Here is a 281,925-nt window from a genome sequence, read left to right as displayed (position 1 = left end):
CTTTATTTTATCTACCTTACTGTTCCATAGAAAGTTAAACAGAATAGTGTTAAGTTCTTGAAGAAATTTTTCATTAGGATTTGGTAATGAAATAAATAAGTGAATAAACTGAGACAAGAAAAGAGACTTAATTAGGGCAATTCTGCCAATGGGTGTGAGAATTCTTTTGCTCCATGTCTATATTAGTGCTTTAAGTTTAATTAACTTCTTATCGAAATTTAATTTTGGAATCTCATGCATGTTCACACTAAATTCAATACCAAGCAGTGTAAATTTAGTTTTACCCCATTGTAAATTTAACTCCGGTAAAAGTGATAGGTCAAATGTTTTCCGCTGAGCTGCCTTCAATTTCACTGTGAGATAGTCCAGGGGTGTAGAGATCGTAAGTGATCGGAAGTTATAATTTATAATAATTAAGTTATTATAATTTTATCCTGTCAAAGATTTTATTATTATCATTTTTTTTTTTTTGCTTTAAAAATCAATTTGTAGTCAAACTAATTAGAATATACAATTATGAATGGGTATAAAATAACAAATGATGGGGAATATTGGTCAGAATATTGTTAGAAAACGTCATTTCAGACCATTTATGTTTTTTTTTTCAAATTTACACATCAAGCAGTAACGCATCTGGATCTTTTACACTGCAAAATGTGAAAGAAATCGGAGCTTAGGCGGATATTGCAATTCCACTTATAAAGATATAAAATTATAAATATTAAACAAAAATATTTAATCTGTATTGGCCATTTTAATCACTTTATTCACCTAGTAATCATATAGCTAATCTTGAAACAATCTGTATATTTCTCTTTTAAAGATTCATCTTATGTTTCTTCATACCATTAGCAAATGTTGAGTGTTGTGTTGTATGGTGTTTAGAAGAAAAACTTAACAAGGAGCTATGCTAAAAATGACGAGATCTTTAAGTGTCTGAATTGTCGGACAAAGAAAGGCTAAAGTTGCCGGAAATAGTGTTAACATATCCTGAATAATTCCTTATGAAATAGAAAAATAAAAACTCCTGTCAAAATCGCCTTGCATGCAAAAAAGTTAATTTATATCATAGAAATCTTAACATGTACCTGCTGGCTATGTCCACACAGCCTCGCTTTCATAAAGTTATTTTTAGAAATGTGAATATAAGCATTAGATGCACAATTCTCCACCGCTGATAAATGGTATTTTTCTGTATCAAAAACAAGAGCAGGCGATTTAGTTTTTTCCTCCTGTTTCAAAAGGTGCTTACTTTACAGCATTACCACCATTGAAAACTTTTAGCTTCTTATTTTAATTTCAGATATGTTCGTGCCTCTATATCCTATGTGGAATGATTTACCGATTACGCATTCAACAAAATCAAAATAAATTATCTTGTTTTATTTTTGTGTTAATTAGACATAGATCTATATACACACTTAAAAACACCAATTATTGTTCAAATGATGAGTATCGTTTATGCTCTGTCGGCGGTGGAACATCTTTAAATTAACACATTAACACAGCGAAGATGGACATTTTACTATTATTCCATCCTCATGCTTAACTTTTCTGGGTGACTATATCACTCAATGAGAAACACGACAGGTAAACGTTCCATTGGCTGCATTTCATATTCTGTAAGTTTGCCAAATATCGAAAGGTCAAGCTCTGCTGGGCCGCCAGGATCCTTAATGCATTCACGCGTGTCATATCACGAGACACGTAGGCGTTTTAAAATTTGTGTACTGGGAACATATGATCGAATCGTGTGGATACATCTGGGAGAGGTACGAGACAACTACGAAGCTTTTGATAGTTTCAGGTCAGAACTCTTTGAAAACATGAATGTTCATCATATTTAGAACAACTTTTACAGTATTGGATTCCTATTGTGTAGGACCAGTGTATTCTTCGATTTTCATGATTTGTTTTTTATCCCGCGAGACGCGTTTGCGAGGGATATTTATGTTGGCTCCGTCCGCCCGTGCGTCCAACCGAGATTCTGTCTGTGTACATCAGACAAGTGTAATAGTTGTGCCTTTTGCTATTGTAGACCTTTCGTGTTCAGTATTTTTTTCTGTTACCATGCAAACTAAATTACAGTTTCTTTTTGTCACCTGTTGTTATTTTTTTCAGTTTTTCAATACTCACATCTAAAGTTATACTTTAGTAACTCTTACTTTGAGCTTGATATATACATGTATTGGGGTTTTCATACCATCTGCGGGCGCGGGGGATAATGCCAAGCTTTGCGGATCCTTGAATTTTTAGGGGCGGGAGTTGAAATTAGTTTCGGTAGTGTGTCAATTTCCTATAAAGTCTTATTATAACATTTATTTCATATATAAACATTTCAGATAAAGAAAACAAAATTCAAAGATGGCGGAAAAGAAGACCATACTTGTCACCGGAGGAAGTGGTTTAGTAGGACATGGTTTAAGGTTAGCAATGGAAAGGAAGCCTAGTCTAAAAGACAAAGATGAAGACTGGATTTTCCTTAGCTCTAAAGACGCTGATCTAAGGTAACGCATGGAAAAGTTTAGGTACAGAGACAGTATGAAATAGATATATTAATTTTTGATGTGTTTCGCTATACATGTATATTGCTACCTACGGACTTTGACTTTCATGTTGGTTTGAACGGTGTTCTGAAAAAAGAGTTGACATCTTGACAAACCGCTCTCCCTATTTCTCAAACTGATTGTCGTTGTTCTGAAACTGCATGAAAACAATGGATTGATTTTCGAACCTGACTCTCTTCTTATGTTTGTGACACATTACTACAATAGCAAATATCTACTGAGCATTTCACGAGCATTGCTATGACTTTCACTTTTATTAATTTTTAATCTGTGACTCAAGATATGTATTATATTTGGTATCGGTGGAAAGATTTGTACTTTCAATAGAACGAGCTATGAATCGAAATAATCAACGTCATTTTTAGTCAGAATCGAACATTTAAGGCATGCTTATTTGGCGACATAAATGTGTACTGAATTCTGCCAAAATTTACAAACAGCACAACAATCTACGAGTCAACAGTAATAACTAAGGTTAGGAAGGATGCATAGATACTTTTTAGTAACTAAGTTATGTTCAAGTACACCTAAGAATTTCCTTTCATGTTTACTAAGTTTTTACAAATAAGTTGTGTCCTGGTGACATTAATTCAATGAATGAATGAATGAATATTCAATGAATCACTCAGGTGAATTATCTGTTACATTATAAGATGTGATCATTATGCAATCAAATATCTGCAGAGGACAGATATAGGAAAATGAGATAGAAATCACTAATGTTTTACGGTTTCGCAAACTGATGTGTAAACATCAGTGATACAAGTAATTCCGAGATTATTATATGACTTTTACCACTGTGAAGTTACGGGATAAAACGCTTTCCATAATATGACACGAACTATTTCCTATCGCGATGGAAGTGTCATGAAGATGTTGAAGAAAACACAAACGACTTCGATGGTGTTCAACATGTTTTCTCTTTTGTTTTTCAGAAATCCGGCCGAAACTAAGGCGTTGTTTGAGAAATACAGCCCGACACACGTTATCCATCTAGCTGCACGAGTAGGAGGATTATTTGACCACGAGAATAACAATCTCGAATTCTATGTAAGTCATTTTAATTTCGCAGATACGATATTTTCGAGATTTCGTGGACATAGCTATAATCACGAAAATTTGATCCGCGAAATATTGTAAAATGGTTGAATGATTTCTTCCCTTAAATCCATGTCGCGAAAAATTCAAAGTCGCTAAAAATTTCTCGTTTTTGGGCAAATCGCGAAAATTTTTGTCTGCGAACATAACCGGCTATACGGGATGTTTGTTTTGTTTTTTAAGGGTAGGCGGTTTATTTGGTATATAAGAATCTCGAATTCGCTGTATATTGTGTAGTATATTTGTTTTTTGTTTCAAGGATCTGCACTTGTGACTTAATTTTGAATATAAAATTTTTTTTTTTTTTCAATTATTGACAGATTTAAACACTTCACAGAAAAAAGTTCTGATGACTAACATAAAAAAATTGCTGTTTCTAAAACTATCAAAAAAATGGAGATTCAGTGTGCTTGATTTTTGTCCAACTACAAAATTGGTTATTTTAAGCATTTCTTCCAAAAAAACCAACCACTTAATCTTGAATGAAATGTAAAAAATTAAAAACTCCACACTGGAATGCTTATCAATATCATCTCAATGAAACATTAACGGATTTACAGCAAAAAATAACTTCATATAGTTAAAACCGTTGTTGTTCTGCACGACAAAAATATTGAAGTAAAAATAGATGAAATGTCACCTCTATACAAAGTGTAAAAATGCACCTTTTCAAAATGGCCGCCAAATTGGTAATTTCTTAAAACGAATGGAAATATAAGTTATTGATATTTTGATCCTTAGGAGTAGTAGATTACTAATTTTTAAAAAAAAATCCTCTAAGAGAATGTGAAATGTATTCGAACATGGAAATATGATGGTTTATAATAGTTACGTCATTGGTGGACCAAAGACGCTTTCTCTTCTGACGCACGATGTCATTTTTCAGTTCTATCTAAGGGTAGATTACTGTATGACCTCATTATTTCATTCTATTGCTGCATGGAACGAAGTTTGGTTTTAATTCCTAACACTTACTTTTCAGAGACAAAACACTCTTATAAATGATAATGTGTAACACAACTGTAAAGAGTTTCGTGTCAAGAAGCTGGTATCTTGTTCCTCTACATGTGTTTTTCCCGACAAAACTGATTACCCCATTGACGAAACAATGGTAAGTCAATATATTCAATATAAACCCTACATCATACAGTATCAATGTAATAAGAATAAAATCAATTAAAAAAATGTGAAATCACTTTAAATAAAATCGAAAATACAAAATACCGTTCAAAAATGTAATATTCTCTTCTACACACACAAAATCTCAGTAAAAAATAAAATACAATTCAAACCAACGTGGATTCTCTTATAAAAAGGGCATAAACGTTTTTGCTATCCTCATACTTCACTATTAATTAAGCAATGTTTGTTTGATAAATTAACTATTAATTCATTATTTTTTTAGATCCATAATGGACCACCGCATGATACAAACTTCGGATATGCCTACGCCAAAAGAATGCTGGAAGTGCAGAATAGGTATTAATGCGTATATCACATGCAATAATAGACATACAGTACATTTATTAATAGATATACAATACATCCAATAAAAGACAAACAAATGATACAATACATTTATTAATAGATATACAATACATCCAATAAAAGACAAACAAATGATACAATAATTTAATAATAGATATACAATTCATCCAATAAAAGACAAACAAATGATACAATACATTTAATAATAGATAAACAATACATCCATTAAAAGACAAACAAATGATACAATACATTTAATAATAGATATAGAATACATCCAATAAAAGACATACAAATGATACAATACATTTATTAATAGATATACAATACATCCAAAAAAGACATAAAAATGATACAATACATTTAATAATAGATATCCAATACATGCAATAAAAGACAAACAAATGATACAATACATTTAATAATAGATATCCAATACATCCAATAAAAGACAAACAAATGATACAATACATTTATTAATAGATATACAATACATCCAATAAAGACATAAAAATGATACAATACATTTAATAATAGATATCCAATACATGCAATAAAAGACAAACAAATGATACAATACATTTAATAACAGATATACAATACATTTAATAACAGATATACAATACATGCAATAAAAGACATAAAAATGATACAATACATTTAATAATAGATATCCAATACATGCAATAAAAGACAAACAAATGATACAATACATTTAATAATAGATATCCAATACATCCAATAAAAGACATAAAAATGATACAATAATTTAATAATAGATATCCAATACATCCAATAAAAGACAAACAAATGATACAATACATTTATTAATAGATATACAATACATCCAATAAAAGACAAACAAATGATACAATACATTTATTAATAGATATACAATACATACAATAAAAGACAAACAAATGATACAATAATTTAATAATAGATATACAATTCATCCAATAAAAGACAAACAAATGATACAATACATTTATTAATAGATAAACAATACATCCAATAAAAGACAAACAAATGATACAATACATTTATTAATGGATATCCAATACATCCAATAAAAGACATAAAAATGATACAATACATTTAATAATAGATATCCAATACATCCAATAAAAGACAAACAAATGATACAATACATTTATTAATAGATATACAATACATCCAATAAAAGACAAACAAATGATACAATACATTTATTAATAGATATACAATACATCCAATAAAAGACAAACAAATGATACAATACATTTATTAATAGATATACAATACATCCAATAAAAGACATAAAAATGATACAATACATTTAATAATAGATATACAATACATACAATAAAAGACAAACAAATGATACAATACATTTATTAATAGATATACAATACATCCAATAAAAGACAAACAAATGATACAATACATTTATTAATGGATATCCAATACATCCAATAAAAGACATAAAAATGATACAATACATTTAATAATAGAGATACAACTTATGTAATAATACACATCCAATACACGTTATAATAGACATACAATACATAGCACAATGCAAGCAGATCATCATTTGCAAGCATGTAAATACATATTTGCCGAAACAAGAACCATTTGCCCCAGGAGACACTAGAATAACATGAATACAAGTTCAATTTACACCATGCCATGGAAATGTGTTATTTTATCTTCTTAAATGTATTTATACGACATGAAATGATTTGTGAAGGATCTAGCTATTACACATCGTTCTAATATACTGAACTTCTGTACATTTATACAAGAATGGAAAATTAAAAAAAAATTCGTGTTGTATAACCAATCTTAACTATGCACAGCATTAAATCTAACAGTGTAACCTTTGTACAATATATATACAGTAACCTTTGTACAATATATATACAGTAACCTTTGTACAATATATATACAGTAACCTTTGTACAATATATATACAGTAACCTTTGCCTTGTGCAAAATTTACAGTGTAAACTTTGACCTGTGCAATATGTACAGTGTAAACTTTGACCTGTGCAATATGTACAGTGTAAACTTTGACCTGTGCAATATGAACAGTGTAAACTTGGACCTGTGCAATATGTACAGTGTTAACTTTGACCTGTGCAATATGTACCGTGTAAACTTTGACCTGTGCAATATGTACAGTGTAAACTTTGACCTGTGCAATATGTACAGTGTTAACTTTGACCTGTGCAATATGTACAGTGTAAACTTTGACCTGTGCAATATGAACAGTGTAAACTTGGACCTGTGCAATATGTACAGTGTTAACTTTGACCTGTGCAATATGTACAGTGTAAACTTTGACCTGTGCAATATGTACAGTGTAAACTTTGACCTGTGCAATATGTACAGTGTTAACTTTGACCTGTGCAATATGTACAGTGTAAACTTTGACCTGTGCAATATGAACAGTGTAAACTTTGACCTGTGCAATATGAACAGTGTAAACTTTGACCTGTGCAATATGAACAGTGTAAACTTTGACCTGTGCAATATGTACAGTGTAAACTTTGACCTGTGCAATATGTACAGTGTTAACTTTGACCTGTGCAATATGTACAGTGTAAACTTTGACCTGTGCAATATGTACAGTGTAAACTTTGACCTGTGCAATATGTACAGTGTAAACTTTGACCTGTGCAATATGTACAGTGTAAACTTTGACCTGTGCAATATGAACAGTGTAAACTTTGACCTGTGCAATATGTACAGTGTAACCTTTGCAATATGTACAGTGTAAACTTTGACCTGTGCAATATGTACAGTGTAAACTTTGACCTGTGCAATATGAACAGTGTAAACTTGGACCTGTGCAATATGTACAGTGTAAACTTTGCCTTGTGCAAAATTTACAGTGTAAACTTTGACCTGTGCAATATGTACAGTGTAAACTTTGACCTGTGCAATATGTACAGTGTAAACTTTGACCTGTGCAATATGAACAGTGTAAACTTTGACCTGTGCAATATGAACAGTGTAAACTTTGACCTGTGCAATATGAACAGTGTAAACTTTGACCTGTGCAATATGTACAGTGTAAACTTTGACCTGTGCAATATGTACAGTGTTAACTTTGACCTGTGCAATATGTACAGTGTAAACTTTGACCTGTGCAATATGTACAGTGTAAACTTTGACCTGTGCAATATGTACAGTGTAAACTTTGACCTGTGCAATATGTACAGTGTAAACTTTGACCTGTGCAATATGAACAGTGTAAACTTTGACCTGTGCAATATGTACAGTGTAACCTTTGCAATATGTACAGTGTAAACTTTGACCTGGTGCAATATGTACAGTGTAAACTTTGACCTGTGCAATATGAACAGTGTAAACTTGACCTGTGCAATATGTACAGTGTTAACTTTGACCTGTGCAATATGTACAGTGTAAACTTTGACCTGTGCAATATGTACAGTGTAAACTTTGACCTGTGCAATATGTACAGTGTTAACTTTGACCTGTGCAATATGTACAGTGTAAACTTGACTCTGTGCAATATGAACAGTGTAAACTTTGACCTGTGCAATATGAACAGTGTAAACTTTGACCTGTGCAATATGAACAGTGTAAACTTTGACCTGTGCAATATGTACAGTGTAAACTTTGACCTGTGCAATATGTACAGTGTAAACTTTGACCTGTGCAATATGTACAGTGTAACCTTTGACCTGTGCAATATGTACAGTGTAACTTTGACCTGTGCAATATGTACAGTGTAAACTTTGACCTGTGCAATATGTACAGTGTAAACTTTGACCTGTGCAATATGTACAGTGTAAACTTTGACCTGTGCAATATGTACAGTGTAAACTTTGACCTGTGCAATATGTACAGTGTAAACTTTGACCTGTGCAATATGTACAGTGTAAACTTTGACCTGTGCAATATGAACAGTGTAAACTTTGACCTGTGCAATATGAACAGTGTAAACTTTGACCTGTGCAATATGTACAGTGTAAACTTTGACCTGTGCAATATGTACAGTGTAAACTTTGACTGTGCAATATGTACAGTGTTAACTTTGACCTGTGCAATATGTACAGTGTAAACTTTGACCTGTGCAATATGTACAGTGTAAACTTTGACCTGTGCAATATGTACAGTGTAAACTTTGACCTGTGCAATATGTACAGTGTAAACTTTGACCTGTGCAATATGAACAGTGTAAACTTTGACCTGTGCAATATGTACAGTGTAACTTTGACCTGTGCAATATGTACAGTGTAAACTTTGACCTGTGCAATATGTACAGTGTAAACTTTGACCTGTGCAATATGTACAGTGTAAACTTTGACCTGTGCAATATGTACAGTGTAAACTTTGACCTGTGCAATATGACAGTGTAAACTTTGACCTGTGCAATATGACAGTGTAAACTTTGACCTGTGCAATATGTACAGTGTAAACTTGACCTGTGCAATATACTGTAAACTTTGACCTGTGCAATATGTACAGTGTAAACTTTGACCTGTGCAATATGAACAGTGTAAACTTTGACCTGTGCAATATGAACAGTGTAAACTTTGACCTGTGCAATATGAACAGTGTAAACTTTGACCTGTGCAATATGTACAGTGTAAACTTTGACCTGTGCAATATGTACAGTGTAAACTTTGACCTGTGCAATATGTACAGTGTAAACTTTGACCTGTGCAATATGTACAGTGTAAACTTTGACCTGTGCAATATGTACAGTGTAAACTTTGACCTGTGCAATATGTACAGTGTAAACTTTGACCTGTGCAATATGTACAGTGTAAACTTTGACCTGTGCAATATGTACAGTGTAAACTTTGCAATATGTACAGTGTAAACTTTGACCTGTGCAATATGTACAGTGTAAACTTTGACCTGTGCAATATGAGTGTAAACTTGACCTGTGCAATATGACAGTGTACTTGGACCTGTGCAATATGTACAGTGTAAACTTTGACCTGTGCAATATGTACAGTGTAAACTTTGACCTGTGCAATATGTACAGTGTAAACTTTGACCTGTGCAATATGTACAGTGTAAACTTTGACCTGTGCAATATGTACAGTGTAAACTTTGACCTGTGCAATATGAACAGTGTAAACTTTGACCTGTGCAATATGAACAGTGTAAACTTTGACCTGTGCAATATGAACAGTGTAAACTTTGACCTGTGCAATATGTACAGTGTAAACTTTGACCTGTGCAATATGTACAGTGTTAACTTTGACCTGTGCAATATGTACAGTGTAAACTTTGACCTGTGCAATATGTACAGTGTAAACTTTGACCTGTGCAATATGTACAGTGTAAACTTTGACCTGTGCAATATGTACAGTGTAAACTTTGACCTGTGCAATATGAACAGTGTAAACTTTGACCTGTGCAATATGTACAGTGTAACCTTTGCAATATGTACAGTGTAAACTTTGACCTGTGCAATATGTACAGTGTAAACTTTGACCTGTGCAATTTGAACAGTGTAAACTTGGACCTGTGCAATATGTACAGTGTTAACTTTGACCTGTGCAATATGTACAGTGTAAACTTTGACCTGTGCAATATGTACAGTGTAAACTTTGACCTGTGCAATATGTACAGTGTTAACTTTGACCTGTGCAATATGTACAGTGTAAACTTTGACCTGTGCAATATGTACAGTGTAAACTTTGACCTGTGCAATATGTACAGTGTAAACTTTGACCTGTGCAATATGTACAGTGTAAACTTTGACCTGTGCAATATGAACAGTGTAAACTTACTTTGACCTGTGCAATATGTACAGTGTAACCTTTGCAATATGTACAGTGTAAACTTTGACCTGTGCAATATGTACAGTGTAAACTTTGACCTGTGCAATATGAACAGTGTAAACTTTGACCTGTGCAATATGTACAGTGTAAACTTTGACCTGTGCAATATGTACAGTGTAAACTTTGACCTCTGTGCAATATATTCAGTATAACATTTGACCTATGAAATACATGGTGTAACCTTTGACCTGTGCAATATGTACAGTGTAACCTTTGCAATATCTACAGTGTAGCATTTGACCACTGTGCAATATGTACAGTGTGAACTTTGACCTGTGCAATATGTACAATGTAACCCTTGCAATATGTACAGTGAAACCTTTGACCTCTGTGCAATATATTCAGTATAACATTGGACCTGTGAAATACGTACAATGTAACCTTTGATCTGTGCTATAGGTACAGTGTAACCTTTGACCTTTGCAATATGTACAGTGTAAACGTTAATCTTTGCAATATGTACAGAGTAAACTTTGACCTGTGCAATATGTGCAATGTAACCTTTGATCTGTGCTATATGTACAGCGCCACCTTTGACCTGTGCAATGTGCACAGTGTGACTTTTGACCTGTGCAATATGTACAGTGTAAACTTTGACCTGTGCAATATGTATAGTGTAACCTTTGCAATATGTACAAAGTAGCCTTTGACTACTGTGCAATATGTACAGTGTAAACTTTGACCTGTACTATATGTACAGTGTTAACTTTGACCTGTGCAATATGTACAGTGTAACCTTTGACCTCTGTGCAATATATTCAGTATGCCATTTTACCTGTGAAATACATACAGTGTAACCTTTGACCTGTGCTATATGTACAGTGTAACCTTTGACCTGTGCAATATGTACAGTGTAACCTTTAAACTGTGCAATATGTACAGTGTAACCTTTGACCTGTGCTATATGGAAAGTGTAACCTTTGACCTGTGCAATATGTACAGTGTACTTTTTGATCTGTGCAATATGTACAGTGTACTTTTTGACCTGTGCAATATGTGCAGTGTAACCTTTGATCTGTGCTATATGTACAGTGCCACCTTTGACCTGTGCAATGTGCACAGTGTGACTTTTGACCTGTGCAATATGTACAGTGTAAACTTTGACCTGTGCAATATGTATAGTGTAACCTTTGCAATATGTACAAAGTAGCCTTTGACTACTGTGCAATATGTACAGTGTAAACTTTGACCTGTACTATATGTACAGTGTTAACTTTGACATGTGCAATATGTACAGTGTAACCTTTGACCTCTGTGCAATATATTCAGTATGCCATTTTACCTGTGAAATACATACAGTGTAACCTTTGACCTGTGCTATATGTACAGTGTAACCTTTGACCTGTGCAATATGTACAGTGTAACCTTTAAACTGTGCAATATGTACAGTGTACTTTTTGATCTGTGCAATATGTACAGTGTACTTTTTGACCTGTGCAATATGTGCAGTGTAACCTTTAATCTGTGCTATATGTACAGTGCCACCTTAGACCTGTGCAATCTGCACAGTGTAACTTTTGACCACTGTGCAATATGTACAGTGTAAACTTTGACCTGTGCAATATGTACAGTGTAATTTTTGCAATATGTACAGTGTAGCATTTGACTACTGTGCAATATGTACAGTGTGAACTTTGACCTGTGCAATATGTACAGTGTGAACTTTGACCTGTGCAATATGTACAGTGTGAACGTTGACCTATGCGATATGTAAAGCGCAACCTTTGACCTGTGCAATGTGTACAGTGTAACCTTTGACCTGTGCTATATGGAAAGTATAACCTTTGACCTGTGCAATATGAACAGTGTACTTTTTGACCTGTGCAATATGTACAGTGTACTTTTTGACCTTTGCAATATGTACAGTGTAGCATTTGACCACTGTACAATATGTACAGTGTAACTTTTGAACTGTGCAATATGTACAGTGTAACCTTTGAACTGTGCAATATGTATAGTGTAACCTTTGACCTGTGAAATACGTACAGTGTAACCTTTGACCTGTGCTTTATGTACAGAGTAACCTTTGACCTGTGCAATATGTACAGTGTAACCTTTTACCTGTGCAATATGTGCAGTGTAAACTTTGACCTGTGCAATATATACAGTATAACCTGTGCAATATGTACAGTGTAACCTTTGCAATATGTACAGTGAAACTTTTGACCTGTGTTATATGTACAGTATAACTTGTGCAATATGTGCAGTGTAAACTTTGACCTGTGCAATATTTACAGTGTAACCTTTGCAATATGTACAGTGTAACATTTGACCTGTGCAATATGTACAGTGTAATCTTTGACCTGTGAAATATGTACAGTGTAACCTTTGACATTTGTGCAATATATTCAGGATAACATTTGACCTGTGAAATACATACAGTGTAACGTTTGACTTGTGTTATATGTACAGTGTAACCTTTGACCATTGCAATATGTACAGTGTAACTTTTGACCTGTGCAATATGTACAGTGTAACCTTTGACCTTTGCAATATGTACAGTGTAACCTTTGACCTTTGCAATATGTACAGTGTTACCTTTGGCCTGTGCTATATGTACAGTGTAATCTTTGACCTGTGTTATATGTACAGTGTAACCTTTGACCAGTGCAATATGTACAGTGTAACCTTTGACCTGTGCAATATGTGCACAGTAACCTGTGATCTGTGCTATATGTACAGTGCCACCTTTGACCTGTGCAATATGCACAGTGTAACTTTTGACCTGTGTAATATGTACAGTGTAAACTTTGACCTGTGCAATATGTACAGTGTAACCTTTGCAATATGTACAGTGTAGCATTTGACCACTGTGCAATATGCACAGTATGAACGTAGACCTGTGCAATATGTACAGTGTAATCTTTGCAATATGTAAAGTGTAACATTTGACATGTGCAATATGTACAGTGTAACCTTTGACCTGTGCAATATGTACAGTGTAACCTTTGACCTGTGCAATATGTACAGTGTAACATTTCGCCTTTGGCGTGGTTAATTAATTCCGAATTATTACCAATAACTGTCCACCAAAACTCGCATCCCTTGCTGACTAAACGCTTCAAAATGCACCATTGCCAACAGAGCATCAACGATTCTCATCGATTGAAGGATAGCTGATGTTTAATCATAGGTAACATTAGATGCACAGACAACAAAGAATTTCAATTTTGGATTTATGGTCACAGCTTTAATGAATATATACATATGGTGGTACGGTATATCAATAGACCATAATGGCAAGCCATCAATCAAATAAATTGATTGATTCTGGGAAACCATCCTCAATCAATTAAACAATAAAATCAATCAATCAATCAATCAGATGTCAATAATGATCAGTGATACTGGGAAAAGATATCAACTGATTCACGTCAATATAAACAGCATATATAATCAATATGATGTCAATCAATCAATATAAATCATTAATATGTACCGCGAAATCTGCCAAAGGAACGTGCACTAAAGGTAGCATGCGCACAGCCAAAGGAAAACCAAATGGGATGGCGAAACATTTCACGGTACAATGCTGTGACCAAAAATACCTTCATCATTCTTAGCATAACTGTCTTAATTATTTGGAAAGAATGTAATACTTGTCGTTCGAAAGCTTTCTAATGCAACTTGTAAGGTGTTGAGGAAAAATATCATTCCCCAAAGGAGAGAGGGGAACTAGCGTTTGGAAACTAATTTTTTTTGAGTTGGTATTTGTATGTAACTCTTGTAAGTACTTGATTTCCACCTACCACATTCCATATTAGCTACAATAGACATATATGATAGGGATGTAGCTGTGGTTGCACTAATCCTGAAGGAATGTGCTTTGCAGTACCTACTGTTATAACCTAAGAGTGAATGCTTTTGTAAGGACACTAGAAAATTGATATATTGTCAAGTCTCTACCACCAAAATGACATAGTAATGAACCCTGAACCCTAAGTCGAACTGCCATATATCTGCGAAGGTTACCGACTGGACAATAAATGGTATCGTTACTTGGCAGTTCGATGATAGTACATTTTCTATATTGATCAGTGTTTTAAAAAGACAGGTGTATTGTAGCAGCATTTTCGTAAAGTGACACTTCTAAAAAAGCGATAACCCTGAAAGGCATGTGTTTACTACTGACTGTAATTTATTCTACCGGGAAATAAAATGTTAATGGATATACCGAGAGCTACAAATACTGGAAAGTACCTTAATAATGCTAGCCAAAAGGTCTACTGTTATAGGTAATCTGGTGTCACCACCTTCATCACTATCTCTCCTAATTCCCTCAAATAGTTTTTTTTTAACAATAGATTGCTGAGTAAGATCGTCATGACCAACTAGCTTGCAATTAAAACTCAAACCAACCAGATAAGTTTGAACTATAGAGTGCGAGTAGCCTTTAACAGACATATGTATGCAATATATCGCATCACTTAATGTGTCTTTGGGGTTTTGTTTTTTAGTAAAGTAAACTATAGTAACTAAGCTAATATTGTCTACATAAAAAAAAAAAAAAAAAAAAAAATTCTTAGACCCGAACTCATAAGACCAAAACTTGGACTGCCGAAACTATTGGCACCTATTCAAACTATAGGCACCAATTCTAAGAAAGTTATGTCTCTCATGATGGATTTTCCCTGCCAATCACTTGGCCACCTGAAAGCTTTCCAATTACTTCCCCAACAGGCACCACAAACTAATTCGCGATTCCCTGCACTAACTGTATACAGACCTAAATCCACATTAATGTGCTAAGAACTCTCCGCAAAGTAACAGGACCCATTAACATCTTTCAAAAATAGCAACCACATTTCTAAGTATGCTCTGATTTCCGCAGATATTCTTACTTTATAAAAGAGGTGTATGTATGCCTGTCGTTGCATCAAACACACGCCGTGTAAAGGCCCTAGCTATTGGTATAGCGTTTGCACAAAAAGACATAATCCTACCCAGAGACTGTAATTCCTGTAGTTTTACTTTCCAACACTTTCACGATTTCTGACCTGAGTAATACCACTTTCGCCTAAGGTACCCTGACTAGTTTACCATTTTAATAGTGTCAATTTCAAGACCCAAAAACACCAAAACTGTAGTTGGACCATCTGATTTATCCTCAGCTATGGGTATGCACATTTCAGTGCACGTTTCTTGAAAAGCAGACATGAGCCTAGCACATGTATCACATTTTTCTTTTACAGCAAATATAAAATCGTCCAAATACTGATCTAGACTATGCTCAACGCACTTTTCCTTAACTATCCATTCAATAAATGTTGAAAGCTTTTTTAAATGGACTACATGAAAGTGAGCACCCCGTGGGTAAACACTTGTCAACAAAGTATATGTCTTGAAGCTTAAATCCTAGTGATGGAAAATCCGCAGAATGGATTGGGAGGAGACGGAATGCAGATTTAATATCCATTTTCCCCAACAAAGTCCCTTTCCCAACTCTGCTATCATTTTAACTACTTTACAAATAACGAGTATTTAACAGACACTGTATCAGAATCAATATTACTATATATACTTTTACCTGAAGGCCATGAAAGGTGAGTAATTAACCTCCATTTTCCATCTTTTTGGGGAACTAAACCTATAGGGGACCCTCTCCACTGTGCCATTGATTTTTTCTTCAAAAGGAGCCTACTACTCTAACATATTCTACTTCCTGCAATATTTTCTCATTAGTCAGTGTTGGATATATGGAGGCTGATTTCAATTTTCTGCATTCTCTCGGGATCCTTGAGCCTAGATATTTAATTCTTACACCATTTTACCCCCCCCCCCCCCCAAGAAGCTGTGCCCCTACTGCTACCTGTGGGTACTTAGCCACCCAGTATCCAAGAGCTGTGATTTTTATTGGTATCTTTCCTAATGTCCACACCTGTTTGCGATTCTTGCTTGTTTCCCACCTGTCTTTGCTGTTTTGTATTGTTGTTTGTTTTTCGGAAAGAATATAGGTAGGCTGTATTCATTTTAACACAATTCATACTAGCATGCCCCACACTACTCGTAATACATTTGTGAGAGTAGCTACAGTGTGGCGTGTACAATTTCCTTTATAATTGTAGTCGAAACATTTTAGGGCGTTATAATTTTGATTTTATGACTGAGGTAGGGGGCCCCGCTGTGGCTGCATATATATAACAGGTATAATTCATTGTCAATAATGACCCATGCCCTTGGGGATTAAGAGCTTTTCTTAACCTGTATTGCTCATAATTTTTGATCCAGTCCATCCCATCACATCTCTGAGCCCCCAAGCGAACAATCTGCATATATTTTAACAACCCAAGCTACTGTTCTGGGTGCACTGCTGTTTAAATGCACATATATATAATGAATGCATCTGTCCATTTACAGATGTCAGAAATCTTACGATATTGAGTTTTTGGTTTGAAAAGAAGCTCCCCATCAACTAGAGATATTCTATGAGCCTGATGGGAATCTCCCATTGAGTTAGACAACAATTGTGAAAGTTCAACATACTCTCCATTTGTAATCTTATGCTTCTCTGAAACAGATACATGCAAGCTTAACATATCATTAACACTTGTAATAGGGGTTAGCAATACACCTAAGAACGTACCCGGGTCTTGTAATACAGGAGGTGTTGCTGCTACCGGTAGCTCAGGTGCTATAGAATAGTCAGTTCCACTCCCAGTTGCAAGAGGTCCTAAAATCGTCCCATGACTAGGCCCAACTGTCGACGTGACCGACTCAACTTCTACAGGCACTGTTGCTGCTCCTCTTCGCTCTATACATGATAGCTATAGGCAGAAACATATATGCATAGAGATTGGCAACTCCGCCATTTTTACGGTCGGCAGATGTACCTCTGTATGTGCTTAGTTTTTTTTTTAGATAAACCCTTAAACAGTTAAATACAACAAAATAAATTTGATATGTTATAAAAGTTCAGTAATTTTCAGATGGTTTGAGTACGATTTTGGATAGAAAAATAATATTTTAACTTATATTTAAATAAAACGAAATGCACTTCCGGTTTTGAATGTCTGATTTTCGAAAAACTAGGTAAAATTGCTGATTTTCATGCTTTCATAAACCATATTAAATAACAGCACTCGGGAAAACTGGTCACATCAAACCATGATATAATGTTTAAGCTTTGAGTTGATGCAAAAATATCATGTTTAAAAGAATACACTTAAAAGTAGTTAGCTAAGGGGAAATGCCTATAAACCAGATGTCCCGCTGCCTGTCAACATATACAAAGAAGGAGTACCAATCTCTATGTATATATGTTTGTGCTATAGGGTCTCGCTACGGATGTATTCATGCATGAATAAAAATGAAATGTGTGATTAGAACACCTTTATAATATTTTAATTGTTGTATAATTATAACAAATAATGTATATATGGTATACCATTACTAAAATACTGCTTTGCTCATGATTGTGAAATCAAAAACATCTCACATTTTTAAAATACAGAAACGGTTCACATTGGCCGACTTGACCGAAATATATAGGTCATGATCGCTAGGTAAACTCGACCCAAAAGGGAATCTCGTCCCGAATGAGTAAAGTGAATCAATACGATCGCAATCGTCTCCAAGAAAGTGTTTAACGGTTACAATTAATTGTTTAATGTCTAAATGATCGATCACATTCATGCTAGCCTACATTTACAAATGTATGTGCTATCTCGGCAACAAAGAAAAACTGGGCCCAAGTACATGGCCTAAGTACATTCACGATCGTCAAAATTATTCCGAGTCGAATATCATAGGATATATATCCTATAGTGAAACAAATTCAAAACAATGAAATATATGTATTATTAATTTCGATGCTTTCACTATTTTTCACATAAAGTATGACTTAGCTTTTAATACTTTGCCACACTATCGACCACGTCGGCGACATGCCGGTTTATGAAGTCAATGACAAGGAAATAAATCCATTCCCATCTAACAGAATGTATTTGAGAAATCAATCCAAAATCAGATTAAAAACATACATCAGATATCAAACAAAAGAAATGCATCGAAATTTGTGAAGAAATTGAGTGTTCAAACCAATTATTTTTTCACATAAACTTAGCCTCGATCAAAGCTGTCGTTGTAACAAGTTGTTTTCATTTAAAAAGTGGGAATAACTCGTCAACAATTCTGACATAACTTTTTAAGGTATCACGTTACCAAATCAACAGGTGCCCTCCTATAACCGCACTACATGGTTTATTGCAATAACTGCAAATATGTGTGTCTAATTAATTCTAAAGTACATATATGATGATTTATTTTGCTTTTAGTGCATGGACAATAAGTACTTTATTCCATATAGAACATAGTGCCATGGAATTTTTTTCGGACGCAATTGATTATTTTTATATCTTATCTTGAAGTAAAATAAGAAGCTCAAACTTTTCATAGGTGGTTATGGTGTATAGTAAGTGACCTATTTAATTGAGGAAAATTACCATTCGTCAGTGGTGTGACATCTATAAATCGTACTCTGATAACGTCATATTGGGTCTTCTGTTCTTCGTATTATATTATTATAATTATTACTGGGTCTGTTTTGAATGTCTTGGATGATATTATGAATTTTGTCTTCCAGGGCCTACAATGAGCATTTTGGATGTCAGTTTACGTCCATTATTCTAACCAATGTGTACGGACCTTATGACAATTTTCACCTTCATAAAAGTCACGTACTCCCCGGCCTTATTCACAAAGCTTATAAGGCTAAGAGTAAGTATAGACAGATTAGCAAAATACATACATATGAATGGCGTTTACAAACTAATTTCTTCAATTTTATCTAAATAGAATTTTAATTCACCTGAAATTCACATGAAAATGACGTCAATTTCAGGAGAAGAGTAGTTCATTTGCAGGTGAAATAGACATAAAAAGTCATCTGAAATTTACATCGATGACATGGGTTTCAGGTGAAAGGTAATTTCAGGTGAATCTCAATTCCAATTACCTGAAGGCCTTTTGCCCTGTTAGTTTCATTTATTGATGTCATCCCAATACGACTTTGAGATTCAAAGTTGGTCTTAGAAATTTCGGTTGTTTGTGTTTTCAACCTGAGATGGAAACACTGACCTTAATGTGCGTGGGACGGACCTACTTCTATCATAATAAAAATACATATGAAAACATGTTGAAATTTGACAATTCAGTTGTTGTTTTCAATTGCAGATGAAAATACTGACTTCACTGTGTGTGGGACGGGCACACCTCTTCGACAGTTTATTTACTCATTGGATGCCGGGGAACTGCTTGTATATATACTTCGAACTACCCGAAATCGACCCGTTCTTCTTACAGGTAATTACGTAAAAAAATATACGATACGAACAACGAGCTATGGTGAAATACGAAAATACGGTACGAACAATGAGCTTGGTAAATACGAAAATATGGTGCGAACAACAAGCTATGGTGAAATATGAAAATCCGGAATGAACAACAAGCTATGGTGAAATACGAAAATCCGGAATGAACAACGAGTTATGGTGAAATACGAAAATACGGTACGAACAATGAGCTATGGTAAATACGAAAATACGGTACGAACAATGAGCTATGGTAAATACGAAAATATGGTGCGAACAACAAGCTATGGTGAAATACGAAAATCCGGAATGAACAACGAGTTATGGTGAAATACGAAAATACGGCACGAACAAAGCCGTTTTCAGGTTTCAAAACGCTGTCAAGTTAAGTTAAGTTTATTTACCGATAAAGGATCTACATAGAGATCCTCTTCACAGGATTTAAAAAACAAACAAACAAACAAACTAAAATCGCGAGGACTTAATTCATCATGTCGTATTCAATTTCGCTGTTTTTAAGTTAAACCGCGTTCATTTAAGTTAAAGATGTAGTGGTCACTAGAGGTCACATTTTGTTTTCATATTATTTTAGAATATATTTTTATACCCTGTGTTAACAAGGTCATGGAGATGTACATGTTATTTTCTTTACGTTAATCTCGGAACACAATGACAGCTTTGTGACACGTGTCCTTTTCAGTTGGGGAAGATGCAGAGGTCACAGTAAAACAAGTCGCCGAGATGGTGGCAGATTCAATAGATTTCAAAGGCAGCATTGTGTTCGACACATCGAAGCTTGACGGCCAGCATAAAAAGACTGCCACAAACGCGAAACTGATGAAGTATTTCCCAGACTTTAAGTTTACGCCTCTTCAACAAGGTAAACACATTGTATCTGAACTAGTAAATAGTAACTAAATTCAAGTAACCTTGATCAAAGAAATCTAAGTGTAATATGTAGTGCTCAAGAAGTAAAGAACTAACTATACCATTTGCTTAAAACGGGGCATTTTTTTCTTGAGATAGTTCAGTCCTCTATGACAAAACACCATTTCTTCAGTAATCTATTGAAAACCATCAGGTTTAAAAAAATGCACTGTGAAAAGTCATTCAAATGGACAGACAAACATGTATGAAATAATATAAGCATTAGTTACAAGACAGTTTATACACTGTAAATTCTTTTTTTATGCCTTATGTATGTTTAGATAGAAACATACTTGCAGAGATTACTTTACAATAATACAATTACTAATAACATTATACAAATTTAAAAAGAAATTTAAAGTGAACAGTCGGGCAAAGAAAATCAGTGTAAATGCGTTCATTGGCCTTCCAAAAGTTCTCACATATTAATATGACGGTCAAGTTCTGCTTACGTTTCCCAGTTCTGACCATTGAAATAAAGAAAAGTTGAAAGCATTGAAAGCGAGGCTGCGTGGAAATGTAACCACGGACATAGTCAGCCGGGAGGACGTTTTAGGATTCCTATACTTTAAATTAATTTCTTCGTACGTAGACAGATTTTGACGAGAGATTTTATTTTTCTATTTCATAAGAAATTATACTGGATACATTCACACCATTTTTACCGACTTTAGGCATCCTTGCCCGACTGTTCACTTTAAGGACACAACTAGACTCCATGGTTTCACCTTATGTACTTGTTTCAATGCAGTGAAGATGTAATTATAATAATATAAGACATTACTGACAAAATTCATTTTCAGCTCTTATTTGTACTAAATACCTATGCATTTTAAGTACATGTATTGTAATTTTCAAAATGTTGATCTTTTTTTTTTTTGGTGAATAACGTATTCAAAGCTCTTCGTAATTAGTCGTTATGAAAATTACGGCACATAAAACTTCAAACGTTAATCATTAACGTTATTTATCCGGATGTAGGTTTTATTTACATTCAGCCATTTTGAACTCTTATCATAACAGATTGCCGTTTTTATCTAAATTAAACTCTGTTTTTAGGTCATCTGACCCGAAGGGTCAGGATGACCTATTGTCATCATGCACCGTCCGTCGTCGTGCGCCGTGCGCCGTGCGCCGTCCGCCGTCCGCCGTGCGCCGTGCGCCGTGCGCCGTGCGTAAACTTTTTATTCAAACGACTTCTTCTCAATAACCAGAAGGCCCAGGGTACTCATATTTGGCCTGTAGGTTGCTGGGATGGAGGGCTACCAAGTTTGTTCAAATGAATGACCTTGACCTTCATTCAAGGTCACAGGGGTCAAAAAGGCTAAAATCTTTAAACAACTTCTTCTCAAGAAGCAGAAGGCCCAGGGTACTGATATTTGGCCTGTAGGATGCTGGGATGAAGGGCTACCAAGTTTGTTCAAATAAATGACCTTGACCTTCATTCAAGGTCACAGGGGTCAAATAGGCTAAAATCCTTTAAACAACTTCTTGTGAATAACTAAGAGGCCTAGAGACCTGATATTAGGCCTGTGGCATGCTGAGATGAAGGGCTACCAAGTTTGTTCAAATAAATGACCTTGACCTTCATTCAAGGTCACGAGGGTCAAAAAGGCTAAAATCTTTAAACAACTTCTTCTCAAGAACCAGAAGGCCCAGGGTACTGATATTTGGCCTGTAGGATGCTGGGATGAAGGGCTACCAAGTTTGTTCAAATAAATGACCTTGACCTTCATTCAAGGTCACAGGGGTCAAAAAGGCTAAAATCTTTAAACAACTTCTTCTCAAGAACCAGAAGGCCCAGGGTACTGATATTTGGCCTGTAGGATGCTGGGATGAAGGGCTACACAACTTTGTTCCAAATAAATGACCTTGACCTTCATTCAAGGTCACAGGGGTCAAATAGGCTAAAATCCTTTAAACAACTTCTTGTGTAATAACTAAGAGGCCTAGAGACCTGATATTAGGCCTGTGGCATGCTGGAATGAAGGGCTACTAAGTTTGTTCAAATAAATGACCTTGACCTTCATTCAAGGTCACGAGGGTCAAAAAGGCTAAAATCTTTAAACGACTTCTTCTCAAGAACCAGAAGGCCCAGGGTACTGATATTTGGCCTGTAGGATGCTGGGATGAAGGGCTACCAAGTTTGTTCAAATAAATGACCTTGACCTTCATTCAAGGTCACAGGGGTCAAATAGGCTAAAATTCTTTAAACAACTTCTTGTGAATAACTAAGAGGCCTAGAGACCTGATATTAGGCCTGTGGCATGCTGGGATGAAGGGCTACTAAGTTTGTTCAAATAAATGACCTTGACCTTCATTCAAGGTCACGAGGGTCAAAAAGGCTAAAATCTTTAAACGACTTCTTCTCAAGAACCAGAAGGCCCAGGGTACTGATATTTGGCCTGTAGGATGCTGGGATGAAGGGCTACCAAGTTTGTTCAAATAAATGACCTTGACCTTCATTCAAGGTCACAGGGGTCAAATAGGCTAAAATCCTTTAAACAACTTCTTGTGAATAACTAAGAGGCCTAGAGACCTGATATTAGGCCTGTGGCATGCTGGGATGAAGGGCTACCAAGTTTGTTCAAATAAATGACCTTGACCTTCATTCAAGGTCACGAGGGTCAAAAAGGCTAAAATATTTAAACAACTTCTTCTCAAGAAGCAGAAGGCCCAGGGTACTGATATTTGGCCTGTAGGATGCTGGGATGAAGGGCTACCAAGTTTTGTTCAAATAAATAACCTTGACCTTCATTCAAGGTCACAGGGGTCAAATAGGCTAAAATCCTTTAAACAACTTCTTGTGAATAACTAAGAGGCCTAGAGACCTGATATTAGGCCTGTGGCATGCTGGGATGAAGGGCTACCAAGTTTGTTCAAATAAATGACCTTGACCTTCATTCAAGGTCACGAGGGTCAAATAGGCTAAAATATTTAAACGACTTCTTCTCAAGAACCAGAAGGCCCAGGGTACTGATATTGGGCCTGTGACATGCTGGGATGGAGGGCTACCAAGTTTGTTCAAATGAATGACCTTGACCTTCATTCAAGGTCACAGGGGTCAAAAAGGCTAAAATCTTTAAACAACTTCTTCTCAAGAAGCAGAAGGCCCAGGGTACTGATATTTGGCCTGTAGGATGCTGGGATGAAGGGCTACCAAGTTTGTTCAAATAAATGACCTTGACCTTCATTCAAGGTCACAGGGGTCAAATAGGCTAAAATCATTTAAACAAATTCTTGTGAATAACGAAGAGGCCTAGAGACCTGATATTAGGCCTGTGGCATGCTGGGATAAAGGGCTACCAAGTTTTTTCAAATGAATGACCTTGATCTTCATTCAAGGTCACAGGGGTCAAATAGGCTAAAATCTTTAAATGACTTCTTCTTAAGAACCAGAAGGCCTAGGGTACTGATATTGGGCATGTAGCATGCTTGGATAAAGGGCTATCAAGTTTATTCAAATGAATGACCTTGATCTTCATTTAAGGTCACGGGCGGCAAATAGACTAAAATCTTTAAATGACGTCTTCTCAAGAACCAGAAGGCCCAGGGTACTGATATTGAGCATGTGGCATGCTGGTAGCATGCTGGGATGAAGGGCTACCAAGTTTGTTCAAATGAATTACCTTGACCTTGAATCAAGGTCACAGAGGTCAAATAGGCTAAAATCTTTAAACGACTATGTTGCATTGTACTAATAGTCAGATGACCGTTAAGGCCCATGGGCCTCTTGTTTTGTGTGTTATATCTCAGTAACATCAAATATAATATTTACGTTTATGCTAAACAAGTAAATAAGATACGTGGAGTAAGTTTCCCAAACTATTATCAATATTTTAATGGTCGTATAATTTACAATTTATCTTCTAAATTGGATTCATTCCATGTGTTCCTGAACTGAATGACGATATGTATATAATTCTATTTCGCCTGCTGTTTTCCCGGGTACAGACGTGTTTTTGGCTTAATATCCTACATTCAGACCTAGCGACGCGTAGCAGACATTGAATTTTGTCATTTACAGCAATAGATCAGGGAATTCCGAGGAGGTTTAAATGTAAAAACACATTTTGTTTCAATTGATACTACTTCAGGGTAATTTCACGCAATTAAATAGCTCTAGAAACACGCCGAATTGGTCTACAATGAAAATAAATCAATCTGATTAAAATCAAATGTTGATCTCTACGCCAGTCCGTAAAATACTTCTTGTTGACACACGTGAGGTAGTTTGGGGAACAGCAGGGAGATCAAAATATTATTCTAATAAAATTGAAAATAAGCCAATTGAAAGTATTTTTAAAATTTCACTTTAACCATCTAGTCAGTATGATATGAAGAAATTATTGTAATAATTTGGAAGTAAAAAGAGTAGAACAAATAGAATTTTGCCATCTATAAATCTTAACATTAATAGTATTCTAACACAATGTATAATTTAAATTGTGCTTATTTCGACGCAGATATTAGCATTGAATTATTATTGAACAAGGGAATAGTTCGGTTTTTTTCTTTATTAAACTAAAATATTTAAGTGGTTTTTTTTTATCTATTTCTGTTCCAGGAATAAAGGAAACGCTGAAATGGTTCATGGAAAATATTGACATAATTCGGAAATGATTTACGAAGGAAATATATATGGAAGATTTTAATCATTTTGATACAGAATGTGTTTTCTCACAGGGTGAGAGCACACTAATGCCTGATAGGAACCTGGATGTTACCAGATTTGTGTCAAAGTGAACATATTTTTACCTTTTCTTTTTTTAAGAGAACGTATTCAGAGATCGTGGGTTCATTTTGCTTTATTTTGATATAATATATTTTATAAACAAAACATTTCGTATGTTTGTTTTTCTGACAATTCTTGCTTTTGTGTTTATTCGTAAATTAGAATTATTGGTATTTCCGTTATTTCATAGTATGTAATACATAGAATATTGAAACAAGATTCATATTACACAGTAATTATTATGAGAATTTTTCGTTTACAAACACTTTTAAAGCAATTTAATATGTATATATAACACTGTGTTTTCAAAGTCACAGCTATAGAGCACCCCTGTAGTAAAGAATAAATCCAGATTATCATTCAACAGTATATATCATATCAATGGAAAAATACTAGAAAACGTTTTAAATTGAATTCAACCATGTGGAACATAACAAATCTGGTAATTTTATAGATGAAAGGAGAGTGACAAAAAACCAACCTTCATAACTCCAAGGGTTCCTTCTTAAAACGCACTGGTCACACTATACAAGGATAATGATGTACCAGCTTGGGAAAATATAAAGTGAATTAAGTAAAAAACTGGTCTGTACCGACCTGAGAAATATAATTGTCCTGGATAGTGAATTTAGTAAGAAAACTGGTCTGTACCGACCTGAGATATTTAATTGTCCTTTAAAGTGAATTTAGTAAGAAACTGGTCTGTACCGACCTGAGATATATAATTATCATGTAAAGTGAATTTAGTAAGAAACTGGTCTGTACCGACCTGAGATATTTAATTGTCCTTTAAAGTGAATTTAGTAAGAAACTGGTCTGTACCGACCTGAGAAATATAATTGTCCTGGATAGTGAATTTAGTAAGAAACTGGTCGGTACCAACCTGAGAAATATAATTGTCCTGTAAATTGAATTTAGTAAGAAACTGGTCTATAACGATCTGAGAAATATAATTGTCCTGTAAAGTGAATTTAGTAAGAAACTGGTCTGTACCGACCTGAGATATATAAGGATCATGTAAAGTGAATTTAGTAAGAAACTCGTCTGTACGGTCCTTAGAAATATAATTGTCCTGTAAAGTGAATTTAGTAAGAAACTGGTCTGTACCGACCTGAGATATATAATGATCCTGTAAAGTGAATTTAGTAAGAAACTGGTCTGTACCGACCTGAGATATATAATGATCATGTAAAGTGAATTTAGTAAGAAACTGGTCTGTACCGACCTGAGAAATATAATTGCCCTGTAAAGTGAATTTTAGTAAGAAACTAATCTGTACCGACCTGAGAAATATAATTATCATGTAAAGCGAATTTAGTAGAAACAAGTCTGTGCGGTCCTGAGAATTGTTTTTCTATATGAAGTTAATTAAGTCAGAAACTGGTCTGTACCAACTTAGGAAATCTGATATAATATACTATAAAGTGAAATTAGTAATAAAAACAAGAGGCCCAAGGGCCTTAACGGTCATCTGACTACCTTGGCAATAATTGTAGAGGACATTTATCAATATAGTGTCGTGGTAGCTATCTTTGATTTATGATCGCCCAGAGATGTAACAACACTTTGTAGGGACCATGTCAGGATCATTTCAAACAAGTTTCAGCCAAATCGCACCTTAAGAACTTGAGAAGAAGTTCAATTTGTGTTTTCAAGATGGCGGCTGTGGTGGCCATGTTTGATTTTGATTCGACCCGAAAAATAACAGCATTTTGTCAGGACCATGTCAGGATCATTTCAAGCAAGTTTCAGCCAAATCGCTCCCGTAAAAAGGGTGACGAAGTTCAAAATGTGTTTTCAAGATGGCGGTCGTGGCGGCCATCTTGGATTTCTATTCGACCCGAAAAATTTTGTCAGGACAATGTCGGGATCATTTCATGCAAGTTTCAGCCACGACGCTCCCGTAGAAAGGGTGACGAAGTTCAAAATGTGTTTTCAAGATGGCGGTCGTGGCGGCCATCTTGGATTTCTATTCGACCCGAAAAATTTTGTCAGGACAATGTCGGGATCATTTCATGCAAGTTTCAGTTAAATCGCACCGGTAGAACTTGAGAAGAAGTTCAATTTGTGTTTTCAAGATGGCGGCTGTGGCGGCCATCTTGGATTTCGGATCAAACCGAAAAAAATAACAACACTTTGTCGGGACCATGTCAGGATCATTTCAAGCAAGTTTCTGCCAAACCGCACCGGCAGAACTTGAGAAGAAGTTCAAAATGTGTTTTCAAGATGGTGGTTGTGACGGCCATCTTGGATTTCTATTCGACCTGAAAAATAACAACACTTTGTCAGGACCATGTCAGGATCATTTTATGTAAGTTTCAGCTAAATCGCACTGGTAGATCTTGAGAAGAAGTTCTAAATGTATTTTCAAGATGACGGTTGTGGCGGCCATCTTAGATCTCGGATCGACCCGAAAAATAAAAACACTTAGTAAGGACTATGTCAGGATCATTTCATGCAAGTTTCAGTCAAATCGCACTGATGGAATTTGAGAAGAACTTCAACATGTGTTTTCGAGATGGCGGTTGTGGCGGCCATCTTGTATCTCGGATCGACCCGAAAATTAAAACACTTAGTAAGGACTATGTCAGGATCATTTCATACAAGTTTCAGTCAAATCGCACTGATGGAATTTGAGAATAAGTTCAAAATGAGTTTTCGAGATGGCGGCTGTGGCGGCCATCTTGTATCTCAGATCGACCCGAAAATTAAAAACACTTTGTCGGGACCATGTCAGGATCATTTCATGCAAGTTCCAGCCAAATCGCACCGGTAGAACTCGAGAAGAAGTTCAAAATGTGTTTTCAAGATGGCGGCTGCGGCGGCCATCTTGGATTTCTATTCAACCCGTGAAATAGCAACACTTTGTTGGGACCATGTCAGGATCATTTTATGTAACTTTCAGCCAAATCGCTCCAGTAGAACTGGTGAAGAAGTTCAAAATGTTAAACGTTTACGGAAGTCGGAATACATCTATAATTGTTTCCCTGGAAGCCCTCGAGAAAATACCTCTTTCCATGGAGACAATTTTCGATCTATACCTCCACAGAGGGCAATAATTGTATGTTGTCTCCCTAGTAGGAGTTATTTTCTCAGAGGCGAAATAATTCTTTCCCGAAAAATTAAAAAAAAAAATCATGTTCTTGTCAACATAGACAAACTAAGGTTACTGGTATCTAAATGTCGGGGAAAAAGAACTCATCAAGATAGTTTCAAGTAATATCAAGGCTTTATCACCTTAACCTATACCATAGCCTTTGAAATATATATATATATAGTGTGTTGTTCGATTCCGTGCCGAAGATACCGTTAATCGAGTTTAGAGACATTTTCGTGATTTTTGCATGTGTGTGATTAACATGTGAGTATTTTTAATTGGTGTCAGATCTCCTTGCGCTAGCGGTGAACTATTGTTGACTTATATCACAGAAGCATACTGTCGAACAGTTGAATCATGAATTGCACCAGCGGAGCATCATCGAAAATATTTTAGGAAGAGAATTAAAATCATGAAAAGGTATTTTGTGTCCTTTATTGGGATAAGTTTTTCTTCATTTTAATGAATGTGTAGTGTGGACAAGATGTTTACATGACTATCAATGCTTTACATTCTCGTGACATCAAGGCTTCGACGAATGGCTGTCTTCTTGGTAAAAAATGATCTTCATTTGCAGAAGTTCACGTAACGATAAAGGTCACATACAGTGGGATTTACGTTAAAAGATTTTTCTGAATGGAAAAAAATCCGTTCCAGTAGCGTTTTTTCATATATTATTTTAGAATTTAAATTTTAAAAGAATCTAATCTTATTATAGAATCGAATCTAATTATATTATTTGATCTTAAAAGGGAATAGAATCTTATTATAGAATTGGATCTTAATAAAGAATTGAATATTATAGAATTTTAATTTTATTATAGATTTTAGATCTTATTATATAATTGGATCTTATGATGAAATAGGATCTTATTATAAAAGTGCACCTTATTTGAGAATCGAATCTTATTACAGCATTGGATCGTATTAGAGAATTGAATATTATGGATTTTAAATTTACTACAGATTTTGCATCTTATGATGAAATATGTATCTTATTATAAAATTGCATCTTATTAGAGAATCAGATTTTATTTATATAATTGAATCTTATTATAAAATTGGATCTTATTATAGAATTGGATCTTTTTATATAAATTGGATCTTGAAATGTAATAATAACGCCGAGTTGTGGAAGAAAAAATACTCGCCCCTGTGTGGATATAAACAACACACATTTTCTGATGTTATTGTTCTTTTTATAAGAAAATAATTTTTCTTGTTTCGGAAAGGTAGTGGGACTTTAAAGTTAAATTTTGAAAGGAAAGGGATATTTTATCTTAATATTACAAATCCATTTTGCAACAGTTTTTTAATTAACTCTAAATAGACAAAATATACGACTCGAAAAGTTGTTTATAGTTGACGAGTTATGTGCGTAGCTAGTTATAATGTGCATCATGTACAAACAAGTAACTTAAAGGCCCAATATCCGTATCTTTTCCTTAGTTTTTTCTTGCGATTTAGAAGAATGATTGAAAAAAAAACCTGTTGTTAAACATCATGCATAGACGGGACTAAATCGAAGTGTCAGAATATGAAGACTGAATAATGATTCGTAATATTTCTTTAAAAATCAAAATAAAATATTAAACTATCGCTAGGTGGGTTGTCCCACTTAGTGCAAACAAGCCGAAAGGTAGGCCGACAATAGTAACGTCTTTGCCGAGAACGTCATGTGACTACTGTAACTACGTAACGTCTGTCCGAACCTCTTTCGCGAAAAACGTTTTCCATGAAACTTGTCCTCGACTTCCGGTACGGCAAACACTCGTAACTTCTATGGCGACCAGTTTAAAATGAAGGCTGTTATACATGTATCCGACTTTCAGAACAACCGTGCTGTACGCAAAGTTATCAAAAAAAACATTATGAATATTCTTTAATATATCTTAATTTTAACTACATCTACAAAAACTAACAATATCGGAGTCGAATTTAACTTGAATTTTTGTTGATAGTTACGTATATAGTGTGGCTTTAATTCAAAACAAGGTGTTTTATGCTTCAAGGCGCATTTTAATCCACTCCGAAACACATTACCTGTCGTGTAGATAGTATCACCCAGATTGGTAATTAAGATACTAAATACAATTAGTTTAGTTTCCTGTTTATGGTGTACCCCTGGCTTTAGCATGGCTAGTGACGTCCCCGTAGGTATGTACACCTCAAAGTATTAGCCTTGCTAGTAGGCACATCAGGTATGATTTTTTTTAAATCTCAGAAATACATTTCGGTGAACATACTCAATATATACTAATAAATCGGGATGATAAATAAGCAGCATTAAATCATGATTCCCTACAGAAAAGCATTCAGGAAGTAAAACACCTACTCAAATCTTATTAAATAAGCTAACGAGTTTCCACAAAATAATCAGGTTTAAGGAATGTTGACAAAGATGACGAAAGCTAAAAAAATGAAAACACTTATAAAATTCACATTCCGTATAGATTTTTTATTGATTTTAAGACTGGATCCAATGCAGTATTTTAAAATTAAACATAAACAGGAAAAACTACCCATGCAAATAACTACCCATGCTTGATCTATAAATAACCACAAACTAAAATTGCAACTTAAAGATTGTGCATAAAACAGGAGTTGGTAATCAGATGATCAAGCATATCTTTTTAATGCTTTAGCTGAACAGCGAGCCAAGTTTCAATGCCGATAACGGATCTTCCATGAAACCCTGACCGTAAGAAAGATACAGTCCAGACTTAGTCTCTCTACCGATAAATTTACACATACACGCCTATCAAACATAATTCTTTTACTAAATGAATCAGCTCTCCTAACAATAGCAGATGCCTCTGTTAGTAGCACTCCGTGCGCCTAACCTCCTCGTATGCGACACTACTTAAAGAGCGTTTACCCACCAAATACAATTTTAGTTTTGTGTTTTCTAAAATTTTCATACTATTTAAAACTACGAAAATTTTGAATTCTAAAGGGTATCTGAAAAGTATTCCAATCAAACATGTTTTTTTTTTTATATTATTTTACGTTTCCAACGCATGCCAATTCATAAACAAGAGGCCCAAAAGGGCCTTCAACGGTCATGACTGGGGGATACCTTGAACAATAGTAAAATTAATTATATATATAGTGTCCACTTTGGTCAGGATCATGGCTCAGGATATATTTTCAATTTCTTACAAAACAAAATTTTCATTTTCAAACAAGAGGCCCAAGGCACTCTAACATATAGGAAATTACTGAAGATTTTGTGTCATGGTAGTCATCTTCGATTTGGGATCACCCACAGAAGATGTAACTATACATTTGTCGGGACATGTCAGGCTCATTTGTGTCATGTAAGATGCAGACAAATCCCTCCGGTAGCTACTTGGAGAAAGAAAATTTCAAAATGTGTTTTCAAGATGGCGGCTGGCGCTGGCCATGTATTGATTATCGGATCGACCCGAAAAATAACAACACTTTGTCGGGACCGTGTCAGGATCATTTCATGCAATTTTCAGCCAAATCCCACTGGGAGGGGCTAGAACTTGAGAAGAAGTTCAAAATGTGTTTTCAAGATGGCGGCTGTGGCGGCAATCTTGGATTTCGGATCGACCCGAAAAATAACAACACTTTGTCGGGACCGGTGTCAGGAACATTTTACATGCAAGTTTCAGCCAAATCCCACTGGTTAGAACTTGAGAAGAAGTTCAAAATGTGAAAAAGTTAACGGCACTGGCGCAACATGCGCACGGCGCACCACGGCGCACGGCGGGACGACGACGGACGAAACATGAATGACTATAGGTCATCCTGACCCTTCGGGTCAGATGACGCTAAAAAAACCCACAGTATACACATATTTCATATAAATAAATATGCGTTCACTCACTATTGGCTTATTCGACGGCTTATTCGACAGGATAAAACTTACTAAATTATCACAGTTTAAATATATACACAATTGTTGTTTATAATTAATCTAGTTAAAATGATGTGTTAATGTGGGTTAAATTACAATGATGGTGGGGCGATCCCCTACCGACAAATTATAACTTTCCTCACTTGACACTATAAAGAACTACAGAAATGCACATTGCATACAGCCATAATGACTTGAAAAGTCACTTAAACGTGAGGGCCCAAATTGATCTAAACCGAAATTGGGGAGATGAATTAACTGCCATGATAAGGTCTGCAAAGTCCTAATGTTTTCACTTCTGTTCTAGATCAATATCAAGGTTTCCAAAAACTAATGGAACAATTGCAAGAAGCTATGTCCAAATTAAGACATCTAGTTGTAACAATTTTGTCCAAAAACTAGATAACCGATGGCAATTGAAATTACTAACGAAAATGAAAATAGGAAACTGTTTTCAGTAAGTAGTTTTACCAACATAACAAGTCAATATGATAAATCAAGCTTTTAATTAAAAATCCTGTGATATATTTTGTAATGCTTAAGCGAATTCACACCAAAACAAAATAGATGGAAAAAAAATTTGACATTCAAAAAGTTGACATTCCTTTCGAAGAGCAAATTTTTATCTATTTTTAGATTTCAACAAAGCCCCAGGGCTTGATTGATATATTTTTTTTTAAATATTGTGCTAAGGCTTTTTCACCAGTTTTCTGTAATTTACTAAATACATGTATGTGCATTGACACAAGTTGTTTCCCTCAAAACTGGAATACACCAAAGTAAACCCTCTTTTTTTAAACAGTGTAAGAAAGAAATGTTGTGTAATTACGGTGACCGAATATTGCCTTTTTTATCCAAAGATTGGAAAAAAAATGGAAAAAACATATACATATTCATTTTTATAACTTTTTGACTGAAAATAATTTAATTTACAAATATCCAGTCCTGTGTTCAGACCCAAATATTCTTGCCAATCAGCACTTACTGTACCAGCATTGCAAATTCGATGGTTTGATGCAATTGATAAAGGATTGCTTTCTGTCTACTATTTTTAGACTTTCGTACAGCTTTTCGATCTTGTTAATCACCCAATTTTAATTAAAAAATAATTATATGGTTGTTCAAGGACAGCATATTTTAAAAGTTTATCTTGACAGGAGATTTCAAGTTTTTTAAAATCTAAAAGTACACCAAATGATTATCTCCCTCTAACAGGAGTCCCTTAGGGGATCGGTATTGGGACCAGTGATGTTTTATTTGATATGTGTGAATGATCTCCCGTAAGTAGTCAACCAGTGACATGTTAGATGTATGCAGATAATACTCAGGCAAAACAATATCCTCATGGTGTAATGTAAATAAAATGTGCATCAATACCCGAGAAAAACCAAAGCTTACTGGTTGTTTCCACCTCACAGAGGAAAAATAAAACTAACAGATGAATTATGTGACTTAATGCCATTAATGTAAATATTGAAAATGTAACATGTGGAAAAATCTCTTAGGAGTTTCAGTGGTATGATTGTATAACTTTGAAATTACCATTTCTCTGATATATACAGAAAAATATCCTGTCAATTTTTCAAATGAAAAAATGAAGACCATTTTTAAGTCAAACCTCTTGTATCACTTTTTTTTAATTGTTTTATTAATCCCAATATGGATTATTGTGCCACAATCTGGGTAGATTTTCCACACTCAAAATATTTTTTATTTACTAAATCACTGTACAAGTACATTTAAAACGATCGTTTAAAATATAAAGGGAGCTTATGTTTGGAACATTTTACCAGACCACATAAATGAAGCTGCACATCTCTTTTATATCTTTTAAGAAAGCAGCAAAAGATTTTTTATGGAGTAATTCTTTATTCGACCTGTAGCTGTAATTCATACCCTCATCAAATGTGCCCCTTTTTTCATGAATGAATAAAGAATATTTCTTTACCCTGTATATACTGTATATTTATCTTGGGCACGTTAAGATGAGCTGCTAAGCTCAACATATAATCAAGTTTAATAAAGTCTATTTATTTTATTATTATTATTATCAAATTTTACCCGTAACATTTTTTTGTGATTAAAAAACAAACATAGTTTCCTCTTCTGCACATTTGGGAGAATACGTTCTTCTCTGATATCGAGAAACCATTTGTGCGTGTCATCTGTATAACGCGGACACACCTGGGTAAACACGACTATAACAAAAAAGTTTGATATATGGATATGGAGAACAGATCTCAACAATCTTGTAGGTCTAATATATTCTTTAAATAAATTTTTGTTACTGTTGACGCTTTCTTATGACCCTGTTAAAACTAGTGTTTTTTATGCTTATATATCACTTCTTATGTGATACTTGAACATGAAATTAGTCCTTAACCTTATATATTACTGTTTGACTACAAGAATTATTGTGATGTTTGTAATTTTTGGCAAAATAATGCAAAAACAATTTTTTTTATTTTATTGCGCACATTGTTCAATTTTCACTTTCATAAAAGTACTAAATTGCATGTAATTCAGTATATATTTTCTGTCCACCTGATGTAACCATGCAAGTCTCATTACTGTCTTACTCCATATATAGCATATATTGAAAGGCATATCCATCATCTCTAATACATCAATTATACTTATTTTAGGAAACATTATTTAGAACTACAGCACAATTACAAGTCAACAGTGATAACTAAGGTTAGGTCTGGGATAATATAGGAAACTTAATATTCAAATTATTTATTTTCACAGTACACCTAAGAAAAGAGTAATAGAACATACAAAAAATCACTAATACCAATTAAATGGTGAATGACTTTAAACCTTACTAATAAGATTATTGTATTTTCCTTTACTTAGGCTCGCTGGAAAACTTAACATAAAGAATGACTACTATTGGGTAATTGCCAACATAAAGCTGACAACAGTGAAATGTAAACAAATTATAAATAAAGAACACTTGTATTTAAAGAATCGATTAAACCCATTTAATTTGCTCATTGTCTGTTTACATCAAAGAAAACACTCAAAACGGGGTATTCTGGATGCATTTTCTTTATCATAATTTTTCTTTGTACATACATTTATGTATATAGCCAGCAATTTTGAAAGTGGAACATTTTTTTAACTTGCGGGGGAATGGGTTGTGTTAAATAATAGAGATAGATTTTGAAGGAAAATATGTCTATAACAGCTACCAATTTTTGTCGTGTGTTAAATATAACTTGAGAAACTACATGTGAAGATTAAAAATGTTTCAAAATGCATGTATGAGCTCTTTAAAAGATGACAAAGCGAAAACCGTGTCATCCACGATACTTTAGGGTTGCTATCATTGTCGTTATATTTTCAATTATGTTATAGCAAAAATAAAGTCATTTCAGGAGAAAAACTTACCTCAATCACACAGAGATAATAAATACTTACATAGAACATTTTTAATTTGTTGTGTCGAACAGAAAAAACCATTGTGACGTCATGGACATGTAGAGGATCTTATATGAATGGTTATGTAATCATACGCAAATTATTAAAGAAGAATTCCATAATTTTAATTGGCATAACAAATCATATAAAGAGGTCAAAAAATCATATTCTGTGGCCATAAGTGCTAGGTTCTATATTTATCACATAACTATTTTTTTTTTGGAAATACAACGGCTCAGATGTGACGTTCTCGTCTATCAAGTCAACCAAGTGACGTCATACATTGGTTATGACATCATAGTTAATTAACTAGAATTAATAAGTCACAGTAGTGTTTTGTGTCGTCTTGTGACTATTAAGTTACATGGTCCTGACGTCATATTATAGTTTCCTGTCATGACGTCACATAATAGAATTTCCTGCTCGGCACAGCAATAAGAATCGCTCCAGGTCTTTCTTACATGAGTGACAATAATATTTCATGGGTGAAGTAACTGGATATCTAACGGATTCTATGATTAAAATCTTATATTAAAGATGCTCCACACGCCGACAGAGCATAAATGATATCATCATTTGAACAATAATTTGGTGTTTAAAATCGTGTGTATAAATATGTCTAATTAACACAAAAAAATTATATAAAACTTAATTTATTTTTGCTTTTGGTGCATGCGCAATCAGAACTTCGTTCCATATAGCATAATAGTGCCACGGAATTTTTCCGGGATGCAATTTATTATTTTCATATTTTGAACTTGAAGTAAAATTAGAAGCTCAAACTTTTCAATTGTGATAATGGTGTAAAAGTAAGTAACTTTTGTAACTGCAGAAAAATACAAAATCGTTTGCTCCTGTTTTTGATAGTGAAAAAAATTACCACTTGTCAGCGGTGGGAGCATCTTTAAAGGAATGCTCGATTGAAATATCCCGTATGTTATGTCAGCTTATCTTGCTTCTTTTTCTTTCATATTGAATTTCCCTCTGTTGCAGATTTTGCCGTTTACATGATATTAATTGTCGTCGGTTCTTTTGATCCTAATATGTTTGGATCGGCTTATGCTGTAAATCTGTGTCGTCATGTAACGTAAAAATAATCGATCGAAGTGTTCTGTTGGCTGGGAAGAACTTGAAAGATCTAATTGAATCTGAAATAAAACCGCAGTGTCCAAAGATTCCTAGGCCTCAAAGATGAAGGCGCTTACAGATATGCAGTTAGCAACTATATACAATGTATGCGCCGACCACCTGAACGCCTTTTAGCAGTCTCTCCAGGTTATGTATATTTTAATCTTATCTTTTTCAAAGTATTTTTTTTATATTTTATGAAAAATAAATAATATAAAAACACTAGAAGATGCCCTTTTTACAAAATGGACATCCTAAGGAATAAGATCGCGCAAATTTGATCTCAAATATTAGATTCCGATAATTTTTTTAAAACCATTTTATTCCTCAATTTAAGAGTTTTATGAAAGTCCTCAACACATTTAGCAAACGTTATCTGGTTTTAACGGTAATTATGGCTTCAATATTTACATTGTCATTGCAAACCCACTATAAAAACCTTAAACTAACGCAGTAGGCATTTACTGATGCAGTTAAATGCCACCTGATAATTTTAACGTTTTTCATTATATTTTACAACTGACCAGTTTGAGCAGTCCATTACTCTCATTATTACCCAATTGTATTGCAGTATCAATGTCTAAATGGTCCATTTAGATCAGTTTGGTTAAATAGTTATATTTTCCAAATATATATTAAGGTTAAAGTTGTTTAGATACCTCAATAATAAAATATAAATACAAATATACATGGTTTCATTAAATATTTTGTACTAATGGACATAAAAACAAACACATACCTCACAATGCTATTACTTTTTTCAAATGTTAATGATTAAACAAAAAATGGAAAACTGAAAGTTTGAACACAAATTCTGCAAAAAAGTGGTTCATTAATTGGTTGACACAAAGAGCATTTTTATAATGCAATAAGCATACAAGTTCTGTACTGATAACAAGAATTTTGTGTCTGTAACAAATGGTTTATTCCATAAACAAAAAAGGAGGAAATCTCAAATAATATTTTTAACCATGGGGCACAACAATTAGAAATGCCGCCAGCCAGACTCGATAGGCGAATTCCCGTATAAATTATTTAACAAATAAAAACTATTTCTACTAACATAGAATTCTTTGTTTATTTCAAGGGAGGTCAAAAACATCTCAAAACATTAAAAAGAATGTAAGATTAATTTAGCACAATCTGGCTTTGGATGTATAAGAAATCAAAGATAATCATGTTTACATTTCCATAAATAATAATTCACATGTTCTGACTTATTCAAAGTAACATTTTTCAAAAGTAACACTTTCCTAAAATCGCACTTCGGTGGCAACAAAGGACACAACCGTGCCCAAGTATGCGAAGAAAGTTTTCATCATCTTATTTTAAAAGAATTTTTAAATAAGATTTTTGTAATTTAAATCCACAAGAAGGAACAGCCTATTTATACGTTGATCAGTTTGAGACCATTACCCAAAATAATTGACGTACATAATGGTTTATGATTTGGATGCAATTAATCCCCAATGGACTTCACTTTTGGCAGGTTTAGTTTATATATTATGTAGGACTGTGACCGTGTGAATGTAAATATTGTAACGAAATTCAATTAAGTTAATCATACAACCTTAATTGTGAAGTTGTTCGTAAAAATGTCGTGTTGAGATTAAAAAAAATAGTTTAAACGGATGACATATTCAATTCATTTTGCACAAATTAGGCGTTTACATTCTTTGAATATGAATAGTTCTTAATTTTAAAATTCAATAGTAAAACGAGAAACGATTTTTTTCACTTCATGGGATTGTGGTTTTTTCTATTGCAGATACTTTGGGTCCCCCTTTCCTTATGTTATACTGCATTCGATTTGTCATTACCAGATGAGGATCCACCAACGTATTATGATGCTGTCACAAAAAATCTACAAATGTCAGAATAACAATAGATCTAGCACACACAATGATTGATTTATCATATTTAATGTCACGTGGTCGTCCTCAACGATAAGACGATGTCAGATATTATGCAGTTGTTCTGAACAACACTCTAGTCGAAATGCCGTTTTTTAGTTTAATACCAAATTAGTTGTGATAGACCATTGAGCTTTGGAGTGGAGTAGGGAATAAAAAGACATTAAAGTGAAAAACATGCTAAATATATACAAAAAACCCGACGATCTATTAGCAATTAACTCGCGCATTTTGAAAATGTAAAGAGCAAAATTGGCTTTACAGATCACATCTCGCCACAAGCATTATACATTTCCTCTTATCATAAGTTATACAAATCTTACATCGTTAGAAGCGATACAAATATCCTCCCATAACTCTTCCAATCTAACAAGCCAAAGGAATCTCCGCACGGAAAGAAAAGCCCCCAACCCCTTCCAACCTCATTCGAAAAATATAACACCCGGTATATTGCCTTTCAAGAAAAACAAATCCACTCTGACAAAGAAATATATTTTTCCGATTCAAAACAACTACAAATCCACTCTTGTGAAAAAATATACAAATTCCCCGCAAGCAATATGAATTATCTTAAATATCAAAGAAATCTTTTTAGATTGATTCATATTTACACCAAATGATGCAAATGTCATATCATTACGATGAGCGTAATTAACATCCACTAAAATATTTGAAAAAGAAAACTATTGATATTAATGTCGTTGCTAGTCGTTGCTAGCAGAGCGAGGGCAATTCTAGTTTTTATTTAGTCCCCCAACTGATGCAGGTTTTTTTCTTCGATACCTTGTTTATGTTTGATGTTTTCCTGAAAGGCAGGAAAGAACTAACCATGGTACACAATGCTTCTATTTCCGAATACAACATGGCCGACATTCCACGGCCACTGATTTGTAATATTTAGACTATTTTGAGGTACATGGAGCAGAATTGTACCTTTTCTAAAAGCCTCCATTGTCATGGTAACGAATTAAAAAGTTTCTGATCGGTCAAAATTTAGATATTGTCTGATTTCAGTGAAAATGGATTAATGAGGATTTTGAGTGATGGTGAATGCAATGGTATGGGTGTCTTGTTTGACTTTATGTGTGTGGGACTTCAGCAATGTTTGTCATGTAGCACTTGTTATTACTTGTGACGCAATGTTGAACATACTTTTTAAAAATGATTTATTTTTACGCCTGATTTTTAACCGTTATTTTAATATTTTCATTTTATCAGATACTTCTGTATTTAAGCGTTGTATAGTTTCATCTTTTTTATTCATCGTACATTGATAGCAAACGACAAGAAATCATATTCTGCTTCTTGGATACATTAATACCAGTGATACAATTTATATAATATATTTTAGCGCATGCATTTGCAGTGTATTATTGCCGTTCGTAAGCTATTTTTTTTTTCTTTTAAATTGAGTCATCTTTTCTGATGAAGACTGATTTCCCTCTGTGGTGTATGTGAGTCTATGAATATGGTAGTATTTGTCATTGCTTTAAAAGGAATGGAACGATTGGTTAGCCAGTTTTCATTTTGATGTAATCGGTTAACCAGGGTACCGCTGAATAGTAAAAAATAGTGATTTTAGATGATGTATTTTTGAAACTCCTTATTTGTTATGTAACACATAGAAAGCAAATAACAAGACTGCAAACCTATAAAAATTGAACGAAAATGTCGATATGATTGTTGATGATATTAAATAACTTCTCTCTATAATATAAATGAAAAATAAAGTTGTTTTACGTCACTGTATATATTTTAATGTTTTAGTGGTGAAGTTTGATTCAATTTTATGACGACAATCTATTTTATTATGGCTATACGGAATGTTACATTATGATATTAAAGCATAGTTATTATTGAGATATATACGATCATTGTTTTCTATTAATCGCTTTTACACTTTGGTTCGGATGAAGGCAGATGGGTTCAGTACTTCCAAATATGTTCAAAATGCAGTAAAGAAACAAATGTAATAACCGATTATTTTTGTACGTCACACGTTTCGCATTTTTATATGAACGGGAATTTCGGACTTTGAAAATTGACGGCAAAAATGTATGAATAAATCTATCGGAATGTAAATACCCAGCTAATCTGGACGCGGCACATCCTCGATACTCCAAGGTTCCGATCACTTACAATCTCTACACCCCTAGACTATTTCATAGTAAAATTAAAGGCAGCTCAGCGGGAAACATCTGAACCAGTCATATGCCTGCATAAATTTCCTTTGAAGACTACAGAGAGAGCGACGCTCAACATCAAAGCCACACAGTCAACCAAAGTGTACCGTTTAAGGCTCTGTTGATGTACAACAAAGGACTTAATTACATATTCTGTTCTGTTGCCTCCAGTTTTACTATGATATTGTCCAGGGATGTAGAGATCGTAAGTGATCGGAACCCCTGGAGTATCTAGGATGGACGCGGCAATGAACTTCGAATCACTTTAAAAGCACTTCAAAAGCTGTCAATAACAGGACAATAAAGGCAGTATTGGAATACATTACACCACTAGTATATACTGTGTCAATTATTAATATAATCACTAGTAAATTATATTGGTAATGGTTTGGAAAATGGGTTTCATATGCTGTCGTATGACCATCTGTAAGGTATGTTATCTCTGTGCGTACCAAGAGCAATATTGTACCCGTCCTCATCGGAGTAACACTAAGCACGTGCAGTCAGTATACAAAAGCTTGCAATAACAAGTTACGAGTACACTAATGCAAAAAAAAAGAAAATAATTCAAACCCCGGCATTGTTTACTTCATCACATGTTATCACTATAATGCTCAAAAGACCTTGACATTTCTCTGAATGAGTATAAAAATTCTTTTTAACAGTATTATTATTATCTTTATTTCCGCCAAAATTGAAGATTATAATAAAGAATGACATTTAACATGAAAACAATAAACAAAACAAAAACAAATAGATGTTTACGAAATATGTACAAGTTCAAGATTAATAATTAGTAATTAGATGAGTTTAAACAAAGCAATAAAGATCGCATGCTTTCAGGAGTCTATACACAAAAAGTACATTTCCTAAACTAAATTCCTCTAAAGCACTGTTTGAGAAATCATTGGCCAATTCTTTACCCAACAAGGTGTTACATAAATCAAAATCTGTTAAACTGTGAAGCGATGATATTGAGTTCTAATCCAAAATTATTCACCAAAAAACACCAGTACTCGTCACGAATTTCGCTATTTTTATCACAATGCAAAATGATATGGGTAACATGATCATTATAGAGCATTCCGCAATATTTTTCTATACAATTTGATAGTCGTTAGTTTACACAAACATTCAAAATACAATGTACATGATTGTTATACTGTGGGAACTTTACAGCGAGTTCCCAAAGAAATTGCAACCTATTTTAGGGTGAATACATTTGAATCTAATAAAATCTATATTATTTGACATACGTTCTAGACGTGATCTTTCATCAAAGGACCTCTTTCACGAACAATGGAATTTTGCCCACGAACCAATTTTATTGAAAATTAAATGTTATATGTAGCTACATTTAATGCAAAACACCTTGAAATACGTTAAAAAAATTCAAAAGGTCCCAGGAGCCTGTGCTGTGGCCAAATTAATGTTGAACCTGTTGAGGTGTAATGACGATGGTTCCCTTTTTTGCTCCAAAATGGGATAATCAAAATAATGGTTTTATGTCTTTAAAACTGTTTTATTTTCTGTAAGGAGTAATAATTATTACATATCATGATCACAATTATGTAGGCATATAATTGTGACAAATAAAATTTTGGCTCACATTTTAAAGACAGGAAAATATCGAGAATTTTGGGTGTTATTTTCAGCCATGTCAATTATCAACAATGGTGATTCACCCACTTCAGTTTGATTGTGCACCAAAACTATTTTCTAAAAAAAGTTGGTCATTACCTGAAGTAAATATTGTGAAAATTCAGAAAAAAATTGTGGGATCCGGTAAAAATTTGTCGTTTAAAGGTTATACTATAGCATTGGTCCCTATTTTTAAGTACACGTTACATAATGCTAAGAATATGCTTATTTTTTTTTTGGATCATTTTATTCACGAATGCTAACGGTTGTCTACATTAATGTATAATCCAATACTCATCTGTAACGTTTGATTTATGATTTCAAATTGATTTATTTAGTGTTGACTTTGTAGAAAATTCAAGTTTGATCCATAATCAAAATTACAAAACATTTGGGTGTTTTATTACCACGAATAAGCTGTTTTGCATTTGAAGTAGCTTCACTAATATTGTCCCTGTTCAATTGATTTATTTTGTAATTATAGAGCATTTTTCACAGTAAAGAGAGTGATTAAAATGGGGATTCTGTAACTGTTGTGGGTTTGAGAGGAAGAGTTTACAGGTTATACATGGGTTCTTGTTCTTTACAAAACTACAGTAGTGTCGATTATTTGCAGGGCTAAACAATTCTGATTAACATTTATGTTGATTCTTGACTTTACACTTGTATAAATCTCAGCTACACTCTTACATATTATATTTGTTTTAGATTTTAAGTTTAATTTGGTAGGGAAACTAAATGATGTATCACCTCAGATTCAGATTCATTAATGGCAAATACTTCTTTATCTTGCTATATTATATAACTGTATGTAGAAGGGTTTATTAATGGAATAATTGGAAGTATATCTGTTAAGTTAGATCCCATAATACTTGATTAATTATTTATTGTTTGTCAATAATCATATTTGAATTCATTGTTAATATTATTATATAATTTAGAAAATCAAAACGTTTTTACTGTGGATTAGACAAAAAAGAAAGGCTTCGTACACAGTTTTTTTTTAAAAATCATGGACATCGGTGTATATTCCCGTGGGTAAGAGTGTGTGGCTGAACGTGATAAACCGTTTTTTCCTATTTCTATATATAAACTGACTTTGAGTTTAGAATTATATGAGTTTTATAAGTAATTCTGAAGGTAATCCATCATGGTCAAAAACATCTCTTAAAATGTTAATTGGATGATATGGTATTAATTCGTTGTAAAGAGATAATGGAGAAACAAGGCCAACAGGACATGTGAGAGTGTCTGATCAAACTGGAAAGACTTTTAAATGCAGTGTATTGCATATACTTTATGTTACTTAGCTTTGAGTGTCACGTATAAATTTATTTATTTGGATATTCCCCTGACATGTATAATTCATGTTGTGATAACCAAATTTCTTATAAAATCATTTTTTTTACCTGAAATGATAATCCTTATGCATCATTTTGATTGATAGTATGATGTGTTTACGATACACAAAGCTAATTATGAAAAATAAAACTGTGGACCTCAAAAACTTTAGACTGTTTCATTAACCCATAAAAGATGATGTTATTTTTTTAACTGAAAAAAAAAATTACTTAGTTAACTTTTATGGAATTCATGAAAATTCTTAAGAAAATTAAAAAAAAAAACTCGAAATCAAACTTCAGTTGATTGAACACAAATGTTCTGAACAATCTAAATATTAAACTGCTAAGAAATACTTATATAGTAAAATTAATACATTTTTGAACGAAAAAAAATAATTATATATCAAATTTGTTCTTTGTTTTTTTTTATAACAAAAACTTGTAATTGGTGTGATTTGATGCCATTGCCAACACTTTGAAAGCACAATATTTGAAAAACAACAACATTATACATATATGCACTAATATACGGTGATGTGTGAAAATTGGTAAAAAACTTAGTTCTCTTACATAATAATCTACTCCCACCCATTTTTTTTTTTCTAGATTTTGTTATTATTTTACTTTTATATGCCTTTCAGCTGTAAATAAAAATAATATTTCTGAGAATGCAGCTGCAATCATCATCTAGCTTGAGAAAGTGAATGATAATGCCCTAAATATTCCGAAATACTTTGTTATTGTGATTCAATATTTTGATTATTCTACAATATATAGGTTATAAAAATCATATATTAATTTAAATTTAATGTAACTAATGAGTATTAAATAAGATTAAAAAATTAGTTTCTTTGTTTTCTCAATTTTATGATTGAAAAGGGCCCGTGGTGCAACCACGGTGTAATACTGCTAAAAATAGACCTTGCCTCATTAAGACCTTTTAAATAACAACAAATTTACCGGTCCACAATTTTTCTGAAATTTTCACAATATTTACTTCAGGTAATGAGCCAACTTTTTAGAAAATATTTTTGGTGCACTCAAAACTGGAAGTTGGTGAATCACCATTGTTAATAATTGACATGGCGGAAAATAATACCCAAAATTTCGATATTTTCGATCTTTAAAATTTAGCCAAAATTTTTATTTGTCCCAATTTTGTCTACATATTTGTGATCATAATATGTAATTATTTATACTCTTCAGAAAATAATACAGTTTTATGACATAAAACATTATTTTGATAACTTTTTGGATCAAAAAGGGAACCCTGTCATACACCTATACTGGACAACATTAATTTGGCCACAGCACAGGCCCCTGGGACCTTTTGAAATTTTTAAGCGAATTTTTACATGTAACATTTAGTTTACTAAATTGGTTTCGTGGGCATTTTGTTCGTGTGAAAGAGGTTCCTTTGTAAAACATTTATAAACAAGTTTTTTCGCCAATGTTTTTTTACTAGGAGAAGATAACCAGATTTAATATAATGAGTAAAAAGAATCACACACAGATGGTATTTTACGTGTAATAATTACACTATTGTTGTCTCTGGTTTAAACATTGTTTTGTTATTCGGCAATTCAAAAAAAAAAATATCGTAAAAATGTTGTTGGGACAAAATTTTGTGAATTAAGGAATCACCACTATGCATGAGGCAAAATAATTTCTCACACAATCTATATAATTTTATCGATGGTCAATAATAAGTTTTTATGGCAGCAAACACCAACCCAGTGCAATGGAGCAATGTGTTACTCCACATGTACAGTAAGAAGTCCTCGTCTTTATTCATGAAAGACCTTGTGACCTTTAATTGACCAATTTTAAAATTCTGCGCTCGTTTATAGCTGTCATTTTCTTCTGACCTGTTCAGTTAATTATAAGACACTCACATCTCACATCGTAAAGAATTATATAGAGCAAATATGGAGTAGATCTTTAATTTTGATCAATTTGGCAATTAGTCTGCAGAGGGTGTTTGTTATAGATAGCTTATTAGGTATGTTGCACCTGACTTTTAGAAAAGTGACATAATAACAGTTTTTAACTTTCAAAATGCCCTCTCCCCCTTTTCAGGTTCTTTCGTACACGATTAATTTTCCATAGTGACGTGTATTCTGTTGTATAAAAATATAACCAACGTGTTTTGTTTTCAAGTAACTACTGAGAGAACGTCATTTGTACAAGTTAATATTTGATACATTTGGTACGTTTGGTGCGTTTATTGGATTAATATTCAACTCATATATCATTACTCTTTTATGCTTGTATGAGGATCCGTAAAACCGCCTTTGCCCTGATCTATAATGTTTCCACTCACAATGTTAACACATGTGCTTGCAAAACATTTTTTGGAATAATTTCTTGTGTACTTAAAAGAAACTAAATCGTACGTCTGCTTAATGTTCGCGTCCTCTTTGTGCCTAGGTAATGTGTAAATTTAGCAATCATTAATGAGGTGCATTTACCTCTAATCTTTCTAATTTCGTTTAATAATTCAATGGATGAAAAAATGAGTTACCATCCCTTTTGGTGGAGTACAGTGGACCCAACTCCCCCCCTTTTAAAATTCATCCTCATATCTCCATTTAATCAGTTTTAAAAATTCATTGCGTCATCAAATTTTTTTTTTACACTTACAAAATCTCTTAACAGGTGGTGACTACATTTCCCTTCAGGATAAACCATTCAATCTTGGCCTCTAAGCACCGCCTTTTTCAATGTAATTTTGGTAGTGAATCAGTTCGGCGTTTGCTACACGCAGTGTCACAAAGCTTCACTCTCATTGATGCTGTCTCTAAAAATGTGTGCTCTCATTAAACATTTTGAATTGTCGTCGTTCTATATATGTTGACGCAAACTATTATCACTGTGTAACGGGCGACAGCCCTTTGGGCAACGATAGTGCCAGGAGTCACTTTTTAGGGTAACTCCACACATGTTATCATATATAAGTAAAAAAAATAATCTGTTCAAAATTCAATCCAAGCACTGTCAAGCTTCACGTTTAGCGGGTCTCGCCTGCCAGATTCCGCAGCCCCGCGCCGCCGGCATCTGTTTTACCCAACTTTTTGAGAAAAATACCGTCACACGCGCTAGGTTGCTCAGATGGCTTGAGAGTCAAGATTCCCATTATATAATCAAGCGGTATCTTAAACGCAGATTTTAATCTGTTCCCTGACGATACCATTAATTAATATCGAACATAATTCTTCTTCCTCGGCAGAACGCTTATGATCAGTGTTATTTTGAATGTTTTATTTGCGAAGCGTTCACCGTATGTCTAGAGCACTTTTAATATTAATCACCTAACGCTAAATAATGGAAATATTTTGTTAGCGGAGACAATAGCAAGAGAAAATGTGGAGGTTTTCGCTTCTCAATATGGGCGCGTTACGCGTTTGGGGACCAAGGACACAGAGTCGTGTTTTTATGTAGAAAAAAATAATAAGAAAAAAAGTTTTCGGGTCGGCCTTCGTTCTTTCGCTTAAATCTGAAAACCACTTTATTACATTGTATAATTAGTGGTTTACGAAAACATCCCTGGCTGCCGCACCTTTAAGGCCTTGCCTTAAGTGTCATTATTAAATTCATGTAAATTCAGAAGACTGTTGTTGACTACATAGAACTACATAACAGGCCTCTTCTTCCGGTGACGCGGAGCCCTGTCCAAAGCCTCTAGCTTGTCTGTTTGTGATAAGCTCCTGGAGTTGATACCGATTTAACAGAGTCTATTTATGTTCCGGAACTTTTATCTCCAACACAACTCAAAATAATCAGTTGAGGTAATTATGTAAATCCGGGATATTGTTCCTTTTGGTTCTTTCCTTGTTCTGGCTCCTCTTTCCCTTCACTTTATAATGTAATATTCAAACCATTTTCCCGGGTAATGGTTAGGTACTTATCTCGTTTTTTATGACCAGATTAATTAAACATGCACAATAAACTCGTAATACTTATGTAAATCACAACATTTTTTTTGTGCAGCTTGTATTTTAGAAGTTGTTTTTCAGTGTTTTCGAAAGTAATAACGCTATACCACCCCTGTTGTTGGCTTTTTTGTTTTACTCCTACCCCTAGCATCACATTTTAAGATCCCGAGTCAGTGAAATCAAGTAAGCACATACTGTTTTCCAATGGAAAGTATTCAAACTTGTCTATCAACTGTATAAATAACTAGATATATTGTGACGTTAGTGTGACAACAGAATTAGTTATATGTATAGTGATGCCTCCATCGCTCGAGCAACGCACACAGCCAGCGCTTAACATTGCTTTTTCACACTTCATATTTGAAGACAATTGATTGAGTGTTTGTTTAATAGTGTAGTATATATATATATGCATATTGTAACACAAAAAAATAGTATTAAGATTGTTTTATTTTCGCCTGTTTGGTTGTCCCTTACTAGATACATGGCTTGAGCATCATCAGTTACTTCCTTCAAGATAAGGATTATTGTGCACACGGATTTGCCGAACCGACGGAGAACAAAAGAAAAAACCATTAGATAGTTAGAAATATATATATGTTAGGTTATGTGGTTATTATATACAATGATTTTTCTCACGTTATATATGTTTTATTCTCCTTTAATTAAGTTATGTGTATCCGTCAACTGTGTCCCTAACACTGGTCTGATTTTGGCGCGTTTAACTCATAGTTAGCTCTTCATGGCGAGATGTCTGTCTTTCGAGTGGTCTCGATCTTGATGTCAAGTGAGAGCGACATTCGATTCGATATGCGACTGACAATGGGCGTCATACTTTTATGTTTTCCCCGTCATATTACTGTATACCGTATTATTAAGCCTCATTTTACACTTGCGCCGGTTATGAGCATATTGACGAGACTCTGACCTTGATATTATGTCTAGTTTTCACTCGATCGGCACAATTTTTTTAAACCTATCGTTTGTTTTTTTACTGTAGTATTCTTCATAATATTTAGTTAATTGTTTTCGCGACAACTGAACTTTGGGGCATTTGTCCGCATATATGGACTATTCAACGATAAATACAAATTCCGTTTGCGTTTTGACCGCTCTGTTGGTCAAGGCTGGCCAATCATGCAAGTTTACAGAGTCAGTTTATTTAATAAGGGTGGCTTTGAACTCCCGTTTAATGTGCACTTTTATGTAAATGTGATGTTATGGTTAAAAAACCAGTTTTAAAATAAAAAAATCACTAATCTCGTTTTTTCATCGATGAAATAACTTCTCTTATGCGATGTTTTGGTCTTTTGTCAATCTAGTTACATCTCTCACCAAAGTACAATCAAATACAATGTATGACACAATATATATTTATTTCATTGGGTTTGGTCCCTGTTGGAACTTTTTTGGTTATTTGAATACGGCCATGCCAAGCGCACGGAAGGACTCACCTGGGTAATTACTGATAGAATGGTTTAAACCCCGTTCCGGGTATTAGATAAATGTACTTCCCCGAGGTATCATTCGAATAATTGATGAAGATTTTTTTTTTATCTTTTAAAAAGGAAGTTAAATGTAGTGGTGGAACAGGTTTTTATCAACGTTTTTTGTTAGTGAGTCAAGGATACCAATAAATCTTAATATTGGACTTAAAGCAGCATTTCTGCTCAAGACACGGCAGAAAGGCAGTTTTTTTTGTTTTTTTTCTTTAATGTCCAAAAGTTTATTAAGATCAATTTACTTTGCTTATGTTTTTGGGACGCGTTAGTAAACGCGTAGTTAAGCGTTGATACTATTGTTATTCATTCTGGAAGTATAGGGGGGGCGCCCATCCAATATGCCCCAATAATGGTTACTGAGATTGATAAAAAGCCCGTTGTCGGTCTGGATATTTCTGTTATTTAAAAATGGTTTAATTTAATGAGGCTAACTAACCTAATCAGGAACTTTAAAATTATTTTATTTTGTGTATACTGATCGGGCCATGTGTAAAACTCTAAGGTTATGCAAAATATTTTAAAATTTTAAACTCATGTTTTTTTATTTTATCTTTACATGATTGCAAAAAATGGGGCTTATTTCAATTTTATGTTCTTTCAATTCGGTTTGCACATTTCAAGTGGTTAATTTTATTAATTTTATGTCTGTATTCTTGCCACACGGAAAAACAGAATCATATTGCCACGTCCAGGTCGGTAAGGCAGCGGTTGATTTGATGACGTCATGTGTTTGAGGGGCGCGGACGTCTCCCGCGTCCCCGTCGTTACGCCCGCGTCCCCGTGCGTAACGTCCATACTTGTGCGGATGGAGGAGGGAAATAAAGACCTGCGGACGTCCCTGTGATGGATAGATTTACGGGTCGGGGCAGGCGCTGCTTTTGTGAAATGCTATTGCGCTTCATAACTTTAATTGACGTATACCGCGCAGGTAAGTCATGTCTATTGGATGATAGGCAACAATGTAGGACATGAAGATGTTCGAGGACCAAGTGTATTCACGTGGGCATTGTGCCGAAATAATATTTATATAAATAAGAAGCATTTTAGTATGAGAATCACTCATATGGGTATAAATTCACATACCATATTCGTTCTGGGGTCGCGTGGGAATTTTTGGCTGGAATGAACATATCTTAAGACGAAATCAAACCATCCCAACATTCAACTTATTTGATTCCCGCTGTGTCAAATTTTCGATTCATCACCTAAAGTTGTATTTTCAGTTCGATTTTACGTAGAGCTTCCAGGTACCGATCAGTGATTTCATTGGGAATCCGTGTAATATACCTCTCACTGTTCTTCTCATTTCGTGTAGCCTTGATATTTATAGTCTATCGCCCAAGAAATCTAAATAATCAGCTTATTTCCTATGTGGTGTTAATTTTGTGTATTATCTGTATATTGTTAAAGAAGGGACCGTAGATTATCGCTCGAAGTGGGGAATTATTGACGAAGGTTATAGGGCCCAGCTTTAGGTCATAATATGCCGAGACCTTCTGAGACCTATCTTCTTGTGTTCAACCTACAATACTTTTGAGATGTACATTAAATAACCAACCACTGTAAGAGGTGCAATTATGACTTTACACATTTTTTGTGAAACCATTGGGTGTATTGCCAACTTCTTCATAGGATTTCGTTGGTTTTTGTCACATCTTTTACATAATAATCAATGATCATGCCTCTAAAATATTTGATAATCCCGGTTAATCAAAATTGTAGATGATATTAAAATGTAAAGTATACCAACATTTATTACGATTACAGTTTTTAAATTCGTAAAGGAAGTATACTTCGCTCTCGAAATAAAAAACATGGGATGGAATCGCATTTTTTTATAGTTTGAGAAAGATAAATATCATATATATCTACAACAGATTATATGTTTTGAATGGTAAAGTACATTTGATAAACAAAAATCTTCTGGCTGTCATTTTGACAGTGTTGTGGTACAAATGGACTTATTGCAGAATTTCAAAGTATTCTGGTGGTGGTTTCTGCAGGTATCGATGCAGATTCCATGGCAAACCGTACCAGGATCTTTATATAAATGCTAGGTTTAAACTAGGTTCCCGGTGTTCCACCGGGCTGGGCCCCGTGTTTTCATGGCGCACTCGTGGACAAAAACAGGTTATGTGACCAGCGCGGCGAAAACAGCGTGACGACAAAGCAACAAAAGAAGTTTTATTAAGGACTAAACCGTGATCGGCCCTCCGTCTCGTATTCCCAGGTGGTTACCGTGGTGGACGTGCCAGATTTTTTAAAACTGTACTATAAATTTGTTCCACGGGCACCGTAACGCTCCGGTACAGATGCGTGTTGTAAACGCCACCACAGATTGTCAATTATTATAATGGGAAAAGATACATGAAGGTAACAAAAAATCATATCTATGTGGCGTATCTCCGATGGCCACGTCTAACAAAGTACTTACAGTCCGGGTTCGTGGTGGTTCGTGCTGGAATAACGGGCTAGCAAGAGCCAAGCACGTTTCACTGTGAATATCTTGCGTTGTGTTTCGACAGTTTTGTATACCGTTCTGTGCGTTTTTTTCAACAATTATTTCCCGGGTTAGGTTGATGCATAATTGGCCTGCATGATTTTTGCCGGTTTTTTGTTCAGGTTTTTTTCTCACGATTCTTCACATGCAAGATAAGATGGATGATTGCCAGATCCGTTCTGCGTACAAGGCCCATCACGGATCTGTATCGTTGCGGTGAAAATTGATAGCCGACGTGGTGATACGGCGTTGTTGTGTCCTATTGACACGGGACTTACGTTTGCATAGCAATACTCACGATTGAAAGTATCCATGGTCCGGCACTGAAGGATTATCTCCGATACTTCTTGGGAATTACTTTGTATTTTATAAATTTAAGCCTTCACTCAAGCTTGATAACCATAAGATATTATCACAAAAGGAAGATTAACGTGAGGAGAATCATTACGCACAAAAAAAACACAAAATTTAATTTAATTGAGTTAGATTAGCTAGAAAAGAAACACTATGGCTCAATATTTAAACATTGGAAGAATCTTTCACTTTTAGTGTCGGTTTATAATTGCAAATTCTTCCTCTCTTGATGTGTTTTACTTTGCTTGCGACGCACGTTTCAACAGTTATTGAGCAACTTTAATTGAGGAAATCTACTCATAAATCTAACCAGCCGATATCGTATAACTGCCCCTTACTTATGCTCTTGCAACGATTTAATTTGGCAGGTTCCCCAATAGCTAAGAATCAGCAAAACGAATAGTTGTTTAGGTTCCAACAGAAATGTTGAACTGATGTTAGATGATATATATGTTAACGTGTGTATGGGTTGTGGGTTGTGTTTTTTCACTCCTCAATACCCTACAAAACAGGGCTAGATTTAAGGCAAGGGTCAGATTGGTTAACGGAATTAGTACATGGTGAGTCCATATCCATCACAGATGTATGGAGGTTATATTTTTCCAATGACACTCCATTGAAGATAGTCTCGGAGCAGTTGGAAATGCTAGATTCCCAACATTCTCCACACCCAATTGCCAATTCATTTGGGGGGAAGTAGTTAAGTTCTGTAAATAGGTAACTGTTTTGAGCAGGTTGGCATATCTGCGCTGCACTCTATGTGTATACTTAGACTCCTATAAATTACGATTCAAAATTTAATTTAATATTTATATTATTTCTACCCATTATGAAACTAGTTTTAAATTATCTTTTACTTTTAAACATATTTTGATTCAAAATGTGTTTTAATTGAAATTTTAGGAATTAAGATAGTGTGTTTTTTTCATTTGCTCCTAACTATAACTCAAAGCCCCGGTATACAGGGACTTTCAAACCCTTATAAGCCTCGGCGGAACGTAGGAAAAAAACTTTTTCGAGACGTTGATGTATCGCTCGATGGTAAAGAAGTTTGCGGATCTTCTTCTGATTCGTATTTCAGGCCTTGAGGTAGAACCCTATTAGTGTTAATCCTTGACCTTGGTTAACGTCTATGGTGAACAGCTATCTTTCCATAGATCCTAGATACATCTCAACACGTTAAGACAGTTAAAAAATGTACCGTGGACTAATCTTCACATAAGACATAGCCTCAAACTTAAAATTACAAGAGACCCACAAAAATAGACAGAAATTCACTCGCGCCGCCCCCGCATCGCGCACCCGCGCCACCAACGCACCTGTGTCTTAGTATAGTGGCCATTCTAATCTGGTTGCAGGAACAGGTACAATTGTATATCAATATTCTTCTAACTGGTTAATTAAAGTGATATTTCTTATGGTGTAGGCATCTTTACAGCTTTAAATAAAAATAAAGAACATTTACTCATTTGTAAACCTGCTCGACTTTCGTTATATGTTTTTTTTTTCTTTTTTTGATTTTGTGTATGATTTTTTTACCAAAAACGCTCTAGATATTTGGGGTGTTAGTTTATTGCATTACATTGTATTTTTTATTATTGTGCCTCAGTGACTGATTTATATTAACAATTGATATATATATACTAGAATTTGATCGCGAATACAAAAACAAGGGATGATGTTTCCACACCTATGTAATGATATATGTAATGTTAGCGAAACTGATGGTGTATTTTGCGACTTGAACGATCGCAAACGAGTCTCACTCAATATTAATCAGAGATATTACTAACTCCTTACCTGCTTCATTACCTTATGAAAGGAGTATAAATCCTTTGTTTTACAGGGAGGCGTGTATATTCTACAGATCATGGACTGGTACTGTGCTACGTTCTCTCTTATGTTGCTTTGTCTGGCTGAATGCATCGCTATCGCCTGGATTTATGGTGAGCGTCGATATCAGATCATCCTGAAAATGGCGAATTCGTTGGAGAAGTCATTTCTGGAGTTAACATCTTATTTTGATTTGGCGATAAAATTTATTTTTGCGTAATATGCGGGCTACATGAATTTGCGAAAATAAATCGATGCGAAAAAGATGTAACTACAGTAGAACGGTTTACTTGTAAATTGTAAAATTAATTTGCCGCAAAAACATCGTAATGCACGAAAACGCTAAATTATTTCCCGCGAAAATAAGCTTGTTTACAGTCGTCATTTAAACATACATGTGTGTGCAAACTACTATTCCAATTTTGTAGGAGCTGACCGGTTTTACAAGGATCTGGAACTGATGATTGGTTACCAGCCAAGTGTGTGGTGGAAGATCTGCTGGTGTTTTATTTCTCCGGCGATGATAACGGTACACACTTCTGTAAAAATTCAAACAAGAACGATTACGTTCAGCTTTAGATAATAATATTTGTATCGTAGGGGCTATCATATGTTATGCATTGATTTACAGAAATCTTTGTTTTTGTATTTATTATCTATTTATTTTAATTTAACGAAAACAGAAACATTGATATGCTATTTCATTGGGTGACAATTTACTTATTTTATTTGCTCTTCGTTCTGTAACTGTTTTATTAATCTAATGCAAAGTTAAACTAAAAATGAAGATATAATATTTTGCATGCCTCTCAATTAAAAACAATGCTGGGAGTCATATCTTGTATCAAGAAACAAATCTAGTAGGTTTCTTGTTGGAGTCATCCCCAGTATATATAGAAATAGTCATATATGCTTATGACTTGTATGAAGAAATAATAATATTTTGCATGCCTCATTTAAAAACAATACTGGGAGTCATTTCTCGTATCAAGAAATAAAATCTAGTCGGTTTCTTGTTTGAACGTAAAGTTGGAGTCCTACCCCTCGTATATAGAAATAGTCGTATATGCCTCTGATTTGTATGAAGAAATAATCTTATATGCTTCTTGCTACTGATTTTATATGAAGTAATAATTTCGTGTATGTTTCTGGTTTCCCAGTTTGTGTGGGTATTCAGCGTGTCTAGTTTTAGTGCTGTGACTTACGGAGACTATGAGTACCCTAGCTGGGGGATAGCTCTCGGCTGGATCTTTGGCCTGGCTTCCCTCGTACCTATTCCTCTGGTAGCTCTTATCTCCATACTCGGTGAGCGTGGGTCTCTTACCACGGTAAGTATCCTGAAACCAACAGTTCAATCGTTAACCTGTAACATTAAGATTTTCACCAGTTGTTGGTATCGTACAGCAATTGTTAGAAGGTATACTCCAGACATATTATAGCACTGTAGAATAAACTGGCTAGACAGAATCAAATATAATGCATCCTCACAAAACAAAAAATAAACTCTCGTTGTCTCCCATAACCAAACCATACACTCTCTCGCTTAACCAAAACATGAGTTCTCACTAAACACAAGAACAAAGCCTCCAATAATTCACTCTGGGGAGAGATTATATCTTTCTTAAACATTAAAGATGCTCCACCGCTGACAAGTATTTTTTCACTATCAAAAACAGGAGCAGACGATTTAGCATTTTTCTTCAGTTACAAAAATTACTTACTTTACACCATTACCACCATTGAAAAGTTTGAGCTTCTAATTCTATGTCAAGTTAAAAATATAGAAAATAATTAATTGCATCCCGAAAAAATTCCGACGCACTATATCCTATATGGAATGAAGTACTGATTGCGCATGCACCAAAGCCAAAATGAAAAAAATATATATTATTTTTTGTGTTAATTAGACTTACATACACACGATTGAACACCAATTATTGTTCAAATAATGAATATCATTTATGCTCTGTCGGCGGTGGAGCATCTTTAACTTTTCCACACAACACTGACCTAACTCCGACTCCAGAAACATACATACAGATATTGAGGTAACACAACCCTTCAAAAACCGTACATCTGAAATAATTTCAGTGACAGACGTCTAATAGGTACGTATCTTGTTATAATGTAACTGATTTGTGTGTCCTAACAATTTGAAAATGCATTGAATGTTTATTTATCTACCATTTCCAGAGAATTCGCAAGCTTTGTCAGCCGTCGGAAGATTTCGGTCCTGCTGTTCCTGAATACCGAGAGAAATATTTTGCTTCGTTAGAAACGAGGCGATCCTATCTACCAACACTGCGTAACAGACGACCACAAACAAAACTTTCTATGACAGAAGTTGGGTCATTACCAGAGGCACAGATCTTTATTACTTCATCGTGAGACTAACCAATTTTACCAACCCTCATTATTATTTTAAGTGTTTAATTAGATTTTCCATTTCTCATTGGCTACATGACTACATAATTCCGATCATGAGTAAACTTTTCACTAAAACCCAGACATTGTAGTAAATGGTTGTTCTATTTGTCCATCAATATCAGAAAACCTCTTATGAACGAATTAAAAAAGTAGATTATCGGCTTCTTTTTGAGTGTGTAAAATTTTGGCAATTTTTGTAATAGCTTAAATTCGCGATTTTTACCAGTATACTGTATATTGCTAGGATTTTTCATTGAGCAACGAACAAAATAGCCTTTTGTGTAACAAAATAGCCTTTTGTGTAATCCGATATTAATACCAATTACGTAACAATCCGAGCGGAGAATTTTTTTTACATTATGACCACTTAAAAGAAATATTCAACCTTTAGGTACACATGTACTGTGTCGTTTTGTTTGAAACAGTCTTTCAGTCGTATTACTCTTGTGCTTTGAACAGTCTGTATAGTTCAAATGTGTATATTCATTGTTTAGTTTTGTAAATATAAATCAAAATAATTGGATGAAAATAGTTTTTTTTCCTGTAGGGACGGAGCAAGAAGAAAACTTTTGTATTTAAATGCACTAACGATAATGAAATATTATTAAAAAGTGATAAATTTAATTATGGAGTATGTAAAGAAAGATCATAATTGAATTCTGGAATTCTGAACAAAAGTTTGGTAGTCAAGCTCCTCTAGTAGTATTGCTTATATCAAATTTTGAAAGTAGACCGGTTTTCAGTGATAACATCAATAATTTGAAAACCTGAAATACCGAAAAATAACTATCAAAATATAGTTTTATGTAAATATTATTGCATCGTGCTTTTATTCAATTTGTCATTATCCTCAATGGACCATTTTGATTTTTGTATTGATTTCATTATTCTAGTGTAGATGCGGGATTTTAATTTTCTTTCACATTCTGCGTGTATGTATATGTATGCATATCTTTATATGATGTATAATTATCATTACGTTAATATGAGTTGAATATTTTCAAAACTATCACATATGATATATGATAGCAACATTAAAGAACGATGCGTGCGCAATTGTGTCAACATAGGTACTAGTCATTTCTCAACAAATGAAATATACACATTTATTGATAACATGAACATAGTTTTGTTCCATGGAAATAGTATCTTTTAGTATGCTTTAAAAATTTTACGCAAATCAATCATGATATTTGTATAACAAAAGAAAATCTGCATTATCCAATATAACGTTTATGTTATAAAGGAAAACCAAGAAACTTATTGATATATGCCTTCTGGAATTATTGTTTTGAGATGGGTTTATACATTAGCAATCGCTAATTTGTGCAATTATACGAAAAATTTATCATTTAAATGTATGTGTGCCATAATTTTCATACTGACGATCAAGAAAACTTTTTCACCATCAAAAGTAACCGACATTGCCAGAAGACTACAATTCATTGTTTCAAAGCCTAGTAAGAGTTCAAAACGAATTGTGAAAAATATTCATTTTAAGTGCTTAAAATGTGGCGTTTCTTATGGGAATTCGAATCATTTTCACAGCTTAATTCATCAAAATTTGTGGTTTTCAATAGACAAATGGAGAAAAAATTAAAGATTTTAACTTTGCGCCAAGCCCATGTAACAGAAATGTTGAATGAAGGATGCTAAAATCCTGAGTTGATGTTACTACTGTATTCAGTTTATATAAAATGCTTCTAGTCCTCATACAATTGTTCATTGATATCACGCTTATAACATGTTGTTACATGTATATTAGTAACCAAAAATGTTTTACTTTGTATGTAAATGGAAGTGGATTGAAAGCGTCACATTACTCAATTTTCTATGTACATGTACTGCCCATTTTAATTATCACAACATCAAAACTGTATTTTTATATGTGATGTGAATACGCGAATTACAATACTTACGTACGAAAATAAGTGATGCTACACTAAAGTGAATATTCTTTAGTGTCATATGCATAAGTCATCAAGAGAGTTTTACTAACTACTACAAGACTCTTGTTCACATGTTGTAATACGTAGCATCAAGCGTCTGGTTGAATGAGACTATACTCATAGCAAATTCCCATGCAATCGCGCAAGATATTTGTTTGATAATTTAAGAATAATCGTAAAACATCATGTTTCTAGAAAAACAAAGTAATGGGGGGTATTTTTTATAGTCGTTCGTCACATCTTACATAGTAAATATCGGAAAGAATTATCTAGCTCGCGTAAGGCATGAAAATCGCTTAAAAATATAGGAGATAATTGAGACAGTTTGACAATTACTCAGCTACTGAGCGTTGTATATGTTCCAGAAAATTACCACTCATGGATTACAGAGTCGAATTCTGGCCTGATAAACTTGTTTCTGTTCATAAACTGATTAGGCCTGCTTCGGAAAGGAGCAATGTTTTCTTTTTATAAAAGAAATAAAAGTTATGTAAGAAAATTTCACAAAAAGGTGTCTGTTATTTTTCCTATGCGAAAAAAGTGTTTATTCATCGACATTTTTACCATGAATCGGATGTTAAAAACTTAGTACTGTAAGGCGATATGTTTACCTGAGTAAAAGATTTTGACTGGCCAGAAGGGGGATGAGTACTAGGGAAAGTAAACTTTGTATAAATGACCCCTTTTGGCATTGAGGGGTTGGGCCCATTATGGAAAATAGAGAAATAATTTATTAAAATTACTATTATAAAACAAACGTAAATGGAGGAACCAAAGATAAAAGGAGGGAAAAAGGTAAATAAAATGTTTTTCTTCCAATTATTTTGCCTCCATTTGCCTAATGTATGGCATGCATTACGAGAAATAATCAATAAAAGCAAATTCTTCGAAATTTACCTTCATCTTTGCAATATAGTGTTTTTCCATAATACAAATTGTAGTTATATTATCCTCGTTGGTGATGCAGGTGCAATGGGCCTCTTGTTTCCATGAAAACCTGATCAAGTAAGGTAGAAAACTCCTATACAGTGTTTATTCAAGGCGTAACTGCCGAACTAATACTTGACACAGCCAGGTAAGATTCTATTAGACGATGCGATCCCAGTGTACCCGCTTTTCCCATATCTGGTGTATTGGAGGCCCAACTTCTTTAAGAATTTATGGTTAAATCAGCTGAAACAAAACAGGATACATATATAAATACATATCGATGGCCTAAGATGAAGTTACAACACCAAACAAATGCATATTCCATGTTACCAGAAAAGATTCGTTTTGCCGTCTGGCGCAGTAATAGTGAACATAAGACGATCTGCGTTATGAAAACTAACATTTGATTTTAACTCATTTGTTCAGAAGGTGGTGATAAGTGTTATATTAACGGTAAGAGATAATAACTTTTGCGACTATAAAATTATCCATCTCGTTTTACAAACCCATTTTAAAAGTTAAAAGCCGTTTCGCAAAGTAAGTGAACATGAGTCGCTCTTTATGAATCAGATTTTGTCATAGTCATAGTAATAACGAGATTTGCAAGTGAATCAAGAAGAACAAAAAGGGTAAGTGTCTTCCTTATCAGTAAAACGTTACTTCATTATTGAAAATATCTAGTTATCACGTTGAGTATAGACCAGGTTAGTTCAAATTTTAAAAGTAAAGAATTAAATTACTAAAAAAAGGCTGCTACGATATCCTAATAGCACCAAATATCAGGTCACAAAAGGTAGTATTTTTTAGCTCACCTGGTCCAAAGGACCGAAATGAGCTTATGGGATACCGCAGCGTCCGCGTCCGTCAACAATCGACTTCTTCTCCATAACCGCTGGTCGGATTTCAACAAAATTTGACTGGTAGAATCTTTATGGGCTACTAACTGAAAATTGTACAGATGATGGGGCTGATCCCCCGGGGGCCTGAGGGGCGGGGCCAAAAGGAGTCAATTTGGCTATTTCCATATAAACGACTTCTTCTCTGAAACCAAGCATGGGATAGCACCCATAATGCAATGATAGCATCCTTATAGGGTGGGGATTCAAAATTGTGCAAATGATGGGGCTGACCCCCCGGGGGCCTGAGGGGCGGGGTCAAAAGGGGCCAATTTGGCTATTTCCATATAAACGACTTCTTCTCTGAAACTAAGCATGGTATAGCACCCATAATACAATGGTAGCATCCTTATAGTGTGGGGAATCAAAATTGTGCAAATGATAGGGCTGACCCCCCGGGGCCTGGGGGGCGGGGTCAAAAGTGGTCAATTTCCATATAAATGACTTTTTTCTCTGCAACTTAACATGGGATTACGCTCATAATGCAATGGTTACATCCTTATATGGTTTGGATTCAAAATTTTGCAAATGATGGGGCTGACCCCGGGGACCTGAAGGGTGGGGTCAAAAGGGGTTAATTTAGCTATTTCCATATAAACGACTTCTTCTCTGCAACTAAGAATGGAAGAGCACTTATAATGCAATGGTAGCATCCTTATAGGGTTGGGATTTGAAATTGTACAAATGATAGGGCTGACCCCCGGGGCCTTAGACGGCAATAGATGCGAGGTCAAAAAGGTCAATTAGGCTACTACTTTCATATAAATTACTTTGTCTCTGAACCTATGTATTGGATAGCATATTTGTATGGTATCAATAGCATCATTGTATGGTTGTGATTTTAAATTGTGGCAAAATGTACATCATGTACATATTGTATGCTTTGTAATATCTGATTGGGCGTTGCCATAAGACCAAAGTTGGATATAATTAATAGTGAAAAACTTACATATCGACAACCACATACGTGTATAAGTAGTATTGTTATGGTATAAGAATTTTAATTCATTTGTTTTACTTCATAACCCGATATTTTGTACCATCGGCTTGGGCGTTTCCATAAGATGCGCTAGACGAGTCACGTACTCACAACTATAAGTCGACACACACAATATACATTTGAAGTAGTATTGCCACGTTGACCACAACAATTTTCATTCATCATTCATTTGTTTTACTTGATAACCTGTGGGCGTTTTCGTCTTTTATATAATTGTTAAAAGAGAAAAACGCGAATATAATTAAAAATGAAACGGAGATTACTATAATGTAGAAAAAAAGCGAGACGAACTGCTAGTAGCTAAAGTTTTAAAAAATGTGGCATGATAATCAGCTGTGTCGTTTAAAAACAATATAGGCTACCAAGTACTTTATAATTTCTCTAATCTAATTTAAAAGAAGAAACCTATACGACGATGCTATATCATATACCTTATGGTAAGAGTACTTAAAACGAGTGACCGCGTCGCAAAGTTTAATCGGGAAACTTAACCTATAAGGCTATTAGAACGAATTATACTGACAAACCATTCACTATCTCACACCTCCTAAAGATGCCCATTTCGCTCTACAGATATCGACAATTAATGAAGTTTGCTAAGATACATGTCAGCGTTATACTTGAAATAAATTGTTGCCTTCCAATGAATAATTTAACTACTATCGAGGGAGTCGTCATGTTTGAACTGACATATTGTGTGTTCTGTCACACACTAAGCTTTATGGCTTTTTTACACCGCGTCTATTTTTATATTTTCAATAGATCAATGTAACTCTACTACTCGCTTGCTATACAAATGCCCGTACTGCGTAAAATAGATAATCAATTCCAGTGATTGTATGTACTGGGGTAGCATTCATTACACAGTACGGGTACTTTGACATAGGACTATATAGATTTAAAGTGGTGGCGACCCGAGACAAAATGGCGGCGGTTCTATATACTCTATTGGTATTGACAGTGGCTATAGGTAAGTACACCATTCTGTACATATTTATAATCATAGCGACATTTTCCTCACGATTGAAAAATATTATTTTAAGCGATTTTACTATATTTATACATGTATTGTCATGAATAGGTTGAATACTTCTCCTAACCATAACAGTTAACGAGGAACAGGTGAAGACAATAGGCTCTTTATCAATACCGATCAAAACAAAACTAATGTTGTCAACACATAACGTTATGGCATAATACGCTACGTCTGTGAAAAGACTTATTGTGAGCCGGAGGTATACTCTCCAAACTGCAATTGTGCAATACCATTCCATCTCGCCATTTCAAATTCCTTTATGAATATGAAAGGTCTAGTATACAAGATACAAAATTTGTCCATATATGTCTTTGTGCAATAGTTTGAGATTATATATGGTCCACTCTACCTGCATTGATAACTTTTCTTCCGAATGTTGCAAATGAAGACATATCAATTTCAAGACTTATTGGGGGAAAAGATAGAAAATGTCTCAGGACGTTTGTATTTTGTACTATTTAATTGTAAATGAATAGTTAGTACCCGAAATAATTCAATCAGTAATCGGGTGAGGTATACAAGCTATTTGAACGCTGTAAACACGATATGAAAGAAAATGATTTAATTTCCCTCGCTTGACTTACTGATAGGACAGTTGAGTTATTGTGATGGCAGTTAAAATGTTTAGTATTTATCAGGAAGCCAGTAACTATGAAACCAACCGTATAGCGAAATTGAACAGACTGGAAATTGAAGAGGAATATTCAATAAGAATCAACGGATCGAAATACATTTTGTAATTGTCATTTTACTTCATTAATAATATCCCACTACATCTGTGACAACTTTAAAATCTAGAGATTTTTTGTCAAGCTAATCACAGAGCTGTATATGTTTATATCATAACTGTTGCATATAACTATTCATAAACGGAAAGTTCACGTTAAAACAATAGAGGTAATTAGGGATGTTGTTACGTAGATATTTCAACTTTACTACTTTTGACAAAAATGTTATTATTGATCAACTGGATCAATACGAGACTGCCATGCTTACCCGATATAGTGGTAACGTCTTAAAAATAGACACCAGGATAGGGAAGACTGAAGAGCATGAGTACGATCAACATTATCTGTTCTTTTGACTTGTTCATATACAGCCTCCGTGGAAGCAGGGTGGTGTTGGAATTCTCAGGACAACTGGTTTACAAGATGGTGTGACCATGGCTGCTGTGGTGATGCGAAGGATGCGTGTTGTACAATCACGGACGATGACGATGATGGGTTGTAAGTATTAATGCTTCATGTATCGTTATTGGTAGTAAGATACCTAACAACATCCGGTCTTTCAATCGCATGTCCATAAATGGATGTTCATTTAATATGCGATTGTTTCAAAATTAGTTTTTAAAAAATGTCGAATTCCAACATTCTTATATCTTAATATTATAAGAGGAAAAATGTCGAAGTATTCTGTATTATGAATTTTATCAAATAAATCCCGTAATGCTAAATTACAATTGTGAAATCACAATAGCACTTGAAGATCTTTATATGATTTGTAATTTGATTTAGATTTGCTTGTTTCCATTTGCTTAAAACTGTACTTCATCAGTCCATAAATGAAACATAGCGTTTCCGTAGAAGGACGTCATGTTTTCATAAGAAGAAGTGCCCCTTAATCAATTTGGAATTCTAATGAGATTAATTATTAATAGATTGATTTATAAGGCATCATCGATGCTCCAGGGGTTATTATCACTGACTTTTTATCCAACCTTGGACTATCTCATAGTAAAACTGGAGGCAGCCCAGGAGAAAAAAACCTGATCAATCACAGACATGCAGAGACTTCCTTTGAAGATTACAGAGAAATACACCCATCTTTAAAGTAACACAGTCAACTACAGTATACCGTTATACAATTCCTTTGATGTGCATCAAAGGATCGAAATACCTGTGTCGACTGTGTTACCTCCAGATTAACGACAGTGACAGTAATCCCTGGATCATCGAGGATGATTATAAGGATTCGTTTAAATGCATTGTTTCTGTGATGGAGCTACATGCATGTGTATGGCACAAAATTCTGATTGTACTTGGATTTTTTGTGGTGTATCTAAATATCATAAACATTGTTTAAGTTAATCGCTAAACAATTATTTTTATCGTTACAGAACGGGAGAGGACATCGCCGGTATCGTGGTGGGCTCAGTGATCGCCGTAGGCCTGGTAATCTGTGGAATTGTCCTAGCCATCTATTTCTTCACTACCTGTTGTAGACAACAAAAAACACGGCTAGGCTTTGTTTTCGCAAACGGCACTAGAAATCCACCACCATCTACTAACATCAACATGACTAGTACGTATATAATGTATCTATAATTCAAATTGAATACGTTAACCGCCTCAACGTAGACTTGAGTCAGTTGATATTGCATTGGTCGCATCTGCATCGTTGAGTCGTGCTCAGCGTATGTCCACATACTTATTTTGAAGTTAACAACTGTCCGTACGGAGATCAAGTGGTTATTTCGACCCCAATATAACCATAGCAACTCTGTGGGAGTATTGGTTCCCATAACAAACATTAAAAGTAATTTGCGGGGTTCGATCAGCGATTCATCACCTGTTTCTTTGCTTTTTATCCATTTCCGTATTTTGATAAACATCAATTCCTATTTGAAATAGTGACATAAGCAAAGCAGAAGAAATCTTTGCCTGACATTAATTAACAGATGCTAAGTAACAAGTTATACATGATGTTTCCACTGGGGAATGGGATTTTGTATTGTGTTGGGTCAATTGATGAAAAATGTAATTTTGACATCTATTCATTGAAACAAAAATATGTGCCCGGCCTACAATGCTTTCAGGCCTTACGACGCCATTATTTGTCTAGAATCACTGTATGATTGAAGCTGAAAACAGTTTCTACCCGTTAATCACTGAGATATGTTTTCCAAATAGCAGTATCATACTTTCTTCATCTGTTTACTCTTTCTTTGCTCTTCAATATTGTAAAATCATAGCTTACAATTACATGTATTTTGGGATACTGTATCGCCATAGGTATAATCGATGGAAAGTGGATTTCGAAATCTTTCGATTTTTTTTATTTTAAATGTATTCACTATTACATATGTAGGTTCCCCTAGGGCCCTAGTTGTGCATATTGCATTTTGGGACCAATCGGTCTACAAGATGGCCGACTGGCGGCCATCTTGGATTTTGACAGTTAAAGTTTGTTACCGCTATTTCTCAGAAAGTTTTGAAGGGATCTTTCTCAAATTTCATATGTTGGTTCTCCTAGGGCCCTAGTTGTGCATATTGCATTTTGGGACCAATCGGTCAAAAAGATGGCCGACTGGCGGCCATCTTGGATTTTGATAGTTAAAGTTTGTTACCGCTATTTCTCAGAAAGTTTTGAAGGGATCTTTCTCAAATTTCACATGTAGGTTCCCCTAGGGCCCTAGTTGTGCATATTGCATTTTGGGACCAATCGGTCAACAAGATGGCCGACTGGCGGCCATCTTGGATTTTGATAGTTAAAGTTTGTTACCGCTATTTCTCAGAAAGTTTTGAAGGGATCTTTCTCAAATTTCACATGTAGGTTCCCCTAGGGCCCTAGTTGTGCATATTGCATTTTGGGACCAATCGGTCAACAAGATGGCCGACTGGCGGCCATCTTGGATTTTGATAGTTAAAGTTTGTTACCGCTATTTCTCAGAAAGTTTTGAAGGGATCTTTCTCAAATATCATATGTTGGTTCTCCTAGGGCCCTAGTTGTGCATATTGCATTTTGGGACCAATCGGTCAACAATGATGGCCGACCGGCGGCCATCTTGGATTTTGATAGTTAAAGTTTGTTACCGCTATTTCCCAGAAAGTACTGAAGGGATCTTTCTCAAATTTCATATATAGGTTCCCCTAGGGCCCTAGTTGTGCATATTGCATTTTGGGACCAATCAGTCAACAAGATGGCCGACCGACTGACGGCCATCTTGGATTTTGATAGTTAAAGTTTGTTACCGCTATTTCTCAGAAAGTACTGAAGGGATCTCTCTCAAATTTCATATGCATGTTCCCTTGAACCCTTGTTGTGCATATTGCATTTTGGGAGTGATCGGTCAACAAGATAGCCGACTGGCGGCCATCTTGGATTTTGATAGTTAAAGTTTGTTAACACTATTTCGATTTTTTTTTTTTATTTTAAATGTATTCACTATTACATAATGTATATATTCATATGATATTATTTCTTCGTCAGACATCATACTGATGAAAAATATGGCGCTGGCTGCCTCATAAAATTGTACATATTACTTCAATCCAATTTTTGTTTTTATTTATTTTTGTTTAATCTTTATTGTGATACTTTCTGTGCTTTTTATTCTTTTTGTTTATTACTATTTAATTTTACTACTGTGTGTTGTTATTTTTTGTCTTGTTGTGGTGTATATAAAACTATTTTAGCTAGTATATATATTCCTATTTTCATATTGAGCTTTTCTTTATTGTTTTCCTTTCAGCATACCCCACCCAGCAGCCTACTGTAACACAGACGACCTATCAGTACCCCCAACAACAGCCGGTCCAGACATCCGTCGTCTACAACAACTCAGGTTTTATATAACACACCTCCCCTGCCTGGTGAAAGTGGACGAGGTGGATCATATGCCATATAATATAGTGGATCACGTGACTTGTAGAAATCTTAATCTTAGATTGCTCTGAATCAATAGTTACGCATATTCCATTGGTTTATTTTCTTGTTGTGTTTCACTTCCATTACATAACAATTTATCCAAATTAATCATTATAATTAAATCTACTATATATCGCTTTTTCAAAAATTCCAAATTTATTGAGGGACTTTTTTCTATAAAATAATTACGCCGTTTTATCAGTTACTCAGAAACGTCGTTACAAACGGCAACGTCATTTGTTCCTTCAATTGCAGATGTAATGTAAAAGCCAATGAAAAAGTTCGTTACAAACAAGATTAAACAACTGTTTTGTTTCTTTGATACTCGTTATTTTAAAACACTAACTTACATGATAAATAGGATTCAGACCATGGCGTGTAATGTTGTTTGAATCATTTTGTTGGAGTTTCCTTATATTTCAAATCAATTTCGTCATAAATGAAGTGTTTATACCGCTTGCTTCTATTTTATAAAGTCAAGTTGAGTGTGCCTTGACAGTTTTGATGCATCTTACGATTTATTTCACTGGACGGAAGTTGTCCAGCATTCCACTAGTGCCAATGTTGTGCCAGAGATTGTTATAAATAATCAAATGGTCCCAGATTTGGACCTTGTTGTGATATTTGAATATATTTTCATACTCAACCCCTGCAATATCGTTATGTTTATAAAAAGTGTCATATATTGTCTTTATTTTTTTTATTATCAAAATCATTATTTTCTTTTATTTATCACGAAAAGGCATTGGCTAAATCAAAACAAAGGTAACCTCCAATCAGGCACATGGCGTCAGTTAGACGTCGTAGCGACGTTTGATTACGTGATGACGTCGATAAACTTTAAACATACATTGTCTTTTATCTATTTATAAGTAAATTCATTCTCGTCTTTCCTTATTTCTCTAGAAAAAAGACTTTGGTTTAAATCAAAACATAGGACACCTCATTATCTAATTCAAATAGCTAATTATAATACATAAGCTCGTTTTTACCTGTGTTGAAACTTCATCTTAGGCCATTGATCCGAGCGTTATAATTGTTAATAAATAACTTTTAACTTTTTGTTTCGAAAACATATTGGGGCTGTTATTTAGCATGTGTTTCCTCTATATTTGCGGAGGTTCGTAGAAAGTGACATCGTATTTCATATCAACAAAATCCCTATCCAGGTGACACTGATCATAACACCTGCATTGTCCATTGGCACATCCTCCAGGGGTTCCGATCGCATACGATCTCTACACCCCTGGACTGTATCATAGTAAAATTGGAGACAACAGAACAGAACAGATAATTCAGTCCTTTGATGCACATCAAAAGAGCTTATAACGGTACACTGTGGTTGACTATGTGGCTTTGAAGTTTGGCGTCGCTCACTCTGTAGTCTTTAAAGATTGTTTTTGGAGGCCTGTGATTGGTTCAGATTTGTTCCCCTGAGCTGCCTTCAGTTTTACTATGAGATAGCCAGGGTGTAGAGATCGTAAGTGATCTCAACCCCTGGAGTATCGAGGATACCATTGGCGCTTACCTTTACTCTTGTCCGTATTATGTAACACAGTAGGCTGCGAGACTAACAATTTCCATATTGTAATTTTGTACTAACTGAAATCGCATAATATAACGAGGTAATAGTTTTGATATTTAGATATCAATCATTTACATATCTGAATCATGTGAGAAGAGTCTTATCAGAAGACACTAACTATTTAAATTTAATGTCATATGCATAATGTACATATTATGTAAATAAATTGTTTTGTGTTTAGCTCGTTTGTTTCTCTCTTTTTTCCCTTTAATTGAATCAAGAGACACATTCCAAACATACCCGTCTCCCAGAATACGCACACACTCCACACACCCAGCACATTGCGTACAGCACTGTACCCAACCGGATGTGGGTAACTGTAGTTACGCTCTTCAAATATGGTGACGGGGATTTAGGTCAGATTTCGCATGCCTCAGTTGACGTAATTTGCGATATTTTAAAGGTTTTTATTCGTGTCTCACGAATCATGTTTGCGTTAGAATAAAATTTGAAGAGTAACGCATACGTAAATGATTATGAATAAGCGAAACAAGCCACCACAAAACTGACATTTAGTGGGTAACTGAAATTGATAACATGTTTTCAGTTACCTTTCAAATAGTAATATTTGCATTGCTATTTTCTTCTTTCGTAGAGATGACAGTTGAGCGCCACGCTTCAAAATTTAGTTATTTTATTTTAAAAACACATTTAATTGACGGCACGGTCAGCATTGCCCTACAAACATGTAAACTGAGGCATGCGAAATCTGACCTACATCACCGTCACCATTGTTGTAGAGCGTAACTGCAGTTACCCAAATCCGGTTCACAGTGGTACAGGGGAGGTCGATCGTAAATGACCCTGGCTGTTATTAGGACAAAAAAATCAAATACACCATCCAACCATTCAAACAATCCAGTGATGACTACTGACATCAAAGCTATACTATAATCTAATTTTTAAATCCTTCATATGTGGGATATGTTTGAAATAATCTAAACAGATTCGCCCGGAGTTCGTTAGATTTCTCAGTGGTATAGAGCCTAGAGTTCCGGAAGGATTTAAACATCTGCTTTATCAACCACTGGCACCATCAACAAGGCACTGGCCGTAATACAGTACGCAAATAATTATTTCACTAGATATTCTCCGTGATTTTACATTTTAAAAATTCTGCAAATTCCTCTTCATAAATCAAATGATTATGTAAACAATTACAAGTTACGAACATAAAATTTAATTATCTAGCAATTATTCTTAAACAATGTAAGTGCCTTTCCGCTGCAATATGTCTGAGTTGTGAGCGGTTATATCCAAACAACATTCTCTTTCTCCATATGATGCCAAAAAATGTCAAGAAAGATTCCTCGATAACTGTTGAACGGAAATTATTTAAAATCCTTAAATAGGAGGTAAAAATAATTCTATGCCAGTACGTAAATTTTTGGTACGATTGGATAGAAAATAACGTCAGGAATAACAAATACATTGTATGTTGAATTACCAACAGAATACGCTTTCGTTATTGTGTATATAGAAAATTTCCACTTACATACTGTATTATGGCCATTGATGAAGGTCAAGCGTTGGTCAAGTTTCAATTTCGAATAAGCAAGACATTATTAAGTGTATTTAAATGTATAAGCTGATACGTTAAATTTCTTGGGGTTTTTTATTCATCAAATTTGATTGTCCAGTCTGACAAATAATATTTTGTATTTTTCAACAGTTCTTTTATTTCAAAATTATGATTATAAACATTAATAAAACAAAACAAAAAATGATAACAAGAAATGTCATAGATTAGATTTAACATACTAAATCGAAATACATTTTACGGCATTTTTAGATAAAAATGGTTTTGCTAAGCAATGTAAAGATCAGGGCCCGGAACCATAAGCCTTTCTCACACAGATTTTTTACTCAAGTCTACATGTATGTAAAATCATATACTTGAGTACAAATAAAACTGCCTGAGAAAGTTTTATGATGCCGGGCCCATGGTTCGATTGTTCAAAGGGTGATTTGCTTTGTCACAGTTTAACGATAATTTTCAAATCAAAATGAAATAATTTCTCATGAAACTAACTTCATAAAATTTTACAAGATTTTCAAGAACTTTATTATTTATATTCTTCCTCAATTTAGTGAATATGATTACAGGTTTTGCGGCAAATAAATTTTTACACTAATCAAGTGAATAAGCTGTTCACCCTTTAAATAACTGCACCCTGATTTTTTCGATACATCTGAACCTCAAATAACAAATTGTTCAACGTTTTATCTGCTACAATAGCAGACAATACTTTAAATTCAAGTTCAATAGTGAAACTTAACTTGATTATTTTTTCTTTTCTACTTTCCTTCATTCCTTCTTTCTCTCCTTTTCTTTACTATTCTATTGTTTTCTAATGTGTTTTTTCTCTTTGTTTCTTTTCTTTTCATAGAATATCTATTTCTAGTCATTCCATTCATTATATTATATCTCTTAATAAATCACACTATTTAAGATATGGAAATAAAAAAACTGTATTGTTAACTTTACACCTGATATTTTTAGATAACAAACACAACAACACAGCCATTGAAAACATTATAGCATAATTAAAATGTGTGTGCCATTCTTAGCAGACTGTCACAACTGCACTTCCATAAGTTTGGATGATAACTTTTAGTAGTTCGTGAAGTCAAAGCAGCTTGAATCACGTGATTTGTACATTCTACCACGTGATCTACATATATCCATAGCCTCCTTTGTAGACGTGCGCAGTACTCTGAGGATACAGATATGTTGTCCGTGTTTCAGCCAGGCTCGGTTGGACCTCTGAAAAAACGGGATATATGGCAATACAATAGCAAATTATTAGAAACAACGGCATGCTCAATTATTTTCAGTAATGCTCATTTCATTTTGCAAAAAAAAAAACAATTTCATCTAAATCCTTTAATAATCATGTTCTGTTTTTATGGGAGCTCTCTATCCTTAGAAATGATAATACGAATCTAACGAATATCTAAAATAATAACAACAAATTATAAAAGCATTATAGCTGATATCATCACGAAATATCTATAAATAAAATACTTGTGTGGGTAAAAATAGGATAAGATGCTCTACTCAGGATCATGAACGATACCTTTCAGTCATTGTGGATTTTAAATGGTTAAATGAAAAAAAAAAATGATTTCGATAACGACGTCACGTGTGGTATTGACGAGTCCATGTGCACTAAAATGTACAAAAATGCGAAACTGAGTATACATGGCATTATTTTTTCCCATGGTCATTGTTAATCTAGTTTCTTTTCAATGTTTAATTTTTCTTGAATTGGGGTGTTCTTTTCATTTGCCGAATCTTAACACATGAAAGAAAGCAGATACAATGTGTTTCTATAAAGTTTGGGAAATATTGATAAATCAATGAAAAGTCAAGAAAATTGTACTTAATGTCAATTTTTATTGGCTTTCTTTAACGAACTATCACAACAGTTTGCAAAAGTTTCATTTTACCTTTGTATGTCTGTAAAACAAATTGTCATTTATAGTTTTATAATTCTCGCACGTATCATGCAGGTAAATAGTTACATTAGATTGTTTTATTCTTTTATATTATGTATTTTGACAATCAACGTGATGTTTTAAGAGGGAACACAAGGTAGTTTGATGGGGCGACAGAAATACTTACCTGCAATGTTAACGCTTGTGACTGGCGTGGGATTTGCGCATGCGCTGTTGGAGAAGACAACACCTGTGTTACCTTGTTGTTCACAGCAGTTGGAGTTGACGAAATACACAATGCAAGCGATGCCACATACAATCAGAGCAAGGAAGATTATCGACCCAATGACGATACCAGCAATGGCTGCTCCAGTCCTGAAATAATTGTACAAAAGACACTAGAAGATTAATCTTTTAAGCTCAAACGGTAAGTTAAGAAACTTTCAACTGAAAGCAAAGCATTAATTGATGCTATTAAAGGAAAAAAAATGCCCCCGCCCTCCCAAGAAAAAATCACAACGAAATTGATCAACAATACAACACTCCTTCAATTTATTTTCTTATTAGAAATACTAATCATATGTGTTACAATACTTGTCATTAGATTGTTGTATGTTGTTTCTATTGTTAATTAAATGATCTATCATGTTTGTTGTTACCATTCTGTCTATTGGTGTTGCATTAGTGTTGTTTTTTATTCAGTTCCTTTGTTGTTGTTGTCATTGTTGGTTGTTTAGTTTCTTCTTTCTATCATTGATTATTATGTCATGTTTTTGTAACCATCAATGGCTGTTGTAGCTACTGTTGTCATTATTGATTGTTATTTCGTGTTTTTGTTGCCACTGTCGTTGTTTGTTGTTTACTTACAAGCTTGTTGTTGTTGTTTACTTACAATCTGCAGTTTGTTGTTGTTGTTTACTTACAAGCTGACGTTGGTTGTTGTGGTTGTTTACTTGCAAGCTGTAGTTTGTTGTTGTTGTTTACTTACAAGCTGTAGTTTGTTGTTGTTGTTTACTTACAAGCTGTAGTTTGTTGTTGTTGTTTACTTACAAGCTGTAGTTTGTTGTTGTTGTTTACTTACAAGCTGTAGTTTGTTGTTGTTGTTTACTTACAAGCTGTTGTTGGTTGTTGTGGTTGTTTACTTACAATCTGCAGTTTGTTGTTGTTATTTACTTACAAGCTGTTGTTGGTTGTTGTGGTTGTTTACTTACAAGCTGCAGTTTGTTGTTGTTTACTTACAAGCTGTAGTTTGTTGTTGATGTTATTTATTATAAAACCGTAGTTTGTTGTTGTTGTTTACTTACAAGCTGTAGTTTGTTGTTGTTGTTATTTATTATAAAATTGTAGTTTCTTGTTGCTGTTTACTTACAAGCTGTAGTAGTAGGCCACAATACCGCTGTCTATATTACAACAGTAGTCCAATTCTCCGCCACAGCAGCCATTACCACAGAAGATAATACTGCCATTGTTGAAGGTACAGTAATCGGCCTCCACCGTCACTGCGAAAGAAATTAAATTCTGTGACGTCATCACAAATGTTTAATGTTATATTAAAATGTTATTTATCACATAACTGGTCCGTCCAGCCGTGTCATACGGCCATATCATACATATCGTAAGACACAAGTGTATTAACCCTATTATGACGTCACAGGTAAGCTTGACGTCAACATCTATATAAGACGTCACATGATTGTCTCCGTAGACGAAAAAGTCACATCCGAGCCGTATTTCTACTGTTTATATAAAGACGAAATCGAAAGTTTAATTATAATTCTATAAATAAAAGTTATGTCATAAATAGAGTCTTACACTCGTGACTATGTGTCCTAAAGGCTCGTGGCATATAAAATTATTGAACTCGTTTGAAAAATTTCATATCACATAGCCACTCGTGCAAAATCCTCTATATAATGAAATAAAACAAATATATGCCTTTTAGGTTAACATGGCAAATCTATTCAATAGTAATTATTGTGTTCAATATTTCAAAATAACCTGACTGGTGAATGTTAAAAAGGAGTTCACACATAGAAAGCCATAGGATATGTCGAGATCAACATTTTTTTATTTGGAAATAATCTATAATGATATGTCTGTTAGAGATTGATAGTGTTTAGATGTCGCCAATACTCGTATGTAATACACAAATGTTTTGCTGAAGGTCATGAATTTGAAGTTTTTGATGATAAATCATTTATTTAAAAAAAATAACTCTTTTAAAATTCCATTTAATAAATGAATTATTTATCATTCACAATAAAATATCCTTTTCAGTTGCGTTTATTGAAAATATACCAATATTGATCAAGAAAAGGAACCAGAAATGTGATAAAGATACTGAATCATTCTGAGTCATTAAATGTCATCAAAAATCTTACCTGCAACAAATACCAGTAATATCACCATACAGCCAAGACCTGCCATTTTGAATTATATATTACTGTTGGTCTATGTTTGAGATATATTTATAAATGACGTGTCGTCTGCTTTGTTTAACATAAACCAGTTCTTTAGTTAATTAAATGCCCATAACTCAAAGACCAATCCTCATTGTTAAATGATAATCGTCTGATAAATAACAAAGAGAATAGAACAAAAGAGTTCTACGGCATTGTTATATATGCTTCACACATATACTGATATATAGTGTATACACGAGAAAAACTAATTACAACTTGCCGATGATCAACATATTATCGAATACTTTTTACAATTATAGACTTTAAACCGGGTCAAAAATAAGTAATTATCAACCCCACCAAGACCAATACTATGATATATGTATGTAATTTTCACCATATTTTTGATGTTTGATGTTACTTCCTATCGAACGACATTTTAATTCTTAAATTATCATATATTATAAGACTCTTCATATGGGGCCCAATATAAAAGATAGGAAAATTCTACGCCAAATGTTGTAAAACCAGACGCTCGAGGGTTTTACAACAGTTTATGAGCCCGAGGGTGGAATATCCCTATTCTTTGTATATCTATTTATGAAAGAGTATTTTCTTTCATATCTTTAAACAATTTTACGATTATGAAACCCGCCATTTTGAGAAATAATTTCGAAGAAAACCGCAACTAAAAACCAATTTTCAATATCTTTAAAGTAGAATCAACATAGTTTCTGAAAATAACGCGATAATTCATGGAGAAAATAGTAATTTTGTTCAAGCAGTGATGTCACGATGTTATATTGCATGTGAAACATGTGATACAGCTTCAGTGTATTGCATGGTATTAACTACACCCAAAGGTATCAGAGAAATACTCCAGGGATTCCGATCACTTACGATCTCTACACCCCTGGACTATCTCATCGTAAAACTGGAGGCATCAGAATAGAACAGGTAATTTAGTCCTTTGATGTACATCAAAAGAGCCGTATAACGGTACACTGTGGTTGACTGTGTGGCTTTGATGTTAGGCGTCGCTCTCTCTGTAGTCTTCAAAGGAAATCTTTGCTGGTCTGTGATTGGTCAAATGTTTTCCGCTGAGCTGCCTTCAATTTCACTTTGAGATAGTCCAGGGGTGTAGAGATCGTAAGTGATCGGAACCCCTGGAGTATAGAGGATGGTATTAACTACACCCAAAGGTATCAGAGAAATATATCATATTTTTATTCTAAATCAAAAGTTTGCAGAAACTGCACATTTTATCCCATCCTCGATACTCCAGATGTATCGCTGGACTATCTCATAGTAAAAACTGAAGGCAGTTCAGGAGAAAAATTCTGATCAATTACAGGTCTGCAAAGATTTCCTATGAATATTATAAAATTAGCTGACGTCCAACTTCAAATCAGTACATAAACACAATGTACCGTTATTCGTTTCTTTTAATTTACATCAAACGACCAAATTGTCTGTGTCTGTTGGTTTCATTTTACTATGACATATTCCGGGGATATATTTAACGACAGTGATAGTAACCCCTGGAATATCGAGGATGAGTTTTTTATTAATCAAACATTTACTTATCCGCCATTATCCCCGTTCCTATTTCTGTCATCCTCGATACTCCAGGGGTTCCGATCACTTACGATCTCAACGCCCATGGACTATCTCACAGTAAAACTGAAGGCAGCTCAGGGGAACAAATCCGAACCAATTACAGGCCTACAAAAAGGACAACAGAGAGAAAACGACGCCCAACTTCAAAGCCACACAGCAACCACAGTGTACCGTTATACTGTTCTTTGGATATGCTTCAAAGGACTAAATCACGTATTCTTTTCTGTTTCCTCCAGTTTTTCTATGAGATAGTCTATGGGTGTAGAGACCGTAAGTGATCGGAACCCCTGGGGTGTCGAGGATGGATAGCGTACAACATACATCCTCATAGAAATACTGAACTGAAAGTCTGTACACAAACAACGATGGTTTTTGGTTTCGTCTTTTAAAACGAATTACGTTTATTTCATATTCTTAAAGTAATTATATGAAAAACACCTTTTAAAACATAACAAACGAAGAAATTTAATACATTTCATCTTCGACTACAAAGTCAAGGGGAGTAACTCGTATAGGACAATTTATTTGACTAAGAACACTGAATTCGGCAGTCCGCAAAATTTGTAATCAAGACGGTTTAGGCTGGGAACGAAGGTGTCCGGATTATCGAGGGTCCACTGTATTTTCTTTTGAAATTTTGCACGTTAACTATTACTGTTGAAAGTGCACGGAACAGTCCACATGTGCATTCTTCTCATATGGCTCAAACTCGACACAGCTCTCCCGTTCGCTTAGCATCAGTTTAGTGTTGTAGTAATTACTTCAGCATGAATACATTCAGTAGATAATAACCGATCATTTCATTTATTACCCATTTATTTTTTTCATGTGTTTCATGTGCATGTTTCTGATTGGATACATCTCTTCTTATATAACTAAAGTGCATGTTACTTTTCTCCCTTTGAATCCGTCTACCTAGGTCTCTTTCCATACAATCTGGATTTGTTTTAACGGGATGAAAAGTTGTACTTTTTCATTTTCTTTCAATACTGACCAGTGTTCAGTTGTAATAAATAATGATAGTGCTGTTGTGCCCATTAGAATGCTACATAGGCTATTGTAGCGCTACAATAGCTGTGGTTGTAGGCTAATTATCCACGGGTTAAGATCTCAAGACTAAGATATATCTTAACATAGAGTATGGAGTTTTGAACTGGTATTTTGTACTTACATTATGGCCTTGTTTTCGTCAAATGGACGTTTTTAGAACTTAAATTCATGTTAGTGAATATATAACGGTGTAAAAATGCATATAAAATATTATATGTTTATATATATCAAGCAAGATAATTAATTAGCTTCCTTTTTTATTCAGGAGCCTTAGAATGATAGCCATATTTCAAACTGCTGCATTTATCAATAAAATACTATTCATGATGTCTTGTAACTTAGTATTACATGTGCTCATCAAACATTGTCAGCATGTCCAATTTAGACTTTTTGTCATTAATTCTATAGTTAGTGTCCATATGAATTTCTTTTTTTTTATCTCTGCCTCAGGGCTCTATATATACACGGACAGTTTAAGAAAGGAACGTGGTTCAATGGTCTATTTACTCGATATGGGCGCTATATATTATCATTATGACCGATTAATCAAAATGAAGACTGTTCATTTACGTATGTTAATTGCTCATTTAAATGTGACAAGCAATTTGGGCATAATAACGACAAATTTTCTTTCTGGTGACATCTTCCCCACCATCCACCCTTGGGTAATTTAGCTATAAAGCAAATCTGAAAAACAAAAATCGGTGGATTGTAATTTGGATGTATTACATCACGAGTTAAATAAGTGTATTAATGATGTACAGAATACACGATTCAAGTGTTGTTGAGGTATTTGACGTATTTCACATTTGTAAAGCACTGTATTTTGGGAAAACCCATTTTATCGTGAACATTACAAAGATAATGAAAAGGGAGTTTGCTTCATAGAACGGAATTGAACGATTCAGACTTACAAACACGCAGAAAATATTTTTAAATGTATAAAAATATTTTTTTTTAAATCCTAATCTTAATTATAATTATCGGTGAAATATATGAAATTGTTAAAACAATATTTGTCTTACACCACCATGTCACACAACTCATCCTAAATATAAAGATGTCGTCGACTGCCAGATGCTTGAAACTTGTTCTAAGATCAAGAGTATATTCGTAGCCAGTCTAGGTTGTCACTCGAAACAAAGCTCCCAAACCAGTACCTTATTATTCCAGTACACGCCCTGATGACCTTTTCGATATCCAAACTGACTTCCCTCTTAACGGATTCACAACTCTGAATTCTGAACAGTGTTCAGTGATATATATACTAAATTTAACGATTCATTAAAACGACACATCTAGTAAACTAGACAATATCCTATGAAGGTGTGATCACGTTATATGTTGTTCAACACTAAAGTGTCCCGGTGCACCTGATACAATTTATGATGTAATTAATTAAAATTGTGTATTGTAAAACAACGCAACTTTATATCCGATATATAACGATGCTGTCGATTGCAAAAATGTTCACTTTCCCACTGTCACGACCTAGACAGCGCAAAACTGTTGCTCGAGCTAAAAAATACATTACAGGTAAAATGTAACATGACGTATTTTGAAGCTTCTATACAGTGAGCCCTCGATAATCCGGACATCAAATGTTGATGTCCGAAAAATATTCAGTCCGGATTTTAATGTTAGGGAACGGATTACCGTAACGTTACATATTATCTAAGAACACAAAACTCGTCAATGCAGGAAATTCGTAATCTGGACGGTACAGACTGGGATCGAATGTGGCCGGATTAACGAAGGTTCACTGTATACAAAATAGATTGCCATGACCTATTGCGTTGTTCGCATCATAAACGGCAAACTCTACAGTACTATTATTTAAAAGGTACATTAATAAGATATATATTTCGGTGTGAAATGAACGTTTATTTATATGAATCACTAATCCATACTGATTCTTTCCCTACCAAGGACAATGGGGACAACCTACGTCACCGGAAGGGATATCGGGCACACAAAAACAATGAAAAAACGCCCGCTTCAAGATGAAAATCGGCTGAAATTATGACATACAAGCAATGCATCTTTTAAACCTATCGTGCGTCAAAGACAGTGTATTGTTAGAGATTCTATGAAGCTATTAAATATGGTCAAACTAGCTCAGATAATGCAAACACCTCGACACAATATTTTTCGACAGCAGGGATATCGGTCACATTTTATTCACTAAAACGTTAAAAGTTGTAAATAAATAAATTTTGCTGCCACAAAACTGTCCCGTTTACTAATATGTAATATATGACTGTTGAAAGAAAATATTTCATTCATTATATCTGCTTGTGGAGAAACATAGACGGTTCTTAATTAGAAATTATGAAAGTGATATCGGTCACACTTAGAACTGTAGGGGTAACGGTCACATCCAAAGTTGCGAAAACTGAATATTACAGCATTGTACATGTAATCGTTATTTACGCATTCATGCAACTCCAATGGATACCCCGTCAAAATACTTTTATTGAATTTATCTTTTAAACCCACTATCAGCAAATGGTTGGCGAGCTATAAAAATAGCCTTCCCCCATTGCTCGTCATCCGTCCGTCTTTTATTTCTGTTATTTCTCTGAAAGTACTGGAGGGGTTTCATATGTAGATCCAGTTTTGTATAATATATTTCGGAATCAATCCGAAATCGATTTATTTCGATACCGTTACATGTATTTGCCAGAGAGTATTAAGGATAATTTTCAAATTTCATGTTTAGAAAGTCATCTTTCTTGATTCTAATAGATGGACTTGTTGCTGTGGTTCAAATTCAACATGTGAGCTTAATACTTAATGAACCTTTCTGGAATTTTATAAGTTCAACATGTATCTCTCTCTTTACTCTTGTTGTGTATAATGCACCAATTGGAAAACGCGGTAGTCGACAACTTGAAGTTCGTTACCATGTAGACATACAATTATCAAATATCTTGTTCGATATAGACATTTTGGTAATCATTTTTAACATAGGAATGTATTTATTAATGCTCATTTTTTTAGACAGACAAGATTACAAAATAATGAATATTTGGCTATCTTGAAATTATTTGACTACCACGGTGCTTTATAGCATTCATATACATATATTTACTTTTTCACTGAAACCCTAATATGTATACTTACCAAGCGCATTTGACATTCAGGGGTGCATGATCTGCTATCCGCTTATTTTCAATTGATGTCATAATTTTTGTGCCATCGATCACAGAAAATGGCTGTTTCGTCCTTGACGATATTGATTTTTTTCTTTATAGATACAAATATCTTCGGATGTTATCATATAAGTGTTATCAAATGAAAATATATTCATTAAATTGCATTCAGTTGACAATTAGGGGAGTATGAATGCCAACTGGACATCTGTTAATTCAACATGAAGCGCTGAAGATATTGGACCAACATGTTAAATTGACCGATTTGTAAATCCAATGATAAACGTCACGATATCTCTTGGCCCTCTTGCATGTTATCAATTGATGATCATTTGTGCTATTATTGTTAAGTTATATTTTAAGTACCTTTTCAATCGTTATCTGTGGAGAAATTATTAGTGAATTGACATGTAGAACCGTACTAACGCTATCAGCTAAAAACCCTCAGTGATCCTGTGTATCATGTATTCACGTATTTCTGTAGCTTATAGATCAGTGTGCTGAATGTACCTGAATGATTAGTTAGGGGAAACAACGCTGCAATATTTCAGCAATCTTTACGAAGCGACAAACCATTTCAAAATCTTTGGATGTGACCGTTACCCTGTGAACGACATCCTTTTTAAAAACAACAAACCACCAACTAGGTTATACAGGTATGTCACTTTTGTAGCGGATAAAATGAACGATAGCTACTACTTGAAATATAAGGTATTTTATATCAGTAAATAACAATAAAGTTAAAAAAAAATACACTTGACATATTTTCGGTGAATATAATGTGACCAATAGCCACGCTTTGGAAAAAAAGACGGACGGATGATGAGCAATAGACGAAAAGCGATTTCAATAGCTCGTTAACCATTTGCTGATAGGGGGTTAAAAAGTCGTCTTTCAAGATCAGATAAATTCAATAAAAGTATTTTGGCGTCTTATCCACAGTTTTCATAACTTTGGATGTGACCGTTACCCCTAAAGTTCTAAGTGTGACCGATATCACTTTCATAATTTCTAATTAAGCACCGTATATAATTCTCCACTAGCAGATATAATGAATGAAATATTTTCTTCCAACCGTCATATATTACATATTAGTAAACGGGACAGTTTTGTGGCAGCAAAATTTATTTATTTGCAATTTATAACGTTTTAGTGAATAAAATGTGACCGATATCCCTGCTGTCGGAAAATATTGTGTCGAGGTGTTTGCATAATCTGAGCTAGTTTGACGATATCTAATAATTTCACAGAGTCTCTAACAATACACTGTCTTTGACGCGCGATAGGTTTAGAAGATGCGTTGCTTTTATGTCATAATTTCAGCCGATTTTCATCTTGAAGCGGGCGTTTTTTCATTGTTTTTGTGTGCCCGATATCACTTCCGGTGACGTAGGTTGTCCCCATTGAAGTTGTTGAGTAACATAGAATTATATTGATTTATATATTTTACCGTTTATTATAAGTACATTTTAATGCAGTTATTTTTCATCATTGAAATGTCTTTTTAGCGAACATTGAATTAAAATGATTTATCAAACACGTGTTTTCTCATTTTTCGGTACGAAAGCATGAGAGGAACGCTTTTTGAGAACAGTACTTAAGATCTTTTTCGTTATACTGAATAAAATTAGTCACACTGTATGTTGATCCTCCGATGTGTTTTTAGTAATGTGTCTTTGTAGCTCAGATGGTTGAGCCGTTGGCAACATGTGCTAATGGTTCTGAGTTCGAAACATCATTTGGTCTGCTTTTTTGTTTTTATTTAAACAATCAATATTAATCCCTTGTTTTGTCATGTCAAATAGATATTCTAAATTGTATGTCATATCAAATAAATGTAATCAAAGACAAGTGTATGATAAAAAATAACCGTATTAAAATGTCGTTTTGATAAACGATAAATGTAAGTTGTAGACAATTTGTCACATCAACCTTGGCTTAGTGATTCATATAAATATACTTTAGATTCACACCGAAATATATTTCTCATTTATGTACCTTTTAAATAATAAATACTGTTGAGTTTGACGTGTATTATGCGAACAATGCAATAGGTCATGAAAATATATTTTGGATATAGAGATAAAAAATATGTCATGTTACATTTTACCTGTAGCGTATTTGTTTAGCTCGAGCAACAGTTTTGCGCTGCCTAGGTCATGGCAGGCGGAAAGTGAACATTTTTGCAATCGACGGCATCGTTATAAATAGGATATAAAGTTGTGCTGATTTACAATACACAATTTTATCAATTACATCATATATTGTATCAGGCTTACCGTAACACTCTAATTTTAAACAACATATAATGTGACCACACCTTCATAAAATGTTGTCAAGTTTACTAATGTCGTTTTCTCATGAACCGTTATATTGAGTATATATCACCGAACATTGGTCAGAATTTAGAGTGGTGAAGAGAGAAGAAAGTTTGGATATCGAAAAGGTCGTTAGGGCGTGTAATGGGATAATGAGGAACTGGTTTGGGAGCTTTGTTTCAAGTGACAACCTAGACTGGCTACGAATATCACTCTTGGTCTCAGAACAAATTTCAATCATCTGGTAATCGACGCCATCGTTATATTTAGGAGAAGTTGTGTGACATGGTAGTATAAGACAAATATTGCTTTAAAGTACACAATTTTATAAATTTATTGAGACTTATGATTAAGATTGGGATTTTTTTTTTAAATATTTTGTACATTTAAAAAATATTTTCTGTGTGTTTGTAAAGTCTGGATCGTTCCATCGCGTTCTTTGAAGCAAAACTCCTTTTGATTCTCTTTGTAACGTTCAATATACGTCAGGATTAAAAAAACGGGTTTTCCCAAAATTTATTGCTTTTCAAATATTTTTTACGTCAAATACCTCAACTAAATTTGAATCAAGTATTTTGTACAACATGCATATTAATAAAACCAGAACATGACGGATCAAAGCATTTATTTCTAACTCGTGACACAATACATGCAAATTACAAGTCATCCGATTCTTGGTTTTCACAAGTGCTTTATAGCTAAGTTACCCAAGGGTGGATGGTGGGGGAGATGTGACCAGAAATAAATTTAGTCGTTATTATGCCCAAATTGCATGTCACATTTAAATGAGCAATTTACATATGTAAATGAATAGTAACCTTCATTTTCATTAATCGGTCACAATGATAATATAGAGCACCCATATTGGGTAAATAGGTCCTTGTATATATAACCTTGAGGCAGAGATAAAAAAAAAAGAAATACATATGGATACTAACTGAAGAATTAATGAGAAAAAGTCTCAATTTGACATGCTGTTAATAGGCAATGTTTGATGAGCACATGTAATATTAAGATTTTATTGATACATGCAGCAGGTTCAAATATGGCTATCATTCTAAGGCTCCCGAATAAAAGGGGGAAGCTACATAATTATCTTGCTTTATATATTTATATATATATAGTATCAGGTTTAACGGGACTCTTGAGTTGTTTTAAAACTAAAAACCTAAAACTAAAATCCTTTTTCTTCATGTAGCACATCGGAGGATCAACTTATACTATGACTCATTTTATTCAATGTAACGAAAAAGAACTTAAATCCAGTTCTCATAAAGCGGTCCTTTCATGCTTTCGTACCGAAAAATGAGAATACACGTGTTTGATCAATTATTTTGATTCAATGTCCGTTAAAAAGAGTACGAATCATTGTCAGAAAGACTATTAGTGATGTGTCTATATAGCTCAGAAGGTTTAGGCGTTGCTACCATGTGCTAAAGGATCTGAGTTCGAATCATCGGTAGGTCTGCTTCTTATTTTTCTTTAAATAAGCAATAGCAAATCCTTTGTTTTGTCATGTCAAATATATATTTTACATTATATGTCATATCAAATCAATATAATCAAAGACAAATGTATGATATAAAAACTTATTAAAATGTTCTTATAATCAACGATGATAGGATATATACAATACATAATTTTATCAATTACATCCGTTCTTTGAAGCAAAACTCCTTTTGATTCTCTTTGTAACGTTCAATATACGTCAGGATTAAAAAAAACGGGTTTTCCCAAAATTTATTGCTTTTCAAATATTTTTTACGTCAAATACCTCAACTAAATTTGAATCAAGTATTCTGTACATCATGCACATTAATAAAACCAGAACATGACGGATCAAAGCATTTATTTCTAACTCGTGACACAATACATGCAAATTACAAGTCATCCAATTCTTGGTTTTCACAAGTGCTTTATAGCTAAGTTACCCAAGGGTGGATGGTGGGGGAGATGTGACCAGAAATAAATTTAGTCGTTATTATGCCCAAATTGCATGTCACATTTAAATGAGCAATTTACATATGTAAATGATTATTGACCTTCATTTTCATTAATCGGTCACAATGATAATATAGAGCACCCATATTGGGTAAATAGGTCCTTGTATATATATAACATTGAGGCAGAGATAAAAAAAAAGAAATACATATGGATACTAACTGAAGAATTAATGACAAAAAGTCTCAATTTGACATGCTGTTAATAGGCAATGTTTGATGAGCACATGTAATATTAAGATTTTATTGATACATGCAGCAGGTTCAAATATGGCTATGATTCTAAGGCTCCCGAATAAAAGAGGAAGCTACATAATAATCTTGCTTTATATATTTATATATGTAGTATCAGGTTTAACGGGACTCTTGAGTTGTTTTAAAACTAAAACCTAAAACTAAAATCCTTTTTGTTCATGTAGCACATCGGAGGATCAACTTATACTATGACTCATTTTATTCAATGTAACGAAAAAAGAACTGAAATCCAGTTCTCATAAAGCGGTCCTTTCATGCTTTCGTACCGAAAAATGAGAATACACGTGTTTGATCAATTATTTTAATTCAATGTCCGTTAAAAAGAGTACGAATCATTGTCAGAAAGACTATTAGTGATGTGTCTATATAGCTCAGAAGGTTTAGGCGTTGGTACCATGTGCTAAAGGATCTGAGTTCGAATCATCGGTAGGTCTGCTTCTTATTTTTCTTTAAATAAGCAATAGCAACCCTTTGTTTTGTCATGTCAAATATATATTTTACATTATATGTCATATCAAATCAATATAATCAAAGACAAATGTATGATATAAAAACTTATTAAAATGTTCTTATAATCAACGATGATAGGATATGAATAGGATATAAAGTTATGCTGATTTACAATACATAATTTTATCAATTACATCATAATTTGTATCAGGTTTACCGTAACACTATCGTTTTAAACACCATATAACGTGATCACACCTTCAAAGAATATTGTAAAGTTTACTAATGTCGTTTTCCCCATGGACCGTTATATTGAGTATATATCACCGAAGATCGGTCACAATTTAGAGTGGTGAAACTGTTAAGGGAGAAGAAAGTGTGGATATCGAAAATGTCGTTAGGGCGTGTAATGGGATAAAAGGTACTGGTTTGGGAGCTTTGATTCAAGTGACAACCTAGACTGGCTAAGAATATCACTCTTGGTCTCAGAACAAATTTCAATCATCTGGTAATCGACGCCATCGTTATATTTAGGATGAGTTGTGTGACATGGTAGTATAAGACAAATATTGTTTTAAAGTACACACTTTCATAAATTTCATTAAGAATTATAATTAAGATTGTTATTCTTTTTTATATTTTTTACATTTAAAAAATATTTTCTGTGTGTTTGTAAAGTCTGGATCGTTCCATCGCGTTCTTTGAAGCAAAACTCCTTTTGATTCTCTTTGTTACGTTCAATATACGTCAGGATTTAAAAAAAACGGGTTTTCCCAAAATTTATTGCTTTTCAAATATTTTTTACGTCAAATACCTCAACTAAATTTGAATCAAGTATTTTGTACAACATGCACATTAATAAAACCAGAACATGACGGATCAAAGCATTTATTTCTAACTCGTGACACAATACATGCAAATTACAAGTCATCCGATTCTTGGTTTTCACAAGTGCTTTATAGCTAAGTTACCCAAGGGTGGATGGTGGGGGACATGTGACCAGAAATAAATTTAGTCGTTATTATGCCCAAATTGCATGTCACATTTAAATGAGCAATTTACATATGTAAATGATTATTGACCTTCATTTTCATTAATCGGTCACAATGATAATATAGAGCACCCATATTGGGTAAATAGGTCCTTGTATATATAACCTTGAGGCAGAGATAAAAAAAAGAAATACATATGGATACTAACTGAAGAATTAATGAGAAAAAGTCTCAATTTGACATGCTGTTAATAGGCAATGTTTGATGAGCACATGTAATATTAAGATTTTATTGATACATGCAGCAGGTTCAAATATGGCTATGATTCTAAGGCTCCCGAATAAAAAGGAAGCTACATAATTATCTTGCTTTATATATTTATATATAGAGTATCAGGTTTAACGGGACTCTTGAGTTGTTTTAAAACTAAAACCTAAAACTAAAATCCTTTTTGTTCATGTAGTACATCGGAGGATCAATTTATACTATGACTCATTTTATTCAATGTAACGAAAATGAACTTAAATCCAGTTCTCATAAAGCGGTCCTTCCATGCTTTCGTACCGAAAAATGAGAATACACGTGTTTGATCAATTATTTTGATTCAATGTCCGTTAAAAAGAGTACGAATCATTGTCAGAAAGACTATTAGTGATGTGTCTATATAGCTCAGAAGGTTTAGGCGTTGCTACCATGTGCTAAAGGATCTGAGTTCGAATCATCGGTAGGTCTGTTTTTTTATTTTTCTTTACATAAGCAATAGCAATCCTTTGTTTTGTCATGTCAAATATATATTTTACATTATATGTCATATCAAATAAATATAATCAAAGACAAATGTATGATAAAAAAACTTATTAAAATGTCCTTATAATCAACGATGATAGGATATAAATAGGATATAAAGTTGTGCTGATTTACAATACATGATTTAATCAATTACATCATAAATTGTATCAGGTTTACCGTAACACTATCGTTTTAAACACCATATAACGTGATCACACCTTCAAAGAATATTGTAAAGTTTACTAATGTCGTTTTCTCATGGACCGTTATATTGAGTATATATCACCGAAGATCGGTCACAATTTAGAGTGGTGAAACTGTTAAGGGAGAAGAAAGTTTGAATATCCAAAAGGTCGTTAGGGCGTGTAATGAGATAAAAGGTACTGGTTTGGGAGCTTTGATTCAAGTGACAACCTAGACTGGCTAAGAATATCACTCTTGGTCTCAGAACAAATTTCAATCATCTGGTAATCGACGCCATCGTTATATTTAGGATGAGTTGTGTGACATGGTGGTGTAAGACAAATATTGTTTTAAAGTACACACTTTCATAAATTTCATTGAGAATTATAATTAAGATTGTTATTCTTTTTTATATTTTTTACATTTAAAAAATATTTTCTGTGTGTTTGTAAAGTCTGGATCGTTCCATCGCGTTCTTTGAAGCAAAACTCCTTTTGATTCTCTTTGTAACGTTCAATATACGTCAGGATTAAAAAAACGAGTTTTCCCAAAATTTATTCCTTTTCAAATATTTTTTACGTCAAATACCTCAACTAAATTTGAATCAAGTATTCTGTACATCATGCACATTAATAAAACCAGAACATGACGGATCAAAGCATTTATTTCTAACTCGTGACACAATACATGCAAATTACAAGTCATCCAATTCTTGGTTTTCACAAGTGCTTTATAGCTAAGTTACCCAAGGGTGGATGGTGGGGGAGATGTGACCAGAAATAAATTTAGTCGTTATTATGCCCAAATTGCATGTCACATTTAAATGAGCAATTTACATATGTAAATGATTATTGACCTTCATTTTCATTAATCGGTCACAATGATAATATAGAGCACCCATATTGGGTAAATAGGTCCTTGTATATATAACCTTGAGGCAGAGATAAAAAAAAAAAGAAATACATATGGATACTAACTGAAGAATTAATGACAAAAAGTCTCAATTTGACATGCTGTTAATAGGCAATGTTTGATGAGCACATGTAATATTAAGATTTTATTGATACATGCAGCAGGTTCAAATATGGCTATGATTCTAAGGCTCCCGAATAAAAGAGGAAGCTACATAATTATCTTGCTTTATATATTTATATATAGTAGTATCAGGTTTAACGGGACTCTTGAGTTGTTTTAAAACTAAAACCTAAAACTAAAATCCTTTTTGTTCATGTAGCACATCGGAGGATCAACTTATACTATGACTCATTTTATTCAATGTAACGAAAAAGAACTGAAATCCAGTTCTCATAAAGCGGTCCTTTCATGCTTTCGTACCGAAAAATGAGAATACACGTGTTTGATCAATTATTTTAATTCAATGTCCGTTAAAAAGAGTACGAATCATTGTCAGAAAGACTATTAGTGATGTGTCTATATAGCTCAGAAGGTTTAGGCGTTGCTACCATGTGCTAAAGGATCTGAGTTCGAATCATCGGTAGGTCTGCTTCTTTATTTTTCTTTAAATAAGCAATAGCAATCCTTTGTTTTGTCATGTCAAATATATATTTTACATTATATGTCATATCAAATCAATATAATCAAAGACAAATGTATGATATAAAAACTTATTAAAATGTTCCTTATAATCAACGATGATAGGATATGAATAGGATATAAAGTTGTGCTGATTTACAATACATAATTTTATCAATTACATCATAAATTTGTATCAGGTTTACCGTAACACTATCGTTTTAAACACCATATAACGTGATCACACCTTCAAAGAATATTGTAAAGTTTACTAATGTCGTTTTCCCATGGACCGTTATATTGAGTATATATCACCGAAGATCGGTCACAATTTAGAGTGGTGAAACTGTTAAGGGAGAAGAAAGTGTGGATATCGAAAATGTCGTTAGGGCGTGTAATGGGATAAAAGGTACTGGTTTGGGAGCTTTGATTCAAGTGACAACCTAGACTGGCTAAGAATATCACTCTTGGTCTCAGAACAAATTTCAATCATCTGGTAATCGACGCCATCGTTATATTTAGGATGAGTTGTGTGACATGGTAGTATAAGACAAATATTGTTTTAAAGTACACACTTTCATAAATTTCATTGAGAATTATAATTAAGATTGTTATTCTTTTTTATATTTTTTACATTTAAAAAATATTTTCTGTGTGTTTGTAAAGTCTGGATCGTTCCATCGCGTTCTTTGAAGCAAAACTCCTTTTGATTCTCTTTGTTACGTTCAATATACGTCAGGATTTAAAAAAACGGGTTTTCCCAAAATTTATTGCTTTTCAAATATTTTTTACGTCAAATACCTCAACTAAATTTGAATCAAGTATTTTGTACAACATGCACATTAATAAAAACAGAACATGACGGATCAAAGCATTTATTTCTAACTCGTGACACAATACATGCAAAATTACAAGTCATCCGATTCTTGGTTTTCACAAGTGCTTTATAGCTAAGTTACCCAAGGGTGGATGGTGGGGGAGGATGTGACCAGAAATAAATTTTAGTCGTTATTATGCCCAAATTGCATGTCACATTTAAATGAGCAATTTACATATGTAAATGATTATTGACCTTCATTTTCATTAATCGGTCACAATGATAATATAGAGCACCCATATTGGGTAAATTAGGTCCTTGTATATATAACATTGAGGCAGAGATAAAAAAAAAGAAATACATATGGATACTAACTGAAGAATTAATGACAAAAAGTCTCAATTTGACATGCTGTTAATAGGCAATGTTTGATGAGCACATGTAATATTAAGATTTTATTGATACAGTGCAGCAGGTTCAAATATGGCTATGATTCTAAGGCTCCCGAATAAAAGAGGAAGCTACAATAATTATCTTGCTTTATATATTTATATATATGTAGTATCAGGTTTAACGGGACTCTTGAGTTGTTTTAAAACTAAAACCTAAAACTAAAATCCTTTTTGTTCATGTAGCACATCGGAGGATCAACTTTATACTATGACTCATTTTATTCAATGTAACGAAAAAGAACTTAAATCCAGTTCTCATAAAGCGGTCCTTTCATGCTTTCGTACCGAAAAATGAGAATACACGTGTTTGATTTCAATTATTTTGATTCAATGTCCTTCAATGAGTTACTGTGCAGATAACATTAATAGTGTGTACAGTGTAGACTTATGTATGGATGTCAGTCACTATATAGCTCATGGTTCGAGTTTGATTTAGGGGGCTTTGCCTACCCATGTGCAAAGAGATCTGAGTCGAAAACATCAGTAGGTCCCTGCTTTCTCATGTCAAATAGATATTCTGATTACAAAAGGCATTAAATAGCAATCCATTGACAAGTTTGATCATGATCAAATTATAATTTTCACTTAGTAATACAGTTATGATGTCAAATAACAAAGTAAATATGTCGACTTTCAACATTGACAGGGAATGTATGAGTAAGAATTAGTAACTTCATATTAAATAGTCCTTATAATTTCAAACCGATGATAGGGATATTAAAAAGGTATATGGTTTAAGCTAGTAAATGTGCTGATTTACTGCTTGACTTTGGCGTTATCACTTACATCATACATTTCAATAGGCCGTGGCCGTAACACTGGATCGTTTTAAACATATTATAAATACGTCATGTGGACATTTTAACTGTCAGTATTATATTTTCTAGGCAACGTTTCCTTACGGTTACGATACCCTAGTGACGTAGCTGGGGGAAATACCGTGATATCACCAACGAAGACTCGGTAACAACTCAGAGTGTGATGAAACTGTTAAATGAGGGGCGGTGATGATTGGTTTTTTAGAACATAAGAACAAGCGTCGTGAGGGCGTGTAATGGAATAAAAGGTACTGTTTTGGGAGGCTTTGTTTAGAGTGTCCAAACCTAGACTGCACAAGTATATTCACTCTTCGGTCTCAGAACAAATTTCAATCATCTGTCAATCGACGCCATCGTTATATATTGGATAGGATAGTTTTGTGACTATGGTGGTTGTAAGAAATATTCGTTGTTTTAACAGTACAACAATTCCATAAATTTCATTGAGAATTATAAATCAAGATTAGAATGTTTTGCTTTTATATTTTGACTTTTAAAATAATTTGTCAGTTGGGTTTTGTAAAGTCAGGATGTTCAATCTCGGTTTTATTAAGAAAATTCTTATTCATTCTCTTTGTAACGTTAACGATAAGTTAGATGAAAAACTTGTTTTTCCTCAAATACACCATTTTACAAATATTTGTTTTACGTCAAATAGCGCAACAAAATTCGAGAAGTGCATTCTGTAGAACATGAACATTGATAAAACTAGAATATGACAGATCAAAACGTTTTATTTTAACTCGTGACATAATATGTGCAAATTAAAGTCATCCCATTTTCTTGGTTTCAGAAGTGCTTTTTAGCTAATTTACCCAAGGGTGGATGGTGGGGGAGATGTCAGTAGAAATAAAATTTAGTCGTTACTATGCCAAATTGTATGTCACATTTAAATGAGCAATTTACATATGCTAATGAATATTAACCTTCATTTTCATTATCAAATCGGATAGTAAATAGTTGCACAGATATCGAGTAAATAAGCCCATGTAGAAAACGTTCCCTTTCCTAAATTGTCCTTTTTTATATATAACCTTGAGATAGAGATAAAAATGTAGAATTCATATGGATACTGACTGAAGGGTTAATGACAAAAAGTCTAAATTGGACATGCTGTTATTAGGCAATGTTTGATGAGCCATGTAGATGATATTAACTAAAAAGATGCCATCAATAGTATATTTATTGATATAATGCAGCAGGTTGAATATGGCTATATATATCATTCGAAGTCCCTAAATAAAAGAGGAAGCTAATTAATTATCTTTTTTTATAATATATATATATTAAACATATAGTTATAAATATAATAAAAATTTTAACGGTTTTCCAACTAAAAGAAAATCTAAATCCATTTTTTGTTCATTAAATCGGCGGAATCTTTATCACTTCATATGGCTTAATTTTATTCATGTATATAAAATACAACTTACTCTGTGTCAATCAAAAGTTTTTTCATTTGCAGTCGAACCGAAAAATGAGAAAAAACGTGTTTTCATTTCAATACGCTAAAACTTCCAAAAAATGTCAGAACATTATTAATGTGTCTGTGGTATGCTCAGTTGTTTCAACTTAACATGTCTGCTAATGGGTAGGTTCGGTCGATATCATCACTATTCAGATTTGTTTTTTCTTTAATAAAATGAAAGGAATTTTTTGTCAAATGAAATTGTTTGCCTTTTCATAGATGTATTAAATATTACAAAAAAATATTATAAACATTTTTTTTTTCCGCTAAAGATTATGTATTGCTTGCTTTCCATATTTTACCGTAGATATCACGGGCATATGACAATTTTTGGGAACATTTTGATGTCATGTCTATACTATATACGGAGTCGATTATATACAAAGGTGTTTTTTTTAACCATAAGAAGTTTTTATTAAAAGGTAAGGGCATAACATACCTTTAAATTTTTTTGTAATATATTTCAATGATATCTTTTAGATAGCGTTACATTGAACCCCTCGTTTCTATGTGTCATTGTGATCCAGGTAGTTCTTTATGGCGTTAAAGACCCTGCTGCCTCTTTCATGTAAAATACCACATTAAAATATCACTTTATAATACATCTGACCGATGCAAATGTAACAAAATGTGTGATTCTGTGCTCGAAACAGTAAGTACAAATAGTATTAAAGTTGCAAATGCAGTATTTAATTAAACGGTATTATTATCAAATCAGTAATTTACCGAAATATATGGTTTAATATGGCTATCATTAAAAAGTCATGATCCTAAATACTATGAAGCAAATCGCTGATTCTTTGCATTATGCGAACATTTTTTACAAATACACATTGTAATTTTATTTGGACTTTTAAGACATTTTCAAACTGCATTTTACCTGAATAAGACCTTCAAAGATCATTTTCTAGATTACAACGATTCGTTTTCATGCACGAAAAGGTATATTTTGTATATATCACGAATTACTGATCAGAATTCAGAGTTTATGATACGAAAAGAGGGAGGCCGGCTTAGTCTAAAAGATAATTAGGTGAGGCAGATGTAAAAATAAAGAAAATGTATATATAATGGTACTGTAATTGGTATGGGAGCTTTGTTTCTAGTGACAACCTAGACTGGCCAAGAATATCACTCTTGGTTTTTTATTTTAACTGTCAATAAAAGACGACATCGTTATATTTAGAATGAGTTGTTGATATGATGGTGTAAGAAACTAAATATGTTTTAAAATACTAAAGTACACAAAATTCATAAATTCAATGACATCGGAAATTTAAATCAAGATTAGGATTTATTTTTTTTAATATTTGTACATTTAAAAAATATTTTCTGTGTGTTTGTAAGTCTTGATCGTTCAATCTCGTTTGTATTAAGCAAAATTTCTATTTCATTATCTTTGTAACGTTTACGATAAGTTAGGATACAAAACTTGTTTTTTTAATTCGAAATTTTCAAATACACCATTTTGCAAAATATTTTTTACGTCAAATATAGCGCAACAAAATTAAAGGATCTGAGTAGTGTATTCTGTAGAACATGAACATTGATTAAACTAGAAATATTACAGATCAAAACGTTTTTATTTTAATTTATGTTAACGTATATCATATGCAAAAAAAAAATCAAAGATTTGGAGTTCAGAAGCTTTTTATATAGGATATGCTAAATTTATAAAGGGTGGATGGTGATAGATGTCAGTTTTAGAAAATAAATTAGTCGTTACTATGCCAAATTGTATGTCACATTTAAATGAATATCACAATCAATTTACATATGCAAAATGAATATTAACCTTCATTTTCATTAATGGTCAAAAGGTCGATAGTAAATACAGCTATATTGTTTCAAAGAAGCCATTGCAATGCAAAAATAAATTTGTAAAACTAAGTTCATAATAATTGTCTTCATATCACCATTTTAAACCATTTTAATATAGAGATACATAAGTTCAATATCATTTAAAGTATTCATATGCATAATGAATTAAAAAGAAATTAATGACAAAATTTTTACAATGGACATGCTGTTAATAGGCAATGTTTGATCGTTCATGAATGTTATTTGAAGCAAAACTCCTAACTAATCTCTTTGCATACGTTAATAGTATGTTATTGAAACAGCAGGTTCGAAAATTAGGCTATATATATATTTTAAAGTCAAATACTGGAAGGCAAAGGAGGAAGCAATTATTAATCTTTCAACGATTTTTTTTATATTTATAGGATACAAAATATATATTTTCCAAACTCGTGAAAAAAATATTGTTAAATTCAACCGGAATCTTTATCATTCTGCGATTTTCAAGTGCTAATATGATGTATATGTATAAGGGACACGACCAGCGACTACTTCCTTATCAACAATAATAAATTTTGCATTTCATTTTTAATCGAACAAAACTGGAATCAATGTAAAATTGAATATTTTACATTAATCTACTTCACTCAAAAATTTATTAATATAGGTATTTGGTATTGGCAATGTTATTATAAAAAATGAGGCAGAATAAAAATGGAAAGTTCATATCATGATAAAAATTCAATTTGTTTTTCAATGTAAAAAAAAGAAAATGAAATTATCAATTTGATGTACATAATGTTTTTCATTGATACATGCAGTGTTGTGGCATATTGCTTAAAGGTTCCGAATAAATAAGAATTTTTATCAGGTTGTGTTTTTTTTATTTTTATATTTTACCGTACGATATTAACGGGATCTTGAGTTGTTTTATTTTTTGGGAAACATTTCTCATGTCATGTCTAGATATACGCGTTGATTATTTAGTACATTGGATATCAATAATATAATTTTATTCAATGTAACGAAAAAGAAACAAAATTTGATAAAATATCCTTCATGATTTTTAAAATGCGTTACATTGAACCCCTGTTTCTATGATATTTTTGATTCAATTGTCCAATTTTGTCCCAGTCATACGAATTCATTGTCAGAAAGCCCCTGTGATGCCTAAAGCAAATCATGTAATACCGTTGCTACCATGTGCTAAAGGATCTGAGTTCAATACTATAGGTCTGTTTTATTTTGATAAAAATAATAAGCTAAAGCAATCGTGCACGTTTTGTCAAAATATATATAATAATTATTATTGCAATATTGATTAAACGGTATCAAATCATATCTTATGATAAAATGTAGCTTTTACTTATGGCTTCATTAAAAGTCGAAAATTTCAATAGGCGGAAGTGATTTAATCAATTTATTTTTATATATAAATTGTATCAGTTTTACGTACCGTGACATTTTACCTTTTAATTTTATATACGTAACACCTTCAAAGAATATTAGGTCTTAGTTTACTAATATCGTTTTCATGCGTTATATTGAGTATATATCACCGAACACTGGTCAGAATTCAGAGTGGTGATACCGTTAAAAGAGGAAAGTTTGTCGGTTTATATCATAGAAAAGGTAATTAGGGCGTGTAATGGGATAAAAGGTACTGTTTGGGAGCTTTGTTTCAGTGACAACCTAGACTGGCCAAGAATATCACTCTTGGTCTTTTTCATTCATCTGGTAATCGACGCATCGTTATATTTAGGATGAGTTGTGTGTGATATGGTGTGTAAGACAAATATTGTTTTAAAGTACACAATTTCATAAATTCAACGAAAATTAAAATCAAGATTAGGATTTTTTTTTATATTTTTACATTTAAAAAATATTTTCTGTGTGTTTGTAAGTCTGGATCGTTCAATCTCGTTTTTTAAGCAAAATTCCTTTTCATTCTCTTTTGTAACGTTTACGATAATACGTTAGGATACAAAAAACTTGTTTTTTTTTTCTCAAAAATACACCATTTTTTCAAATATTTTTTTTTACGTCAAATACCTCAACAAAAATTCGAGTCGTGTATTCTGTACAACATGAACATTAATAAAACTAGAACATGACAGATCAAAACATTTATTTTAACTCGTGATATAATATACATGCAAATTAAAAGTCATCCGATTTTCGGAGTTCAGAAGTGCTTTTTAGCTAATTACCAAGGGTGGATGGTGGGGGAGATGTCACCAGAAATAAATTTAGTCGTTACTATGCCAAATTGTGTATGTCACATTTAAATGAGCAATTTACATATGCTAATGAAATTAACCTTCATTTTCATTAATTGGTCAAACAATGATAGTAAATAGAGCACAGCTATATCGAGTAAATGAAGCCATTGTAAAAAAATGTCCCTTTCCTAATTGTCCTTTTTCATATCACCTTGAGATAGAGATACAAAAAAGAATTCATATGGATACTGACTGAAGAATTAATGACAAAAAGTCTCAAAATTGGACATGCTGTTATTAGGCAATGTTTGATGAGCCCATGTAATATTAATTAAAAAGATACATCAATAGTATATTATTGATTAATGCAGCAATGGTTGAAATATGGCTATATTTTAAGTCTCCTTAAATAAAGAGGAGCTAATCCTAATTAATTTCTTTCGATTTTATTTTTATTTTTATATATACAACATATATTTTCCAAGAAAAAAAAATATTGGTTAACTCTTTTGTTTTAAAAACTAAAAGCCTAAATATAAATCCATTTTTGTTCATATAGTATAGGGACACCACTTGTACTATGGCTAATTTTATTCAGTGTAAAAAAACAACTTAAATCCTGTTCTCATAAAGTTCATTTCCATTGCAGTTCGTACCGAAAAATGAGAATAATACGTACTTTTATTTCAATATCCGCTAAAAACGGGTATGTAATGTATTGGCAATGTTTCAATAACATCGTATCAATGTAGTGTGTCATGATACGTTCAGATGGTTTTTTTGGCAATGTGCTAAATGAAAGGAATTTTTACTAATTGTTTTTGCCTTTTCATAGATGTATTACAATATTACATTAAAAAAGGAAATAAACTTTTTTTAAAGATTGTGTATTTGCTTGTTTCCATATTTTACCGTCGATATACGGGCATATGACACATATTTTGGGAACATTTTGATGTCATGTCTATACTGTCCATACGCGTATTATATACAAAGGTGTCAAAGCATACTTAAATATTTTGATTGTAATATATTCATGATGTTTTAAATAACATTAAATCAAAGACAAGTGTTTGATGAATTGTATCCAGGTTAAAGTCTTCCGTTACAAGCCCCTGCTGCCTTTTCATGTACTAAATATATTTTACATTATATGTCATATCAACCGGTAGGGATAACAAAATACAAATCGTATGCTAAAAAATTACATATTAAAATTGTCCTTTAATTAAACGGTATCATAATATATATCTTACTGAATAATGTACTGTTTAAAGTAAATGGCTATGCATGAATTTAAATACATAGAGCGTTTATCAATTGCCCTGAACATTAAATTGTATCAGGTTTTTTTGGACTATATCGTTTTAAAATACTCGTGATATTTTACCGTGATACACCTTCAAAGAATATTGTAAACGTTTACTAATATCGTTTTTCATGCACCGTTATATTTAGTATATATCACCGAACACTGGTCAGAATTTAGAGTGGTGATAACCGTTAAAAGAAGAAGGCGGTTTAGATACATCGCAAAAGTAATTAGGCGTGGAATGGGATAATAGGTACTGTTTGGGCTTTGTTTCAAGTGACAACCTAGACTGGCCAAGAATATCACTCTTGGTCTCAGAACAATTCAATCATCTGGTCAATCGACGCATCGTTATATTTAGGATGAGTTGTGTGATATGGTGGTGTAAGACAAAATATGTTTTAAAAATACACAATTTCATAAATTTCAATTGAAAATTAAAATCAAGATTAGGATATTTTTTTTATATTTTGTACATTTAAAAAAATATTTTCTGTGTGTTTGTAAGTCTTGATCGTTCAATCTCGTTTTATTAAGCAAAAAATTTCCTTTCATTCTCTTTGTAACGTTTAATATAATACGTTAGGATACAAAAACTTGTTTTTTCCTCAAATACATTGTTTTTCAAATTTGTTTTACGTCAAATACCGCAACAAAATTCGAGTCAAGTGTATTCTGTACGAACATGCACATTGATAAAACTAGAACATTACAGATCAAAACATTTATTTTAACTCGTGACATAATATACATGCAAATTAAACCTCATCCGATTTCTGGAGTTTTCAGAAGTGCTTTTTAGCTAATTTACCAAGGGTGGATGGTGGGGGAGATGTCACCAGAAATAAAATTAGTCGTTACTATGCCCAAATTGTATGTCACATTTAAATGAGCAATTTACATATGCAAATGAATATTAACCTTCATTTTCATTAATTTGGTCATAGTCACAGTATAGTTGCACAGCTATATCGAGTACCCATTGTAATGCAAAAATTTTCTTTCCTAAATTGTCCTTTTTATATAACCTTGAGATAGAGATAAAATAATGAGAAATTCATATGGATACTGACTGAAGAATTAATGACAAAAAGTCAAAATTGGACATGCTGTTGAATAGGCAATGTTTGATGAGCATATGTGAATATTAAGAAAAAGTATGTGCCATCAAAGTATATTAATGATTAATGCAGCAGGTTTTTTAATATGGCTATATATCATTCTAAGTCTCCTTTAAAAGAGGAAGCTACAACAATTATCTTTCTTTATAAAAATATATATTATATATATATAACCGGTTTAATCAGGTTTAACGATACTATTTAGTTTTGTAAACTAAAACTAAAACTAAAATCCATTTTTGTTCATATAGGGCACATCGGAGGAAAAAGAATTGTACTATGACTAAAAATTATTCAATGTATATGGCAAAAAAAACTTAAATCCTGTTCTCAAAAGTGTTATCCATGCACTCGTACCGAAATATCCGCTAATGAGAATAAATGTCAGAACATTTTTACTAATTGTTTATTCGTTGCCTCATAGATTTAATTCAATGTATTACAAATTACATTAAAAAAGGAATAAACTTTTTTTTAAAGATTTCTGTATTGCTTGCTTTGGCCATATTTTACCGTTGATATCACGGGCATATGACACATATTTTGGGAACATTTTGATGGTCATGTTTATATTTTACGCGTAAATAACAATAGCAATCCTTTGTTTTTTGATGTCAAATATATATTTTAGATATTATTTGTTTCTATGTGTCATAATCCAAGACCCAGTGTTCTGGCGTTAAATATCTGCACATTAAAATATCCTTATATACATACCAATAAATTGTAGACAATTATGTATGCGTAAAACTGATAGGGAAAAATCAGTATGGATAGTAATTCATAAGTACATAATAATTATAATAATTAATTAATTACGGAATCATAATAGTATCTTAAGATAAGTGTACTGGTTTAAAATATGGCTATCATTAATTATGCGAAAAAAAAGTCATCCTAAATACTAGAGGATATAATAATCAATTAGTCGTTTTATATACACATTGTATCAGTTTTTTATTTGGACTCTTTAGTTTCAAACTGTTTACCGACGACCTTCAAAGAATCATTTTCTAGTTTACTAATATCGTTTTCTCATGTTATATTTAGTATATATCACCGAATACTGGTCAGAATTCAGAGTGGTGATACCGTTAAAAGAGGGAGAAGAAAGGTTTATAGATATCGAAAAGGTAATTAGGCGTGGAATGGGATAATAAGGTACTGGTTTGGGAGCTTTGTTTCAAGTGACAACCTAGACTGGCCAAGAATATCACTCTTGGTCTTTTTCAAAATAAATTTCAATCATCTGAATCGACATCATCGTTATATTTAGGATGAGTTGTGTGATATGGTGGTGTAAGACAAATATTGTTTTAAAGTACACAATTTCATACATTTCAGCGAAAATTAGAATTAAGATTATGATTTTTTTTTTTATATTTTGTACATTTAAAAATATTTTCTGTGTGTTTGTAAAGTCTTGATCGTTCAATCTCGTTCTATTAAGCAAAACTTTCCTTTTGATTCTCTTTGTAACGTTTAATATACGTTAGGATTAAAAAAAAACTTGTTTTTCCCAAAATACCTTGTTTTCAATATTTTTTTTTACGTCAAATACCTCAACAAAATTCGAGTCAAGTGTATTCTGTACGACATGAACATTGATATAAAACCAGAACATGACAGATCAAAACATTTATTTTAACTTGTGACATAATATATGCAAATTAAAGTCATCCCGATTCTTGGTTTTCAGAAGTGCTTTATAGCTAAGTAACCCAAGGGTGGATGGTGGGGGAGATGTCACCAGAAATAAAATTAGTCGTTATTATGCCAAAATTGTATGTCACATTTAAATGAGCAATTTACATATGCAAATGAATATTAACCTTCATTTTCATTAATCGGTCAAATAGTAAATAACAGCTATAATCGAGTACTGAAGCCATTGTAATGAAAAATAGGTCCTTGTTATATATATAACCTTGAAATAGAGATAAAAAAAAGATTCATATGGATACTGACTGAACAGTGTAATAAAACAAAAAGTCTCAATTGGACATGCTGTTAATAGGCAATGTTTGATAAGCCCATAGTAATGTTAATTAAGTAAAAGATGCCATTAGTATTTATTGATAATGCAGCAGTTTCAAATATGGCTATAAGGAGTATCCTTCTAAGGCTTCCCGAATAAAAGAGGAAGCTACATAAATTATCTTTCTTTAATATAATATAAATAAGGTTTAAAGGACTATTGTTTTAAAACTAATCTTTATCACTGTCTCTGAATATATATTTATTATATTGTATAGGACACGACCATCAACTTTTGTTCAATAAAAGTGAAATTCATTTCATTTATGTCGAACAAAACTGAAAAAGAAATACAAAATAGTACTACTATTCCAAAAATACGGGTATTAATTATTGTCAATGTTTTTCAATAAGATCGTCTGCAATGAGAGTTATCATAAAGGCGTTCGTTTTCGTACCGAAAAAAATGAGGAATTTTTACAATTGTTTGATTTCAAATTATTTTGATTTACATGTAAAAAAGAACGAATCATTGTCAGAAAGACTATTAGTGATGTGTCGATATAGCTCATATTTATGAATATTTTGGGTTTTACCATGTGCTATACTATACGAGTAGAATATAAAAGGTGTCAAAGTCTGCTTTTAAATATTTTTCTTGTAATATAAAAGCAATAGCAATTGAACCCATGTTTTCTATTGTCATTTGTCCCAGGTCCCAGTCTTATGGCTTATCAAATACAAGCCCCTAATGACATCTTTCATGTACTTCATAAAATATATTACATTATATAAATTGTTAAATGACTTATAATAAACGATACCATTAAATTGTAGATAATGTAATCACGTGCACGTTGCTTAAAAAAATTTATATATTAATATTAGTTTAATTAATATCATTTACAATAGTAATTTAAAATGACCGGTCATAATAATCATATCTATATGGCTAATTAATGTATTTAAGTAAAATTGGCTATCATGAAAATGCTTTCCTAAATTAGAGGAATTTAATAATTGCCCTGTATTATTATACGTAACATTTATCAATTTAAACACAATTTAGTTTAAACTACATTAACGAAAAATATTCAAAACATTTTACCTGTAATGTTATTTTTTCTTTTATAGCATTCCGTTATATTGACCGTTATATTTACCGATATAGGTCACAGAAACTTATAAATCAACGAATTCAGAGTTGTGATTACCGTAAAAGAAGAAAGTACGGTTTAGATACTCGAAAATGTAATAGGGGCGTGTAATGGGATGGGATAATAAGGTACTGTATTTGGGAGCTTTGTTTCAATTGACAACCTAGACTGGCCTAAGAATCACTCTTGGTCATTTTCAAATTTCAATCAATCAGACATCGACGCCATCGTTTTTTAATGATCGGCCAGGAATATCACTCTTGGTTTTTATTTCATCTGGTAAAATCGACGCCATCGTTATATTTTTTTAGTTGTGTGATATTGTGGTGTAAGACAAATATCGTTTTTAAAGTACACAATTTCATAAATTTCATTGAAATTAAAATCAGGATTAGGATATTTTTTTATATTTTTTACATTTAAAAAATATTTTCTGTGTGTTTGTAAAGTCTGGATCGTTCAATCGCGTTCTTTTTTATGCAAAAATTCCTTTTTGATTTCTCTTGTAACGTTTAATAACGTTAGGATAAAAAAACTTGTTTTTTTTCAAAAATTTATTGCTTTTCAATATTTTTTTACGTCAAATACAAAACAAAATTTCGAGTAGTGTATTTTGTACAACATGAACATTGATAAAACTAGAACATTACAGATTCAAAACGTTTATTTTAACTCGTGATAATATATATGCAAATTAAAGTCATCCGATTTCTGGTTTCAGAAAGTGCTTTATAGCTAATTTACACAAGGGTGGATGGTGGGGGAGTGTCACCAGAAATAAATTAGTCGTTACTTATGCCCAAATTGTATGTCACATTTAAATGAGCAATTTACATATGCAAATGAATATTAACCTTCATTTTCATTAATCGGTCAAACACAATAGTAAATATAGAGCACAGCTATATCGAGTAAATGAAGCCATTGTAAAAATGTTTTTTTCCTAAATTGTCCTATATATATACCTTGAGGCAGAGATAAAAAAAAAGATTCATATGGATACTGAACTGAAGTGTTAATGACAAAAAATTTAAAATTGGACATGCTGTTAATAGGCAATGTTTGATGAAGCACATGTAATTATTAATTAAAAAGATTACAGTTTATATGTGCCACAAACCTCAACAGTTCAAATATGCAGCTAGGTATATTTAAGTTTCCTGGATATAGGAGGAGTTCGAAGCTTCTTTCATCGATTTGTTTTTATTTTTATTATACAAACATATATTTTCCAAGAGAAAGAAAAATATTTTATAATCAATTTTAATGAAATCTTTATCAAAAAGTTATAATTTATGTTCCTGTATAAAAAAACTTCTAAAATCCTTTTTTTCATTTAGTACATCGGTAGGAAAAATTAATATACTATGAAAAAATCATTTTATTCAATGTAACGATAAATAAACTTAAATCTGTTCTCATAAAGTGGTCCAATTCCTTGTTTCGTAGCGAAAAATGAGAAATGAATTTTTTATCAATTTGTTTGCCTTTTCATAGACCTGTTTAAAATTACACGAAAAAAGTCAGAAAGACTTTTAGTAAAGATTGTGTCTTATTGCTCATATTTTTACCGGATATTGGGCATATGACACTATGTTTGGGAAATTTTTGGTCATCTGTTTATATACGAAAGTATATATATAAAAGGTGTCAATCCACTTTTTTATTTTTCCTTGTAAATAAGCAATAGCAATGTTTTTTGTTGTCATTGAAACCCCTGTTTTAATTTTCATTGTGATCCATGTCCCATTAATCAAAGACCCTTAATGTATGATTATCAAAATAATACAATTAAAATATCTATATAGCGCATCACTGATAACAAAATAAAACTGAGCTTAGTGACGTATACTCGTAAAAGAAAGTAAATACAGGATTATAAGTTGTGCAATATTAATTTCACAATATATATCAGTATTTTATGATAATGTACTGTTTATGGCTATCATTAAATGAGTCTGAATCAAGCTGACTCAATTGGCCGTTTTTATATGCGAACATTTCATCAGTTTTAAACACTATTTAGTTTCAAAACGTGATAAGACCTTCAAAGATTTTTTCTAGCACGTTTAACGTTTTACTAATGTAGGTTCATGCACCGTTATATTTAGTATATATATCACCGAAGACTGGTCAGAATTTAGAGTGGTGATACCGTTTAAAAGAGAAGATGTCGGCTTAGATATCGAAAATGTAATTAGGCGTGGAATGGGATAAAAGGTACTGTTTGGGAGCTTTGTTTCAAGTGACAACCTAGACTGGCCAAGAATATCACTCTTGGTCTTTTTTCATACAAATTTTCAATATTGGTAATCGACGCATCGTTATATTTAGGATGAGTTGTGTGATATGGTGGTGTAAGACAAATATTTTTAAAAGTACACAATTTCATAAATTTCAATGGAAATTAAAATCAAGATTAGGATTCATTTTTTATATTTTGTACATTTTAAAAAATAATTTTCTGTGTGTTTGTGGAAAGTCTTGATCGTTCAATCTCGTTTTATTAAGCAAAATTCCTTTCATTCTCTCTTGTAACGTTTACGATACGTTAGGATTACAAAACTTGGGTTTTTTCCCAAATACACTTGTTTTTTCAATATTTTTTTTTACGTCAAATAGCGCAACAACAAAATTCGAGTCAAGTATTCTGTACAACATGAACATTGAATAAAACTAGAACATGACAGATCAAAACATTTATTTTAACTCGTGATATCATATATGCAAATTAAACTGTCACCCATCCGATTTCTTGGTTTTCAGAAGTGCTTTTTTATAGCTAAAATTACCCAAGGGTGGATGGTGGGGGAGATGTCACCAGAAATAAATTTAGTCGTTACTATGCCCAAAATGTATGTCACATTTAAATGAGCAATTTACATATGCAAATGAAAATTACCTTCATTTTCATTAATCGGTCAAACACGATAGTAAATAGTACACAGCTATATTGAGTACTGAAATGGTCCTTGTTTCTTTCTATAAATTGTCCTTTTTATCATAAAAAAAAATAGAGTCATAATGAGAAGTTCATATGGATACTGAAGAAGTGTTAATGACAAAAAGTCTTAAATTGGACATGCTGTTAATAGGCAATGTTTGATGAGCCCATGTAATGTTATTAAGAGCAGATAGCCATCATGTGCATGAAATGCAGCAGGTTCAAATATGGCTATATTTTTTAAGGCCTCCCGATAAAAGAGGAAGCTTCGAATTATCTTCTTTAACGATATGTTTTATATTTATATAGTACAGGTTTAACGGGACTCTTGAGTTTTCCAAATAAAAGAAAAAATATTGTTAAACTCAAAAATCGGAATCTTTATCACCTGTCTCTATGGATATATATTTTTTAATGTACATGTATAGGACACGATACAACGACTACTTCTTATCTCAATAAACTAAATTCATTTCATTTTAGTCAACAAAACTAAAAAGAATAATAAATATTAGTTCTCAAAATATGTATTAATGTATTGTCAATTATGATCATAATAACATCGTCTGCAATGAGAGTACATATCATGATAAATTTGTTTTTAGCAATGAAAATGATGAAAGGAATTTTTTGGCAATTGTTTGCCTTTTTCATAGATGTATTACAATATTACATTAAAAAAGAAAAAAACTTTTTTTTAAAAAGACTTTAGTTATTGTTTGACTTTTGTCCATAGGTTTTAGGTTGTTTTCACGGTGCATAGGGGAATCTATACACATTTTTTAGGGAATTTTGATGTATGTCTATACTATTTATTATATACAAAGGTTCTTCAATTACTTAATAATATTTTTGATTGTAATATATTCATGATGTTTTAAATAGCGTTACATTGAACCCCTGTTTTATATCATTATCCAGGTCCCATCTTCATGGCATAACAAGAAAATGTGTAAACATGTACTATACCATATATACATTAAAGCTATATGAGCGACGCATAATTTTTAATATACTAATAATGTTAACGTGCTCAAACAGTAAAAATACATAATATATTATTCAATATTAAGTTAAACGGTATATTCATAAATATGTGAATGCTAATGATAAGTGTAGCTGGTTTAAATTGGCGTACTATCATTAAAAAGTCTCCTAAATACATAGAGGAATTTATCAATTTATTTTGGATTTAATATAACATTGTATCAGTTTTACCGTAACTCTTTAGTTTCAAAACTACATATACGAATCAACCTTCAAAGAATATTGTTTATAGTTTACTTATCGTTTTCTCATGCACCGTTATATTTAGTATATATCACCGAAGATGGTCAGAATTTAGAGTGGTGATACCGTTAAAAGGAGAAGGCTTTGGATATCTCGCAAAGGTAATTAGGGCGTGTAATGGGATAAAAGGTACTGTTTGGGAGCTTTGTTTCGAGTGACAACCTAGACTGGCTAAGAATATCACTCTTGGTCTCATAACAAATTTCAATCATCTGGGTAATCGACGCATCGTTATATTTAGGATGAGTTGTGTTGATATGGTGGTGTAAGACAAAATATGTTTTTAAAGTACACAATTTCATAAATTTCATTGAAAATTAAAATCAAGATTAGGAAGTATTCTTTTTTATATTTTTTACATTTAAAAATATTTTCTGTGTGTTTGTAAAGTCTGGATCGTTCAATCGCGTTCTTAAGCAAACTTCCTTTTGATTCTCTTTGTAACGTTTCAATATACGTCAGGATTAAAAAAAACTTGGTTTTTTTCCCAAATTTATTGTTTTCAAAATTTTTTACGTCAAATACCTCAACTAAATTTCGAATCAAGTATTTTGTACAACATGCATATTAATAAACTAAACAGAACATTACGGATCAAAACATTTATTTCTAACTCGTGATTCAATACATGCAAATTACAAGTCATCCGATTCTTGGTTTTCAAGTGCTTTTTAGCTAAGTTACCAAAGGGTGGATGGTGGGGGAGATGTCACCAGAAATAAATTTAGTCGTTACTATGCCAAATTGTATGTCACATTTAAAATGAGCAATTTACATATGCAAATGAAAATTAACCTTCATTTTCATTAATCGGTCACACGATAGATAATATACAGCATATCCCTCAGTAGTACCCAGTTCAATGGTAAAATTCATTTTTCCTTTCTTGTATTGTTTTATATCACTTGAAACAGAGATACAATAAAGAAAGTTCTACATATGGATACTGACTGAAGTGTATATGTATTAATGAGACAAAAAATCTCAATTTTGACATGCTGTTAATAGGCAATGTTTGATAAGCACATGTAATGTTAGATTAAATTGATACATGCAGAAACAGTTGTAAATATTACGCTCTTATATATTTTATAAGTTTATTTAATGAAAGAGAAGCTAACATTAAGTTAATCTTGCTTAAATATTTATTTTATTTAATCATTTTTAACGGGGGACTACATTGTTATATTTTCCAAAGAAAACTAAAATATTTTTTCTACATCGGAGGATCAATTATTATGACTCACTTGTCTCAATGCAAAATTTATTCAGGATAAATATTTAACGAAACTGCTAAGATTCTTGGTGACTTAAAGTAATCGTTCTCTGTCCGAAAAACTTAATTCAATTTCATTTAGACAAAAAACTGAATGAAAACGTCACCACACTCAGTTTAGGTACTGATAACACGTGTTTATCGTTACAATGCCTATTACCGAAAATGTGTTTTGGGCAATGGGTTTAGTTTAATAGCTCAGATTTCAAGTTGCTTCTTGGCCTCAAACCTCATTTATTCTGACAGTGTATAATTAGGTTTTATTCATGCAAAATTTCAAGGATTCGGTTATCAATTGTTGACATTTTTTTAATGTAATTTACGCCATATTTTTTCTCTAAGCGATATTGTTTGTTAAATATAAAAGATGTAAATTGCAAATTAAACCATTTTATATGGGTAACTTTAAATATATCGATGAAAGACAAGTGTTGCCATTCTTGAGAAATCAACATGCTTGTATGATTCCTTTTACTTTAATTAATATAATTTGTATATTAGTGAAATTTACATCATGTTTATTACGTAACAGTACTAATGAGATGGTTTTACTGAAACTTATTCACCGCAAACATTGATAACATTATAAGGTCGTTTATGGGATAAACCATCTATTATTGGTATCTGGTTTAAAAATATTTTTTATTGTTAATTTACGGTTTCATACACTTTTATACGTGTTTGGATTTTATTAGCTCAATCAAAAGGCAAACAATTTAATGAGAACAATTGATCATTTACATCGTTTAATATAAATATAAAATTGAAATTTAAATTTTTTATTTAAAAAATTTCATACAACTGAGATTAGTGTTTAAGCTTTTTTTATTTTTATATACAAACTTTTAAAAAAATAATTAATGTTTTTTATTTTCTTTAAATTCAAGTTCTTTTTCATTATACAAAGTAATTTTTATTTTCCTCATTTTTGTACTTGATACATAGTATACACTTTGAAAACAGCAATTCAGATTTTAAGTAATAAAGTATCTATCACGGTTCTGTGAATTTACAAACAAAGTACAATACTGAATGCAGATTTTATACCTTTAAAATTTCTTTATTTTTAGGATCATTTGTCACGTTGTAACTGTTTGGTATTAGTAAATATAAGGTATATAAAATAATTAAATTTAAAGTTTAGATAATTGTGATTCTCCATGACGTAATTTAATTAACAGATCCATAAAAAATAGTTTTAACATTTTTTGCATATTTATTGAAATAGGCTTATCTTTAAATATAACATTACATGGACTTCAAACAATTGGATTAATTCCAGCATGTCCAATTTTAACTTTTAAACCAGTTTAAACTCTTCCCATTTAATTATCATCATGTGAAGGAATTTACATTTTATTACAGTTATCTCTGAATTCAAGGTGATAGTATACTAACAGAAAAATATCAGCTAGTTACAAATGGTGGGGTTCAAGTTGCATTTTTATTCGCAAATTTACAGTATTTTGATATACAATACATGTTTATTTACCTTCGTGTTATACTAAAACTTGTGACCCAATGAAGGTTAATTTTCATTTGCATATGTAAATTGCTCATTTAAATGTGACATTACAATTTGGACATAGCAACGACTAATGTTATTTCTGGTGACATCTACCCCACCGTCCACCCTTGAGTAATTTTTCATATAAAAAGACTTCTGAACTCCGAAATCGGGTTGACAGTTATTTGCATATTATGATATCACGATTTTAAAATAATGTTTTGAACTGTAATGTTCTCGTTATATTTAATGTTCATGTCGTACAGAATACACGACTCGAATTTTGTTGTGGTATTTGACGTAAAAGTAAATTTGTAAAACAAGGTATTTTCGAGAAAAAAAAAACATGTTTTGTTTTCTAACGTATCGTAAACGGTACAATGATAATGAAATGGAAGTTTGCGTAATAAAACGAGATTGAACGATCAAGACTTCCACACACACAGACATTATTTTTGAATGTACAGAATATAAAATGATATCCTAATCCTGATTCCAATTTTCATTGAAATTGATGAAATTGTGTATTTTAAAACAATTAGTTTCTTACACCATCATATCAATTAACTCATTCGAAATATAACGATGCTGTCAATTGCCAAAGATTCAATTGAAAATTCTACTTAGACCAAGAGTGATATTCCTGGCCAGTGTCGGTTGTCACTTGAAACAAAGCTCTCAATATAGTACCTTATTATCCCATTCCACACCCTAGTTACCTTTGCGAGATCTGAGCCGGCCTCCCTCTTTACGGTATCACAACTGTAAATTCTGATCAGTATTCGGTGATATATACTAAATATAACGGTGCATAAAAACGATATTACGTAAGCTAGAATATGGTCTTTGACGGTCTTATCCCGTTATATGTAGTTTGAAACTAAAGAGTCCCATATTAAAACTGATACCATGTTTATATGAAACATGGCAATTGATTATTCTTCCTCTTGTATTTAGGAGACTTTTAATGATAGCCATATTTGAACCAGCTACACTTGTTAGTAAAATACTGATTATGATACCATTAAATTAATGCTGCAATAATAATTATGTTCTGACCTGTTTCGAGGACGTGCGCGAGTTAGTATTTTGTTATCAGCCTGCGCTCGTGTATAGCTACACATGGTATGGTACGCCGGAAGACTGGGACTGGATCATGGTGACAAATAGAAACAGGGGTTCAATGTAACGCTATTTAAAACCTCAGGAATATATTACAATCACAAATATTTAAGTACGGTTGACACCTTTGTATATTATACGCGTATAGTACAGACATGACATCATAATGTTCCCAAAATATATGTGCTATCTGCCCATGATATCAACGGTAAAATATGGAAAGCAAACAATACACAATCTTTAAAAAAAGTTTATTTCTTTTTTAGTGTAATATTGTCATACATCTATGAAAAGGCAAACAATTAGCAACAATTCCTTTCATTTTCATTGCTAAAAACAAATCTGAACCCGTATCATGATATGTACTCTCATTGTAGACGATGTTATAAAAATATTGTCATTACATTAATACCCGTATTTCTGAAAGCAATGAGCTCTTTAATCAAGTACGTATTATTCATTTTCCAGTTTTGTGTCTGACTAAATGAAATGAATTAAGTTTATTGCTGACAGGAAGTAGTCGCCGGTCGTGTCCTATACATATACATACAATATATATCGCAGAGACAATGATAAAGGTTCTGATTGAGTTAACCAATATTTTTTTCTGTTGGAAAATATATGTTGTAGCCTAAAAATAAAAAAAAATCGTTGAAAGAAGGATTCGAACTCCTCTATGCCTTCCAAGTAAGATTAAAGAATACTGATTCGCTAACCATTCGACTGTTTCGTGGCATATACTTTCTGCTCTTTCATTCATTCATATCTTTATTCCTCCGTAAACGAAGAGTTACATGAACATATAAGAATACAAACAAAAAAAAAAGGTGCAAGGTAATAACAAAACAAAAAAAGGTGAGATAGCATTAGGGAAAGGGAGAACACAAGGCAAAAAAAGTAAAAAAGGAAATAGAATAGAAATAGTATCATTAATTGTAATCTATATGAATGCACAGGAAAGCATCAGTTTAACTTTGACTATCAACAAACATGTTGAATTGAATCTACTGTATTGCCACTAATTGAAAAGTAAGTATAAACTTACAAATACAGTTATGAGAAAAGACATCAAATAGCTACACTATACAGCGAATGGTATATAGAGCATTTAATTACTGAAAGGTCAATGCAGACACTTTATCTGCGAAACACAAACAATCTTGAACGAATGAATATACGGTATTATCATCACCGAGAGCTAGAATAATGTTCTCATTTGGGCGGCCAAGAATAATATGTATTTGTTCTTCCCTGTCCGCTTGGTCTAATAGAACATATACACGAACGGGATATATATTCACAACTTTTGTAAAAAACGTATCTCTAATTGCGACTATATCTATATTTCTACAATCTAAAGTACAATGGGCAACAGCGTCAGACACACATAAATTGCATTTGGCACAGTGTAACTCACAATCAGGGGGAGTAATCCATAATTTGGAGACGCGTTTACAGATACCAGAAAAAGATGGAGAAACTTTGGAAATTGACCACAAAATCGATGGAGAAAATTCCATGTGAATATTTCTGAACCTGCGCAATTCAGGGTTTAATGTCAGACGCTGTTTCCATTGATTACTTTCCTCAAGAAGTAAGACATTTTTAACAATATATTTCCATGTACGTTTGCTTGGAATCCAGGTTGACTCTAAGTAATCATAAACAAACGACTGCAAGTTGTATTTATGAAAAATATTCCATACGTCGAAAATAAAACCTGTTTTCGACTTATATATACCTAAATACATGTGGTATAGACGTAACAAAAACAACTGCTTCGCAGTACATACAGACTTGACATTACACAGAGCAGCAAAAAATCTTAACTTACATTGTTCAATATATACAGATAGAGATACTATACCTAACATTCCCAATGCAATATCTGATCTAGTACGTATTGGAAAATTCTGTATAAGTTTGGTACATAGATGATGGGTAGTCTCTAGTCGCCGCAAATCGGTTAAAGAAAGTGCAAACCAGAGCTCACAACCAAATAAAGCTCTAGAAAGAACAATAGACTTATAAAGTTTTAAATTTGTTAGGGGGTTAATCCCTGTGCCAAGCAAGTTGCACTGCATAAGCGCAAAGGTTTGTCCACGCAACTTATGCACAATTTCGTCCATTTCTGGACGACCAGGACGAAACTTGTCCACGTAAATACCAACATGTGTAGTATTAGAGGACTCTACTACCTCTTTTGGTCCAAGAAACCACTTACGTTTCGTATTGACAAAAGCACTTCTTTTTTCATTAAAAACAATAACAATAGATTTTGAAGCATTATATTCAAATCTCCAATTACAACTATATATATAACAAGTATACATTAAATTGTCAAGATCACGTTTAGATAGTGAAAGAAGAACTATATCGTCTGCTTGAGTAGGACAAGTGACGTTAACGTCTTGAATGAAAAAAGAAGACTTAGAAGAACATAATTCATTTAACAAATCATTAATGTACACAGAATAAAGCCAAGGAGAGAGAATACTCCCTTGTCGTGTTCCCTGACATATAGGAAACCATTTTGAAATAAAACCTTGATAAAGAACTGCACTGTACATATCATTATATAATGAGACAATGACATTAATAAAATCACGATTAAAACCAAGGGCTATAAGTTTGACAAACAGACCCTTATGCCAAACGCAATCGAAGGCTTTGGCAGCATCCAAAAAACAAGAAAACAATTTACTATTGTTTTCACCACAGTAAACAGCTGATTCATGTACAAGATATGACGTCATAGTGCTACTGACATTTTTCTGAAACCCATTTTGTAAAGGGTTAACGTGAAATACGTTTTCACTCACTAGTCTATTTAGAATCAGCTTTTCATATACTTTTAAAATAACAGGTAATAGGGAAATTGCTCGATAACTGTTAGGATCAGATTTTGGCTTATTATGACCTTTATAGAGTGTACAAATAATACCTCTTTTGAGGTCCATTGGAACAAAAAGTAATTTTTTAAAAAAGCATTAAAAAGATTACATAGACACTGGAAAATACAGTCATCTGCAAAAATAAGATGTTCGTAAACAATTAAGTCAACACCTGCAGCTTTTCCACGAGGGAGATTAACACAAATATTTTTTACTTCGTCAAAAGTAAAATCAATGAACGAAGTGTTATTACGGGATTCATTTTCCATAAAACATTTAAATGAGTTTTCAATTTCCTCTTTAAAAGAACCATTATAATTTACATTAGAAGATTCTGTATACATTTTTGAGAAATAATCTCCCCAGTGCAGGGCAAGGCTAGGTGGATCTCTTACAATAATGTTTGCAAATTTCATTTCTGTGCCCCCAAATTACCACACGAGTCACTACGTCGAGATTTAATCATTGACCAAAAAGATTTTTGATTTAAATCAGCAGCAGATTCTAACTCAATATTCAGGTTCACTAGATGAGACTCTGAAAGCTGTCTATGTTTTAACCTAAATTTTCTTTTTGCTTCCTTATATTGAGCAAACGAAACAGAGTTAGAGTCACGTGGCCGTCCATTTGAAACCCACACACAGCGAAGTCTCCACATCTCCTTATGCAATTCACAGATCAAAACGTTTACCTTTAACTTGTGGTATAATATGTGCAAATTAAACCTCACCCATTTCTGGCAGTTCAGAAGTGCTTTTTAGCTAATTTATCCAAGGGTGGACGGTGGGGGAGATGTCAGTAGAAATAAAATTAGTCGTTACTATGCCAAAATTGTATGTCACATTTAAGTGAGCAATTTACATATGCTAATGAATATTAACCTTCATTTTCATCAATGATAGTAAATAGTTGCACAGATATCGAGTAAATAAGCCACTGTAGAACTTCCCTTTCCTAGATTGCCTTTTTTATATATAACCCTGAGATAGATAGAGATCATAATGTAGAAGTTCATATGCATAATGACTGAAGGGTTAATGACAAAAAGTTTAAATTGGACATGCTGTTATTAGACAATGTTTGATGAGAATAGATGATATTAACTAAAAAGATGCCATCAATAGTATATTATTGATTAATGCAGCAGGTTGAAATATGGCTATATATCATTCTAAGTCTCCTTAATAAAAGAGGAAGCTAATTAATTATCTTTCTTTATATATATATATATATATATAATACATAAATCAGGTTTAACGTGACTATTTAGTTTTGAAATAAAAGCTAAATCTAGAATCCATTTTTGTTCATATAGGGCATCGGCGGAACCACTTGTAGTATGGCTAATTTTATTCAGTGTTATAAAATACAACTTAATGCTGTTCTCAGAAAGTGTTTCTCCTATGCACTCGTACCGAAAAATGAGAAAAACATTTATTTCAATATCCGCTAAAAAAATGTATGAATAAATGTCAGAACATTATCACGTAGTGTGTCTGTGTAGCTCAGTTGGTTGGGGTGTTGTGGCACTATGTGGTAAAGGTTCGGAGATCGATTTATCACAGGGTTTGATTTTTTTTAATTTTTATTTAATTAAACAATAGCAATCCCTTGTTTTCTCATGTCAAATAGATATTTTGAATTATTTTTGATATGAAATAAATATAATCAAAGACAAGTGTTTGATGAAAAATATCCACATTAAAATATCCTTATAATACCGATACCATGCAAATTGTAGACAATGTGTCACGTAAACCTTGGTAGGGAAAGAATCAGTATGGATTAGTAATTCATATAAATATAATTTAATTTCACACCGAAATATATATCTAATTAATGTACTGTTTAAGTAGTAAATGATGCTGAATGCCGCTGACTTTGGCGTTTATTATGCGAACATTTCAATAGGCGGTGGCAATTTATTTTGGATATAAGACATACAAAATACGTCGTGACATTTTACCTGTAATATATTTTTATAGCACGAACAACGGTTGTACACGACCTAGGTCTTAGCAGGGGGAAAGCGTTATAAATCAACGAACACTGGTCAGAACGCAGAGTGGCGATACCGTTAAAAGATATGTCGGTTTATACATAGAAAATGTAATAATGGCGTGGACTGGGTACTGTTTTGGGAGCTTTGTTTCTAGTGACAACCTAGACTGGCCAAGTATATCACTCTTGGTCTTTTTCATTCATCTGTCAATCGACGACATCGTTATATTTAGGATTAGTTGTGTGATATTGTGGTGTAAGACAAATATCGTTTTAAAGTACACAATTTCATAAATTCCAACGGAAATTAAAATCAAAATTAGGAAGTTTTGTTTAATATTTTCTACATTTAAAAATGATTTTCTGTTTGTTTGTAAGTCAGGATCGTTCAATCTCGTTGTATTAAGCAAAATTTCTATTCATTCTCTTTGTAACGTTTACGATAAGTTAGGATACAAAACTTGTTTTTCCTCAAATACACCATTTTGCAGATATTTGTTTAACGTCAAATAGCGCAACAAAATTCGAGTAGTGTATTCTGTAGAACATGAACATTGATAAAACTAGAATACCACAGATCAAAACGTTTACCTTTAACTTGTGGTATAATATGTGCAAATTAAACCTCACCCATTTCTGGCAGTTCAGAAGTGCTTTTTAGCTAATTTATCCAAGGGTGGACGGTGGGGGAGATGTCAGTAGAAATAAAATTAGTCGTTACTATGCCAAAATTGTATGTCACATTTAAGTGAGCAATTTACATATGCTAATGAATATTAACCTTCATTTTCATCAATGATAGTAAATAGTTGCACAGATATCGAGTAAATAAGCCACTGTAGAACTTCCCTTTCCTAGATTGCCTTTTTTATATATAACCCTGAGATAGAGATCATAATGTAGAAGTTCATATGCATAATGACTGAAGGGTTAATGACAAAAAGTTTAAATTGGACATGCTGTTATTAGACAATGTTTGATGAGAATAGATGATATTAACTAAAAAGATGCCATCAATAGTATATTATTGATTAATGCAGCAGGTTGAAATATGGCTATATATCATTCTAAGTCTCCTTAATAAAAGAGGAAGCTAATTAATTATCTTTCTTTATATATATATATATATATATATATATAATACATAAATCAGGTTTAACGTGACTATTTAGTTTTGAAATAAAAGCTAAATCTAGAATCCATTTTTGTTCATATAGGGCATCGGCGGAACCACTTGTAGTATGGCTAATTTTATTCAGTGTTATAAAATACAACTTAATGCTGTTCTCAGAAAGTGTTTCTCCTATGCACTCGTACCGAAAAATGAGAAAAACATTTATTTCAATATCCGCTAAAAAAATGTATGAATAAATGTCAGAACATTATCACGTAGTGTGTCTGTGTAGCTCAGTTGGTTGGGGTGTTGTGGCACTATGTGCTAAAGGTTCGGAGATCGATTTATCACAGGGTTTGATTTTTTTTAATTTTTATTTAATTAAACAATAGCAATCCCTTGTTTTCTCATGTCAAATAGATATTTTGAATTATTTTTGATATGAAATAAATATAATCAAAGACAAGTGTTTGATGAAAAATATCCACATTAAAATATCCTTATAATACCGATACCATGCAAATTGTTAGACAATGTGTCACGTAAACCTTGGTAGGGAAAGAATCAGTATGGATTAGTAATTCATATAAATATAATTTAATTTCACACCGAAATATATATCTAATTAATGTACTGTTTAAGTAGTAAATGATGCTGAATGCCGCTGACTTTGGCGTTTATTATGCGAACATTTCAATAGGCGGTGGCAATTTATTTTGGATATAAGACATACAAAATACGTCGTGACATTTTACCTGTAATATATTTTTTATAGCACGAACAACGGTTGTACACGACCTAGGTCTTAGCAGGGGGAAAGCGTTATAAATCAACGAACACTGGTCAGAACGCAGAGTGGCGATACCGTTAAAAGATATGTCGGTTTATACATAGAAAATGTAATAATGGCGTGGACTGGGTACTGTTTTGGGAGCTTTGTTTCTAGTGACAACCTAGACTGGCCAAGTATATCACTCTTGGTCTTTTTCATTCATCTGTCAATCGACGACATCGTTATATTTAGGATTAGTTGTGTGATATTGTGGTGTAAGACAAATATCGTTTTAAAGTACACAATTTCATAAATTCCAACGGAAATTAAAATCAAAATTAGGAAGTTTTGTTTAATATTTTCTACATTTAAAAATGATTTTCTGTTTGTTTGTAAGTCAGGATCGTTCAATCTCGTTGTATTAAGCAAAATTTCTATTCATTCTCTTTGTAACGTTTACGATAAGTTAGGATACAAAACTTGTTTTTCCTCAAATACACCATTTTGCAGATATTTGTTTAACGTCAAATAGCGCAACAAAATTCGAGTAGTGTATTCTGTAGAACATGAACATTGATAAAACTAGAATACCACAGATCAAAACGTTTACCTTTAACTTGTGGTATAATATGTGCAAATTAAACCTCACCCATTTCTGGCAGTTCAGAAGTGCTTTTTAGCTAATTTATCCAAGGGTGGACGGTGGGGGAGATGTCAGTAGAAATAAAATTAGTCGTTACTATGCCAAAATTGTATGTCACATTTAAGTGAGCAATTTACATATGCTAATGAATATTAACCTTCATTTTCATCAATGATAGTAAATAGTTGCACAGATATCGAGTAAAATAAGCCACTGTAGAACTTCCCTTTCCTAGATTGCCTTTTTTATATATAACCCTGAGATAGAGATCATAATGTAGAAGTTCATATGCATAATGACTGAAGGGTTAATGACAAAAAGTTTAAATTGGACATGCTGTTATTAGACAATGTTTGATGAGAATAGATGATATTAACTAAAAAGATGCCATCAATAGTATATTATTGATTAATGCAGCAGGTTGAAATATGGCTATATATCATTCTAAGTCTCCTTAATAAAAGAGGAAGCTAATTAATTATCTTTAATATATAAATATATATATAACGGGATATATATATAAATCAGGTTTAACGTGACTATTTAGTTTTGAAATAAAAGCTAAATCTAGAATCCATTTTTGTTCATATAGGGCATCGGCGGAACCACTTGTAGTATGGCTAATTTTATTCAGTGTTATAAAATACAACTTAATGCTGTTCTCAGAAAGTGTTTCTCCTATGCACTCGTACCGAAAAATGAGAAAAACACGTGTTTATTTCAATATCCGCTAAAAAATGTATGAATAAATGTCAGAACATTATCACGTAGTGTGTCTGTGTAGCTCAGTTGGTTGGGGTGTTGTGGCACTATGTGGTAAAGGTTCGGAGATCGATTTATCACAGGGTTTGATTTTTTTTAATTTTTATTTAATTAAACAATAGCAATCCCTTGTTTTCTCATGTCAAATAGATATTTTGAATTATTTTTGATATGAAATAAATATAATCAAAGACAAGTGTTTGATGAAAAATATCCACATTAAAATATCCTTATAATACCGATACCATGCAAATTGTAGACAATGTGTCACGTAAACCTTGGTAGGGAAAGAATCAGTATGGATTAGTAATTCATATAAATATAATTTAATTTCACACCGAAATATATATCTAATTAATGTACTGTTTAAGTAGTAAATGATGCTGAATGCCGCTGACTTTGGCGTTTATTATGCGAACATTTCAATAGGCGGTGGCAATTTATTTTGGATATAAGACATACAAAATACGTCGTGACATTTTACCTGTAATATATTTTTTATAGCACGAACAACGGTTGTACACGACCTAGGTCTTAGCAGGGGGAAAGCGTTATAAATTATAAATCAACGAACACTGGTCAGAACGCAGAGTGGCGATACCGTTAAAAGATATGTCGGTTTATACATAGAAAATGTAATAATGGCGTGGACTGGGTACTGTTTTGGGAGCTTTGTTTCTAGTGACAACCTAGACTGGCCAAGTATATCACTCTTGGTCTTTTTCATTCATCTGTCAATCGACGACATCGTTATATTTAGGATTAGTTGTGTGATATTGTGGTGTAAGACAAATATCGTTTTAAAGTACACAATTTCATAAATTCCAACGGAAATTAAAATCAAGATTAGGAAGTTTTGTTTTATATTTTCTACATTTAAAAATGATTTTCTGTTTGTTTGTAAGTCAGGATCGTTCAATCTCGTTGTATTAAGCAAAATTTCTATTCATTCTCTTTGTAACGTTTACGATAAGTTAGGATACAAAACTTGTTTTTCCTCAAATACACCATTTTGCAGATATTTTTTTACGTCAAATAGCGCAACAAAATTCGAGTAGTGTATTCTGTAGAACATGCACATTGATAAAACTAGAATATAACAGATCAAAACGTTTACCTTTAACTCGTGGTAATATGTGCAAATTAAACCTCACCCATTTCTGGCAGTTCAGAAGTGCTTTTTAGCTAATTTATCCAAGGGTGGACGGTGGGGGAGATGTCAGTAGAAATAAAATTAGTCGTTACTATGCCAAAATTGTATGTCACATTTAAGTGAGCAATTTACATATGCTAATGAATATTAACCTTCATTTTCATCAATGATAGTAAATAGTTGCACAGATATCGAGTAAATAAGCCACTGTAGAACTTCCCTTTCCTAGATTGCCTTTTTTATATATAACCCTGAGATAGAGATCATAATGTAGAAGTTCATATGCATAATGACTGAAGGGTTAATGACAAAAAGTTTAAATTGGACATGCTGTTATTAGACAATGTTTGATGAGAATAGATGATATTAACTAAAAAGATGCCATCAATAGTATATTATTGATTAATGCAGCAGGTTGAAATATGGCTATATATCATTCTAAGTCTCCTTAATAAAAGAGGAAGCTAATTAATTATCTTTCTTTATATATATATATATATAATACATAAATCAGGTTTAACGTGACTATTTAGTTTTGAAATAAAAGCTAAATCTAGAATCCATTTTTGTTCATATAGGGCATCGGCGGAACCACTTGTAGTATGGCTAATTTTATTCAGTGTTATAAAATACAACTTAATGCTGTTCTCAGAAAGTGTTTCTCCTATGCACTCGTACCGAAAAATGAGAAAAACACGTGTTTATTTCAATATCCGCTAAAAAATGTATGAATAAATGTCAGAACATTATCACGTAGTGTGTCTGTGTAGCTCAGTTGGTTGGGGTGTTGTGGCACTATGTGCTAAAGGTTCGGAGATCGATTTATCACAGGGTTTGATTTTTTTTTTTTTTATTTAATTAAACAATAGCAATCCCTTGTTTTCTCATGTCAAATAGATATTTTGAATTATTTTTGATATCAAATAAATATAATCAAAGACAAGTGTTTGATGAAAAATATCCACATTAAAATATCCTTATAATACCGATACCATGCAAATTGTAGACAATGTGTCACGTAAACCTTGGTAGGGAAAGAATCAGTATGGATTAGTAATTCATATAAATATAATTTAATTTCACACCGAAATATATATCTAATTAATGTACTGTTTAAGTAGTAAATGATGCTGAATGCCGCTGACTTTGGCGTTTATTATGCGAACATTTCAATAGGCGGTGGCAATTTATTTTGGATATAAGACATACAAAATACGTCGTGACATTTTACCTGTAATATATTTTTTATAGCACGAACAACGGTTGTACACGACCTAGGTCTTAGCAGGGGGAAAGCGTTATAAATCAACGAACACTGGTCAGAACGCAGAGTGGCGATACCGTTAAAAGATATGTCGGTTTATACATAGAAAATGTAATAATGGCGTGGACTGGGTACTGTTTTGGGAGCTTTGTTTCTAGTGACAACCTAGACTGGCCAAGTATATCACTCTTGGTCTTTTTCATTCATCTGTCAATCGACGACATCGTTATATTTAGGATTAGTTGTGTGATATTGTGGTGTAAGACAAATATCGTTTTAAAGTACACAATTTCATAAATTCCAACGGAAATTAAAATCAAGATTAGGAAGTTTTGTTTTATATTTTCTACATTTAAAAATGATTTTCTGTTTGTTTGTAAGTCAGGATCGTTCAATCTCGTTGTATTAAGCAAAATTTCTATTCATTCTCTTTGTAACGTTTACGATAAGTTAGGATACAAAACTTGTTTTTCCTCAAATACACCATTTTGCAGATATTTGTTTAACGTCAAATAGCGCAACAAAATTCGAGTAGTGTATTCTGTAGAACATGAACATTGATAAAACTAGAATACCACAGATCAAAACGTTTACCTTTAACTTGTGGTATAATATGTGCAAATTAAACCTCACCCATTTCTGGCAGTTCAGAAGTGCTTTTTAGCTAATTTATCCAAGGGTGGACGGTGGGGGAGATGTCAGTAGAAATAAAATTAGTCGTTACTATGCCAAAATTGTATGTCACATTTAAGTGAGCAATTTACATATGTTAATGAATATTAACCTTCATTTTCATCAATGATAGTAAATAGTTGCACAGATATCGAGTAAATAAGCCACTGTAGAACTTCCCTTTCCTAGATTGCCTTTTTTATATATAACCCTGAGATAGAGATCATAATGTAGAAGTTCATATGCATAATGACTGAAGGGTTAATGACAAAAAGTTTAAATTGGACATGCTGTTATTAGACAATGTTTGATGAGAATAGATGATATTAACTAAAAAGATGCCATCAATAGTATATTATTGATTAATGCAGCAGGTTGAAATATGGCTATATATCATTCTAAGTCTCCTTAATAAAAGAGGAAGCTAATTAATTATCTTTCTTTTATATATATATATATATATATAATATATAATAAATCAGGTTTAACGTGACTATTTAGTTTTGAAATAAAAGCTAAATCTAGAATCCATTTTTGTTCATATAGGGCATCGGCGGAACCACTTGTAGTATGGCTAATTTTATTCAGTGTTATAAAATACAACTTAATGCTGTTCTCAGAAAGTGTTTCTCCTATGCACTCGTACCGAAAAATGAGAAAAACATTTATTTCAATATCCGCTAAAAAAATGTATGAATAAATGTCAGAACATTATCACGTAGTGTGTCTGTGTAGCTCAGTTGGTTGGGGTGTTGTGGCACTATGTGGTAAAGGTTCGGAGATCGATTTATCACAGGGTTTGATTTTTTTTAATTTTTATTTAATTAAACAATAGCAATCCCTTGTTTTCTCATGTCAAATAGATATTTTGAATTATTTTTGATATGAAATAAATATAATCAAAGACAAGTGTTTGATGAAAAATATCCACATTAAAATATCCTTATAATACCGATACCATGCAAATTGTAGACAATGTGTCACGTAAACCTTGGTAGGGAAAGAATCAGTATGGATTAGTAATTCATATAAATATAATTTAATTTCACCCCGAAATATATATCTAATTAATGTACTGTTTAAGTAGTAAATGATGCTGAATGCCGCTGACTTTGGCGTTTATTATGCGAACATTTCAATAGGCGGTGGCAATTTATTTTGGATATAAGACATACAAAATACGTCGTGACATTTTACCTGTAATATATTTTTATAGCAACGAACAACGGTTGTACACGACCTAGGTCTTAGCAGGGGGAAAGCGTTATAAATCAACGAACACTGGTCAGAACGCAGAGTGGCGATACCGTTAAAAGATATGTCGGTTTATACATAGAAAATGTAATAATGGCGTGGACTGGGTACTGTTTTGGGAGCTTTGTTTCTAGTGACAACCTAGACTGGCCAAGTATATCACTCTTGGTCTTTTTCATTCATCTGTCAATCGACGACATCGTTATATTTAGGATTAGTTGTGTGATATTGTGGTGTAAGACAAATATCGTTTTAAAGTACACAATTTCATAAATTCCAACGGAAATTAAAATCAAGATTAGGAAGTTTTGTTTTATATTTTCTACATTTAAAAATGATTTTCTGTTTGTTTGTAAGTCAGGATCGTTCAATCTCGTTGTATTAAGCAAAATTTCTATTCATTCTCTTTGTAACGTTTACGATAAGTTAGGATACAAAACTTGTTTTTCCTCAAATACACCATTTTGCAGATATTTGTTTAACGTCAAATAGCGCAACAAAATTCGAGTAGTGTATTCTGTAGAACATGAACATTGATAAAACTAGAATACCACAGATCAAAACGTTTACCTTTAACTTGTGGTATAATATGTGCAAATTAAACCTCACCCATTTCTGGCAGTTCAGAAGTGCTTTTTAGCTAATTTATCCAAGGGTGGACGGTGGGGGAGATGTCAGTAGAAATAAAATTAGTCGTTACTATGCCAAAATTGTATGTCACATTAAAGTGAGCAATTTACATATGCTAATGAATATTAACCTTCATTTTCATCAATGATAGTAAATAGTTGCACAGATATCGAGTAAATAAGCCACTGTAGAACTTCCCTTTCCTAGATTGCCTTTTTTATATATAACCCTGAGATAGAGATCATAATGTAGAAGTTCATATGCATAATGACTGAAGGGTTAATGACAAAAAGTTTAAATTGGACATGCTGTTATTAGACAATGTTTGATGAGAATAGATGATATTAACTAAAAAGATGCCATCAATAGTATATTATTGATTAATGCAGCAGGTTGAAATATGGCTATATATCATTCTAAGTCTCCCTAATCAAAGAGGAAGCTAATTAATTATCTATCTTTATATATATATATGTATAATATATAAAATCAGGTTTAACGTGAATATTTAGTTTTGAAATAAAAGCTAAATCTAGAATCCATTTTTGTTCATATAGGGCATCGGCGGAACCACTTGTAGTATGGCTAATTTTATTCAGTGTTATAAAATACAACTTAATGCTGTTCTCAGAAAGTGTTTCTCCTATGCACTCGTACCGAAAAATGAGAAAAACACGTGTTTATTTCAATATCCGCTAAAAAATGTATGAATAAATGTCAGAACATTATCACGTAGTGTGTCTGTGTAGCTCAGTTGGTTGGGGTGTTGTGGCACTATGTGCTAAAGGTTCGGAGATCGATTTATCACAGGGTTTGATTTTTTTTTTTTTTTATTTAATTAAACAATAGCAATCCCTTGTTTTCTCATGTCAAATAGATATTTTGAATTATTTTTGATATGAAATAAATATAATCAAAGACAAGTGTTTGATGAAAAATATCCACATTAAAATATCCTTATAATACCGATACCATGCAAATTGTAGACAATGTGTCACGTAAACCTTGGTAGAAAAAGAATCAGTATGGATTAGTAATTCATATAAATATAATTTAATTTCACACCGAAATATATATCTAATTAATGTACTGTTTAAGTAGTAAATGATGCTGAATGCCGCTGACTTTGGCGTTTATTATGCGAACATTTCAATAGAATATTGTAAAGTTTACTAATGTCGTTTTCTCATGGACCGTTATATTGAGTATATATCACCGAAGATCGGTCACAATTTAGAGTGGTGAAACTGTTAAGGGAGAAGAAAGTTTGGATATCCAAAAGGTCGTTAGGGCGTGTAATGGGATAAAAGGTACTGGTTTGGGAGCTTTGTTTCAAGTGACAACCTAGACTGGCTAAGAATATCACTCTTGGTCTCAGAACAAATTTCAATCATCTGGTAATCGACGCCATCGTTATATTTAGGATGAGTTGTGTGACATGGTGGTGTATAAGACAAATATTGTTTTAAAGTACACAATTCCATAAATTTCATTGAGAATTATAATTAAGATTGTTATTCTTTTTTATATTTTTTACATTTAAAAAATATTTTTCTGTGTGTTTGTAAAGTCTGGATCGTTCCATCGCGTTCTTTGAAGCAAAACTCCTTTTGATTCTCTTTGTAACGTTCAATATACGTCAGGATTAAAAAAACGGGTTTTCCCAAAATTTATTGCTTTTCAAATATTTTTTACGTCAAATACCTCAACTAAATTTGAATCAAGTATTTTGTACAACATGCACATTAATAAAACCAGAACATGACGGATCAAAGCATTTATTTCTAACTCGTGACACAATACATGCAAATTACAAGTCATCCGATTCTTGGTTTTCACAAGTGCTTTATAGCTAAGTTACCCAAGGGTGGATGGTGGGGGAGATGTGACCAGAAATAAATTTAGTCGTTATTATGCCCAAATTGCATGTCACATTTAAATGAGCAATTTACATATGTAAATGATTATTGACCTTCATTTTCATTAATCGGTCACAATGATAATATAGAGCACCCATATTGGGTAAATAGGTCCTTGTATATATAACCTTGAGGCAGAGATAAAAAAAAAGAAATACATATGGATACTAACTGAAGAATTAATGACAAAAAAGTCTCAATTTGACATGCTGTTAATAGGCAATGTTTGATGAGCACATGTAATATTAAGATTTTATTGATACATGCAGCAGGTTCAAATATGGCTATGATTCTAAGGCTCCCGAATAAAAGAGGAAGCTACATAATTATCTTGCTTTATATATTTATATATATAGTATCAGGTTTAACGGGACTCTTGAGTTGTTTTTAAAACTAAAACCTAAAACTAAAATCCTTTTTGTTCATGTAGTACATCGGAGGATCAACTTATACTATGACTCATTTTATTCAATGTAACGAAAAAGAACTTAAATCCAGTTCTCATAAAGCGGTCCTTCCATGCTTTCGTACCGAAAAATGAGAATACACGTGTTTGATCAATTATTTTGATTCAATGTCCGTTAAAAAGAGTACGAATCATTGTCAGAAAGACTATTAGTGATGTGTCTATATAGCTCAGAAGGTTTAGGCGTTGCTACCATGTGCTAAAGGATCTGAGTTCGAATCATCGGTAGGTCTGCTTTTTATTTTTCTTTAAATAAGCAATAGCAATCCTTTGTTTTGTCATGTCAAATATATATTTTACATTATATGTCATATCAAATAAATATAATCAAAGACAAATGTATGATAAAAAACTTATTAAAATGTCCTTATAATCAACGATGATAGGATATAAATAGGATATAAAGTTGTGCTGATTTACAATACATGATTTTATCAATTACATCATAAATTGTATCAGGTTTACCGTAACACTATCGTTTTAAACACCATATAACGTGATCACACCTTCAAAGAATATTGTAAAGTTTACTAATGTCGTTTTCTCATGGACCGTTATATTGAGTATATATCACCGAAGATCGGTCACAATTTAGAGTGGTGAAACTGTTAAGGGAGAAGAAAGTTTGGATATCCAAAAGGTCGTTAGGGCGTGTAATGGGATAAAAGGTACTGGTTTGGGAGCTTTGTTTCAAGTGACAACCTAGACTGGCTAAGAATATCACTCTTGGTCTCAGAACAAATTTCAATCATCTGGTAATCGACGCCATCGTTATATTTAGGATGAGTTGTGTGACATGGTGGTGTAAGACAAATATTGTTTTAAAGTACACAATTCCATAAATTTCATTGAGAATTATAATTAAGATTGTTATTCTTTTTTATATTTTTTACATTTAAAAAATATTTTCTGTGTGTTTGTAAAGTCTGGATCGTTCCATCGCGTTCTTTGAAGCAAAACTCCTTTTGATTCTCTTTGTAACGTTCAATATACGTCAGGATTTAAAAAAACGGGTTTTCCCAAAATTTATTGCTTTTCAAATATTTTTTACGTCAAATACCTCAACTAAATTTGAATCAAGTATTTTGTACAACATGCACATTAATAAAACCAGAACATGACGGATCAAAGCATTTATTTCTAACTCGTGACACAATACATGCAAATTACAAGTCATCCGATTCTTGGTTTTCACAAGTGCTTTATAGCTAAGTTACCCAAGGGTGGATGGTGGGGGAGATGTGACCAGAAATAAATTTAGTCGTTATTATGCCAAAATTGCATGTCACATTTAAATGAGCAATTTACATATGTAAATGATTATTGACCTTCATTTTCATTAATCGGTCACAATGATAATATAGAGCACCCATATTGGGTAAATAGGTCCTTGTATATATAACCTTGAGGCAGAGATAAAAAAAAATACATATGGATACTAACTGAAGAATTAATGACAAAAAGTCTCAATTTGACATGCTGTTAATAGGCAATGTTTGATGAGCACATGTAATATTAAGATTTTATTGATACATGCAGCAGGTTCAAATATGGCTATCATTCTAAGGCTCCCGAATAAAAGAGGAAGCTACATAATTATCTTGCTTTATATATTTTATATATATATAGTATCAGGTTTAACGGGACTCTTGAGTTGTTTTAAAACTAAAACCTAAAACTAAAATCCTTTTTGTTCATGTAGTACATCGGAGGATCAATTTATACTATGACTCATTTTATTCAATGTAACGAAAAAGAACTTAAATCCAGTTCTCATAAAGCGGTCCTTCCATGCTTTCGTACCGAAAAATGAGAATACACGTGTTTGATCAATTATTTTGATTCAATGTCCGTTAAAAAGAGTACGAATCATTGTCAGAAAGACTATTAGTGATGTGTCTATATAGCTCAGAAGGTTTAGGCGTTGCTACCATGTGCTAAAGGATCTGAGTTCGAATCATCGGTAGGTCTGCTTTTTTATTTTTCTTTACATAAGCAATAGCAATCCTTTGTTTTGTCATGTCAAATATATATTTTACATTATATGTCATATCAAATAAATATAATCAAAGACAAATGTATGATAAAAAAAATTATTAAAATGTCCTTATAATCAACGATGATAGGATATAAATAGGATATAAAGTTGTGCTGATTTACAATCCTTTGTTTTGTCATGTCAAATATATTTTATCAATTACATCATAAATTGTATCAGGTTTACCGTAACACTATCGTTTTAAACACCATATAACGTGATCACACCTTCAAAGAATATTGTAAAGTTTACTAATGTCGTTTTCTCATGGACCGTTATATTGAGTATATATCACCGAAGATCGGTCACAATTTAGAGTGGTGAAACTGTTAAGGGAGAAGAAAGTTTGGATATCCAAAAGGTCGTTAGGGCGTGTAATGGGATAAAAGGTACTGGTTTGGGAGCTTTGTTTCAAGTGACAACCTAGACTGGCTAAGAATATCACTCTTGGTCTCAGAACAAATTTCAATCATCTGGTAATCGACGCCATCGTTATATTTAGGATGAGTTGTGTGACATGGTGGTGTAAGACAAATATTGTTTTAAAGTACACAATTCCATAAATTTCATTGAGAATTATAATTAAGATTGTTATTCTTTTTTATATTTTTTACATTTAAAAAATATTTTCTGTGTGTTTGTAAAGTCTGGATCGTTCCATCGCGTTCTTTGAAGCAAAACTCCTTTTGATTCTCTTTGTAACGTTCAATATACGTCAGGATTAAAAAAACGGGTTTTCCCAAAATTTATTGCTTTTCAAATATTTTTTACGTCAAATACCTCAACTAAATTTGAATCAAGTATTTTGTACAACATGCACATTAATAAAACCAGAACATGACGGATCAAAGCATTTATTTCTAACTCGTGACACAATACATGCAAATTACAAGTCATCCGATTCTTGGTTTTCACAAGTGCTTTATAGCTAAGTTACCCAAGGGTGGATGGTGGGGGAGATGTGACCAGAAATAAATTTAGTCGTTATTATGCCCAAATTGCATGTCACATTTAAATGAGCAATTTACATATGTAAATGATTATTGACCTTCATTTTCATTAATCGGTCACAATGATAATATAGAGCACCCATATTGGGTAAATAGGTCCTTGTATATATAACCTTGAGGCAGAGATAAAAAAAAAGAAATACATATGGATACTAACTGAAGAATTAATGAGAAAAAGTCTCAATTTGACATGCTGTTAATAGGCAATGTTTGATGAGAGCACATGTAATATTAAGATTTTATTGATACATGCAGCAGGTTCAAATATGGCTATGATTCTAAGGCTCCCGAATAAAAGAGGAAGCTACATAATTATCTTGCTTTATATATTTATATATATAGTATCAGGTTTAACGGGACTCTTGAGTTGTTTTAAAACTAAAACCTAAAACTAAAATCCTTTTTGTTCATGTAGTACATCGGAGGATCAATTTATACTATGACTCATTTTATTCAATGTAACGAAAAAGAACTTAAATCCAGTTCTCATAAAGCGGTCCTTCCATGCTTTCGTACCGAAAAATGAGAATACACGTGTTTGATCAATTATTTTGATTCAATGTCCGTTAAAAAGAGTACGAATCATTGTCAGAAAGACTATTAGTGATGTGTCTATATAGCTCAGAAGGTTTAGGCGTTGGTACCATGTGCTAAAGGATCTGAGTTCGAATCATCGGTAGGTCTGCTTCTTATTTTTCTTTAAATAAGCAATAGCAATCCTTTGTTTTGTCATGTCAAATATATATTTCAATTACATTATATGTCATATCAAATAAATATAATCAAAGACAAATGTATGATAAAAAAACTTATTAAAATGTCCTTATAATCAACGATGATAGGATATAAATAGGATATAAAGTTGTGCTGATTTACAATACATAATTTTATCAATTACATCATAAATTGTATCAGGTTTACCGTAACACTATCGTTTTAAACACCATATAACGTGATCACACCTTCAAAGAATATTGTAAAGTTTACTAATGTCGTTTTCTCATGGACCGTTATATTGAGTATATATCACCGAAGATCGGTCACAATTTAGAGTGGTGAAACTGTTAAGGGAGAAGAAAGTTTGGATATCGAAAAGGTCGTTAGGGCGTGTAATGGGATAAAAGGTACTGGTTTGGGAGCTTTGTTTCAAGTGACAACCTAGACTGGCTAAGAATATCACTCTTGGTCTCAGAACAAATTTCAATCATCTGGTAATCGACGCCATCGTTATATTTAGGATGAGTTGTGTGACATGGTAGTATAAGACAAATATTGTTTTAAAGTACACACTTTCATAAATTTCATTGAGAATTATAATTAAGATTGTTATTCTTTTTTTATATTTTTTACATTTAAAAAATATTTTCTGTGTGTTTGTAAAGTCTGGATCGTTCCATCGCGTTCTTTGAAGCAAAACTCCTTTTGATTCTCTTTGTAACGTTCAATATACGTCAGGATTAAAAAAAACGGGTTTTCCCAAAATTTATTGCTTTTCAAATATTTTTTACGTCAAATACCTCAACTAAATTTGAATCAAGTATTTTGTACAACATGCACATTAATAAAACCAGAACATGACGGATCAAAGCATTTATTTCTAACTCGTGACACAATACATGCAAATTACAAGTCATCCGATTCTTGGTTTTCACAAGTGCTTTATAGCTAAGTTACCCAAGGGTGGATGGTGGGGGAGATGTGACCAGAAATAAATTTAGTCGTTATTATGCCCAAATTGCATGTCACATTTAAATGAGCAATTTACATATGTAAATGATTATTGACCTTCATTTTCATTAATCGGTCACAATGATAATATAGAGCACCCATATTGGGTAAATAGGTCCTTGTATATATAACCTTGAGGCAGAGATAAAAAAAAAAAGAAATACATATGGATACTAACTGAAGAATTAATGAGAAAAAGTCTCAATTTGACATGCTGTTAATAGGCAATGTTTGATGAGCACATGTAATATTAAGATTTTATTGATACATGCAGCAGGTTCAAATATGGCTATGATTCTAAGGCTCCCGAATAAAAGAGGAAGCTACATAATTATCTTGCTTTATATATTTATATATATAGTATCAGGTTTAACGGGACTCTTGAGTTGTTTTAAAACTAAAACCTAAAACTAAAATCCTTTTTGTTCATGTAGTACATCGGAGGATCAATTTATACTATGACTCATTTTATTCAATGTAACGAAAAAGAACTTAAATCCAGTTCTCATAAAGCGGTCCTTCCATGCTTTCGTACCGAAAAATGAGAATACACGTGTTTGATCAATTATTTTAATTCAATGTCCGTTAAAAAGAGTACGAATCATTGTCAGAAAGACTATTAGTGATGTGTCTATATAGCTCAGAAGGTTTAGGCGTTGGTACCATGTGCTAAAGGATCTGAGTTCGAATCATCGGTAGGTCTGCTTCTTATTTTTCTTTAAATAAGCAATAGCAATCCTTTGTTTTGTCATGTCAAATATATATTTTACATTATATGTCATATCAAATAAATATAATCAAAGACAAATGTATGATAAAAAAAACTTATTAAAATGTCATTATAATCAACGATGATAGGATATAAATAGGATATAAAGTTGTGCTGATTTACAATACATAATTTTATCAATTACATCATAAATTGTATCAGGTTTACCGTAACACTATCGTTTTAAACACCATATAACGTGATCACACCTTCAAAGAATATTGTAAAGTTTACTAATGTCGTTTTCCCATGGACCGTTATATTGAGTATATATCACCGAAGATCGGTCACAATTTAGAGTGGTGAAACTGTTAAGGGAGAAGAAAGTTTGGATATCCAAAAGGTCGTTAGGGCGTGTAATGGGATAAAAGGTACTGGTTTGGGAGCTTTGTTTCAAGTGACAACCTAGACTGGCTAAGAATATCACTCTTGGTCTCAGAACAAATTTCAATCATCTGGTAATCGACGCCATCGTTATATTTAGGATGAGTTGTGTGACATGGTAGTATAAGACAAATATTGTTTTAAAGTACACAATTTCATAAATTTCATTGAGAATTATAATTAAGATTGTTATTCTTTTTTATATTTTTTACATTTAAAAAATATTTTCTGTGTGTTTGTAAAGTCTGGATCGTTCCATCGCGTTCTTTGAAGCAAAACTCCTTTTGATTCTCTTTGTAACGTTCAATATACGTCAGGATTAAAAAAACGGGTTTTCCCAAAATTTATTGCTTTTCAAATATTTTTTACGTCAAATACCTCAACTAAATTTGAATCAAGTATTTTGTACAACATGCACATTAATAAAACCAGAACATGACGGATCAAAGCATTTATTTCTAACTCGTGACACAATACATGCAAATTACAAGTCATCCGATTCTTGGTTTTCACAAGTGCTTTATAGCTAAGTTACCCAAGGGTGGATGGTGGGGGAGATGTGACCAGAAATAAATTTAGTCGTTATTATGCCCAAATTGCATGTCACATTTAAATGAGCAATTTACATATGTAAATGATTATTGACCTTCATTTTCATTAATCGGTCACAATGATAATATAGAGCACCCATATTGGGTAAATAGGTCCTTGTATATATAACCTTGAGGCAGAGATAAAAAAAAAAGAAATACATATGGATACTAACTGAAGAATTAATGAGAAAAAGTCTCAATTTGACATGCTGTTAATAGGCAATGTTTGATGAGCACATGTAATATTAAGATTTTATTGATACATGCAGCAGGTTCAAATATGGCTATGATTCTAAGGCTCCCGAATAAAAGAGGAAGCTACATAATTATCTTGCTTTATATATTTATATATATATAGTATCAGGTTTAACGGGACTCTTGAGTTGTTTTAAAACTAAAACCTAAAACTAAAATCCTTTTTGTTCATGTAGTACATCGGAGGATCAATTTATACTATGACTCATTTTATTCAATGTAACGAAAAAGAACTTAAATCCAGTTCTCATAAAGCGGTCCTTCCATGCTTTCGTACCGAAAAATGAGAATACACGTGTTTGATCAATTATTTTGATTCAATGTCCGTTAAAAAGAGTACGAATCATTGTCAGAAAGACTATTAGTGATGTGTCTATATAGCTCAGAAGGTTTAGGCGTTGCTACCATGTGCTAAAGGATCTGAGTTCGAATCATCGGTAGGTCTGCTTCTTATTTTTCTTTAAATAAGCAATAGCAATCCTTTGTTTTGTCATGTCAAATATATATTTTACATTATATGTCATATCAAATAAAAATATAATCAAAGACAAATGTATGATAAAAAAAACTTATTAAAATGTCCTTATAATCAACGATGATAGGATATAAATAGGATATAAAGTTGTGCTGATTTACAATACATGATTTTATCAATTACATCATAAATTGTATCAGGTTTACCGTAACACTATCGTTTTAAAACACCATATAACGTGATCACACCTTCAAAGAATATTGTAAAGTTTACTAATGTCGTTTTCTCATGGACCGTTATATTGAGTATATATCACCGAAGATCGGTCACAATTTAGAGTGGTGAAACTGTTAAGGGAGAAGAAAGTTTGGATATCCAAAAGGTCGTTAGGGCGTGTAATGGGATAAAAGGTACTGGTTTGGGAGCTTTGTTTCAAGTGACAACCTAGACTGGCTAAGAATATCACTCTTGGTCTCAGAACAAATTTCAATCATCTGGTAATCGACGCCATCGTTATATTTAGGATGAGTTGTGTGACATGGTGGTGTAAGACAAATATTGTTTTAAAGTACACAATTCCATAAATTTCATTGAGAATTATAATTAAGATTGTTATTCTTTTTTATATTTTTTACATTTAAAAAATATTTTCTGTGTGTTTGTAAAGTCTGGATCGTTCCATCGCGTTCTTTGAAGCAAAACTCCTTTTGATTCTCTTTGTAACGTTCAATATACGTCAGGATTAAAAAAACGGGTTTTCCCAAAATTTATTGCTTTTCAAATATTTTTTACGTCAAATACCTCAACTAAATTTGAATCAAGTATTTTGTACAACATGCATATTAATAAAACAAGAACATGACGGATCAAAGCATTTATTTCTAACTCGTGACACAATACATGCAAATTACAAGTCATCCGATTCTTGGTTTTCACAAGTGCTTTATAGCTAAGTTACCCAAGGGTGGATGGTGGGGGAGATGTGACCAGAAATAAATTTAGTCGTTATTATGCCCAAATTGCATGTCACATTTAAATGAGCAATTTACATATGTAAATGAATAGTGACCTTCATTTTCATTAATCGGTCACAATGATAATATAGAGCACCCATATTGGGTAAATAGGTCCTTGTATATATAACCTTGAGGCAGAGATAAAAAAAGAAATACATATGGATACTAACTGAAGAATTAATGACAAAAAGTCTCAATTTGACATGCTGTTAATAGGCAATGTTTGATGAGCACATGTAATATTAAGATTTTATTGATACATGCAGCAGGTTCAAATATGGCTATGATTCTAAGGCTCCCGAATAAAAGAGGAAGCTACATAATTATCTTGCTTTATATATTTATATATATAGTATCAGGTTTAACGGGACTCTTGAGTTGTTTTAAAACAAAACCTAAAACTAAAATCCTTTTTGTTCATGTAGTACATCGGAGGATCAACTTATACTATGACTCATTTTATTCAATGTAACGAAAAAGAACTTAAATCCAGTTCTCATAAAGCGGTCCTTCCATGCTTTCGTACCGAAAAATGAGAATACACGTGTTTGATCAATTATTTTGATTCAATGTCCGTTAAAAAGAGTACGAATCATTGTCAGAAAGACTATTAGTGATGTGTCTATATAGCTCAGAAGGTTTAGGCGTTGCTACCATGTGCTAAAGGATCTGAGTTCGAATCATCGGTAGGTCTGCTTTTTATTTTTCTTTACATAAGCAATAGCAATCCTTTGTTTTGTCATGTCAAATATATATTTTACATTATATGTCATATCAAATAAATATAATCAAAGACAAATGTATGATAAAAAAACTTATTAAAATGTCCTTATAATCAACGATGATAGGATATAAATAGGATATAAAGTTGTGCTGATTTACAATACATGATTTTATCAATTACATCATAAATTGTATCAGGTTTACCGTAACACTATCGTTTTAAACACCATATAACGTGATCACACCTTCAAAGAATATTGTAAAGTTTACTAATGTCGTTTTCTCATGGACCGTTATATTGAGTATATATCACCGAAGATCGGTCACAATTTAGAGTGGTGAAACTGTTAAGGGAGAAGAAAGTTTGGATATCCAAAAGGTCGTTAGGGCGTGTAATGGGATAAAAGGTACTGGTTTGGGAGCTTTGTTTCAAGTGACAACCTAGACTGGCTAAGAATATCACTCTTGGTCTCAGAACAAATTTCAATCATCTGGTAATCGACGCCATCGTTATATTTAGGATGAGTTGTGTGACATGGTGGTGTAAGACAAATATTGTTTTAAAGTACACAATTCCATAAATTTCATTGAGAATTATAATTAAGATTGTTATTCTTTTTTATATTTTTTACATTTAAAAAATATTTTCTGTGTGTTTGTAAAGTCTGGATCGTTCCATCGCGTTCTTTGAAGCAAAACTCCTTTTGATTCTCTTTGTAACGTTCAATATACGTCAGGATTAAAAAAAACGGGTTTTCCCAAAATTTATTGCTTTTCAAATATTTTTTACGTCAAATACCTCAACTAAATTTGAATCAAGTATTTTGTACAACATGCATATTAATAAAACAAGAACATGACGGATCAAAGCATTTATTTCTAACTCGTGACACAATACATGCAAATTACAAGTCATCCGATTCTTGGTTTTCACAAGTGCTTTATAGCTAAGTTACCCAAGGGTGGATGGTGGGGGAGATGTGACCAGAAATAAATTTAGTCGTTATTATGCCCAAATTGCATGTCACATTTAAATGAGCAATTTACATATGTAAATGAATAGTGACCTTCATTTTCATTAATCGGTCACAATGATAATATAGAGCACCCATATTGGGTAAATAGGTCCTTGTATATATAACCTTGAGGCAGAGATAAAAAAAAAGAAATACATATGGATACTAACTGAAGAATTAATGACAAAAAGTCTCAATTTGACATGCTGTTAATAGGCAATGTTTGATGAGCACATGTAATATTAAGATTTTATTGATACATGCAGCAGGTTCAAATATGGCTATCATTCTAAGGCTCCCGAATAAAAGAGGAAGCTACATAATTATCTTGCTTTATATATTTATATATATAGTATCAGGTTTAACGGGACTCTTGAGTTGTTTTAAAACTAAAACCTAAAACTAAAATCCTTTTTGTTCATGTAGTACATCGGAGGATCAATTTATACTATGACTCATTTTATTCAATGTAACGAAAAAGAACTTAAATCCAGTTCTCATAAAGCGGTCCTTCCATGCTTTCGTACCGAAAAATGAGAATACACGTGTTTGATCAATTATTTTGATTCAATGTCCGTTAAAAAGAGTACGAATCATTGTCAGAAAGACTATTAGTGATGTGTCTATATAGCTCAGAAGGTTTAGGCGTTGCTACCATGTGCTAAAGGATCTGAGTTCGAATCATCGGTAGGTCTGCTTTTTATTTTTCTTTACATAAGCAATAGCAATCCTTTGTTTTGTCATGTCAAATATATATTTTACATTATATGTCATATCAAATAAATATAATCAAAGACAAATGTATGATAAAAAAACTTATTAAAATGTCCTTATAATCAACGATGATAGGATATAAATAGGATATAAAGTTGTGCTGATTTACAATACATGATTTTATCAATTACATCATAAATTGTATCAGGTTTACCGTAACACTATCGTTTTAAACACCATATAACGTGATCACACCTTCAAAGAATATTGTAAAGTTTACTAATGTCGTTTTCTCATGGACCGTTATATTGAGTATATATCACCGAAGATCGGTCACAATTTAGAGTGGTGAAACTGTTAAGGGAGAAGAAAGTTTGGATATCCAAAAGGTCGTTAGGGCGTGTAATGGGATAAAAGGTACTGGTTTGGGAGCTTTGTTTCAAGTGACAACCTAGACTGGCTAAGAATATCACTCTTGGTCTCAGAACAAATTTCAATCATCTGGTAATCGACGCCATCGTTATATTTAGGATGAGTTGTGTGACATGGTGGTGTAAGACAAATATTGTTTTAAAGTACACAATTCCATAAATTTCATTGAGAATTATAATTAAGATTGTTATTCTTTTTTATATTTTTTACATTTAAAAAATATTTTCTGTGTGTTTGTAAAGTCTGGATCGTTCCATCGCGTTCTTTGAAGCAAAACTCCTTTTGATTCTCTTTGTAACGTTCAATATACGTCAGGATTAAAAAAACGGGTTTTCCCAAAATTTATTGCTTTTCAAATATTTTTTACGTCAAATACCTCAACTAAATTTGAATCAAGTATTTTGTACAACATGCATATTAATAAAACCAGAACATGACGGATCAAAGCATTTATTTCTAACTCGTGACACAATACATGCAAATTACAAGTCATCCGATTCTTGGTTTTCACAAGTGCTTTATAGCTAAGTTACCCAAGGGTGGATGGTGGGGGAGATGTGACCAGAAATAAATTTAGTCGTTATTATGCCCAAATTGCATGTCACATTTAAATGAGCAATTTACATATGTAAATGATTATTGACCTTCATTTTCATTAATCGGTCACAATGATAATATAGAGCACCCATATTGGGTAAATAGGTCCTTGTATATATAACCTTGAGGCAGAGATAAAAAAAAGAAATACATATGGATACTAACTGAAGAATTAATGACAAAAAGTCTCAATTTGACATGCTGTTAATAGGCAATGTTTGATGAGCACATGTAATATTAAGATTTTATTGATACATGCAGCAGGTTCAAATATGGCTATGATTCTAAGGCTCCCGAATAAAAGAGGAAGCTACATAATAATCTTGCTTTATATATTTATATATATAGTATCAGGTTTAACGGGACTCTTGAGTTGTTTTAAAACTAAAACCTAAAACTAAAATCCTTTTTGTTCATGTAGCACATCGGAGGATCAACTTATACTATGACTCATTTTATTCAATGTAACGAAAAAGAACTTAAATCCAGTTCTCATAAAGCGGTCCTTCCATGCTTTCGTACCGAAAAATGAGAATACACGTGTTTGATCAATTATTTTAATTCAATGTCCGTTAAAAAGAGTACGAATCATTGTCAGAAAGACTATTAGTGATGTGTCTATATAGCTCAGAAGGTTTAGGCGTTGCTACCATGTGCTAAAGGATCTGAGTTCGAATCATCGGTAGGTCTGCTTCTTATTTTTCTTTAAACAAGCAATAGCAATCCTTTGTTTTGTCATGTCAAATATATATTTTACATTATATGTCATATCAAATAAATATAATCAAAGACAAATGTATGATAAAAAAAACTTATTAAAATGTCCTTATAATCAACGATGATAGGATATAAATAGGATATAAAGTTGTGCTGATTTACAATACATAATTTTATCAATTACATCATAAATTGTATCAGGTTTACCGTAACACTATCGTTTTAAACACCATATAACGTGATCACACCTTCAAAGAATATTGTAAAGTTTACTAATGTCGTTTTCTCATGGACCGTTATATTGAGTATATATCACCGAAGATCGGTCACAATTTAGAGTGGTGAAACTGTTAAGGGAGAAGAAAGTTTGGATATCGAAAAGGTCGTTAGGGCGTGTAATGGGATAAAAGGTACTGGTTTGGGAGCTTTGTTTCAAGTGACAACCTAGACTGGCTAAGAATATCACTCTTGGTCTCAGAACAAATTTCAATCATCTGGTAATCGACGCCATCGTTATATTTAGGATGAGTTGTGTGACATGGTGGTGTAAGACAAATATTGTTTTAAAGTACACAATTCCATAAATTTCATTGAGAATTATAATTAAGATTGTTATTCTTTTTTATATTTTTTACATTTAAAAAATATTTTCTGTGTGTTTGTAAAGTCTGGATCGGTCCATCGCGTTCTTTGAAGCAAAACTCCTTTTGATTCTCTTTGTAACGTTCAATATACGTCAGGATTTAAAAAAACGGGTTTTCCCAAAATTTATTGCTTTTCAAATATTTTTTACGTCAAATACCTCAACTAAATTTGAATCAAGTATTTTGTACAACATGCACATTAATAAAACCAGAACATGACGGATCAAAGCATTTATTTCTAACTCGTGACACAATACATGCAAATTACAAGTCATCCGATTCTTGGTTTTCACAAGTGCTTTATAGCTAAGTTACCCAAGGGTGGATGGTGGGGGAGATGTGACCAGAAATAAATTTAGTCGTTATTATGCCCAAATTGCATGTCACATTTAAATGAGCAATTTACATATGTAAATGATTATTGACCTTCATTTTCATTAATCGGTCACAATGATAATATAGAGCACCCATATTGGGTAAATAGGTCCTTGTATATATAACCTTGAGGCAGAGATAAAAAAAAATACATATGGATACTAACTGAAGAATTAATGACAAAAAGTCTCAATTTGACATGCTGTTAATAGGCAATGTTTGATGAGCACATGTAATATTAAGATTTTATTGATACATGCAGCAGGTTCAAATATGGCTATCATTCTAAGGCTCCCGAATAAAAGAGGAAGCTACATAATTATCTTGCTTTATATATTTATATATATAGTATCAGGTTTAACGGGACTCTTGAGTTGTTTTAAAACTAAAACCTAAAACTAAAATCCTTTTTGTTCATGTAGCACATCGGAGGATCAACTTATACTATGACTCATTTTATTCAATGTAACGAAAAAGAACTTAAATCCAGTTCTCATAAAGCGGTCCTTCCATGCTTTCGTACCGAAAAATGAGAATACACGTGTTTGATCAATTATTTTGATTCAATGTCCGTTAAAAAGAGTACGAATCATTGTCAGAAAGACTATTAGTGATGTGTCTATATAGCTCAGAAGGTTTAGGCGTTGGTACCATGTGCTAAAGGATCTGAGTTCGAATCATCGGTAGGTCTGCTTCTTATTTTTCTTTAAATAAGCAATAGCAATCCTTTGTTTTGTCATGTCAAATATATATTTTACATTATATGTCATATCAAATCAATATAATCAAAGACAAATGTATGATATAAAAACTTATTAAAATGTTCTTATAATCAACGATGATAGGATATGAATAGGATATAAAGTTGTGCTGATTTACAATACATAATTTTATCAATTACATCATAAATTGTATCAGGTTTACCGTAACACTATCGTTTTAAACACCATATAACGTGATCACACCTTCAAAGAATATTGTAAAGTTTACTAATGTCGTTTTCCCATGGACCGTTATATTGAGTATATATCACCGAAGATCGGTCACAATTTAGAGTGGTGAAACTGTTAAGGGAGAAGAAAGTGTGGATATCGAAAAGGTCGTTAGGGCGTGTAATGGGATAAAAGGTACTGGTTTGGGAGCTTTGTTTCAAGTGACAACCTAGACTGGCTAAGAATATCACTCTTGGTCTCAGAACAAATTTCAATCATCTGGTAATCGACGCCATCGTTATATTTAGGATGAGTTGTGTGACATGGTAGTATAAGACAAATATTGTTTTAAAGTACACAATTTCATAAATTTCATTGAGAATTATAATTAAGATTGTTATTCTTTTTTATATTTTTTACATTTAAAAAATATTTTCTGTGTGTTTGTAAAGTCTGGATCGTTCCATCGCGTTCTTTGAAGCAAAACTCCTTTTGATTCTCTTTGTAACGTTCAATATACGTCAGGATTAAAAAAAACGGGTTTTCCCAAAATTTATTGCTTTTCAAATATTTTTTACGTCAAATACCTCAACTAAATTTGAATCAAGTATTTTGTACAACATGCACATTAATAAAACCAGAACATGACGGATCAAAGCATTTATTTCTAACTCGTGACACAATACATGCAAATTACAAGTCATCCGATTCTTGGTTTTCACAAGTGCTTTATAGCTAAGTTACCCAAGGGTGGATGGTGGGGGAGATGTGACCAGAAATAAATTTAGTCGTTATTATGCCCAAATTGCATGTCACATTTAAATGAGCAATTTACATATGTAAATGATTATTGACCTTCATTTTCATTAATCGGTCACAATGATAATATAGAGCACCCATATTGGGTAAATAGGTCCTTGTATATATAACCTTGAGGCAGAGATAAAAAAAAAGAAATACATATGGATACTAACTGAAGAATTAATGAGAAAAAGTCTCAATTTGACATGCTGTTAATAGGCAATGTTTGATGAGCACATGTAATATTAAGATTTTATTGATACATGCAGCAGGTTCAAATATGGCTATGATTCTAAGGCTCCCGAATAAAAGAGGAAGCTACATAATAATCTTGCTTTATATATTTATATATATAGTATCAGGTTTAACGGGACTCTTGAGTTGTTTTAAAACTAAAACCTAAAACTAAAATCCTTTTTGTTCATGTAGCACATCGGAGGATCAACTTATACTATGACTCATTTTATTCAATGTAACGAAAAAGAACTTAAATCCAGTTCTCATAAAGCGGTCCTTCCATGCTTTCGTACCGAAAAATGAGAATACACGTGTTTGATCAATTATTTTGATTCAATGTCCGTTAAAAAGAGTACGAATCATTGTCAGAAAGACTATTAGTGATGTGTCTATATAGCTCAGAAGGTTTAGGCGTTGGTACCAATGTGCTAAAGGATCTGAGTTCGAATCATCGGTAGGTCTGCTTTTTATTTTTCTTTACATAAGCAATAGCAATCCTTTGTTTTGTCATGTCAAATATATATTTTACATTATATGTCATATCAAATAAATATAATCAAAGACAAATGTATGATAAAAAAACTTATTAAAATGTCCTTATAATCAACGATGATAGGATATAAATAGGATATAAAGTTGTGCTGATTTACAATACATAATTTTATCAATTACATCATAAATTGTATCAGGTTTACCGTAACACTATCGTTTTAAACACCATATAACGTGATCACACCTTCAAAGAATATTGTAAAGTTTACTAATGTCGTTTTCTCATGGACCGTTATATTGAGTATATATCACCGAAGATCGGTCACAATTTAGAGTGGTGAAACTGTTAAGGGAGAAGAAAGTTTGGATATCGAAAAGGTCGTTAGGGCGTGTAATGGGATAAAAGGTACTGGTTTGGGAGCTTTGTTTCAAGTGACAACCTAGACTGGCTAAGAATATCACTCTTGGTCTCAGAACAAATTTCAATCATCTGGTAATCGACGCCATCGTTATATTTAGGATGAGTTGTGTGACATGGTAGTATAAGACAAATATTGTTTTAAAGTACACACTTTCATAAATTTCATTGAGAATTATAATTAAGATTGTTATTCTTTTTTATATTTTTTACATTTAAAAAATATTTTCTGTGTGTTTGTAAAGTCTGGATCGTTCCATCGCGTTCTTTGAAGCAAAACTCCTTTTGATTCTCTTTGTTACGTTCAATATACGTCAGGATTTAAAAAAACGGGTTTTCCCAAAATTTATTGCTTTTCAAATATTTTTTACGTCAAATACCTCAACTAAATTTGAATCAAGTATTTTGTACAACATGCACATTAATAAAACCAGAACATGACGGATCAAAGCATTTATTTCTAACTCGTGACACAATACATGCAAATTACAAGTCATCCGATTCTTGGTTTTCACAAGTGCTTTATAGCTAAGTTACCCAAGGGTGGATGGTGGGGGAGATGTGACCAGAAATAAATTTAGTCGTTATTATGCCCAAATTGCATGTCACATTTAAATGAGCAATTTACATATGTAAATGATTATTGACCTTCATTTTCATTAATCGGTCACAATGATAATATAGAGCACCCATATTGGGTAAATAGGTCCTTGTATATATAACCTTGAGGCAGAGATAAAAAAAAAAGAAATACATATGGATACTAACTGAAGAATTAATGAGAAAAAGTCTCAATTTGACATGCTGTTAATAGGCAATGTTTGATGAGCACATGTAATATTAAGATTTTATTGATACATGCAGCAGGTTCAAATATGGCTATGATTCTAAGGCTCCCGAATAAAAGAGGAAGCTACATAATTATCTTGCTTTATATATTTATATATATAGTATCAGGTTTAACGGGACTCTTGAGTTGTTTTAAAACTAAAACCTGAAACTAAAATCCTTTTTGTTCATGTAGCACATCGGAGGATCAACTTTTACTATGACTCATTTTATTCAATGTAACGAAAAAGAACTTAAAGCCAGTTCTCATAAAGCGGTCCTTCCATGCTTTCGTACCGGAAAATGAAAAAACACGTGTTTGATTAAATCTTTTTAATTCAATGTCCGTTAAAAAGAGTACGAATCGATATATCATTGTCAGAACGCCTATTAGTGAGGCGTTGCTACCATGTGCTAAAGGTTCTGAGTTCGAATCATCAGTAGTTCTGTTTTTTATTTAAACAAGCAGTAGCAATCCCTTGTTTTGTCATGTCAAACAGACATTTTGAATTATATATCGTAATAGGCAATGTTTGATGAGCAGCAGGTTCAAATATATGTTTCATTCTAAGGCTCCAGAATAAAAGAGAAATTAATTAATTATCTTGCTTTATACCGAAGAGATCATCCAGACAATACGCATCGCTATTGTTTGTTTTTGTGAACATTCGTTACTGTCCTTTATATGTAATTCTCTTTCTTCTTTTTATGTCTTGACAAAAAGGGCAGATCGCCTCGACAATTCGACAATATTCTTTCCACACAGTTAAAATTTCTTCTTTGCCCGATATAATTACATATTAGGAAATAATTAATATATGCATTCTAAGATTTATCTTATTCATCGCATTGTTAGCCTGATAATAATTTTGATTTTTTGCGCATAAATTTACAAACGTTTTTTTTTACCAGCACCCGTTAATCCATACACTTTTCTTTCATCCTTAGACGAAGTGGAAAGCTGAATGATGATATGTAGTATCAACGAAATTGCTCTTCTGACTTTCAATCCAAAGGATTTACTTTCATGGCGAATGTCCTTATACGACACTGAATCTTGCAAGAGCACCTGGTTCTACAACGCGATTAATTGAGACAGTAAGTTGACCCGATTTGACCTTTTTATGTGGCAGTTATCGTTGATGAAACAAAATACGTTTCCTCTTTCACGACACCTGTTAATACCCTTCCAGTTTCAGTGTTTTGATCATGTATGTACAATATACATTCTGTTTATATTTGCCAGTCTATAATGGATTTGGATTGCAATTTTATTTCAAATTTTCGATAACTTGTAATTGTAATATGAAAATGAAAGTTTGATATCGTTATAAATAATGTGCTTATGAATATACAAATACCACCAAGAATAAATTATGTTTATATATATGATTATAGCAGACTTCATGAATTTAATTATAGTCAATTTTCTGTCCCTAACAATAGGACATGTCATTATCTATCTAAAGCTATAATTGTTTGAACGACATATGAAGGGGGGTAACTCTAGGTATTATTTGGATTATGTACTTCATCTACAACAAAGTTGTTAAGTTTGACCCTAAATGACCCTGACTGCCTATGGGCCGTTACACTTAAACTACAATAAAGTGCAGTATCATATTGTGTGACTCCCCGAAACGAATGCAGCATCCGGAATTCAATCGTCGGTTACCCAAGTAATCAGCCTTCACTACGTGGCGTCTAGCGTAGGGGAGTTAAGACACTGGGATTCCGAGGGTGTCGGAATTCAATATAATGGCATATTTAGAGGTCACTTGGGTTTTTTGTGTGATCAAAGCAGTTACCTCGGTATCATGGTCAGCCTTTAAATGTTACAATGATACATATATCTTTTATATACATGTATATATTGAAGCAAAATATTGTATTATCCGAGATTATTGCCAATTGTATTTCCTAATAAATACAACATAATTATTTAACATCCGACACGTAAAGTGAACAGTCGGGCAAGGATGGCTAAAGTCGATAAAAATGATGTGAATGTATCCGGTATAATTTCTTATGGAATAGAAAAATAAAATTTCTCGTCAAAATCTGTATGCGTACGTAGAAATTAATTTAAAGTATAGGAATCCTAAAACGTCCTCCCGGCTGACTATGTCCGTGGTTACATTTCCACGCAGCCTCGCTTTTGAAAGGCCAATTAACGCATTCAGACTGGTTTTCTTTGCCCGACTATTCACTTTAAAGGTTAGGATTCGCAAATAGATGTTATAGGCTATATATTGATAGACAATTTTTATACGACGGCGGGAAAGTGTATAAAATGGACTTGTATCTTACCACATCTGAATACCACAACAATAAATGATCCTCCTACGCTTCCTTTTATCTCAAATGATATATAAGTACCCATTGGTTTATGATTTTAAACTTGACTGATAGGAGATGAAAATGATTGTGTCGATGGCTAAAATTAATACCGTATAACTGGTTGTATTCGCGGGTCAAAATTTTCGCGATTTCATCTAAAAACAAGCAAATAAAATTTTAGCGGTTTTAAATTTTTGCGATCTGGCTTTTAAAGTATTATTATTCAACCATTTCTCAATATTTCGCAGATCAAATTTTCGCGATCCTAGCAATGTGCCACGAAATCGCGAAAATATCATCCCCGTGAAAAAAACCCGGTTATACGGTATGTGGTGGGGCACTGTGGGTGAGGTGGGGAGGAGGTAGGGGTGTAGAGGGGGGGGGGGGGGTGTAAACAGCTTAACAATCCTCTTATACCAAATTATAACAAATCTCGCAAATACATGTACCTTAATATCATGAACTACGATTTACATAGGAATATAGGACGCAAGAGGATATTGGTGCGTACTACCAAATAATTCCACATTGCTTAAATGTTATAAAGAATTTTTCGCAATTCCCAATAACCATTTTGTTTTCCCAAATTTTTTGAAATGGAACATGTATAAAAAAGACTTTTAAACTGCAACAATCAACATTTTATATGCAACAAGAGGTCATATTTATGGATTCTATAAATAAAATTTCGGAATAACATATGCAGTATTTTATGAATAGTAGTTTTGATAATAATAATTTGATGATGGAAAGAATGATGGACGGAAGAAAAGACGATTAGAAGGAAAGACAAACGGATGATGAAAGGCGATTTGGATATCCTGTAGCCCTATGGTAAGAATGTTAATGTATGCTACTGTTATATTTCACTCAAGCATTTATTTCGCCTTACTATAGTTGTTATATATACATAAGCAACAAGTCCACTTCGAAAAAGCCAAGTCAAATCTTTATTTCATAATTCATCAGTCATTCGTAAAGTAATATATAATTTATGAATAATAATAATATACTCCTTCTGCGAAGGTCTAATATATAGTTCATCCAACACGAAATAGCTATACAACAGATAGTATATCTTTAAAATGGAAAAAATAAACAGATATAATTTTGTTTAGCGGTTTACCCTACGAAACTACAAAATATATCTAACAATTTTTCAAATTTTAAATCTACAAATAAATGTACTTTTCTGACAAAGATAAGTTTTTGTACTGAATATAACTGTCAGTTTCAAACTACATCTGAAAGTTTTGTTATCTTACGACACTATATTACTTCATTAATATAGTATATAGTAGTCAGAATTCTTCACAAAGTAAAAAAGCACCATTTGTAAATGAAAAAAAACCATGAGAACATAATTTTATACTTTATATAATAAAATCTTTTAAAAACAATCTGTTACTTCCAGCATAAAAAATATCAACTAATGATACAAACATATGTACAGTGAAACTGTACAATGGCAAGAGTGTCGTTGCACTTTTGTTCTTCTAGTACTGAATCGTCAGTATGTTAGCCAATAAATTTGTTCAATAAAGCTCGGATTGAAACAAATATAAAATTGAAAAAAAATAAACCTGTTCCCCCTTCACTTCTGCAGTGGACTATTCTGTAACGTGAATTGGACCAGTCTATGTGGTCCCCGTGAGGAGGAACAGGTTCAATTCATTTTAATTGACAAATATGTACTTTGCCTTTTTTCCAAACATATTATTTCTGCATTGAGAATTATGCATTAAGATAATAATATGGGGGTTTAATTCTGCACGTTATGTAAAGCATATTATTGCACTTCAAAATCCTAATATAGTATGTAAAATGGACGCCAGTCAAGCATTAAATTTTAGTCTGGCAATAGATAATGTACATCTGCAAGGAATTAAATAGATTAAAAACTCAACACAAAAATGCTTTTTAACATCCATTTGTAGGTCCTTTTGGCAATGATAAAGCTTCAATATCATTTTCACAAGTATCACTGCAATTCCATTCTGACATTTCTCGATGAAAACGTCGTCTGCTCTTCCTCTAAGCACTTCTGTATTTACCATACATACATTTTCATGAATTGGTTTTTAAGCAAGTAAACATTTTTTAATGTTATAAGCAAATGTCATACTTTAACTGATATTAAAACAAATACTTTATTTAATGTTAGAAGCAAAGTGTCATATTTTGACCGATATTTTCAATGTCATAAGCACATTTTTTTCAAATGAAGTCCTGCTAAATGACACTAAGTGACCTTGACACAGAAAGGACTGCCAGGGATGTTGTCGGGTCCCCATTTCACGACTAACATATATTCTCCCATTTCCTTAACAATATAGTTGATTTTGTAGATTCCGCCTCCTTGATGTTTCACACACAATTCCTCGCAAGGCCCTTTAGGTCCAACCATACCAACGTACAGAATGTTGTTACCTGCAACAAAACAAATATTTTGATAACAAAACTGGATAGAATGAAAGAAATACAATGCTGAAAAATAGGTCAGAATGGACTACATTAACATAACGTCAGTATCTATCAGAATTTCAAAACAGAAAAATATTCCTAATATACTGCAAGCGGACACATTTTAGCGGAAATATTATTTTAGTGATATTCGGGTGAGAAATACAGCGGTAAATATGGTTGCAGTAAACGGATTTTCTGTACATGTATATCGTTTATATAGCAATGGTGATATGATGATTGTACATATTCCTCGTTGCTCTGACCTGTTCAAGATCGGGTTTGTGTTAAAATTTGATCGCGTCCAATTATGTTTACAGTAATTATCTCATATACTGTAAAACAACTTTCTTTCGCGAGTAATAAATGTCGCGATTTCCGTTAAAACATTTTTTTTTTTGAAATTACGTTTCGCGGATTTAAACTTTCGCGAATTTACCTTTATCACCAAATTTGCAAAAATAAATCGCAAAGATGTGAACTGTACTAACAGGAAAGAAAGCTGGTTTACATTAAGCTATATCAGATATGCTTGCTGAATATTTGAAAATAATGATCTTGGAGACCTTATCAACAAGCCACATATATGTATAAAACCTTAAATTTCTCGCAGTAATTTATCTTACGCATTGATTAATTAATCATCTTGACCGTAATCCAGTGAATTTTAGATAATAAAGTTGAACTGATTTTATCCTTGTGCATCACAATCCTATGCTACGTACCAGCCATGGTTGTATCGATGGTGAAAGTTGACTGTTTGCCGCGGAAAGCCTTCTTCATTCCGTTACCCTCACACGTGACATTAGAAGCATCGGACTGGAACTTGGGCAGGTTGGTGAACCTGCTCATAACGCTCGTCTTCGTTACGGTCTCAACCAAGCATGTCGATAACTCCTGCATGTTGGAGACCTTGCCTTGTCCTAAAAAAAGTAACACAGAAAACGTAAGCTACCATCCCAAGAAAACTAACCAAAAGTTTTTTTTAAACTGATACATATACAAAATTATGTATAGAATTATAACGCTTGTAGTTATTTGAAAATTCGTGTAAATCTTCATTTTAGTGTGAACAAAATTGAAGCAGATCTTTTACATAAGTCATTCAATAGATAACCTCAGAATATAATGAGAAAGGTACAGAGTAAAAGGAAGCTTGTTAAAAATCATATTTATCATTTTATTTGAGCTCACGGGATACAACTGGAGCAAATGTGGATCTGTGGATCAATTGCTGCATTTGAGATCCACGATGTGTCCTGAAAAATGTTGATTGGATCAGTCAAAGATCTATAACATACTGACCTGTAATTTTGGCTTTAAATGGACTTCCAGCGACATAGGAGCCAGCGTATCTGATGGAGATAAGATAATCGCCGGGAGAGGTTGGTTTGTATGTGAACTCGTAACCCTCTTCTGTTTCCTTACATTCCAGTTTCACCTTGGAAGGTCCTTCTACTGTCACGGCCAAAGCTCCGCTTCCAGCATTGCATGTGTTCACAAAGAATTTGGCTGGTTCACCTGTAGAAAGATGTTCAGAATTATTTCTAGACAAATTTATTCATTATATTGTGAAAACGTGGAAAAAATATTTAGTCTCTATTGCTATTTTTATACAAATGTTATTTCATGTTTCATTTTACTATTTACTTTTTTTATTTTTTACCTATATATCTATTATTTCTAAAAATATATTAATTTAAAAAAAAGTTTTTAATGGTAGCTTTTTTAATTTCACTCCTTTTAGAAATGTATGAAAGGTTCACAAATGTACAACAGGATGTGAGGTACTCACCAGTTGTTCCAGATCTGAGTCCCTCTCCAGACACATTGACCATTCCTGGGTCAGCGTCGACCTTTCCGATCATGATACGGAATGGACTTTCTGGGATCTGACATCCATCATAGCTTACGAACACCATGTGAGGACCATTTTCTCTTGGCATGAACCTAACTGCGTACTCTCCTAAAACAAAATTAATATTTCGTTCTCAAAACTGGTCTCCCTGTTTCATTGCACACACAAATGTATCATTAGACAATTGGTAAGTTAAGCATGAATGACATATCTTAATCCCACACCAAACTTAGAAACAATCGGTATATAATAAAATCGTTTAAATTTCTGATTCCAAATGTGGTCGATACTCCGTCTTCCTTCCACTTTGGTTCGGAAATCCAACTTACCCTCATCAATTTCCTGGATAAATGCTTCCTCTTCAGCTCCGGAGGGAGACAAAACGGTGGCCTTGACCTTGCCTGGCTGAGCACCGTTAAAGTGAATTACAAATGAGCATGGCTTTCCGATCTGAAGAAAACAATATATATTTTGTTAACTAATTTGACGAACTTAAAATATCTCATGAATTTTATGTGAAAATTGAATTCTTGCCCAAAAGTTCGTTTTTTTTTTCTTTAAAACTTTCAAAAATAAATATTAAATCTGTATAACAATCCTAGAAATTTCCCTACCCTATTATCATCCATTTGTATTCCCTTTTGTATTCAAAGTAAAATTTTTTTACATTTTTTTAATTTTTTTTTCTTTCCTTTTCTCCCCGTTAATCATTTTTTTAATTGGAATATTTCTAATTCACAAGAAAAGGTGATATTTTCCTTCATGTATAGATTAGTACTTACTCCTGCTCCCTTAGACTGTAGGGCTGATACGGAGAGTTTTCGGGCGTCGCCTATACTGGGTGTGATGTACACCCTGTAAGGTGACTGGGGGATGTGTTCGTCGTTGAATTTGATAGACACCATATACTCTCCTGGCTCTGTTACAGTGTAGCTGACACCACATGAGCCGTCCTTACGATCGTCAAAGTCGAGTTCAGATTTGGAGGGTCCTTCCACGGCGATCGACAAACCTCCAGCGCCAGCTTCACGGGTGTAGATGTTGAACTCGCCTAAAACAGTCAAATGTTAGAAATATAATTTAATTAAACAAGTTAAAAAGAAAGGCAATTGAGATTTTGTTTTACAATTTTTTGAGTACTGGCGTGGCGGTATCTCCAATGATTTGCTTTAAAAGACGATGACAACTTCAGAAAAACAATGCTAGACATCGGTTAGAATAATGTGGTTGCATGGATATGCTTTAATTGAAACCAGCTATTTCAAAAATCATTCCGTTTTCCAGATTGACTTACATGGCTGGTTGATCTCTCCCTTCTCCAGACCAGGACCGGCGGCGTGGACTTTGTGTGAACCACCACCAGCAATGGGACCTACAGTAAACTCGAACGGACTACCTGTAAAGGTATGGAGAAAGGTCATAAAACACACGCTACAGAAAAAAAATGAATAAAACTGAAACAATATTTCAGCATATTTGGAAAATTATTTTAAGAACAAATAATGAGAAATAAAGAAATAAAGAGAACATTATTAAAAAAACAAATCTTATGGGACACTTTTCTTCAATAAAATCGGAATAACTATTGAAAAGTAATAGTATGGTATTAACTGATGATTCTACATACTATTTTAATTTAGATACTCTCAAAAAGATAATTCCAGTGCTGATCATAATAGAGGGAAATAATTCTGATGACAGGGAGATAACTGTACCTGGAATATGCATATCCTTGTGCTTCACACAAACTGTATGTACTCCCATCTCCTTGGGGACGAATTTAATACTATAATGACTGTCGTCTAAGCTGATAATGTCACATAATTCTGTAACTCCTGTTGGACTGGTGACAGAAGCTGTCATATCAAATGGACTTGTTCCTGCAAACGTAAAATAAAACCTTTATTCAACATAAATTCAGATACTCACATTTTCAACAGTTTCAATACCGAAATATGCAAAGAAAATAAGTATTTGTTAAATTTAGTAAGTAAGGTGCAAATTAACTTTACAGATAATTATATTTATGTTTTAATCTACAGACAAGCAGGCAATATCAGTAACCGTACAAATAGCATTAATGTTAAATTCAGTTTCTTCGGTTTTAAAGTTAAAGATAATGCATCTATACATCAAATTTATCGTTTTCCCCTCTGTGATAAACGGTTAAGTGTTACCACGCATGGAAAGATGGTGTTCGGAGGACCATGCAATTTTTTCGAAAAGAATTGAAAATTGGTAAATAAAAACAATGTTAGATAATATTATAAGCATGCTCTTTCTGTTTTAAACTTATACTTATCGCGAATAACATATTGTGACTAATGAAGAGAAAAATACAATTTCAATTGCAAAATCCAACACTGGAAAAAGATAAAATCATCCATGCGTGCAAACTGAATCAAGGTTCTGATTGGACAGTAAATTTGAAACAAAGTGTAAGAGTTCACAAAGGAAGATACAATTTGGCACAATGTAACAAACAAGAATATTTCGGTGTAATATTTGTCTTTTTTTCGTACATAGGTCACCAGAATACATGTAAGTGTCGGAGACAATACTGGAAAAAATGTTTGATTTGTTTTTCAACAATACCTGATTCACATAATAACAGCACAGGGTCAAAATACAAGCAACATCTACCACAAAGGTTTTGGGATGCAAGTGGTTAAAAAATGATTTGGATTCGATCACTTGAATGGAAACGTATTTCAAGAATATTGGGAGTCAACGTTGAGCGTGGGAGAAGGGGAATTGAAGGCTACAACAACGAGAACAAGGTATTTAGTCCATTGTCGTAACTATACCTTTGGTAACATGTGTTTCTAAAATCCTAAACGCACCGCGTTTGGCAAAGTATTGGACTACAATAATAAAACAGTTGTGGAAAAGTTATTCTTCAAAATGTGAACGGGTACCAGTAGGAAATGTGCAATTATTATCGCAACCGCGATGTTATGTGAAACACATGCGACGGACATGTGAAGTCATGGTAACTAGTGTCAGGAAAAGTGAAACAACTCTCATGAAAACTTTAAACCACTGGCATGGTACCAATTAAAATAAAAAAAAACTGTAAACAGAAATCCAAGGGGGAAATATGTGAAACAACTGCAATGGTAACACAAAATGTGAAACAACTGCAATAGTTACACAAAATGTGAAACAACTGCAATAGTTACACAAAATGTGAAACAACTGCAATAGTTACACAAAATGTGAAACAACTGCAATAGTTACACAAAATGTGAAACAACTGCAATAGTTACACAAAATGTGAAACTAACATCAAGGATTAAAAAATGAAATAGCGTTTACAAGAAAATGAATATTAGGGTACCACTGAAAACATATTTTAAAAGTTTATTCAATGAAGACGATATAAACAACAATGAAGAGATGTTACTAATTAACTACGAACAATTAAGGCAGGTTTTGAAGCAATAAAGCTTGGCTTGGATGGTGAATTATTGTGGAATGAATTGCTTCTGTGACTACATATTTTTGCTATTGTGTGATGATTCCTTTGTGGGCTGTGGTTTAGATATTTTACTTACTCCACCAACTGCCAACCACATCTTCCCAAAAAAACAACAGAATCATTTCACAGCTCATTAAATCTACTGTCTGTACAGTTATAATGGACAGATGATGAACATCCTTGTTTAATCATGCGAAACGTTTCCATAGCAACCATTATAAAGTGTCCAGTGGTTGATATTACAATCGTGATGAAGTTTAGTAAGTAATGCTAAAGGATCAACTTTCTAGAGAGGTTGAATGTTTGGGGAAAATATATATCAAACATCATTTTTTGAAAACAAATTATTACAATATTAATTTCTACATTAAAAATAGCTATATCTATATTCAAACAGATTTTTTTTTCAACATCATCAAAGCTTAAAATTAATTTTAATATCCCTAAATCTTTTCTCTGAATCTTATCCATACAGCATCTATGTATAAGGCTGTTCACCCATTAAATTCTATAATCATCCAAATACCTCCGCATGCCGTTATAAATACATTAAAGACTATTTTTAACTCAAACAGTCTAGAAATAAATCTTGAAGGTCGGTGAATCCCCATGTTCACACAGATATGCGATCTTACATGGACCTACTGTAAAATATGCTTTAAACTTGATCATCAGTGGTGCTGTGCCCTGGATGTGATTATAGACAGAGAACAGCAGAGAAAGATGTGAACTATGATAAATCTATACTGCTCCAAACACAAACAATTTGGCCACCACCCAGCTCCATTTTTGAAATATTTTGGCAGTTTCTGAAAGCTTGATACTTGATTCAAGAAGACTGTTGAGGAAACAGCACGAAAAAATTAGCCATGGTCTGATTATATCTACTTTCAATTCAAAAATTAAAAACAAGTTATCTTTCTTCAATGAAACACTATCTAAATGAATCATTGTCAAAAACGTTTTTCATGTCCATTAAGGAATATCTTTTGAATTGTAAAGAATATTACAAGACACTAAAATAGTTGATCTGGCAACCCATGGCTAATGAAAAACAATTACAAAGTAGCATGCCCTACTTAATGGAATTTTAACGGCATCTTTATGGTATATTTTAAGTTATCTTTAATGGGATTTAATTGACAATTAATGTATTTTTATTGCACATTAAGGGAATGATTTGTCTGAAACAAGCGCAGCAGACAGAACTACTGGGCTAAGGCTTTACACATAAAGAGAGTGAGTGTGGATTTCTGCCAAAGTTTCTAGAGTGTTTGTCCCATAATACAGAAGTTAAAGTGTCTAGCATCTATAAAACATCTGCCTATCTTCCAATAGCATTGACCGAAATTTTAGAATTCCAAAATTTTAAGAAAATCCTGAGGTTGAGAAAGATGAAATGGCAAGTTTGATTTAGATCAACTCAGTAGGAACTCCACATTGGCATGTTTTGCTTTGGAATTTCCAGGAATTACAAGAGGGTTCTTCTAAAGTTTTTGTTTTTCTAAATGATTTGGATGTAGCATTTCAAAAAATGTTGATAGAATTCTCAAAAAGAAATGCAACAGATGCAACTGAAATCTCATCTTGTGCTTTATATACCTGCTGATATAATTACATGAACGAAGATGTCCAAAATAATAAAACGTTTTGACAACTACGATCAAACCTTATACGGGCATTGTGACCTTCTCATTGACCTTGTCATTCTATACCATAAACGTACTATTTTTTCATACCGTACATGAACAATATATGGAGTTTGATTGAAACTTATATCTTAATGAAGTTCATACAGAGATGAAAACATCTGAATGAAGGCGAAAATGTATAAACACCTGCCATCACCTCTTAATAATGGAGCCCATTAGACAATTAACAGTGTGTTGTAATTAATATTTAGAATATCATGCATTTTGAGTGAGTTACCATTAGTTAAATACAAAAGCCAATTAATGTACTAGATTAATTAATTAGTGGACTAATTAACAAGACTGAATAACAGGTTATAAGTTATACTGCAAGTTTAGGAAACTACGAAAGATTAAGGTTGACATTTTCAAGGAATCTCTAATTTTGTTATTCACAATTTTTAGTTTTGTTATTCAAAATAAATCATCATCAAGACAAAATACCGATAAGTTAAAAAGAAATTGGCTAAGAAAATTATAGTCAGCTTCAAATTTTTGATCAAATAACATATCCGAGAAAAAAAATCTGTTTCAAAATTTCCTTGTTTCCAAACCATTGAAAAAAACAACCTTTGCTATGGCTAGTAAACTACTTCTTGACAAGATTCAGTGTAAACTATAAGCATTCTAAGCTTGAGAATAAATACCTTATTTATAGATGAAGCTAACCATGCTTACCTGGGATTTTAAGGCTAAGTTCACATTGACTGCCAATATGAGTGATATCAGCAGCCTCTCTGTGGCGTGTTATCCTCTCTGTGATCCTAGACGAAGACTCTCCGCCGATCTTTACAGTGTATGGGCTTCCTATCGAAACCAAAGCATCAAAAATTTGTAAGTGAAATGATCTTTTTTTATTTATCATTTTTAACAAATTAATTTATATTTGACTTTTATCTACCCCAGAAAATTCATAATGAACTGTTCCAGCTTTGAATTAGAAAAGTTCAAATGTGTTTTTAGGGGTCATTATGTTAATTTCTGTATCTAAAACATAATAGCGATATTGTATATACATACAAAACATAAATGTGCGTCAATTTATATGTTAAAGTGTAGCAAGTTATAGAAACTTATTTTAGGTCACAGTGACCTACTTTTCCTTGATTGTGTTGATAATGCAGCTACAGAAATGGATCGTTCTAGTGTCTGAGGACTCAACATTTCATCAAACAAGGACATATTGAAGTTTTATTTATTTGTTTACTTTTGTTATGTGTATTAACAGTAAGGATGATCGTTAAAGGACATTTTAAGGTTGAATACAGATGGATATACAGAAGGCCAGAGGGAAAAACAACACAGAGAAAAGTTCATATCATGGAGTCTTAAATACATGTATACAGGGAAATTACCAGCAAAACAAATAAAATCTGTTAGATATTTAAGTAATATGACAGCCTAACATATTAATTAAACTTCTATTTGTATGACTATAGCATTTGTTTAAACAGCCAATGCATTTGAACATTTCGGTAAATTCAACAATAATGAGCTTGAAGTGGGCGTGGCTCGCACATGTAAAATATCATATTCATCGTCCATAAAATGTTATAGCTTTCCCCTGCCGAATGTTACATAACATTTAAACGACCGTTACCATTCACTGCAGACAACTTAATTCTCTCCATATTACAGATATATCTCTTTTATTGGTTAAATATTGGTGCTCAATTAGACATGTAATCATTTTACTGGAAACAAATCAAAACACTTTGTATCTAACACAGACATTGGAGCAAGGAACAGAAATATTCTGATTCTGAAGATGATTTCTGCCACGCCTCCGGGTTTGAAATGAGGTAGTAATTTGGTAAGATCAAAGAGATTTGGTACGGTACAGAACTACAGAACTAGGCCATCTCTGATTTATATAAATTCAGTTTTTATCAGTTTTCTTAATTTTTTTGATCTCATGGATAAGGATGACAAGTACAAATTTACCCCCCACCCTTAACCACCCCCTTCCACCCCACTTCCTTATTCTACGGAACGTCATCCCCACCCCCCTCCTCCCCCTCCCTTTTAACTACTGACCTGGCACCTGTTCATCAGCGAATTTGATATTGATGACATAGTTTCCTGGCTCTGTGGGTTTGTATGTAACCCTGCATGTTCCATCATCATTTTCCAGACATTCAATATCAGCCTTGCTGGGACCTTCGATGGAGAGACTAAGGCCACCGTAACCTAGCAACACAAAAGACAAAGGTAAAGATTTGCTCACAAAAACCATTCATGACGTCACTTTGACGTAAACCTTGCTATACACATTATTTTTAACCTTTTACATTTCTGTCAAGACTTCAAAGGTCTTGTTACATAGCACTGCACATTGTCTTTAGGTAATTCACATATTTTTCCAAATACAACAGTTATTGATGTATTGCTGTTTGGTAAAGCACAAAATGATTAATTTTCAAGAGGAGTTTTAAGGTTTATAGTCATTTTCAAGGGACATCAAATTCAAGGGTTTTTCAAGACCTGTGTGAACCATATTGATATATTATATTTCATACGCAGAATTTCCCCGAAAGAGCTTGGAATTTGTTGGCCATATAATTTCTAGAATAACAAACACTACTGCAATATGTCTACCTTCACTTACAGTTTATCTACCAACTATTGCAAGATTTTAACTAACCTGCATCTGTGGTATCAAGAGTGAATTCATTGATTTCGTTGGCCATTCCAGTCTGAAGGCCAGGTCCACTGCAGCGGACCTTGCTGGCATTTCCAAGCTCGCTCTCTCCGACGTAGATCTTAAAGGGACTGCCGTTAATGTGTGTTCCATTCCTAAATACATTGACTAAATGCTCTCCTACTTCATGGGGAGTAAATGAGATTCCTAAATATGGAAAACAAAAAAGACGTTACGGTCAAACTCTTTCTTCTTGGATCCTACATATTTAAAAGTCTTGCATTTATGCAAAATCATAATACAAATCCAATGTTAAAGTCATTTTTTAAACTGTTTACTTAGATGCTAAATATCTAAGACCTGAAGATTTTTATTAGCCATGTGCTGAATATTGAGTTGGAGGCCAGGATAGAGCACATATTATTATTTCCCTTGACAATTGATTTGGAGGGCGGGATAGATTTCCCTTGACAAACATGTTTCTAAGATATCTATTGAATATTGATTATCATACATTGAATGCTAATTCAAATTCGTTTTACTTGAACAGTCCCAAACACCCTGAAGCCTTCGTGGAAGTTTATTTAGAAAAGTTATCTGACCAAATATTATCTACAATTGGCCATTCCTTAAAAGTAAGCATGAAATCCTTACCTAAATGACCATTAGCTAAACGTTTGAGCAGACAGGGTTCCTCGGTACCGGATGGTGTTCGGATGGTAGCCATCAGACTGCCGATGTCCGACTCTGTGACCTTGAGGGATACTTCAGTACTACGGCCGATCTGAGCTCTCTTTCTCACCTCAGTGGAAGCTGAACAATACAAATACAAAATAATCTTAACTCAAAAGTTCATAAAAATGAGGTCAAATTTTAAACTCAAAAATTCCTCTCATTCCTAAAACCAAGAAACTTGGACGGTGTCCTTTAAGAAAGCTCTCATGACTTTCATAAAAGTTTGCTCAGAACATATCACAAAATTTTTATTGCCAAATTTCGTGTTTCTTATTTTAGTCATATCACGGCAAAAATTTTTTCGTTTTTCTCATTTTTAGTTAAAATCGTATATTTTTTTACCTACGAAATAACCATCTAATTTCCGTAGTATCAACTACCTCGCGGATTATAATTTGCCAAATTTCGTGTTTCGTGTGACAAAATGAATAACAATATTTTTAATGAGTAATTAGCTCTATAATCAACACAGAAGACATTCAAAATTTCATGTAGACAGGGAATTAAAGTTTTATATTATACTTACGCGTGATTTTGGCTGTGAAAGGAGAACCAGAGATGTGTTGATCAGCGAATTTACATGTGATGTTGTACTCTCCGGGAGCTGTAGGGATATAGGATACGGTACAGGTGCCATTTCCGTTGTCCTGGCATTTAATCTCTGTCTTAGAGGGACCTTCGATGGCCAGGGATAAACCGCCTAAATAAAAAACGCAGAAATAACTCAGTTTGTCACTTTTTCAAAACATTCAGTTCAGCAAACTAGTACATTGAAAACTACAAAGTATTGAGATCAGGATCATCTGAATTCTTTTCTGATATTCAAAACCGTTTTATGTCAACTAGTATTTGTCTGACTTTGATTGTGAGTAATTCTTTTGAATGATTTTGAGCACACATATGTATATATCAAGACTTCCACAATATTTCCTGAACCAACCTCATTGGTTTACAAGTATACCTTTGATATCTCTTTCAATTTGACGACAGAGGAGTGTTACAGAACATCAGGAAACGAAGTAGCTGGACTAGGACAAACCTAGAAACTTAAACTACAATGAACTTGGTCCAGTTTCGCTACACTTTTTACAAAGTCCCTCAAAGACCTGTACTACACAAAACACATCCGCCTTACAATACAGTGCAGAAGACCGGACACTCCAAGAAATAACTCCTAGTGCAACATAAGATCGGTGCAGGGATCAAAAATCCATTCCAATGAAAATACCACGAAACACATCCGCCTACATTACAGTGATAGAGACTAGCCAGAATGTTCCAGAAATATCCTCAGCCTACGAAGGACAATCGTAATCAGCATCATTTGGCTTCCACCACAACAAAAACTTTGTTTGTTGGCTGTATGGAATGTTTTCTTTCCCCAATATATATCTTCCAAACTCGCTTCCCAATATCTCAATAGTTGATACACATGGATGTAGGTTTCACTTATCTCGAAACTAATTCCAGCCAAACCTTCAAACCAATGTTTTGATGTGAGTAGGAGAGCTATTAGGGTCAGAGGATATTTTCCTGAGATAGTAAAAGAAAATTCTTCATTGGTACCCATGGGGTAAAAGGTAATTATGATAGTAGGTCAAATTTACTACAAAACCACTAGTGTGTACAACTACAAAATGTGAATAGTAATTTAGGTGGAGCAAAGAACATTTTGCTTGAGAAATATTACTTTTCTTCTACTAAGATACATATGTGAATTAATAGACAGGAGAAAGCTATCTTGATGATTGATCATATTTTATTGATTTTTTCCCCCAAGTAATCCACCCTAAAATCGATAATGAGCCATTCCAATCTTAGAACAAGAAGAATGCAAATTTTTTATTTAGGGATACAGGTATGAAAATCTAGAAATGCTTTACTTGTCCTGATTTATAAATCATAAAAAACCTAGAGGAAAATGGATAATATTAAAGTGTTGTGGGATATTTTCTTTCTGTGTAAATGGAAACAAAAACTTTAACTTAAAAAAGTCTACCTGTGTAGATAAGGATTAATACTCCCATCATTTCCAAAATACCATTTCAGGCACACCAGGGTTTTCAAGACAGTTTATTTTTCCTATCAACTCTCTTTTTATCAAAAGCCGCTTTTAGAAGATTTGAATTAAAACTTATTAGATGTGGATTAGTTCAACAATACAGTTCATCAAATCTTGTCTTTATCCAAATCTTCCTACTTAATCAGTTATTACCTCATTCCTAACATAAGAACCTGCCTCTTTAAACTTTAGATAACACCTATTCTATTTCAGAACTTTTAATAGCCATTCCATCGGTCAAGTTACCACCTTCCATTACAATATAATAGCTATTATGTCAATCTAATTACCTCCCTCTGTTTAATGCTTCTGTCTGCTTGGATATTAATATCCAATATATTTTTTCTCTTTACTCCTTATCTATGTAAATATAATTGATATACTTAGTCCCTCCTCTCCCCCACCCCTTTCTTATATACATTACCCCCTCCCCTCTGACAATGATCCCCTCTTTAAGTACCCCCTCCTCCAAACCCCAATCATATCATTGTATTTTAGAAAGTTTATTATGAATCCGGCATCACAGAATCATTCTCTCTTCAATTTTTATTCAGACATCTGGTACATTGCCCAAAATGTCTGAAATCGGAATTGCTTGTATTCAGAAATTGTCAAATCGGAAACTTCACTATATTATATCTCAGCATTAAGGATAAAGAAAGTTCTAGATTCATATCTGTTCCCTAAAAAATCAAGTTGTATTATGTAAAGCTATTTTAAGAACACAAATCCAGTAGGAACTATTATCGTACCAGAGAATATTTTCTGATAACACCAAACCGGAGATATAGGGAAGATTATATCTTTGGTATATTATGTACCTCCAGTGGTATGTAACATTAAATATATTTCCCGAGTATTTAAAGAAGTGTGCTTCAATACATATATTTAAGGTGGTATGTATCATTACATGTATTTCTTGACTATTGAAAGTAGAACACTTCAATACATGTATTTCAGGTGGTATGTATCATTACATGTATTTCTTGACTATTGAAAGTAGAACACTTCAATACATGTATTTCAGGTGGTATGTATCATTAAATGTATTTCCTGGGTATTTTAGGTGGTATTGCTACAATACATGTATTTAAGTTGGATTGCTACATGACAGGTATTTCCTGAGATTTTAATGAAGTATGCTACAAAAAATTACATGTCCCCTGTACTTAGATTAACATTTCAATAAATGTGTCTATTTTGTATTTTTTTATATGGGAATGAAACTCAAAGGTAACGTTTATCAGAAACTTAACCTATATCTTTAATCTGTGGGATTACCATGGGAACCCTAAGTAAGTCAGATGATCCAATCGTTATCAACCCTGTCTATCCCCCTCTGGGGCCATCAAACTCTATGGAGTTAACTGAACAGACTGGTGCACAGAGTTCCTCAGACTTCTGTTGAAAGTTTTAGTATCCAACAAGATAAACCAGGCAAAAAACATCCAAGTGCCTACAAACCAATCAAGGAAAAGCTGCACATCTCCGTATCACACGGAAAAATCATTTAGATATACCAGTGTTACTGTTACCATGGCGATGAGATAGTAAGGGCAGATAACTCAAGACATTACTTCTCCAGAAGGCGACATAGTACAAACATTAGACTAAGTGTCTGTTTAAATGCATTGCATTGATGACAAAAAGAATCCAGTACATCCATGAATCCCCCCACACCATCCCACAATAACAGGTAATTTTGTTGGATGTTATACACTTCTAACTTACCGGCTCCAGCATCCTTGGTTACGATGGTGAATTCTGCGGGTTCGTTGACCACGCCATGACACAGGCCGGGGCCATAGGCAGTCACATGACCACTGTTCACTGCATCTACGTGGAACTGGAACGGACTTCCTGTAATGGAATATTATATATATGACAACAAATCTAATATGAACTTTATTATAGTGCAATCCTACTGACATGTACTGTCTAAGGGCATAAAAAATCACACAGTGCCTGAAGGAGGTACTTTTACTGCTACATGTCATATTGCTAAATCAATCACCAAAAACCGGAAAATTTAATAAGGCAAAAAAATTCTAAAGTAATGGCTGGAACCAGAGCCTAAGATCAAAATCCTGACTTTTATTTTTTTTCATAGAAAAGTTGCAAAAAAATTAGGGTCGGATAAAAAATGAGGTTGGTCAGGTAACTCTAAAGAGACATTTTTTTTTGGCCTGACTATATACCACTACTCCACTACTCTATTTGAACGTTGGCCAATCAGTTGTGCAGCCTTGTCAAATTTGAAGCCCATTATCCCCAAAAATTACACTAATGTATATATATATTCTATAAGTTACAATGATGAAATACAATGTACTTTCTTTCAATTCCTTCCAGAACGAGGCCCACCAAATCTGCTAAGTCTGCAATATTTCTCCTAAATCAAACAATATCTGCTTCATATTAACATCAAAGATTCTTACATCTTTAAAACACAGCTGTCATGCATTTCATAGGTGAGCTTACATGATTTTTCTCATCAGCATTTTTTTCTTATTCTGCTATAATTCTTATACACCCTCATTCCCCTCCCCAATCCCTACCCCCAAATCGCCTTACACAAAACCTCTCTGTGCTTGTCTCAAATCTATCTCTGTTATGTTTTATTAACCCTTGAAGCTCAAGGCAACTATATAAAAATATTAAATGTTTTACATGCATACCATCATTATTTGCAATAAATGACATTTTATTTATCCATTGAAAACATACAAGATGCCTCAAATTACATAACAGCTTAAAGATAAAAGATAAGTCTCTTATCTAATCGGTCTGGAGTTTAATCACAGGGCGTTTGTTCAAAATTGACATTTTCAATTACTCTGAAGAATCTTTTGACAAGACACAACATTTGTGCCGTCTTGAAGAAATATAATTTCTTTCAAACCCAATCATGATCTAATTGGTTGATTTAGAAGTGAATAATGTTACATCATAGCCAGATGAAAAACTCCAACAGTACCGCCATACTTAACCCAAGTGCCAACGAAGGCGTCTCAGAGACCGAAAAATGTTTCGAAGTACCAGAAAAAAGGTCTGCTAGAAGAATCCTTGAGCTAATTTTGAACAGATAGATCTTGTTTTGTAAACATCCTTAATTAGCTGGCAGCTGTAGTTGATTTTGGGGAATGTAAACAAGGAAATGATGTGTAGAGATTGAAGCACTGAAGGAGTTCGTACAAATATGAAATATTTAAGCTCAGAAAATCCTTCTGTAATAGATTACAGGAGGGACGAATAACAAAATGCAGCTCTTGTTTGTTATGGCTTTTACTGAAATATCAGTTGAGGAATCCATACATCAACAATCCCATTAGACAATATATTGCATGAAGTTCTCTGATGAATTATGAAATAAATTCCTTCGTGAAAATTTAGCAGAAACATTACTGAGAACTGAAGTCATGTGACATGTGTCTATTCTAATGAGATTGCTGAGAACTGAAGTCATGTGACATGTGTCTAGTCCAATGAGATCACTGAGAAATGAAGTCATGTGACATGCATCTAGTTCGATGAGATTGCTTAGAACTGAAGTCATGTGACATGATTCAAAGTCTAATGAGATTGCTGAGAACTGAAGTCATGTGACATGTGTCTAGTCCAATGAGATCACTGAGAAATGAAGTCATGTGACATGCATCTAGTTCGATGAGATTGCTTAGAACTGAAGTCATGTGACATGTGTCTAGTTAAATGAGATCGCTGAGAACTTAAGTCATGTGACATGATTCAAATCTAATGAGATCGCTGAGAACTGAAGTCATGTGACATGTGTCTATGGGTAGTCCAATGAGATCAGACTTACCATCGATGGGCACACTGTTGTAGTTGACGTGGAGTTCGTGGAGTCCAGTATCGGTGGGCTGGTATTTGACGGTGACGGTGCCATCTTTGTTGTCCTCGATCTTTGGATAAGCCTTTTCCCCGGATGGCATTATCACATAGGCTGTAACAGAAACGCAATGTTTTTTACACTTTAAAGTTTATAGGGTTCATTGATAATTGTAATGACATGTATTCCTATTACCAGGCACATTGCTAAGCTTTCTTTATAACTATGCTTTTTTATAGGTTTTCTTTACAACTTAGCCAATTACTATGCTTTCTAATGACTGACTATTGCCAAGATTATTACTAGACTTTCTTGATAATCTTTTAGTTGCTAAGCTTTTCTATGTTTCCATTTCCAAATTTAACTATTGCAAGAGGTGCTTCAATAGTCTTGCCCTTTTTTCAGGTTTCATTGGCATAGTCAACTGTAGAATTTTTTATAACATCTGGAAAAAGCATGGTTTGTGGGTTTCTACCCTTTCACTTGTTAATTTTTAACTTTTATTTTTTTGCAACATCATATTCTATATTTGTATATTACAGAGTTATCTGCCCTTGTGGGTAGGTATTGATTGTGACATCATGTGTTTGCAAGCGTAATGCCATACTTTTCTGAGAAAATGACATGAATTGCGCTCACAAAATAATGACGTAATATTCCATAACTACCCGCAAGAGAGCTCACTCTGTAATATGCAAAGACGGAATTCCTGCTTTGAAGCGAGGTCCACCACTCACCAGATACGAAGTTGAAGATAGGACCTACTGGGATACGGAAATCAACTGGCTGGAAGAGACCCTGGACAGGAACTGAAGCCTGGACGTTATCTACAGTGTCCGCACTCAATAGCTGTTCCTCTACCTCACCAACCTATCAACAGACACCACACAATGTAACCATAGTAACCAAATACATCATTTTAACCATAGCAACAAATCATGTCTCCAAAGCAACAAACTGTCCATAACAACGGGTAACCATGACAACATGTAAACATCTACACCATTAGAAGGAATGAAACAAAATGTTAAAGAGGTGATTTAGTTAAAATCTTACATGAACAATTTAGTGTTAGAAAAGTTTCCATCTTCTAGAAGTTTCTCATATGAAGGTTTTATTTTACTGAAAGTTTATCCCGATTTCGCTTTGAAGGTTTTATTTTACTGAAAGATGATCCCGATTTCGCTTTGAAATCCATTCTTCCATAGAATATCAAAATGACATTTGAAGTATAAATCAACAGGATATACATACAATCATAATAAAAGCTTTGTTGTGTTAATTTTTTTTTTATTATAACATCGGTAAATGTAAGTAGAATTACACAATGCAAACATGCAAGAGCCTCACTTTCAGTCGACCTTGAACATTTTTCAAGTCGTTTTTCATGCAAGTTTTACAGCAAATGATAATCATGGACAATACTGAATTCATGTACTAATGTTTTGTTATACTTTCGTTTTAAAAACTCTATACATTATATCAACTCAGTTTAATTGCTATGTTTGCATTTTTTAAAATCTCAGATTAACTAACTTGATCATCATGCAGACTAGATGCCTTCTACTGCAGAGCACGACATTTAAATAACACAATATGGAAATGATTATTGATAAATACTATTTTTACAATCACTGCAGTTATAATAATCCTACACTATCAGCAAATAATGGTTAGTTGTAAATACCACAGCTTCTTACTAGCTTGAGCGAGCTTCAATTCTACAGGACAACTTGGACCTTCAAAAAATGGCCTTGCCCTTTAACAAAAGTATTGACCTTGAGTCAATGATCATTTATTATAAATTTAGAATAATGCCCTTGGTTGTCTATTATTTATTATTAGAAAATGGCATTGCATGACCTTGAAATGTTGACCTTTGAAGTTTGAAAGGAAAGTTTCAATACTAAAGCATTTAAGATTAAGACTATAGCTTACAGCTTATCACAGTGGAATTAGATTAAATTGTCTAGCAGTCTACTGCTGTTAAAAGCGATAAATCAGTATACATATGTATAACCTATATTCAGCAATTTACACTATTTCTATGCTGTTATGAGAGCATGACATACTTCATTACACTATGTCGCCATGGCACCAGCCTCTGATAAACACATTCAAGTCTCTCTTGAAATATATCACTGCTAAGCATGCAAGTAATATATTTCTTTCTGTCAAATTCATAAATAACACATCATATTTGATAATAATTTCATATTCAAGCCAATCTTGGCATATGTTAGCCAATCAACATCTTTGTTTGTTTTAGCCAATCAAAATCTTGGCATGTTTAAGCCAATAAACATCTTTGTATGTTTTAGCCAATTAAAACCTTTGTGACAACCTGTGTAGCTGCAGAGAAGACTTGAGTGTATGTAACAGAGGATTTGATTGGTGGAGAGCCTTACCTGCTGCTGTTGGAGATAGTCTTCATACTCGTGAGGTTCTACAGCCTAGAGGTAAACAACGCAAACAGATCCCCGTAAGTTACAGAGACATGCAGAAAACATGCAGGTGAGGTTGAATGCTGAACTATCTCAACACGAATCTCTGTCAGCATCATTATCAAACTGATGCATCAATTTATCTCAGAAATCAGTAAAGTTGATATGTATACTTTTTACCATACTGCACACTTTGCCAAAAAATAAAAATGGCTAAGTGTATTTTTCACTGCCATCAAAGATTTTTTCACAAATTCAATCATTCTGAATCAGGACCATGTCAGGATCATTTTCCATTTCCTTCAACAAATTTTATTTCAAACAAGAGGCCCAAGGGCCTTAACATGTAGGAAATTAATTAGATATAGTGTCATAGTAGCCTTCTTCAATTTGGGATCAACCAGAGATGTAACAATACTTTGTCGATCCATGTCAGGATCATCTCAGGCAAGTTTCAGCCAAATCACATAGGCAGAACTTGAGAAGAAGTTCAAAATGTGTTTTCAAGATGGCGGCTGTGGCGGCCATCTTGGATTTCGGATCGACCCGAAAAATAACAACACTTTGTCGGGACCATGTCAGGATCATTTCATGCAAGTTTCAGCCAAATCGAACCAGTAAAACTTGAGAAGAAGTTCAAAATGTGTTTTCAATATGGCAGATGTGCGGTCATCTTGGATTTCGGATTGACCCGAAAAATAACAACACTTTGTCGGGACCATGTCAGGATCATTTCATGCAAGTTTCAGCCAAATCGCACGAGTTGAACTTGAGAATAATTTCAAAATGTGTTTTCAAGATGGCGGCTGTGGCGGCCATCTTGGATTTCGGATCGACCCGAAAAATAACAACACTTTGTCGGGACCATGTCAGGATCATTTCATGCAAGTTTCAGCCAAATCGCACCGGTAGAACTTGAGAAGAAGTTCAAAATGTGTTTTCAAGATGGCGGCTGTGGCGGCCATCTTGGATTTCGGATCGACCCGAAAAATAACAACACTATGTCAGGACCATGTCAGGACCATGTCAGGATCATTTCATGCAAGTTTCAGCCAAATCGCACCGGTAGAACTTGAGAAGAAGTTCAAAATGTGTTTTCAAGATGGCGGCTGTGGCGGCCATCTTGGATTTCGGATCGACCCGAAAAAATAACAACACTATGTCAGGACCATGTCAGGACCATGTCAGGATCATTTCATGCAAGTTTCAGCCAAATCGCACCGGTAGAACTTGAGAAGAAGTTCAAAATGTGTTTTCAAGATGGCGCCTGTGGCGGCCATCTTGGATTTCGGATCGACCCGAAAAATAACAACACTTTGTCGGGACCATGTCAGGATCATTTCATGCAAGTTTCAGCCAAATCGCACCGGTAGAACTTGAGAAGAAGTTTAAAATGTGTTTTCAAGATGGCGGCTGTGGCGGCCATCTTGGATTTCGGATCGACCCGAAAAATAACAACACTTTGGCGGGACCATGTCAGGATCATTTCATGCAAGTTTCAGCCAAATCGCACCGGTAGAACTTGAGAAGAAGTTCAAAATGTGTTTTCAAGATGGCGCCTGTGGCGGCCATCTTGGATTTCGGATCGACCCGAAAAATAACAACACTTTGTCGGGATCATGTCAGGATCATTTCATGCAAGTTTCAGCCAAATCGCACCGGTAGAACTTGAGAAGAAGTTCAAAATGTGTTTTCAAGATGGCGGCTATGGCGGCCATCTTGGATTTCGGATCGACCCGAAAAATAACAACACTTTGTCGGGACCATCTCAGGATCATTTCAGGTAAGTTTCAGCTCAATCCCACTGGTCAAACTTGAGAAGAAGTTCAAAATGTGAAAAGTTAACGCACGGCGGACGGCGCACGGCGCAAGACGACGGACGAAACATGATGACTATAGGTCATCCTGACCCTTCGGGTCAGATGGCCTAAAAATGGCTAAGTGTATTTTTCACTGCCATCAAAGATTTTTTCACAAATTCAATCATTCTGAATCAATTCGTTCCTTTCTAATTTGTTAATCACTTTTTGTGTCTTCCTTTATAATAATTTGTTTATCCTTTTTTGTGTCTTTCATTATAATGATATTTCTGTGTGTTTTTTCTTTATCAATATTTTTTTCCAATAAATGCCTTTAGTGTTGAGATAGGTTCAGCTTAAGCAAAATATCATAGACACACACACTTCATATCCTTAAATTTATCTCATCCTTTTGATGTAAAATATTCTTCATTGCCAAATGGCTTATCATATAAAACATGTTTTTTCAAAAGTAATGATACTTAAATATATAGATTTCAATATTCATATATCAAACTCTGGAATCATGCAATTTAAAATTGGGTTCAGTTAAGGAAATAAAAACACAAAACTTTGAAGTAAAAAAAGAAAAGCATCAAAAACTCTGAAAATCACCAAAGAAAATTATGGCTACATAAATCTATTCTACCACAAAATTAAACCACCCACAAGCAAAAATAAAGATTAAAGTGACATATCAGGTGTCCTTCTTTTTAAATTGTCGACGATTTCATATCAACCTGTATCAAAATTGTACCCTTATTCCATCTTCGCATATTACAGAGTTAGCTCCCTTGCAGGTAGGTATCCATTGCGACGTCAATGTTTTGCAAGCATAATTCACATCGTATTCTCCGAAAAGTATGACGTTACGGTCAAAAACACATGACGTCACAATCAATACCTGCGCGCAAGGGCGGATTCCGCTGTAATATGCATATATAGAATAACCTAAATCATTGAGACCGAAGATTTTTTTTACATTACAAACTAATTTTATAGTTTCTCCTCTAAATGTAATATCCAGCTCAAACATCTGAATCCATGACAACATGCCATCATATGACCCTAAAACCCCAATGGAAATTATCTGACAATATCCTTCACCTTGACCTTGTATACGTAGTTCACTTTGAACTCAAAGGTAACCTTGACATTGGTAGCTGGTGTTCAGTCAAAGGCTCTACAAGTGATTCAGTCCAAGAGTTCAATTTTCAAAGTTGAATTAAGTGATATTCACTTAAAAAAAACACTGGTCAACCCTCTAGCATGTGCAATGTCATTCTTAACAATTATTATAAAGTGTCCACAATTATATTATAAAATCAGCAAAGTTGAATCATCAGTTTATGGCAACACAAATTTGCTTGCTCATGTGCATGACTTGGAACTTTGCCTGAAAATGTTACAATCGTTTTAAAATTAGCAGTGATTATTTTTGTCTCAGCTTAGATATGACTACGTGTTGTAGAATGTGTGAAGATGTCACCTAAAATAGCAGAAGTTATCTCCAGAAGGCTCTCCTGGATGTTTGCCTCGAAATTCCTCACTAATTTTAGTATTCTGTCATGAAATCAGCATTCTTTTTATACTTCGAAATAGAAACAGGTTTGTTTTTTCATCCCTTTGATTGCCAAATTCTGAAACGCACAACATTCAAGTCTGCAAATATCACTAATTGTACTGACGGCATCCTCAATTGGAGTTTTGTAAAAAAGACTTTCTAAGGAAAATATCAAAAAGAAAATTACAGAAGTACAAGAAAATGGTTCTGGATCATATCTTATAACTCAAATTATCAACATAAAGATCAATTTAACTTTGAAACTTGAACAAATTTTAAGACAGCATAGATTCTTAAAAGTAAATGAAATAACCTAATACTTCTATGAATCAAGCCAAAAATTATTCAAGGTTTATTTACTTATTTCTTCTGTCTAGACTTTTTAAATGAGTTGGAGGTAAACAAACAACAAATCTAAAATACATAAATAACATGTAAATTCCTGGATTATGCAACCTACAACATCCTGAATTGGAGTTTTATCCACATGCCGTGGCTCTTGACTTCTGTTTTGTATTTCCGGTGATCTCTCATCACATTATTAAAACTGTTTGTCTATTTCTGACGAAAAACAGCCCACATTCGATAAACAAACCATCACAATGAGTAGGATAAAACATCTGTGCAGTAAGTTCTTACAAGGGCTTTTATAACCAGGGGAAGAAATAGCTGTAACACCTGCTTTCCTATCAGGGTGAAAATAGACAATGCACCTGCTGTTGATTTTATCACTAAATGTTCAGCAATCCAATCTTATTTCTTTTTCCTTTATTTCACATACTCTTGCCTTTTTATTCAGATGTCATACAGTTTAAGCTAGAAAATTATCCAAATCCGATCTAGTAGCATATATACAATGTATTATTAATTCTGTCATCCATACCTCAAAATAAACCCATCCAAGATTACTTTTATTCAATAAAGAAAAAGTGGTATATCTCATTGTTCCTACAAATTAAGATAAAGTCTCTGTTTCTTCTATTGTACCAATGTAAGAATTAAGTTTCGTGGTCCATATTTGAGTTTTCCTGAATCCAGAAGGAATCTCTTCTCAACTTGCCAGCCTGTCTGCTTGCTATCAGAATTGCACCACGATTTTTACATGTACTTGTTGAAAAGTCAGTTAACTCCCCAGTATGTTATCTCACAACCTCACGATTTGGCCACACGTTACAAAATTCTTCTAAATATAACAAATGAGTTGCATCACTATCAAACACCTACAGACAAATGTGTTAAAATTCCTCCAAAACATTCCAAATATTTCAGCTCATTTAAAACATCTTGCACTAAAAAAGATCATTAATCACAAATTTCCTCGACTTGTCAAATTAGCAAAACAGTATGAATGAGACTAGTGCCTGTAAAGTACATTTGGTAATTAATGTATAAAACAAGTACAGCTAAAAACCATCACAAAGTTCTCTGTGTTTCTGATAAGGTAAGAAGCATCTTGGTATACCTAACCCTGCATTAACTGTAAAGGTCTTCCTAAAACATATCACAACCCTCAAATATCTCACAGTACCTGGGGCTAAGTAAAATGGCATCCCACATCTCCTCAATCAGAAAGATGTTTCAATTTACACATCAATTTTTAGAATCGTGCCCCTATCTTTCCTGATTCTTCCAGAAGTAAATGTAAAAAGTTACAAAATAAGAAACACAACACCTACTATAAAAGGTCTTTTAGCACACAGGGGCATTCAAAGATATAAAGACATGCAAGATGGAGGAAAGCTGGAGTACCCAGAGAAAAAACACAAACCAACAGTCATTGTCTGATAGGCAACTGCCCCAATGGGTCTCAAACTCTAAACCATGAGAGTCTAGAGTCAAGCATTCTCCATCCCCACCCCCACCCCCCAACTTCTGGTCTGTACCACTTGTTCAGCACAGGGATTATCCTTCCAAGATCTATCAACTCCTCCCCCCTACCCCTTCCCTGTACCACCCTTTGCCCTGCCCTACCACCACTCCTATCCCCTCTGCCCTGTACCACCACCCTACCCCCCTACCCGTACCACCACCCCTACCCCCCCTCTGTACCCCCCACCTACCACCACTCCCTCTGCCCTGTACCACCACCCCCAACCCCTCTGCCCTGTACCACTTGCTCTATCCCACACTATCCTCCCAGGGTCTCTGGCCTGTCTGTTTACATTGCTGTTTGTTTTGGAAGCAGATCAGATTGGGTGGTATACAACCATATACAAATGTTTATGTTATTAAATAAATGAGTCTGGGGAGCCGAGTACTTGAGGCTACACCCCATTAACTGCTGGCCTGTGTTGTGCCTAGTAGGGCAGAATTTAGGGCCTTGTTAATCCCCGCATCAGCTGTCAGTCGCTCCAGTAAGGGGCCAGTCCGGGAGAGAAATACTAGAAGTGGTTTTAGAATCCATAAACCTTTCCATCCTTACCAGTTATAATTCCTGCCCCTATTAAAATTCTGACACAAAGATGAAAGACGTCTTTATTTAGGATATATTATATCTAGTCTATAGTAGCTGGAAAAAATGTACAACATCTGGATTTTACTGTAGTATTATGGAACACTGCCACACACCACGACAGTTCTAAGATGAAAATATCTCCACTTTTATCATAGTTCACAAGGCTAACAATCAATAAATTCTTGATCAATCTCTTAATATGAGGCAGCGAACAAATGTTAAAGATTTAAAGAAAAATTGTGAAAATAAAAGGGAAAAGTAAATTTAAGTGTCTTCCAAGGTCTCCAGAGAAGCAATTTCTGAGATACAATGCCAAATTGTCACTGAAGATAATCTTCAACTTTCTGAAGATAATGTTCAAAGGAAATCCAGCATATGATAAATTTCGAGTGAATATATTCTAATAAAACAGAGATTCAAAAAGAAAATCTTTAAAAGTAATTAATTTTTATCACCATAAGAATACCTCTTTGCCTTAGTTTGTTCACAGTCCGCAGATTACATAAACCTGTGCATTTTCAAATCCTATCTAGATAGAACATTTTAGCCTGAGATTTATCCCTGTGGGACATTACAGCTGTGAACTGATTCAGAGACAGACTTCTGCATACTGAACGAACAGAACTTACATGCACTTTGACAGTTACTGAATATCATTAGACTTACCTCCCCTGATAAGAGATCCAGTGGGGATGCTAGCTACATTGGTATTTTATCAATATGGCAGTTTAGCGAGTAGAATGTTTTGAGAACATATCCGAACTTACAAATTCTCACTGTCGGAACTGATTTTCATATTTAAAAGATAAAATTTCATGAGACTCCATCGCCTGAATGCATTAGACAGTACTGCACACTACATATAATACACATAAATATACACCTCAAAACTCGCATTAACGAAAAAACATTATACATCAGAACCTGCATAATATATTGACTCCTGTTTCATTACAACTATCTGTGAAAGCAATCTAGAAGACGCAGCCTCTTTGATGGGTGTTTTTTTTTTTATTTTGCTGAAACTCTGTATGAAACAGAACAGACAAAAAATGTGTTTACAGAAAATTGATATATATATATATATGTATCAACGTCAAAATGGCAATATTATGACTTATATCAAGTTAAATTGTCTCAGACATATCAGAATAATAAAGCCATGACATATACCTTATGAACATATAAACAAATAACGAACAAAACTTCCGAGTATATTTGACCTAGAAAAGGCTTCCATGACCGAAAAACATCACAACCTACACAAAAAGGATTTTAATTTATATTTTTTAAGAAAAAAGGTATCAAAATCAATCAAATTTTACAAAAAAAATTTGTAATTCTGTAATACACAGGAAAACTATACACACATCTGCCAAGTTTTGGATATGATGTTATGCAGCCGGGAGTATGTTCTGATGGATTGTGGTGATAGAACCTACCCCCTGCCTCTCTACTCTAGGGCATGCTTCCTTCTGTCTAAAACAGGGCAACTCAACATACAGTCTCTTACATATAGATTGCCATTGATAACCAAATCTCTGTACAAACTTAGAGTAGTGTTAGCTTAATAGTTAGGAAATCAGGAATGTTACTATCTAGAATGACAATATAAATTAACGTATATTTCTCACTTTCAAACTTAGAAGAAAAAAAAAGAAGTAAAAAACATACACAATACGTTCAGATTTTGTGATAAAGTTCTACAAATAAATAATTTAAATTTAAGTTATATTTCAATTTTTTCAGCTTAAAAATTTTCAAATATATTTCAATTTTTTCAGCTTAAAAATTTTCAAATATAACAAGGATAATAGATTTTTTTAAATTCAGTATTTGTTTAACATTTCAGTAATTAACAAAAAGTAAAAGAATAATTATGTTGTAAAAATATCTCTGATTTCATTTTATTAATCTATCTACCAAATTTCAGATAAATGTGCTTTACAATCCAAAATAGTGTATTCATATGATAAATCAACGTGAGGGGGTGAATTTGAAATGTAATATCTGTTTGTACTTTTGTGAATAGTTTTGGATAAACATGGACCTCCATAGGAGACTGATGGCTGACAATGATCTACCTAAAACCTCAGGAAATGTCAGGAAAACCAACATTAGCCAGATTGGTCTAAATCACTGTGGCAAACATATGTGGTATATGAAATATAAACGAACCATTTCTTTAGTTTGTACACTGTTTGGCAAAGCCCCACTTCTACTTCAACTTTTACACTACAGTTTACATATAATATAGTCCATACATACCATAAATAAATTCTTTTGCCATCACTTCCACCATATTATAGTGAGACCATCAATTTTCTTTTCATTATGATAAATACACATCATGTAAAGCAATCATGATCCTATTTTCAGTTGATAACAGAAAATTGAAAATTTTACAAAATCCATACATCTCTATCATATGCTGCATCTATTACATGAATTGTGTATACCCAAGAACCTGCAATGAATCTTATCAACTAAAGAAGAACAGTTTAAAGCAATTTCAACAAAGCAACAATTTTACTTGACTTTGCATATGCAACAAATTACGTAACTGAAAGCCGATCTTGATATTTGAACAGAAGAGCGATACAGAACTATATATATTGTGAGAGTTGATCACCACAAGACTTTGTATTCTGGGATACATTTACACAGAAGTTTGAAATATCGCCTTATCACCTAACTCAAATTTTTCTTTGAATCCGTCAGCAACTGTTTGATAAACCAAAGTTATATTCATTTCCATGTTACAGCATGATTCACTGTAAAGCTATACCGAATTCTATGCCAGTAATGGCATTACAAGTTTTATTAGTCATTTCGGTAAAACAAAAATGTTTACTTCCGGAGATGTTTACCATTCCATTCACGAAAAAAAAATCATGATGCATTTCACAAGTATGTATGATTAAACTCTAGAATAAGAATTTCCCCAAAAATAATACCCATAAATTATCCTAGGACTTCTGTTAAATACTGATACATCTGGAAAAGTGTCAAAATTTCTTCATTAATTATTTCATTATGAACAGATGCTTATCAATGTTTGAATATAAAAGAGATTCTTTGTTGCGACCAGGCAGTTTTGTCTACTGCATACAATGACTTTTCTGTCCAAAACTTGTTTATTAAAACTCATTTTTTAAGTACAGTCAAGAACAGATAAGTTATCAGACTTTAATGAAAAGTTATTTCACTACGAGTGAAAAAAATAACATTATCAGGATTTCTGAGTGAGTATATTAAATTTGCACTAAAGAAACTGAATGTTTATTTCAGGAATATAGACTTCTGAGATATCATTCCTGTAATTGAAGAAATTGATGGCTAGACATCCTTCTAAGAGTAAATAATGATTATCATTTAGATTGAACATGTACCAAATGACCAGTAGTGGCCAGAGAGCCATACCAGACCGCCCAGACTGACCATAGCTATACTGACCAAATGTCAGAAGTCTATGTAAAACATGTAAATTTCTCTTATATCTTATCTTACCTGACTCAAACTACACTCCTCACAATCATTATAGTTAATCAGAATGTCCAGTTTGAACTTATGACCCCATGTCTGGTCAATTTGACCATCCAAATACTATATTCCCCATGCATTCTGCTACAAAGATAGCATCAACATATATCTCCAACATCTACATCACTCAAACTCTTGAATGTAATTATACTACTGACATTGTTTCATACAGTTCACTGACCTAGATTCAACTTCACATAGTTTCTCAATTCAAAATTGGTAAGTGGGTCATACTGATAGTTTTATGACAAGACATCAAATTAAGCAAATTTAATGACATTTGTGGCGTTCATTTTTAAATTCTACCTAAGAAACATTTCAGTACATAGTGCAATTTAGATAAAGCTAGACTAGCTATTGAGATTTCTTTCCCCCATATTAAGACATTAAGTTTAGCATACCAACCAGCGTACTCCAGAAGTTCCTTGTTGGCCCGGGTTCAATATTCAGCAGGCACATAACAGAAACCTGCTACATGTAACATATAGTTTGATTAATGATCTACGTTATACACTTGGCTGAAGGTCATATAGCACATCATTTCCAATTTATGTATAATATTATACTCGTGATATACATATTGCTTTGTTGAAACAATATAAGGTTGCTATTTCAAATGTAGAACTATTGTTGATAAAACAGAATGTCATAAGGATTCCATTTTCACTGATTTCAACGATGGAACTTTCTGAAAAACTGATATTATCAAAATAAATTCTGAAATTCTTAACTTTAGAAAAATAATTCAGTGAATTGTTTTTCTAAAGTTAATAAATAATGCTACTGAATTCCTTTTCTAAAGTTAAGAAATAATGCTATCCTGATTATCTAAGTACAACGTGAGAACACGTATAATATTGAATTAGATTAGCATTTAGAAGAGACTCTTTCAAAAGGCAGGTTGGATTTATATCAAAAAGACATGTGTAAATTAAATCCTCAAAGTGACCAGAATTGGGACGGGCATTGTCCAGCCTTAGAAATACTGACTACTGAATGAAATTGGGCCAGACATTGTCCAGCCTTAGAAATACTGACTACTGTACCAGAATTGGGCTGGACATTGCCCAGCCTCAGAAATATTGACTACTGAATGGAATTGGGCCGGACATTGTCCAGCCTCAGATATACTGACTACTGAATGGAATTGTGTCTGTATGCTGATCAATCCTACACAAAAGCTGGTATCAGATTTCCAGAGATTGTCAGATCAGCACGGTTTTCCAGTGAGTTATCAATGGAAACATGGCTCCAAGGCATGTCTTGTTAATCTCCAAAACCTTGTAGTACCAGACTTATAAACAAACCTACGTCATCAGGGCCATGTCTGACAAGTAAGGAACTCACAGTATCATGGTACTGATGAATTCAAAAGGAGGGAGAGACCCACAACGTCAGAATACTGATGATTTTGGTTGGGGGGGAGGAGGGGGGGAACCCACAAAATGCGGGTACTGATGAATTTGAAGAAAGGGAGACCATACGAGAATACTGAGATCATTCAGACAGATAGTGGATCTGGGGAAAGGGGAATTGCACCAACAGGAAAAGCCAACACAATGCTCAAGTAAAGATACTTCCATCTCCCACAAACTTATAAGCTACATAACCAAGTTACGTTGAGAATTCAGATCTCTGAACAGTTACAGTTGAGAATTCAGATCTCTGAACAGTTACAGTTGAGAATTCAGATCTCTGAACAGTTACAGTTGAGAATTCAGATCTCTGAACAGTTACAGCTGAGAATTCAGATCTCTGAACAGTGATCCTACTTCCAAATGATCGGACAACTTAAAGAATTGTACAAATATACTAAGTTCAATTATAACTTCCCAGAAGAGACCAAGGTTAGACTATCTGAGTATACCTAAAGCTTTGAATAGTGGTTTACTTCAATAAGTCTGCCAGCAGTATCTATAGCAATGAAATGCTTAGAATAGTCATCAACTTTGTAAGTCTTGGTCAACCTGGATGAGAAGTCAAGGAAGAGTTGAGAAAAAATGCCAACGACACTTACAATTAAAGAATGAAGTTGAAGAATCTTTAGCAACCCCTGTTGGACTAGGACATAGTTCACAGCCTTGTCTCAACCCAAGAAAATAACCAGAGGAAACATTTACCCCTGCCAACGTTACAGACACGAATGTTAATTGTCTTGATCACTTCATTGTCCTACTTGTACAGATCCAACAGTAGCGTTCATGATTTGGCATCCAAAAATTCTCAAAAGCATGGCAAAAACTCTGGGGCTATGCATGTTTATGTTACAAATGTTTATCACAACAACTTGCTGACACGAGTTTCCTCGGTGTCGAAACACTTCCTGCCTCGTAAACATTGTATTCGCAGCGTAACAAAAGGATCACAGTTCCAGGATTTAGACAGACAAACTTGACTTTTAGTGCCTGCTGAACACAACTTAGATCTCGCCATCGCTGTGTGGTGTACACCTTGATTATAACAATTACTACATGTAGTGGTTTTGTCACGGTTGTTCCTACTGCGTGTGTCATTTTCTTTGAGTGATGAAATCTCTCTTGGACTAAAATAGACCCAGATTACATGCAGCAACAAGAGAAATTGTTGTAGAACTGGATTGGGTCAATAACACATCCCAAGATAGTCTGTGTCAACTATAAATCACCAGAGAGTCCCAATGCTAAAAGGTTCCAACACAGTTCTTCCAGTATTTCTTCATTTCATAATTCATCCTGCATCTCTTTAGGAATGAGGAACTATGTTTGGGTACCATTAGAGGTTATGGGTCTGTAATTGTCAATATTTCTTCTCCTGAAGAGGAATTTCCTGAGAAAAGGATGAAGAAAAGGGCCGCCAGATTGGTCACAGCAACATCATCTTGGGTTTAGTAACCCCTCCAAAGCCCTTTAACATATATGCCTTATGATTGGACAGTCAGATGGTTAGAAGTAATACAACCAGGACTAGTAGGTTTTTGCTCTATGCTCATTAACCCCTCTAGGACCATAATGAAGTATTCCAGTCATACAATTAGAAGAGTCCAAATTTGTGTTAAGGGGTGAATAGATATACAATGGAGAAAGAAGAATCTTTCCTCAAATATTTTCACATCCTCAAAACTTGACCAATTTAACTAGACCAGGTGTGTTTACGATTGCAGAGATTGGGAGTTGCCCTTAGTGACTATTTCATTTCTCCATTTGATTGATAGAGAGGTCAAGGCCACAAGAACCAAAACACCACATCTGTTTTAAACTTTTCACCATATCTCTATAGCAGATCCTGATAAAATGAGACGGAACAAGATTGACCTTCGCCTTCTTAATCAATCAGAAAAGTCCATTACAGACTCACTTCTCCATGTACATGCACCCAAATACCTTGTTGCCTAATTCTCTCTCAATATCATTGCACATAGATGTGCAAATCTGTATCCATATTCCAAGTTCATATATTATTTAAAATTGTCCAACATTGTACCTATATTTCCAGTTTCCTAACTTTGCACTCATATTCCCAGTTGTCTAACTTTGCACCCACAATCCCAATGGCCTAACTTTTTACCAATATTCTTAGTTGCCTAACTCTGATATATTCCCAGTTGCCTAACTCTGATATATTCCCAGTTGCCTAACTCTGATATATTCCCAGTTGCCTAACTCTGATATATTCCTAGTTGCCTAACTCTGATATATTCCCAGTTGCCTAACTCTGATATATTCCCAGTTGCCTAACTCTGATATATTCCTAGTTGCCTAACTCTGATATATTCCCAGTTGCCTAACTCTGATATATTCCTAGTTGCCTAACTCTGATATATTCCAAATTGCCTAACTCTGATATATTCCTAGTTGCCTAACTCTGATATATTTCATTGCCTAACTCTGATTGCCTAACTACTCTGATATATTCCTAGTTGCCTAACTCTGATATATTCCTAGTTGCCTAACTCTGATATATTTCTAGTTGCCTAACTCTGATATATTTCTAGTTGCCTAACTCTGATATATTCCTAGTTGCCTAACTCTGATATATTCCTAGGTGCCTAACTCTGATATATTCCAAATTGCCTAACTATCTATATCACCCATATAACACTTTGTCTGTTCCCAAAAAATAATTGCCAACTACGAAATAAATTGTTTTTGTGATGCTTACTCTAATAGGTATAAATCATCTTATCTAAAACCTCATCAAAGCTAAAATTTAATAAAACAAACATTTCCGAGGAAAGCTTCCTTAAAACCCAGGCAACTGACAACACATACTAGAAACATTACTTTTACATTCTTGTAAGTAATATGCGTTTTATAGCACCATAAAGATATCAGATTCTCATTTACTGAGCATACAAAGCCATTATACATACTTCTGCATTTGCCAGTTTCTCATCTATACCATCAGGTTGTAATTAAAAGTTTTCAAACTTGCAGCACGCATGCATAAGCGAACCATTATCTGTTGAAACAACTTGCCTTAGATGTAGAAGGAGAAAACACTTCTAACTGAACAAATTGAAACCTCGTTTTTGCTAATGGACAGGAGAAGCTGTGATCTTGCATCCCTGAATACTTGAAATTTCCAGTAAGTCTGTGTAGACTGTACAGAGGAGTACTTTCCTCTTGTTGAGGAAACATTCCTTCTAATATCGGTAACATTAGAAGCTGACCTTGAGTAGCTTGTGGCCTCCTCCATCAACCAATTAAGTGATAATTTACAGCCCTATTATCTTTTTTTGTCATCTATACAACAGTTGTAGCTCTTTTCCGAACAATCATACCTTTGGTTATTATTTTCTTTTGTAAAATTTTGAATTTGTATGAAAGAACTTTAATTCTGTGTAGATAGGTTGTGTCATTTATATACTTTACCTGAACCAATAACAGATAGATAGCATTAACAATACGCTTTACCCAAACAAATATTCTTATCAATATAACTTCTCAGGTAAAGTTTTAATATGCTTGCTTCACATAAGTCAGATCTCCAACACTTTTCACCAGAAATATCAACTTTCCGCAGAAAATTTTTGTTTTTTTTGACAGACGGTCACACATGACCCTAAACATATGTTCTTGTTAATGAAATGATGTATTAAAGAACTCTTTGCCAAATACACTGATAGAAGATCTACTTACCTAAACTTCCTGTAAATGACCCAACAGGACGTCGATTTTGATAATGGGATCCCTACAATGTTTCCTGCTGGTAGTCTTAACTCCTATACACACTCCCAAAACAAACCTCTTTAACACGGTGGCATTAAAAACCAACTAACTACAGCCTTCGGTGCAGTCAAAGAGAACGTCCAAAACCATTAATACCTCAGTTGAAACGAACCACTTTGTACAACGTCTAACCTGTTGGAGCAATTACTCCATAACTGATTGTATTCCAGCGATTTTTTCCCAAAAACAAAATCGGTTTTATGACAACGTAAATCTCCGGTTTGAAATTTTACCTGGAGTCACTGGCCATCAAACAACTGGCCTTGGCCTTCGACTATTCGATTTCAATAGGCAAAATCTACATCAATTACAACATCAGTTCGTAAGCTAAAATATCCCCATAGATATACTTCCTCTACTCAAAATTAAATTTCCAGTACATTAAAATCTTGTAACACCACATCATGTTGATTAGAATAGCCAAAACACTTCAAAGAACCAAAGCATAAAACTTAATACTAGAATAAAATACTGAAAAATATGCCCATGAAAATCAAAACATGATTTTCCAATAGATATTCTGAATATGTAAAATATGCATATGGTTATAATGAAAAGAACCTATGCTAAAAATGAAATCAAAATCCTGTTATTTATGAATATGTATTCAGCACTTAAGGATGTTTATGATACAACAGTAAATAAAGATTGAAGCATTAAAATTGTAAACATTTATGATATTACCTGTCTGATTTTCACCTTTAGTCATCCAATACCAGTTAACACTGTTATAAACAAGTCCAGAAGTTTAGCAGTGTACCTGAGGATAGTAACTTTACAATAATTGTACTTTGCACAGGAAATTCTGTGGTTGCCCTATGTTACCCACTCAGAGAGAAGCCTCAGTTGAAGAGGTGTGCCATCGGTGTTTTCTGATTGGAGGAAATTCCGTTTATCTCATAACTTCAAAATTGTTGTCCATTTTAGTCTGCAGGAATTTCTTATCTTGAGTGTAATCTATCCATAGAGCCTCTAGACAGGGGAGGTAACTAGTGATGGAGGAGGGGGGCTAGAGGGGAGAGAGACAGCTTAATGGAGGAGGAGTGGGGAGAAATTGAGGGGGAGGGATGTTTGAAAGAGGGATGCAGTGGAAAGTGATGATTTAGAGGGGAGCAGTGATTATCTAGTATATATCTACACTGCCTCTCTGCGCTGCTCCCTCTACTTGTCTTATCAGCCCCCAGCACTAAATGGTCTGACAACTTCTGTGGGAGATGGATTATAGCTGTGGACGGATAGCTCAAAATGGAGAAATAACAAATGATCATAAATAGTTGTCTATTGTAGAAACTCTTACTTAACAAAAGTCTCAAAATCATGTAAAAGTTTTCGACAAAATCTTCTGCCAACATAATAGTTACACTAATAGTTTATAGAAAATAGGACCCTAATGAAAATGTCTTTCACTAGGAAATATACAACCATTATTTACATCCCATAACAAACGGAAATTCAAAAAACATCTGTCAGCTGGAAACAACAACATTCATAATCAAAACTGAAAAGTTTTATTTTTTCAGAGAACCATCAAAAACTGAATTCCTAATTAGACAGTTTTTACTAACGAGCAACGGAAGCGTTATTACGTTATATCCCTGTATGTGTAGCCTGACCGACTTGTTTAGACTTCTATAATTTGTGTGTTTTTGTAAAGCTCGGATGGAAGCTTGGCTATCTATCTAACATCTATCCTCCACTACTCAAAGCGCTGCTGCTACGGAGCAGGCAGAATTTGGTATCAGAAAGAGCACCGATAGGTTTTATACATATATCACAGCTTCGTTTTTACTACGTGCGTTCTGTTTACAACTGTTGGGGGTTTTAACGTTGAAGAAAATCTAGAATGCCCAGAAAAAAAATCACCACCCATTTCTCTGTGCTACATTAACTGTTTACAAATATTTGGACTGGGGGGGGGGTGTTAATGATAAAGAAAAGCTAGAGTATCCCGAGAAAAATCACCAACCATTTCTTTGTGATGAAATTTTTCTCCATAACTGATGAGGGTTTTTGATGAAGAAATGCTGGAGTACCCAGAGGAAAATCACGAACCTTTGCACATTTCATTATCAATGAACCAATCATGATAGATCTGGTCCATCAATATACTATCCTTTCCCCGAATACCTTACATAATTTGCTGTACAATAAATTTGTAACACTTTCTCATTACTCCTAGGTGGCCAAATGTAGCTTGACATTTTACAGACCCCATGAAACTGAGCTTTACACTCATTGATCACAAAACAAGCACATGTATTTTCCCCAGATTTATCTATTTATATGTGAAAAATTAGTTCTGAACAATATTTCCTCCTGATAGATTTTATAGTAAATTTGATATTCCTGAGATCTTAACCAATATTGTACATCTCCTTGGCATGGAACTTTAGGGATAGATGTGGTTTTTGAAAATTTACCAAAGATGAACTGCATCAGCTGTCAAACTGTTTTATTCTTTGCAATATCTTCCATCATGATCAGTGTAAATATTTTCTTTGATGATAAAGTATTCATGTTCTTACAGCTCAAAGTTTAATGGAGCATGATATTCAAATGAGACAGTTATGCCAATGTTATGAATATGTTAATGAGAATATTTCATGAATATGCAAATGTTATAAATATGCAAATGAAAAGCAAACATTACAATGAGGATATTGTATGAAAAGTAGGCACCAGTTTACTTGATTTTATCATTTGTCATATTATAAGACAAAATAATATTAAAACCATCATAAAATGTCAAATCATCATGAATTATCTGACATATTGGATATTACTGAGTTTAGGTGTGGTAATGGCTGACTCAGTACAGTGACCCAGGTCTGTTGTCCTTTTGCAGTGGGTAACATTTAGCTTTATTTTTTTATAGATAACAGTATCGGGGGTGTTTTTGTGCTAAATCAAATCAGCGAACACAGACAGATGCTGTTTAACTCCAGAGCAATTTCCAGCGTTTGATGTACCATGAACAGACAAAAGCAACGCCATCTTGAGTGGCTCTCGTTTAACAATGGTGCTCATTTATAGTCGAACTTCAGATGCATATTTACAAAGTCGGCCATTTGTTTGTAATTGTCGATGAAGCAATTAGATTATGTTTATGGCTTGTTCATAGTTTCAACATTACCGCACCACGCAAAAACACTATCACCTTCCTTTTGTGCATTTTTATACGAGAAAATCAACGATTATTTTGAGAGAAAAAAATACACGCCAACCCAGCATCTTTACTTTGTATTGGTGCAACAATGTTTGTTTCTGATGAAGAACAGAATCAAATCTTCTATTAAAGAAAGAGGTCTTTCTTCATGATACAAAAATAAGGCTTGTAATTACCTGCTAATCCAAATATCAATACCAAAATTCCAAATCAAATCTGATTGGCTGATTCTAGAGAATCGTTTCTAAAAAGAAAACATACACGTCTGGAATACATTACCAATGGAATTTATTAATCACGTCGGTTATCAGTCTCGTATGATTATTTGGAGTACGAAAACAACCTCGCGAGTTAAAATAATATTCGGAGATGATACTGCTCCTAATCTTCTGTAACGAACATGTGTAACAATTTCTCTCCGCAAAACTTTTCCTCTCGTCAAATTTAGTTTTTGCATTTAAAATCTGCTCGAGGAGGCTCAAAATGTAATTCCTGGTGATGAGGTTATCATAAAACGGCTGTAAAAATTTTGAAGAGCTCAGTTTTGCAGTTGAGTGGATGTTTTGGATCGAGTGTAATGAGGTGCCCTATTACCGGTAATAATTAACGACCCTTAATCTACCTGTGTGTTCGAAATCTACCTATAGGCTTCTAATTTAACTGTAGCAGCATACTTCATTTCCAATCAGCATGTTGAGGCTTCAAGGTCTAAATGAATGCAAACTGCCTCGTATATATGTCTGCTTTGAACTAGAACTCATATCTCATTTTATGCGGAGCTGATCCTCGTACCAAAAAAATTTGGGGTGGAGGGAGGGGGAGGAAGTTACAGGGCACAGAAATACTGTTAAACCTCTGATGCATACAGAGTAAAATATTTCTCAGCCTGCTATCGTTAATCATGTTATATTATCCTGACCTCCTTATTACAGCGTATTATCTCAAATTGACGCCATTTTATTTTCATTTTACAGCCGTTTATCCCCCGACCTGATAACAAGAGCTGAACGCAACATATCATTGGAATTGGTACTTAAGTTGGTCAAACATAATTATTCTGTTTCTGACCTGCTGGAAGTGAAATATATTCCACCCAGGTTTTATTCAATTATTCGCCCTTTTTTCCTGTTGTTAGGGTAATAACTCTGACTTCAATTGCCATGGTAACCAAGGTCATCCCCATGAATCCCCATGGCAACCAAGGGCATATCCCTTTGGTGTTATAACATCATAAAAGATTATGAACTCACAGTAATAAAATTCCTACAGAAGAAAAAATAAGAAACTAATATCATATTAAACATGTCACTATTGCCAAAATATGTATATGCTTCAAAGAAAAAATGTTACTTGTAACTAAAACCTGCCTGATTTTACCTATATATCTGGTAATTTTCACATGCATCTAAGTGTTAAATCCACTACAAGTTTAATGTTGAAATCTTAGTATTTGTGATAGCAGTGGTAATCTCGCACAAATTGTGACATGTTTATGTGAATGGTTAAAACCTAATTAAGTAATATATATATATATAATGTTTTATTTCTCTTGAAATCTACAAAATAGAAAAAAAATCTTACCATATTCCTCCAGTCAATCACAGGAATTGGTAGTGACCTTTTTTGATAGAGGGAAAAAGAGAAAATGGTAAAAAATGTACTAATGTCAACAAATACACTGTTATTTGTAAAGACAAATAAGCACTATAAGTTTGTGTATATGTGTATACATGTATAATATAGGCGATAGTTTTGCATGCTGATATTATCCCTTAGATTGTCATTTCATGCTGAGATGGTCCCCATGTTTGAATATTCATGCTGAGACATCCCCTTTCAGTCCAAATTGAGGCTCTGACCAAGAATTATTGATACAGAACATGCTACAATTTGTTATTTAAAGACTTTTTTTATATAAATATTAGTCATTATCCTTCATGCAGATAGCTTTTGGCACCGAAATTTGGTTTATCTGGTTATGATAAATCAGGTATAAGTCAGTTTGAACCTGTTGCCATAGTAACAATATTGATGAAACTTGAAACAAAGTTTCCTCCTCATCATGTAGGTGCAAACTTTACAAAATATTTGATGATAAAGTCTGATGAAAATAGCAGGAGTTTCGAGCTGTTGTGAATTACGTGGCAGAAAAAAAAACCCAGATGTTTGATAGTCGCACTTCAGATGTAAAACAGATTCAGATTTCTGCAGTCCCCCTGACTTTATTCTCCACCGCACCTTGAAGCAAAGCGATAAAACATCAACATGATTTATGTAATATTGCGCATCTTTAATAAATATACTCTACATATTCATCTGTTATCAACATTGAACAAGATGTTCAAATTTCAAAAGCCATACACCACAAATGTTTTGACTTGAACGCAGCCAGAACCATATAACAACACACTAACTCCTGCTGATACCAAAATGTAATATTTATACGCATACAGCATCTAGTTGTGTTGTAACTTTATCAATTTTATCTCGTTCAATGATGACAATAACGGATAAGGCAAGATTTGATCCATGTTAGGGAATCCGACCTGAAGCTTCATCCATACACCAGAGAAAACATCCGTTGGTGTGTATCTGTTTTAATGTATCTGTAGTATTTCAATCACCTTCTTTGACTGAAGAGCTCGCATCAGTAACCATGGCAACAGCTGCCAACCATCATCTCAATCTTAACAGAGAATTAACATATTTGCCGACTGACAATGTCGTCGTTCCGGAAAGATTAAAACAGAGGCTTTATGATAAAAAAGATGAAGCCTATATGAAACAGGAAAAAATTGGGTCAATATTCTGACTTTATATAACAGTTGATATTCATGTTCCTATATCTCTTTGCCATTCTGCAATGTAATCAAAGCTTATTCCAAAGTTTGAAATTATACATTTAATAGACAAAAACTCCTTGCACGAGACTAGTTATCTTCTCGTGTTTCAGATTCTATAATGATTGTTTGTAGCAGTGCAATGGTAATTCATATTTATGTACATGTTGCAAGAAAATGGCACAGCATACATATGTGATATAACATTATGATGGTGCAAGCGTGAGGAGGGAAATTCACAATCTAATTGAATTCTGCTCTGGTGTATAATGTAGAAAACTAATTGTTTAAAATTAACAATACTTTTCAAATAATTAATGAAATAATTAAAAATTTCATACCTCTCTATTTTCACAAAATGTTTTGCTTATACTGTTTTAAGTAAGTTAAAGTTAAATGAAAGCTAAAAACTCAAATAATTCTAAAGAATATTGCTCCTATATTACAATACAGGGTGGCTAAGGCCCAGAAGGAAGGAAACGGGAGGGGGGGGGGATTAGGAGGTGGAGAATCAGTGATGATCGAGGCAGTGGTAAGAATTTAGTAATCTTATGAGGTACATACTGTTGAGGGCCAAAGAAGGGGGATGACTGCATGTTTTAATCATCAATTCTGTAGAAAGCTTTTATCAGCTGTTTGCCTGGGAGAGAAGTAGTCTGTTGTGTAGATTTATGGATGATAATACTCTGGTATCTAACTAATACATTACCATATCATATACAGCATGCCCTAGATATCGATATACCAAACTTTTCTGTACTCTATTTATAGCATTTACCAGGAGGAGGAAATTTCTATAAAATGTTTTTTTAAATTATTTTCATAATTTTTTTTAAATTATTTACTTCATTTAAATTACTATAAAAATTAGTTTTCCCACAATAATCCTTTATCGTATCTAAACAGCACATTCCAAGAGCTCCCTTCTTTTAGTAAATTGGCACAGCTTTCATCAAAATAAAGCATTCCTGACAGGAGGAAGTAGCGGAAACTTCTTTAACTTTTAGGAACATTTGAAAATGCATCATCTGAGACCTCCGATATTTCAAGAATCTTTAAAATCTTTTAAGATTTATATCTTGATAAGTGCCCACTTGAAACAGGGTAAACGCAAAACTATCAAATCTAAACAAATATCAATCACTCACTTTACTTCTCCATACACACAAACACATTCATCTAATTTTAAAGACATAGCAGCAGATATTTAAAGCAGGAGTTGTTTTTTCCACCATTTTCATTCAAGTTAGTATTTTCAAATTTTGTTCAGAATTCCTTACATAACATCCGAACCATCTTGAATTGAGCAGACGTTAATTTTTGTAACCAACTTACGTAACAGCTTTTACACAACCAGCATACATTTTGCTGCCAATACGACGTCTGCTCAAACTTTTTATAGACCAAGAAGAGGATCACCAGAGAATTTGGTTGTTTCCTTGATCTTGTCTTTGAATAAATCAGGACATGTTAACAAACTCTTCCGTAACCGAACAAGACAATTTATATTCATCTCATCCCTTGGCCTCGCCACAGTTGTCAAAACAGATTAAAAAATCGTCAGTAATATATTATAATGCAAGGATTTTTGAAGAAAAGCTTCTCCTATCTCATACAAAAAAACCATGAAGAAAGATTGTGGAGAACTATCCTGGAAATGAACCGATAGAAAAACGAAATGCATGTAAAAAGGTTTTGACATTTTTACTGCAATAAATTTTCTTCCAACCTTTAATTACATTTCCTTAAAACTTCTTTGCAGAGAAATAAAAACGCATTTCCCGTTACAGCACAAATTTTATCGGTAAACATTTTTATCAGTGGCTAAAATCTGTGAAGAATGAACATAAATCTGATATAAACAAGTTGAGATAAATTGATGAAGATTTTTTCTATTTGTTTTATTTTTTGGAAATAAAATCTTTTGAATCTTGTTGACTCTAATTAGACCATTTTAACTTCTCTTAAATACATCAATAGAAATGGGCCAAAGTTGTCACCCTGCTGTACACCTTATGTATATAAAAATAAACAGCCAAGGTCATCAAGGACGCGCCAGTGTTTGAAGGATGAGGAAAGCAAGAGTACCCGGAGAAACAACTCTGGCTACAGGGCAATCAGAAATTAACAAAAATACAAATGACACACTATCATTTGAAAACAATTGTTGCTCAGTGCAGCAAAGACAAGTCAAAGTCAAAGCTGTAGAATAATGCACTTTTTTTCTGGTTTCTATGGAAACTGGAATTAACATCTAATCATTTTTCTTATATGCATTCTTAATTATTTCAAAAACCTTCCTTAAAGTTAATTTATTTACAGAGAGAAGAATTCCCCAACCACAACAGCCCGACCCCATCAGGAACAGGAAGTGAGTGTCATCAGTTTCCGCGGTAACGATGATCTTAACTTATCAAACCATTACGTTTTACTTTCACTTTCAATTACATTTTTTGCTCTCAGAACCATCAAACTTGCCATATTGACATGTAATTTAAACAGCGAGATGATGTTCGTACATCCTACACCCTTAAACATTCTGACGGCGGCAGCTGTCACGGCCACTCAGTAAACACACGTGGAATTACCACAAACAGTGAACAACATCCCTATTCGTAATGAAGTAATATGTCAAGGTTCAAAAAAATATAGCGCAGTAAATTTGTACCCAAATTTAGCGTGTTACATAATCTGTAGACTCAATCAAAACAAAATTTCCTTAAATTTATATAATTTTCCAGACATACACACTTGAAACAAAAATATCTGCTAAATTAACAATTCAAACTTAACCGATATTGTTAAACATTCTGGCTATTTTCTTCAGTTATCTCTTACATGAAAACATTCCTGAAGTGTTAGAAAGATTTATACTGTTGAAAACACAGACTAGGAAGATTAGCATTGGAATTAAGTAAAAGTGGCTTCCGTATAGCAAGCCAAGACTTTGGAATGTGCAACAGGTATGTGAGGCATTCCTGGGAATATGAAGTTTCTGTACCCCAAACTCCGAAACGATTTGGAGCTCGCTCAAACACGAGTTTTGTGGGGTATCATTTAGTTTATATATAAATAGAAAAACTGACACCTTGACAAGAATTCTTCATACAATATAATAAATAGATAGATCTCTGTTCCGATAATTCACAATGATGGAGTGAATGCCAAGAGTTGCTGTGGAACTTAACACAGATTTTTAGGTATATAACATTGTAAAAGAAAAAATAGTCTAATAAGTTTATACCTAACATAAGATTATAGCCAACAAACAATGATGATTTATTAGTTAGTGTTTTTACATCTTAAACTATGGTTGCCCTTAGTAAAACCAGCATTTATTTAGAAGTAAAATCGGTCAAATATATATTGTCTGTTGAAGTTTTAATATACATTTTGAAATATTAATTTTGTGCTGTGGGAATTCTTGTTTTTTTTTAAAATTGTTTTGCATTCACTTATGTTCCGACAGATGTTTCCTTATACATAGACAGGACAACAAATAACTACAAATCTTATGAAATCCCATTATGAGATGAAGCTTACGCAATTTCTATGAGTTACTTCCCCTTATCATAAGCACCACTCGAGTACTTAACATGCTATAGACAAAGCACTTTACGCTCGGCCGTGAATGAAAATGGATGCAAAAACCCTGAACGAATTCTCATCAATGGGAAAGGAAAATGAAAATTGGAGTGAGATGTTTACGCACAAATATATATTAAATGTAAAACAGATATTTAACTTAAACTGTTGGCATTTATAGCCATTTTGTTTCCATAGAAACTGGCACAGAAGTCATTCAACAAACTTCAAACAAGTACACCATCATGAATAGTATATTTGTGCGAATATTACAAAAGTGATGAATTACATCAGGTTTATGTTCATAATAGGTTAACTTTCACAAATATTTTAGTAAGCAGCTTTGATTTTAAACTATTATAATAAAATTCATCTGTGCTTTAAGACATCTTTTATATTTCAGCGAGATTTTTCTATGCAAGAAGAGTTCAAATATCATCACTGCTAACAATTGCAGTTTATCAGTACGATAGCAGTATGACCTCTGACTCCTACATATGGTAGAAACAAACTATGCACTTTATAGAAACTGACAGGTGCCCAGATATATTCAAATCGTGTGGTATATCGCTCGGAAAAACATCCATGATTACACAACACGGTCTATATCAGATGTAAAATTCATCACTTCACTTCAAGCGTAGCTCGCATCGTCAAGCACTTAAATAATCTGAATTTGTAAGCATTCTGGGAAATAGAAGCCTTTAGATTGTGTAATAAAATATCATTTAGAGATAACAAAAGATTCACCGATTATCAGTTACGTTTCCTACTTCAAAGGGAAGTTAATTAAAGAACATTAACTCAACATCAGGCTAGATTTTTGTTCCAAAAAAAATGGAGTAACAAAAATTCTAGTGAAGTTCAATAAGAAACAATGTGATGGACAATATGTTTTGCATTTCCAACGAAAAATGTAGTGGTAGAAAATTGAAGACCTTTTCCTGGCATAATGACTGGTTCATTTGAGCTTCAAATTGAATATAAGCATCAAAACTAAACCACCCTTTATTCTTATAATGGAATGATCTGACAAAAGAAAAGGAAGGGCTCATTAAGGAAGATAGAAAAGATGGTAGTTAATTATCACAATATTGGTATAGTCTCTTATCATTATATCTCAGTACAATTTAATTTGCTTTCTGATTAATCTTGGTAAGGAAATAGACAAGTACCATAAGTCAAGCATTTTCAAGCATAAAAAGGACAGGTAATTTAACAATTTAATTTCACAGAAATACATAGTTGAATCGTTTTCACTGATATTAAACACTATAGCCAAAATATACCAAGTTTATATTGCTAATTTTTCTGAACGGGGATAAGTCAGACAACATTGTCAATAAAATATGCAGACATCACTTACTTTATCAATTTCTCTCTAGGCAGTTAACATTAGCTGGGTAAAAGTTTCCAGATATTTCAATGCAGTGGTCTCGGTAATTTGTACTCATGTAAAGGAATGTGGATAGCCAGTGCATGAATGAGAAATCTAATACTGAGACAAACTAATTGGTGATACGATCAACCACGTTTTTATCTGTTGTGGATACAAGAACTTCCTACTCAGGAACTTCTACTCGAGACTACTGGACACAATGATCTGTAGGTATGTGCAGCGCAGGGTCCAAAATAACGTCTGACCACATTCACAGAATTCCATCCCATAATACTTCACAGACAAATTACTCCTGTTTTCTGTCAATCAGACAGAATTACGAAGGCGTAGAAAATGAGCCGCTCACAAGTACAAATTGCTAGAAGATTCTGTGTAAGATGTTTTTGTAACCACGACAACAAATGTTAGATGTTGTTGTAACCAAGACAACACACAACACATATTTTAGCACAAAATCAAACTGTTGTTTCCTTAATATTCTTGTAACTTAACATTAAACAAAAATTCTAGCATGCACTTGAACACTTTCTCTATGCCCGAGATATTGTTTGCTACCATTCTTAATCATCTTGACAGAAAATAAACAAGACAACACTCTTCCTCCCAAAATATATAAACAAATGCGAAGGTCTAGACAGTGGCGCCCCTCTGCCAAGTTATCTCCCCCTATCTATCATCAGTTCTCTTCGACAAGCAATCCTTGTGCAGGTATTTCCATCCTATACATGGGATGTTTGTGTCGTCTGCAGACTTGCAGTGAAACATGCACAAGACAAAATTAGGATGCACAGCACTGTCTACAACTAACATTCATCATTCAAACGTATATAAATATATGTTCAGAGCAAAACATGCACATCAACGCAAACGCCTAAATCACAGAAATCTGCGTTGGCATACTTCCAGCACAAATTACACCATTTTCCTTTTTCCTGAGGGTAAAATAGTACTTGCAATTTATAGGTGGTTCAATCTTCAAACCACATATTAAAATTTTGGTCAAACTTTCTCTGATTGCAAAAAGCTACACTGAATAATGATTTAGACAATTTTTTGTTTGTTTCAAAATTGTCTATCGTTTATTCAAAATTTTTCCATAATCTGTTGTTTTACCAAGACAAAAAATTAAATTAATATATAACTTGTGCAAAGTAATATCCCAACGAAATCAAGCCAACGAAAAAGTCAAACAACAATATCATCAACTTGAAATCATAAATCAACACCATTAAAAGCAAACAAAATTGAAATATTTCTTTGAAAAAATAAAAATTCATTATGAAAAAAAATGAACAATTATGCACTCCAAACAAAAACACTTTTTTTTCAACAAAATAAAAACAGCAAATATCTTTTTTCAAAGTAAAAGAAAATTGATTTGATGTCTTTAGCTTTCTTTCCAAATTACCCATGGCCATCATGCCTCTTACCTGGATATCGTATTCACCGCCGGGCACAGTCTGTCCGCCAAACTTGATGTTGATTGTGTAAGCCCCTGCGAGCTGTGGAGTGAAAAGGAGGCTGAAGGTTCCGTCGGGATTCTCAACAATGTCGATGTCAATATCGTTGCCACTTGGACTACGGATGCGGCATGTGACCTTACCGTCGCCGGCCTGTGAGGCATCCACAGTAATGACAGTTTCCTTGTTGATGGGGACAAACTTGTTGTCGAGTCCCTCTGTAAAAGTTTAAATAAAACAAAAATCAACAAATTCTCACTAAAATTACGTGTATTTCTATTCTATTCTAAACATTTTTATCAGCAGCTGCATTTGAAAACCTAAATTTGGGATGACAAAGAATTAGAACTTAACCCGACATTGTCTCTATAAAGAGGTGTTCTTATAACAGAGGTGGTCCTATATGATTTAACACAGGTATTCTTTTTACAGAGGGTCATTTTTTAGAGGTTTTTCCTTTATGGAGATGTTCTCCACAGATTTTGATAGAATTTGCCCTTTTATACAGGTGGTCTTATACTACAGTAATGCCATCTCCAAGAATGTTTCATGTTTAAATAAACTTATTGTCTGGAAAATATTAAAACTTCAACAGACAATATTTCAACACTTCCTCTCTTCAATTATTTACACACACACAATGCCTACCTGTAATTCTACACTTGCTGGCATCTCCAGTGGGACAGGCCTTCACCTTGAATGGAGAGTTGGGCACGTTCTTGCCGCCAAATTTGACATTGATCTTGTACTGTCCAAGGTCGTCTGGGATATAGGAGACGGTAAAAGTTCCATCACCGTTGTCCTGGACAACCGGGGTGATGAATGACCCATCTGGTCTCTACAAACAAAACCAAAATTCAGCTGGTCAGAAAACGGGAAATTTTTACTAATCTATTTACCTACATGTGTATCGATTTTTTGAGATAGTGGGTGAGAGTTGGAGAGGGCTTTGTGATAAAAAACTTTCATATCAATTCAGCATTTTAAATATTTATTCCAGAATTGGACTGGGTTGGTCATCTGTGACCAGGAAGCTCAATTGAAAGAGCATCTGGCGAGTGTTCAGAGGACTTGGGCTCGAACCCTGGTCTGGCCACTACATTTCTCCTCTCCTGTTACATAATTGGCGAGCTTACCAACCCTTGTTTCATGCAATGTGAGTAAAGGGGGGGGGGGTGCAAACTTGTGAGCTGTTGCGTCTTCCACGTGACTTTTATAAAGGAGGAAGGAGTGTAGTGGGACTGGGCCGATCATTGATGATCAGGTACCTTAATCATTAAGAGCATCTAACTAGTGTTCAGGGTTCACACCACATTTTCTCATTTTCTGCTATGTGTGTATAAAAATAAGCTAAAGTACTGCTCTGTGATGATAGAAAATGCAAGTTAGCCAAAAACTATGATGATTTTCTTTCTACAAAGATAGTGCATATGATAAACAAATTACTCCATTTTTATGAAATGAAAAGCTATCTAAAGTAATCATTTCCATCCTTATTATTAAACATTTTCTGTCTGGAACAGAAACAATTGAAACACCAGGCCTGCCTAAAGGTTTTCTCCACAGCTGTTGTATACAGCCTACCTAAAACCTTATCATTGTAACATCACAACTCTGGCTGGGGGCCAACATTCTTCAACTCAGCATTCACCCCTGAAAATTCATAATGAACTGTTCCAGGCTTTGAATCAGAAGAGTCCAAACATATTCACGGGGGTGAAAGAGTAAAACCGATGCACAATTCACCAAGAGGAGGTGCACACCTAGTTATTATGTAGGTTGTGATATTACATATACCTGATGCACTACAGAGGGTGAAAATCTCAAAAGTAGGTCGATCACTTTCTAACAGCTTGTTCATTAGTCAACTATATATACCTGTAACATGGTATTAGGCCAGTATTTCCAAAAAAACTGTGTTGAGTAAAATTACTACAAATGACCTTGCATGATTTACGACTGGTTGCTATGGCAACCTGACATACTGATTGATTGTTTTGTTAACCAAGTAAAACTCTTGCCCGGCAGAAAGATGGACCGATGATAGACAATAGAAAGACATTTATGTAATTAGGATATGGAAGTTCAAGGTCGTTCCCTGATAATCGAGTTGGTTGGAAAGTTTTATTTCACACAACTCAAGGGAAGAAACTCTGTCATCATTTACAGATGCGGACAGAGCAATTTTTTTACAGTATTTTTTCAAATATTGGGAGACATAGACTTCAAAAATGAGAAAATCTATGCAAATTAATGGAACATTTTTCAGCCAAATATATGCGTTTGAAGAATTTTGTCTGAGGCTGGGTAGAAATATACAAGTACATGAGAGTAATTTCATTTATCTTTATTTTGCATAGATTTTAATGATATTTCAATTTAATCTTTTTAAAGCAATCCAGTAAGGAACTGAACAATTATTATTAAAAAGATCTATACCAAATGACCAATCGTAATCTATATTTAGATACTGACCATGATGGTGACTTCCAGATCGCCCATGCCGGCCTGGCTGGTATCGATGGTGAAGGTAACGGGCTTACTGGCATGGACGTTTGGTCCGACACCGGAGCCAGTGACCATGACACGGCTAGCATCACAAGTGGGCTGGACTTGCATGGCGAAAGGACTGTGGACATAAACAAAAGGTCATATTATATTGGCCTCCTAAATAAATTACAACTGACAAATTCTTCCTGTCAAGCTTTCTTTTTAATACGAAGATTTCTGATAAAGACTGTGGACATAAACAAAAGGTCATATTATATTAGTCTCCTAAATAAATTACAACAGTCTTTAAGAAATTCATCATGTCAAAGTGAAGCTTTCTTTTAAAATACGAAGATTTCTGATAAAGACTATGATCTTTCTTTAATTGTCTATGTACTTTTTTGAAATAGGTTATAGGTTAATCTCATCAAAATAAAAGCAACACATGCTTGTTTTAAATTGCACTCACATTTGGGCTGTGAAAAGACCAAAAAATCATGGCTTAGGAGCACTTTTTTAAACATGTTTTCCTTTAGAGAATTATCACTGCAATGCTTTGTAACAGTTTGAACAGTGTTCTCAATGTCGACTTTTCTTACCTGCCGGGCACCTGTTGGTCAGCGTATTTGACCTCGACCTTGCACTTGCCCTCCTCCTGGGGATAGTAGGTGGCGTTGACCTTACCCTCACTGACCGGCTGGATATCTGCTGGACGCTTGTTTCCTAAAAATATTATAATTGAATAAATGAAATCAGAATTCTGTGTGTAGTTTTTAAAGTGTTTTAAATATGAATGGCCAACATATTGTGCTTTATTAAAAAATTGTATCCATACATTAAGATCTCATGGCTTTCATATTAATGAAGGAATAAAAAATCTTGAACACATAGGAATTCCTAATCTATTTAAAAAATAAATATATCCTTCAAATTATGAAGGGTGATCCAGGGATCTGAGTCTAATGTTGGACTATGATTGATCTTTTAAAGATAAAGAAATTATTTTCAATAAAGATTGCATATAAATTTGAGAATCATTATTTAAATCACATGTTGACCAGTGGTCAGTCTGACCTTGAGAGTCCGTGTAAGTGACCTCAAGTGGAGCCTCTCCGGCCTCAGTAGTATCAACAGTAAATGTGGCAGGAGATCCCTCGCGGACTCCCTTGCTGTCCAGTCCTGGTCCATAGCACTGGACCTTGGCCGGATTCACTGGGTTCTTAATGGACACATTGAATGGGGAACCTAAAGAAAAATAGAAAAGATGAATAAAATGTTGGGACAATCTTGTAAAATGATGGAGGGGAGATAACTCTCACTGAATATTTGTTACTCCATAAGATTTTATAAAAGATGTTACTCCATAATACAATTCCTTGTAAAAAACAAATATTCCATCAGTAAATGGCATTTTTCAAACAGATTTTTTTTAAACTCACGCCAGAAAGATTTTTAGATCTACTGGTAAAATGTTGGACATCAAGACTACTTCTTCAACAAAATATAAGACCAGATTCAGCTATAAAAAAAAACATCACATTCACTTAAAATTAAATTCTTGATCTGTCATCATAATGAACTTTACCTGGAATAGGTTGGTCAGCGAAGCTGATGTTTACGTCGTAGTCACCAGGTTTGGTTGGTAGGTAATCGACAGTGAGAGTGCCGTCACGGTTGTCGTTACAGTTAATCTGGGCCTCGACGGGTCCATTGATGGCAAGGCCAATACCGCCCTGGCCAGCGTTCTTAACATCGACAGTGAACTGCTGGGTGTCGCAGGAGTATCCACCCTCGAGACCAGGTCCGTAGGCCTTGACCTTGGAGGCGTCATTTCCTGGTACGGTGTTCACCTTGAATGGACTCTTGGGGATGGCCATGTTGTCGTAAGTGACATCGATGGTAGTTGGGCCTGTCAATTAAACAAGAAATAAAGTCACTTTTCTAATGGGTAAGAGGTTCCCCAGTAAAAGTTCTTATGTATTTTGAACTAAAAAAAACCATTTAATAATTTTTCAGTAACAGCTGTTATGTACGCTGACAGAACCATTCAACCATTTAACTAAAAATTCTAATAATTCTAAAAACTTCTAATCAAATAGTAAAGAGTTTTAAATTATTATTCATTGTAATTGTAAATTTTGCGAAAATTTTCCTGCCTGTAATGAGACATTTGTGAAAAAATAGAATGACTCACAAAATTATTTCAAATATTTCTACTTTGATTTCAATTTTTTTTCTTGGATATTAATTCATAATTTGTTATATTAACAAATGATTATCTAAAGTTGTAATTTATTAAGTGAGACTTAATTAGGACTTGATTATCCTCACAAATTTTTTTTACCGTACCTTGTTCTTCTGGTGTGTAAAGAACGTTGTAGGTTCCGTCCTTTTTGTTGGTGACAATGCTGTCGTGTTTAGTTCCACTCGGGCTGGTGATGATGGCACGAATGTTACCCTCACCAACGGGAGAGACAGACTTGGCGTCCACGGTGAACTCCGAAAGGGATTCCAAAAATACACCTACAAATATACAAATTAATTCATTAGATCTATTTCATTAATTTTTTTAATTTTCATTTCAAATATTACTTGCTTTAATATAATCAATATTTCCACTTTATAGTTCACTTATATATAATAATATTTCTCAACCAATTCACTTGATTTCGTGTCTTTTTCCCATTTTGCCTATTATTCTGTGAACCATTGATTTCTAATGCATTTCTGTCAATAAAGTCGTTAAGATTTTAATTCAAATTTTTGTCAATTTATCATTAAATATTGTCAAAAATAATTATCATTTGTTCATTACAGACTCATTAAAAGTTAATTAATTTGAAGTGCAGGGTTGAATAAATTGTAGTGAACAAGTACACTTGTATTATTATAATGATATGCATCAATATGCGTATGTTAAATACATTTAAATGCCAACATTCTATTCTAAAACATGATACGCTTATGCTTTGAGGCATATTATAATAATGTATTGGCATAATATCGAATTATTTGTACATCGTAATATTTGTAAATAAGAACATTTTTGTGCATGATTTTTCTCCAAGCAGCAAAAAGCTATACAAATAGATAGAATTCATTTTTAGCAAATTTTATGCAGCAAAAAACCATTAATGTTTTTTGAAAATGCAATAATTGGAGATTACCCTATGTGACCAAAGAGAGATCCTTTGATCTTCTCAATTCAAGCACGACGTCATATGCATATCTAGTACTTTTCAGAGTTGTAATAAATGCGCTATACACAAGGTTAACAAGCTGTAAGAAAACTCTAATGCATGATGTCATATTATACATATACAAACAAGTAATTCACAGCAAACAAAGCTTTGGTACTGATAAAATCTGGGGAAAGATCGCATCATAAACGTAGAAAATCTGTATAACGGTTTATTTTAAATTCCAGATTACTTTTGATACCAGACAAGGTGTTGTATCAATATGAGGGAAAGGAATTATTAATATCGCTCATTCACCCCTGAAATTTCATAATGGACTGGTCTAGTCTTTGATTTAGAAGACCCTAAATGTGTTTTCTGGGGGTAATGAGTTAAACAACACACCATTACACAATAAGATTAAGCTTTATTATTCATATACGTCACACAGTTAGAGAAACATTGATTGATTAGACGATTGAGTTCAGATGCACTCTCATTTGTCTTTCAGCATTCATAAATAGCTATCCTTGAGCGATTTCCAAGATATCAAGACATTGAAAATCGTTTCCTAACTTAAGCATGCTTCTTACGTAGGTTTCACACAAAAGTTAGAAAAATATTCATTCATAAGCCTATATGAAACTATTTTATCCATTCCATTCAGCAGCTTAACATTCCCAAAAAAACGAAAGAAAGAAAAAATTTCCTAACATGCTTCCCATGCAAATGGCTTCCCTACCATTCCCATTTCTTTTCCCATGCATTCAAAGCATGTCTGAAAATCTGAATAAAAGTCTGAGCCCGCTTTAAATGCTGGAAAGACAAGCAGAAAATATCCAAGATTGTAAAGCCAGCTATAGCAAGCTTTCCCACCCTCAAGGTGGACCAGTCAGCTGGACCGTACCATTTTACCATTTTAGGGGTGTTAGAGGTCACAATATATGGATGCTTGGCATGGCTTGGTTACAATGCACGCAGGTATATTAGAATGAGTAAAGGAAATTCATCCAATCAAATCCATGCAATGCTAATGCATTATGGGTAGGATGATTACCGTCAGGATTAAGACCAGGCCCGTAGGCTTTCACGCCGCTCAGATCCATCTTTGGTCCGGGCTGGATTTTGGCCGTGAAAGGAGAGTTTTTGATTGGCTGATCAGCATAGGAGATGTTAACTTTGTACTCTCCTTCCTCGACGGGCATGTAGGTGAAGTTACATGTTCCATCACCGTTATCGACACAATCGATCTTGGCCTCCTTGGGTCCTTCAACAGTTACGCCCAGACCGCCGGGAGTAGTTGCCTGCCTTGTATCAACGGTAAATGTACAGGGTTGGTTAGATTTGCCTCCCTCCAATCCTGGTCCGTAAGCATTGACTCCATCGGCAACCTCTGGTTGAACGTCAACTGTGAACGGTGATTTTGGTACCTCTTTACCGTTATAATCAACCTTGACCTTGTGTGGTCCGGGCTCCAGCATTGTTACTGCTGCTGTGTATCCTTGTGGGGTTTCCTTGACCGGGACTTCCTTGGTGGCTCCGGATGGAGAGATTACGGACAGTTTAGCTGGGGTGTCGGATTTACCAGCGGCGGTAGTTACGATATCAACCTGTCTGGGTTCCTTGACTTTCATTGCTAAAGTGTACAGAAAAAATTGAAATCATAACACATATATTTAACTTCAATAAACACACATGTCGGATATTCAGAGCATGAACAATATTTCTGTATAAAGATGTGTTAATAGATATTCTCTCATTTCTTATGTAAAAGTGGTTAAGTGTGTTGACTTTTGACCCTTAAAGTTTTGTGAGTATAACCTATGACCTACACAAATGACCTCAAAGCATAACCTGAAGTTGACATTAGACATTCATGTACACAAGGTCATGCATTGGAAAATTGTTCATCTTTATATGTTCTTTACACAGTAGCGGTCATTCAAAACGGTCATCAGATGGACACTTACGTTTGTCCAGTCCGAGGACGTTGACTTTGCTAACATCGATCTTTGGTCCAGGATTGATCTTGACCTTGAATGGCGAGTTGGGGATGGACTGTTCAGCGTAAGTCACGTTGACACTGTATTCACCTTCCACTTCTGGGAAGTAGGTGAAGTTACATGTGCCGTCACCATTATCAAGACATTCAATCTTAGCCTCCTTGGGGCCCTCTACGGAGACTCCAAGACCACCAGGAGCAGTTGCCTCCCTTGTATCGACAGTGAAGGTGCAAGGCTGGTGAGCCTTTCCACCCTTCAGGCCAGGGCCGTAAGCCTTCACCTTGCTGGACAGATCTGGCACAGCGTTGACGGTGAAAGGAGATTTGGGCACCTCTTTGTTATCATAAGTGACGTTGACTTTATGTGGGCCAGGCTCCTGTACACTAAACTGGGCTGTGTAGCCCTGGGGCGTCTCCTTGACGGGGACATCCTTCTTCTTGCCAGATGGGGACATCACAGACATCTTGGCAGGCTGATCAGCCTTACCGGCAGAGGTTGTAATAATGTCAACGGGTCTAACTTCTCCAACCTTGATCGCTATGGAAACGAAATCATACAAACATTTTATCATATGATAATTACTTCATTACAAAAGATTTAGGGGAAAAAAAGGGAAATAAATAGACAGAATTCGAGAAAAGAAGAGATGTAGAATATCCATGCAGTTTTTATTCTTTATTGAATCCAAGCACTCCACACTGACAAACTTACGTTTGTCCAACCCTACGACCTTGACCTTGGTGGCATCGACCTTAGGTCCAGGCAGGATTTTGGCCTTGAATGGAGAGTTGGGAATCGGTTGTTCGGCGTACGTAATGTTGACACGATATTCGCCCTCTACTTCTGGTACATAGGTGAAGTTACATGTGCCATCGCCATTGTCAACACAATCAATCTTTGCCTCTTTGGGTCCGTCAATTGTGACACCAAGACCTCCTGGAGCAGTTGCCTCCCTTGTGTCCACGGTAAACGTACAGGGCTGGTGTGCTTTTCCTCCCTTGAGTCCGGGTCCGTAGGCCTTGACCTTGGCAGCAAGGTCGGGGGTGACATTGACCGAGAACGGTGATTTTGGAACTTCCTTTGCTGCGTAGGTGACGGTAACTTTGTGAAGTCCTGGTTCCAGCATGGTAAGGTTAGCTGTATAACCTTGTGGCGTTTCCTTCACGGGGATATCGCGCTTCTTCTTGGTAGGGGAGAGAACTGACAGGGTCGCAGGTGTAGGAGATTTCCCACAATCCTTTGTAATAATATCGACCTGTCGTGGTTCATTCACTCTCATTGCTAAAGTAAGAGAGTCAGTGAAGTAAAGCAGAGATATAAAAGGGAAAAAAATGATAGAAAAATATTTATAAAATCGTCAATTAAATTCTTTCACCATAGAGTTGTAATGTGTTGTTCAAATGAAAAAAGTGCAGAAAGTAAACAAAGAAAACATAATAGAGTTAGAAACCCATACCGGAAAATTAGAAATATCTGTCCAACAACCAATCACAATTAACATTAAACATCAACTTGTGATAACGTAAAATGTACCGACCACCATATTTTTAAGTGCTTGTAACAAAATTTTAATATTTCGACCTTGTAAAAGAAATTTTTCCGCAAGTTATGTGAAAATTGTGCAGGTGTGATGACCATGAACCGTTATTAGTAATTTGTAACAAAAATTACTCACGTGTATCCAAGCCTACAACCTTGACCTTGCTAAGGTCAATGCTGGACTCGACGTTGACTTTAATGGGACTTTTGGGGATCTCGCTGTTTGCGAAGTACACTTGTACAACGTATGTTCCTGGGGTTTTTGGTTCGTATTCGATCCTAAATGTGCCGTCCTTGTTATCGACGGTCTTTACGGGGACGTCTCTTCCGCGTTCGTCAGTCAAAGCAATGCTGACATCACCTGTAATGTAATATACCATTTTAAGAATTTTGAATAGAATAGTTCTAATTTAGTCTGAATTCCTCAATATTTAAGATTAAAAGTTACCAAAAAATCTGCAGCTCCTCAAATGACTTGCACAGATGCCACAGGCATTGTATATCTGTATTCCATGTTGCCACGAGTGTGACTTCCCTATCAATTATTGTACACATTAATGCTGCTTTGCCAATTTTTATGTGACATGCAGTGCTTTTATATTGTATAAGGTCAATCAAATGCACCATATTTTTTCCACAATGTCCATTAGACAGAACAGTTTTTCAAATATTATTTACTTTTTTTTCAGTAGTGTTTCAAGACAAAACTATTTTGCATTTTCATGATTTTTACCATCCACGACAAAAGCAATTTAATCGCATACAAGTTATCTCACCTGGGCCAGCTGTTTTACAGTCGACAACGAAATGTGTCTTGACTCCAGTCTTCACGCCTTTCTCTACACCAGGACCGTACACCTTCACGTTTCCTGGTTTGGACTGTTCTCCAACCATCACCTAAAAAATTTTCATCCAAATTTCATTACGTATTACGAATAAAAGAATATCAATCATCACTTTTCCCACACATATCCATTAGCGCACAATGAAAATGTTTTATAAATAATTGTTGAAAAAAAAGTTAGGCTGACAAGAACTCAACATTTCTTTTCTGGTCAAACCTGGCCCATACTAGATTAGCCTCATACTGAAATGATCAGGCAAATCCCTCCTTAAATCATAACACTTGATGACCCAGGAAAATATAGAACAAACCGATGTACCATTAACTCACTCACCCCTAAAGACACATTTAGACTCTTCTAAATCAAAGACTAGACCAGTTCATTATAAAATTTCAGGTGTGACTGAGGATACTATTGTATACGTACCCTGAATGGGCTGTTAGGGATCTGGACTCCGCCCCAGGTGATTGTGATGACATGTTTTACAGCGCGCTTCGTCATGTATTTACATGAGTAAGTTCCGTCTTTGTTGTCCTTAATCTGGACCTCCACTGGCTTCAGATCTACGTCCAGACAGGAAATCTTGAGTGGTGCCTTGCCAGCTTTCTTGGCATCCACGGTGAATTCAGCCCAGGTGCTAACTTTAACTCCGGTCTTCTCTAGGCCAGGGCCCTTGGCAATAACCTAGAGAGAACAGACCTCTGTAATCATTCCCTGATACTTTACAATATATTTATTTGTCTATCATATAGTAATGGCATGATTCAATAATTCTGATAACACCCTTTTGATTTTTTTAGGGGGAACATAACCACTGATTCTATCATACCAAATAGAAAACCTGTTTAGCTTAATGTGTTATTTTCTTTGCTTAATGTGTTATTTTCTTTGCTTAATGTGTTATTTTCTTTGCTTAATGTGTTATTTTCTTAGCTTAATGTGTTATTTTCTTTAAAATTTTATCAATTTGACCCCTTTTCGAATCTTCTTCCAGGTTTCAGGGTTCAGAGACTTCACAAATAATGGTTCTAATTGACTTTTGGTGATGGTAGTTATTTCTGCCATGCCTCATTGATCTTGGTTTGAGTTTACCTTTGAGGCATCAAACTCCTTGGTGGCGGGTTTGATGGGTACCATGAAGGGGGACTGTGGGATATCTTCCTTGTTACAGAGTACGTGTACGGCATATTCTCCCTCGGCCTTCGGGTAGTAGGTGACGTCTGCGGAGCCGTCGTTGTGATCCTTACAGTCAATCTTACACTGGGAGGGACCCTCGATGGAGAAACCTTAAAATACAACAAACAAGGTTCTTACTTGTGCTCTTAGTTGTTTTTAAAACCTTTATATTATTGGAAATGAAAAATTGTTCATACAGAACTATCCAAAATATTAATGTCACCTTCGTTGACAATGAATAGAATCCAGTGTAAATTAGAAGCCACTATACCAGGACAGATAATTAGAAGCCACTATACCAGGACAGATTTCAAGATAAAATCACAATGATATAGAATAAAATAGAATTATCACAGATTGTACTGTAACACTTTATAAATGAACTAAAATATCTTTTTACCGAGAGCTCCAGTTTCGCCGTTAGTCTCCACGGTGAATGTGGCGGGCTGGTTGACAACGCCTCCTTCGAGTCCGGGACCGTAGGCCCTGATCTTGGACACCTTGGTTGGGCCGACCTCGACCTTGAACGGACTCTTGGTGATGTGCTGTTCGCCGTAGGTGATGTTGATGATGTACTGGCCCTTGATGGTTGGGATGTAGCAACATTCCCAGACGCCATCCTCTGTCTTGGACTTGACGGAGGTACACTTGAGTTCAGCACCTCCTGATTAATCAAGAAAAGAATTAAATGACTTTCAAACTTTTTCCATAAATATTTAGAAACATTTCACACTGCCCTCTGTTGGTTTAATTAATACCTACCATCAAGGGCAGATAAGTCTGCTGTATCCAAATGCAGAAAAATTATTACAAGAACATATTTAGAAACTAGAAACAGAACATCAGTTTTTCTCTGGGAGGATTTTTATAACTGGTTGTTACAAACCTGGTTGAATTATCTGTATTTTAAGTTCAGCGGTTCCGGCACCCTTGGTGTGAACTTTGAAAGTAGCGTTGTCCTTGATCCTGACACCTGTGGGTTGGACTCCACGGCCGGTGGCGTAACACATCTTGGCATTGGATGCTGAAAATAGATGAAAATGATTTTGTCAATATTCTGTTAAAAATTTTGCTCCTTGGAATATTGAAAATGAAGATAAATAAAAAGAATTTAATTTAAAACATTAAAATACAAAAAAAAAAAAATTAATGATCACATAATAAGCACATGAAAATTGAACAGCAGGATAAAACCACAAAGATATTTTGATGTGAAACAATTGAACATGGATTAATGGTGCAAAAAGTGGAGACATAATGATAAAAAAAATACAAAATCAGAAGAAAAAAACTCTGTGATACAAATGTATTTCACAAATTGTATATGTTATATAAACAAGGAAACCATAGCAACAGTTAATAAGCATAACACATATCACTAACAGTAATTACAACTATTAATTCAGATCAGTGAGAATTTCACCTATAGCCTGTTTCTGTAATGTGTCATGCTTTGCTTCAGAGCTTATAGTCAGTTTCAATAATATTTCACATGCTAATTGACCTACACAAACTGAATCATGCTGATTCACCCTTTCCATTTGAATTAACCTCCCTCCTAGTCAATAAAATTTTTTATTGCAACCTTAAAATGACCAATTCCTCTGATAATCTGAATTTTATAAATCCATAGATTAAATCTATATTGCTCATCTTAAACATCATGGCACGATGTCTCAGAGTTAAGATGGAATAATATAATGTGAGTTTTAATAATCTGTTCTTACAAACTGTCAACGTCATCTTCAGAAATTAAGGACATAAACAAGATAACAATCCTTAACCTTTATACAAGGGGGAATAACTCTTAATACAGAAAGGCAGAAAAAGAAAATGTACACCCATTTATCTTTTCTATTTCACAACATGCATTCATTTACCAGAACTTTTTTAGGGTCTTATAATTTACTGCTATCCCTAATATTTGTATTCTATCATACTCTAAAATCAATTCCAAACAAAAATGAAAATGAAACAAAAATTAATAAAACATAAAATTCACACAGATACTTAAATCACACTCAGCTAAATATTACATGAAATAAAAAATAATTGTTGTGAACAAAATAAAATGTGTCAAATTGCCAGTAACATTCTGTGATTTTTTTATATATATATATATACATTTTTTTCCAATTTCACATTGTCATCAAAGAGTTGATCTTTTTTTCTTCAATAAAAATAAAGAAAATTGTTTTAAATTGAAACCAGCAAAATATGAATCAATAGAAATGATAATAGTATCATGGTTTTGATACTTGGTTAAAATTACAGAATGTTCAACGAAAAATAAAATCATAATTAAATAAAAATAATCTTAAATATTGTATAAAACTAACAGGGCCTGAGAGGCATATATATATATATAGATTTCTGATGGAATATTTAGTATTTTCTCCTGGTTTTCAGGACATCGTTTATTGGACAATAAGTATCAAATGATCAAAACATGTCAGTTACCAATATCAAAAGTGTTCAGAACAAAATTAAGGTGATATATTTCTGACAGATCATAAAGAAATTTATTCGAAAACAGAAATAAATTTTGAAAAAACGGAAAAACAATGCATATAGAAGATTGTTTTTGAAGGTTACGACATGAAATCACAAATATATGCCTTCAGTGATAAAAAACAACATGAGACGGCTAAAAAACATTCGCGCCACCGCCATCTTTTTGTTAATTGTCTAAGCAGAGCTGATCACACCAGCAACTCTTATAGTTACCAGGAGCCGGGGGTTGTTGTTTACCCGGAGGCTGTTTACCAGCAGGTCCTTTTCCAACTGCCAAATCAACATTTGTTTACTAAAGTACCGTTCATACAGAGAGTTTCCTAAAATTCTCACAATTCAAGTTCCTCCCCTTCTTTTGAATAATTGACGATTACAATTAGCATGTTTCAAAATTAGATTCACTATAATATATTTCAATTCATTTCTTTCCTTTAGATGTGTAATCAATGATTATAATTATCATTCTTAAATAGATTAATTTTGTGAAAGCATATTGCAGGCAGAAAATCAATGTTGGAAAATCATTAAAATAATAGAAATACCTAAAAGACAAAACGAAATGTGTATATTCCTTTAACATTAATTATTGCTATTTTTTATTATCAGCCAAAGTTTAATTACCAAATATTATTTATATCATCAAATGAAATAAAAAAGAAATAAGAATGATATAATTTTTGATTCCCATAACGAAATGTAAGTGTTTAGTTAACGAAAATAAAAACATAAATGAACAGAACTGATAAGACAATGGTTAGATAAAATGTAGGTTTTGTCTGAACAAAAGAAAATAGAACAACTGTTCTAAAACAAAACAACATTGAGATGTTAATGAGAGATAGTATCCTGGGGGATACACAAACAACTGGTACACTGGTGTGTGATCAAAGGGTGACAACTCCTAGATCTCCACATGTGAAACAAGTCAATGAGGATAAAATCTGTCTGAAATGGAATTTAACACGATCAAAACTTGGGGTCTCTTGTCTTGAGATCATAAAATTTCTACACCATGATTCTCTACAATCAGTGATCAATCAATTTCTTGGTCAGGGTTTATACTAGTCATAGGAAATTATGTTTCTACACTAAGTTCAATTTAAATTTCATTTTCTAGATCAACTCAAAAGTATGACCAAAGTTATTTTACCCTATATCTACTTGTCACATCAGTTCTATGATATTCATACCCAATTACACCTAAAACAAACAAACTTTAACTTGAAAGAACCTTATTTCCACTTCACTAATACTGTAGACTGGCCACCAGACCCAATAGTCTCTATTCTTAAATTATCTCCCCCTATAGTCTAGGATCACATGTGACTAGAAATGATTTTATAAATATTCCTGAGACTGGTGACTTATAAGGATGAAATGTTAATTTGCTCAAAAGCTGGATTCCCTCCCTTCCCTGTTTCCAAATTTTGGAAATTGTTTTAAGGCTTTCTTATATCAATTTTTTTTTATTTCTACATTCTTATTTACTACACATGCCAAGAATCCATTAACTGTATTGTATAGGTACTTTCCAAGTATTTATAAAATTATGAATATTGACAATTTTTTTTTAAGCGATATTTTTTTTCCAACAGAACAGTTAGTCAAAATGTACATTATTTAACATGTCATTAGCTGATCACCCGACATCGTAAACATGACGTCATAACGATTTCATATTGTGACGTCATAATCAAACTAAGGCAACTGATTATGGCGTCACAACAATAGCACTTGATATCGTCTTGTCATTATACTCTCGTTAGAGGATGTTTGATGATCAGTTAATTCCAGGTGTAAAACGAACAGGTAATATATTTACCAGGAGCTTTGCCAACTGTGGATTAATGGTTTAAATAAAGATTGAAAGAAAATCCTCGACTTTTTCAATTTTTTATCAAATAATAATTTGACTTGAAAAATTATACTAAGAAAACAAAATATATTCAATTTTTGATCCATAGAAATTAATAATTGAAACAGCAAAATAAATTATAATAAATACATACAAAATTACCTATTTATTATTTAAATAACTTTTTTTTTTCATTTAAATACCCTTTTTTTATTTCTTCCTTTTTCCAAGAAAATAATGTATAATTATCATAAAGGTGTTAATTAGAAATTAATAACATTGTAACCATTATGAGTAAGATAAACAATCCTGATCATCTAACTACAAACTAATGTAACTGAAAACTTCAAATAAACATCAACAAAACAGGGGAACACATATTTACCGGGAGGTGGTGCCGCACCGGGCGCGACTTTGGTCCCAGCTGTGAACGGATTCATGTCACAGATGATATCATAATCTTACACACCACAATCATGCAATACTGACACTTTGATCATAAATATCAGACACACCGAACATTTCAAAGAAAGTAAGCATGAGAAGTATGAAATTAAGTGATTCTGTAATTTTTAATTACCGCAGTAATTACATTGTTTCAATACATTTGCAAGATAATTCAGGTGATTGGGTAAGTTTAGCTGATTGGTTTTTTTAAAGATATTTGTCGAATACAACAATTTTTACATCAATTTTTTAAACCAACTTGTCTGTGAAATCAAAGTTCACTTTTCTTTTTAATTAAGCAAAGATAATAATAAAATATTTTTCATAAGAACAGCATGTCATTATTTTTTATATTTTAATATCTGGTACTTTTTACTATTTTATCATTTCTAGAAAAAAAGGAAAACATTTGAATTATCTCCCCTCCCTCATGCAGTAAAGTAATATCTTTATGGACAAGTAATTATGTTTAAATATTGCAATTAACATGAAAATAGCTGAAAGTTTTGGCATATGATAGCAGTAAAAAAGGCCTGAAGAAGAAAAAGGAAAAATACAGTTGAACCTTATTGACACATGTCAGCTGAATCTGTTGATGACTTTAAGCAAAATAAATTATGTAGAGACAAATTAAATGGGGTCTATACGTTCAGCATTTTAAGGTTCAACTGCATTTAACAAAAGATATGAAACAATTCAGCAACCTTTTTGAAAGACAATTAAATACCTAAGTGCCACATAAAAATTGATACCAGAATTATTTCATATGTAATTACAATTTAAAAACTTGTATGTTTTGTTTGCTAGAATGTTTTGCCTTTTTCTTTTTTATGTGACTCCCAGTTATCAATTGTCTCCCTTTGTTGAGGAAGTTCTCTCCCTTAGTCGTACCTGGAGCCACACCAACACCATAGGGGCTGTGTGGGATTTGGTGTCCGGCGAAGTAGATGTTGACTGAATGCTGACCGGGCTCAAGTGGCACATATTCTACAAGATAGGTAGCCTCTTTTCCAGCGACAGGTTGGATACTGGCTCGGACGGTGTCCTTGCGGCCATGGCTGTCCAAGATGACCACATCTACGTTACCCTTTCCGGCATCTGAAACACAGCAAAACTAGGTCATCAAAATCTAGGTCATAGAAAACTAGGTCATCAGGGGTCAAATAGCAGACCTACATTTGGTAAAAGTGTTGCTTCTTAAAACTTTCCATCAATTACTTGATCTTAATTTGTTTGACACAAGATAAATCTTCCAATGCAATGGATTCAGTAATAGAAAATAAATGTCATCCGAATTTCAAAGATATTCAATAAATTTATATTCAAACTTCAGAAAAGAAATTCAATAAATTCAATATTCAAACATCAGAAAGCCACTTTGGTAGGTTTGTAAAATTCTATTCTTTTCTCTTTATGATATAGCATGATTCATTTAGCTTAAGACTTATGTAGGTTTTTTTGACATAAATTGGAAATATCAACATCTACAATAAAAACAGATATTAGTTTTGTACACAAGATATTAGTTTCCAAACACCACAAAAATCCACTTAATTCATTTTCAATGCTGCCCATACAACATGGCAGCAGCTTTATGGAAAATTCCTGCTTGATTGTTTAGCTTTTTTTCTGATTCCAGTTTTCTTAAAGAGCATGCATAACTTCACTGAGCTCCAAATTATTTGTTTATTCTTATACAAATTCTAACAAGACATTGTGTATCTGCTATGAACACAATCATCATATAACTTATATTTTTATCTTTATCTGCAAGAAAAAAACATTAATTAGCAAAAAAAAAATAATAATATGTGAGCAAATTAAGATATCTATAACTAAAATGTGTGAAAAATGAATAGGCATAGAATAACTATGACATATGAAATATGAAAAGATTATGAAAAATGAGCAATGAATTTAAGCAAGCTACATTTTCTTTCTGATTAATTCATCTTGATGAAATATATTGATTAAACTTAAAAAAAAAAAAAAAAAAAAAGTAAATATTTATGTGGCATGACAATAAGATATATGGGATCTATATTTTTGGTATTTCAAAATTATATAGTGTTAATTGTAGGCAGCATAAAAACATTTTGTTGGAAAATATATAATATTTGGAAATTTACAATATTGAGCTGTGGAAACGGCGAAAGATGCATTAGGATATATGTTTAAACACAGCAGAAATATGGACTTTTAAAAATTTGTTTTATAAATAAGGAAATTTAAGGTGGCATCTTGGGTTAAAGGGGAACTATTGAAAGGGGAGATAACTTTGAAATTACACTACCATTAGGATGTGATGAAAACTTGAATTTATCAACTGAATGTGAGGAGATAGAACATTACAAATGGTGTGAACAAGTAACAGGCCATTAACTGGACAGTATGATGTCATACAGGACAACAGATCATGTGACATGATGTTACCATGGAAACAATGATCAAGGTGAGAAAGCAAAACAAAATGTCAAATTTTGTCAAAGTCTCTTTTTAGGTAGATTTATTGAATTATTTAAATTGAGATATTGCCCTGACTTTTCCAAATATGGTACCATTGAAAAGTACAGTTAAAATATTATGTAAGTTTTGTTTTTGGATTTGGATTTTTTTTCTTTTCTAAATCTAGGCTTGTGATATTTTGGTTAGATACAAAATTTACATATTTCTTAAAGAGACTTTGACTTTGGTGGCATATTAGACACAAATGGAATAGCTCAATGAGATTACTTTGGTTTTATCATTTACAATTGATACACAAATTAAATTTGGTAAAAAAGAAATTTGGTTACTCTAAATATTGTTGTTTTAAAATATTATTAATTATTTTGTCATATAAACAGATTAATTAGCAAATTTGGAATAATATTTAAGCAACAACAAAATTTCAATGATAAACAAAAGAAATCTCAGTGATGGCATTTTTGAATAAAATGCATTATAATGAAAATTGGAATAAAAGTTTATAAAATATCAATAAATATCATACATATTTATATATATGATGAAAAAGAAAAAACCCTTTATCCCAAAATATATACAAAAAAGGTTAGGCAACATAGACAAACTGCTGAGACGCACCACCATGATCCCAGTGCATGTGTACTCACCTTTTCCTACTAATTTGGAGCCCCCTGCATCTGTTCATTGAAAGTGAGGAAAAAAGCAAAGGTGTGCTGAGAGCTAAATCATACTACTAGAATAAGCCAATCACCATCAGTTTGACAAAACTAAACAGGAAATACAAAAGTATATAGCAAAGGTTTTGATTGGTCAAAAAGACTAAACAAATATGTAACAGAAGTTTTGATTGGGATAAGATTAGGAGGAGATTCTGGTATGTGGTTAAAATTTTGTTTGTTTCAATATGATTTTTAAAAATCTTTTACACAATCATCATCAAAATAGGTTAATTTATTTGTTTGCTTTCATCGAGTTTTTTCTTTTAAATTTTGCTAATTTCTTGAATGAGGAAGTTTTTATTTGAAAATTAGACGTACTTAGAATGTACGTTTCTAACTTTTGGTTGAATTCCAGAATCAAAGACCTGAAAAACTTTGAACTGAAAGGGGTAATTTTGCAACATGAATGTGACATAAACTTCTTTGAGAGCTAAACGATTCTTATTTTTCAACATCATCCTTTCCAATTGAGGGTAATCTTCCAAAATTTCCCTTTCTTCTTTATGCCTTCGAGGATTCAAGAAGGATGAGGGCATTTAAAGCTAAATTATAACCTATTTTTTTACAGAAAATGTCAACTAAAGTCAAATTTTGACTTCAAATAAATCAAGTTATGTCACATAAACATTGTGTCGATAAAGCTGATAGCAGGACAAGCTAGAATCGAGAAGAAGATTGGTTGAGGATGCTGTTCAGGTGAATCACAGAACGAAAAAAGGAATGCAAAAATGTTTCTAATTCTTAAATTTTTGTGAAAGTAGATTTTTTTATTTTTCCTGATTAGATTAAATTTCTGTCTATAGCAGGGACAAGGACATTGGAGTTGATTGCAAGTTTGAAAATTTTTTAAGAGAGTTTCAAAGTTAGGTTTGTCAGTATAACAGAGATGAAACGTCATTCTTTTATTTTTAATATTAATAATATCATGGCTTTTATAACACTATAACCACACTTCACAACAAACAACAAAACTCTATAGCAAGCCATCTTTTAAATATTAAAACTAACATGACTTCCAATATTATATTAGTATTTCAGTATCTAGACTTTAATTTCTTCCTTTCTAACTAACAAATATTTTTAAATTAAGTATCATTATTATAATCAATCTATATCTAGGTCAATTTCATAACATGAATCAATATGGTCTACAAATAGACTATGTCTACTATAAATAGTCCTCTATCTATTAATAGAACAGTATTGCATCATCAAAATTGGATCTATAAATAGATCAATATCATTGCATCATCAATAATTCATCTATAAACAGATCAATATTATTGCATCATTGTTTAATCATAAATATAAAACTAGCTAACATCAGAGGCGAGCCTAGACTAAGAAAAGCCACAATGTGTAATGTTAGGAGTTTTGTCTATACAAAATTAAAATTGATATTAATCTAATTTGTTTTATCCATGTGAAATAAGACAATGTCTTGTCCACTAGGCTAGATACCGACAAATCTGAAAGTAGCATTCTATAAATAGCAACTCATCATAACACATTCAGTTCTACGCTGCACAGAAATTGACACTTACTCTTGGTGAAAACTTCGAAATATGTCCTCTTTCCAGCAACGACTCCAGTTTTCTGGATACCTGGTCCAGTGGCGGTTACCTTGGAGGCATCGCCTGCAGCGCCCTCTACCTTCACGCAGAATGGGCTCTTCGGGATTTCTTTGTCTCCGAACTTGATGATGACCTGAGAAAAGAGAATTGTGAACGTTAAATGTCTGACTACTAAAGTGTGATTTTGACTGTAAATTTCTCACTCCACAATTTTCTATTTCAGATTTTGTCAGATTATTATCTTTGAGAGAAATAATGTTCTGTACCTGATCTGAATTCTGCATATCCTAACTTAATTCAAATGATATACAATGACAATACTATATGCATTCCACCAATCAGCTTTGTTTAAAATTCTAGCCCCAACTTTATTTTGACCCCAGCTGATGATCAAGGTGTCAATTTCGAATGTTTATATCACATTTTATGTTGACATTGTCATTATACTCGTGGACAACCCTAAACCTCAATCTTTATAGCCTAAACTCGATAAAACTGAGCAGTAAACTATACAACAGTAAAATGTTTCTGGAGAGCTAGCCTTATAACTGGACACAAAATACAAACAAGTCTCGGATATGTTTAAATCAGTAAATCTTTAGAAACTGTCTTGTCTTAATTTACAATAATTGACATGATAAATGTCTAGGGTCGAGTATTATCAATATTCCTCGACTATAAGGAAACTTTACATTACAAAACTTTACAGAAGTTCTTTCAGATTTTTACCTGAACTCCTGTAATGCTTTCCGATGGAGAACATTACTTTAAGGAATTTCTTAAAGTTAAGGGAACGTTGATGAAACTTAAGGAGGGAAGATGCTTTAATTACACGGACATACCAAGGCTTATATTAATCAAATACAGTTTGGTTCCCCCAAATGCAAACAATAAAATATTTTATTCAGAGAAACAAATAATGGAAAAACAATTGAGGCAAAAATGATGAATAGTTATCAGCTGCCTTGCGTTTCAGTAATTTAAACTTAAAAATTAATTCTATAAATGAAGAAAACTTTTGATTGAACAGCAGCCACTTGCCCTGTATTCTCCCTCCAGTTTCAGTGATTTAATATTAGAATTTTAATTTAAAGGAAGGAAATTTAAGTTTGAACTACAGCCACTTACCCTGTATTCTCCCTCCGTCTTCGGTGTGTATACACAGGAGTATGTCAGGTTTCTGTCGTTGTTGAACACACACTCGCACTGTCGGGGAAAAAAGATATCCATTTACTTTTGTGAAATAACCTCAATATGGTTAACTCAAGAAATAGGCTATTTTTAGGTTCCTCAAACTTCCTCATTCATTCGTGGATCAAGAAATCAATGAAAAAGTTGAAAATTTCATCCAACAAAATCTTACATTTTACCTCAATTTATAAATAGTTTACTACTTCTTTATCATAAAAAATATTATTTTCCTTTCCTTTGAAAGATGATCTCATTTCTAGGTCAACAGTTTATAAAGTTTACAACATATTTTTAATATGGAGTTGTTCATCTTAAATTTTCTCGATCAAACAATAAAAATGATAATTTTCATTTTTTCCAATATTTCAAACAAACAAATCCTTTAACAACTTTCCTTATACAGTATTCGAACAAATAAGCGCTCATGTCCCTATAAGCACCCCTCCCACTTTTTGAGGCCTCCATTTCAATTGCCCAGGCATAAATAAAGACCAAAACTACACAAAACTGTATAGATTTGCAATACAATTTTGTTCTATTAGCACCCTTTCATTCCTTCAATTTGTATAGGCCCTGGGCGCTTGTTGGGTCGAATACGGTATATAAACAAAATTCATTTAATAACTTTGCTTTATGTGTCATAAGTAATGATAGTAAACAATTATACATACTGTTTCTTTCTGACCCTTGGGGTTGAGCAGGACGACCTCGAGAGTTCCTTTTCCAGCACTGAATGTTTCTACGGTGAAACGAGCGGGTGCTCCAACCTGGTTACCAGTGGGCTCAAGTCCAGGACCGTAGGCGCGAACCCTGTTTGGATTGAGTCGGGGCCTGAGAGGGGCACCAGGTTTGAGCTGAGCTTTGGGGAACTGTGACAGATATGTCATCATGGAGAGCTCGTCAACCTTGGGGTTGATCATATCCTTCGGCTCAAGCAGCTGCAAAAAAATACACAAAAATTTATAATTTTACTACACAATTTAAAGTAGTCCTCAACAAGTTAAGAATATTCTACTTGACCATAACAATATTCAGAGACAGATAGGTGGTAAACCAATACCACAGTAAAAGTAAACGAACATTAATGTTCGATTAATTAACACAATTTAATTAATACTCACACTGTCACTGTCATCCTCAACCCCAGCCATTCTTATATCAATATTGATCAATTATGTGAAATTCAACCAAGATAAATTCATTTCCAAATCCGAAGCACGGAAAAATCCACTATAAACGGTGAAACTATGAACCCTATTGACAGCTGTGAAAAAATAGTGATACAAGACATGGAAAAGTCTTACAAGTGACTGTAAAATGAAGGTAGACTGATCTTTAGTCCGACAAAAACCAAAATCTGTACAAATATATGTTCACATTGTCAGTGCTTAATTGGCTGTACCAATTTAAAGAAAGCCTGGTGCTCTTACAACGAAAAAATGTGTCAAAGTTTTCCCAAATATTGAGTTGTTGGATTTTTTTGGCATATCCTAAATCTTTCAATAAATAAAATTTGAAATGAAAATGAAGAAATCCTGGTCATTGAATATCAATAGTTTTTAAGTTAATTGAATTAAATGAAAATCAATATATCAAAAATTGTTATTAAGCTAACGATACGGGTGGTAGTTGAGGATCCTTTCATTGGACACTAGGTAGTGTATTTAAATAGAGATCAATTTCACCCTACTACACTAACTCGTCATCCTCCTTTTTTTGTAAGTCAGCGAAAAAACTCTTATCGGACCTTGATCAGTAACAAAAACATTGAACTTGGGAATTAAGTGAAACCCACACTCACAAACACACAGTATGTATATTTCCTGATGGCTCAAAATCTGATAAAGATTTTTTCTTATTCAAGTTTAAAGAAACTGAATCGTTTTTTCCTTTTATTTCCAAAAGCAGACTTTAAGAATAAAGTTTGATATTATTTGAGATTATTATTTAGTACAGTATTTCATTAATTTTGTTGAGTAAACCTCATTTCTTTAGTTGAATACTCTTCATAGTAATACGTTTTATACAAGAACCTTAGATTTCTTAATTTTTTTTTGGACAATAAATAGCTTAATCTAAAATCAATTAATGTCTTTATATTTATTGACAAATAATGAAAAATGATATATTTTTCATTACTTTATATTAAAAGACACATATTACTTTACCTGTGGGACACCCAGCCATTTCTCAGCAGCATCCATGGCTTCTTTGGTGTTTTCCTTCTTTTTCTTGGGCTCCCATTTGTCCCAGTCAGGGCAGAGACCTATCAATATAAAACTCAACATCAAACTTTTCTCAAATCCATAATTTGCTTTAATATCTTTCTATTTAATTTCTTTTTTTCACATCAGAACTTTCCCTCCAAATCTTGGTCTAAGGGAGGTAACTGCAACTAAATCATTTTTGTAGCAGAAGGGAGATAATTCCGTCGTGATTAATTTGTTAACAACTTTGCAGCTTATCAACACTATAAACCATTGCACATTGTAAAAATCTCATAAACCAAGACTTTATTATCTTGTAAAAACACAAACAAAAACCAAACACATAAAAGAAAAAGTTAAAATTGATAGACAAGAAATTTGTTGGCATGGTGGATGTTTATTGAAGTTCTGCTGTGATGTAACAGCTAGGTCCTGCTGGTAGGCAAGAATAATTACTGCTCGAGCCAAAAGATTTGGTAGATACAGACAACAACTATATACCTGTAACATGTTTATAAGTTTTCTGGGCGTTGCATATAATCTATCAATATGCATACTTCCTACTCTCTGAATAACAGGATACAATATTTGCAATAAGAAAACATCTCCGGATATTTTAATTATCTCAAACAGGACCTATACTTGTTATCTGAATTTTCACTCTTAAATTGCTTTCTCATTTCCCTGATGCACTTGAAACATTATCATCTGTACCATATATGGTACTCAGAGCCTTTTTTTATCATATAAAGTTATTAAAGTAAAATTCAGATAATTTTATTAAGTTTTAGTTCTTAAACTTATTTAGGCAGATTAGGACAAAAATGTCACAATATGTATAAAGAAGAATTCTGTAAAAGCAGGTGTGTCTAACGCAAGCTAAGTTTTCCCATAGAAACAAATTTTCTACAGCGGCCATGACCTTTCGCCTCCCCACTTGAAAATAAAATTTTATTAAGGAAACTGTTATGAAGTTAAACTTTGATGGACTAAAAGGTGATACCAATAATTGACCTACATTTTTGAAGCAAAATACATTTTGATACAAAAAAACAAAAAACGTACCAGGTCCGACAGCGTCCACCAAAGCACCGATGGCCTTTCCGTCGTTCCAGTCGGTGGTAAAGTTGCGAATTGGTAGATCGGGTACTTTGCCCTGTACCCAGTTGAGCAGCCTCTGTTTGGGTGTTGGTCCACCCTCGGAAGGTCCAGGTTCTTCGCCTTCCCACATCGGCATGGAGATGGAGTAGTGGAGAATGAGGGTCCATATTAAACCGAGGATCAGTTTCAGCTTGCTGTCTACGATATCTGTACTGTCTGTAACATAAAAATCAACGGAAATTTATATATAAACTCAAAATTATTACTATTCAAATGACTACATATTAACCCCTAAACACATATGTTTAAACTCTTTTTCTTCTGCAGCTGGAAGAGTTCATTATAAAATCAAAGGGGGTGAACTATTGCATGAAAAAGTTGATCAGAGACACCTATAATATTTTCTGATCACTGCAACAATTAACTCAGAAATTTAATTAGAACCTGTTGCTTGATTTTACTAGTCTATGTTGTTAATGTGTAATAATTTCATACTTCAAAGACTGCAAGCTTTAAAAGAAATTATCACCATATATGGACGTTTAGATATGAAGCCCACCCACCTACCCCCTGAAAACTGACAGTTCCAATTTAACTTTTAGATAGTACGTGTTGATTTCTCAACATATCCGAGCTATGAGTCAAATGGTTCCTAATACCTTGCTTACAAGTGGAAAATATTTTATCAGAGTAAATAAAAAATTCTGCCTTTCACTGACGGATATTTAACAGGTATATGTTGTACCATATGATGTAATTTGAGAGAAAAAAGTGCAGGTAGCTTAGATATGCAAGGACCAATAGGTGCATAATAAGTTAACGAGAAATTAAGGAGCCGTACAGGTGTGTAGACAGGTGTGTAGACAGGAGTGTATTGGTTAACAGGTAAACCTGTATGTGTATACACACGTCTGTGTAGAGTAATATCTACTCAGCTGTGTCAGCACTAATATCACTACTTAAAGTGATGATTGGGCCCTGCTTTAATGTGATACTATGGGTTCAGAGCATTACAAATGTTGAACAATAATACACAGCTACAGTTCACTCCCTGCAGAGGCAAGCCAATATAATGTCTTATCTGAAGTCTCAGGGTAGTTCTACTGACAGGCAGTCTCTTTAGACAAGTTCTAGTATCAGAAGAGATGGTCTTTGCGACAAGTTCTAAGAAGAGATGGTCTTTGCGAACAGGTTCTACTGATCATGACATGAGGTCTTTTTAGACAGATTCTAGTATCAGAGAGTGTACTTTGGGAGGATACAGCAAACATGGTCTCTCTTAACAGGTTCTGCTGTAGTATTAGAAGGGATTATCTCATATGACAGGTTCTAATAATAGATGGCCCCTTTTAACAGGATTCTGTGTAGAAGAGAAGGGGAAACAACTCTTGATTCATGAATGATGGGTGGTCTCTCTCGGGGGAGAAAGGAGAAATGGGAGAGGATAACAAAGTGCTGGTATTTATCGTATCATGATTGTAGTGCTAACAGAGGTCTGGCCTCTCAAACATACACAAGATAAAAATAAACAATGTTTTTATGTGTCATTACACCTGTGAACACCTGTGACTGGACATTATGGGTCAAGATGGACATTCCGAGTATATAATAATGTACATTATATGTGTACTATAGTATAAAAGACAAAACAGTATAAACACTTGTGTAGGTAATCCAATCCCTGTCTGTTGAAAGCTTACAGTATCATGTACCATAACATATCAGTTTTCACATGGAATGCTGGGAATCCAGTCTAAACTGCAACCCTTATTTACAAGCAAACGACACCTCAACCTTCAACTTCCTGTACTCTCAAGGTCGTTATCTCTCCCACATGTTACATTCATTATGTAATTAACAAACCTCAGTCATTCACTTTCATCTACCTTATCAATTCACAGGTAAATTAATAGGTAAAAATAACAGGTAAATTCTTCGGTATATTAATGAGTTTTTACACACTCCTACCGTTGGATGAATCATGAGAAGACAAAAGGTGTTTTTGTTATTCAATTCGTGTTTTTGTTGAACAGACGTACTTTAAAACTATATAAATATACTCCTGTTACTACTGCACATTACATGTAACCATTTGTCGTTTCAACGCTTGAATTATTACGAACAAGTCACTCTCTTAACCAGCATTTAACTCATACATTTCCGTTTTTATAGTCCTGATAATTCTCGTTGTAATGTATTTGAAAGATTAAGATTTTTATCAATACCTGTTTGGAATGAAAATAATTTTAAAATCTGAATAAAGAAATTTCAAGATGTGAATTCCTTGTAGAAATTTTAAAGGAAATTGAAAGTTGTTCAGGACAAGGGAACCATACCCAAAGTTCTTATAAAAATATTTTTATACAGAACACCGCATTACTTTATCAAAATAATCTTGTTTGTAAACTTTATAATTGATGAATCACAATATTAATGTGGTATACTAAGTTAACACCATACGAGTGGAATGCACCGCCCACTATACCTGTGTTTACGAAAACATCAGTTCAGACAAACAGGTGTTGAAGAGTTCCGACAGTAAATCACGGGGGTGGAATAGATTACAATGATTGAGTCGAGAAATAAAAATTCGGCAACATTCCTGAATTATCTAATGATGTCATCACAACAAATACGATACTCCTTTCAAGTAATGCAATATGGCCAAATAAGGAAGTTAATTTTGCTTATATAACAAGTTTCCTTTTGAAGCGACATATATTGAATGCTGATATAGTAATTTCCCTAATAGCCTTCAAATACAGGAATCATTCAACTAAATATTCAGAAAGAAATCATTAAAATCCTTTAAAACATATAAGTAATAATACGTGTAGCACTAAGAAATGTTTCTTTACATGAAGCCAAAATGATAAAACCGTCTTCCTTTTACCACTGAAACAAACCTATATCGTCTGCCCCAATCGAGTATTTGGCACAAAGTGCAGAATTTTTTACAGCAATTTCGTGATAAGCTTCATTGCTAGTGTATACAGAGCTCAGAAAACACGAGTCCGTATTTCTGCCAATTGTACCATTCGTCTGTTGTTTATATTTCGTTACAGGATCAGAAGTAAATCAATTCCCCTGAGTCTGTGTTGTCCATTATTTATTGTATACCACGCAGGTAAATCACTCAACAGACTCTGTTAGTCATAGAAAAGTCTTTGTTCATCAAGTATATGCCAATTATACACCTAATTCTACATCAAAGTTCTTTTCTATTTAACTGTTATGATTTGGTGAGTTTGATCTATCCTTTCTAATTTTGCACTTTTGCCTAAATTTATGCATTTTCTATTTTTTCTATTATCACTTCATCAAGAATCTTACCGGCTTTCTGAGTAAAAATTCACCAATAGTACCAAGTACTTTTACTTCCTTTTGCAAATCAGAGAAAACTTACAATTATGTTTGACTCCCAAGGCAAAAAAATGGATGGCTTGATTGAAGAAAGTGAGGGTTTGGGTTAAAAAGATTACATCAAATTCTGAAGTAAACGGAAGCATGGCTGAAATAGCTCTCACCAGGGCAAAGTGACATGAGGAAATGTTTGTTATCTTTCAAATAAATCAGACATTTCGAAACAGAAATGTTTAGACAGGTATGCAGATGTTCCAACGTAAAAGTATACATAAATGTTCACACAACATTTTTTAAATGTTTAAAAATTTTATTATCAAGTCACGTCAAGTTTTGAACTCTGTCCAGTTGAAATTTGTTATTTTCCCATTTGTTCTATGAAAATAAAGATTATAAAGTAAAGTTATCTGAGAGGAACTAATTATTATTGCATTTATACTAATTATTGTTTAATTTTCCTATTTTAGATGCGAGTGGAAACAGATTCTAAATTTGTAATGTTCAGACTTAAGTAAATGATCCATTTATTGGAATATCTCAACTCCGTAGATTTATCAACGACAACATCCGATAATGAAGACCAACTTACTGTAGAAAGATATTGAATGAACATGGATAAATGCCAGAGAAATTGAATCCAAAAATTTGATAAACATAATCAGTTCGCAATACTTTAAGAATTGTGAATTCAGCTATCTTCTGGCAGACATTATGGAATACCTTTCATACAAATTTTGATCCGTGCTTGATTAAATCTCTAACCAAGTCGACTCAATTCCTCTTCAAGGGTCCAAGATTTTGGATAAAAGTCAACATGTATCAATGAAATGTTGCTATTTTGGCTTAAATTGAATTCACAAGAAAACTGATTATATTTCTCCAAATTTACAATGCTGTGCTAAGAACGAGTCTTCTCTTACTTCTCTGACCTTGACATTGAACTTCAGGTTACATACACACTTTTGTAAATATTGCAAATGTTTATAATTTCATCTTTTTTTGTTTGGGCGTGTCCTTTTTCCAATTCCACTTTCCCATTTATTTTACAACCACTTCAACTTGAAATAAACCTTGTCCAATCTAGCCTGGGATATATATATATATACTTGTTCCTAACGAAACATGAACAAATGTGAAACTGTCAGTTTGTACACAGGAAAAAATGGCTTCCACAGACACGGACCAGTACCATTTCACACCTGCATTCCATCAAGAGAAAGGCCGAGAAGCTTTCATCACCGTTCCCGCCATACAATTGTTGTTTCTGGGAGCAGACGGGCAGGATAAATATCACATCAGACAGGCAATGAGTAAATAACGGCCAGATTAAATGCAGACATTGTATTGGGTATATATCCATTACCCCATCACCAGCTCTATTGCAGACGATTCCTGTATATTTACTGTTAGCATATATGAAATGGACAGATACAAAAAGGAAAAACATGGGATACTCCTATCATAACATGCTTGCATATTTTCAATTATTTCCTCATTATCTTTAAGCACTATCTGTTGAAAACCTAAATACCTTATTATCTTTGAGAACCATCTATAATGAAAACCTCAATATTATCTTCCCTAATATTGCTACAACTGTCTACCTACATAACATACTTAACTTTGTCTGCTAGAGTTTTCTTCAAGGTCACATGCACTATACAGAAAATGGGGAGAAATTTTATTTAACCTTGATGAACACCAAGTGTATATCACATCAATTCTTCTTACAAGGAAAATTTGAAGAAAACAATTTAGAAATGAGAAAAACATCTAAATACCCAGCGTGATTCTCCATTCTTTAATCATGTTTCTTTGCGACCTTGTAAAATGCCCTTCCTAGCTAGGTGCACACGTAAGCAGTCACATAAAACTCGAGACAGATTACATTTATGTCAACTATTTACACAGTACATCATCAGTAACGACTAATGACCTCCGCATGTGATTCCAATCTGGCACCGTTTGTGGTACTTATAGACTTAGCAGTAAATACTGTCCACGCCGGCATGTGCCACCATATACCTTAGTCAGTAATAATAAAATTCTGACATTGGCCCAGCAAGTATATCTCTGTGAAAGATATTTTCAATGAAACGAGACCCACAAAAAGGCCAAAAATATATGCCTACAGTAAGTATTTTACAAGAAAATCTTAAGTTATACGATACATTACAAATATAGTAAAGTTATTCGAGGATTCTCATGTTAAAAATTCCTAATCAACTTTCTAGCTGTAGAGCAATATTACAAAAACTCTCAGGCATTCCTCGTAATATTTCATATTAGTCAAGAATGCGTACTGCATAATCTCCGAAGAATTCCAACATTTCATCATGTAGCGAGCAGAAATTACAAACAGGTGGGCAACTCCATCATAAACACCATAGCAGTGAAAATGTTCTCAGGTAAAACTTTGCAATGTCAAGGTCATTTCTTCAAAATCAATTAATATCTTAGAAATCTGAAGGTCAAGGTCATGCTTTGATCGTCTGTTTACTTTTGTATTTGAGCAGACGTAAAAAAAAAACACTTCTAATTAAGGCTTGATAAAATTGAAATGTTATCGCATTTGTATGTTCGTTAATTATAAGTAAGTAGGTCATCTTAACTGAAATGCTAATTAATGAATTCATGAATAATGATTAAGCAAGGTACCACGCTAAAAATGAATGTTAGCTATGCAACAAATGTTGGTACATACATGATGTAAAGGTATGAGTAACGTATCAAAAAAAATAAATCAATCATAAAAAACGATCTATATCAGGTAATTGATTTCATCACGGAGGTTTATTTATAAACTAGTTACTATACAACATGTAAGCATACATGTATCAATTCTCCTTTAGTCTATAAAATGACAAACTGAATTTTGTTTATTTACAATTACACACCAATTCATACCAAACATTCTACACATATTTGTCAATTCAGCAATTTTTATTACAAGAGCGTTTTCACATTTTATCTCGTAACAAAGGTGCATTAAACACTTAACAATGTCGGCCACAAACAACAGTAGTATGCATTGTGATGGAGTCGGCAGGGAAATACTAGTCACCGCCATTTTACTTCTATCGCCAGTTACAGTAGTCTAAGGTCAAAAGGTCGTCAAGTTTTCATTCCGAATGTAAGGAGTGTGGTTAAATCTAGTCGGCCTGACCATCGCCTGGTTTACCACTCAGCCAAGTGGTCGGAAGTTTGTCAACAAATACCAAGTGGTCACTATATAGCTAGTTAGCAGACGACCATCGTTTCAGCAGACGACAGCAGTTTCACCGGAAACAAATATACATGCTGCTGTGCATAAATGCTTCAAAATAAAAGCATTGTTGATGAAATAAGACCTTATTTGGTTATCAATTGGAGAAAAACTTGTTAGGAATTCTGAACACAAATGACTTTAAACAAGTAATTATTATGTAATTAATCCTATCCAATTTCACACACCACTAACTTTAAAATTCAAATTTAAATGTTCAAGGGAAGTTCAAGCGGTACAATTTTCCTAACTTGAACATGCAAGGAAATGACATATTAAACTCCAGCATTTCCTAAAATCTTTATCTGTACTAGGTAACATTTCACCATACCATATAATAATAAACTTATACTAAACCTTTAATATATGTAAACCACAAAAATCTCAAATGTCAAATGCACTGATCACTGGTACAATTGCATATGATAGGGAAAAGATATGATCTGAGTTTGTAATATATATCATGTGAAATGCACATTTCGACTATCGAGACTGCACACATGTATACTAGCTGGCTATGATAAAATGTATCCAATGATATTCATAGCATCCTGTGTATTTATTCTGTGTCATGTGCTGAAAAATCCTACTATTACATATCATTTAAAACATTTTTAGGCATCAGCTTCAGAATGGTTTCCTAGTTTTTTTGATAGATTTAGGCCAAGAATTTGGTCAGGAATTCAGAGAATGTGTGATGAGCTGAGGAAATGAACAGGAAGATAGATCTACCAAACGTTGGTACATTTACCATCGCATCATCACCTACACTAGAAGGTTACAAATCATCTGTGGAGTCTAAATATACTACCAGGAGGCCTATAAATACACCATCCCCTGGGGTGTGAATTTAATAATAATCCTTATAGGTTTGTTAGCCAGCTAAGTATTTACCAAAAGCCCTCTACCTCTGGATCACAAGTTCGAATCCCATGTGGGCAGTGCTATATGAAGCTGACCAGAGGTCAAATTGGTTTTTTCTCCTGGTACTCTGGCTTTCCTCCACCTCCTAAATCCAACACATCCTTTTGTTACCCTGGCTGTTAATAGGACGTAAACACAAACAAACAAACAAATTATAAGATCAATATATGGATATGGAATACCTTTACTGTACGATATCAACTCCTACTGCAAAGAAATGAAGTAAAAATCAACCTTGAGTACAAAGATGCCACCTTGAATAAACTTCAAAGAAGATTTCTGCAAAACATGGTTGGAGTTGTACAGACGTTTCAACAAGTCTATCTTTACAAATTACATCATAAACAAACTTAGAGACCTTTTCAAGATAGACGTTCTACGTGAACCATTCCAACTTATCAGGGGTGCATAGATGTTGCACAGCAGAAGAGGATTCAACTTTGAATTGACCCGAAAGACCACACACTGGTGCAGCCAAACACGACAACTGATGCGTTTGGGTATTCAGTATTCACAGTGCGTACACCTTCCTCCCCTAGGACCATCCTAATACTAAGCCATGCATGTAAGATGCATCATATGTGCAGCACATCATACCAAAAGATAAGAGATTTCGACAGCTCTTCGCACAGTTCACTGGTAACGACAATAAATTGACATTTGATAACCATGTACATATCTGTCATCGATACAGCCATCTTGTTTCCTGAATGTAATGTTATTACTAGAACTTGATGGTAAAAACCAGTCATGGAAAATTTAAACTTCTGAATTATATACAGAAAGTTGAACCTGTGTATTAATCAAACATAAAAACTCCAAAAGATTAATTTGATTCATGATAGCTGGATAAGACAATTTTCAGTCATGGTTTTTTTTATTTTTTTTTTTAGTTTTTATTCATTTATTTTGACAGTTTCAGCAACACAAAGTAAATTTTCACCAGATTCACTGATCTGCAATGTTACAGATGGGGCAAATGGATTGTTTTAAAAAATCATTAAATATTTCAACAAGAGAAAAAATAATTCAAATAAAAAAAATGTTTATAATTTGAATTATTTTTTCTCCTGGTGAAATAAAAAATATGTTTATAACGAAAAAAAAAAAACAGAGTTTGGAGAATCTACAGTTGTTGTTGCGTAACAAACGAAAACCACTTGAGTCTGATATGGTTCCTCCAAAGTAGAGACGCATTCCTCCTTGAGACGTACAAGTTTACAATTCCTTGTGGGCGGTTTGCTATTAAAACAGCAATGAACGATCTGTTAAAATCAGCATTTTATTGCACACCTGTAACTGGCATTTTTTATCGGTCTTCGATAGACACACATGTAAGTACTGCAGATATATACAGGTACCTATGTGTTCTGGAACCACTCCCCCGTGAGATATAAACTCCCCCTCCCCTCTTCTAAATACGCCCCCACACAGCTAGGTCTTTACTATCCAGGTGGGTGGTAGGTTTTAGGGGCCAAAAAAACATCCCTAAATGTATGTTCTAGAAGCTAAATATGTGTAACTGCAAATTCAAAATACATGTACCAGTTCATGTACATGTGTTTTTTACAGACCCATTTGTAGATTTTAACTTTTAATAATCCCTAAACAAACATTCAAACTTTTAGGACTTAAGAGCACTCTGAAATGACAAGACAAGAAAGAACTAATGTGAATGCAATAGGGCCCCATCTTCGAAAAACATTGTAAAAGTTACGAAATTAGGCCAATGACAGAAAAACATAAATCAGACATATACACCCAGGCAACTCTTTGCAAAATCTACCTGGAATTTCATCATTTTCGTGTCAAATATTGTAAAACCGGTCTATTATCTATCTATTCAAAACATCCTGGGGACTTTGAATAACACAAATCGAGCCGAATGTCCTGAGGGAAATACCTTATAAATACAGATAGACTTGATACCAGAGATACCAGAGAGACAGACATTCTCGCCTGACAATAATGTAGTAAAATACCTCAACTTCAGATAGATCATTAATTTGTTTAAGATGCTCCACAGCTGACAAATGATGTTTTTTCACTATCAAAAACAGAAGCAGACGATTTAGTATTTTTCTACAGTTACAAAAGTTACGTACTTTACACAATTACCACCATTGAAAAGAGCTTCTAATTTTACTTCAAAGTAAAAAAATGAAAAATAATTCATTGCATCCCGAAAAAATTCCGTAGCACTATATCCTATATGGAATGAAGTCCTAATTACGCATGCACCAAAGGCAAAATAATTTATTTTATATTAGTTTTTGTGTTAATTAGACAGATATATACACGATTACACGCCAATTATTGTTTAAATGATGAATTTCATTTATGCTCTGTCGGCGATGGAGCATCTTTAAATTGTAGTAAATATCTCTAAATTATATTGTATTTCAACATCAGCAAATCTAAAATGATGATAAACGTAACAATGTATAACATGTGTATATAAATTCAGAATATTACACAAAAACATCTTCATTCTCCCTATAACCTAAATGGACAGGTCGAATATTCCCATCAAAGTTATTATCAGATTTGATTCCATTATTTTACAGGGGTAGATATATAGATACCATAAAGTTAATTAACTACAATAACAGTCTATTACAAACTAATTTTCCCTAAAACACTCTAAAATACCCTTTTGGAGTATTGCACTTGATGACCTTTAAACTTTTGCAGACATTTAAAATATTTACAATCATGCATGCTCATCTTACTATATCTTCCATATTTATTTGGATTTACTTTTCAGTAATATTTTCCAGAAATGAAAGTGAGAAATTTCCTATCTGGAGCTGTCTGTCAGTGTCCCTAATCACTACCAAAATATCAAAGTAAAGAACCGCCTCAATCTGATGCTATAGAAAATGTAGACATGTTTATTTACACTTAAGTTGACCAGGACGATTTTGTTGGTGTTAGGAGAAACATTTCAGGACCGATGCCAATTTCTAACGAACTCAAGGTTCCGGCTCATAGACAGCTTCAAATTGTGCTTATCTTGTCTAAAACTCAATATGTGCAAGCTGGGATGTCATGTGAGATAGAAATATACACACAGTTGCAGTTCTTAACTTCTAGTCTGATCTCATGATCAATCTACAATGTTCTAAAATGTGATTTAAGCTTTCCTACTAACCATCTAACAAATAACTGTGTGAAATGGGTGATTGAGTCTCGATAGCTACAACTGCAAGCTGCCATTTTCCTGATTCGTAAGAACAACATTTCAGTAGAAATATATCTTTAAAAGCCACTATCATTTTTAACTCATTGATCCCTATAGATAGTTTTGAGCTCTTCTAATTCAAAGGATGGAACAGTCCATTATAGATTTTCAGGGGTAAAGGAGTTAAAAGTAAGAGACCAAGGACATCACCTTGGTAAACACCTTGAAATAGTCAGAAGGATTTTTTTTTAATACTGACATTTGGATTGAGATTTAAAAACCAAATTTCAGTGTTTAACACATTGTTTACAGTTGGAACAGTTTCATCACATATTTTATGTTAAAATATTCATCAAGGGAATAAATAACCAACAATCTGCAAAATTCATCAAAATATCTTCAACATTCAAACTTAAAACCTACAAATGATGACCGATCCCTGATTTTGTTGTTACTGAATGTCATACAATGCCTGGACGTTATACAATGACTGGACACTGCCCAGGGGGTCATCCTAATCAGTGGTCACTTATCAACAAGATCACACATTCAATGACAGCAAACAGCTTCATACATCTGATATACATGTATATAAACCCTTTGCTAATAAAACCATTGTAAAATTGTACACTATAAAACAGCCATTACAATGTTATTAACCCTCTCAGCTTAATTCCTATGTTTTCTCCACGATTTCTACAATTTCAGCAAGATCTATATTGACCAATATCAAGTTTTCCTCAATTTCTAGTTTTCCTCTAAGTGGCAGACGACACCTTTGCTAACTTCCAACTGGAGCTACATCTTGTGGTTGTCGAAGCAAGGCAATAATGATATAGTAGCTACTATATATACAGGTATTGGATACAAGTCAAATTAGGTCTGAATTTCCACCTAACTGACTTCTACGTACAATACTTTTTTTTATGAAGGAACACGATATTCAAGCTAGACCAGTTTGACATAAGTTAAGCCAGTGAGCTATTGCTTTGCCCAGTAGGAGATCGGTGACCTGTTAAAACCCTCGACAGATTAAAATATCTGGGGCCTATATATGACAATCCCGTTTACATTTGTTTGATGTTTTACAAAAGTCTTACTACATCCACTCTTTGAAAACTTTTGACATCATATGCCCTTTAATGCACATTGAATTTTGATTTGTAAAAAGAAGACTCAAATACTTTTTTTTCTGTAAATCTGCTTTGCTTGCATGTATGTATATGTTTATGATTCTTTAATTCACAAAGAATTGTATGTATCGAATGAAATTCTGAATTGATTTAATTCATCGCATATATATCACAAACTTCACAGAATGTAAGCTACAGATATAGTGTAGCCCCATACAAGTGTAATAAATTACGATGACTTCACGACACCATGCTGTTTTCGTTTCACCTGAAATGATACTATTTATTGACATCTTCATTCAACGTGATATATCGACGTTTTTTATCAAAATAAATGGCTGCTGTCTAATTAACACTGTGCCTATTGACTCATCGTTCGTCAATTAAAATCCGATTTAAAAACGTGAACTGTCTGCAACTATTATACAACAGTGTATTTTTAAAGTCTCTGTTTACAAATACAGATATCTTTTTTCGATAAACTCATATTTCTGTTGAAATGAAGCAAGAAATGTCACACAATTTCAGGATTTAAAGACATTTTTAGAGAGTGAATCTGGTACGGTGTTATCGTACTTAGGGGCGTGGCCATGAGCCTTATATTCTTGTAACTGCTGCCGGTAATTTTACCTGTACAGCCGAGCTATAGTGAACTGCCAGAATACCCTGACACCATAAATCTACAAACTTCAGCATGATTGTCAAAACTTTCTTAGCTTGACCTAGCTAGCTCAAGCTATCGACAAAACTGAATTGAAATATGTTCCATGCAAAAGACGATATATTATATTATTAAATTCTAAAATCCAGACTGCATCATATTCCAATGTGGATTTAACAAAAGTTAACATAAAGCCTGTCCTTTAATTAATTTTTATCAGATGATTGTCAATGTCAAACTATGGGGCGATTTAGCCAACATTTTCAGACATGGTGTAAGCCTAAAAAGTTGTGCGTTTGAAGTCTAACAAGTGTTAAAATACAGGTCTGTCGACATTGCCTTCAAGCTATATCGGTAGATGGCAAACAGTAATCACTGATCCGAAAACTTGATAAACGTAATAAAATCATGAATCCACATTCATCTGTTTGTCGGGGAGAAAGCTCAACATCACAGCAGTGTAATGTTTTCCAGAAATTTAGCTGCTTTGCAGTTTCATTCATAGCTTAAGATGACACATATAAAATGTCATTGTATCTCTAGCTATAAAAATTCATAAATAATTCAAAAGTTTTTTACATAGATGAATAAAGAAATATCGTTAAGGATCCAATGTACATAGCTGTGATCATATTTCAGTGATATAGACGGAAAGAAGAGCACAGTATTGACAATTTTTTATTTCCATCCAAAATTTTGCAGGAATTCATGGATAACATTGCTATTATGATTTATATTTTAGAAGGAACATTTTGAAATTAAAGGTGTAAATTAAGGCTTCTTATAAAGCCAAAATCCCATCAGGATTTCTAGGTCAGCTTGAAAATAAACAAAAAACAACATCTACTATTACAGAATGCAAATCAACCTTCTGCATTATGTAGTTAATTACAAGCCGAGTACATCAAAGAACTGGGAAAAATGTCCGTCCAAAAAACCAAACGTGTAATTTTGTTATACAGCCATTTTCTCTAGAACACATCATAGCAGTACAGCTAATATCATTTAGCCATAAAGCTAAGATAATAAGAGGAAAAATTATGCAAATTCAGCCTGGCTCACCTCCAAGGTCAGAGAGTATTTGAGGTGAAGGTCGTTCAGTCAGGTAGGTTTACATATCGTCTGTGTTTATTTAAAGTTTTCACTACTTGGATAACGTATATTGACACAAGCTTAACGCACAAAGCCAGATATAAACTTTCAACTCCTTTCAACCTTCCCAAAAACCCAAATGTCTGCAAACTAGGCAAACTAAATAAAAATTTGATTTCTTCTCAATGTGTTTTAGTTAAAGTAGATTTGAAAAGTCAGCCGATCAACCACACCTTTCGAATTGGTTTTCATATTAGAAGGTCAACGGAAGATTTGTATAATCCAATGTTTGAAATATTTCTGATGCGGACCTGAAAACAACATGCCTGTTTATCTAATATCGGTTCAACAAAGATAAAATGGTAGCTGTAGCTGTGGTTGAGAACCAAAATGTCCGACATTCTATCCCTTGCTCTTCATCTATGGGTGGAAATTTTGAAACCCACATGCAGTGATTTCCATGAAATACTAGCCCTAGGTCAGTGTACATTTTGTCAAATTTGGTATATGTAGCAAGCACAGAGTTCAAATATTTTGTTAGGATTGGAATGGCTAAAATATAAAGAAATGATTTATTTCAGGAATAATATATCTAATACAGCGATCTTCACACCCACATTCTCCGCATCAGCGAACACTACCTATCTTGTAAAAAGGTGTGTCGATGATAATCAAGACACCCGAATCAAAGAACCAAGATAAATGTGAAGATAATTTCGTAAGAAACAGGGAAAACATATTGACTTTGGTGTGGCAATACCACATGTAGCTGCTGAGAGATCAAACATAAGCGGGGAGGAGAGAGGGAGGAAAAGTTGGTAGACCGGGAGGAATTAGGTTGTCCAACCGCAGGCGAGACACTAATTAGGGACAGTTGAGGGTCCAAATCTAAAATCAGTGAGGATTCATCGAATCGTAAAAACAGAAGCAAGCTAAGAATTCTCGTTACTCGGTAGGACTGGGTTTGACTCCACGGGATAAAAACGTAGAAAACTATATTTGATGACTATCACATTTATTTTTGACGGAGAATTAATGAGAACAGGTTTCTGATGTAACTGATGGCCGTAGCTGGAACAGACACAAACATTTTATATTTATACGAATAGTAGGTAACAGTTGCGACCGTAATCTGTCATACAAATGTATTCCCATTTTGCACAGTTATCTAAAATAATAAAAAAAAATGCCGATAAAGACAGTGACAGAAGCATCTGGGTAAAGTCTACTGTTGTAAACACAGCCACCAGATGGTACTTCATACAATGGCCGAGACAGATTGATAAATAAATAATTGTGACCTAGATCTAATCGGCTTCACTTCATCTGTTTCCTTATCTTCATTCTCTCAGCTAGTCATCCCTTTTGCTTTGTCCATTTTTTTCCTCCTTTTTCCTACTCCCATCTAACTTTCCACTTGAATCTCTTCTACTTGTAAACCTAAGCTTTACTAGCTCTTCTTCCCTAATCTAAAAGCATCCCATCCTTCTAAACATATTTACAAACACATGGGAAAATGCTTAAACTCAGATATATTACATTTATGTCATTAGCTCCCCCATTTTTTCGATAATGGACTCTTCAAGTATGTGCTAGGCATAAACCATATTGATACTAAAGGGGTTTGAGGCTGTAGATGTCAGATTGACATGACTTGGCTGTTGCAAATATTTCATAGAGGTTAAAGGTTATACAACAGTCACAGTGTGACCTTTGACCTCTGCAATGGAAAAACTATCAATGCCAAAAGAATGGAGGGGGGCAAGAAAGAGAGTGAGTGTGTGGGGTGGGGAGAAATCAAAAAGAAGATGAGCTGAAAACTTCTATAGACAAGCCAATCAGATTTCACCTTTTGCATGTCACTATGACAACCCTTGTAATTCAACATGCCTTTACTACATTCCTAAATGGAAGACAGTAGCCTGTTGAATGTCTTGATAATCTCAGTATGCATGCCTTTCAGACATTTTAATACCTAAAACCTGTTAAGTGTAGGTCTCTTTTACATCAGTTTTGATCAGATCAGCTAAAATGCAATGACTTGATCAGCTTTAAGGAACAATATGTTGATAATCATATCTTCATAGAATAATATTTTCAAAAATAGCTTATCTTAAAGATTTAATCGTTGTTTAAATATAGAAGAGTACATGTAACCTAGCTTTAATCCGAAGAATCAGGGAAAAAACAGGATTCCCTCTGTGTGACAATTAACAGGCAATTCAGGAACATTAGTCCCAACTAATTTGAATTTTTTCGTTAGTATGATGAAAATGTTTGCCATTGAAACTTTGTTTTCAAAAGCCTAAAAAAGTTGGAATCAATGAAAATGTTAATTAATAATGAAGAGCTTTGGTTACCTGAACAAGTCTGGAGCGTAAAACGCCATCTAAATTACTACCTCAATGTTACTCCACAGGATGTCGTAAACTGCCATCTAAAAATCTGACGTTATTGATATGTTTCTCCACATAAATGTCACTTTTTGTGTGTCCCTAATCAATTTACGGAGTGTCTGTAACAAACGATACACACAAGTTCTGCGGAGATAATGAATCGTACCATATATAGTCATGATGGGCCCTGCAATTTATCACCCAGTCTGTCCGTGATTGTCAATGAACACAAAAGAAATCTTAGCCAACAGGAGATAGGAAAATACCTTTTAATCAATTACATAATTACTCACAGGAAAACAAAATTTTCAGTGCAATACTAAACCTGAGGTTATAATCCAATAATGTCTATATCAGTTTGTTCCTAGTCACGTACATAGAAAACTGATATCCGACAACTTTTTTGTTTCTTAAAAAATAAGTGCAAAATGCCTTTTTTCCCTAAAATATTTTGTATTGGAATGAAAACTTTAAAATGTTAAAACTATGGTTCTTTTAGCTTAAAAAAATCTGAATTCACAGATGAAATAACATAGTAATGTTGTTTCACATGAAGGTCACGACATTGACGAGTGAATCATTTTCGGTGTCGGGGAAAGTAAATTGTTTTTATCTATCCTATAAAATGCTCTTTTATGTAAATAGGTGAATCATTTTGGGGGTCAGAAAAAGCGGTTTTTATCTAGCAATATACACAGACCTGACAAAACTAGATCGTTTCCTCACAATTTAGACATGTGGTTGTCGCAGTAACCGGTATCGGAGAATGCCATGTTCTCAAGGATGCTGGGTAGTAACAATCAAGTAGCTATAGTCTATAAGGTGTTACGCGACAGGTGAGAAACGATGTGTCTTGAAGTGACGTCCAGGTAAATCACAGGTAAACGAAGATTGTCCGGAATACAATGACCCATTATCTACTGGACAGGTGTCAAAATGACCTCAACCCAGCATATTAAATGTAAACACAGCACAGGTTTCTCAAAAAAAAATTCTCTTTCAAATAAGAATGCTTTTATTTTTTCAAAAAAAAATTATGTAAATGAACATTTTCAGAAAGAAAGACAAAAAAAAATTATCTTCTTGGAACGAAATTTCAACAAAATGTTTATATGTATATATTCCAAACCAGTTCCATTTAACAAATATGCATCCATTTTGATCGCAATAGATTTTAATTATTAACATGTACCTGGTATATATATACACAACAACAGTTTCTGAACAACAAAATTCTTATTTCACCTTAAATATTCACAACATGTATACCATCTCAGAAAAGCATGTGTATCAAGACGTAATATTTATAACAAAAGTGATTTTCCTTGTTGAAAATTAGCGACAAGCAACAAATCAACTCGAGCAGAAACATTGAGTTTTCTAGATGGAGGATTTCATACAGTTTCACATCTCTTTGATGAACTATATAAAGTCGATAGAGATAAACATTAACAACAGAATGCGAATTTAATAGCTAGACATCATTATGACGTTTATTACCAAGACCTCGTTAAGACAATTTTCACCTTTTTTTTTTCAAACCTGTCTAAATGCTCGAACTAATAGTGTCTGTCCATTGTGGCTTATCGTTGGATCTCGGCAGCATAGCATTCAGGGGTAAAAACCGCTAAATTTTCTCTTGGTTATGATCGAGAGTAGGGTTACACAGCAGTAGCTGTAGGAAGGGATTTAAAACCACAGGTACACAAAATTCTCGTTATGTTACCTGTGTGGACCAGAGACGTACAGGTAGATGCAATATCAAACAGATCATCTGATGTGTAAGAAAAACTTTGGCAGCGTCTAGCGAACAGGTAAATCACCGACACACCCTTTTACAATCAGAGAAACGCCAGAATCAGCTTTCTCGACTAGGTTTAATATTTAAACAAGGTGACTGCAGGGGATACCAAAATAATGTATGACTCCGAAGTAATTGATTTTTCATAAAGCACCAACATCAATCATCCCATGGCACTGCCCACACAATGACCTTGACCTATCATGTGACCTTGACCTTTACAACTATTGAATTCTCAAAAGCAGTTTGATGTGATTTACAAATTACACATTCAAAGCCTGTCTGTCCCTCTTGCTATCATTATTTGGACTTGGCATGCAGTTGATTTAGGTGTATTCATTTCGAAATAAAGGGGCCATCATATAAAGAAAACCTTCAAACATTTCATGAAATTTCAAGGGAGATAACTCACATCTATATAATCTTTGCATCTATTCAATAAATTCTAATTACAGCACCAAAGTGGCAAATCCTTCGCCTTTTATTTATTCCGTAACACTTAAGTGCACTGCCACTTATATATCGGGATATATTAATGGAGGTTCATACCTCATACTCAATTTCCTACCACGCTGTCGGCTTTTATCTATTTATGACATACATTAAGTGACTATCAGCCACTTATTATAGTAATTCAACCTACAATATAGCCAATATACTGGTCCAGGTAAATAAATACAGGTAGTTCATGATCATCACACCCCACTGGAGCTTACGAAGATGCCTGCCAGATACAGCGAAACTTATATAGCATCAAAATTAAATTTAGAAACACTTAACGATATAGGTTAAACACAATTTTATTTGACTTTGTCAATTCATGACCAATCTGCAGTATATATTGTGTATTAGAAAGTTTTGATATTTTAGTGTAAATTAAATTGTGCTTAAGTCGATTCAGTATAATTGTGCTCAGCAGAAAATTTGGTCAGATTTTTTTTTTTTTTTTGGTAGATTCTGCAGTGGTCAATTAAAATCTAGATAATTTTAATATCAAATGCTGATCATAATTTCATTCAAAATAAAGTTAAAATTCATGTCATTGCAATATGTTTCCCTTGTTTCTTATGTAATAGAAGCTTTACCGGTATATATCTACAGTTAGGCTAGTATTAACTATATTCATGCAGTTGTATACATTTGGAGAAATCATGGAATATCTGACCATGTAAATACACAACAATCTATTTTTAAACCAAGGATATAACAACTATAGATATATATTTGACTTTATTTTAAGGCTTATCTGACCACTAGCCTCTAGTCAGCCTAATCCATCCACTTATACCGATTGTCCAGTGTATCTGTGATGTAACCGAACTACAGATATAGAGAGTGGTCAGTCAAAGGACAAAACTGACCACTACAGGAACCTGTTGTATATTACTCTAATTAACAGTCCAGGTATGCATGTCCAGCGGTGTCCACTACCTGTTTACTACAGTTGTAGTGTCCCATGTCCAGCAGTTGATTCCTACAGGTAGAGTGTGGTTAGTCCACAGGGTGGACAATCACTGACCAGTCCATAGTACCTGTGTGTAACTCTAATTAACTGACCTGGTAAAGATGTCACAACTGACCTGGGTACTGCAAGCTGACTAGGCTGTACAAACCACTAGGTGTCAAGCTGACAAATCGTGTACAACAGTATAGTCAACTTACACATGAAATTTTAGTTTTTAATCTCACATTATATGCACACCGACAAAATCTATATCAATCAATAATTCACTATCACTGTCATCATTACAATACAAGGACACCCACTGTTCATTTTTTATGTTTTAGTCAAAACATTAAATCAATATTTCCATTGTTTTGTTGTAAACGTAAGTTGACAGAGCTTAGAGAAGTTCTGTCCAGTAGAGAGACACAGGAGTTAGGATGTCTCATACCATGTGAAGATGTGAGGAATAAGGTAATAATATAGTAGGTAGGTGTAAATAAGTAGACAGTTACTTATGTACACCAGGTAAGTCGTGTACCTGTCTCGATAGGTATATATAGTTTCAGGTGCAAATTCTATTTATAGCAGGAGCGACTTATACATGAATTTTGGCATCTGAAAAACAAAGTGAGGATTTTAAATTTTGTATCTTTGTTTTTATTTTATATTGTGGTTATTTGCTAGTATTTAGTGGTATAGAAATAAAAAAAATTGGGTTAATGCTTCAATAAACTCACATCTTAGAAGGAGATACTAACTGTCATTATCAATATTAATTGGAAGAATTAATTTATCATTCTTGCAACATGATGAACAAGGCACTGATAAAATTTTGATGCTAAATAAAAATATAATTATAAAATGAATGTACAAGAATGAAGTAGAGTAATATCGACTATTGCAGGACAAAAACGCGAACTTACAAGACATAGATAATAGGTTAGTTTTAAACGCAATAGACTTGAACCAACTTTTTATAATAATATGTCTCTTTCATAAAAAAAATCCTGCTACAGTAAAGTGAACTTGGTACAGGTGCAGACAGCCTTGGAAGGGGTCGATATCTAGTTTTATGGACCTTGTAATGACAAGAACCTGCACATGAAACTTTGATGTGTTGGCTATAAAACTGAGGTATCGTTGTAAGCCTTCGTCTGTTTTTTCTCACAGCCGTACTAACGTCTACACATATACAGCAAAAACATCTTCACGTATATAAACAAAGTTGGAAACAAATTTCTCACTAGGCGCTCCATTAATCTTACTAATTCCTTTCTGGAAAAGTATCGTAAATGTGATTTCCATGGGAAAAAAATAATCTTAAATGATTTGTTATAAGCCTATTCCCTTGAATTATATTATTCCTTCACAATCAAATTAAATCATCCAGCAATTACATCATAATTAGCATGAAATGATCATCAATGAATTCAAAGAGTACAAGAACATTGACGATTTGTATGTGTGAAAATAATATGTTAATTTCGAATCGTACAGGTATAATTTACGAACCTGATCAATTAATTATTTAGATGGATGATAGATTAGTAGCCATGAATGCAAAGCCTGACCAAGCACCTTAGTACGGGTGTGATATTGATCTGTAGAGACCAAACTTTGCTATCCCTGTATCCCTGCTGCCAAAGCTCTGATCTACCTGTCCAATGCGACCAAAAAGAACAGGCCCAGCTCACTGTTAATGTATCTGAATTGTTAATTGACGTCATTATCATTAATTAATGAAATCATGCAGCCCTTAATTAACAACACTAACGTTACAACCTACAACAAGTTGGCCCAAACTGTTTTAACCATCAATAAGCTATATCTTTATCATCACCGTTTCAAACTTTCCAATATGACAAAAATAGGAGCAATAAATAAATACTGTATTTGACCCAATAAGTTCCCCATCCCTATAAGCACACATTCTCCTTTTTTAGGCTTCAATTTCACTTACCGTATTCGACCCAATAAGCGCTCATGTCCCTATAAACGCCCTCCACTTTCTGAGGCCTCGATTTCAATTGTCCAGGCATAAGTAAAGACCAAAACTACAAAAAACTGTCTAGATTTGCAATAATTTCGTCTTACTAGCACCTTTTCATTTTTTTCAATTTTTTTAAACGCCCTGGGCGCTTATTAGGTCGAATATGGTACTTTGAATAATATTAAAACGGTGTTGGTTTCCTTACTGATATCTTTTCCAAATTAATTTATGGCTTACTTTATAGAATAATTTTATGAAAGGCTAGTCCAAATTTGTTTCTTTTAATTAAGCGCATGCGCAGGGCCCTTATTTGCTTCAATTTCTATGCACCCTGGGTGCTTATTGGGTAGACTACGGTATGTATACTTCACAGAGGGCATTAACACATAATTGAAATACCAGTATATTGAAAAAACATTTGTCATTTTTAGGTGTTGATTGCGATGATAAATACATCCTTCTGTGTGGTTTGTAACTAAGAAACGTCTTCCCACACGAGGTTTGAACTTTGACCTCTAAGTGTTGACAGACGGGCCTGCCTTTGCATATATATATATATCTATCAGTTGGTGTGTCATTTCATTCATGAGTGAATTTAAAATCACAAGTTTTGAATAAATTACTCCATTTTCTTCACTCTCTGAATAGTGATGTTGTTGTGTATTTATTAATGAATCATACGTTGCATAAACGCCACTGAAAATGTAACCACAGTTAAAAAACTTTTCCTCTAAACCTACTGAATATATAATGATCATGTTGTAATAAAATTATAACATGAACAGGTGTAACAAATGGATGCACTTATATGCACATATAATGTTTAACCATAGGTGTACAAAATTCTAAAGAGTAAATTTTATCTTATTTATAATTGTTGTCATATCTGACTGCATGCATACAAAGTTGCTTTTTCTTTTTTGAAGTTTTCAAGTTTACCAACATATTTGTTAATACTATAGACACTATGCAGTAAAACATGTTTCGAATCTCAATTCCCATTGCAAAAAAAACAACATAATTATCTGGAATATGAGCAATGTATTGGTCTGTACTTATGGGCTAAAATCTTATCATCCCTAAATGCATAGAGAAAGCTATAAGGAGAATTAAGGTTTGAAATATATGTACCGTATTCGACCCAATAAACACCCAGGGCACTTAAAAAATTGATAAAAATGAAAAGGTGCTAATAAGTCAAAATTATTGCAAATCTATACTGTTTTATGTAATTTTGGTCCTTATGTATGCCTTGGCAATTGAAATTGAGTCCTCAAAAAGGGGGAGGGCCGCTTATAGGGACATGGGCACTTATTGGGTCGAATATGGTATATTGTTTGTATATGATTATTTGAAATATGAGAAATGTACAGGTCTATGCATGACTTTAGGCTACATGTATCATCCCTGATGAAATAAAGAGAAAGTCTTGTTAAATTTGACTCTATTGTTGTACTAAGAGACACATTAATCTATCATCTATTTCTGCCTGTCTTAACTATGTGTGAAATGCCCGAGACTGGAGATGCATGACTCAAGTACCGACCCTCAGCTAAGAGTTAGGAAATAACAAATTTAAAGTCAAGTAGCTTACATAGTTCACATTTCAAACTTCAAACAATAGCCAAGTGTTTACATAAATAAGATCTGAAACATGGATAGGGGGTTTGGTAAAAATTGAAACAACAAACGCTGTCTTTTCTAAATTTAAAGCCCTAGTTGAAAAAGTTTATCAGAACCAAAGAGCCATTTTTAAAGCCAGTAAAATTAGTTGAAACCTGTTCCTATATAAAAAAACAATGTGAATGAGTAATTTGTCTGTCCCAATGATATAATGGATTTTAACTTTTCTCTTATCAAAGCCATATTGTTCTTTTTTCTGTCTGATTTTCCTACAAGTCAAATGAAGTGAAAATTGTGGTTAATCTAGTGGAACTGAAACTTTACACAGGGGGGTACCCGTTCCCCACAGAAAACAAAACATGTTCAATATGTCTATACATGTTAGTGAAGATAGAAAAGTGAAATGTTGTCTCTCACAATGGACAAGTTGACGGTCAAAATAAATCTAACTTTTAATTTAGTAAGAACTTTTAATTTAACAATGAATAGATGTTCACTTTATTCCAAAATTTAGACCACAAAACCGAGTAAATTGAACCTGTTATTCAGTTATGAGTAAAACTTGACAGATGGTAGGATATCATATATGGTCTCTATATATCCTTCAACTTGAAAAACAAATACAATATTCAAGGTTTAAAACTAATTTTGATTCCTGATCAGATCCCTTTCATAGCTTATATATAGTATAATAAAATTGATTTTCTTGATCCCAAGGGAGTCATAGAGGGAATATTGTAACAAATATGGTAGGTATAGCTTTAGGTTAATTACGGTACTTATGTATGTACAGCTACTGTATGTAAGCTAAGACTGTAAGTATATGGATACAATGCAAGTCTGGTACCCAAACATCCACAGGACATATAGGGTCATTTATATACCTCATGAGCGGACATAAACTGGACAGGGGTCAAATCAAAAGGTCGAGGGGAGTGGTTCTTGATAAACAACAATACACAAATTGGTCATTTTCTACAATAAAGCCACCAGATTTGAGACAGGACCCTACAGATAACTTCTACAGTCTTTGTCAAATATCCCTAGTAAAATCACGTCAACTATTTACCACAGGATAACGACTGTTTTATTGAATTTAAAGTACAGGTATAAAATGTCGTTACAGGTAGCTCACCTGTCTAATATTACAAGGGCCCATTCATGGTAAGTAAACATAAATATTCAGGTGAAAAATACAGGTAAAAATTAACCTCTTTTAATTATACAAAGGTGTTTTAAGTAGAGATCAATTAAAAATTTGATACGTTGATAAGAAAAACACTAACCTCTTCAACGGAGATAAAAAGATTTTGAACCTTGCTTGTAAGAAAGTAATTTGAGGATAAGATGTTAGAATGAAGCTCTGAAACTGGTTTATATTGGAGAAAATGTTTCTTTATCGAGCGACAGTTAAAAGTGTTATAAAATTAACATATGATATACCTTTGTACAATACGCTCATCATAAAACAAATGTTGACAGAAAGGTAAACGGTAAATAAAACCTCGTTAATCAACTTCAGAATGACGACATGAACGATACCTGTATTTGATGACCGCATACATGGCTACACATCACATTCATATCCTTCTTAACAAGCTTGATGATTATACAATTGTATAAAATCTTATATACCAATAATATTTAAAATTCTGCGTTCATACATTTCTGTAATTCATACATTATGTAGCAAATTAATGTGGTAATTAAAGGGAAAACTATTGAAAGCCCCCCCCCCCCCCCCACACTCCTCCAACATGTAGCTCGAACAAATGTAAAATGCATGCATGTACATCCCTAAAAACTCTAGCAAACAAAATGTCATACGGAACAATTTGTTGTTTCTCTCTCAACTTTGACATTTCTGTTTGTGTAAATTGAAATATACATGTACATATTACTATACCGATCCTTGCTATGTGTATGTGTATGTGAACTTTTATATATGAGAAATGTACTGGTCTATGCATGACTTTAGGCTATATGTATCATCCCTGATGAAATAAAGAGAAAGTCTTGTTAAATTTGACTCTATTGTTGTACTAAGAGACACATTAATCTATCATCTATTTCTGCCTGTCTTAACTATGTGTGAAATGCCCGAGACTGGAGATGCATGACTCAAGTACCGACCCTCAGCTAAGAGTAAGGAAATAACAAATTTAAAGTCAAGTAGCTTACATAGTTCACATTTCAAACTTCAAACAATAGCTGAGTGTTTACATAAATAAGATCTGAAACATGAATAGGGGGTTTGGTAAAAATTGAAACAACAAACGCTGTCTTTTCTAAATTTAAAGCCCTAGTTGAAAAAGTTTATCAGAACCAAAGAGCCATTTTTAAAGCCAGTAAAATTAGTTGAAACCTGTTCCTATATAAAAAAACAATGTGAATGAGTAATTTGTCTGTCCCAATGATATAATGGATTTTAACTTTTCTCTTATCAAAGCCATATTGTTATTTTTTCTGTCTGATTTTCCTACAAGTCAAATGAAGTGAAAATTGTGGTTAATCTAGTGGAACTGAAACTTTACACAAGGGGGTACCCGTTCCCCACAGAAAACAAATCATGTTCAATATGCCTATACATGTTAGTGAAGATAGAAAAGTGAAATGTTGTCTCTCACAATGGACAAGTTGACGGTCAAAATAAATCTAACTTTTAATTTAGTAAGAACTTTTAATTTAACAATGAATAGATGTTCACTTTATTCCAAAATTTAGACCACAAAACCGAGTAAATTGAACCTGTTATTCAGTTATGAGTAAAACTTGACAGATGGTAGGATATCATATGGTCTCTATATATCCTTCAACTTGAAAAACAAATACAATGTTCAATGTTTAAAACTAATTTTGATTCCCTGATCAGATCCCTTTCATTGCCTATATATAGTATAGTGAAATTGATTTTCTTGATCCCAAGGGAGTCATAGAGGGAATATTGTAACAAATATGGTAGGTATATAGCTTTAGGTTAATTACGGTACTTATGTATGTACAGCTACTGTATGTAATTATATAAGCTAAGACTGTAAGTATATGGATACAATGCAAGTCTGGTACCCAAACATCCACAGGACATATAGGGTCATTTATATACCTCATGAGCGGACATAAACTGGACAGGGGTCAAATCAAAAGGTCGAGGGGAGTGGTTCTTGATAAACAACAATACACAAATTGGTCATTTTCTACAATAAAGCCACCAGATTTGAGACAGGACCCTACAGATAACTTCTACAGTCTTTGTCAAATATCCCTAGTAAAATCACGTCAACTATTTACCACAGGATAACGACTGTTTTATTGAATTTAAAGTACAGGTATAAAATGTCGTTACAGGTAGCTCACCTGTCTAATATTACAAGGGCCCATTCATGGTAAGAAACATAAATATTCAGGTGAAAAATACAGGTAAAAATTAACCTCTTTTAATTATACAAAGGTGTTTTAAGTAGAGATCAATTAAAAATTTGATACGTTGATAAGAAAAACACTAACCTCTTCAACGGAGATAAAAAGATTTTGAACCTTGCTTGTAAGAAAGTAATTTGAGGATAAGATGTTAGAATGAAGCTCTGAAACTGGTTTATATTGGAGAAAATGTTTCTTTATCGAGCGACAGTTAAAAGTGTTATAAAATTAACATATGATATACCTTTGTACAATACGCTCATCATAAAACAAATGTTGACAGAAAGGTAAACGGTAAATAAAACCTCGTTAATCAACTTCAGAATGACGACATGAACGATACCTGTATTTGATGACCGCATACATGGCTACACATCACATTCATATCCTTCTTAACAAGCTTGATGATTATACAATTGTATAAAATCTTATACCAATAATATTTAAATTCTGCGTTCATACATTTCTGTAATTCATACATTATGTAGCAAATTAATGTGGTAATTAAAGGGAAAACTATTGAAAGCCCGCCCCCCCCCACACTCCTCCAACATGTAGCTCGAACAAATGTAAAATGCATGCATGTACATCCCTAAAAACTCTAGCAAACAAAATGTCATACCGAACAATTTGTTGTTTCTCTCTCAACTTTGACATTTCTGTTTGTGTAAATTGAAATATACATGTACATATTACTATACCGATCCTTGCTATGTGTATGTGTATGTGAACTTTTATATGAATTAAGTTTTGTTTATGTATAGACTTGGGACAATGCCAGCATGTTAACGACAACTTTAATATGTTAACAGAGATATATAAGTTTAACATAAGCTAGTATATTTCTTATTACATGATATACCGTATTATATAAACACTTCAATTTTTCCTGTCCTACTTTATAGAGTTTTAAGCAGACAAGTCACTAATTTATCAAAAAGCAGGGGTTGACAGATCTAGAATACAAATACTACTTTTACCAAGCAACAAAATGCAATATTCTACGGCTTTAAACCATTTTGTGTGGACTTAGTGTCAAGAAATCAAAAATACACCCCCTCATTTCTATAACATCAAGATAAAATTTGTGGACACACCCTTCTCAACTGACCTAGATTTTACTTGCAGTGATATCTTGAATAATCTCCTGCAAATCTTGCACATTATCAGAAAATCTTGCTCTAGCAAATCTTGAGCATAATTATCAAAGAAATCTAATATTACAAGTAGTTTAGTAATAAATGCATACTATAATCATTTCAATTAATCTATAAGACTAATGGATAATTATATCAATATAATAAAAAATATCTATAAATTTTCACTTATGAAATTGTTTGATCTTCATTACTATATAAGTTTGATGAAAACAAAAGGCCTAAATAACTGTTTATGCATTCAAAAAACTTAATTGATCCTCATGGCTACTGGTGATGGACAAGACCCAAGTACCCCCATCCCAGCATTTGATGAGGGAAATGACAACTCATAATTCTTTTCATACCAGGAGAAGTAAATCCCCAATTATCGCTAAGTCGTATTTATCATTAATATCTCCTGCCCCTAGCCATCTTGTCCACTAATGAAAAATACACATTTCGTTTATTGGTCTGGAGAAATACCAACACACATGTTCGAAGGGTGACCCAGCCCTTGGCTCGACTAGATATATGGGTAAACGTGCAGCAGAAATCAAACACATTACTTTCTTGTCAGCATTTAGCAACAACTTTTCTTCATAATACTGTCAAAATCGTTTCAAGTTTGTATGTGAAATGCTAGTATGCAAATAAGACCCGATCGATATGCTTGCCTTGTGGAACACACACACGGGAGGCCATGTTTGTTTATGTATATCGCCACACGTGTGTGCAACAGGTAAGATTAGAGAACAGCGAAACGTTTTGATTACACATTCTATAAATAGGCAAGCATCAAAAACTGGTTTTTCATTTAATTTGGAATCAAGTGACAAGGGTTTGGGCCCCTGCTGGACCCACGTAATGCCTTCTCACCTGATACAGGTGTGTTATGCGACGGTATTTCACCAAGCCGGTTTGACCTCGTCACGCCCGAACTAACGATGTGTACTCGCTGATCACAGCTGTCAAAAATAGTGTTTAAAGAAAATTAAAAACTTACCGATATTAACAATCCTGATCCCCTCATCCCTCTCCAGGAATTCCAAAACCATCGTGACATTTTCGAGTTTCTGGGTCCTGAAGTTTGGCCTCTTGTTGATTTTTTTAAAGCTCTTGCCTGAAAGCACTTCAACTAATGCAATTAAACGTAATCCATCGCTTAAATCTGTTTCGAGATCGTTTAAAACCTTGTTGACGGTCTTCAGATGCTCGTTTGCCCACCTGGAAAAGGTGTTTTTCTGAATGATCTTCCATTGAGCATCGTCCGCTAGATCTCGCTCGGTCGCCGGCATCTCTTCGTCCTCGTCCTCGTCATAAAACTGTGCCTCGCTTTCATCCATGGTTGGTTTATATATACCGCCGTTGACAAAAATAGGATATCACGCTTGAGTGCGCACGGTGATTCACCCCCTTCCGAATTCAAGTAGTAAGTCTCCCCTGGGAGTGTCCAGAGAGTGAAAATATCAAATTCCTATTTGTTTATTGTTTCGTTGTGTTTATTAAACTTTTATTCTGCTAAGTGGATTGTTCCCAAGTCCCCTTGATCTTTTCCCGTTCTCTGAAAAGATACAATGTATGAATTGTATTACTTACTACGGAACAATATACATAATATTGGTTCAATATGTGTAATTTCGGATGTTACTAATAACTTAAGGAACATTAATTTGTTCAATAAACAATTAACAAATTGTATGATTTAAATTACTTATATATCGTTTGAAATAAAGAACATTGAATTACATTTTGTAACATTGAATAATTTCAGATAACAAGACGTCTGTGTCAATATAAAAAAAATAATTACAAACATTTCTGAACTTATTACCAATTGAACATTGAAATACATGTACATTGATTATAAATTCATTATCGAAACAAATGTTGCCAATGCCATATTGAACAATAGAAAATGAAAATACACAATGATAAAGTTAAATTCTGTATATCAATTGAACACTTGGAAATAAATAGTATAACAGAATAAAATATTATAATCATATTTAATTCAGATACATGTACTTAAAAGATACATTTGATATCATCTTAAAAACTCAATCCGCTAAACCTGCCTATATTATTAGGCTTTAAAAAAAATAGCATAATATGTATTAGGCAAAAAACAATTTAAAAAGCCTAATAATAATGGCAGGTTTAGCGGACTATATGGCCCCATCTGCATTTTCCTCATTTTGCAGAAGGGTGAAAAGAAGTCAAGCACTAACAATGCAAAATATTAATAAGTAATATGACATCAAGTCCGACTAAACTTTAATCGTTATTCAGCATTTTGAAAACATACGATAAGTTTGAATTTCTTGACAGTATTTTTTCCTCTCGGAAACAAAAGACGGGGAACATCTTCAATGTGTTGAGCGATTTGACAGAATTTTTCACTTAACTGAAGTGTTCGTTATGCTATGTAAAACACTTGAGGTAAATATGCGACATTACCCGTCATGTTTCTGATAATATGTAGAGTCTGGACCACAAAAAATGTCTTGCACTAAAGAACAAAGTCGTATTCCATTCATAAGTATTCTTTTCGCGAACTAATCCTTGATGGAGCTTAGAATCTCTTAGAGGATGTCTATGAGATGATGTTTGTCCATGTGATTCATTTGTTCGGAGTATGTCTTTTTATGGAGAAGGGGAGGGCTTATTTCATTTATTTGTCATCTGTATATTGCTTACTTTTCATAAAGGTAACCGCAAGTGACGAAAGAGAAAAATATCATGAATCTACTTATGAATTGTGCCGAGTATTACTGCATGCCTTCCATATATATATCTTCTGAAATGATGAATTTTTCCCATTCAATTTTGCGACCGTTTGACAAGAGTTTTCGTCGCAATTAGTTCGTCAGATACAAAATTCAAGAAACTGCATTTCCAATAGTCCGAAATGTTGTCTCATAATTCGAGTTAATTGGTAATTAGTGTGTAATTGTTTACATCCTGTGGTGTATTTACATGGCGGCCAGCTTGGAAATTGACATGATGTCCGGATTGCAACCATCTGGTTCTCCAGAGATGTTGACATCGGATCAGTCACTTCGCGACTTCTCGTGATCTATCGCTAATTATGTCCATAACGGTAAATCCCAGGGGCGTGGCTTAATCCACGTGAGCTCCACCCCTACTGTGTCACGTGCATGTGTTCGAAAGAGGCGATGCCACGGGGGTTCTCCTCTTGTCTAGTTCGTGACGTCATAATACTAGATCCACGGATAATGATATTAGTTTTGGTAATCGGAGACAATGATTTTAAAGATAATTCTAAATCTGCTAGCAGGATATCGCCACATAATCCCCATAGAGACTTTTCGAGGTCTCCGATAATATAAATCCAAACTTCCCTAATTGTCGCAGCAATCAAACCAAATGTTTGTTTCTAGATCCGCAATATTAATACAACGAGATTTATGTTTAGCATCACACTTATTTTTAGTACAAACAGATCCCCAACTTTATAAGGAGTAGTTTTTATAAATTCTGATTGAAATTAAATAAGTCGCGGATATGTGACGTTAGGCATAAATACAATCATTTTCGAACAAAATAAGTTGTCATATCTAGGGCATTTTTAGAGACCTTTGATAAAGTAATAAATCAAAAAAGTTGTAAATGCTTCAATACATATCCAAACAAAATTAATTGGATGCATAATTAGGCGCTCTTTCCGTGGACGAACGAAAGTGTCGTTGAGAAAAGAGGGACAACTCGCGCGACAACACGGCAGGATTTGCTATAGTGACACACGATTTATAGAACTTAGCTAGGAACTAAAATGTGTAGTGGTATATAAGACCATGGTTTTAGGCCATATACTATCTCTGATGACGGGGATGACTATTAATTAACACAATCCGATGAAATAAAATGAATTTTATACGGCAATGAACATTGTCTGTTATCTGTGGAAAACTATGCTCCGGGGACAAAGAGGATAATGGATTCGAGACGCCAGGGTCCTACCAAGTTGCCCCTCCCCCTTTCCACATCCCCACCCGACCAACACCCCATCCCCATCCAAGGAACCCCAAAATAACCCTAGGAGTTACATAATGTAGTTAGTTTATTTATGTGCTTATAAATATTACTTAATATTAAAGGTTACCATAGAGACAGTGAACATTAATGATATTTAATAAACTGATAGATGTTATGACATATATATCACAGCTATTTGATGACGTATATTTTGGGTCAATCCGTTCTTACCAACGACATTTTACAAGTAGTAAGATCCTGTATTTGGTATATTAACTCTCTAAGAGGTTGGTATACTAAATGGTTAACCTCAATTTATCACATTATTAACCGACAATTATGACACATAGGTCATGCCGATTCATTTGTAACTCACTCTAAATACCTTAAACATCCGCTATAAACTTATGCACGTTTATGAACGGTTGCATTTATTTGTGCATGAATCAAAGAAAAGTTCAATACACAAAAACATACCGATTGCACAAGTCAGTTTTAAACGGGTTGTGAGGGGCACTGATGAAGGATGAAGTGTCCCGATATTTATGAGGGAGGAACAGGAATAAAGCTGATGAATACCACATGCTTTGACCTTTAACCCTTCACAGATAGTCATTTCATCTCAGTGTCGACTGGAATGTTACAAAAATAGTCATGGACGCACGTGCGACAAAGATTTTATTTTTGAAGTGCTTCCGAAAATTAACGAAAACTACCGAAACTTGACATATCGTGGTGATATTGAGTTTATTTACATAATAAACTGTTAGCAGACGGCCTCCTGCTAGTCATAGCTGTCTGTCGGGTCAGGACATGTGTTGTGTGTATGTGTGTGGGGGAGGGGTCTTCAGTATAAATACATTATATGAGTATATGGCTGATGATAAAATGAGCATAAAATATCACCAATGAGTCCTTTCAAATCCCGCAACATTTGATTGGAAAAATGTGAATATAAAGCACATAACTCAATGTGAAAAGAAAAAAATAAAAGAAAAAAGAAAGAAAGAAAGAAAGAAAGAAAGAAAGAAAGAAAGAAAGAAAGAAAGAAAGAAAGAAAGAAAGAAAAAAAGAAAAGAAAAGAGAAAGAAAACAACTTTTACATTATTAAAGTATTTTGATTATACAAGGTTTCTGATAGACAATTATACAAGGTTTCTGATAGACAATAAAATGCCATTCGTTTTACATGTAAGTGTATAAATCAAATTTCATATCACACGCGACACGTAGAAGTATTTTCTCACGGAAGCCTTGGTTAAATGTTTAGATGATGATAAATGTTACAAGTCTAAAAAGAATTTGAACTTTTAAGTGCATGTTTACATTGTTATGCTGGAGAACAAATCTATTGTTCTCTGTGTTTTGTTTTCACTCAATATCAATATGACGCACCAGCCTTTAAGTCACCCTTAAAACTGTACGACAGACAACAAACGTAGTTCTATTGTGTTTTTTTTTTGTTTTTGTTTTTTTTTGGTTTTTTTTTGTATTAATTTCTTATCGCATGGATAATTTTTAAGGCTGCATATTTGTTAAAGATAAATTTTAAATATAGATAATGTATTTCGTATGATCCTAATTCCCCATTTTTCTATATAATATAGAAAAAATGGATATACGAAATTACAAGGAAAATTCCCGAAAAGTAAAATACCGAAGAAACCTTGATTGGAGCAGTCATACTAACTACTGGCATTTTGATCTTCATTGATGAAAAAATTACAATTGAGATTTTTAAAAGCTAACAGTTGAATGCCTACAGTATCGGTAGATGTGGCCTTCCTGATTAGAAAGGAATAATGTCAGCACCTTGGCCAACACCTATACATGTTTCAAAATGACGTTTTTGATATTCGAGTTCCATAGGGTAAAAATACACACTCGTATTATTACATTCGACCTTGAGGCGGGGGTTTTACGGCCTCAGTCTAACATCTGGGTTGCGACTTTTAGGCCAAGTAGGTCAGTGATTTTTCTCAAAGAACGCAGGTTTTTCTCACTTGCTTACTTAATCACTTGCAACAGACCGTTAACGCAAACAGAAGGGACTGATATAAATTATGAATGAATACATTGCTGCACAGTTCAGTATCATTGACTTATAATACTACATTTGTATGTGCATGCTATCTACCACGGCGACATATTATCTCTAGGTTACCGCAAACATCGCACGCCCTGCTATTCCAGGTGATATCCTGTTACCAGTCTATAATACTCCTTTAAAACAATTATTTATCATATCCTTTTGGTTTGGTTTGTTGACTCCCTATTAACAGCCAGAGTCATGTGAGAACGTGCCAGGTTTGTTGGTGGAGGAAAGCCGGAGTATCCGGAGGAAAAATCACCGACCAGCGGTCAATACCTGTGCACTGTCCCACATGGGATTCGAACTCACGACTCAGAGGTGGAGGGCTAGGGGTTATATGTAGGGACTTAAACACTTGGCCACCGTGGTCTCTTTATCAACACAGGTACCCGCATTTTCTGTCAATATACCACCAAGTATTATTACCAGTGGGGACGCGGTGGCCGAGGGATAATACAGAACCCGGAAAAATTGCAACATCATTGATGAGGTGCCCCAACATATTACCACAAGTCCTTCCACCTCTGAGTCTCTAGGTCGAGTAGGGCCGATGCTCGGTAATGGCCGCTGGTCGGAGGTTTTAACTCCTTAATATGGCATAATCTGGCATGTCCTTAAATGGCAATGGCTGTTAATAAGACGTTAAACTAAATCAACCAAAGTTTAGCGACAGATAAGCCGTGCTCCTATGATATCTTTAGGTATATTAGATCATTTACCATCCTTGATACCCCAGGGGTTACTATCACAGTCATTATATCAACGAGAGTGAAAGTAACCGCTTGAGTATCTTGGATGCTTTTTAGATGATCGAGAATCAACCAGATTCTACCAATATTACTGCTGTATACTAACACAGGGCCATTGTGTTGGAGGGAAACTAAGAGTACCTGGATAAAAATCACCGACCACGGGTTAATATTACATCGAACACAGCAGTCGGTAACATATACATTACCCGGTATTGGTAAACAAATATTGTGACTCAGACAAATCTTAACTAAGATGAAATATCTTAAGATCTCAGTTGATATTTACTCCTTAAGATGTTCGTACTTATATAACAGGTTATAGTGACTGATAAAATCAAGGAATCCCAAATCGAGTCTGCAGCTGCTTCAAGTAGCACACGAAAAAGGCAAACACAACACCTCCCACCCTCTTCCTATAGACCGGCCACATCAGCAGTTTCATGTGGTTGTTATGCATTAATGCGCTCATAACAATTTGTATCTTAAGAGTTCCAACAGAAACATGCAGCTCAGTACACGTGTTCTGTCAGCTTGACTCACTTATAACTTAAGGTTTCTTTAGCGATGAGAGGGAAAGGGGTACTTCTCCGAAATCTAACAAAAACACACAATGACGAACCGAAAGAGACTCATAATTGTGATAACTATCATTTTAATGATGACATTTAAATCAAGATCCTTCTCTAATCTGCGTGAGAGAGTTTAGTTTTGGTGCCAAAATGACTTAGTCTGAAAGATTGCCCGATGTTTTGAAAGCGTTATGGAGAGCAAAGGTTTTTACTTAATATCTATAACGCTAATCTATGACCTTCACCCTTGTCGTTCAAGAGTTTAGGAAAATCCGCTGTCTCGCTATCGCAATTATACGCTTTTTTCTAAATATATGGTTTGTGTATGGACATTGTCTAATGTCTGATGAAGGTGACAATGTAAATATCGTACTAGTCATCGAAACGTCACATAAGAAAACATTCACTGGTTATGTAACTGATATCCTTTGAAAATGATACGACTAATGGCAGATCTAGAGGAGTCACCCATCCGCGGTCCGAAGAAGGGGGTAACCATGAATATAGAAAAAGAATACAGACAACAAAATATTGTAGTTCATACAGAATTAATTAGCCTAGTAACGAAAGTAAAGGAAGAATAAACATCTACAATAGTAAAAACAGCAAAGGCAAGGGGCAAAAGAGTGGACGCCAAAATTAATGATACGATATTATAAACAACAGGGTCAATATCTGGAGAGGTCATAATATAATGATAGCTAGCACACAGCAGAAAACAACAGCAGTATGTTTTTGTGAAAATGCCATCTTTAGTGGAAGTCTAGCCTTTCCTTTGATGCAACAACAAACAGCAATGACTTAATGTTCGTGAAAACAGCCAAAGCAACAACACTAACGCCAAGATAAATGAAACAACATTATAGACAACAGACTGAACATCGGCAATGGAGTTTAACATCACCAGGAACAATCATAGTTTAAATATTATTTGACCCCATTGATATTGAACTTGTAAATTTTGAAATGATAACAACAACACCAAATGTATGCACTTTTCGTAAAACATTATCTTGGGCGGAAGTTCAAACTTTGAAACAACAACAGCAACAACAAACTTAGAAGAAACAACAATAACAAACAACAGTCTGAATCTATACTTGTGAAACCTTAAAGAAAACGGATCATTATAAGCAACAGTAACAGTTGTTTACCATATCATATCCTGGCACTTTGTACAAGGTCAAACCGGATGAAGTTGATGATGTAAGCAAACATTTTGAATAAGTTGACCCATATGCTAAACGTTAGAAACAACAGTAACATCACAAGCAACAACAGCGAGATGATCAGAAACAACACCTGATGCTCATCAACAACAGCAGGATGAATCTGGATGATGCTCTATGTGGTTAAACATATCTGAATGCTGAACATCTTGATATTACAACATAAACAACAGATTGACCATCTTGAAGCTGTTGACCATCTAAATGTAAACAAGGCGAGCAAATACTAGAAAGGTAACCATGAAGAAAGAGCAATGATATAAACTGCAATAGGAGAGATACCGAAAATAAGACAACTTAGCACCAATTTCAACTTCAAAATTTACTGACTGAAAACGAACAGAAATGAGAAAATGGTGAACAATCAAGAGAAACAAAAGATAAACTGAAATAAAAAATAAAAATATTTAAACACAATTTGAAATTTGAAATATTGATTTTAAAAAGAGTAAACAAAAGCTAAAATCATTGGCAATTCATTTAAGTTTTCCAACCGATACTTTCTCCTAAGATTTCAATATATATATATATATATTTCGGGGAGGGGGAGAAATGATGCGATGCTGGCAGTCATGTGTTTATCGAGACGATCTGTCAGAACAATAACTAGTAGTCAGGTATTTCTCTACAGGAAGTCATCCCGCAGCGAATGAAATCGACGCCAACTTCCTCACAAACATGGAGACTTCCGGGTTGTATCAACTAACAGGTGACCACGACTCGGCTACCGTCAATCAAAACGTCAGGAACAAGTGACAGACAACGGTATGGCTCAATAAGTATGTTAAGAAATATGTCGAACATTTATCTATAAAAGTTTCACTAAAAGAAAGAAATATTTAATTTTTATATAATTGCAAAGTTAACCGGAAGTGAGAAATACTTTTTAAAGTTAGTGAAACATGAATAAAATTGACACCTGTTGTGATATTTTATGTAATTCAATTGGCACTTATGTTTTAGACACAGTGACCTTCACCCCTGATTTCCAAACATATTAAAATAGTTCCGGCTGGCAGTGAGAGGTGAGACGGTGCAGACGTCTCAACTACAGAGTAACTCGCCTGGACAACGGTCAGATGAACTCATCTCTCCAAAATCTAGGCTTATCAAACAATCCAAGCATATTTTTCGTCCGATGACGGAGTTACACTGTCAAGAATTTTGGTATCAATACATTAAACCCATGCACAACCTCAATAAAGTTGTAGTCTTACGCCGACACACATTAAAACGTAATTCCACATAGTTTAAGTGTTATAAGAACATTTTGCTTACTTTTCGTGCGCTGTCAATCTTCGGAACACAACAAAATTGCTGGAAAGCCCAATATTCCTGGAATATCACCGTTCCCGGCTATCCCTACTACAGCTAGGGACTATCGGAAAAGAGAGGTATTTTCTTAGATTCTTGGTGCCTACCCTCTCCTATTCACGCTTGCAACCATGTGTATTTTCACCGGTAGTCCAAACAGGGGGTGGTTTATAAATAATCACGTTTCAGATTGGTTGTTCGGGAAACCCCGAGAGAGTCTGGTCGAACAGTTGATAGTAGCGATAACCCGTACCACGTGCTATACACCTCTCCTCTTGCGCATCCTCGTTGCCATATTTGGGGAGGGGCTGTAAGATGAGCTTGTCTTACTGTTGAGTGTGTATTTGTGTGTGTGCCGTATTACAGTTTTGTCAGTCTCATCATCGTGCGTTCCTCCGCCCTTACAACACGGCAAAAGCACGCGAGCACGCGCGCATATATACTATCGTATAGTTATTAAGTACAGAATAGTCTTTGATTGACAAACTTACATCTGTCCAAAGTGTTTCATCACTCGGAAGGAATATTGTGGAACATTTCAATTCGATGACTCGTCTCTCTAGCAATGTATTGAACAGCTGGTGAACTTGGCTCGGTGGATTTTGACGGACTGTTATTTCGACACTTACTTTTATTCCTTGATATTTGTTAACGGGACTAAAAACAAATGATACTCTAATTGTTTACATATAATTCGTATCACATTTACATGGGTGCGCTGACTTACAACCCTACATCAAGTAGCACGTTTTAACGACATCCGTTACATAATGAGAACAAAAAACAACACAGTTTCGCGAGAGTTGAGGCGAACGGTCGCATACATTTCATGTTTGTCCAGCGCAGCTTTTAGTAACTCTCAAACATCAGATGCATACTGCTCGTGCAGCAGTCCCAGAACCGTTTGTAATCTCAAAATCTCTCGTAAACATCTTAACTCCACGCAAGGTCGTAACAGACTCACAAACGTCAGGCTAAACCGCGGGTCGTGATTTCAACACAACTGTGAACTTCTTATAGATGCTTTGATAGAAATTTGTGAATTAACTGGCCCAGTACTTGAAATACTTGATATTATACGAGTGTATATAATCCTAAGATGGGGAGATTTTGACGAATATATTTGCTGTCGATGAATGTCGAATCACCAGTTACCAAATTACACAAACGACTATAAAAATAAATGTATTGTAATGGTTTAAGAAGAAATCCGATGACATTAAACAACAATAAACAACGAACTTTAATGCACTAACATCTTACTTGCAGCTTTCCCATGGTGGTTAATAAACAACAACAACAACAACAACAACAACAACAACAAATGCGAGTCACTCATAGATTATACAATGTAAATATCAAATATTGGAAAATAAACAAAACCAAATTGATACAATGATGTCAAACTTATCGCTATCAGCTGTGGGTTATGAAATCACCAACAGAACATCCCGATATCAAACTTATAGCTATCTAATTATCGACAGTAAACAACAACATTGCATTGATGTCCTACTTATCTATAATGTATAGTCCAACAAACAACAGCCGAGAACTAACATAACGCTTTTTGCATTAAGATGATATTCATATCCTTCTTTCATGTGGATTACCGAAGCTCTTAAAGCTATTTTTATTCTAATGCTTGACATACGGTATACACGTATAGATCTATAACAGGGATGTGTTCCTTTCCTCAACATAAAGGATTTCCACCGATTTAAACAATAATTCCGAGAAACAATGCATGACGTATTTAATCTGAAACATCATAAAATGACCTGTTTAAACACTAGAATGAGGCGTCATTTTATTGGTTGAGAATTTTTCTCTCTTTCCCTGATAGAATCAATCATATCCCTGCTCTAATAAGGATTTGTCCAAATTACATATTATACTGTAATACCTATTGTCATGATGATCTCCATTGTCATTTGAATACAATACAGATTAAACCTAAAATCGCCCAAATATAAAATATTCCAAATATAGAACGAATCTTTTGTGAAGAATGGGAATGATTTCACGAAAAGCGTCCAAACCCTCACTTCAGTGTCTATATATAGTACTTTAGTGTATTCACTGACTAACCACTGACGTCATTTAAATCGGTTAATGGTTTTTTGACGTCCGTCGGAGTAATTTTATTCAAAGACTGGGTCATCTTGGTCAGAACAATGATGAACGTCCAGCGAGGAGTCATCATTTCCGGTCAGTATTCCTGAGGTCACGGCCGGGCCAGTGCACGATATCTATCTCTAGTAGTAAAACTGAAACGTCCTTCTGAGTTTTTCTGCAGAATTTGCACAGCTAGACTTTACCCCTTTCACACGTATCCCCGCTCCCTTCCTCTCAGAGGGAAACTTCGTTCAAAAATGATCGTTGAGAGAAATACAATCGGAAACCAAATTTTGTTCTTTTGCTTTGTCTTCACGATAACTTATTTGCATATAATAATAAACAAGTCACAGTTAAGCATGATATAATTAATATTTTATTCTTAGCTAAACATGATATTTTTAAGAAATTAATTGCTTTACAGTTTTCTTGAAATCCTGAGAAATGAACGCTCATTTTCTACTCTTGATGGGAAGCATGTTAAAATTTCAGTTAGTATACATGTTAAAGAGAATGAATGCCAATGGTATAAAAAGTGAGTGTAAATGCTCATGAAACAAGAGAGACCAACATTAACTTTCTAGTAAACAGAAACATAATAAGAGAGATTGCCCATTCCGCCATTTTTACGATCGGCAGAGGTATCCCTGCATGTTCCTAGTGGTTTTTTTTAACGTACTCCTTTAACAGTTAAGCATATCAGGATAACTTGGATATGTAATGCAATTTTCGATAATTTTTAGATTGTATTATCACAGTTTTTTGGAAGTACAATATTTTTTTAATGATATATTGATAAAAGAAAGTGTACTTCCGGTTTGATTTATGATTTAAGGAGTTTTTATATCAAAACATCTTAACCGAAAAACTGGTAAAATTAAACGATAATGTAATGTTTAAACGCAATATTCATGCAACAATAATGTGCTTAAACTAAATAATATGCTAATGTAGTAATCTAGTAAGCCAAGAAAAATGCCTCTAAACCGGAGGCCCCTCTGCCGACATCCATTGCAATCAAAAGTTTCCGATCTCTCTTTCTGTTGTAAATGAAATCTGGCTGATCCTGATGAAGATCGGCGGACCGTTACTTATTTAGACGGAAGGTCTGATGTTGTTCATGTTTCAATAAACAAAAACAGAAACTTATTTTTTATGATACACACACTCCGTCACGCCAACGACCCCATAACAACACCAGAAATGTCTTTATTTTGACAGCTGGCGAGCTCGCCACGTGCGCGAGGGAGGGTCTAGGACTTAATGTTATATCATATGGACCATGCTTAACTTATTACAGGAGTTAATTAAGACTTTGGCAGAGAGCATGTGCTGTGACGCTGAGATTAAGTGAACTACAGACCCTATCAGCGATGTAGGGGTTCTGTGTACGGTATATAAGTCTATGAAAATCCAATTATAGATGCACGTGCCTCAAATTAGCTCAAAACAAATGACATGGATCGGCCCAACAGGGTCGGGGGAACGATATCATTGATGGTTTATAATGTCTATCCTGATAACGGTAGATATGATCGTCCAGGGGTCTTACTAGCAATGTGTATCGGACCGTAATGTTAGGTAATGATGTAAGCACATACCTTAGTGTTTTAGGAGATTCTAAGAAATTTTATTTTATCTGGTTGATTTATTAGTTTGATTGATTAATCCACTGGATTGAATGATTGATTGATTAAATGATTGATTGATTCAATGATTGATTGATTCAACGATTGATTGATTCAATGATTGATTGATTCAATGATTGATTGATTGATTGATTGATTGATTCAACGATTGATTGATTCAATGATTGATTGATTCAATGATTGATTGATTGATTGATTGATTGATTGATTGATTGATTGATTGATTGATTGATTGATTGATTCTGACAATATAAGGTCGCGAATGACATTTAAGTTTTTAGTCCTTATTGAAATGACAGAAAGTTCCAACACTTATATATATATATAAATGTCATTCAAGAAATCCAAAAATCTTTGCGGCATGTTTGTACACGTGCATTTCACTTAAACCAAATGACCTCTGGTGTAATGAGCACAGTTTAACGAACCAAGTTTACCCCACATTACTAATATTCAGATTTAGCTTCTAAAATGCACCATGATGCATGATTAAGAAATGTGATCTTTATTTTGCCCAAGGTAGAGCATTTAATGCACTGAGAACCGTTTACCTATGTCTTCGTGGTAATTGCAAGGACTTACTCAAGAATTTGACATCTCGGAATTACAATCTGACGGGCAGTAGCGTGAACCGAACACGCCTTCGCGGTCAAAGATGTGATGTTGAAAATAGAGAAACTGGAAGCGCCTGCAGAATGTTGCACATTCGCTGGGATTTAATATTTTACGTAACCAGAAATTGTTTATTGATTCTAAACAACATTTCGGAGCCGATTTTATCAGAATGTACGCTAAACTTTGAAATTATGCAAACTGTTGCATTATTTTATCAACTTTATGAGATAAATTGTCTGCATGATCATAACAAATTGCTACCATCTTCACATCATACAAGATAAAAGCAGAGATTTTTGTTCTGAAGTAGAACAGTCGAAAATGAAAATCTGGTGCGTTTTTATCAAACTTTCATTCCTTCATAATTATGCCTAGTTTAACGGTGTCTCGACACTCATAGAAAATGTTGTTTAAGCTGGAACAATCGAGTTACAGGTGAGATGGTTATCGACAGTTACCTGGCGGTTTTTCGTTGGCCATTGCATTCTTCTAATATGTGAATACATGCTGTTTAACCAATAACAGATGTCCGTAATAGCAGCGTTGTCATGGAAACTAAATGTTCAAGAGTTCGTGGCTATACCTTTTAATTACAGAATACAATGGCAGGCTTGTCTTTTGTATATGTTTGGTGAAGTACTGCATTTAAAAAGTACCTGTGTGGGTTCCTTTTTTCAATTATCTCTTAGAATTATAAATTCATTACCCGTGGTTATAATATCAATGATGACTAATTGCGGACGGCGGTTACACATAAAATGAATCGTTTCCCAGTTTTTGTTGATACAAATCCCCTTGGTTACCGGCATGTTTTGGGTCATATCAATTTCTCAATATATACATATACATATCAATTTCTCAATATATACATATACATATATATAAAAGAAAATGGCAAACGTTTACAGCTATGTTTTTCGACTACCCATATATATTTGTCGCAATTGCTTTGACGGCGGCATTCTTCAGTAATATAGCACTATAAAAAGGGCAACAGTTCCACTATACAAGAAGACACAACATGAATATACCGCAGTCTCCCAAAACACGCATCTTGCACAACATACACGCAACACACCACATACACGGGAGGCCGTCCTTACATGACTATAGCTGTTAATTGGAGGTTAAGTAATCAAACAAACAAACAAACATTTGTATTATATTTCATTACATAGCCGAAACACATCCATTGGTTCGAATTTTTACCACCATTTCCTTTGATACGGGACTATGACCTGCTAACTTTCCCTAGCTTGGTCAACATTTTTTCTTTTCTGGTTACCATGGTTACAGATGCAACACGTTAACGACATTTTCCTTTAGTTTTTTTGTGACCACTGCTACAATTTTCTTTAAACGACATTTGTCACATTGTCTTGGTTGCATTCCTATTAGTATGAACTTCCAACCATGCCTTGACCACAGAATTATCATTTTCCATGGTAAGAGAACTATGAATTGCCACCATTCCCTGGTCAAAGAATTATCCTTTTTCAGTTTCCATTTTGAAATACAACATTTACTTCATACTCCTTTGATGCAAAATGGTCACTGCAATATTTCCATAAAAATATGAAGAAAGAAGGTGTGTGCTGCAATATCCTTAGTTGATGAGCTCTGTTATAACTCGTTGGTTATGAAAACAGATGAAATGATTTGGTCACAATTTCCTTGAGTATATCAAAATCATTGTAGCCACATTTTCCTGTTTTAAAACATTCGATCCTGGTCACAAACCACAGTATTTCCTGGAATTAAATTTCAATTATAGTCCTTCCACAACTTCAACTATCATCGATGTAGGGCACTATCATTATGCTACATTTACATTAATCCGTTTCACACTCTCCTAGCTCAGAAGGAATCACTGTTTTTGCACGGTTAGTTGTTAAAAGATTCAAAAGTATTCCATTACTTCATTGGTAAGAGATAAAAATCCTCGCGACATCTTTCTTGGAAAAAGATAAACCATTTTGCCACGTTTCCTTGGTTACAGTATTTGAAATCTTCGTCACATTTAATTTAGTATTAGTTGATAGGAAACGTTTGGTTGGTAACAGTAGCAAGGTTTTAATTGTACTTTCCTTAGGAATATCTTCAAAATCTTTAGTAAATATCCTTTAGTAAAAGACACGATATCGTCACCAAATATTTATAAAAGACTTTTGTCATTTCTCCTTGTTGTAGGCTGAATAATAACATTACTTCAAACGGGCCGAGTATGGTTGTTATAATTTCTTTGGCCATAGTTTCCAAAGCTTTCCCAAATGTTTGTTGTTAAAATACACCCGCGAGATCATCGCCAAATTTTTCCTTAGTAGCAAAGGCTGTTGCCACAATTTCCTTGGTAACAGATAAAAGTCGCTGCCGCAATTTCCATAGAAGCGAGTATATATCCCTTTGTAATAGATGTGTGTGATTTTTCACATCGCTGTTTTTTTATTCAATATTTCTTTACATTATTAGGAGATATTGGTACACTGTTCCATGGGTTACAAATTGATCATATGTATTACATAGTAGCATTGTTTTCGTTATAGGTAATAATAACATATTATCTGTAAAAATATATTAATCATTTATGGACATTTATTGATGTTAATATGGTGAGTTACCAACCTGATAGAATAAATAATAACCGAGAACGATAATTGTTTTAAAAAAATGTGATACGCTTCCTATTACAATGAGAATGGCATGAGGACATCTCCTTGAGGAAACTCAACGTTTGGGCCACTGTAATGTCACAAAAGTGTTGCGATTTTACACTGATTTTTTTTCTCGATGAAAACATGAAATTCCATACCAATCATGAACATGGAGAACTTACGTAACAACTTGAAATGTATCATAATTGGTTATGTTTCTGATGCAGAATTGAGTATTTACATCGATAAGTGAGATCAGAAACATATTTCTGGTTAGATCTAGTCCTAAACATGTATATACACACACATATAATATATAGATATGCTGGCGTTCTTTGATAGAATGAAGTAAGCTCTAATTTACAGTAGCAAAGGAAAAGTCCAGATAAACAAAAAGAACTAAGGTAAAAACTATACAAAACTTGTTCATCATTTATAAAATTTATCCAAAAACCCGTTCTATGCCTATTTAAACAAAATGTCAGTATACCATTTCCTCCCCTGCTAATTATTTCGAAAACATTAATAAATACATAAAAATAAAAACTCTTATTTATTTTTATCACCGGATAAGCTTAGATAAGTAAGTATTAATTGTAAATTAATGTTTTATAAGTTGCTATAACTACTTACCCCTCTGTCGGTATCTGCGCGAAATGGTGGCAGTGTTACAAAATGGAAGCTATTTATTGTATGTTATACCTACGCACGTGTATCATCTGTGTGGTATGTTATACATGTCGGGATACTGGCTAATTAATATTGTAGTAAAGCGCAATATCCCCCGCCCCCTATCTACATCATCTTATTTACCACAAGTATTGGTCATAATTTGTTATTTTTCTGTTACTAAAATTAGAAATCAATAAACAATATTATTTGTCACAAGTACATGTTTGTTATATATTATAAAACGCGATTTATAAAGATTTTATTTAAAATGACGTCACTTCCGGGTCAAAAAAAACATAAAAAAATCGGTTTCATCAGAATCAGATATCTTAAAGGGACAATTCAGTCTAAGAGAGCATTCAAATTTGTACATTTATCAGAAAAAAAACCCAGTTCTAATGGAAATTAGATCAGTCGGTTTTACTGTGATATGCCAGAAAAGCCCATGGTGGTGAAATGCGTGTGGAATGTTCAAACTCGCTCGCTGTCCGCCATTCTAATTGTGGTCAAACATCTTGTATGCCGAACCCTGTCCCTTGCTCGTAGAGTGATGCTACTTTCGTCTAGAACTGCTCAAATCGCTCTGACAGGAGTGTGTTTACCTTATTAGGTGAATTGTCTTGCCTAAAAATCATTTTGTCACCTCAACAAGGGGTATGTAGTTCATTTGTTTAACGTGCGTGACTTTGGCTCGGATATGGGTACAGCGTACATATGTATCTGCTTAATCTTATTGATCAACGATTTGTAATTACAATGGTATCAATTAAAATACTAAACATTGACGTGGTATTTGTCAATAATTTATGTCATATGTTTCATAAGAAATGTAGAACAATACACTTATGCCATATTTTGCTTTTTGGCTATGTAAAAGAACTAGCCTGAGTGAATTGTCTCTCTATGAATGCCATATTTAGACTATAAAATAATCGTTTTCTTATACTCATTTCTATTGTTATTTTGTCTTGTTTGAAAGATAAAACTATACTAATTAGTACCTTATACTGTCATAAATGACGTCACTTCCTGTTTAGATATCCAGAAGCCAGGCAGATGTAGAATTCTTACTAGATAAGATCGACTCGATGTTAATTTTGACACCGCATGCGCGTGTTTTGAGATATTAGATGAACAAAGTTCAAAATGAACATGTTTATTTTTATATGTTTAGTTTTTTCCCTCAGTAAATGTAGCTGTCAAAGTTCAACTGGGTGTTCCAAGGCTTTGCAATTCTTCGATTCACGAGGTACACCGACAAGGGCTAACTCGATAGTGTCATGTTTAATATCATTGAAGCCACGGCTGATGAGAGAGTATGTACACTGTATGAATGAGGTATGCGAGACGGGTAAAAATGGCGTAGATAAATCGAGCAAGCGGTGGTTACACCGTAGTCTCTCCGAGGTTCGAACGCGGTCATTCTAAATCAAGTCAGAATGTAGGTGTCTTTTCCGATAAAAATATTCAAGAAGATGTTACCAAAGCTATATTTTTTCTTATACGTGGATACATTATTTACGAAATGAGTTAAAAATGACCGGAAGCGTTAAAAATAAAGTAAAAGAAAAACAGGTTTTTTTATCAATCCGACAGTGTAAAGCTTAAAAACACCAAGGCTTCATGGAAAATATGAAAAACAATTTTGAAAAAGTAATAATCCGAAAATACAAATACAGATTTATATAGTCCGCTAAACCTGCCTATATTATTAGGCTTTTTTAATTTTTTTTGTCTAATATATATATTAGGCAAAAAAAAAATTGAAAAAGACTAATTATATAGGCAGGTTTAGCGGACTAAGGTTTATACTGAAAAGAAATCAACTTGTTTGTTTTCATTTGTTTCTAAATAGTTAAAACATATCTTACACATGCATTGTGTGTTTTAGAGTAGCGTTCAGGAAAAACACCATCAAAAGAGGAAGAGGGGTTACGTATGTCATCTACGGACTTGAGAAAACACATAACTTGGTAACCGCATCAAGAACCACAACCGAGGTGGTCCGAGTGCTAAACAATTACCAGATTACTGGATAGTGAAGACAGAGGTACTTCAGAATGACTCAATACAGATGCATGCTTCTGTTGCCGGTAGCTTTTCCGCTGAGGCGGTAGATGAAACAGATTATCTAACGAATCAAAATTCTTTCTGCAAGGCTGTTTGTTTTTATTTAGATTCCATACACTTTCTTGATCAGACACTAATTAATTAATTGAAGCAATACCCCATAAACATTTGCCTTTGACATTTTCTTTGGCCTTTCCGTTTCAAAACGAGATTTGAGTACGTTAGTCGATGTTTTTGCAAGCAGCATCGTTTCCGTATCCCACTATCTCCCAGAGTTCATTGCGGTCCCTCATTCAAATGAGTCCAAGGGAAGGTAACTCGTATCCGTGAGCAACTTTTGCTAATTTTCTAAAAATAGTTTTCAACTTTCGATGCCTGTCTAGAACTTGAACGAACTACTTTGGGTCGATTGCTTCGTTCGTCCCAGTAAGGGAATTAGCAATTTGCGCTGACTTGTTCGTGCAATTTGACCCGATCGTCTGAAAGCGAAACCAGATTCGATTGCGGTTTTGTAGCGCTAAATATTCGTGAGGTTTGGTCTGATCATCCGTACATCCTTAATTCGAATCGACCTTCAGTAAGCGATTTTGTAACGTTGGCTAAAGCCAGAAGTTGATCTTGGCATCTTCCATATAAATGTCGTTTGTTATAACCGAAGCACAAGAATCTGGCAAGAATTTCTAACCAACAGTATTTATATATATATAATCTATATTAGATACAGTGGATGTGGCGCAGTGGTAGAAGGCGCAGGTATGTTTGGCTAGGCAATTGGGTGCCGTAGATCGTGAGTTCGAGCCCCGGATAGGGCACGAGTCAATAAATTGTCCTGCTTTGTTAAATTGTGTTTCTTTAATATGTACTATAATATATATATATAATATATATATATATCAATACTGTTGGTTAGAAATTCGTGCCAGGTCCCTGTGGTAGCTGCAGTTCTGACTGACCAGACCAGAGCCGTTCTGACCATACACCATACTAACATACTAAGGGTTGTCCGTTACACCGTTCCAACGGAATTCTACTACTCAGCTGTTTTCGGCACCACGCATAGATAATTCGTCTAACAATAGATAAACATCTTCGCTACTGTCTCTGTAGCTCGTTTAGACAATACAATATGACGGCAAACATCGGAGCGATGCCAAGCCATAACAAAAAACCTATCTAACATTGACCGTAGTTGCAAGGGGGAGATATGTTCTTAGAAGACAAGCTCACAGGCACATAAGCATTTTTAAAAAAGGTTTCGAAAAGTGTAAGGGATGTTGGAAATTCATATCCTTACTAACACCCCTGTTCGATAATACTTTTTAAGACAAATTGTTTAAATGCATGTGAGTGTAGGCAGACTTGGTGAAAAGCCTTTGCGGAGAAGGATTTTTTTGTCCTTTGTAGACAAACTTAGTGAAGAGTTCTGACATTGGCCATTGTGGAGAGGGAGAGCTTTGTCCTTTTTAGGCAAACTTAGTGAAGAGTTCTGACATTGACCTTTGTGGAGAGGGAGGGGACTTTGTCCTTTGTAGACAAACTTAGTGAAGAGTTCTGATATTGACCTTTGTGGAGAGGGAGGGGGCTTTGTCCTTTGTAGACAAACTTAGTGAAGAGTTCTGACATTGGCTTTTGTGGAGAGGGAGGGGGCTTTGTCCTTTGTAGACAAACTTAGTGAAGAGTTCTGATATTGACCTTTGTGGAGAGGGAGGGGGCTTTGTCCTTTGTAGACAAACTTAGTGAAGAGTTCTGACATTGGCCTTTGTGGAGAGGGAGGGGGCTTTGTCCTTTGTAGACAAACTTAGTGAAGAGTTCTGACATTGACCTTTGTGGAGAGGGAGGGGGCTTTGTCCTTTGTAGACAAACTTAGTGAAGAGTTCTGACATTGGCCTTTTTGGAGAGGGAGGGGGCTTTGTCCTTTGTAGACAAACTTAGTGAAGAGTTCTGACATTGGCCTTTGTGGAGAGGGAGGGGGCTTTGTCCTTTGTAGACAAACTTAGTGAAGAGTTCTGACATTGGCCTTTGTGGAGAGGGAGGGGACTTTGTCCTTTGTAGACAAACTTAGTGAAGAGTTCTGACATTGGCCTTTGTGGAGAGGGAGGGGACTTTGTCCTTTGTAGGTAAACTTAGTGAAGAGTTCTGACATTGACCTTTGTGGATAGGGAGGGGGCTTTGTCCTTTGAAGACAAATTTAGTGAAGAGTTCTGACATTGGCCTTTGTGGAGAGGGAGGGGGCTTTGTCCTTTGTAGGTAAACTTAGTGAAGAGTTCTGACATTGGCCTTTGTGGAGAGGGAGGGGGCTTTGTCCTTTGTAGGTAAACTTAGTGAAGAGTTCTGACATTGGCCTTTGTGGAGAGGGAGGGGGCTTTGTCCTTTGTAGGTAAACTTAGTGAAGAGTTCTGACATTGGCCTTTGTGGAGAGGGAGGGGGCTTTGTCCTTTGTAGGTAAACTTAGTGAAGAGTTCTGACATTGGCCTTTGTGGAGAGGGAGGGGGCTTTGTCCTTTGTAGGTAAACTTAGTGAAGAGTTCTGACATTGACCTTTGTGGAGAGGGAGGGGGCTTTGTCCTTTGTAGGTAAACTTATTGAAGAGTTCTGACATTGATCTTTGTGGAGAGGAAGGGGGCTTTGTCCTTTGAAGACAAACTTAGTGAAGAGTTCTGACATTGATCTTTGTGGAGAGGGAGGAGACTTTGTCCTTTGTAGGTAAACTTATTGAAGGGTTCTGACATTGATCTTTGTGGAGAGGAAGGGGGCTTTTTCCTTTGAAGACAAACTTAGTGAAGAGTTCTGACATTGGACATTGTGGATAGGGAGTGGGCTTTGTCCTTTGTAGGCAAACTTAGTGAAAAGTTCTGACATTGACCTTTTTGGATAGGGTGGGGGCTTTGTCTTTTGCAGGCAAACTTAGTGAAGAGTTCTGACATTGGCCTTTGTGGAGAGGGAAAGGGCTTTGTCTTTTGTAGGTAAACTTAGTGAAGAGTTCTGACATTGACCTTTGTGGAGAGGGGGGGGGGCTTTGTCCTTTGTAGGTAAACTTAGTGAAGAGTTCTGACATTGACCTTTGTGGAGAGGGAGGGGGCTTTGTCCTTTGAAGACAAACTTAGTGAAGAGTTCTGACATTGATCTTTGTGGAGAGGGAGGAGACTTTGTCCTTTGTAGGTAAACTTATTGAAGGGTTCTGACATTGATCTTTGTGGAGAGGAAGGGGGCTTTTTCCTTTGAAGACAAACTTAGTGAAGAGTTCTGACATTGGACATTTTGGATAGGGAGTGGGCTTTGTCCTTTGTAGGCAAACTTAGTGAAAAGTTCTGACATTGACCTTTTTGGATAGGGTGGGGGCTTTGTCTTTTGCAGGCAAACTTAGTGAAGAGTTCTGACATTGGCCTTTGTGGAGAGGGAAGGGGCTTTGTCTTTTGTAGGTAAACTTAGTGAAGAGTTCTGACATTGACCTTTGTGGAGAGGGGGGGGGGGGGCTTTGTCCTTTGTAGGTAAACTTAGTGAAGAGTTCTGACATTGACCTTTGTGGAGACAGAGAGGTTTAGATTAAAGAAGTGCGTTTATTATTTTGGATTCCCTTACCCGCGAAAGTCACCCTCATCAATCATGTCTTTGCTTGTAGACGGTATCTATCGCCTATCCAGCTGAATAGTAAAGAGAATGATTTCATGTCTTTTAACACAAGATGGATCATTGTAAACATGATACCAAACAGTTTATCAGAAAGTAACAAAAAAAAACCCACAAAAAAGCACTTCCTCTGATGGTTTCGATGTATCATAGTGCTACTCTGACCCTGTTAACTGTCAGTGATTTGTAATGGTGTATTGGATGTATTTCTCCGAGTTGTACTTCATGATATTTTCTTTTTCGTTCGAATATTTGTTTCGCGTCGGAAGTACAGATTCTCGCAAATAGTTGTTTCACTACAAGTGTCGTCAATCTCTGTCCATACATGAAAGTTTCAAAACTAATTTCATAAAAAGTACATTTTAATAAATTTTGTCCTGAAGGTAGGGCGGTAGAATTGTGCTTGCTGTCCCATTGTAAGATCGTAAAGGCGACTTAAGATTGGAACTTATCTTTCTCTTCTTTCTTACTGACTTCTCTTCCTAACGTCTCCCTTGACACCAGCTCACATTTGACCTTGAGTTGAGCTCTCGCCCCTGCGAGGAAGGCTCTGTGTTCTATAGAGGTAGGACGATTGGTTTACCAGTATAATGTGACCGAGTGAGGTGTGCTGTTCGGTGTCTCTGACGGTATGGTTCAGTGAGATAGCACTATAATAAGGATATGAGTTCCAACTATCATCAATAGAATATACCGCAGCCTCCCAAAACTTGCAGACATTTACGCTCGCAAAACATAATACAGAAGACAGTAACGTAATAATGACCTTGTCTGTTAAATATGACGCTAACCAACAAACAAACAAACTAAAATATTAGAAAATCGTTTATGCCATGTTTCTTGGCATTGAGCATCGCCAGTTACACATCTGACCATCATCCACTTTCGCGTCTGAGAACAGAACGTTTGTAGTTTTTTTCCCTTGTTCCCGAGGGTGAAAGAAAGAAAATGACCCGTTTTGAAGTATATTAAAGTGCACTGACATTGTTGGGAAATATCATCATATGAGCAGTATATTTATCATAAATGATATCTAATAATCACTACATAGTGTACATGTGAAACAAAGGTATTATTATGAACCGTTATGATGAGTAAACAGAGATATTTCTGTAGTAATGAGTAAACAATGATATTATTATGATCCAGGAGTAAACAGACAGGATTACATTCCTACTACATATGTCAGTGGTTGACATGCTGTATTGAACACGTAGATCTATTTTTACGTCAGCGCGTGTGTATGTACAAGTTCCTACTTCTGACCGCGCGTGCACTGCACCTTCCAGATATACGTGATTGTTTATGATACACTGTGACACTTATGTATTGGCTTGGTACTTATCATGCGCCTGGGTTCAGGGTACCTTCTGTTGTATCCTCAATTCTCCTCTCCATCCCCTTCCCCTCCCCCATCCCCAGCACCCCTCCCCACCCCCATCACCACTCTCTCAGCCCTTCTCTTGAAGACAATATTCCATTGCCCATGAAGGATTATTAGCTCACCCTACAGCTAATTCCATATCATGTCCCTATACTTAGCAAGATAAATAGTTTTCTAAGGATAATTGTGTAAGCATTATGCATGCTATAACAATGAAGTTATGCATACATCGCCCCTTCCCATCTCCAACATCTCTCGCACCCCCTCTCATCGCCTATTGACTTCCATCCTTGTCCCAATCGGCTTTGTCCCACCCATCTTGCTCTCGCCATTTTGCCCCCACCATCATGCCCTACCCATCCTGCGGCCATCGCCATCTTCTCAGACCCATCAGTATATTTGATGAACATCTGGAGACCCCTACTCCACCCATATTGGTACTACTCAAAGTAAAGCCCCACCCTTCCTCTTCCTTTCCTCAGAGTGCCCCCCTTTCCCAAGAGTGTCCCATGGGACGAATTTAATATATATATACACCTGTGACGAGTATATACCCAGTATAACCCCCTCCCTCTTCCTCACCATCCCATGGCACTTACTATATATACCTATAGTATTTACCGAGAGTATTTATATGACGTGCTGTGACAGATATGCTAGAACTGTAGGGTCTGACGTTTCTTACCCAACCCCCCTCCATCCCCTCCCCCTGCCGTACCCCTTCTGTATCAGTACGTAGCTATGTATTGCCCCGTAAGTCATGATTCATCTAACCGCAAGTACTCTTAGTACAAGATGTATATTCTATAAGTAATCGCAGACTATCATTCTGCGGTGAGGTATACTTAATATTGTTATACAGAACGGATCGGGAAATAAGTTGAATTCTGAATGCAATTTGCAGCTTCATCCTCGCCCAAAACTAGAATTTGCTCTATCGCTTATTGGCACTTTAGACGAACCACGGTCAAATGAAATCCATGTGTATTCTCGTTACTAGTGCGAACAATGCTTCAGATACATGAAGGCACGGTACCCTCTCATGTACCATACAGTTACATGTACATGAAGTGAGGATGACATCTTGGCATTATACAAAGTTATCTATATCTAGAAACAGTTCCTTTTAACATGAATTACGCACGAGTCCTGAAAGTTACGATAGTACTAAATCCATCAGAATTCTTGTTTATTGTGAAAACTGTGGGAAAAGGTCCTGACTAAGTCGACGTTTTTCATGAATAACCCTGCGTTTTGATAGCACGTAAAGTCAATTCAAATCAAGTGTTTCGATAGGCATAGAAAATAAAGGAAATTTTATCATAAACTGTCGCCTTTTCTTTCAAAAATAATTTTGTGCATTCGGCAACTTTTAGCTTAAGAAATACTTCAAGAACACTTAAAAGTTGCCTTCAGTGAAAATTGTAGTAATAGTCTTCTTGTAATATTATTATAAATAGTTGTCACTCTTGATGAATCGGAAACTATACTGTGCCTAAATGACGGAAAATATTTGAAGTTTACGGAAAGTTCCGATATTTCCCGATTGTTGTAATTGCAGGAGTTTTGCTTCTAACGAACGATTGTGGTGAGAGAAATACAATCTAGCTAACACCAGTTTTGAAGTGCAAGGATTTGTTAGGTATTTGGCATATCCAACAAGCAAACAGATCTTGTGGTATGATTACTTAGCACGAAGCCAAACTGTATACACGGAACCCATCACAAAGTGTCTCGGATTTCTTACAAAAGGCCCATTGAGTCTGTCTATGCAGGTTGTAACAATGAGCAGGATTTGATGATACATCTTATGGAATGTATGGTTGTTGCTATTTAGTGAAAGCCAAGAAAAAATAAACAGACGTTTCCAAGAAATAAAAGAATGACGTGAGACAATAGAGCAAAACGAACAACAATACTGCAACCGGAAGTGGAAGGTGCCCCAAAATAATATGTTTACCAATTTAAAACAATAACAGGTGAATTCATATTTTTTTACTTACGAAAGTTGTTTCAATGCGCTATTATGGCCATGCGCCAAAAGCAAAACAACGTCTTTATTATTTATTTCTTTGATTTATCTAGTGTTTTTGAAATCATATACCGTATAACTGAGTTTTTTTAGCTAATGTCTAATTTTTGCTATTTTCACCATAACATAGCTTTGTGATATATAAACGGGCGAATTTTAGGTGAACAGTTAAAGATGCTCCACCGCTGACAAATGGTATTTTTTCACTATCAAAAACAGGAGCAGACAATTAAGTATTTTTATTCAGTTACAAAAGTTACTCACTTTACACCAATACCACCATTGAAAAGTTTGAGCTTCTAATTTCACTTTAAGTTAAAAATATGAAAAATAATTAATTGCATCCCGAAAAAATTAAGTGGCACTATATCCTATATAGAATGAAGTACTGATTGCGCATGCACCAAAGGCAAAATAAATTATTCTATATTATTTTTTGTGTTAATTAGCGATATATATAAACGATTAAACACCCTTTATTGTTCAAATGATGAATGCCATTTATGCCCTGGCGGCGGTGGAGCATCTTTAAGTATCATGATTAAAAAAATTTAATTGCCCAAATTATCGATTTATTAACAATGTGTTAGTAGTACTAGACCAATATTGCGTAATTAGCTGGTCAACAGTCTCCAGAATAAATAATAAAGTTAGATTTTCAGAGAAATCCAAACACGTGCTCCAATTCTAAGATAGAAGATTTCACGCCCCCGCCAATACACAGCGTCAGTCTAACAAACTATTCAGCGTTAATCAGTTTCTCGTTAACCGCGAACTATACACCAGTCGACAATGCCACAGAGAGAGGGGAACAGAACAGAGAGAAGAAAAAAATGAAGAAAAATGTCATGAAAAAAATGCCTGGAACAAGCGCCTACCAGATTACATTCATACCAATACGGCTGTGAAGTTTCATCTCGCGAGAGTTGTGTTCGAGAACAGGGGAGGTATTGTATGTGTATGGACTGTGTATTATGGGATGTGGTTCCCTCTGTTATCTGTTATAAAAATGGTAAAACATGGAATAGCAGAAATGTTAGAGATAAACAAGTTTTAAAAAATAATGCTGAGTCCATATGGACACGAAAGGCTCCGAAGATAAGTCAACCAAGATAAAACAAAAGGTTAAATGACAAGATTAACCAGTTATGTGAACGTTTTGCTTTTTTTTTTTTTTTTTTTTTTTTTGTTGTTGTTGTTGTTGTTGTTGTAAATCAACAATGGTACTTCAGGCTATAATATACAAAACTTAAACAAGCATTTACATTCCTGTATATCGCCATTGCATTTGCATTGAATAAAATTACGAAAGCTTTAGACATGCTAGAATCGGAGGGGGGGGGGGGGGGGGGGTAATAAAAAATGATGCGGAGGAAGAGAACGTCTGTCTTTCCAAAAGGGAAACACCAAACCCAACAATGCAAAAAGGTAAAACCATTCACTACCCAAGTTAAAAACTGCTACAATGGTTTTTTCCCCCAAATACATGGTATATGACAAACATAGCTGTTTCAAAGTCTCTGTCTTCATTCGTACGTAAGTACAAAGCATATTTTGGCACGTGTATACAGTTTCCGACAACTTGGCATTTCTGCAACATAGCATAATCTCCACTTTGTTAGAAAAACGAAATCGTCAGCTACACAGCGATACTTAGTGTTCTTTAATTGTCTCCCCTTGCCAGGCTATCCGAGCAATGCCTATTTCAACTCTGGTCACCAACAGCAAACTACATCAATATGTACAACGTATGTAGATTTCAAGGTCGAATGGAGGTTAAGGTTACATGCAACTACTTTAAGTTCATGTAATGTTCACACCAGATGCCAGGAAACCCTTTCTTAAGAAAGCGAATACAATTTGTGCAGCTTTTCTGTGGAAAGTGGAATCGTTGTTGCGTAATTGAATGATAATTTGCCTGTGATAAGATGTTTTCGACATTTGTTGGGTTCGCTTCGTATTTCAAAGTATGACAACATGAAATTGACATAGCAGTCACTGATTATCAGATAATACCAGATTCTAGAACTCTACAGCTCTCTACGTGTCTGCCAACTGGTACCTATACCTGGAATACCCGACTGTGGCCACCGGGGTCTTGGACTATGCATTCGGTTAGCACTCTCTGTTTCTCAGACGGTTTCCGGTTTCTGTGACCTTGGGCGGAATGGTATGGAAACTCTTTGGTTACCAATTTCTTGGATTTTGTATTACCGATGTTTCCAATTCCGTCCCAGGTTTTATCGGTTTATTGACGAAATACACCGAGGAAGGGCTACCAAGTTTGTTCAAATCGATGACCTTGAACATCACTTAGGTCACTTGGGTCATATATATATATATATATATACTTTGTTATTTGTATTTTTTTCTTGTAACGAGAAGATTATTATATCTGGTATTAACTCAGATCATGTGCCGTTGATTTATCATGCTCATCTTCAGTAAATAATATTTATTATCATCATTGATCATGCCGCCAGGATCATGGGCTATCAATTGCGCCCATATTCGTTCACATGAATGACCTTGACCTTCATTAAAGTTCTTAACAGGGAACAAATGGGCTTAAATCTTTATACAACTTTCCCATAAGGCAATATGGCCATGCCTGAATAATGGATCATGTGCTAAGTGCCAGGTAGTTTATTCAAATCGACTTCTCTGATAGAGTCAAAGGACCAGTTACCTGGCATTTGGTATGTAGCACACTAGTATAAAGGGCAACAGAATTATTAAAAAAATGACCTTTGCCTTTCATCAAGGAAATAGGGGTTCAAATAGGTCAAAACCTACAGATCTGATATTGGGTTTATTGCATACTGGAATAACGAGCTTCATGATTGTAAATTCAAGGTAACATGGGTCAAACAGGCTTTACGCCTTGAAATGACTTCTCGAGATTTTGATAGAGCCCCATAGGCCTGATGTTAGATATGAAGCATGCTGAGATAAAGTGCTACCAATTTGTTCAAATGCATGACCTTGACCTTCATGCAATATTCAATGGGGACATATAACCAAAAAACTTAGAATGACTCTCCACATTGCATAAGAGGACCAGCGACCTCCTGCATAGTCTGTAGCATGCTGGGATAAAGGGTTTTAAATGTTTATTCGAATGAATGGCCTTGACCATTTTTCAAGGTGACAAGGGGTCAAACAGTCTAAAACCCTTAATTGAAGTGTAATTCTTCTCATTAAGCAAGCTGTTTAAAACCTTATATCTGGTCTATAGCATGCTGGCATGAAAGGAAAAGCTTGGCAGATTGAAGGTCGTTATCTGGTTATCGCGTGTATAGAGACTTCAAGAGGACAACGCTACTGTCTGTGATAATACTTCATCTATAAACTAAAATATCACCAAACAGTGAAATTCATAACAAATGGTATATTATATATTTACTTGTATGTCGAGATAAGTAAATCGTATATCGCACTACATCGCCAGAACTGCCCCCAATAAACAAATTGGACGTTTTCATTGCTACGTTATCAAAACTTTTGGATGCAATTAAGATAGTAGGGTTTCCGATACCGGTCGGAATACTTGTGCTATTCGCTATAGGCGTATTCCACTGTGTTTGACAGTTTGACTTCTATCTTTAATCTACTGTATGATATCGATCACACATCTGACGTCATAGAAAGTGAAACGAACAGCACCCCTCTGTATCAGTAGTCGGTGACCTTGAACTTGTTGTGACCGATAGGTACAATATCACCAGTTTCAACAATCTAGAGCTACCAGAGTTACCATTCTTGACACTCAGTTGAACAGAAGGGATAACAATGGACTGTGGGGGAGAGATTTTCAAACGTGCATTTCTGATATAAAAATGGCACCAATCCATTTCAAACCGAAATGTTGTCGTGGCCAGAGGACTCTATTTACTGTGGGTGGGAAAACGCATGAACAATAAAAAAATTATTGCTTGCGAATGCAAAACTGTTGCACGTGAACGCAATACTACTGCATGTGAACGCAATGCTATTGCATGTGAACTTAATACCTTTGCTAACGACTATTCTGCTGATGCAACTATTCAGTCACAACTAATCTGACTGTCATAGTATCCTTTAAAGATGCTCCACCGCCGACAGAGCATAAATGATATTCATCATTTGAACAATAATTGGTGTTTAATCGTGTATATATATGTCTAATTAACACAAAAAAAAAATGAAAAAGATTATGTTGCCTTTGGTGCAGGCGCAATCAGTACTTAATTCCATATAGGATATAGTGTCATGGAATTTTTTCGGGATGCAATTAATTATTTTTCATATCTTTAACTTGAAGTAGAATTAGAAGCTGAAACTTCTCAATGTTGGTAATGGTGTAAAGTAAGTAACTTTTGTAACTGAAGAAAAATACTAAATCGTCTGCTCCTGTTTTTGATAGTGAAAAAATACTATTTGTCAGCGGTGGAGCATCTTTAATTATTCCATATAATATACAAGAATAATTTTCCTTATTAGGTCTCCAATGCTATTGGAATTAGAACTGTAAGTTTGGCTAAAGGGATACAAGATAGGTCATTGTGTCATTTATCCAAATTAGGTAACTGTGGCCAATATCTTATTCTTTTATCTACATCAAAGGAAAGATTGATGTGGTCTTTTTTACATTCTTAAAGCTATTTTTACTATACCATGAAAAAAAGCTTTTTAATGTTCATCTCCTGTCAGCGGAGCCTTTTTATATAGAATGTCTATCGATTCAACTAGCTTGGGCAATGTGGCATACATCAAAATTAGGCCACTGTGACCTACTTTTTTACATTTAATATAAATGGATTGCAGGTGGGTTTTTTTTCATTCTCATTTACCAGAATTACACCCCTTCATTTCACTCGGTCAGAATAGTTTCCCATGCGAAATATGATTTTCTTGCACTGACCATAACTGCAGTTTAAATCGCACTTTAAGGTCAACGCGGTACACGGTATATGTAACGTTATAATGTATCTACATGGTATTGTACATTTTATCGATACAATACGACCGCCTGTTAAACATAAGCCTTTAAGATGACTCAGGACTGTACATTCTCTTGTTCCCGAGTAATACTCGCCACAATGTGTACACATGAATGTATTTGTCATTCAAACTTGTACAGTTAAAATCACGACATTTTACTAATCATTTCGATAGCATTTAACGGGCACACACTGAATCTCAATACATCCTGTGTTATTGACAAATACATACTGTCCTGCAACTAGCCAGAAAATGGATCATTGTGTATTAACATTAATTTTACATATATGTCTATTGAGAGACGTTGCATGACACCATTACGTCACGTGCACATTAACCGAGTACTTTTTTCTGCGCCTGACCGAGGAATCGAACCGATTGTCGACGAATCTCGATTGGTAATTTCTGTTATTTTCGGTCCACAATAGTGGGAATTCACGATTTTATCAGACACGGAATCATTTTCCCCCATGTTATCTAGAAAAACACACAGAGTTAGAAAACAGAAACTAAATGTGCAAACATTTTTCACAAACATATGGAATAAAAAAAAAACATCAAAGAATTTACTTATTTTCGAAGCCTAAACTAAAAATGGGGTCAAAATTATAAAAATGGGCGTTTACTTAACCGAAACCGCTTTTGTCAATTTAGGATTCAGACGGTGATTCATGATGCAGAAAAACTGTGATTTCAACGTATGACATTAACGACCTAAATATAGGGGAGAACAATATGCTTGTTAGCTTGCGACTCGATAAAACAATAAAAATTTTGTCTTTAAAGCCTAAATCTTAACATTCTGAACAAAAATACTAATGTATTGTTCCTCCATATAGTCACTAAAAAGGCCCAAAAGCGAAGTTAGGTTATTTAATTTTGCGTTTGTAGCAGTATAAAAATTTGAAATGTTTTGTCAAGTTGACCATTGCATTGTATCATGATAAAATATGCAATGTTACGTTATGCGACAAGGGTAAAAAGTATTTTCTAACACTTAGCGTGCAACCTGCAATTTGTCAAAATATTCTTAAAATCGTTTTTCACTTAATCATGATATTTACAAGCTGCTCGTAAGAAACAGATATAAAATCCTACTCGTAAGAAACTGCTATTATATCCGTTTATATATTTTTACTATGCGACCCAGTGATATTGTACTAACTTTAGATTGTTATCCATCAATCAAAGATACTATCGACTGTTATAAATAGCTTAAGTTTGAGTACAGTAATATCATTAATGTAATCAGATAAATTACGATACATTATACTAATTAATGAATATTAAATTATTATTTCACTCGCATCTGTTCCGGCAAAAAATACGGAAACAGTATCGCCTCGCCAAGCTTTAAAAATGGAAAAAATAGTTACAAATGTTGATGCATTTATTACTTTATCGATAAATATATATATATATATAAATAATATAACCGTTGAAACCCTAAATGTTTCCGGTAAAATACATAAAATTAAGGTGTTTTGTCTTACCAATATAGTGCTGGTTGATTATCAATCGAATTGTGTTAGAACTATTCGATCATAGCTAGTGAAATTTTATTAGCCCCGGTGGTGGTGATGTTTGCGTACGTCGTCGCGACATCACTCTCGTTAATACGCTTGATAAAAGTGTATCGGAGACACGATGCTGTTAAACGTTTTCCAGTATCCGCATTATGACAACATGACGTCATCGAATCCGATGCACCCAAATGATCATATCACCATGCTTCCACAAAAGGAAGCGTGACCTTAGCGATTATTTCACGAACGGTGTTCTTGAAGAAACAATTTCAATCATTAAATGTAATTCGATAAATCAATCATTTATGCTACTGTTTATGAACACCATAATCTCCGGTAATATTTAACAATGACCATTTATAGTTGTAGATGATTTTAGCCTAAGTCATAACGCTTCTAATGAAACTGGAGTGGCACAAAAGCTAACGTCATATGGCGGCGGTGTGTACAGATGACGGAATGGCACAAAAGCTAACGTCATATGGCGGCGGTGTGTACAGATGACGGAATGGCACAAAACCTAACGTCATATGACGGCAGTGTGTACAGATGAAACTGGAGTGGCACAAAAGCTAACGTCATATGGCGGCGGTGTGTACAGATGACGGAATGGCACAAAAGCTAACGTCATATGACGGCGGTGTGTACAGATGACGGAATGGCACAAAAGCTAACGTCATATGACGGCGGTGTGTACAGTTGATGGAACGGCACAAAAGCCAACGTTATATGACGGCGGTGTGTACAGATGATGATATGGCACAAAAGCTAACGTAATATGACGCCGGTGTGTGCAGACGAAGAAATGGCTTAAAAGTTAACGTCATATGACGGCGGTGTTTACAGATGACGGAATGGCACAAAACCTAACGTCATATGATGCCGGTGTGTACAGACGAAGAAATGGCTTAAAAGGCGGTGTATACAGATGATGGAGTGACACAAAAGCTAACGTCATATGACGGCGGTGTGTACAGTTGATGGAGCGGCACAAAAGCTAACGTTATATGACGGCGGTATGTACAGATGATGGAATGGCACAAAAGCTAACGTCATAATTTATGACAGCGGTATTACCAGATGATGCAATGGCACAAAAGTTAACGTCATATGACGGCGGTGTGTTCAGATGACGGAATGGCACAAAAGCTTAATATCTAGTTTATGCATATAGAAGGGACAAGTTTTGAGCCGTACAAAATCAAAGGTCGTTTGACGACGGTACAACCAAAACAAATATGACCACATTGCATTTTTTACGTTAACACCGAAATTAAGTTGTTATGCAAGTTAATAGACAGAGAGAAAACGTCATACAAATGCGATGAATAAACGCCTTATAATAAATATTATAAGACTGCTTCACATTTACATTGTATAAGCGTCCTTAAGCCTGCTCATTGGTTGCAAAAAATCTCCATTTCACTTGCAAAAAATCTCCATTTTGCCTTGAACAATATACGTAAAACAAATTCCATTCCAATACACAAGCACAGTATACTTATTTTCCTTAAATTTCAGAAATATGTTTGCAAGTATTCATGGATATTCGGAAAAATATCAAAATTATGGCATTTTTCCATATCAAGCATGCCTTAATTAGTTCTTACCTTAACATATATAGTTCATCTTGTGTCTGCTCCGAACTCAGCCTCTGAATCTGAATGCGCCAAAAGTATAAATAATCCCGTGAAGATAGACACACGACATCCTGTACACAGAATTACACATGCATCTCCTCAACTTAACAAAATTCCGGAAAAAATGTAGGTTAAGAAAAAAAATCCGTGGTACGTAAATATCCTGTTAAGTATACAATCGGTCGGCTAAACCCATTCCTCCCCAACTGGTTACGTATGTGTATTGGCCGATTGTCATCCGAGCTGCTATTTATGTAATTTAAAGTTTCTCTCGGAGGGTTTCAATAACGGGCGTCATGCTAGAGTTAACACGTATTACAACTGTAC

General features: G+C 33.9%; 4 protein-coding genes and 2 pseudogenes across 15 annotated transcripts; 3 read left to right on the top strand and 3 right to left on the bottom strand.

The window, feature by feature from the left end:
• The first annotated feature begins 1,725 nt into the window (after positions 1–1,725).
• LOC138336371 (GDP-L-fucose synthase-like) lies at positions 1,726–25,991 on the top strand (annotated as a pseudogene).
• LOC138336469 (uncharacterized) lies at positions 16,786–18,376 on the bottom strand (annotated as a pseudogene).
• A 28,695-nt stretch (positions 25,992–54,686) lies between the features above and the next one.
• On the top strand, positions 54,687–59,552 carry LOC138304939 (sodium- and chloride-dependent glycine transporter 1-like). The gene is made up of 4 exons (XM_069245354.1): positions 54,687–54,790; positions 55,106–55,206; positions 55,838–56,005; positions 56,871–59,552. The coding sequence occupies exons 1-4, from the start codon at positions 54,715–54,717 to the stop codon at positions 57,063–57,065; spliced, it is 540 nt and encodes a 179-aa protein (XP_069101455.1). The 5' UTR covers positions 54,687–54,714; the 3' UTR covers positions 57,066–59,552.
• Positions 59,553–62,667: 3,115 nt separating this feature from the next.
• On the top strand, positions 62,668–69,328 carry LOC138336126 (uncharacterized). The gene is made up of 4 exons (XM_069285440.1): positions 62,668–62,849; positions 64,015–64,141; positions 65,032–65,216; positions 67,387–69,328. The coding sequence occupies exons 1-4, from the start codon at positions 62,804–62,806 to the stop codon at positions 67,488–67,490; spliced, it is 462 nt and encodes a 153-aa protein (XP_069141541.1). The 5' UTR covers positions 62,668–62,803; the 3' UTR covers positions 67,491–69,328.
• Positions 69,329–71,768: 2,440 nt separating this feature from the next.
• Positions 71,769–75,116, bottom strand: LOC138336516 (cysteine and tyrosine-rich protein 1-like). The gene is made up of 4 exons (XM_069286024.1): positions 74,970–75,116; positions 73,958–74,087; positions 72,776–72,963; positions 71,769–71,914 (listed from the first exon to the last, which is right to left on the bottom strand). The coding sequence occupies exons 1-4, from the start codon at positions 75,013–75,015 to the stop codon at positions 71,823–71,825; spliced, it is 456 nt and encodes a 151-aa protein (XP_069142125.1). The 5' UTR covers positions 75,016–75,116; the 3' UTR covers positions 71,769–71,822.
• Positions 75,117–146,623: 71,507 nt separating this feature from the next.
• LOC138336802 (filamin-A-like) lies at positions 146,624–281,591 on the bottom strand. 12 transcript variants are annotated; one of them, XM_069286373.1, is made up of 46 exons: positions 281,569–281,591; positions 247,684–248,241; positions 219,210–219,461; positions 218,106–218,203; positions 216,609–216,875; positions 215,875–215,952; positions 214,717–214,879; positions 213,101–213,130; positions 210,879–211,085; positions 209,926–209,964; positions 209,508–209,522; positions 207,899–207,955; positions 206,058–206,195; positions 205,572–205,835; positions 205,088–205,281; positions 204,422–204,679; positions 203,927–204,047; positions 203,287–203,511; positions 202,323–202,892; positions 201,579–202,148; positions 200,666–201,244; positions 198,779–198,952; positions 198,015–198,338; positions 197,504–197,674; positions 197,029–197,152; positions 196,415–196,568; positions 194,588–194,777; positions 193,910–194,157; positions 166,886–166,930; positions 165,215–165,347; positions 164,451–164,591; positions 162,359–162,487; positions 159,092–159,265; positions 158,485–158,643; positions 157,834–158,037; positions 157,227–157,379; positions 155,868–155,996; positions 152,825–152,881; positions 151,733–151,897; positions 151,312–151,413; positions 150,800–151,068; positions 150,347–150,467; positions 149,955–150,125; positions 149,465–149,680; positions 148,885–149,082; positions 146,624–148,126 (listed from the first exon to the last, which is right to left on the bottom strand). In XM_069286373.1, exons 2-46 carry the CDS (start codon positions 248,021–248,023, stop codon positions 147,939–147,941), a joined length of 8,604 nt encoding a protein of 2,867 aa, XP_069142474.1. In that variant the 5' UTR covers positions 248,024–248,241; positions 281,569–281,591; the 3' UTR covers positions 146,624–147,938. The 12 variants fall into 12 exon arrangements, with proteins under 12 accessions (XP_069142474.1, XP_069142473.1, XP_069142471.1 ...); XM_069286372.1 differs by lacking the exon at positions 281,569–281,591 and adding an exon at positions 264,299–264,421; XM_069286370.1 differs by lacking the exon at positions 281,569–281,591 and adding an exon at positions 256,597–256,858.
• Positions 281,592–281,925: the final 334 nt, after the last annotated feature.

The sequence above is a fragment of the Argopecten irradians genome, chromosome 12, assembly GCF_041381155.1.
Source record: "Argopecten irradians isolate NY chromosome 12, Ai_NY, whole genome shotgun sequence".
NCBI lineage: Eukaryota > Metazoa > Mollusca > Bivalvia > Pectinida > Pectinidae > Argopecten > Argopecten irradians.
This window is presented reverse-complemented; position numbering and strand designations above follow the sequence as displayed.

Excerpts from the sequence above, each read along its gene's own strand:
- LOC138304939 (XM_069245354.1), top strand. The coding sequence starts at position 54,715 with ATGGACTGGTACTGTGCTACGTTCTCTCTTATGTTGCTTTGTCTGGCT. Across the intron at positions 54,791-55,105 it reads CGCTATCGCCTGGATTTATG|GAGCTGACCGGTTTTACAAG; the intron begins GTGAGCGTCGAT and ends CCAATTTTGTAG. Across the intron at positions 56,006-56,870 it reads AGCGTGGGTCTCTTACCACG|AGAATTCGCAAGCTTTGTCA; the intron begins GTAAGTATCCTG and ends TACCATTTCCAG.
- LOC138336126 (XM_069285440.1), top strand. The coding sequence starts at position 62,804 with ATGGCGGCGGTTCTATATACTCTATTGGTATTGACAGTGGCTATAG. Across the intron at positions 64,142-65,031 it reads GACGATGACGATGATGGGTT|AACGGGAGAGGACATCGCCG; the intron begins GTAAGTATTAAT and ends TTATCGTTACAG. Across the intron at positions 65,217-67,386 it reads TACTAACATCAACATGACTA|CATACCCCACCCAGCAGCCT; the intron begins GTACGTATATAA and ends TTTTCCTTTCAG.
- LOC138336516 (XM_069286024.1), bottom strand. The coding sequence starts at position 75,015 with ATGGCAGGTCTTGGCTGTATGGTGATATTACTGGTATTTGTTGCAG. Across the intron at positions 72,964-73,957 it reads GTGGCCTACTACTACAGCTT|GACTGGAGCAGCCATTGCTG; the intron begins GTAAGTAAACAG and ends CAATTATTTCAG. Across the intron at positions 71,915-72,775 it reads CACAAGCGTTAACATTGCAG|AGGTCCAACCGAGCCTGGCT; the intron begins GTAAGTATTTCT and ends CCGTTTTTTCAG.
- LOC138336802 (XM_069286373.1), bottom strand. The coding sequence starts at position 248,023 with ATGGATGAAAGCGAGGCACAGTTTTATGACGAGGACGAGGACGAAGAG. Across the intron at positions 213,131-214,716 it reads TTTCGAAGTTTTCACCAAGA|ATGCAGGGGGCTCCAAATTA; the intron begins GTAAGTGTCAAT and ends TTCAATGAACAG. Across the intron at positions 157,380-157,833 it reads TCTTGATACCACAGATGCAG|GTTACGGTGGCCTTAGTCTC; the intron begins GTTAGTTAAAAT and ends TTGTGTTGCTAG.